Genomic DNA, 288,358 nt, shown 5'->3' on the forward strand with positions numbered 1-288,358 from the left:
AATGTTTCTCAATAAGGATTTCAACTTTTAAAATTTTGAGCCATAAATAAGAGCATTTAAACAAGCTCTTCAAAGATGCTTACAACTACACCTAACATTTTATTTTTCTGAGCTTAGTTACTTTCTAATTAACCCAAATGTTCATTACAGTCAGTCTGGTTTCATACCTTTAATTTACACCTTTGCATTGCATAATACAGGTTAAAATGCAATTCCAGATATGGAAAATTCAACTAGTATCCTTTTCTTGTGAGAGAAACTCATTGTTTAAAGAAGGTAAAATTTCCTTTGTTAATGATGGTAAATTAACATTTAGTGGACTGAAAATAAGTGAAACCATAGCACTCACTAGATATTCCAGATATATATCCAATGTTTTCTTTAATCAGAATCAGGATTATTATCATTGACAATGTTGTGTAATTTGTTTGCAGTGGTAGTACAGTGGAAAACATAAAAGTTGCTATAAGTTGCAACAGAAAAGCATTAAAAAAAAAGTTGCTGCTGAAATGTTCAGCCTGGGTTGTCAGGCTCTAGTCCTTCCTCCGATAGTAGTAATGTGAAGGGGGCATATTCCTAATGGTGAGAGTCTTTAATCATGAATGCAGCCTTCTTGAGGCACTGCCTCCTTAAGAAGTCAATTGTGGGGAGGGTTGTGTATATGATAGAATTAGCTGAGTCTACAACCCTCAGCAGTTAAAATGCTCTACATCATACATCTGTAAAAACTTCCGAGTATCTTTCATGATGTACCAAATCCCCTTAAAACTCCAAATGAAAGAGTGCCACTTGTGTTTTATTTGTAATTGCATCAATGTTAGACATAGGATAGATCCTTGTATGTTAATGCCCTAGAACTTGAAGCTGGTCACCCTTCAATGAAGTCTCCTGACTTCCCCTTTAAGTCAACAATCAGTTCCTTGCAAGGTTTTTATGGCACAACTTAATTAGCTTAACTAATTTTTTCCTGTGATTACTTACAGCTTCACTCTGTAAGTAGTCCGGCAACATTTTAAATTGAATTCTTGCATTAGAGATTAAGACTGAAGATCAGTATCACAATATAAAGAGAAATTGACATTGGACTCTGGGGCAATATTTCCTTAAGAATCAGTTCCTGATAAGTAATTCAAAACGGAAATGAACCACATCAGTCATTTGAAGACTTTAAGCACTGAAAGCCTTTAGTCATAGTGGGCTGACCATATGAGAAACATGTTCAGGCATCCCTTGATGGTTAATTCATCAGCTATGTGGACAAATACACTTTCATCTTACTGGGGAAAATTGCACTGGTAGTGAAATTAGGGCTTTATCGACATTGAGGTTACAATCTGCACTCAAACTAAAGCGCTTTGAGATGTCCTTGGATCACAAAAACATGATTATTAAACCTTTTCATAACCTTCCTATTTAAATATCACTTATGGTTGTTTAAGCACAAGGGACACTTTACATGCTGAAAGTATCACAATGTGGTTGTTAGGGCATTAAAAACCAGGTAATGTACTTTCTCCTCATACACAGGTAAGGGCATACTGAAGGTGTCATAGTTGGATAGGTTTTTCATGTTCCACATTTGAACTGATCCTATTCAACTGGAATGTAAGTAAATTCACTCATTAGGCTCAAGTTCAAGACCCTCAAGGAGGGATGCAGAAGAGATTTCCACAGGTGTCACATGAAAGTTTTCAGTTATATGGAGAGACTGGAGACTTGGAACAAAAGGTTACAGGGAATCTTGATAAAATTCAATGTTTTGATAAAATGGTCTAAACAAATCTTCCTGTTGGATATCAAAAGGACACAAGTTTGATGTAATTGACAAAAGACCCAAAGGTGGCAACAAATGATTTATGATCTGGCATATTGCTTGATAAGCGTGCAAGACTTGAAAAGGCTGGGGAAGGAGGGAAGAGAAGAGAAATTGCAGGGATACAGTAGTTAACTGGTAACTATTTCAGAAACCTACCAGCGAGACACTGAAACAAATGGACTCCTGTGCTCTAATATGGACGTGACAAACTGGCTGCCTTTTGCAATAATCCCCTTCGTATTTAGAAATATCCTGATAGATGTATTTGGGGGAAAAAATCTTTTAGGCCCAAGTCTTAAAGAGTTGTATGTCATTTTTGTTACTTTTTAATAGCCTCAAATCCATTGTTTGAAAGAACCAAGAATGTTTTATTTCTTGAAACGAGTTTTACATTTACCATTTTCCTTCGTAAATCAATTTTTAAATAGGACCTTGAGTGCCTTTGTACATAAAGGCAGTCAATGTTTGATATCTTATTCACAACCTTTCAATAACTTGAGAGTTTACTCCCTTTAATTTCTATAAACAACTTTTATTTTTAGTTTTCATTATGTAGGTTTATTTAAATGATTTTTAAATGCAGTGCTAGCTGTAAGATGAGGGTTCAATTCTAGCCACTGTCTGAGTTCTCCCCCATCGATGTGTAGGTTTCTGCTGGGTGTTCAAGGTTCCTCCCACATTGCAAAGACATATAAATTAAGGTGACATACACCATTAATGGCGAGGAATAGTGGACGTTTCAGGCCAAAAGCCTTCATCGAGGTTTGTAAGTTGTGGGTATGGTGACACTTGTAGGTTGCCCCCAGCACAGCTTGGACTATGGTCATTGATGCACACAACATATTTCACGATGTATGTGTGACAAATACAGCTAATCTTACTCTATTAATGTCCAAGTATCAACAACATCTGCAGAGTTTAAAAAGATCAAGGTGTAGGGCAGAGCTTTGGTCTTGTGATGCAGTTTATTTATGTTTCATGAACAGTTCCAGTTAGCTCATAGGTCGGCAACCCACGGCCCCGGAGCCGCATGCGGCTCCCTGTGGCTTTGGAAAATAAATGATGAGTATTTAATTAAAATATATTTTATGTTTAGTTTGTTAGTTTTTGAAATGTAATTCTAAATTTGAAGATTATGGTGATCTTGTACAATCTAAATAAAACATGTTTTTTGTCACTATTAATATACATCACCACTGCCAATGCCTGACACCCGCCAGTGTGCGATTTCTTTAATTTTTCGATCCAAGGTAGGCTAACTATGGAGAATTCTAAAAAAAGAAAAGTGACTGAAGAAAACAGAACGTTTAATGATACGTGGGCAGATTCATTTGCTTTCACTGCTGACGAGACTGGTATGCTTAATATGCAATGAGAAACTAGCAAACAACAAAAAGTCAAATGTCGCAAGACATTTCCAGAATAAACACGCAGCCTTTGCTCAAAAATATCCGGATGGAGATGAGAGAAAAAAAGCCGTTTCGGAACTGATGCGGAAGGTTGATCTGAGCAAAAATCATTTCAAGAAGTGGATGAAGTCTGGAAAATCAACTACATATGCTAGTTTTGTTGCCGCTCAGGAAATAGTCAGGCACGGGAAGCAGTTTACAGATGGTGAATATATAAAAGAATCTTTCATTAAGATTTCAGAACATCTATTCACGGACTTTAAAAACAAGAGTGAAATTGTGCAGAAAATCAGGGATATGTCCCTCTCTGCGAAGACTGTCCAAGACAGAACCATAAAAATGGCAGAAGACATCACAAGACAGCAAATTAAAGACATCAATTCAGCTGTGGCCTACTCGATTGCCTGTGACGAGTCTAAAGACAAAGGTGATATTGAACAAATAGCACTGTTCTGCCGGGCCACAGGAAGAAATGATTGAGTTGATACCTCTAAAAGGCCAAACACGGGGGGGAGGACATCTGTGAGGCTGTCTTGAATTGTTTAAGAGCCAAAGGAATAAAGACCACCCACCTGGTGTCAGTAGCTACTGATGGGGCACCAAGTATGACAGGAGCGCACAAGGGATTTGTGGCTTTACTGCAGAAGTCGCTGGACAGAAAGCTGCTGACTTTTCACTGCATCTTGCACCAAGAGGCACTGTGCGCTCAAACATTTCCTCCGGAATGCACAGAAGTAATGGCTGTTGTCATTCAGATTGTCAATAAAATAATGGCAAAAAGTTTAAATCACTGTCAATTCCGTTTGTTACTGGACGAGCTGGAAAGCGCATATTCTGATCTCCTGCTGCACAACAAAGTCCAGTGGCTGTCCAGAGGGGAGGTGCTGAAACGCTTTGTCGCATGTCTGGAAGAAGTGAAAACTTTCCTGGGCAGCAAAGGGCTCACCTTTCCTGAGCTGGAACAGCCAGAGTGGCTGGAAAAGCTACACTTCATGGTAGACATGACAGCGCACCTGAACACGCTGAACACAGCTCTTCAGGGGAAAGGACGCACAGCCCTGCACATGTTGGAGGATGTTTTGGCATTCAAGCGCAAGTTGACAGTGCTTGCCAGAGATTTACAGAAAGGCACATTGTCTCACTTCCCCAATTTGAGAGAGTTCAAACAAGCTCACGACATGATAAATTCGGAGTATTTACATTCTGCAATCATCGCAATGCAAACATCGTTTGGGAAACGCTTCTGTGAGTTCAGAGAGGAAAAAAACACATTATCCTTCCCGGTCACTCCCCTAAGCATCGATCCATCCCTACTGAATACGACTGCATTGGCAGTTGTGAGTCAACCTGATCTTGAGATGGAACTGGCTGACATAACCGACAAAGACATATGGGTGTCCAAGTTTAGACGCTTGACAGCAGACCTTGAAGATGTTGCCTGTCAGAAGGCCGTTCTTGCTCAGAATCACAAATGGAGTGATATTGAAAACCTCCCCAAACTGGACAAACTTGTGTTCGAAACATGGAATGCTATCCCCGACATTTATGTAAACATTAAAAAGTATGTGCTTGGAGTCCTGTCGATCTTTGGATCCACATATGTATGTGAGCAGGTGTTCTCCAACATGAACTTTATTAAAAACAAATATCGCGCACGCCTCACAGATGACAGCTTGCGATCCTGTGTAAAGATGAAGGTGACGTCATACAGCCCTGATGTGCAGACGCTGTGTGTTGAGGTCCAGGAGTAGAAATCCCATTAACCAAGTATGATAAATATTTTAATTGCCTATTATTTTACGTATATTCATATTTTTTCGTTGTTCAGTGAAATAGTCCTTTTATTTATCAGGTTGACAGCTGGCTGACGTTATTTTTGGTTTGCTGCTGGCGGACAATTTAAGTTTGGCGTTTTTCATAAATACAAGAAGGACTCAAATAGACATTGAATATTTTACTTAGAAGTAACCTTCAACCCAACGTCTTTTTTTCGGAGTTCAAAATGTTTTTGTTGCATGCAGAAATGTAATTTAGTTTTCTCTGCAGGAGTTCATCGATTTCATAAATGCAACACATTATAGTTTGTTTATACATAGCATAAAGGCAAAAAAAAATGTATGCAGTGTTATTTCATTTTAAATGTCAAACGGGTTTTGTGGCTCCCAGTGTTTTCTTTTCTGTGGGAAACGGGTCCAAATGGCTCTTTCAGTGGTAAAGGTTGCCGACCCCTGAGTTAGCTAGATAGCTGTGGTATTAATTCCAGTTAATTCACAAATAATCCATTATGCTTCTGACTTGTGCCTTGTAGGCAGCAGAAGTCTTTTTGTGCTATATAGATAGATGGATATCAGTGTTGTAGCAGAGTGGCAACTAAAATTTATATTTCTGTGTATCATCAGTGTCCTCCAATGCAAGGACATTAGTCCTTACGGTTGTAATACTCAGCAGGCCAGGCAGCATCTATGGAAAAGAGTAAACAGTTCTTGAAGAGTCTTGGCCCAAAACATTAACAGTTTACTCTTTTCCATAGATCCTGGTCTGCTGAGCCCCTCCAGCATTTTGTGTGCATTACTTTGATTTCCAGCATCTGCAGATTTTCTTTTTTTTGATCCTTAGACTAATATTTCCTTAAACTGTAGGGATGATTAGAACAACTCTTCAATTTTACATTGGCTATTTATCACATTACCACCATAAGGACAATGTCCATCACTTCTGTTAGAGTTTTTTTGTTTTATTTCTTTAAATACAGCCACATCTGTACAATATCCAGTCATTTTCCAAAGCTGGTTTTGCAGCAAATAAACACAAAGGCCAACCGTCAGTCAACCATTCTGTATGCAAAAGAATGCCATTTGATGTATCCAGATCAAACATGTTATTCACGATCACTGTCACTGCTCTCGCCACTGCTGCTGCTATCACTACTGCTGCCATCCAGCTCTTCTAGGGCTCTCCTGTTTATGGGAAGAAATCAGTCCATAATTAGACTTCCAAAGTTCAAAGTAAATTTATTATCAGAGTATGCATATGTCACCAAGATTCAATTTCTTGGAAGAATTCAGAATAGAACAGAAATATACAATAGAATCAATGAAAAACTACACAAACAACTATAGCAAACTGCAAATACAATAATAAATAAGTAGAGATAATCTTTGAAAGTGAATCTATGTATTATGGAAAAGTTGAGAGTTGAGGCAAGTGATGTTATAGTTCACCTCAAGCTTGAAACATTGAAAACCTACAGCAAAATACAGACAGGCCCTTCTGCCCACAAAGCTGGGCTGAACATGTCCCTAACTTAGAACTACCTAGGCTTTAACCATAGCCCTCTATTTTTCTAAGCTCCATGTAGCCATCCAGGAGTCTCTTAAGAGACCCTATTGTTTCCGCCTCCACCACTGCTGCTGGCAGCCCATTCCATGCACTCACCACACTAAAAAAAACTTATCCCTGACATCTCCTCTGTACCTACTTCCAAGCACCTTAAAACTATGCCCTCTCATGCTAGCCATTTCAGCCCTGGGGAAAAGCCTCTGACTATCCAAACGATCAAGGCTTCTCATTATTTGTACACCTATCAGGTCACCTCTCATTCTCCAGAAAAGGCTGAGTTCACTCAACCTATTCTCATAAGGCATGCTCCCCAATCCAGGCAACACCCTTGTAAATCTCCTCTGCACCCTTTCTATGGTTTCCACATCCTTCCTGTAGTGAGGCGACTGGAATTGAGCACAGTATTCCCAAGTAGGGTCTGACCAGGGTCCTATACAGCAGTGGTCCCCCAATCACTGCACTGCAGGCTGGTGTTTGGGGACCACTGCTATATAGTTGCAATATTACCTCTTGGCTCTTAAACTGAATAAACAATAGGTGCAGGAATAGGCCATTCGGCCCTTTGAGCTAGCACCACCATTCAATGTGATCCTGGCTGATCATCCACAATCAGAACCGTTCCTGCCTTCTCCCAATATCCCTTGACTGCTATCTTTAAGACCTCTATCTAACTCTTTCTTGAAAGCATCCAGAGAATTGGCCTTCACTGCCTTCTGAGGCAGAGCATTCCATAGATCCACAACTCTCTGGGTTAAAAATTTTTTCCTAAACTCCATTCTAAATGGCCTACCCCTTATTCTTAAACTGTGGCTTCTGGTTCTGGACTCCCGCAACATCGGGAACATGTTTCCTGCCTCTAGCGTATCCAATCCTGTGATTGATGAAGGACAATGCACCATAAGCCTTCTTAACCACAGAGTCAACCTGCTTAACCGCTTTGAGTGTCCTATGGACTCGGACCCTGAGATCCCTCTGATCCTCCACACTACCAGGAGTCTTAATGCTACTAATGCTATATTCTGCCATCATATTTGACTTACCAAAATGAACCACCTCACACTTATCTGGGTTGAACTCCATCTGCCACTTCTCAGCCCAGTTTTGCATCCTATCAATGTCCCGTTGTAACCTCTGACAGCCCTCCACACTATCCACAACACCCCCAACCTTTGTGTCATCAGCAAATGACACAAAGGTCGGGTAATAACCGTTCCTGAACCAGCATGTAATAAAATCTCAACTGTTTGCAATATATTTGAGAATCCTGATATGTTCTGTACCCTTCTGAAGTTGCTGAGTTGCACTTCCCACGCACCTTTACACCTACCAGGTACACTATACAGTATTATAATTTTCTAAAGTCTAAAGATAGTGTTTGAGAGTGTTAATATTCCAGAAAATATATCAGTCCAACACTGAGGTTACAAACTCTGGGCGTTTTACAATGTTCTACATAAAGCTATCAAGTACACTCAGTTGAAGAGAGGGAATTTCTTGGAATGATACAAGTAACAGCTGGTTAAATCTATTCCAAGGAGACACGATTACCTTTCCTCCTCCAACAGCTCAAATTCAGTGGTCACCCTGTGCAAGAACTCTGACGTGGCAGGCAGGCTGAAAGTTACAGCCAGTTTCACCAAATCCAAAGCCAGAGCCTTGTTGCTGCTCTCCTTGGCATGGTCCAGAAACTCATCGAGTAGTGTTTTACTGAATAAGAAAAACAAGACATCAGACTATAAAAGCTTTCTGTGAAATTTTAAAACAATATAGTAGTTTCCTCCAGTTTCAAGCTTAAAATTATGACAATATAATTATTAATACAGAGGGAGAGATTACCTGGGTACTCTGTTGTTTGCTTTAAAAAGTGGCAGCATCATCCTAGGATAAAATATAACAAGTTAATGAACACACAGTACTGGCAAAATAACAAGTTGTGTGTTTTGGATTAGATTTATCACCTCTCAAGAAAGGTGATACTTTATTAATATCAAGAAATTGTGCAGCATAAAATGTGCATAAATATAGGGAAATGACTTCTCTGAATCTCCATAATGACAGTACCTCCCACTAACTTAAACTGAATCTAGTATTCAGATCAAACAGTTAAGATGTTTTTAGAGTAAAAGTGGAATAAGTTTCAAACTGAAGAGGTGAAAAATAAACAGACAGACAGACAGACATACTTTATTGATCCCGAGGGAAATTGGTCACAGATCAAATACTGTATTCATTTAGGGAAAAATTGTACATACAAAATGGATAAGGATATAGTACATGCTGTTGACAATAAGAGACTTGCTGCATTAAATGACTTTGATCCACACAAATAATTTGGAATATTGAACAGTAAAGCACCAGTCAGCCTATAATGTACTGTTAGACCACAATACAGAGCAGCAGAACTGAGCCACTTGGCCATCAGGTCTGCTCCACCATTCCATTATGGTTGGTTTAACATTCTCCTACCTTCCTCCTGTAACCTTTGACACACTTACTAATTAAGAACCTATCAACCTCTACTTAAAAATAACCAATGACTTGGCCTTCACAGCCATCTGTGCCAATGAATTCCACAGATTCACCATTCTCTGGCTAAAGAAATTTCTCCTCATCTCTGTTCCAAAGGGACGCTCTTCTTTTCTGAGGCTGTCACCTGCATGTGGTCTGTGTCTCTCTATTCCCTGCCTCAATGACTTAAGTGTTGCTATTGTATTGGCTTCTACCTCTCTCCTGGCAGTGTGTTCCCAGCACTCCACATAAAGAAGCTTACCTCATAAATCTTTAAACTTCTTCCCTTTCACTTTCAAAGCTACGTATTCTCATAGAAAAATGACTATGCTGGGAAAATAATCACTTTCTTTTATTCTCTAGATCTCTGAAGCTTTGTTCTCACTGAATAACAAATGATGTTCCCTTACCTTCCTGCTTCAGGTACTTATTGCTGATGAGTGTAACCACCTGTGCCAAGTTCATGGCCGTGGCCTGATATTAAAGTCAAAGTTGAGTTCACTGTTATATGCACAGGTGTAATGAAACATATTTGCAGCACATAGCATCATATAAGCAACATTCACCAGAAAAACACAAATTTCCAAAGTTTTGGAGGGAGACAAAGCAGTAAAAGGGGAAATACACCTTGATTTAAAAAAAAGATTCGGTGCTAAATCCAAGTCCAGGTTAACAGTTAAAATGCTAATATTATCCAGACCACCCCAATCTCCAGCCACCATGACTTTATCCCTGGTTCATTGTTTAGATTATGCCCCTATGTATTTTAAAAACTGGTTATGCTTTAAAACAAAAGGAGCTAACTAGCTCCTTTTGAGCCAACTATTATTTAATAGCAGCTTTTGTTAGGTACACATACTGTGCCTTGTAAAGGTATTCAGCCCCCTACCCTTTGTTTACATAAATGACTACAACACCTAGGGATTTTGATCAACTTAACTGAGAAATTTTATTTATGAAACATATGCTCCATTTTTCACAACAGACTCCACCCCCAAAAACTGGAAAATTGTAAAGCATGAAAAACTAAAAATTCAAAATCTGGAAAGTCAGCAATTGAAAAGTATTCATTCCCCTCTACTCAGTTGAACCTCCTTTTGCAGCTATTACAGGCAGTAGTCATTTTGAATAAGTCTCTATTTACAGCTATACAAGACCTTGATCAGACCCCACTTGGAGTACTGTGTTCAGTTCTGGTCGTTTCACCACAGGAAGGATGTGGATAGAGTGCAGAGGAGATTTACAAGGATGTTGCCTGGATTGGAGAGCATGCCTTATGAGAATAGGTTGAGTGAACTTGGCCTTTTCTCCTTGGAGCAGCGGAGGATGACAGGTGACCTGTTAGAGCAGTGGTCCCCAACCACCAGGCTGCGAGGAAACGATACGATTTAGCAGTATGAAGCGATACGAGTCAGCTGCACTGCTGACACTGTCTGCAGCCCAGTGGTTGGGGGCCACTGTGTTAGAAGTATATAAGATGATGAGAAGTATTGATCGTGTAGATAGCCAGAGGCTTTTTCCCAGGGCTGAAATGGCTAACATGAGGGGGGCATAGTTTTAAGATGTTTGGAAGCGGGGATGTCAGGGGCAAGTTTTTTCACACTGAGAGTGGCGGGTGTGTGGAATGCATTACCAGCGATAATGGTGAAGGTGGATACAATAGGGTCTTTCAAAAGACTCTTAGGTACCGGAGCTTAGAAAAATTCTAAGCAGTTTCTAAAGTTACATGGTGGGCAGAACATTGTGGGCCACAGGGAATGTAACGTGCTGTAGATTTCTTATGTTCTATTAGCTTTGCACAACATGATGGAGCAAGATTTGCCCATTTCTCCTTTAAATATTGTTCAAGCTGTGCCAATTAGTTGGGGAGCAGCAGTGGACAGCAATCTTGAGTTCTTGTCAAAGATGTTCTATCAGGTTAAGGTCAGGACTCTTAACTGGCCACTCATGGACATCAATTTTCTTCACTTGAAGCCACTCCATGGTTGCTCTGGCAGCGTGCTTTGGGTCGTCCTGCTGAAAGACAAGCTTCTGCCCCAGTTTAAGCTTCCTGCGAGAGGCTAGCAAGTTTTAAAATCAAGAATCTCTCTGTATTTAGCAGCAATCACCTTTCCACGAATCCTGAATAGATTTACAGTTTCTGCTGCTGAAAGTATCCCGATAGTATGTTACCTCCACCATTCTTTACAGTAGGGATGGTGTTACCAGGCTGACAAGCAGTATTAGATTTACATCATATGTACCGCTTAGTGTTGAGGCAAAAAAGTTTAATCTCATCTGACCACAAGACCTTCTTCCACATCTTTACAGTATTTTCTAAGTGACACTTTGCAAAGTCTGTAAGGGCAAGGGTTTGTTTTTGTCTTCATTAGCCAGGGCTTCTTCCATGGCACCCTTCCATAAATACCCTTTTTGTGCAAGGCCTTGTAGATTGTGGAGGCATGAACTTCAACTTAGTTGTAGCCACCGACTTCTGCAGCTCACTCAGAGTGACCGTTGGCGTCACAGTAGCCCCTCTTCTAAGTGCCATTCTTCTCTGGCAACTAAGTTTAGAAGAACTGCCAGACCTATAGGCAATGTAGCTGTGATTTCATATTTTTTCCACCTTTTCACAATGGACTGCACTGAGCTCTATGTTTGATGCCTTTGAAATGAGCTTGTATCCTTTCCTAGATTTGTGCTTCTCTATTACTATTTCCTTGACTATCTTGAATGCTCTTTTGTTTTCATTTTGGTTTGACCTGTTGAAAATCTACCATACTGCTAGACCTTACAGAGAGAGGGGTATTTATTCCTATGAATTTACTGAAAACGGGAGATCCTCCCAATTTTCTACTTCAAAAAATTGGGTAAGTTAGTAAGGTATGGTATAGTATTGCACCTGAGGAAAGTTAGTAAGTAATTACAAAGGGGATGAATACTTACTTAGCTTCACAACTTATGGTTTTAAATTTTTAGTGAACTGTTGACAGGTTTTAAAATTTATTTGATTTGACATTTGAGCAATATTTTGCAGATCATCTCAAACATCCTGCTTCAATATATTTTGAATTTAGAAAATGAGACAGTAAAATGTGAACATTGTTGTGGGGGCTGAATACTTTTTCAAGGCACTGTAACTCTTCATAATAATTACCAAGCATCTTGAGTTCGACCTCCTCTCAGAATCAAGGTTGTCACACTTCCCAAAGATCTGGCTGTCCACTGTAAGTTTTGGATCTGCTTATAGACAGCCTTGATATCCAGCGCTGTGTCAGCAAAGGCAGATTGCAACTGTAAGGAGATTCAATGGCTGATTTAAGTATAAAGTATGTTAATGTGCACTGGGAATTCCACCTTCCTTCTGTAGCACATTGCAAGGATGACAGAATTGAGAAACAGAGATTTTGGTAGATATCACTAATATGAACCCAGTTGTTCCCATCTCTTCACTATTAAATTGGCCACCTTACCTCATCCTTGACCCGATGATCAATGAGAAATTTGCTGCCAGACAGGCAGTTAATGAAACAAAGTACAATCAAGCATCTGATTTTGCGTTGCTTGACACTTGGATTTGTTTTAAAACTACTTACCCTTGCTGATAGCAATCCCTGACTAGTTCCCTGTTTACCTTAATGTGTACATGTTCCATCCTAAAGACTTGCTTCATTATTTTTAAAACCCCAACAGCTGTGCCAAGACTATCATGATGCTAATTTTATAGTACTCTCTTTCATGTTACTGAAAGTATCTAGCATCATTCCTACCTGTTGGTAAGTCTTCCACATTCAGAATTTGGAACTTCTAATCCAGACCTTCTCTATTAGTTAGAAAATTAAACATCATATTTTTAGCCTCACCACTTGAACAACTTCAGTTTCAAACAATCTTCCTGTATCAGATGCCATCGTCATCCACTTAACCAGTTAATTCCACACCAGATTCTGGTTTCTCATTATTCCTGTCCTTAACAACATGGGATCCCAGATCCTCAAGAATCAAACAAAGTTTTAATCCTGCAATTAAAATCAGACACTGCAAATCCCCAACATCTCTCGCCAACTTTGGCCTTCTTTGACTCTTGCTGTCCATTTACCTCAGTGGATGATATTTTCCTATTTTAATGCCTGAGCGGTTATTATATTTTTATGTAATTCCTATATTTGTGTTTTGGACACATTTCAGTCTTTAACCTTTAGTGCTATGGTTACATTTATTTTTAGAGATACAGTAAGGAATACATCCTTCCAGCCCAATGAGCTGTGCTGCCTAATCACAGGACCAACTAACCTACTAACCTGTACATCTTTGGACTGTGGGAGGAAATCGGAGCACCCAGAGGAAACCCACACAGCCATGAGGAGAAGTTTTAAACTCTTTATAGACGGTGCTGGAATTGAACTTCTAATTCCAACTGCAATAGTGTCGTGCTAACTGGTATGCTACTGTGGTGTATGGGTTACTCTGACTATTTTCTGAATTGCTTACTACCTTTAATATTGCTTAAGGTCCCCTCAGTCCTTTCCACATTGACTAATTGTGATCAGTCTAGCCTTTCCCAGTCTGGCAATGTTCTCTGTCAAACTACTGTGACTTAAAACACAACCTCTTATCTTCTGATATGTTTTGACAGTTTTATCTGGAATGTTTACCCAAAATTGCCAACTCTGTGCCTACCAGACAAACTAAAAGCAGAGTTCAACAATACCCGCAGCGTTGTTCAATTTGATCGCTGGTTTTGTTACAGCTGGGTCAAAGTCACCATTTCCTACCAAAGGGAGCACCATCACCAAGGATGTAGTTTGTCAGCAGGGAAATAGTCTCCTAGTACAGTAAGATGAGCTCTTGACCTCACAATCTACCACATGATCCTGCACCTTATTTAACTGCACTGTACTTTCTCTGTAGCTGTTACACCTTATTCTGAATTCTTATGGCTTTACCCTGTTCTATCTATCTCAATGCACTGTGTAATAAGACCATAAGACACAGGCCATTCAGCCCGAGTCTGCTCCGCCATTTGATCATGCCTGATTAATTATCCTTCTTAACCCCATTCCCTGCCTTCTCCATGTAACCTTTGATACTCTTTCTAACCTCCACCTCAAATATATCCAATGACCTGGCCTCCACAGCTGTCTGTGGCCATGAATTCCACAGATTCACCACCCTCTCAATAAAGAAATTCCACTTTATTTCTGTCCTAAAGGCATTTTGAGGTTGTGCCCTCTGCTCCTAGACTATACTCATCTGTATGAGCAAACATGCAAAGTAAGTTTTTCACTGTATCTTGGTACATGTGATCATCATTAACCAACTTCATATAAAGCAACTACAACTATAAATATTATCTTGTTATTGTACACTATCAGCTTGCAGCTCAGCCACTCTCACTGATGTGGAAATGCTTTGCTCTGTGCTTACGTAATGAGATATCCATTTCTTTCCTCTGACACGTCTGCTTATTTGAACTTACTACATTACTCCAAAGTTTGAGAATTGATTAGAAAACCTGCAATGATTACAGGGGCTTTACCTACCTCTGGACTGTGCTTGTCCCGACACATCAGCTCCAGCACTTCCTCCACCAGACCCTGCTTGTTACTGTGACCAAACTGCTTAATGTCTGTATAAAGTACACAAAGAGACTTACACTATGTGCTCAGCATCTTTTATATCCCAAAGTATTTCGCAACCAATTAAGTTGGAAACAAAGCAGCTAATTTGTGCACTGCAAGCTCCCACAAACAGACAGGTGATAATAACCACTATGACATCAGAGGATCTTTCCTGGGACCAGCTCTCAAGTGTCGTCACATAGAAGGTATGGCAGTGCCTCTATTTTCTTAGAAGTTTGCATAGATTTCACATGTTACCAAAAACATTAACAAACTTCTATAGATGCCCGATGGAGAATATCCTAACCGGTTGCATCACAGCCTGGTATGGAAAGACTAATGGCCAGTGTTACATACCCCTTATGACCATGATGTAATTGAGTATCGGGTGAGCATGATGTAATGTTCTTGTGATGGTGGGGTGATGTAATTTCCCACCAGTGTGAGGTCACATGATGTAATTTTCCTGCCAGTGAGAGGTTATGTGATGGCCTGTTCCAACAGGTACACAACGGGAAAGCCTTGCTGTGATGCAGGTCAGTTCGTTGTTTAATTCGTCAGTTACTCCGTTATGCTGCGTATTCGTCTCATGATGCAGTTTTCTTTTAAAGTGGAGTTTTATTTTTTATCTGCCTGCAGTTTCACCACAACGCTGCCAGTTTTAGTCCAATCGGACAGTGAAGAATTTACCTAAGTACGGAAAACCCAAAGGATTGAGTAAAGTTGGTGTCGTCGGCGGTAATACAGGATTGACCTTATTGAATCCTCATTCAAAGAGATAGTAACCTGCATCCGAGATAATCCCTGCTATAAGAGCAGAAAGGACTGGGGCAATGTTATTCGGCAAGGAAAAGGTCAGTTCCTTTAAGCCGTTTTTCTTTCCTTTGTCGTAAATCCTTCGGGCAAGGCATATTTCGGCTGGAATCAGCAGTAACGTCATGTCGTCAAAGAATTCGTTACTTCAGGAAAGTCTCTCCTAATTGACTGTCTAAATCACTTGGACTTTTACATTTATCGCTTTAAGATCTGTTTGAGGGGCTGTACAGCAGTTAACTTCCGGTTAAGTTAGTCATTTGTTTACTTTTCATTTGTTGGTGAGCTGGGTTTTAATAAATGTTTAATTTGTTTATAAAAAACCTGTCTCAATTCTATATTCATTGTTGCGGTATCGTAACACCAGGTATAGAGAGGTCAACAAGAAGTGGTGGATACAGCCCAGTCCATCACTGGCAAATCCCTCCCCACCACTGAGCACATCTACAGGGAGCACTAACATAAGAAAGCAGCATCTATCAAAAACCACCACCATCCAGGGTATGCTCTCTTCTTGCCACTACCACTGGGTTCAGGAACAGTTTGATTGTTTGTCAGTCTTTATACACCGTATAGTTTTTCATAATTTCCACTGTATTCCAATTTTCCTGTAAATGCCTGCAAGAAAATGGATCTTAAGGTAGTTTGTGATAATATATGTACTTTGATATTAAATTTACTTTGAGATGTTGGATGAGTGACAAATATTGGATCAGACTCTTTACGAGATGGCACCTTGTATGCCCACTTATAGCAGCAGTGTTCTGACAAATAACCAAAAGACTTCAGGCTAGATTCTTGTGGTCCACTCCCTGAAGCATAACTTGAACCCACAACCTCCCGATGTGATGAAAATGCCACGCACTGCAAACACTTGACTGATGAAAGGTAGATTACAGCCTCCACCCAGGAGTAGGATTCTATATTTCCCCAATGCACCAATAATTGGGTAGACTACACCAACCTTTCCAGATGTGTGGAATGAGCTGCAATTGGTTCTCAGTGTCCAAAGCCTGCAGCAGATCCATCAGACCTTGCACGTTAGGATAGTATAGCTGGAAACAAAATGTTTGCACTTCAGTATTCTGTTCTTCAATACATATTTCATAAAACATGATTGCAGAATTAGGACATTCAGCCCATCGAGACTGGTCAACCATTCGATTATGGCTAAGTTCTTTTCTCTGAACTCCATTCTCCTGCTTTCTCTCTATAACCTTTGGGTATCTGTTGTGCAGGGGTTGATAAATCATTGATTTGTCCTCCTTAGCCATCTGTAGCAATGAATTCCAGATTCATCATCCTTTGGTTAAAGAAATTCTCCCTCATCTCAACAATTGAGATTCTGCCCTATGTCAATGATTTGGATGATGGAACTGATAGCTTTGTTGTGAAATTTGCAGACGATATGAAGACAGGTAGAGGGGCAGATGGATTTGAGGAAGTAGAGGCTACAGAAAGACAGATTAGAATGTAGAAAGAAATGGCAGATGGAATAGTGTTGGTAAGTGTATGGTCATGCACTTTGGTAGAAGAAATTAAATTATTTTTGAAATGGAGAGAAACTACAAAAAACTGAGGCGCAAAGGGTCTTAGGAATCCTTGTACAGGATTCCCTAAAGGTTAACTTGCAGGTTGAGTCTGTGGTGAGGAAGGCAAATGTGATATTAGCATTCATTTCAAAGGGACTAGAATATAAAAGCAGGGATGTAATGTTGAGATTGTATAAAGTGCCGGGGTGGCTTCACAGAGTATTGTGAGCAGGTTTGGGCCCTTTACCTTAGAAAGGATGTGCTGAAACCAGAGAGGGTTCTAAAGAGGTTCACCAAAATGATTCCAGGATTGAATGGCTTGTCATATCAAGAGTATTTCATCGCTCTGGGTCTGTATTCAATGCAATTCAGAATAATGAAGGGTGACCTCACTGAAACCTATTGAATGGTGAAAGGCCTTAACAGAGTGGATGTGGAGAGAATGTTTCCTATGGTTGGAGAGTTTAAGACCAGAGGACACAGCCTCGGAATAGAGGGACGTTCTTTTAGAATGGAGATGAGGAGGAATTTCTTTAGCCAGAGAATGGTGAATCTGTGGAATTCTTTGCCACAGGCAGCTGCGGAGGACAAGTCTTTATGTAGTGTATACTTAAGGCCGAGGTTGATAGATTCCTGATCGGTCAGGGCATGAAAGAATATGGGGAGAAAGCAGGAGATTGTGGCTGAGAGGAAAATTGGATCAGCCATGATGAAATGGTGGAGCAGGCTTGATGGGCCAAATGGCCTAATTCTGTTCATATAACTTACAGTCTAATGGTCATCTCTGGCCTTTGTATTCTGTAGCTATGCTCTCTGGTCCTAGACCCTCTGACTGTTGGCAACATCAAAAATGGCTTAACTGGGATTTGAATTTGGGACTTCTTTCATCCAAACAGGGAATCATACCCTTAGCCCAATGACCGAGCTTCACCTAAATTTTGGTTAAGCACTCTTGGAACACTGTGTGGTTTCCCCAGTGGAGGAAGGATGCAGAGGCTTTGGAAATGGTACTGAGGAGGTTTACTAAAACAAACCACAAGGAGAAGTAGACAAATTTGGGCTGTTTTCTCTGGAATATCAATATGTTTTATATAAATATAGTAATAGGTGCCTGGAATGTGGAATGGGCTGCTCGTGCAAGTGTAGATGTGGATTCAATTGTAACGATTAAGAGAAGTTTGGACAGGTACGTGGATGGGTAGCTAATGGAGGGCTAGAGTCCAGGTGTGTGTTGATGGAGCTTGGCAGAAAACCAGACCAGCACGGACAAAATGGACTATGTGTGTCTATGTCTCTATTTATGATTATATCCCCTGTACCTAATTTCTGCACAAATTAGAAACTTATTACTACCTCAACCCTCCTCCAATCACTTTACCTCATAATTCCTATATCCATCCCTGCAAGGTTTGTAACTTGAGCCATTCCTCCAAAGCCAGCTGTAAGATCAGGCTTTGCCACAATCTGTAAGATGTCTGTACAATCTCCCCATGCTTCTGTGGATTTGCTCCAGAGGCTTAGTGAGTTGTGGGCAAGCTATGGTGACATTTGCCCAGCACAATCCTGATTTGATTTGATGCAAATGACATATTTCATTGTATGTTTTGAAGTACATTCAACAAATAAAGGTAACTGTTCTTTCCTAATCCAGCCTTAATCCTGAGCCATTTGTAAATTCTCTAATTCGCCCAAACAGTAATAAACCAATATTCCTGCTGCCTTTCAAATGTTTAGTAATACACATTCCAAAGATTAACCAAGGACAACAGGGACACAAGTGGGCAAACAGCTGGCTTCTCTTTTCATTATGAAGGACAAAGAAGTTTTAGTTTATTTATCAGCATTTCATGTTTGGGGATAGAAAGCATCTCCCTTTCTCTTCAGAGCTAGAAGCCAGTAATTCAGCCAGCTACTTATCTGAGTTACAATGACATTGATAAGCAGACATACCGAGGGAATGAGGTCTTTGTACCATTTGAGAACCACATCGATGCTCTCCATCATGCACAAGATGGTAAAGAACCGACCACTGACGAATAAAACACAAAACGTGAACAAGTTATTGACGTTCAGTGTACTGAATTGAAACAGACATGTTCTGTTAAATTCATATTGAACCTTGAACTGCAGCATTCAGCAGTGCTGATCAGCTTATTGCAAGACCGTGGATATCAATACACAGAGACTGTGATAGACAATATTTACGAAGATCGCACCAACAGCTAAATCCTATAAAGGATGGGATGGCTTGAATAGGCAGGAAACCCAGAGATCCTGACTGATCCATTTTATAGGGGAGGATCAAAATTAGAGGCCATGATACAGATGTTATTGAGATATCAAAGAATTGAAAATAAATTTCATCTGAGACTCATAGAAGAAAGGAAAGCAGAAGGCTATGGAAGAGTTAGTTTGATCATGGAGTAGGTTAGAAGTCTGCATAACATATTGGCCCGAAGGGTCTGTATTGTGCTGTACTGTTTCAAGTTCTATAAATAGCTCTGAGAATGTGGAACACAGGAGACCACGAAGGCCCCTTACTTAAGAGGGGATGTACTGGCATTGATGGGTGTCCAAGAGATGGTCACTCAGCTAGATATTGGGACGAGAGAGTTGCCTCATCACAAACAGCAAATATATTGCATCTATTGTATTTGGAGTCTGCCACGAAGGGGGGTGAATTTAACAAAATATACAAGATTCTTAGCAGGCACGATAAGGCAGATGCTGAGATATTCCCTCTAGAGGGAGGTTCTCAAACAAGGGGATGTACTACAAGATTTAGAGGCAGACAGTCAATCTAAGAACAAGATGTGTAGCCAGAACCTCTTGTGGAGGGTGGTGGATCTCTGAAATTCTGTAGCCTGGAGGGATGTGAAGGCTATATCATAGGTGGGTGGGTATATATTTAGAAATAGACATAATTTTGACGGTCAGCGATTTCAGGGCTATGGAAACTGGCACAGAAAAGGAGTTGAGGCCTGGGGCAGATAAGCCACCATCACAAGGAATGGCATGGCAGGCAAAAAGGGGTCAATCGGCTAGTCTGCTATTTCCTTATATTCAGTAGAGCCAGTCCTTCCTTAGAAGTTACACGAATTTCTCAGATTAAAGACAGGCGGAAGACCACCATCACCCACGTCATACGTCATGGCACATAATAATGATGAATCTTTCCTCTGATGGCAAACCCACCATTTCTCAACCCCCCCCCCCCACTTCCACAATGGCAAGTACATCCTTTCTACAGCAAGCTGATCAGTATCATACTGTACATCATACATGACTTCCTTACTCCCATACCCAATTATTTTCATGATAAAGGCAAACATATCCTCTGCCTTCCTAATCTCTCATTCTCTTTTAGTTACTTGTACCCTTTTGCACCAGGGCACCTAGATCTCTTTGAAGATCCACATGTTGTAACCTCATACTGTTTTAAAAAAAATTAATTTTTTTGCACATTTTTCTGTATTATACTTAATCGGCCACATTCCCCCCACCACCCCCCCCCCAACTTATCCCATTGGACCCAGTAACAAAAAAAAACTGCAAATCCTTCTCAGGGCGGTGTGGCAGTGTAGTGATTAGCATAATGCTATTACAGTGCCAGTGACGTAGTGATTAGCATAATGCTATTACAGTGCCAGTGACCCGGGTTCAATTCTGCCACTGTATGTTCTCCCTGTGACCACATGGGTTTCCTTCAGGTGCTCTGGTTCCCTTCCACATCCCAACGACCTACGGTTAGTAGGCTGACTGGTCACATAGGTGTAATTCACTTGGGTACATGGGCACTCTGGCATCATTGCGGTTAGTGTGACTCTGTTACAGCTTGGAGCGTTCCAGACTTTGAGGTTCAATTCCACCGCCATTCTGCAAGGAGTCCTTCCTGTGGAATGCATGCGTTTTCTCTAGGTGCTCCAGTTTCTGCCCACAGTCCGAAGACATACCAGGTAGGTTAATTAATCAATGTAAACTGTCCCATGATTAGGTTAGGGTTCAATCAGGGTAGCCGGGGCGGCATTGCTGAAGGGGACTGCTCCAGATTGTATCGCTAGGTAGATAAAAATATGTGTGGCAAAGGCTCGTTTAGCCAGAAGGGCCTGTTACTATGCTGGATCTCTACACAGAGTGAATAAAAAAATAAATCATTTCTGAAAGGTATTTCCAATTTACTTGTTTAGAACTTCAGAATATCCTGTTACAGGAAACAAAATTCTCCAGCAGCACCCATACCTGTGTCAGGGTTAGTGGATATTGTATACAAGCGGAGGTTGGTTGTTTCGTTAGAGCAGCACACATTGAAGGTAGACTTGGTCAAGGTGCACTAAAATGAACGCTGATTGGGAAGGAATATGCCCCTCAGTAGAGGGGCCAGTAAGCGGAGGACACAGCTTGAACGTAGAAGGATGAAGAATCATTTCAGTGAAGGTGATAAGGGGCTAAAACTCAATGCCCGAAAGGTGGTGAGAAAATCTCTTAATAGGTCTGAATCATTAAAGAGGATATAACACAAACAGCACTCCTTTTTTGGCCGCTATGCTGCCATAGAAAATGGTCACTTTCTCTGCCGTCAATGTTTAAGATGCTTTGATATGCCACTTGAGCATGAATCATGTGAATTAGATATGGTCCATTATTACATGCACAGTGAAACGCTGGTCTCGTTGTTACACTATGCATTGAGGTAGAACAAGGACAGAATGCAGAATAAAGCGCAGCAGCTACAGAGGAAGTGCACTGCAGGTGAACAAAGTGCAAGATCCTAACAAGGTAATGCAGTATTTGGAGACAAGCTGATTTGCCTTTACCTGCTGAACCTGTGCAAGATGAGGAACTGCTGCCTGCTTGTTCTTGCAGAAACGTGGCTCCAAGACAACATGCCATGCCACCCAGGGAGTTGTGCTAATATATTTCGAGACTGTATTTTGGACCTTAGCCCGTTTTGCTTAGCTGTATAAATGTGTGTGGCTAATGACAATTAAACTTGAACTTGAACAGAGTGGAAGGAGGAATGTCTGGCCCCGGGGTCTGGCTTACTGCTTCACTGATTTGAGCTGAAATAACTCTTCACAGGAGCCTGTGCTCTGCATATCAGATTACCGAGCATGCAAGCCATTATAACAAAAGTCAAAATTTCTTACTAATAAATACTTCGCTGATAAGAATCACCCAATAACTTCCAGTTGTCTCCAGTTTCAAGAACTCTGTGAATTTTGTACGCCAGTTCAAGGTCTTTCATTTCCAAGCACTGCAAGGAGGGAAGCAAAAGTGTTCTCAGATTATGCAAGGCAGGTTTGCGCCACATATATCTCCCGCAGTGATCACAACTCTACACTTCGGACTACAAGTGAAACAAGAGCACAGAAGTCCCTCAGTGCAGTCAACTGATGCTCATACCACCAGCAGGCAACCTCGCATTCCTGGGTAAGTTATCAAAAGACAAGTTCAAATACGGTTGTGGCTATTTCACAGATTCAGTGAAATAAATATGGAATTAGAACCTAGTAAAGGCTGCATTGGGAACTACTCCATCTCAAGAACCCATACTACTACCATTGGGAAGGAGGTAAGGAGGGTTAGGTGCCACACCACCAGGTTCAGGAACAGTTATTACCCTTCAACCCTCAGGCTCCTGAACCAGTGTGGATAACTTATAGAATGTAGAATAGTACACCACAGTACAGGCCCTTCGGCCCACAATGTTGTACCGATCCTTAAACCCTGCCTCCCATATAACCCCACACCTTAAATTCCTCCATATACCTGTCTAGTAGTCTCTTAAACTTCACTAGTGTATCTGCCTCCACCGCTGACTCAGGCAGTGCATTCCACACACCAACCACTCTCTGAGTGAAAAACCTTCCTCTAATATCCCCCTTGAACTTCCCACCCCTTACCTTAAAGCCATGTCCTCTTCTATTGAGCAGTGGTGCCCTGGGGAAGAGGCGCTGGCTGTCCACTCTGTCTATTCCTCTTAATATCTTGTATACCTCTATCATGTCTCCTCTCATCCTCCTTCTCTCCAAAGAGTAAAGCCCTAGCTCCCTTAATCTCTGATCATAATCCATACTCTCTAAACCAGGCAGCATCCTGGTAAATCTCCTCTGTACCCTTTCCAATGCTTCCACATCCTTCCTATAGTGAGGTGACCAGAATTGGACACAGTACTCCAAGTGTGGCTGAACCAGAGTTTTATAGAGCTGTATCGTTACCTCACGACTCTTAAACTCTATCCCCCGACTTATGAAAGCTAACACCCAATAAGCTTTCTTAACCCCATCTACCTGTGAGGCAACTTTCAGGGATCTGTGGACATGTACCCCCAGATCCCTCTGCTCCTCCACACTCCCAAGTATCCTGCCATTTTCTTTGTACTCTGCCTTAGAGTTTGTCCTTCCAAAGTGTACCACCTTACATTTCTCCGGGTTGAACCCAATCTGCCACTTCTCAGCCCACTCCTGCATCCTATCAATGTCTCTCTGCAATCTTTGACAATCCCCTACACTAATCTACAACACCACCAACCTTTGTGTCCTCTGCAAACTTGCCAACCCACCCTTCTACCCCCACATCCAGGTCGTTAATAAAAACCATGAAAAGTAGAGGTCCCAGAACCGATCCTTGTGGGACACTACTGGTCACAACCCTACAATCTGAAGGTACTCCCTCCACCATGACCCTTTGCTTTCTGTAGGCAAGCCAATTCTGAATCCACCTGGCCGAACATCCCTGGATCCCATGGCTTCTGACTTTCTGGATAAGCCTACCGTGTGGAACCTTGTCAAATGCCTTACTAAAATCCATGTAGATCACATCCACTACACTACCCTCATCTATATGCCTGATCACCTCCTCAAAGAACTCTTAACAGGCTTGTTAGACACGATCTGCCCTTCACAAAGCCATGCTGACTGTCCCTGATCAGACCACGATTCTCTAAATGCCCATAGATCCTATCTCTAAGAATCTATTCCAACAGCTTTCCCACCACAGACGCAAGGCTCACCAGTCTATAATTACCCGGACTATCCCTACTACTTTTTTTGAACAGGGGGACAACATTCGCCTCCCTCCAATCCACTGGTACCATTCCCGTGGATGAGGGCATAAAGATCCTAGCCAGAGGCTCAGCAATCTCTTTCCTCATCTCGTGGAGCAGCCTGGGGAATATTCCGTCAGGCCCCGGGGACGTCCTATTGTATTTTAACAACTTCATTCACTTCAATACTGAACTGATTCCACAACCTATGGACTCAATATCAAGGACTCCACAACTCATATGCTCAGTATTTTTTATTTAAAATTTTGTTTGCACAATTTGTCTTCTTTTGGACATTTTCTGTTTATCCATCCTAATGTATTTTAACAACTTCATTCACTTCAATACTGAACTGATTCCACAACCTATGGACTCAATATCAAGGACTCTACAACTCATATGCTCAGTATTTTTTATTTAAAATTTTGTTTGCACAATTTGTATTCTTTTGGACATTTTCTGTCAGTCTTTATGTACAGTTTTTTTCATAAATTCTGTTGTTTTTTTTTACTGTAAATGCCTGCAGGAAAATGAATCTGAATATAGTACAGTATATAGTGACATATAGTACTTTGATAATAAATTTACTTTAATACGTTTCAAATTTCTCACTCAGCATATTGGTTAAGGGAGGAAATATGGTGTCTCTACCTGGTCTGGCCCATATGACTGCTTGACATTAACTGCTACAATGTTTGAGAACAAATAGGGACGAGGAGCAAATGTTATGCCTACAAACCATGAAGGAATAACTAAATAACAAAATCTAAAGATTGGTATTTTATTTCACTCCCTTTTGCCATTTCCTAGTCTATCCAGACAGTTTGAATTCCTCTGTCGTTCATTGCTTGGTGAATTACATACAACAGCTTAGCAGCACATACCACTAGGTGGCAGTGCATCCCAGCATTAGCAACAAGCACAAAGTACTCTTTGACCTTGGGCTCCTTAGTAAAATGCAGAGGTTCGAACTTACTGACTGCTTGAAACGGCTGAACAATCAAGTTTGCTCCACATGGGAACTCTGCTCTTGTAACCTTCCCCCATGTTAAAAGTGGTGCAGGTTCTGTTTTGAATGGGGATTGTGCATCCTCTCCATTCAACCCCTCAACCTCAGCCTGTCATCAAGGCCACAGGTGATCTGTCTATCTGTACCAATTCCTCATAGACCTCAATTCCCTGATCTTTCGCAATAAATCAACTTCTCAAATATTCCCCAGTGATCATGCTTCCTTAACATTCTAGGGAAGAGAATTTACTAACCTCTAGGTAGCAGTCCCCAGGCCTCAGCTTTAAAGATTTAACTTGGCATATTGGTTTACTTTTGTCACATGTACTGTGCTGCAGAGAAAAACTGTTCTGCATGTCATCCATATGGATCATTTCATGCAGATATGCCAACTAATCGTTTCTACATACTCTCCCGAGGTTCCTCCACTAGTGAAAACATTTTGACATCTACCCTTTCACATAATATACTGTCAGAGCAATACAACATGGATTCGTGCTGACCACAGTGACCACCCAGATAATCCCACACATCCATGTACCTATCCAAGTGATACCACTGCGTCTGCCTCAACTACCTCCTCTGGCAGCCCATTCCATATACAGTACTCACCATGCTCTGTATTAAAAATACACATCTAATTTCCTTAGCTGTTTAGGTTAGGATAACCCCTCATCCAGGAATTTGCTTAGTGAATTTCTTCTGGACTGCTTCCACTAACAGCAAAAGCCAATCTCTTTAACCATTATGATCTTCTTTAATGCCTTCATTAATAAGGATTTTGGATATTTTTGCTTTTTTAAAATTTAACAAAATCATTTGTTTTCAAATATTTCTACAAGACCAGCCACAGGAGCAGAATTAAGCCATTTGGCCCATCAAGTCTGCTTTAATATTCAATCATGGCTGATTTGCTTTCCCCCTTCAACCCCATTCTCCTGCCTCCTCCTCAATCTTTGATGGCCTTGCAAATCAAGAACCTATCAACCTCCGCATTAAATGTACCCAAACACTGCCATCTGTGGAAATGAATTCCTAGCTAAAAAAAATACCTCATCTGCTCCAAAATATTTCTCCCATCAAGAGTGCCCACAGAGGAACTTATTTCAGTTTATCTATCAGAGTTAGACAAGCTCTTCAATTCCACCGTCAGCTTCCTTTGTCTTAATGTACAGAATATTTTCTCCACTTCAAGTAATTGGATATCTGGGAGTATTTGAACAAATGACTGCAGTCACTTCAACCAGAGAGTGAGAATATTTAGTTTCCCTGTCACTGCCCAGAAACCAGTACAGTCCATTTTTATTCTATCTGAGGGAGTAAAAACAAATACTTACCACTCTCATCGCACTGCTGAAGAAATTTACTGTGGATAAAGGAAACAAGACCATTTGTAGGGCGCTCAGAGAAAACACGAGAGAGGAATAATGGTGCAATGACATCTTTTGCATCCAATTAGTACTTTTTATGTCTCACCTGAGGAACTTCACCTACACTACCAAATTTTCTAATTAATTAACATGATGTTGTAGCCTTAACCACTAATTTTCATATCATCTACACTATCACCTGTACATCCGAGTTATTGACACAAATGTAAGCATCAAGGTTCCTAGTGGTTCACCACTGGCTGGACTTCCAATCAGAAAAGCAACATGTTACCAGCACCCTCTGCCCCCAATACCAAATTAACTTTGATTCTAATTTGTTTGAATGCACAAGGTCTTATGGGCTCCAGCCTTTTGGCCCACCCTATCATATGAGACCTGGTCAATGTAGACAACATCTACCTCTTCCCTTCCCCTCACCAATATGCTTAGTTATCCCCTCAAAAATTAAAGATGAGAGAATTTCCCATGAAAAAATCATTAATTAATCTCTGCCTTTCCCAGCATAGATAAAAATTGTCCCTTAAAATTATTTTCCAATAGTTTCCCTATCTCTGATGCAAGACCTACTGAACTGTAGATATATTGTTTGACCATGTTCTCTTCTTTTAAATAAAGACAAATGGGGTCCGTCAGAATCAGGTTACTGTCATTCACATATGTTGTGAAATTTGCTGTTTCGCAGCAATGCAGTGCATTTCATAAAAAATGTTATAATAATTATACAAAATAGAGCAAAAAGACAGCAAAATAATGAGGCAGTGTTAATGGACCTTTCAGAAACATGATGACCAATGGGAAGAAGCTGTTCCTAAAACATTGCGTGTCTGTCTTCAGGCTCCCATACCTCCTAGTTGATGGTAGTAATGAGAAGAGGGCACGTCCTGGATAGTGAGGGTCCTTCTTGATGAATACCACCTTCTCAATGCATCACCTTTTGAAGATGTCCTCAGGGGTGGGAGGTTAGTGTCAATGATGCTGGCAGAGTCTGCAACCCTCTGCAGCATTTACAGATTCTGCACATTTGTGGATGACCTTAAGCCTTCCTCCCTTGCATACTCCAACTTTGTTACAATAAAGCCCAACACTTCATTTCCCTTAACCATCTGCTAAAAATTCATACCAAGTTTTTTTCCCTTCCAGTATTTTTTTTGCTTGGTCTTAAATATCTTTTTCAGTACAAGATGTTGGCTACCATATTTGGACTACCATTTACAGTTCTGGTCACCTTGCTATAGGAAAGATGTCATTAAACTGCAGAGGATGCAAAAGAATTTGAGTACATTACCGGGACTGGAGCATGAGAGTTATAAGGAAAGGCTAGGACAGATTTCCCTGGACCTCAGGACACAGTGGGGTGACCTTAAGGTGGTTTATAAAATCATAAGGGGCTTGGTCAAGTCACAATCTTTTCCCCAAGTTAGGAGAATCCAAAACTAGAAGGCATAGTTTAAGTTAAGAGGGTAAAGATTTAAAAAGGGGCAACATTTTCTTCCACACAGGGGCTGGTGTACATATTAAATGGTTATCAAAAGCAGTAGTAAAGGCCAGTACAACTACATAATTTAAAAGACGTTTGGACAGGTACGTGGATAAGAAAGGTCCAGAGGAAACCACCTCAGTTAGGCAACATGCTTGACAAGAACAAGCCAGGCCAAAAGGTTCACTTCCATGCTCTATAGTTCCCTAAATCCAGCACACTGAATTTCAAACAGAATGTGCCTGCACAATTCTATCAAGACTTGTCACTTACCATCATCAGGATCTTTGGCTTCAAAATGCTTCCCTTCCATTTCATGAAGCAGGATGAAGATAAAGTCATTTTGTAGCTGGTTTGTAGCAGCTGTGAAGATTGAAGGGGAAACATTAGCCGTGCCAAGGGAAGCCTGCACAAATCTAAAATACAGGAAGATATCGAGCAAAGAAAGCAAGCTAAGCCAAAGTACGGGTGATTCTGCATGAATCAGGAAATTCTGTGAGGACAGTCTCAGAATTCAGGAATGTCGCTTTAGAACAGAGATGAGGAGGAATTTCTTTAGCCAGAGGGTGGTACATCTGTGGATTCACTGCCACAGATGGCTGAGGAGGCCAAGTCAGTGGGTATACTTAAAGCAGAGGCTGATAGGTTCTTGATTAGTCCAGGTGTCAAAGGTTAGAGAGAAGTAAAATAAATCAGCCATGATGGAATGGCAGAGCAGACTTGATGGGCCAAATGGGTCAATTCTGCTCACACGTCAGATTCAAAGTGAGCATTCCTGGAAATGGCTTTTCAACTCTAATAGCTGAAAGACAAATAAAATGTCAAGCACTCTCCCATTAAAATATTATTGAAAGAAGCATTGAAACTCAACTTTGAACAAAAACTGAGGAGCGTATGTCATCTCTAGGGAGCAGTAGTTCTTAACAAACTGGAAGGCGAACTATAGATATATCAAGATTAAATGTTTCTTAAGAGGCTAGAAACTCAGAAAAAAGCTGTTACAAAACAAGGTACTACTCAACAAGCACCTTTCAGATATAAACTAGACTAACATCCTGAAACAGGCCACCTTTAGTAAATCTACACCTGACAGCTGTGTGGGGTGGGTACTTTTAGGGGCACCACGGTAGTGTAGCCATTAGCACAACATTATTACAACACAAGCAACCCAGGTTCAATTCCTGCTGCTGTCTGTAGGGAGCTTTGTTCATTCTCCCCGTGGCCACTGTGGCTTTCCTCCAGGTGCCCTGGTTTCCTCCCACATTACAAAAACACATGGGTGAGCAGGTTAATTGGTCACATGGGTGTAATAGGGCTGTGTGCGGTCATTGTGCCAGAAGGCCTGTTATCATGCTGTACCTCTGAATAACCATTCCTCCTCTCTGAGAAATAAAATATGCTTTCTTGTTTTCAGCTCTGCTGGAGGGTTATTGATCTGCAACGCACGGGTCAGTAGGCTAATTGGTCACTTGGGTGTAACTGGACATTGTGGGTTCACCTAGGACTGCACAATATAACACAGCTATCTCTTTAAAATAAATAACTTTCAAGTTAGCAACAGAGGGCTTAACTTGATAATTTATGCTTGACTGCTGGTTGTACTGAGTTAAAGGCATATAGTACATAACTAAAGCAAACACGAGGAAATCTGCAGATGCTGGAAATTCAAGCAACACACACAAAATGCTGGTGGAACGCAGCAGGCCAGGCAGCATCTATAAGGAGAAGCACTGTCGACGTTTCGGGCCGAGACCCTTTGTCAGGACTGACGATGTATCTCGGCCCGAAACGTCGACAGTGCTTCTCCCTATAGATGCTGCCTGGCCTGCTGCGTTCCACCAGCATTTTGTGTGTGTTGCTAGTACATATCTAAGCTCCCTTTAGTCTATAAACACATTTTAAAATGCGCTTCCCTGGCAATCTCTGTTCAAGTGAGCAGTCTGCAGAGTGAGAGAACTATGGGCAGGGTCAGCTATGAGGCAGACTCAGGTCTCTGGTCACAATGAAGTGATGTGGCATTACCCAAGAGGGAGGTGATAAACGCCCCATTACCAGAGTTATTCCTCCACAGCTAGAAGACAAACAAAAGTAAATGTTCACGCAATCAGTTAGGAGGAACCAAGTACATAGGACTCATTCAGCATCCGCCAACAAAGTGCAATGGAAACTAGCCACTCAGTGATCATGACAACATTGGTATTCTGTAACAGAAGGTTTACACACATTCGTAATGCAGGCTGTCGTCATGCTGGGTAGTTTTCAGTGTTCGATGTATAAACTCAAAAGGAGGCACCACTCATATGCTAAACCAAACACTGAAGGAAGATGTTGGCTGCACGTCACATACAGGAGGCAGGAGTAGCAGGCTTCCCAACCAGAGCAGCAGCGGCTCAGTACAGGCGATTGTTCTCATGCAGCCATTTCTCGGAAAGCCCACCACATGTGGGCTAAGCGAAGAACGGCTGCACTCAGCTCCCATTATCCAGCTGAGGTCAGTACCCCTGCGCCACTCATCACTGCCGGCGGCTCTGGGAAGCCAACCCCCAGACGGTGCAGCCGCTTTCTCAAGACTGACACTAAAATTCAAAACTCTCACGTGCATCTGCAGATGCTGGAAATTCAAGCAACACACACAAAATGCTGGTGGAACACAGGTCAGGCAGCATCTATAAGGATCACAATCCTTGCCGTCATTTTTTAACTTTAACACTTGACAGACTCACCGCCCAACACCGAGCTTTACTAGATTTCTAACCGCAACTGCGTGAAGACATTTAAAATGCACACAGAAATGGGAGCTGCAACACACTCACCTTGATGCAGACACTTGAAACTAAATGCAGGGCGCCAGCACTGATGTTTACTGTTTCCTGACCATAACTCAACGGAAGGAGTAGTGTAAATACAAACAGCGGTCACTGGAATTCACACAGGTCTGATCGTGGCTATTGCCTTACCCAGGTCTCTGGTAGATTCCTATAGTTGGGGAGCCTAGGACCAGAGTGCACAGCCTCAGAACACAAGGATAAGGACAGACAGAGGTGAGAAGGAACTTCTTTAGCCAGAGGGTGGTGGAATTCATTGCCACAGAGGGCTGGCGAGGCCAAGTCATTTGGTATATTTAAAGCAGAGGTTGATAGGTTCTTAATCAGTAAGGTTACAGCGAGAAGGTAGGTGAATGGGGCTGAGAGGGATAATAAATCAGCCATGATGGAATGGCTGAGCAGACTCAATGGGCCAATGGTTTAATTCTGCGCCAATGTCTTGTGGTCGCAATGCACACTCGCGCATAAACAGAAAGTTCATTTCAAACAACTTAGAGCTCTGACATTTTGCAAGAATGTAAGTGAACTTGAAACTTCAGTAAAAGTTCAGCACTGCAAGAAGAAATAAAAAAAATCTTTCTTGCACCATGATTCACCCTTCTATCCAGCTTTTGAATGATTACTTACCAATTTTATAGAATATACCTAGTAAATGATCAAAGGTGGCCAAACTTGGTTCTGCAATTAAAGAAGATCAAGGTTAGAATACCCACAGGAATATACTTGGTCCATTTAAACAAAAGAATTAAGGAAAATGGGGTGGCAAACACATTAAATATTTCAGCTACACACAAAATGCTGGAGGAACTCAGCAAGTTAGGCAGCAATAAACTGTTGGTGATTTGGGCTGAGACCCTTCATCCTCCAGCATTTTGTGTGTACCGCTCAAGATTCCTAGCACCTGCAAAATCTCGAGTTTTAAGATTTCAGCTAAAGCAGTCATAGTTCACAAGTAATGTCAAATGATAAAATAATTACACCTCAAAAAGCTCTGAATGACTTTTAGCAGGGAACACTCTTCTGCAGGTTTATGGGTTCATTTATTATCAGAGTATACAACTTTAATTCAGGTTTCACTATTGGTGACTGGCTCAGACTGAGGCATTTTTCTCGTGGAGCCGCTTCTCAAATAGCTCACCACATGTAAGCTAAGTGAGAAACGACCGCACTCAGCTCCCATTCTCCAGCTGAGGTCCGTACCCCTGCGCCAATCATCATCGCCAGCCAAGACAATTACTTACATCTAATACACCCATGATTTTAGAAAACTTTTATTTGCATTGACACCACTACTGTTGTTATGCTTGGCCACACTTGGCCCCATTATAACTTGCAGGAGCATCAGTGGAAAGTGCTCACAAATTTCTCAGGTACTGTATAACTTAGTCGGTCAACATCTCAGCCTCTCTTCAGCTCACTCTGCAAACAGATTCTTCTGCTCTATCCAATTATTTACTATTTTGTTACCCAAATTGCTGTAACCACGACTAAATGAAAGCGCAGTATTATTTAAGTCCAGATATGTGCTGGAAACCCTTGCTCCAATTAATCCCTGCACTCTAATCATTGATTACCAACACAGTCTAAACAAAGCTTTCAAGAGAAGATAGTGGGTCACATTGTTCAAAGTAAATTTATAGTCAAACTACACATATGCCACCATATACAACCCTGAGACTCATTTTCTTGCAGGTATATTCAATAAATCCATAGAATAATAATCACAATACAATAAAAGGCCACACCAACACGCCAACCAGTGTGAAATACAACAAACTGCGTAACTACAAAAAGAAAGAAACAATAAATAAGGAATAAAAATCGAGAACTTGAGTCCTTAGGTTGTGGGAAACAGTTCAGTGAGGGGGCAAGTGAAGTTGAGTGGAGTTATTTCCTCTGGCTCAATGGTTGAGGGGTAATAACAGTTCCTGAACCTGGTGGTGATGTGATACAGGTGATTTTTAGGCGATGGGATGTTGTCTAGAAGGATTTCCCATCTCGATTTTGGGGGCTCAAGGAGGCAATGACATGTCATCAGTTGCTTTCCAGCTATGGTGGATTATCTCAGGAGACAAAAGCTCATTCTGGAAATATAACGACATTCATATTGCGCCATGAAAGATAATCAGTTATTCCCCCTTCAATATGACAGGATGTGGATGAATGTGATGATTCTTTTTAAGTAATACCTGTGACAGAAGATGGTTTGCATTTGCATTCACTCTAGTTTTGTGGTGCTGAGATAATGGATGAGATCATCGTGAAAACTCATTCTCTTCCACATATGGGACAGGTGGTATGTGACAGTTTGGGAGCTACATAGGACTTCCGTGTCTCACCAGTGAACGGACTCTCAGTTCCCAATGATATCCCGGATGCCACTTCACCAATTTGAGGAGTAATGGATTAGGGGGTTCCCAAGAATTTAGGGGTGCTTGTGAATTAGAGAACAGAATTGAATCTTTCCCTTTTTGTTAGGTAATAAAACATACAATAATACAGTATATAGGCCCTTCTTCCCACGATGCTTTGCCAACCTTTTAACCTACTCTATGATCAATCTAATGCTTCTCTCCATCGGCCTCCATTTTTCTCTCATCCATGTGCCCAAGAGTCTCTTAAACAATCCCCAATGAATCCATCTCTACCACCACCCCTGGCAGTGTGCTCCATGCACCTACCACTCTGTGTAAAAAACCTGACATCCCCCTGCCCATACTTTTCTCCAATCACCTCAAATATGTCCTTAATCTCTTCCTGGATGACACACTCTACCTTACTGATTGGAATTAGCACTTCAACGCTGCAGATTGAGGCCTGAGTCTAGGAGACCATGGGGGTAGTTGAAGAGCAATGTCAGCAAATCCAAGAGTCCACTGGAGTCTGGAGTAGGCTTGTCCGGGGGTTGGAGGACTGTGTATGTGCATTGGTGGGGCTTGTTTTGCTGTTGTTGTTTTTGTCGTTTGTTTTTGCTGTGTTCTGCTGAGCACTGTGGGCATGCTCTGTTGGTGCTGGAATGTGTGGTGACACTTGCAGTCTACCCCAGTACATCCTTAGGTTGTGCTGGCTGTTAATGTGAATGGCACATTTCGCTGTATGCTTTGATGTACCTGTGACATAAAACTGAATCTTGCACAACCATGAGAGTATCAACACGAAAGGAGATTTCACAGATGAAGGTTATAAATGTCTACTCACGTACCAATTTTTAAGGCCTTCATTTCATTAATAATCTGCAGGGAAGGGTTTTTAGCATACGAACCGCACTTTCGGAGGCACTTCAATGCAGAGTTAAAAGTTAACAAGTTTGGCTGCACCTTTTGTTCTGCCATCTGCTTCAACAGTTCCTGTTTTAACAAAAGGCAAAGAAGACCTCACTAAAGGTTAAGATACTGCTAAAATATAAAATTTATATAGATAGATAGATAGATACTTTATTCATCCCCATGAAGAAATTCAACTTTTTTTCCAATGTTCTATACACTTGTTGTAGCAAAACTAATTACATACAATACTTAACTCAGTAAAAAAATATGATATGCATCTAAATCACTATCTCAAAAAGCATTAATAATAGCTTTTAAAAAGTTCTTAAGTCCTGGCGGTAGAATTGTAAAGCCTAATGGCATTGGGGAGTATTGACCTCTTCATCCTGTCTGAGGAGCATTGCATCGATAGTAACCTGTCGCTGAAACTGCTTCTCTGTCTCTGGATGGTGCTATGTAGAGGATGTTCAGAGTTATCCATAATTGACCCATAATTGATCCATATAAGACATATAAAATAAATGATTTTAAACTGTGCAATCGGATTTGCAACATAATTAACTCCAGCACCAATACCATCACCAAAGCTTGGGACCCACAGTTGGCATTTGCACAATTGCTCTACCGGCATCCTCCTAACAATAGGAACTCAAGGTGATTATCATTTGGAATTAGCTCTACCATCTTGATTTGCAGAAGAATTCCTCCTACAAACAACATGTGCAGGAATTTATCTGATTCACTTGGTATATGACAGTATACAAAACCTTCTCTCGAACATACCAAGGAACTTACTAACAACTTAACACAGCACAGGACCTTCAGCCCACAATGTTGCGCCAAACCAATTGAAAACCCAACAAAACTAATTCCTTTGCCCACCCAATGTCTAGATCCTTCCATTCTCTGCACTCCATTCATGTGCTTATCTGAAGAGTATTTTAATCATCTCTATTATTTGCCCCAACCTCTATTCCTGGCAGCACATTCCAGACACCCACCATTGTGTATTAAAATGTGCTCCCTTTACCTGCTTTGAAATTACCCCCTCTCATGCCCTTCAGTATTAGGCATTTTGATGCTGGGTAAAAGATAATGGTCGTCTCTCATAATCTTATAAACTTCATTTTATTTTTGACTGCTTACTTTACTACACTAAGGCTAATATTCCATGTCTACTACTTCTACTTGGCCAAAAAAATTATGTGCAGTTTTATGACTTCTCTTTTATTCTGGAAAGTGACAGTCTGGATTAAAACACGTCAGAAACACCTTCCAAATTACCCCATTTCTCTCAGAGGACCACTAATTTCCCTGTGATTCTCCTGTCAAACCATCTACACTGAAAGAAAATTTACAGTAGCCAATGTAAATGAAACCCAGTAAGTCAATATAAGCTGCCAGTGCAATTTTTTTTAAGATGTGGGAAAAAAACTGGGGTAGCTGTGGAAAATCCAAATGATCACAGACTTCATACAGACAGCGTCCAAAGCCAGGAACCATCTTGGATTACTCTTACCAGTACTGCTGTTGCCCCATCCACCCAAAGGCAAAGAGCATTGGAAAGGCATAAGATATCAGAGACTTGGGGGCTAGAACGGTGCTACCTTTCTACTCACCAGAAGAAAATCTATTCTCTCATTATATGCCTCCTTCAGTTCTGGAACTGCCGAGATGAGTGCATTGAAGGTATGAACATCCGCTGTGAAAGGCAGATCATTAGAACAGTGAATTAATCACATTTGAGAAAAATCACCCTATTTACACAGTTGATTCTTCTATTATCGTCCACATTCTTAACACCAGATGTATCGAAAACACACCCAACTCAATGGTTTAGGCTGCCCAACTGGTTAATGTTTTTCAATACAAGCAGACGTCAGAATCTGTATTACCGGTACTTGTCTGCAGCTTAGGACTGCTGGTTACAAGCAGATGAAAGGAAATTATTCATTAATATAGTTTCATACAAAGCCTCTGTTCCCTGGGTTAGTCACATATGAAGTGTTTCAGGTTGTTCCTGGCCCCAGTTACACAGGCACTGTAAACAGTCAATGCATACACTCCGGGATTTTAACACTGGATGATTACACAGCTTCAGAATTAACAGTATTTCAGCCTCTCATCGCACAGTTGTTCCCAGTTGCACCAAAGCGAGATTGACATCCTCCTCCCGACAATACAGGCAAAGGATTTTTTTAAATGATCAACTTCAAACAAAATTATGCGGGGAATAGATAGAGTAAATGCAAGGAGGCCTTTTCTACTGAGGTTGGGGGAGATGAGAACTGGAGGTAATGGGTTAAGGATGAAAAGTGAAATGTTCAAGGGAAAGATGAGGGGGTACAGTGAGAGTGTGGAACAAGCCTCCAGCAGAGGTGGCAGATGCAGGTTCAATTTCAACATTTAAGAGAAATTCAGATATATGCATGGATGGGAGGGGTATGGAGGACTATGGTCCGGGTGCAGGTCAGTGTAACTGGGCAGAATAATAGTTCAGCACAGAAGGGCCTGCTTCAGTGCTACAGAGTTCTCTAACTCTGTAACTAATGAATGGATAGACAAGTGACAGGAAGAGGTGAAAAATACAAGCAACATTAATTACATCAGCAGCACCAAGCATTTTATGGCAGTGCACAGATATTTACCAATGCTCTCAAATATGACCTTCAACGTGGAAACGCTGATAGGAGGTGAATGGAGGTACGATTCCAGCTAATCCAAGTCATTTTGAAAGAATTGGAACCATTACAGAAAATCAAGTCAGAATGACCAGAAAGTCTAAAATGAATTAACTATCATTGGCCCTGAATCGGTAACTCTAAAAAGGCCATGCCATTTACGAGTGAGATCCTGGCTTGGCAAGAGTATTGAACTTAGAGCATTACAGCATAATACAGACCCTTCAGCCCATATTGTTGTGCCGACCTTTTAACTTGCCCTAAGATCAATCCAATCCTTCTTCCTACATTACCCTCTAGTTTTCTACCACTCCTGTGCTTCTCTTAAGTTTCTTAAAAGCCCCTAATGTACCTGCCTCTACCACCACCCCTAGCAGGGTGTTTGACGGATACACAGTTCATTAAGCCAAGAGGAATTAGACTGCTAACAGGGCGTGATGCTGAATATGCAGAAAAGCAATCAGTTTAGTAATGTACCCTCATCTGTTCAAAATTTGGCAAACATAATCTGCAAAAGCAGCTTCTTTTTCTTTCAATACTCACCTTTCATCCGATTATTTAAGAGATCTGTGTACATGTTGACAGCCTTTGTGTAGGCACCATACTGATTACAGAGAAAGAGAGAAGTTAATCATATTGCAAATGAAATATACAATACAAAATAATTTATTGTATGAAATTACCAGATATACCTTAACCATTCCTCGAATTATTGTATAAAAAGAATGCTCATTCCTTTCAGGCATCAAATTGAATATCCTCTCTGCATTATTGTTCGCCCTGATGAAAAGGAAAGTATTAAGCATTAGTTCAAAGCATCTCTCAAAGACATGCATGCTTTTAGTTCATAAGACATGGAGCAGAATTAGACCATTTGGCCCATCGAGTCTGCCCCGCCATTCAAACATGGTTGATTCTTTTCCCCCCTCCCCAGTCTTCTCCCCGTAGCCTTTGATAGTACACAATACATTAACAGATAACCAGGAAAATAGGATTACTTCTTTACTGGTACAATTTATAACTACTAGCAATTATCTGAAACTGTTTCTGTAACAATGGCAAGTTCATTGGCATTCAGTTATTACAGAGCTTCTGGAGTCTATACAGATGAGCACTTAAATGTGGAATGCCACAAGCTGAATTCCCAAATACTTATGCAGTGGGGTCATCATCATTATACAGAGCTATGCGAACTTCGGTAGTTAAAGAGAGATACTTAAATAGAAAGCCGCATCATTAATCATCTTAATTAAAACTTAATTGAAGATTAAGGAATCAAATTTAGCAGGTCAAAGAAAAATACATCGGCAGGGTGGTCAAGGAATTGGAGCGCACCTTCTTTGAAGTACCCCGCAGCTTTCATAACATTCAATCAGAATCAGGTTAAGTATCACTGACATCTGTTGTGTTGCAGCAGCACAATGCAACACAAAGAAATGACAATAAGAAATATATAAACAAGTGGAACAAAAAAAGAGTATAAATATTGTGGTAGTAGCTAATCAGGGATTGTGACAATGGAAGTTGTGCAATTGTAGCCAAACACCAAGGGTTAAATTTTAGCTTTCCATAAGATGCTAGTTAATTCAGTGCAGGTTGACAATTCAACCATAGATCATTCTTGGCTCATAAAACTTGATGGTACAGGGTCGATTCCATTCTATTGACCTAAGATTTCTTTTCAACGCTATTGTCAGAAACTGCAGAGTCAAACAGAACTCTGCTGTCTTATACACTGCACCATTATAATAGCTGGTTTTGCAGCACTCTTGTTATCAGGAGACTGAAACCAAATTCAAATAATCATTTCACAAGGAAATCTGCAGATGCTGGAAATTCAAACCACACACACAAAATGCTGGTGGAGCACAGCAGGCCAGGCAGCATCTATAGGGAGAAACGCTGTCGACGTTTTGGGCCGAGACCTTTTGTCAGGACTAACCGAAAGGAAAGATAGAGATAGAGATATCTTTCCTTCTGGTTAGTCCTGATGAAGGGTCTTGGCCCGAAACGTCGACAGCGCTTCTCCCTATTGATGCTGCCTGGCCTGCTGTGTTCCACCAGCATTTTGTGTGTGTTGTTGTTCAAGTAATCATTTGTACACTTAGTGAACCCACTCAGATGCAGGTCAACAGGAAAACTACCCGATCCCCAAATTCAATAGCTTTTTACCTCCAGGTAACAGCGAGCAAATCTGAAGCTTTGCGAGGTCGGCCCCTCCACCTCTTCTGAGAGTCAACCTTCACCTCGTTCTAAAAGAGAATTAGCGCACAACTTCTTGATAAGAAAAGGTCCAGCTACAATTTGCAGAAGCAATACTCAGTATTTTTACACTCTGCAATCTAGATGCCTCAATATTCTTCCTGTGTTATCCCATAGCTGTTTAGGATATTGGTAAGACAGTCCCTGGAGTACCCAACAAGAAACATTGTGTTTTTAAAAAAAAATAAGCTGAAGGACGCAGGTTCTGCAAGATATTCTTCTACCAGAATCTCCGCTGCACCCTCAAGAAAAAGCAGGTTTACTAACACCAGAGTCGAGGCCCAGCATCTTCTCTCAGATCGAGTGGCCAAATGGCCTAATTCTGCTCCTATATCTTATGTCATAGAAGTCAGCATGTGCCAGCACTGAAGCACCAAGCAATGTTCGGTCTCCTCCAATGGGCAGGCCTTGTCGTTTATGAACCCCATGTCAGACTCTGGAAATGGGCACTTCGCTCTGTGCCCAGTCACAGCAAGAAATTACCAGGAAGAGAAAGGAAATGATTCAAGAACGTTCTCAGATTCTTTGGGAAAAAAATGCAACATCCCCACAAACTAATGGGAATCAAGAGCTGGAATCAGCTCTATTATCACTAACAAATGAGAAATCTGTTGTTCCGCAGCAGCAAGTTCTAAGAAACACTATAAATTACAATAAGTGTATATATTAAAAGGAGAATAAAATTAGTGAGGTGATGTTCATGGTTCATTGGCCATTCAGAAATCTGATGGCGGATGGGAAGTTTTTACTAAAATGTTAAATGTTTTTACTAAATGTTAAGACCCACATTTTTTTGGCATTAACGGTTATGGGGAAAAGGGAGGTACTGTAAGTGGAGATGAATACATGAGCAGATCAGCCATGATCTTATTGAAAGGCAGAGCAGCTCGACCGGCCAGATTGCCTACTCCTGCTCCTATTTCTTATGTTCTTACTCAAAATGGAGAAGCATTCTGGATAGCAATCAGATTCTGGAGCCCATTCACTCAGAGCACACAGAAGCTGAAGGAATAGGATGTAGCACTTCTCAAAAAAAAAACTAATACTGTCAACCAGCTCTTGTTCAAACTAGTCCCCCACTGATCTCATCAGTCACTTCAGAATAATCCATCCGGGAGCCCGATGGATTGCCTCAGAAGGAGAAGCCATCACACCTGATTGTCCATTGCTCCTGGCTCAAGTTGATTTTCTCTTGGTGGCTCCTGATCTCCGTAAACACAAAGAAGATCCAACAAGGTATTTGTCGTTTCGAGAGATACAGGTGTCCCTAGTAGACAAAGAACAAATTCAAATTGTGATTATTAACGAGTCTCAGGTACTCAAGCATCTTCAGAAGTGGCAAAACAGGTAGACAGGATGGCGAAGGTGGTACTTGGCACAGTTGGACTTATCAATCAGGACACTGATTTATCAATCAAGAGTTGCAACGTCATGATACAACCATACAAGACATTGGTGAGACCTCACATATTGTGCGTGTTCCTGGTCGCGTAGCACAGGATGGACGACACTGAGCTGGAAAGGTTGCAGGAAAGAGTAACAGGGTGGAGTTAAAGGAGAGATTGGATAGACTAGAACTATTTTCTCCTGGAGTGTAGGAAGCCAAGGGGGAACCTAAAAAGGCACAGAAAATCATGTTGGGCATAGATAAGCCGTTGAATGGTCACAGCTGAATTCCTATGGTACAGGAATCTAAAACAAGTCAGCACAGATTTAACGCAAGAGGGGAAAAAATTAAAGAGGAACTGAGGGGAAACTTTTTCCACACAGAGAATGGTAGATATGTGAAATGAGCTGCCAGGGCAAGCCGTAGAGGTGGGTGAAATTATAATATTTAAAAAACATTTGGGCAGGTATCCAGATAGAAGAGGATATGACCAAACACAGGGAGATGAGAAATTAGTTTAGGTAAGCAGTTTACAAAAATGGGACTAGTTTAGGTAAGCAACTTGGTCTGCATGGATGAATTGGGCCGAAGTTTCCATGTTGTATAAGTCCGTGATTCTAGATTTACTAGCAATTTCAAACTTCACAATTTTTCTCCCAATGACATTCGTAAGGCTGGAATTTAAAGGCAAACAAAAAGCAGAGCTGGTGTTTGGGAGGCTGAAGGGATGATAGATAGGACATATAGAGAGGTAGTTACACCAGAAACTGGGTGACAGTCAGGAAGGGGAAGGGGGTTAGGGAGCCAGTGTGGCCATCCCCCTCAACAACAGGTATATCACTTTGGATATTGTCGGGGAAATGACCTAACAGAGGAAAGTCACAGAGGTTGGGTCTTTGGCACTAAGTCTGCCATTGTGGCTCGGAAACTGGAGGTGGGGGGGGGGGGGGGGGGGGGAGGGGGAGAAGAGGTATGCTGTGTTCATTCGTTAGGGGAACAGACAGGAGGATCGCAGATAGTATATTGCCTTCTGGATGCCAGGGTCCGGGATATCTTGGATTGAGTCCTCAGCATTCTTAAGTGGGAGGGTGAACAAGAAGTCGTGGTCCATGTCGGTACCAATGACATGGGTAGGATGAGCGATGAAGTTCTGCATAGGGAGTTCGGTGCTAAGTTAAAAGCGAAGACCTTCAGGGTTATGATTTCAGGACTGAGCTACTGAGCCCAGATCTGGGAGGATTATACAGTTTAATATGGGGCTAAGGAGTTGGTGTAGGAGGGAGGACATACGATTTTTGGATCATGGGACTCTCTTCCAGGGAAAGGAAGATGGAACCTGTACCAATGGGAGGTTTGCACCTGAACTGGAGGAGGACTAACATCCTAGTGGGAAGGTTTGTTAATGCAGCATGGTGGGGGTTAAACCAGAATTGTAGGGAGATGGGAAGACATTCCTCTGTTGGTAAACAAAAATGAAATCAAATCATTAGAAAGAGGTGACAAAGGGTCAGATGGTGTTGAATCATTGCGGATAGAGCTAAGGAAGTGCAAGGGTAAAAAGACCCTGATGGGACTAGAAAACAAACCACAAACAGTATTAAGGATGTGGCCTATAAATTACAACAGGGATAGAAAATGCATCTCGAAATTGCCATGTTACAATAGTCATCTGGGACTACAATAGGTAGATAGATTGGGAAAATCGGGTTGGTGCTGGATTCCAGGAGGGGTAATTTCTAGAGTGCCTATGAGATGGCTTTTTAGTGCAGTTTGTGGTTTAGCCCACTACAGGATCAGCTACTCTGGGTTGGGTGTTGTGCAATGAACCAGAATTGATTAGGGAGCTGAAGGTAAAAGAACCTTCAGGGCAAGTGATCATAATGTGATCGAATTCACCCTGAAATTTGAGGAGGAGAAGCTAGGCAGGTGTGTCAGTATTACAGAGGCTTGAGAGAGGACCAGCCAGAATTGATTGGAAAAAAACACTGGCATGGATGACAGCAGAGTAGCAATGGCCGGAATTTCTGTAAGCAATTCAGAAGGCACAGGATATACACATCCCAATGAGGAAGAGGTATTCTAAAGGAAAGATGATACAAGTGGCTAACAAGAGAGTCAAAGCCAACATAAAAGCCAGAGAGGGCATATAATAGAGCAAAAATTAGTTGGAAATTAGAGGACTGTGAATCTTTTAAAAACCAACCCAAGGCAATTAAAAAAGTCATTAAGGTAAAGATGGAATACGAAAGTAAACTAGCCAATAGTAAAAGAGGATACCAAAAGTTTCTTCAGATACATAAAGTGTAAAAGAGAGGTGAGAGTGGCTATCGGACAGCTGGAAAGGTAGTTATGGAGGACAAGGAAATAGTGGATGAACTGAGTAAGTATTTTGTATCAGTCTTCACTGTGGAAGACACTTGCAGGATGGTGGAAGCTCCAGATGTCAGCGGTCATGAAGTGTGTGAAGTTACCATAACTAAAGAGAAGGTTCTTGGGAAACTGAAAGGTCTGAAGGTAGATAAGTCGCCTGGACCAGACGGTGTACACCACAGAATTCTGATAGGTGTGGTGAAGATATTGTGGAGGCATTAGTAATTATCTTCCAAGAATCACTAGATTCTGGAATGGTTCTAGAAGAAAATTGCAAATGACACTCCACTCTTCAAGAAGGGAGAGAGGCAGAAGAAAGGAAACTACAGGCTAGTTAGTCTGACCTCAGTGGTTGGGAAGATATTGGAGTCAATGATTTAGGATAAGGACTCAAGAGTACTTGGACGGGCATGATAAAATAGGCCGTAGTCAGCATGGTTTCCTCAAGGGAAAATCTTGCCTGACAGATCTGTTGGAATTCTTTGAGGAAATAACGTCTAGCATAGACAAAGGAGAATTGGTTGATGTTGCATACTTAGATTTTCAGAAGGCCTTTGACAAGGCTGCTTAACAAGGTACAAGCCCATGGTATTACAGGAAAGATTCTAGCATGGATAAAACAGTGGCTGATTGGCAGAAAGCAAAGACTGGGAGTAAAGGCAGCCTTTTCTGGCTGGCTGCGGTGTTCCACAGGGGTCTGTTTTGGGACGGATTCTTTTTATGTTACATGTCAATGATTTGGATGATGGAATCAATGGCTTTGTTGCAAAGTTTGCAGATGATATGAAGATAAGCAGAGGGGCAGGTAGTTTTGAGGAAGAAGAGAGGCTACAGAAGGTCTCAGACAGATTAGGAAAATGGGCAAAGAAATGGCAGATGGAATACAGTGTTGGGAAATGTATGGTCATGCACTTCGGTAGAAAAAATGAAAGGGTTAACTATTTTCTATGTGGAGAGAAAATGCAAAAAAGTGGCGGTACAAAAGGACTTGTTTGGAGTCCTTTTGCCGGATTCCCTAAAGGTTAATTTGCAGGTTGAGTCTGTGGTGAGGTAGGCAATGAAGGGATACGGTGAGAAGGCAGGAGATTGGGGCTAAGAGGAAAATTGGATCAGCCATGATGAAATGGCAGAGAAGACTGTAACTGGGGCCAAATGGCCCAATTCTGCTTGTGTCTTAATGCGCATTCTCCATTGGGACTCCAAATCTGGAAAGTAATGCTACACACCAGCTTCAGGTGGAAGCAGGGAAAGTGTGCAAAATCATACTATTAAACAACATACTTCTAGTCTCAACAGACTGGATGTTTCCTGTCCTCTTGTTTCTCTGATGTGTAGAGTATTTTCTTTTATGAAACCTAGTACTTTGGTCTAAGTGCATAATGGGAGGGATAAGATTACCTGCTTGCACAAGTTGATCATACAGATCAACAGATTCTTTCACTCGCCTGAGCTGAATGCGTTCTTTCAGGGCATCCTCCGTCACTTCACTTATCAGGGGCTCCAACTGTTGTGGCATCAGACACTATATATATATTAAAAAAAATCGATAATTGGCCATGAGTGACAACTTGCATTTCTATAGTGCCTCGTACAGTTCATGGACTGTGCATTTCAATCCACGTTTTGATGCGCATATGACAATAAAGCTAATTCAATCTTTGCATTACAACACCGATTAAGCTTCATGAAGTCCTTTGGACATAAAACACGTCAGGTTGGCCTGAATTGATTGTGAGAAATATTGCTGAAACGCAAATTTTGCTGCAATTAGGGGGCCTTAGTGAGAGAAATTAAGAGAATCAATCATTTGTTTGGTGGAAAATACAGACATTAAAAAGGCTGCTGGTGATAGAAGTGAGCTCAGAGACCAACACTAAATGGCTTACTGACAACTTAAAGAAAGGCCATTAGAGTGAAATGCAAGAGAAATTGTCAAGCTCACGGAGCCATCTTAGAATGAACAAGTATTATAATGCAGAGGAAGAGGAAATTAAATAAAATCAACCATCAACAGACAAAGGTACTGGAATGCTAGAGTGCAGTAAAACTGTGTACGTAAGAAAATTTAATGTTATGTCAATGATATAAATGGCTATGGATTGCAACACAAAGACTTCTGTTTTAACAAAGGAGGGACTCAACTTACAGGTATCGAAGGTTCAGCAAAATCCTTCTGGAAAAGTTTGGGATAAGTGTTAACGATGTACCTGGCCGCATTGTGCCCAGACTCCTGCGACAGGGAGTAGAGACGCTGAAAGAGTAGGAGAGAACATGCTGTTTACAAAGGAACCTGGTCAACATCACTTAGGAATGGTTCCTAAGGTTAACGAGTGAATAATTAAAAATAATTCTCATTGTCTAGTGAGGAAATGAGACACATGAAAACTATACTCAAGCTAAGCTTTCCAATGTTTACTTCAGCACTGTTGGTTTGGGGAATGTAGAATTGTTATTTTTCTTGGGAATTTATCTTTCCTAGGCTTGCTTGCATTTTTATATAATCATCTACATTCTGTACATGTAATTGTTCACTGAATATTCCAGTAATTGAAGTAGAGTTGCTTCGGTATTTTTCAAGAAACTTCTGAGTTTTCTAAGCAGATGTCACACCACTTGAACCAGGCTATTTTATAGGTTAGTTATTATCAATGGAATTTTGTTATTTCTAGTCTCAGTCTGAGACAACTACAACTGCTTCTACCTTTGTCTTTTTTTTTGTTCTCTCAACCCCTCTTTCTTGTTCGTTTTTTGCTCTTGTGAGTTTTGGGCCTAATTCTTAACTTCTGAAGAGCCAGTAGGGTGGGTCGGTACCACCTGAGGGGAATAATGCTCATTGTGATTTTTGGCAAGGTATACATCTCCAGAGTTAGAAAACATGTGATAGCATTGCACCAGTGGTAGCTCTATATGTGCTCTCATGCATTTTATAACACTACCCTAAAATTAGCATTTCTGAAAAGTGGCCAGTACATACAAATACAACATATATATTCAACCTAGTGGTATTTTGTCATTAGTGATCCCTCAACATTGAAATTTGTCACATGCAGCTGAGCTCAAGCACTTTTCATCAAATGTTGTTATAAAATTCTACATTGAAAACTATGCCATTGGTGGCACTCGCAGTACAGTGCCCAGTTTCAGTAGAGTGAATCATTTCATTTTTAGAAAAATAGAAACATACTTGTCTGTGTTTATTTTGGAAAAGTCAATAAAAACCCTAGGACACATACAGTATAATCACATGGATTTGTGGAGAATTTATTCAGGAATTCAAATAAGTAATCACTTTTTGTATATATTCCATATTAACATCAGGACAGGGTTATCAGCTCAGCTAAGAGTGGACTTTGCAGCAGATTGTTCAACTGCTGTTAGTTCAAGTCACTGGCCATGTCGTTCACATGGTCTAAGAATGATTTGATTTCCCCAGTCCTCTCTGGAAGGTTGTCCTCAACCCACGGTGTGAACTCTGCCCATGTGAGTCTCATCGTGCTTCATAGATACACTTGTGGACCCTGACAGCACGATCGTAGTGTTTACCATCAAGGACTCCATTGATGGACCCCTCTGCGACAATTCCAGCCTCTATGCATACGTCCTTTAAACCAGCATCCCGAAATCACTTTCTTAGGATGGCTAAGGCATTACAAAGGGTATGGAATGTCCACATCCTGAGAAGAATGTTGGAGAAGCGCTCTTTCTGCTTCCAGGCAATTTCAGTGGGTTTTGCATAGAGTGCTTGATCCATGACTACCACAATTGTTTCTAAATGAAGTTCCTTCCTGATTAGCTCTGATTGGTTCAGGATTTCAAATACTGTGGTCAACTCTGTAGCTGGTGAATTGATGGTTGGCAGATACCCAACAACATCTTGTGAGATTGGTTCCTGGTCCCTGGTGCTGATATTAAAACCAGTCCATCTTGGGATTGTCTGATTCTCTGGATCTGTTTGCCTTGCAAGTGTCCACATCAGGTTCTTCTTGCAGACAAGAAGAGCAGCTTCCTTGGTTTCCTGGACAGTGTTCCCTGATCGGGAGAGGTTGTGGTCCCACACCTGCACCTGCTACATTTACTTCCAGTTCTTGGTCCTCAATGGTGACTGATCTCTGCTTCAGTGACAGAAAGCTACCATCACTGCAATCCTATCACACATTTTCTAGCACTAGGGGTGTATACCTTGCCAAAAATTACTATAAGAATTATTCCCCCAGATGGTACCGGTGGCACAATTTTGGGGTCCTGGCTCACGGACTATTTGGACCACAAAAGTATCAGGATCTAACAGCACCTGCAATGCAGCTCAACTAGAATCCCCACAGATTCATAGAGCACGCAAATGTGCTCACACCACAACTTCTTCATGCCAACGAATCAACACCAGTCCCATTTGCCTGCGATGGAGCCATATTCCTCTAAATTCCTGCCACTTTCTGTTGCTGGGTTGTGCCAGTGCGGACAAGTAACTTGACTCAAATGGAATATACAATGCAAGTAGAAGCCTTGCCAAAATGGAACACTTACGTATTCGGGTGATGTCCTGGGTATAAGGTAGGGGTCATCTTGGAAACTGTAATGCGCAGCTGTGGGGTCCTGTGACAGAAAGACAAATATTGAGTATCTTACAGACACCAAAGGCCCGGCCCAGCGCCCAGCAGATGATAGACCAAAATTATTTTTTTTTTAAATTATTAGTTTTTTTATACATTTTCTACATAGCTACAGATAAAAAAAACCCAGATCAAAATGAACATTAATACAGAGCAAAAATAAACATACAATAATAATATGATACAAAGAAAGATAATTGAGAAAGCACCCAAATTGAAGACATGTAAAATTAGTATCCTCTCCAAGCCCCGCAACAAAAAAAAACTCCAGACCAACCACAACACAATATAGAGAATATAAATCAGGACAATCGAACCCCCAAAACTGTAAATACACTTAGCAACAAAAGATATTAATGCCTACTACCAAAAAAAGGAAAAAAAAGAGAAGGAGCTCAAAGCAAGGGACCGAAAAAAAACCCTAGTCAAGAGGAAGGTTATGAAAGTACTCAATAAAAGGTCCCCAGACCTTATGGAACTTTAAATCCGAATTAAGAACTGAATAATGAATTTTTTCAAGGTCTAAGCAGGCCATAATGTCGTTAAGCCATTGAGCATGCGTGGGCGGGGCAACATCTCTCCATCTAAGGAGGATTAAACGTCTAGCCAGGAGAGAAGCAAAAGATAATATTCGACACTTAGTCGAACTCAGACGTAAATCTGTCTCACCCCAGAAACCGAACAAAGCAATTAAAGGGTTAGGTTCTAGGTGGTGATTCAGAATATGCGATAATGTTATGAAGACATCTTTCCAAAATTTCTCCAAGCTAGGACAGAGCCAGTACATATGAATGAGAGAGGCCTCGCCCCTTTTGCATTTATCACAAAGCGGACTAATGTTGGGGTAAAATCGAGATAATTTAGATTTAGACATATGGGCTCTATGAACAATCTTAAGCTGTAAAAGGCAATGGCGAGCACAAAGAGAGGTTGAATTAACCGATTTGAGAATCGAGTCCCAAGCCTCATCAGATAAGGAGGTATTTAAATCATGCTCCCATGCCATTTTAATTTTATCCACAGGGGCACGTCGTAAGGCTGCTAATTTATCATGAATAAATGATATTAAACCTTTACCTAGTGGATTAATAGAAAGAAATAAGTCCATAACATTTTTCTCAGGCATTTCAGGGAAGTTAGGAATTAAAGGAGTAATAAAGTGTCTAATTTGGAGATATCTAAAAAAAATGAGCATTGGGCAGATTGAACTTAGCAGAGAGCTGTTGAAAAGAAGCGAAGCGATTATCAATAAAAAGATCTTCAAAATGTCTAATGCCCTTCCTATACCAATCATGGAATGCTGAGTCATACATAGTAGGTAAAAAAAAAGGTGATTATGTAAGATAGGGCTAGAAAAGGAAAAACCATGGAAACCATAAAATTTCCTAAACTGAGCCCATATATGCAGAGTGTGTCTAACAAGAGGATTAACTATTAATCTGGACAAACTACTAGGGAGTACAGAGCCAAGAAGTGCAGAGATAGATAATTCTTTAGTGGAGCTCAACTCCATTGCCACCCAATTAGGGCACTCGGGTTGGCCATGAAAAAAAGACCAAAAGGTAGCACAACGTATATTGGCTGCCCAATAATATAAACGAAAGTTAGGTAAAGCCATGCCACCCTCCTTTTTAGATTTTTGGAGATAACCTTTATTAATTCTAGAGCGCTTATTCTTCCACAGATATGACAAAATAATAGAGTCTAAGGAATCAAAAAAAGATTTAGGAATAAAAATTGGGATTGATTGAAATAAATATAAAAGTTTAGGGAGAACATACATTTTAACAACATTAATACGACCTACCAAAGACATAGAAAGAAGTGACCATTGTAACAGACTCTGTTTAATAGTATATGAAAGATTGGCAAAATTTTCACGAAAGAGATCTTTAAACTTCCTTGTGACTGTAATCCCAAGATAAGTAAATTGATTATGAACTACTTTGAAAAGGAGATCACGAAATGTTAATTCTTGTGCTTCTTTATTAATTGGGTAAAGTTCACTCTTATGTAAATTAAGTTTATATCCAGAGAGCTGGCTAAACTGGTCAAGAAGTGAAAACATTGGAGGTAAGGATGTAGACGGATTTGAAAGAAAAAGTAATAAGTCATCGGCATAAAGAGAAACTTTATGCTCAACACCCCCTCTCCAAATCCCGGTCAGTTCAGGACAATTTCGAAATGCTATCGCTAAGGGTTCTATAGCCAAATCAAAGAGAAAGGAACTTAAAGGGCATCCCTGACGGGTGCCACGTTTGAGGTTAAATAATTGGGATTTCTGAAAATTAGTTAAAACAGATGCAGTAGGACACAAATACAGCAATTTGATCCAAGAGATAAAACTTTGACCGAAGTCAAATTTTTTCTAAAACTGCAAAAAGGTAGTTCCACTCTATACGATCAAATGCTTTCTCCGCATCGAGGGAAATAACACATTCAGGAATCCCAGTTGGAGGTGAATATAAAGTGTTAAATAAGCGTCGCATGTTAAAAAAAGGGAGATGGTTTTTAATAAAACCAGTTTGATCGGAAATAATAGAGGGGATAACAGTTTCTAATCTATAAGCCAAGACTTTGGCCAAGATTTTAACATCAACATTAAGCAAAGAAATCGGCCTATACGAGGAACACTCTGTTGGGTCTTTACCCTTTTTTAATAAAAGAATAATAGATGCCTCATTAAAGGAGGGTGGCAATTGGCCACACCTAAACGAGTCAGATAATACTGAGAGTAACTGAGGAGAGAGAAGTGAAGAGAATGACTTATAAAATTCTACGGGGAACCCATCAGGTCCAGGAGATTTCCCTGAAGACAATGCAGAAATTGCAAAAGATATTTCTTCTGATGATATAGGCGCATTAAGTTTGGCTTTAAAATCAGATGAAAGCGAAGGAATATTCAGATTATTTAAAAAATGGTCAACAGAGATATTGTCATTCAAAGATTCAGAGGAATAAAGTCGAGAGTAGAAATTTTTAAATGCGTCATTGATTTCTAGGCGATCCGATGTAAGGTCACCATTCTCCTTCCGGATCTTTGTAATACGTTGTTTGGCTTTGGAACGCCTCAACTGATTGGCTAGAAATTTACCAGATTTGTCGCCATGGATATAAAAGCGACTCTTACTTTCAAGAAGTTGGCGTTCGACTGGTTGAGTAGACAGGAGGTTAAATTTAGCTTGAAGTTCTACACGCTTCTTGTATAGTTCAGGGTTCTTAGTTTGAGGATACAGTTGATCCAAATCTTTAATCTGCTTAATGAGGTCTAATCGATCCGCACAGGACTTTCTATTAAGATTTGCTGTGTAGGAGATTATTTGGCCCCTCAAATATGCTTTCATGGCATCCCAGACAATCTGGGATGACACTTCAGGTGATGTATTGGTGTTAAAATAAAAGGTTATCTGATCCTTAATAAATTTTAGAAAATCATCCTCCGATAATAAAGTCGAATCAAACCGCCAGTGTTTATTCCTCTGAGGGAGACCAGGAAAATTTAAAGACAGAGTAATTGGGGCATGGTCAGAAATCAGTATACTCTGATAATCACAAGAATAGACAAATGGAATGAGTTGATTATCGAGTAAGAAGTAGTCAATTCTAGTAAAGGTATGGTGAACGTGAAAAAAACGAATAATCTCTCTCAGTAGGATGAAGGAAACGCCATATATCAGAGATACCATAATTAGAGAGAAATGATTGAATAGCTAAGGCAGATTTCGTAGGTGGTCTAGTAACAGAGGACGATCGATCCAAATTAGGATCTAACCAACAATTGAAATCACCACCCAGTATAAGAGAGTATGAGTTTAAGTCTGGTAGTGAGGAGAAAAAACATTCCAAAAAATTAACATCATCAAAATTGGGGGCATACAGGTTTGCTAGTACAACTTTAGTATTATATACCGTAGATTCCGGACTACAGAGCGCACCTGATTTTAAGCCGCTGGCACTAATTTTAGAAATAAAATCATTTTTTTAAATGTAAAGGCCGCACCGGATTTTCGGCCGCAGGTGTCCCACGTTGTAATATGAGATATTTACACAGAAAGATATTACACGTGAGGATTTTTTTAACTTTTAATTAAATCCATATGGTAACAAAAACAAATACATATTGCAAATGCTTTTTTTCGAACCGTGCCCGTACGCGGCTACTTTTAAATATACGTTGCGTATACTTCTTTACTGAACAACATTCCAATATCTCCTAACGACTGGTAAAAAATATATATACTGCAGCCTACCAGGAAAAGTTATTGATACCTTTAACTTAAAAGCAGAGTTCGCTCAGATCCAAAGCCGCTCCGCCGCTCGACCCCCTCCTTTCCGTTTCATCGCAAACGGCATTTAAAAGCAGATTTCGCTCAGATCCAAAGCCGCTCGCGTAATCCGCTCCCCCCCTCCTTTCCGTTTCATCGCAAACGGCATTTAAAAGCAGATTTCGCTCGGATCCAAAGCCGCTCCGCCGCTCGACCCCCTCCTTTCCGTTTCATCGCAAACGGCATTTTCCCACAAGACGCCGCGAAACCGGGTGTGACGTCATAGCATCCCGCGATGTAGTACAGAAAACAAATATAGTTTAAACTAAGTAGGGTAGGTAGCACAATGCTTCGAGTGTTTTCCATGTTGATGAGGGTGAGTACAAATGACTGATTTACAATAATTTAATTGTGAAAGTGCGCTTGATTTATCGTACAATTTCATTGGACCTCTGTGAACTACTCATCAATTTTATTGGTCTACTGTTACGAGGCAAAATGTTTACGAGGCGGCATGAAAAAAATAATGTATTAGCCGCTCTGGATTATTGGCCGCAAAGTTCAAAGCTGTTCAAAATGTGGGAAAAAAGTAGCGGCTTAAAATCCGGAATCTACGGTAGTTTACCAGAAACAATAATAAAATGGCCATTTGTATCAGATATCTTATTATGGAGTTCAAAAGGAATATTTGAATTAATGATGGAGACCCCCCCCCCCCCTAGCTTTGGCGGCAAAGGATGAATGAAAATGCTGACCTGCCCACTTTGACAAAAGCCGGGAGTTATCAAAACAACGAATGAGTTTCTTGAAGGAAAGCAATGTCAGCTTTGAGTTGTTTAATATGTGAGAAGACCTTCCTTCTTTTAACAGGGTGATTCAATCCCTTTACATTCCAGCTCACAAATTTAAGTGTATTAACCATTATCAATTGTTAGTGTGTAGAAGGCAGCAGGCATATAAAAAGTCAAGCAGTACAATAACAGTCTGGGAGCAAAAATGTAAACATAGATTCGTAGAATCAAAACAGAAACATGTCCTGAGTAACAAAGGAAAGCAAAGGAAACAGTGAGTAGTGTTGGAACTGGAGAATCTGCCCCACCCTCGCAACCCAAAACTAGACGGCTACCAAAAAAAGCAGCTAGCTCTACCAAAAAAATTAACCCAAGTATGACTTCCAGTTCTGTGTCGTTAACAACAGTTCCGTATAAATACTATAGCAAATGGTAGCTAGTTTATGCACTAGAAAACATAATTACAAATAAGAACAACTTCAACAGAATTATAAGACTTAATACAAAGAAAATCAAAAGGAAACTGAAACTAACCTACCCGCAAAAAATTATAGGAAATTAAAAGAAAAAAAGGAGGGAGAAAAGGGGAAATTGTAGATTCGAAGAGAGTACTTATCAACCATTACCGGAAAAAAAGGGAGCAAAACTTAAACTATGAATCAACCAACAGGGAGGCCTTCAATAAAAACTCCAAACCTCCAAAACAAGTTAAAGTCGCTTGTAGATCTCTATAGATAAAGTTATACAAGAATAAAATGGATTACACACGTACAATCTAAACGTCCGCAGGGAAACATTAAACTCGGATTATCTATTTAGAAAAAACGCACCGTCCAGGGAGAGATTGTCTACAGCCCTTAGAATTTCAATAAATAATGTCTGAATTATTCAAGAGAAGTCTGAGTCCGGAAAAAATAGCTTTACTATGAGAAGTACTTATCCACCATTTTAGAAGGTCAGACCGGGTTCCTAAGGAGACGGGCTGGCCGGAAGACTTCCAACAAATGCCTCGGCATTCTTCACTGATTTAAACCACTTGTATTCTCCAGTAGTAAGTGTAATTCACAGGTCGGCTGAATTTCGAAGGGAGGGTCTGAAACCACGATCAAAAAGCACTTTCATTACACCTTTAAACTCAGCACGCATCTTCAGAACCTGGGGGGCAAAATCCTCCACAAAACGAATGACTGTATTTTGAAACGCAAAAGTACCTCTGCGGCGTGCCTCCATAATCAAACGGTTTTTCACCTGGTATTGATGAAAGCACAAAATTACCGGCCGTGGGAGGGAACCCAGAATTGCACGGGGATCCTGTGTGCCCTTTCAAGCTCAGGTGGAGTCGGAAGAAATTCTTTCCCAAAAATCTCAGAGAAAATCGGAAAAAAATTCCACGGGAGAGCCCTGTTCGGTGGCCTCTGGCAAACCAAGAATTCGTAGATTGCAACGTCTGCTACGGTTTTCAAGATCGACCATTTTGGAAAAAAGTTTACGATTCTTCTCCTCTAGGCTGGAGCATAGAGTTTCGAGATAAAGAACACGGCGTTTTAAATCTTCAGAAGTTGAGTTGATGCGAGATAAGTGTTCAGCATGTTCGTCCATTCTAGCGTTGATCCGATCCAATTTGGCATCCAGCTGGTTGAAATAAGTTCTAAATTCCTTTGAAATATCTTGTCGATGCTGTTCCAACGCAGCAAGAATGTCAACCGGCAAAGTCGTAGAAATTTCTTTTTTCCCGGTTTTAGTACTTTTGCTAGACATTATAAGATAGATGTGTTCGCAGGCAAGTAAAAGAAACCCAATAAAATACCTAACTAAGGTTTAAGAATGGAGACATGTAGTGCAAAGATAGGGAGAATAACGGAGCAAAAGTTCGAAGCAGCTAAGCAGTCGCCATCTTACCGGAAGTCCAGACCAAAATTTTAAAACAAATACTCACTCTGTTCACTGTGGTTGCAAGAGCTTGAAGGACTGCAAGCTTATCCCTAGGAGATACAAACAAAAAGGGTGTTATAAACTATTACATTAACATCAGCAATTTGATGACTTACTAGATGACTTACTTACTGATGACTTGCATAGATATCACTGTAGCAAAATGAGTTACTAGACCATTAATACTTCACGTTTCTCTCCTACCACCTTAATGTTTATTCCATTTGACTCCACTGACTTGCAGGTCTCCGAAGTCCAACCACTCAAGCGTAATTACATGGTTAAAAATGTGCAACTATATTATTTTTGAGTTACATTTTTAAATCCTCAGATCAAGTTTCTTGGAAACACAACATCTGATTCCCTGCTCCTCACCACCATATACAGCTCGACCAGCAGATTATTTGTTTATCGTTACAGATATCCCTGGGAACCCCCAAAATGAGCCATGTTATATTGTGGCTCAAGATCCTCTCCCTACGTGTACAGTACTGTGCAAAAGTTTCTATAGCTAGGGTGCCCAGGACTTTTGTACAGTACTGTATCTGTCCATGTGAAATGCAGAGCGAGTTTGTAAATCTGGTGGGAGCAAAAAATGTTGGGAATGGTGAGGGACAGATGACAGAGGAGTCCCAGTGATTGGGGCGGGGGGGGGGGGGGGGCGGATGCAGACACACCCAGACCTGAGATACCAGGCTAGGTCGTTTGATTCCACACAAATGATTTATTGATCATTACAAAATGTCTCTCTGGTGCTTCCCACTCACTCCCTTCTCCCTTCCCATGATTCCCTTCTCCCTACCCACGCTCAGTCCACAATAGAGACCCATATCAGAATCAGGTTTATCATTACTCACACATCATGAAATTTATTTTATTTTGTAGCAGCAGTACAGCGGAATACATAAAATTACCATAGGACTGTGCAAGTCTTCGGCACATATACATAGCCAGCGTGCCTAAGAATTTTGCACACTTCTCGACACACTAATTAAGGTGTCAGCACTGGAGGAAGAAACTGAACCTTTGCTAGCAAACCATATGAATGAGGAGGAAGCAGTATCAGGAGCAGGGCATTTGTCAGCACTGCCATTCACTGAGCTCACCTGACCTTGCATGCTTTCCCTTGTCCTACCTCAACATACTGATGTGATGGAATGCAAAGTTTTTGCACTATACCAGTGACAGTAATAAATTAACTCACCAAACAACTCTACCTTCTTAGACTGTTCCTCTTAACATATCTAGTCATTGGTCTGTCTTGAATAAACTGTAGTTCATGAGATTCTAAAGATTTGGGCAGCAGGGCGGAGATACGTCCCTACCGAAGGAGGTGGAAGGCGCTGCTTCTCTCTGCTAGCCTGCAGGTCACACTTGGCAAGATGTAGCACCTGCTTAGCCCACTGATCACGGTCACATAAAGCCATGAGAGCAGCTGGTGCATATTACAATTCCTGGTGATGCAACCACAGACAGTCTCTGAAGAGTATTGATAATGGTTGGAGTCACCCATCTTGTAAATACAATGCCCAGAAGAAGGCATTGGCAAGCTACTTCTGTAGAAAAATTTGCCAGGAAAAACCACGGAAAGACCATGACCACCTGCATCATACAACATGGCACATAACAAACGATCGACCAATCATATGAGTCAAGATATTCCTTCTCAGCGCAGTGTAAAATGGCTACTCCTCTGTTGAAAGTATAATGCCCACCCCCAGTCTCCCAGACATGGGCAACATTCTCCCTCAAGAAGTCTTTCTGAAATGTTTTAGTGAAATATTCCCATTATTTTCTTAATACAATTCTGTGTCTAAAACAATGCAACAAAAGAAAATACTTACCAAGTTTTTTTTCTTGGAATGACAACTTCTTCTGCACCATCTTAAAAAGCATAAACAACAATGAATGCCCCAATGTGATTCTGCATACCTGATATGAGCAGAAATTAATATTTGAATCCAAACAGTTCAACACTACAGAAAACAATCAAATCAAGTTACCTGTCTGTCTTGCTGCAGTACACTGGCAGAGAAAAGGACTTGTGGAATAATACCTGTCAAATGATAATTAGTAAAATCACGTTTGGGTTTGCAACTCAGAATACCACAAAATGACAGATGAAACCACATCTGATACGATTGCATTATGGGCCTGAGAATCCTCACCAATTTCGTAATGCAAAGTACATCTTAGAACCAGTAAGTGAGCATGCCACTGTGGACTTAGCAATGATTAATAAACCACATTAATTAACTGACAAATACTACAACCATTTAACAACTCCCAGCATATTTTGCTGAGCACAGTGCAAAAAAAAATAGAATTGGGAGCAGGAGTAGGTCACTTCAAGCTAACTATTACATTCAATAGCATTTTGACTGATCATTTAGCTATTTTATTCCAACCTTTTCTCTCCCAGATCCCTTTACCATTAGTATTGTATCAAACTCCTTGAATATATTTAATGACTCAGTCTCAATTTCCTTCTGTTGCAGAAAATTACATATGATCTACACTTTGGGTAGACCATATGCAATTTATGATAGTTCCAAATCGTCTACGTCATATCCTTGGACTGGAAGCTCTACTTCCTTAGGAGACTGCAGAGATGCGGCATGTCCTCAAAAACCTCGGCAAGCTTCTACAGATGTGTGGTGACAAGTGTGCTGACTGGCTGTGTTATAGCCTGGCGTGGGAACACCAATGCCTTTGAGCAGAACATCTACAAAGCCCAGTACGTAACAGATATAGCCCTCCTAACCATTGAGCACATCTCCATGAAATGTTGCAATAGAAAAGCAGCATCCATCATCAAAGATCCTCACCACCCAGGCCATGCTCTTTTCTTGCTGCTGCCATCAGGTAGAAGGTACAGGTGCCTCAGGACTTGCACCACCAGGTTCAAAAACAGTTTCTACCACTCAACCATGAGGCTCTTGAAAAGGGAATAACTATACTCCTGTTCCCACACCAGATGGTCTCACTCTAAGGACTGTTTATCTTGTTATTCCATGCTCATTATTTATTGCTATTATTAATATCTGCATTTGCAGTTTTGTTGTCCATTGATCCTGTTTAGTTATTGTTCTATGGATCCGTTACGTACAGCCACAGAAAAAGAACCTCAGGGTTGTATGTGGTGACATGAATGTACTCTGATAATAAATCTTACTTTGAACGTTGGACTCCCCATAATGGCAACTAGTCTGTTCAGTCACTTCCAGATTTTATAAGACCTCTCTCACTATTTTAAATCCTAGTGAACTCAAGGCCAATTATCCCGATGTCTTTCTAGTTTAGCCCTGTGACCCCAGGAATCAGTTGGTTAACCTTCACTTGCACCACTACAGAAAATCAGCCACCTTTAAGGAACCGTTATTGTGAAGCGTTCTGGTCATCCCATTGCAAGAAGAATGTGGGGGCTTTGGGGAGGGCTCAGAAGCAGCTTAATCAGGTTACTGCCTGGAGTAGAACATATTAGTTATCAGGAAATGGACAAAATTGGATGGTTTTCTCTGGAGCATCAGAGGCTGAAGAAAAACCTGATAGAAGTTTATAAAATTATGAGAGACACAGATAGGGCAGACAGGCAGTCTCTAACCCAGAGTGGAAATGTCAAAGACTGGAGGTCCTGACTTTAAGGTGAGAGGGAGAAAGTTTAAAAGGGATGTGCAGGGCAAGTTTTCTTCAAAGAACATCAGCGTACTAGGTTCCTGGTTCATTCTGCCAGAGGTGGCAGAAGAAATACATACAATAATTGCGTCCAAAAGGATTCTAAATAAGCATATGAATATGCAGAGAATAGAGATCATGTGCAGGCACTATCCATAATAGTGCATCACTCCAAATTCCATATGCGCACATTTTAAAATTTATTTATTCAGATACAGCATTGAGTTGGCCCTTCCGTCTCTTCAAGCTGTGCCCACTGATTTAACCCTAGCCTAATCACGGGACAATTTACAATGGCCAATAAAGGTACCAATCGGTACATCTTTGGACTGTGGGAGGAAACCATAGCACCCGGAGGAAACACACCCGGTCACAGGGAGAACATACAGACAGTGGAATTCTGAAGGATGAGTGGTGACCTCAGTGAAAACTATCAAATGATGAAGGGCAAACATGAGGAAATCTGCAGATGCTGGAAATTTAAGCCACACACACAAAATGCTGGTGGAACACAGCAGGTCAGGCAGCATCTATAGGAAGGAGCACTGTCAACGTTTCGGGCCAAGACCCTTCGTCAGGACTAACTGAAAGGAAAGACAGTAAGAGAATTGAAAGTAGGAGGGGGAGGGGAAAATGCGAAATGATAGAAGACCGGAGGTGGGGTGAAGCTGAGGGCCGGAAAGGTGATTGGCAAAAGGGATACAGAGCTAGAGAAAGGAAAGGATCATGGGATGGGAGTCCTAGGAAGAAAGGGGGAGGGGAGCACCAGAGGGAGATGGAGAACAGGCAGAGTGATGGGCAGAAAGAGAGAAAAATAAGAGGGGGCGGAAAAAAGCTGAATATATCAGGGATGGGGTAAGAAGGGGAGGAAGGGCATTAATGGAAGTTAGAGAAGTCAATGATCATGCGCCATCAGGTTGGAGGCTACCCAGATGGAATATAAGGTGTTGTTCCTCCAACCTGAGTGTGGCTTCACCTTGACAGTAGAGGAGGCCATGGATAGACATATCAGAATGGGAATGGGAAGTGGAATTAAAATGCGTGGCCACTGGGAGATCCTGCTTGCTCTGACGGACAGAGCATAGGTGTTCAGCGAAATGGTAAAAGGCCTTGATAGAATGGGTGTGGAGAGGATGTCTTCTATGGTAGGAAAGACCAGAGGATAGAAACTCAGAATGGGGGGGGGTTGAACGTCAGAGATGAGGAGGAATTTCTTTAGCCAGAGAGTAGTGAATGCTCTGCAGCTTGCTGTGATCCTGCGCAGTACCCTGCTTCCCCCCACCCCCCCATATTAGATGGTGATGCAGCCAGTCAGAATGCTCTTCCTGGTATATCTGCATAAGTTTTCAAGTACTTTAGGTGACAAACAAAATCTGCTCAAACTTCTGATGAAATATAGCCGCTGTCTTGTCTTCGTTATAGCTGCATCAATATATTGGGACCAGGTTAGATCCTCAGATATGGACACCCAGGAACTTGAAATTGCTCACTCTCTCCACTTCTGATCCCTCTATGAGAACTGTTAAGTGTTTCCTAATCTTACCCCTTTCCAGGGTCCACATCAGCTCTTTGGTCTTACTGAAGTTGAGTGCAAAGGTTGTTACTGTGGCACCACTCAGCTAGCTGATATATCTCACTCCTGTACGCACTCTCGTCATCATCTGAGATTCTGCCATTTTGGTTGTACTCCAGATTCGTCTCTTGTGCTTCTCCACAAAGTTCAATCTCACTAAATGGGAGAATAGGGCGTGGGAGCTGAAGGACCTCCTGTTGTGTTCCTATCCCGCTGTTATCAGACTCTCGAAGGGATTTCTTGACTCCAAAATCTTCCTTGTTATAATCTTGCACTTTACCGTTCACCTGCACTACACCTTCTCTGTAGATTTTACGCTTTAACCTGTATTCTATTATTGTCTTATCTTGTTCTACGTCAATTCATTGTGTGATGATTTGATCTATAGGAATAGTATACAAGGTAAGCTGTTCACTTTATCTCAGCGCATGTGATAATAATAAACCAATAGAAACAGCTTTGGGAAATGGTGACCCCTCCCGTCTGGAACCTACCCCTTCAAACAACGTTGTAAACCCGAGAGCGACCTACGTTCCCATTCCCTAACGTTCTGAAATCGAAACGACCGACACCTCCCGCCGCTCTAAAATCAAACGCCCATGTTCTGCGTGAGAAGCGATAGCGGTTTGTCCCCTCGTAGGCCTGCGCGGGTATGGCGCTCGTTGCTGGTCGAAATGAAGGACCGACCTGCAGCTGAACGTCACGACACCCCTCTCCCTTCCTCCTCACCGGTGCCCACCGCCGCTGCTCGGTGCCCCCGGCCGCTGGACGGCCCCGCTCCTCCCCACCAGCCGCCGACACACGCGAACACAGGACGCCGCCATCTTGCTCCTCTGCGCGCTGCCTTATGGGACGGATCAGCTCCTACCAACCAGGAGTGCAGGGAGAGTCCAAACTTTATATAGAGAAGTATTTTTAATATGGATAGGTTTGAAAAGGCAAGAAGCGCCAGTAGGAAAGCAGCATAGTTACTATTTATAAAATTGAGTATTATTATTTTAATTGTTTCACTGGGAGTTTAAAATTTTTTATCGATCGTCTTTTATCCCCCCTATCGTGAGTTTCACAGATCCCCATGTGAGCTCCGTTCCCAAAGTTAAGATGCTGAATTGTCCTTAACGCCACTTTCTTCATAAATATCACCAGGAACACAGTACAAAATGCTCATTGGGAAAGAAATTCCATGGAGGCGCTTGCAAAGCATATCGTTTAACGTGTATTCGGCGGAAGAAATCAGGTAACGGTGACTGTTGAGGTAACTCGGCCTATGTGGGCTCTCACAAACCCACGAAAGCCCATCAATGTGCCCGTGAAAGTGGGACAGACCTGGGCGATGCACTCAGCATCGTGCCTTGCTTTCATGCAGCGGGTGTTATCAGTAATATTCTCGCTTTGTGTGATGAGAAAGCCAGGAGAATAAAGATGTGTTTGAACTTTTGACAATTGCGAAGAGTTCGGTAATTTCTTGAAGAAATGTATTAGTATCTGGTGATGAGGTTCAATTGTCTATCGGGTTGAGTTAGTATCTAGATTTTTTCTACATTGTTCATGGAACCTTGTCTGTGCAAGGAAATACGTTCGCAACTCAGAACTTGAGAAAACATGCTGTATGGTTTGGCTATTCTATTGAAGGAAGGCAGACTACAGTGTTTCTCTGTCATACAATGTATACTCTTTGGCCATTGTTGCTGTGTCGTTTTGCCGTTATGGAATAGATCTGCACATTAATTAGTGACCTTGCCCTTAGTTCCTGTGCGGATCAGCTGTGAGGGTATTTGCAACAGGTTTAACCTCTCCTGCTTCAATATGTGCTTCCTTCCTGCTTTACGAAGACCACATTCATCCCACCACCTAAGCAAAACAAGGTAATGTGCCTTCATGAATACCAGCCTTTGGCTCTGACATCCACCAGTGTGAAGTGCTTGAGAGGCTGTTTGTGGTACACGTCAAGTCCAGCCTTCCAGACAACCTTGACCTGCATATACATGGTAAATGGTAGGGCATTGAGGAACGCAGTAGAACAGAGTGATCTAGGAATAATGGTGCATAGTTCCCTGAAGGTGGAATCTCAAGTGGATAGGGTGGTGAAGAAAGCTTTTGGTATGCTGGCCTTTATAAATCAGAGCATTGAGTATAGGAGTTGGGATGGAATGTTAAAATTGTACAAGGCATTGGTGAGGCCGAATTTGGAGTATTGTGTACAGTTCTGGTCACCGAATTATAGGAAAGATGTCAACAAAATAGAGAAAGTACAGAGGACATTTACTAGAATGTTACCTGGGTTTCAGCACCTAAGTTACAAAGAAAGGTTGAACAAGTTAGGTCTTTATTCTTTGGGGCGTAGAAGGTTGTGGGGGACTTGATAGAGGTATTTAAAATTATGAGGGGGATAGATAGAGTTGACGTGGATAGGCTTTTTCCATTGAGAGTAGGGGAGATTCAAACAAGAGGACATGAGTTGAGAGTTAAGGGCCAAAAGTTTAGGGGTAACACCAGGGGGAACTTCTTTACTCAGAGAGTAGTAGCTGTGTGGAATGAGCTTCCAGTAGAAGTGGTAGAGGCAGGGTCGATGTTGTCATTAAAAAAAAAATTGGATAGATATATGGACAGGAAAGGAATGGAGGGTTATGGGCTGAGTACGGGTCAGTGGGACTAGGTGAGAGTAAGCGTTCAGCATGGACTAGAAGGGCCGAGATGACCTGTTCCCGTGCTGTAATTGTTATATGGTTATATAGTTCACCTGCAGCTGAGTTAAGTCTATGGCAGATGCCATCTCCTTGGCCGTACACTCACTCAGAGCATCTGGACAGTGAAGACACCTGTATATGCTAATGTTTATTGATTACAGCCCCACCTTAGATTCAGACTTATTTATGACATGTACAGAACATTGAAACATACAGTGAAATGTGTTGTTTGCATTAACAACTAACACATCCAAGGATGTGCTGGGGCAGCCTGCAAGTGTCATCACACATCCAGACACTAACGTGGTATGCCCACAATGACTGACAGAACAAAACAGACATCAACAACAAAATTTCAAAACAAAACAATAGCAAAACAAACCCCTTTCCCACCCAGCTGCCCCTCCATACAGGCCTTCAATCCCAGGACAGGCATCCTCCAGGCTTCCAGTCCTCGGCGTCAGGTTCACAGACCGTCGACACTAGACGCCAACCTCCAGTCCCTGGCATGGACTGTGGGCCTCTATCTCCTGACTCAGTAACTTTGGTCTTGACCTTTCTGGCCTTCTACCCTCAGACTTGCTGAGTTCTGGACTTCAGCCTTCAGCTTTGCCCTCTGGACTTTGCTGACCTCAGTCCTCACTGATCACAGGTTTGACCTTTGCGTCTTGATCCCAGGACTCGCTAATCATGAGTTTGACTTTCCAGCTTTGACAGATCTGACCTCTGGGATTGCTGACCTTTGACTGTGGAGCACTTTGAGCCTGGGCTTTTGGTCTCATACAAACCTCCATTACCGGTGTCTTGGGGTGGGGGGGGGTCCTCAGGACTCCCACCCATATGGCCCTCCTACTTGGCTTTTGCCTGCTACTCACCAGTGGCAGTGGAGATGAAATTGAGTCAGGTTTTTATAAATAAACAACAAAAATTTATTAACCTCTACACGAAAACATCAAAAAGTAAACAAACAACTAACTTAAACGGAAGTTAACAGTGTTATGCGTCTATAGTTATCTAACAGTTGAACTTGGAAAGAATTATTAACAGAGCTCATTCAAGCACAGTCTTAAAGTGGTAGTTTAATAAGTCCATATGATTCATAAAGTAAAGGAGAGGAGAGGCTTCCCGAACCAGCTTTGGATCGATGCTTGAAGAAAAGACGAAACTGCTGATGCAGATCCCAGCTGCTAAATGCCTTTACCGAAGATCCCGAAGAATAAAATTTCTCTGAGTAACTGACCTTTCGCCGGAGGTAGTCACCACACACCCAGACATTGCAGGGGTTAACCAAAAGTGCATGCCACGCTTCACGTCAATCACTTCGATACACACAGAGTGCCATTGATTCCTACCCAATTCTTTGGGTTCACACAAAGCTGGTATTTCTTCACTCTCTCTCTCCCATGATTACGTAACCACCGACTGTGACTACGCAGACTACGACAAAACAACTACGCAACAAATTATTGTCTCCCTTTTATACCAGCGGGACGTGCCATCAAGTGACATTACATCACCCCACTATCAGAAGACAATTACATCATGCTCATGAGAAACTCACGGGACAGGTAACACGCCAACCTCTGGAACCACTGGCCTTTGACTGCAGAGTGTTCTAACTTAAACTCTGAAATAAAGCTCCTACCCGTCTCTTTATTCTCCTCCATCACTGCCCTAAACCTTAACCTGACCCCTAGTTCTCTGCACTATCCCTAAAACCATCGTCACGAACGTAAAAACCACTCAAGTCTGAGCCACAACATCAATGGACGTCACAGCTCCCGCCATTTTGACCTGAACACCAGTTCCTTCCCCTGAATCTTCATTTACTGACCCTGGCTGCTAACCCTCCCACATCCCTGTCCCTAGACCCTAACTCTCTGCGCTATCCTCAAAACCATCATTACGAACCTAAAAACCACCCAAGTCTGACCCACAACATCGACGGACGTCATAGCTCCTTCCATTTTGACCTGAATACCAGTTCCTGCCCCTGACTGCTAACTCTCCCATATCCCTGTCTCTAAACTCTAACTCCCTGCGCTGTCCTCAAACCATCATTCCGAACAAAAACCAACCAAGTCTGAACACCCAGCTCACACCTGGCAGCCTTCAGTACGATAATTCCAAGCTGGGACTCAACATCTCTGCAACAGAATCCTTGACTTCTCGACCAACAGATTACAATCATGAGGATAGGCATCCACATCCCAGTCACAAATATTCTCAACACTGGTGCCCTGCAAGTCTGTATTGTCAGCCCCCTGCTCTACTCCCTATACATTCATGTTGGCACGACCAGATCCTGCTCTAATTCCATCAACAGGTTTGAATTCCTGCCGCTGTCTGGAAGGAGTCTGTATGTCCTTCCCATGACCGCGTGGGCTTCCTCCCACATGTACCGGTTGGTAGGTTAATTGGTCATTGTAAATTGTCCCACGGTTAGGCGAAGGTTAAATCGGGGGTTGCTGGTGGCTCAGCTTGAAGGGCCAGAAGGGCCTAATCTGTGCTCTATCTCAATAAATAAAGTTTGCAGATGATACCAATGAAGTGGGCTGTGTCTCAAATAATGATGAGTCGGAGTTCTGGAAGGAGACAGACATGGTGACAACATTCTTAAGTTTCCCTCAGTGGCAGCAAAACAAAATAACTTGTCTTTGTCTCTAGTTTTCTCCCACTCTGACCTTTCTAATGCTGTTGTAGTGACAACCAACTCCAGCTTGAGGAATAACACACCATCTAGGCACGTTGAAAGAGCTGTTTGTTTCTGTCTGCATGGAGGAACTACCAGTTAGACGGCGGCATGTGCGGGGTACAACCAAAGGTTCTTTTTTTTCTTTGTAAAATTTGTTCTTTACGATTGCAAGAGAATTCTACTTCAAGAACATCGGGCACTGCAGTGCTGCTCCATCAGAGAGCTGCTCGTTGATCGGAGTAGCTGGTGTCGGTGTTGGAGCCGGCCGAGGTGTCGAAGGAGCTGGTTGGGTTGACAGAGCAACCCGCTGATGTGTTGGAGGAGCTGGTTTGGGTTTGAAGGAGCTGACCTGGCTGCAGACCCCATGTTGCTGCCCACTACTCAGGAACATCAAAGCCGGTGCAGTGTAACCCTGGGAGATTGCCTTAGACATTTCACTTGCGATCGCAAGACTCTGTTGGACAAAGGTACTGTAAGTTGCTGAAGTCCTGTCACCTTCATCTGATGGAGGGACAGTTGTCATGGGAGCTGTGCGGCCTCAGTTGTATCGAGAACTAGACCTCAAGCCTCGGGCTTGCCTGTTGCTACAGACAGGTGAGAGATGTGGAAGTGCTACAGGTGTGATTGAGCTTGGCTGTGACTTGGCCTCTCCCTGAGGTGCTGCCCTCCTGTGTTTGAGTGGTGGAATGACAGGCTGCGCACTGCTGGGAGACTGTACCATCGATTGGGGACATTGTTGCTTAGGGTCTTGGACTAGATATGTTTTTTCCCCAAGTGAATAAGCTTCTTTGCAAGATGTGTTGAATACTATTATTCTTTTACTTTTAGTGTTTGCTTGTTATTTTGAATGCTTTGTTCCTTGGCCCCAGAGGAACGTGTCTTGTTCAGCTGTATCTGTGTATGGTTTGAATGACAATAAAACTTCATTTGATTTGAAGGACCAGTGACTTGAAATGTTAACTGGTTCCTCTTGAGTGGCTAAGTTCTTCCAGCATTTTATTTTGTTATAAGGATGTTCTGTGGTGCAGAGGAGGATGCTGCCTGGATTAGATATTATAACTTGGAAGGATATGTTGAGCATCTCGGGCATTTCTCTTTGCAGCAAAGGAGGATGAGAGGTCTACAAGGTGATGAGTGGCATAGATTGAGTGGATAGCCATAGACTTTTGCCCATGACAATACCGAGGGCATTATCATAAGGTGATGGGAGGAATGTGTAGGGGGAATGTTAGAGGTTTACTCACTCACACATTGCGAAGATTTGGCATGACATCTAAAACTTTGATGTGTGTTGGAGAGCCTGTGTTATTGAATGGAACCAATCTTGAATAGAAAATCCTACAAAAAGTAGTGATACGGCCCAGTCCATCATGGGTAAAGCTCACCTCACCGTTGAGCACTTCTGCATGGAAATTTACCACTTTTGAACTTTGGTGGCTATGTGGGGCACCCTGTTGGGGCGTGGTGGTAGAGGCAGATACATTAGGAACATTTAAGAAACTTGTAGATAGGCACATGGATGAAAGTAAACTGCATGGCTTTGTAGGCGGGAAGAGTTAGAGTAGGTTAAAAGGACAGCACAATATTGTGGTCCAAGGGTTCTGTATTGTGCTGTCGTGTCTTATGTTTTATGTTCGAGGTTATTTGCAGATTAAGAGGAGACTGCATATAGAATATGCCTACAGTTCTGGTCTTGATTTTGAAGGAAGGATATACTTTTAGAGAATGTTTACAATATTGATTTCTGGAGTGAAGGTGTTGAATATGAAGAAAGATTGGGTCTATATTTATAGAAATTTAGGAGAATAAGAAGTGACCTGATTGAAACAAAAGAAAGAGAACATCTGCAGATGCTGGAAATCTGAGCAACACACACTAAACGCTGGAGGAGCTCAGCAGGCCGGGCAGCATTTTCTGTGAGTTGATTGAAACAGAAGATTTTTAGCTGTTTTAGCAGTGTGGATCTTTTCTCCTTTAGGAGAATCTAGAACCGTAGGTCACTGGATGGCCTACTTGAGACTGATGTGAAGGGACATTTTTATTAAATTGGCATAAGTATTTCAAACACTTTGATGATGATATAGTGAATATTTTTAAAGTAGATAATTGTAAACAGCTGGAAGTTTACCATGGATAGACAAGAATGCAGAGCTGAGGCTGCAATCAGATCATCTGCAATCTTATTAAATAGCAGAGTAAGCCTGTCAGGCCAATATTGACTGCTGCTGCTTCTCGTGCTACTACATGTATATAGTGTTCTGCCATAGGTGGTCTGTGTTGAATGCACTTTGCTATACTTTCTAACTGGTCAGAGTCAGGTTTATTAACACTGACATGTGTCATGCAATTTGTTGTTTTGCGACAGCAGTACAGTGCACTCTACAAAAATTACAATAAAACTAAATAAATACTGCAGAAGGGGAATTGCGAGGTAGGATTCATGGGTTCAATGGCTGTTCAGTTATCTGATGGCAGAGGAGAAGACACTGTTCTTTAAACATTTGAGTGTAGCTCTTCAGGCCCCTGTACTTCCTCCCAGATAGTAGTACTGAGAAGAGGCCATGTCCGATTGTGAGGGTCCTTAATGTTGGAAGCTGCCTTCTCGAGGCACCGTCTCTTGAAGACCAAAGTTCAAAGTAACTTTGTTATCAAAGTTCATATGCATACCACACTGAGATTCATTTTCTTGTGGGCATTCACAGTTATTAGAAAGGAAAACAACAGAATCAATGAAAACCCTCACACAAAGACGGACAACCAGTGCAAAAGGCAACAAACTGTGCAAAAAGAAAAGAAAAGAATAATGAGTAATCAATAAATATTGATAATGTGAGTGATAGAGTCCTTATAAGTGAGTCTATAGGTTGTGGAATCTGTTGAATCTGGGTGAGTGAAGTTATCCCCTTTGGTTCAAGAGCTTGATGGTTGAGGGGTAATAGCTGATCCTGTGCCTGGTGGTGGTACCACCTCCCTGATGGCAGCAGTGAGAAGAGAGCATGGCCTGGGGCCCTGATGGATGCTGCTTTCCTGCATCAGTGCTCCTTCTAAATGTGCACAATGGTGAGGGGAGCGGTACATCTGATGGACTGGGCCGTATCTGCTACTTTTTCCAGTTTTTTTTTCATTCAATGCCATTGGCGTTCCCATTTCAGGCTGCAACGCAACCGGTTAGTATCTTCTCCTCTGTGCATCCATAGAAGTTTGTCAAGTTTTTAGATGACATACCAAATCTGCGCAAACTTCTGAGAAAGTTGAGGTGCTATCGTGACTTCTTAGTAATGGTGGTTACATGCTGGATCCAGAACACACCCTCTGAAATGATAATGGCAAGGAATTTAAACTCTCCGGCTCTGATCCCCTGATGAGGACTGGCTCACGATCCTCTGGTTCCTTCAGTGGTCAAATAGCAGTTGTTTGATTTTTGCTGACATTGAGTGAGAGGTGGTTGTTGTGGCACCATTCAGCCAGCTTCTCAAATCTCCTTCCTAAATGCTGTATCAGCCCACAAATTATGGTGTCATCAGCAAGCTTAAATATGGCCTTGGAGCTGTACTTAGCCTCACGGTCATAAGTATAAAGTGAGTAGAGCAGGGGGCTGAGCACACAAGCTTGTCGTGCACTTGTGCTGATGGAGATTGTGGAGGAGATGTTATTGCCAGTCTGAACTGACTGGGTCTGCAAGTGAGGAAATTGAGGATCCAGTCCACAAGGAGGTATTGAGCTTATTGGTTAATTTTGAAGGAATGACAGTGTTGAATGCTGATCTGTAGTCAATGACGAGCATCCTGATGTATGCAACTTCACTGTTGCGAGGAGAGTCAATGAAACAGCACCTGATGTTGGCTTGGGGTGATGGATGGAAATCACTCCTCAGGCAGGAGTCAATGACGAGCATCCTGATGTATGCAACTTCACTGTTGCGAGGAGAGTCAATGAAACAGCACCTGATGTTGGCTTGGGGTGATGGATGGAAATCACTCCTCAGGCAGGAGTAGATGTGCTTCATCACCAGCCCCTCAGATCACTGTACTCTGTGGTGGGGAGCTTGCAGCTCATGATGGAGCTGGCTGACTTGATGACGCTTTGTAAGCTCTTTCGATCCTGTGAATTGGTGCCTTTATACCGGGCAGTGATGCAACCAGTGCGTATGCTCGCCACTACACAGCTGTAGAAATTTGCTAGAGTCTTTGGTGACATACCACATCTCCTAATGAAATATAGTCACTGGCATGTCTTCTCGATTGCATCAATATGTACAGTGAACAACATTATTTTGCATGCCATCCATACAGTGTATTGAGTAAGCACAAGGGAAAAACAATAACAAAATGCAGAATATAGTGTTAAGGTTACAGGGAAGAGGCAGTGCAGGCAGACAATAAGGTGCAGTTGCATGACAAGGTAGCTGGTGGCTTTTGTATCCGCTGTCCAATGGGAAAAGAACGTCTGGGATGGGAAGGGTCTTTGATTATGCTGGCTGTTTTATGAGAAGTAGAGAGGCTGGTGAGGATCCACAGAGGAGGCTGGTGTCTGTGACGTGCTGACTATGTGCACAACTCTACAGTTACTTGTGGTGTTGAGCAGACTAGTTGCCCTACTGAGCCGTGATGCATTTGGCTTAGAGACGCTTCCGGTGGTGCATCTCTAAAGTTTGATGAGGGCCGAAGGTGACATGCGTAAGCTCCTTAGCTTACTGAGGAAAGGCATTGGTGAGCTTTCTTGGCCCTGGCATCTATGTGGTTGGACTGGGATAGGTTATTGGTGATGTTTACAGCATTCAGCCACCTCCACCTCAGCACTATTGATGTAAAGAGGAACATGTTTACCACCCTGCTTCCTGAAGTCAGTGGCCAGCTCTTTTTTTAAATTCAGAGTTGCTCCCCATGTAAATATGGGCAGTGCTGAGACCCTTGGCTGTGAAATGCAGATGTGTTGTCTGGTATCTCTGAATTAATTGTTTGTAATGAGCTAGATTTAGCAATGTTCTTTTCTCCTTGTTTAATGACTAAGCTTCACCTAACAGCTCGAAATTCTTTCTTTGGCAGGAAGCTGAGTGTAAAGGCAATCACCAATCCTAATCTGTTGGACAATGTGGGCAATCCGGCAACAAATGGCCTGTATGATTTGGCATTGGGTCCAGCTGATTCCAAGGAAGTATGTGGTACTTGTGCTCAGGATTTCACTAACTGCCCAGGCCACGTGGGCCATATAGATCTTCCACTCACGGTCTACAATCCCTTATTTTTTGATGTAAGTATTGGGATCTCTTTGGGAGGGGGAGGGTGGAAAGAAACAATGTGAATGGATGTGTGATGATGACTGAACTAAATACCAGAAAAGGCTGAAAATATTTATTTGTCATTCATTGTCTGTGAGAGAGAAAGAGTATTAACTCTTTTTCTCTTCATATTTGCTACTTGTCATGTTGTGTCTTTACATCTTTTTCTGTTGTGATCAGTATTGCTTTGTGATATGGGATCACTTGGGATTTTTTCCTGTTGTGCGTAGTTAACCCTTTTCTTCCTGGGATAATTTCTGTGAACTTCCTCTGGACCCTCTTCAATGCCAGGACATCTTTTCTCAAAAACTGCTCACAATACTCCAAGTACGGTCTGATCAGTGCCTTATAAAACCTCCGTATTTATATCCTTGCTTTTGTATTCTAGTCCTCTTGAAATGAATGCTAACATTGACTTTGCTTCCCTTATCAGTGACTCAGCCTACAAGTTAACCTTTAGGGGATTCTGCAGAGAACTCCCAAGTCCCTTTGCACCTCTGATTTTTAATTTTTTCTCCATTTAGAAAATAGTCTATGCTTTTATTCCTTCTGCCAAAGTGCATGGCCATATAATTCCCTACAATGTATTTCATCTGCCACTTCTTCGCCCACACTTCCAATCTGTCTAGGCCATTCTTCAGACTCTCTGTTTCCTCAACACTATCTGCTCCTCAACCTATCTTTGTATCATCCACACACTTGGCCACAAAGCCATCGTCCAAATAAACGAAGCAGTCCCAATACCAACCCTTGTATTACAGTAGTGGTCACCTTCAGCCAAACAGAAAAAGCCCCCTTTATTCCCACTTTTTGCCTCTTGCAAGTCAGACAATCTTCTATCCATGTTTGTATCTTTCCTGGGCTTTTATTTTGTTAAGCAGCCTCATGCATGACACCTTGTCAAAAGGCCTTCTGAAACTCCAAATAATCAACATCCGCTGACTCTCCTTTGTCGATCCCGCCTGTTATTTCCTAAACATCTGTCCCTATACTTGCCTCTAAACATCTTAAAATTATGTTCCCTTGTAGTAGACATTTCCATTCTGGGAAAAAAAATCTCTGGCTCTCTGGCTCTAAGCCTCTTATCATCTTGTACACCTCTATCAAGTCATCTCTCATCCTGCTGGATCATTTAAGTTATGTTTATTATAGTTCAGCTAGGTTGTTTCTTCCTTCATTGAACAGAATGCACATGTACAATTACTTGGTTTGTGATTCGATAGTCTGCGTTAGTAATTGTAGGGAAAGACCATAAGATATAGGAGCAGAATTAGGCCATTAGGCCAACTGCTCTGCCATTTCATCATGGCTGATCCAATTTTCCTCTTAGCCCCAAGCTCTTGCCTCCTTCCCGTATCCCTTCGTCCCCTGACTAATCAAGAATCCATCAACCTCTGCCTTAAATATACATAAAGACTTGGCCTCCACAGCTGCCTGTGGCAAAGAATTCCACAGATTCACCACTCTCTGGCTAAAATTCTTCCTCATCTCCATTCTCAAAGGACAGCCCTCTTTTCTGAGGCTGTGTTCTGTGGTCTTAGACTCTCCCATCATAGGAAATATTCTCTGCACATCCATTCCATCAAGGTCCTTCACCATTTGATAGGTTTCAATGAGGTCACCCCTCATTCTTCTGAATTTTAATGAATACAGGCCCAGAGCCATCAAATGCTTTCCAGATGACAAGACCTTCAGTCCTGGAATCGTTTTTGTGAACCTCCTTTGAACCCTCTCCAGTTTCAGCACATCCTTTCTAAGATAAGGGGCCCAAACCTGCTCACAATACTCCAAGTGAGGCCTCACCAGTGCTTTATAAAGTCTCAACATTACATCCTTGCTCTTATATTCTAGTACTCTTGAAGTGAATGCTAACGTAATATGTTTTACTTGTTATAGTTTCTCGTCTTTTTCTTTATTCCATTTCTTATGGTTCTGATCATTGACCTTAAACTTTCCTCAAAGACTAGAGTTTCTCCAAATTATTATTTTGCACTTTGGTCTAAAACATATTTCCGTTACATTTAAGTGCTCCTTTTATATTTTCACCAAGAATTGAGCTAGTGTGTGCTTGGTACAACCAAACAATCATAACTAACTGATTGCAGAGTTTCACAACTTTGAATGTGGCTTCTAAATCAAAAGAAGATCATGATAATGGAAAGACAGGAAAAAACTTGTTGTGATCTTGATCCCAAATGACTGAGTAGGCATGAAATCTTTTAATTTTTTTTGGTTAAATCAATGTTTCCATGCAGAAACTTTACCTTATGATACGGGGCTCCTGCCTGAACTGCCATATGCTGACGTGCCCTCGTGCGGTAATGTACCTGCTGTTAAATCAACTACAAATAGTAGATTGTGGAGCTGTTGAAGATGTGTATGAATTGGAGAAAATATTGAATGAGGTGAGTACTTAATATTGATTTGAAGCACTGTTAATTCTCTTGGAGCTTATAAGTTACTTGTTTTCCTGGAAAACACAGAGAATATGTGATTTCAATAATTTTTCGTGGACAATATTTATTCTAGACACAATGGCATAGCAATAAGCTTCTGAATATTTATCCCTTTGCTATTTACGGGACTTGCTCTTGTGCGCAGATTGGCTACTACATTTGCTTTCGTACCAGTGTGTGGCAGGGGTTTGGTGAATGTTTTTTAAAAAAAAAGTCCAGTGCTGGAACAGAGGACCAGTGAGGTTTAGAAAAAATCCAGTGCTTGCTGGAAGAAAGAACCAATGAATGAGACCCGACACAGACCGGGAGACCGTTTCGTTGAACACCTACACTCTGTCCGCCAGAGAAAGCAGGACCTCCCAGTGGCCACACATTTTAATTCCATGTCCCATTCCCATTCTGATATGTCTATCCATGGCCTCCTCTACTGTCAAGATGAAGCCACACTCAGGTTGGAGGAACAACACCTTATATTCCGTCTGGGTAGCCTCCAACCTGATGGCATGAACATAGATTTCTCTAACTTCCGTTAATGCCCCTCCTCCCCTTCTTACTCCATCCCTTATTTATTTCCCCCCTCCCTTTTTTTTCTCTCTGCCCATCACTCTTTGCCTGTCCTCCATCTCCCTCTGGTGCTTCCCTCCCCCTTTCTTTCTCCCGAGGCCTCCCGTCCCATGATCCTTTCCCCTCTCCAGCTCTGTATCCCCTTTGCCAATCACCTTTCCAGCTCTTAGCTTCACCCCTCCCCCTCCTGTATTCTCCTATCATTTTGGAATTTCCCCCTCCCTCTCTTACTTTCAAATCTCTTACTATCTTTTCTTTCAGTTAGTCCTGACGAAGGGTCTCGGCCCGAAACGTTGACTGTACTTCTTCCTATAGATGCTGCCTGGCCTGTTGTGTTCCACCAGCATTTTGTGTGTGTTGCTTAAATCTCCAGCATCTGCAGATTTCCCCGTGTTTGCAATGAGTTTGCTGCTGTGTTCTTCATTTTTTAGCATAATGCATTGGCAGTAAAACCATTTGGTTGGACCAGCAGGGTTGAAAAGTGCCCTTTAACTGCAAATCCTGTTTGCCATTTGAAGCTTGGGGAGCTCTGCATAGACCGCAGATTTAACTTTCATCCCGCAGCTATTTCCATTCTCTTTTACTTGAATAATTAGTGAATACGTTTATCAAACATTCTGTAAGTGAAGCAGTAGTGTATTCAATTGTGGCAAACCCTGTTGAAACTGCATACTGTGCTTGCATCAAGTTTTGCAAAAACATGGCAGCAAAGAGCAGACTCAGAAAAAAGAAGTTTTCAATAATTCTCCATTGATTTTTTTTAACAGGTGTTGGAGAAAAATTCAAAGGCCACAATAGATGAAATCCAGGAAGCACTGAATGAACATACCCAGAAAGTGTTGAAAAATCGAATATCCTGCAAGGTTTCTCAAGTAAGCATAACGGAAGTTTTGTGGATTTCCACACTGTTGCAATACATCTTATGGAAAACAGATTATAGACTGCATCATAAAAGGCATTACATACATTTTGTTTTGAAGTGTTGGTTAATGGATAGGAGACTAAATTAGTAATGTTTGAATTGGAGATGGATTGGAGGTGTACATAGAAATAACAAATCTCTGGCGTGTACTGGGGTACATTGTAAGGTGATTGATGGAACGTACAGGGAAGATGTCAGGGGTACATCCTTTACACAGAGAGTGGTAGGTGCATGCAACACCCTGCCAAGGGTATTGGTAGAAGCAGATACATGGGGCATTTAAGAAACTTGCACACATGGATAATAGTAAAATGGAGTGCTATGTATGGAATGGTCGATTGATCTTGGAATAGATTGAAAGATTAACATAGCATTGTGGGCTGAAGGGCCTGTAATGTGTTCTATGTAATTTGTCAAACGATGGATGTAAAGGGATATAAGGAAACACTGATGATTAGTGGTAGAAACAATCTTCCAAACCCTTGACTTCCACCTTTTAAGAAGGCAAGGGTAGCAGATTCATGGGAACACCTCCACTCTCAAGTTCTCTTCAAGGTACCCCACCATTCTGACTTGAAAATAATTTGGCTTTCCTGTATCATTGCTGGGTCAGATCCCTGGAGCTGTCTGTCCAACAACTCCTGTGTTGTACCTTCACCACTGTGACGTTCTAGGAATGTGATATCTGTGAAAAGTGGAATAGAATTAATGAGGCAACTAGTCTCTCATTCCACAGCTGCTGACTGACCTCCTGGGTTGTCTGTCTCTAAACTGCATTGTGGGTCAGGATATCTAAATCCTATATATTTATATTTGTATCAAATTTTACAAAAAAAAAGACCTGTATTCTTAAGGAACTGCACTACATATTTAATAATCCTGTGATCCTTTCTGCAAAATATTGTTAATGTTTAAATTGTATTTTATTCTGTGATAACTTTAAAATCAATCATCTCCTCTCTTGATTACATCTTGACACTTCACCAACCATTTCTTGCTGATTACAATACTCACACCTCCTATCATTGTGTTTCTTCATTAAAAACAATGTATTATTTAACCGTGTATGCCCAAACCTCCATCTCGATATTATCACCTCCCCCCTCCTGCTCTTTCCTACATTCCTTGACCATCCCACTTCTTTCTAGATATTATAAAGACACCTTCCTGTTTGCAGTTCATCCCATTGTTTTCCCCAGATTTTTTATTTCACTTGTAATAATATTTTACATTTCTCCTTTACTGTAATTTATTTAAATATTGACTTCTCATCTGGTTGCCTCCTTTGCTAATTTATTCGCTTGTTCATTTCCTCCAATACCAACATGTGCTGTAATCCATATTAAGCATGTACAGAGTCCCATCATTTTAAGCCTAAATAAGGTTTGTATTATCTCATACAGAATGTCTGATCTTGCCTCTGAATGGAAATCTTTTAGACTTCTGATTGTTGTGCTTCAATCAGACAATATTACAACTCTCACTGCCTGCACCCACTGCAAAGCCAATAGTACAGCTGTCATTTCACTTGTATACACTGAGAAATCATCATGCATCCTCATTTGCTTTTTAATGTTGAAATCAGGCATTACGTATCCTACCCCACTCCAACGGGATCCCACTACCAAGCACATCTTTCCCTGCCCCCCCCCCCCCCTTTCTGCTTTCTGCAGGGATCTAAAAGACTACTACTACGCTTTCTCTGTTCAATTGAGCCCTCCTCTCATATTCTAGACATGGAACTGGATCCGTGGTGCCCCTTCCTCTCCTAAACCCACTCTGATATTTAAAAATACTCCATCTAGTTTCAATGTAATATGTTGTTCTCTTAATAAACATTTTCCACGGTTTTACGTAATGTAAGGTTAATGCTATTGGTAAATAACTTGCTGGGTTGCTAGCATTTTTGCCTAGTTTACGTTCTCCTTTCCATGCTTTTCTTTTTCCCATACATGGTTAAATAACTTCAGAATAACTTCCTTCCCTTTCTTACTCAAATTAGATAACATAACTAATCTGATCCCTGCTAAGGATTTTGTTTTCTAAGAACACTTTTGAATTCTGTCATGGTGAACATCACATTTAATGTACCCTCAAAATTTCCATCCTGTACCTAATGCTTCCAAGTTCTCTTATCATGTTTCCTTTCTTCTCCTTTTCCTTCATTACTCGTATTATCAGAACTATTACCAAAATTACCAGAAGTATGTACCAGTATTTCTCTGCTCTACATTCAATACTGCAGCTCTCTCTCCATCACATAACGCTTGGTATCCAATTTCCCTGGTGATAACCATTCATTTTTATCATCTTCCAAATTCTATTAATGGGTGTTTGTATTCCCCTAGAGTCACAAAACTTACTCCAATATTCCCGTTTCGCCTTTTGAATTGCTTTTCTTACTATTGCTTGTGTCTTTTTATACTCAATTAATTTTTTGAAGATTTTGTGTCCACTTTAACATTCTAAATGCTCTATTACAATCTCTTATTAATTCCCCACATTCTTTTGTCCACCATTTTCTTTTTAGCTTGGTGTGCTTACTGTTGCCACTGTCATTATTCTTTCTACAATTGTGTCCCACAAAAGATCCACATCCTGATTGATTTCAAAATTCTGCTAATCCCGATCACTTATTTCTTTACATTTTCACCAGTCATCCTTTTCAAATAGCCAGCGTACAGGCACATTTTCCTCATCTATCACTATTTCTATTCCTATTCGACATAATACAGAGTAATAATCACTGCCTGTTGTTGTTTCTTTAGAAACCTCCCATCTACACTTTCCTGCCAAAGGTACTGTAATTAATGTTAAATCGATTACTGATCCAGAACTTTCATTAAAATTTACTTCCTACTTACACATCCCCATAGGCTAGTGTATGCACCCACCACAGTTATAACATTTTACCCGTTCATCTTGTTTGCACTGCTCATCCATTATGTGCTCCTCCATGCCTCTCCCTTCCTTTACACACAGCCGTCACGAGCCCATATTTCTGACATTTATAACACCTAAGTGGTGGTGGAACATAGGCTCTGATACTAAAGCACATGAGCACCATTGTTACTTTTTCTGGTAAGGTTGAACCCTAAAATGTTAATGTAACAGATGTGCTCTCAACCTTTTCTTCATTCCTCACTGCTTTCAATCTTTTTATTTCAATCCTCCTTTTGATACATTTCTTTAGTTCCTGTAAGTTTTCATTGATTGGTATTCCCATTGTCACCCCTTCAACACCATTTTCCCCTAACACACTTTTCTGTAACTCTCTTTTGCCAATATTTAGTACCTTCATAGCTTTGTCCCTCTGTTCTGGATTTTTACAAACAACCAACAGTGCTCCATCACGCAGAATCTTTGGCATATTTAAATTTCCTATTACCTTCTTTAGATTGTTAGTCAGTGCGGTTGGACTCAATGTATTTACTTCACTCCCTTGTTTAAACCTAACCATTACTTAAAAGTCCTTCAAGTCAATATTGTTCTCTATCATGATTATCATTTTCTCATTTATTTCCACTTTTCCTATCTGTCAGCACTTTCTTCCACTCCTTATGGTCTCTTACATCCTTCTTTTCTCTTCCACTACAATTATGAGCCATCCCAACCTGGGCACAGTTCAGATTATGTCCTGCTAGACTCCATTCTCTAGTTCCAGTTCATCCAAATGGAGCTATCTCCTGGGTGTTTCCAGCATTTTTTAAAAATTTCTCATTTCTGGAATCTGCAGCTTTATTGATTTTTAATTCCGAGAGCGCCGCTCAGTCAAGGAGGTCATTAAATACGATATGGCAATATGGGGCTGAATAGCATCCAGATCAGCCATGATGGAATGGTGGAGCAGACTCGATGGGCTGAATGGCATAATTCTGCTCATATGTCTGATGGTCTTATGGTCATTTGCAAGCAACACCTGCATCTCCTGTTAATGTATAAAAGATATATAAGTTAATATATAAATGTCTGTCTTGCCCCAATACTTTTGAGCACCAATTGAATTTTATTGAGTGGCCGTTGAGCTTCATTGCAGCCCGTCTTCAACTCTGGTGTCTTTCTATTTTGCATATTGTCTTCAATCACTGCTTCCCTTTTTCGTTGGCTAGTTGGTGATACCAATAGTCTTAGTTTAAGGAATGTACAAGAATGAAATAGTTTCAATTGTTCTCTCACTCTCCTTTTACCTAGAGAAGAGACCATGCCAATACTTTGTTTCTTTCTGTCCCACCCCAGAAGTTTAACACTTTTAAAACCTGTGTAGAAAAGCAAAGTCCAGCACAGTACAGGTCCTTCGGCTCACAATGCTTTGCCAACCTTTCAGCCTACTCTTTGAGATCAATCTATCCTTTCTTTCCTTTCTACATTTTTTTTTTATCATTCACGTGACTGACTGAGAGTTTATTTACATACCCCGAATGTATCTGTCTCTATTGCCACCCATGGCAGGGCATTCCATGCACCCACCACTCTATGTGTAAAGAACTTGCCTCTGACATTACCCCTGAACCCCCCTTCCCCCTCAATTATACTTTCCTCCAATCACCTGCTCCCTGGTATTAGCTTTTTTCACCCTGGGGCAAAGTCTCTGTCTATCCACTCGATCCATGCCTCTTAATCATCTTGTGCACCTTTATCAAGTCACCGCTATGGAAGTGAATAAACAGTTGATGTTTCGAGCCAAGACCCTTCTTCGGCCCAAAACGTCAACTGTTAAATAGTTCCAGCAGTTTTTGTCTTTCTCCTCCCAATTCTCACATGATGTGCCACACTACCAACCATCTAAAATACTCCTTGCAGATGTTTATTGTAATTCTTTCCCCACATCTTGATACTTCATAAGCATCATGGGGGAGTCTTTCATTTTACCAAGTGGAAGATTTTTGTTCAGATCAATATCCAGCAGAAGCTCCCTGGTACCTTGTTCTTGTCACTTCCTTCCTGTTAGTTAGGCATTCTGCAGGCAATTGAAACACAGAGTCATAGAGCAGTCATAGTCAATACAGAAACAGGCCCCTCAGCCCATCTAGTCTGTGCTGACTTGTGTTACGAACCCCGTAACTGGGTTACTTACCAGCAAAGATAGAGGCGTCCGTTGGAGTCTGGTGATACTATTTTTAACAGTATTTATTAGTAAAAATACACAAAAATAATATCAATGCAAATATACAGATAATATACGTCATCAATACTAAACCTAAAAGTGTGGGTATAATAATAATCAATAAGAAATAAGCTCTATCGTTGTCTAGGGGATAATGAATTGTCCGATGGAAATATAAAGTTTGTTTCAGTTCACGCAGGCTGCGGTGTTTGTTTGTCGCTGTGTTGCAATTGTTGGAGAGAGAGAGAGATAGAAGAATGGGAACAGTTACCGCTATTGTTTTTGCCAACCTTCCTTTATGATTTCGATCCGTCGGTGTCTCGTTGTTGTGGCCGTTCAAGTATGACCTCTCCTTTAGCTAAACCGTTCTTCCGTGATGAGCCCGCCACCCAGGCAAGGGAGGACACACACGAGCCCTCACCGGCCTTCGCTATAAAACGCTGTCACTGGATTTCTAGCGTTTCTCCTGGTGCGTCTGAGGGGTGTTCCCCAGACCCGTCTTTTATCCTCACTCACGGGGTCTCAGATGTCAATCAGGTTGGGATGATGCAATTCCTCAACCAGACCACTCTGGCTGTCCCCTGAGGGGTTTCAATGAATAGTACAGTACTCAATACACAATTCCTTCTCCAAGAGACAATAGCAGTAATCAGTGGTTCCGTTCCGCTTTTGTTAGGAGACATTCCACCTTGTTGTGTATTCTGTGTTGTCTATAACAACTGCCTTTGCTGTGATCCTGCGTCTCTCTCTCTCATTACTGACATGATATATATCTCTCTCACTTCCTGGGTATCAGACCCGAAATAATAGCGATTTTGTGATTCTCAAAAGGGGGGGGGGGGGGCGACTTTGCTCCCTTCATTCGTAACACTTGTTTTTCTGCCTGGTCCCATCTGCCCATACCTGGACCATACCTGTCTCATCTATGTACTTTTCAAAGCTTAAGTGTTGCAGTAGAACCTGCATCCACCACTGCTTTTGGCAGCTCGTTCTACACTTGCACCACCCTCTGAGTGAAGAAGTTCCCTCTCAGGTTCCCCTTAAACATTTCACCTTTCACCCTAAACCAATGATTTCTGGTTTCAGTCTCACCCAACTTCAGGGGAAAAGTGTGCATGTTCTCACCCTATGTGTATCTCTTCATGGAGGGAATTCTCATTAGACTAACAGATAGTCTTTTGGGAAAAGAGAAGGAAGGAACCAGGGATGTACAGAAAAAAATATGAGCTAAACTAACCAGAACACAGTCTCAAGCAAAGTATAGTTCAGGGTATAAGTCTTTTACACAGACGGCAGTGAGTGCATTGCCGGGGTAGTGGTAGAAGCAGATAGATTAGGGGCAGTTAAGAAATTCTTAACTGGATAGGTACATGGATGATAGAAAAATGGAGGGATGTGTTGGAAGGAAGGGCTAGGTTGATCTCAGAGAAGATTAAAAAGGTCAGCATAATATCATAGGCTGAAAAGTCTATTATTTAATATTGAGTGTTCTTCGTATTTGTACATTTTATTAGTGATATCACGTTGTAGATCTGTTTTGTTCCAAGGTGAAAACTGTGACTGACTGCAAGGATAAGTTAATAAGGGATTTCTGGAAAATACACATGAAATCAAGGAAGTGTCCAAACTGCAAGTAAGTGATGTGTTGGAAATAACATTTAAAAAAGATAAAATGTTAACAACACACACAAAATCCTGGAGGGTCCTGTCGAAGGGTCTCAGCCTGAAACGTCGACTGTACTTTTTTCCTTAGATGCTGCCTGGCCTGCTGAGGTCCTCCAGCATTTTGCGTGTGTTGTTTTGATTTGTACCATCTGCAGATCTTCTCTTGTTTGAGATAAAATGTTACTATTTTTGACATTATGCACAAGATTTCTTCTGGAATTGAAGGTGTTGAATGTGTTAGGAACTAGTCCTGAATCTTTTTAAAGCAAGACATGTAAATTCTCCTGCCTTAACATTAGCTCTTCAAAAATTCAAGGCTTGATTCAGTGCTTTCTACAAAATGATTTGACTTCAGTTGGAGGAATAGAAGTAATAGGCAAATCCTTGGCCATCATGGGGTCTGTTCCATGAGATAGAAGCAAATAATTGATTACCAACAAAGCAATAAACTCTGCACAGATGATGAGGTTAAAATCGCTCTATTAGTACAGTTGCTGAGGGGAAAAAATGAAACTTGACATTAACAAATTACTCCTGAAATCCCAGCTTAGAAACATAGGAATGAGGGGAAAGCTCTCCAGGAGCTGATCATGCCTATCCATAAGATGTAGGAGGCCCTTTGGCCCTCCAAGTCTGCTCTACCATTTAATCATGACAGATCCATTTCCCTCTCATACCCATTCTCCTGCCTTCTCCCCATATCCTTTGACACCCTTTCTAATCTAGGATATTTCAACTTCCAGTTTAAATATGCTTAATGACCTGACCTCCACAGCTACTTGTGGCAACAAATTCCACAGATTCACCACCCTCTGGCTAAAGAAATTCCTCCTCATCTCAGTTCTAAATGGATGTCCCTCTATTCCAATGCTGTACCCAGTGGTTCTAGACTCCCTCACCATAGGATACATCCTTTCCACATCCACTATCGAGGCCTTTCAACATTCAATAGGTTTCAATGAGATGCCCCTCCGCCCCCCCCCCCCCACATTCTACTAAATTTCAGTGAGTACAGGCCCAGACCCATTAAATGCTCCTCATATGATCATTCCGGGAATCATTCTTGTGAACCTCTTCTGAACCCTTTCCAATGTCAACACATCCTTTCTTAGATAAGAGGCTCGAATGTTCACAATACTCCCAAAGGAAGGTGTCTGTCATTGGTTGTTAATTCCCCTCTTCTGGTAGTGCCTGACCTGCTGAGTTCCTCCAGAATTTTTTGTGTGTTGCTCTGAATTTTTAGCCTCAGCAGAATTTCTTGCATTTATGTCTTTGGTGAAAGGCAGTCAACTTGGCCTTGATTTCCTTGCTGAGGGAGAGAATTGGGATTTATACTATGGTGGTTTTGTCTTGGAAATTGCCAGCAGCTCTTCAATTCTCTTTCAGAAGTGAATGATTCCTGTAGTATTTTAAGAAAGGAAATCTGCACTCCATGGCCACTTTATTAGGTACACCTCGTTAATGTAGATATTTAATCAGCCAATCATATGGCAGCAACTCAATGCATAAAAACATGCAGGGATGGTCAAGAGTTTAGTTGTTGTACAGACCAAACATCAGAATGGGGAAGAAATGTGATTAAGTGACCTTGACCACTTGGTAGGTGCTGAACGGGGTGGTTTGAGTATCTCAGAAACTGCTGATCCCTGAGATTTTCATGCACAACAGTCTCTAGAGTTTACAGAAAATGGTGCAATTAACAAAAAAAAATCCAGTGAGTGGCAGCAGTTCTATAGTCTAAAGTGTCTTGTTACTTAGAGAGAAGAATAGCCAGAAAGTTCAAGCTGTCTGGAAGGCAGTAGTAATTCAAATAATCAAACTTTACAACAGTGTTGTGCAGAAGAGCATCTCTAAATGCAAATATGTTGAACCTTGAAGTGGATGGGTTACAGCAGCAGAAGACCATGAGCATATACTTAGTGGGGCCATTTTATTAGGTACAGGAGGTAGTATCTAATAAATTGGCCACTATTGTAAGTTGTTCTAGGACTCCAGCCGTATAATCTTGTTCGGTACTCTCCTTCACCGTGTGTGAGAGAGATGCAGTTATGCACTTGGAGGGAAAAAGAATGTAATGGCGGCATGTGGCTGTGATGCTGAGTTTGATGGGGAGAATCGATGAGCCCGTATCAATTTTACTTTGTGATTTCTCCTATCCAAACAGCGAAGAAATAACTCCAAGATCCGCTTGTGCAAGATGAAAGCATGTGGCCCAGGAAGAAATGCAGAAATGTGGTGTCTGAACTTGGGGCCATGGGTGTAAGGGAGGAGTTTTCATAGATGATCTGCAGGATAAATCTGTCACACTTTGTAGTGGTATGTGGGATAAAGTGCAGCTGGAGCTTGCTGCATTCAGAAACAGTGGCAGTATTTAAGAACCACTTGTGTGTTCAAGACTCAGAATGCCATGCAATGGCAACAGGCATATGGGATTAGTATCATCAGGCATGATAGTCAGCAAAGAGATGGTGGAATGATGGGTCTGCTTCTATGAATATCAGATTCCTCAGATTTATATTGAAGGAAACAATAGTCAAAAGAATGATACTAAATATCTGAAGCAACACTTTAATTTAACCTTTCAGAACATTTAATTGAGATTCACAGATGTATCATTGTTTTATACTTTGGATAGAATGGCAGATGGAGTTTTTTTTATAAAGCTTTGTTTTCTTTTTTGTAGAGCTGGAAAATCAATTGTACGAAAGGAACACAATAGCAAACTCATCGTGACGTACCCCTCAGCTGCACTCAAAGTCAAGTTGAAAAAAAATACTGATACAGTAGTGCAAGAAAATGCAGGTAAAGCTCAATAAAACTAACTGGACCGTTGCATCTTTCACAGGTCACAAAAGTAAATGGAGCAAGTGTGCCCTTAGTAATGTTAAGTGTCGAAGCTGGCTTCTCCATATCTCCAGTAGTGCAATGCTCTTCAAGTGTAGATTTGTGTTGTGCTTTCCGTTCGTGATCTGCAGCTGCTGTGAGCCAGCCTTACAGCAGATGGCGGATACAGACAGAAATCAAGTTACCCAAAGTTGTAGAATTTAATAATGAATTTGGAAAGCTGCAATGTGCTTGGTGGAAGATGAGTTGCTGCAACTCTTTCATGTTCCTGCTTCTCTCCCTCCAGCACGTCTCCAACCTTCACACTTCTCTATGGTTTTTTTTTGTCCACCCTCATCCTACTATCCATCTGTCTCCCCAAACTAGCCCCACCTCCCTTCCCCTCCCCTACCCGGCACAACCTGTCTGTTATCTTTCACCATCTGTAGTCCACGTCGCCTCAGGCTTCTGTTCTCCTCTTTATACTGGCTGTCTCCCCTCTGCATTTAGACCTGTTGCAGAGATTTAACCTGAAGCGTTGATAGCTTTCCTCACTTAGCTGCTGCTCAGCCCGCTGAGTTCCTCCAGCAGACTATCGGAGACCACAGACTGATTGGTTGAAGTGGAGTGAAGAATTAAAACGGGCTGGCAACAGGAAGCTCTGGGATCATCCCTTCAGTTGAGCGGAGATGTACCGCCAAGTGATCACCCGTTCTGCGTTCGTCTTCTCCAATGCAGAGGAGACCATATTGTGAATACTGAATGCATTACATTGGAACAAGTGCAACTGAGTGGCTGCTTCACCTGGAAAGACTGCTGGGTCCCTGGTTGGTCGGAAGGGAAGAGATGAAATGACAACTATTGTATCACCTGGGGTTTCAAGAGAAAGTGACGCAAGAAGGGGTGGAGGGGGGGACATCACGTGATGACGTAGGATCGAGACGCAGGGACCCAGCCCTCCCGTAAAAAGTTAATAAATTAATGTTTAAATGAAGAAAAGTTAGGCAATACTTTCTAAAAGTTACTTATAAACGACTCCGGACTGTGTCAAGCTATGCCTCAAGGAAGGAAGATGAAGAAAACTAATACCGGGAAGACTACGCAAGTTGGAACAAGAACAAGGCCCACGTCTACCGAGGAACCGCGGTCTCAGGTACATTATATCACCGGCGATACGGAACAGGAGACTGTGGCAACATTGGCCACAGGAAAAGACCACCGTGAGCTCCGCAAACGCGAAGGATGGAGCATGCGCAAACGGGAGCAACAAGAACTACAAAGCCCAGCTACCACTGCAACTGAAAGTGATAGCGAATCGGAGGGAGAGTCAAATCTCTCGGAAAGATCAGCTGAAGGTGGTAAAAGTCCTTCTAGAAATATAGAAAAGACTTTGAGGCAAATAATGCGTAAATTAGACACATTAAAAGTAATTAAAAATAATCAAAAAAGACTCGAAAAAAAAATGACCAAAATGGAGATTATGCTTGATAAAACGACAAAGAGACAGAAAAAAATGGGAAAAAGAATTAAGGACTTGGAAACTACAACGGAAGACATGGTTGAAAGAATGGACAAAATAGAAAAGGAAAATACTGCTTGGACATCAGAAAGAAAACAATTTATGGAAAAAATTGATAAGCTTGAAAATCTCAGTAGACGAAATAATATTAAAATTGTTGGACTTAAAGAAGATATAGAAGGAGAAGATCCAATAAATTTTTTTCAAAACTGGATCCCTAAAAAATTGAAAATGGAAAGAGAAACTCCAATTGAGATTGAAAGGGCGCATAGATCTTTAAGGTCAAGACCTCGAGCTGATCAAAACCCACGATCAATTTTGATAAAATGCTTACGATACCAAGACAAAGAAAAGATCCTGAAGGCCGCTGCCCAAAGTGCCAAAAATAGAAACGGGCCACTGATGATAGCAGGGAAACCAGTTCTTTTTTATCCTGATATAAGTTACAACCTGTTGAAGAGAAAGAAGGAATTTAACCCAGTGAAAAAAGCCTTATGGGAAAAGGGTTATAAATTTACAATGTGTCATCCAGCAACACTGATAATTTTTTTGGAGGAGGGAAATTTTTCTTTTTCCGATTATCGAAAAGCGGAGGAGTTTGTACAAGAACTTCCATCTATTCGCTAATTACACATAGAGGCTTCCAAACGTAATGGATTAAAGATGAAGATTGACCCAAGGAACAGAAGGAATGGACATTTATGGATATTATAGAAGAGAAAAGCAAAATTTTAGAAATACTAAATGAGAATAGTATTTTTTTTTCTCTTATACATATACTTTTCTATGTTGCAGGGGGGCTGGGAGGCTGTGGATCGGTTACTGCGGGATTCACGTGTGTAATCATGGCGGTTGCCATGACCCGTACAGCAGAGGGGGGTAATGTTGTGATTTTTCTCCACAACATTAGTAGGGGGGTATTTTGTTTTTTTTTCTTTATATTTTAATTTTTTTCTATCTTTTTGCCTGGATGATTGGTGAGGACACACATAGCAACATGGAGATTTTTATAAAGATTTCCCAGGATACCACAAAAGTGGAAAGATTAGGTATTATTATAGATTGGAGTAATATAATAATAAAAAATAATGACTAATCTACTAAATTTTTTAAGTTTTAATGTTAATGGGCTTAATGGGCCAGTAAAAAGAAAAAGGATTTTAACATATATTTTAAAAAAATGAGAACTCCGTGGAGCATGTGGGGATCTTCCAACATCCAGGCATTCCCTTTTATTTTCTTTCTTATTTCTTTAATAGGGATGTTAGGGGGGAGGGGTTAAGGGGAGGGGGGCTGGGTAACACATTTTTTTATACACATTTATTCTGTAACTATTTGAAAACAATAAAAAAATATTTTAAAAAAAAAAAAAAAAAAGAAGGGGTGGAGGAAGGTCCGTGGGAGCAGAAGAGTGGATCAGAGAGCCACTGATGTTCAGGCTGCATGAGCTTGCCTGGTGCCTCCCAGTACAATTCCCATCCCATTCCCACTCCGACTTAATGGTCTGCGGCTTCTGGTGCCGTTACTTCAAAGCTCAATGCAGTCTTGAGTTACAGCACCTCACCGCTCACCAGTGAACGTGGCAGCTCTCTGGACTTCACGTAGCCTGCTTTCTGGCGTTATCAGTTGTCCATCTGTGATACTGGCTAAGCTTGCTTGTTGCTTTGTTTTCTTTGGGAGTTGAGGGTTTGTGCGGCCTGACCTGCTGTGCATGACCTTCTGCTCTGCGTTTCACAACCCCCACATACAATTGTCTATGTTCTCACTCTCTAACTGTTCCATTAACTCATTAACCAGGTACTCTTATTTATAGCTTATCCTCATGGTCAGACAAATTCTACTCCATCAGAGACATCCCCCTCCCTCCCTGCAGTTCAACAAGCTTCGTTAGACTTTCACCTGAAAAAGTGGGCCTGTTTCTATCCCCACAGATGCAGCCTGGTTGTTGAATATTTCCAGTATTTTAAATTTACAGCAGCTGCAGGATTGTGTTTCATCTCTGTCTGATTTGAGCAATCTGTCAATCTCCAACAATTAAATAATGCCCCTACATCCAGGTACTCCCATCTGGAGAAACATCCTCTCGATAAAAGGCCTGAACAGATTAGATATGGCAAAATTATTTCCCATGGTAGGGGAGTCTAGGACAAGAGAGCATGACTTCAGAATTGAAGGACATTCATTTAGAACTGAGGTGCGGAGAATTTACTTTAGTCAGAGGGTGGTAAATCCGTGGAATTTGTTGCCACAAGTGGCTGTGGAGGCCAAGTCATTGGGTGTATTTAAGACAGAGATAGATAGATTCTTGATCAGCCAGGGCATCAAAGGGTATGGGGAGAAAGCAGGGGAGTGGGGATGACTGGAAGAATTGGATCAGCCCATGATTAAATGGCGGAGCAGTTTTGATGGGCCGAACGGCCTAGTTCAGCTCCCATACCTTATGGTCGATATTCACCCTGTCAATCCCCTGCAATCTTAAATAAGATTGTCTAGATCACTTCCCATTCTTTCAAACTCAAAAGAACATAGGCCAAACCTACTGTGCCTGCCTTGGTAAAGCATCTCCTTTATCACAGAAATCAACTCTGTGAGCTGCCTCTGCACTGTTGTGAATTCATTTATTTCTTTCCTTAAAGGAGGTGATCAAACCTGTACCCAGTAACCCAGGTGTTATTTAACCAGTATCCAATAGACTTGCAGCAAAATTTCCTCAGATTTATGCCCCATGCTCCTTGTAATGAAGCTCATCTTCCATTTACATTCCTGAATACCTGGCACAGCACATCTGCACGGTGACGTTCTGTGCATCTCAAGATCTTTTTCCATGCAACACTTTGTAGACTCACTTGGTTTAAATATAATTTGCCACATGCTTTCTTCCTTGCATTTCTTCACATTGTACCCCATTGCTGTCAACTTGCATAGTTGCTTAATCTGCCTCTATACTTTTTGCAGGCTTTTTGTGTCTCCCACACAATTTGCCTACTACCCTCCCTTTGTATCATCAGCACATTTGTTGGCAACAATATATTCAAACCATTAATAAGAATAATTAATTGAGGGCTCAGCTCCGTTCTTCATGGCGTCAGTTACCAGATTGGAAATAATCTGTTTATCCTGATTCTCTGCTTTATATTGGCCGTGCCTCTTTCTGCCAATATATCACCCCACTTTGTGCATCCTTGTGCTATAATTTTTTACATGGCATGTTATCGATTGCTTTTCGTCAATCTGAACGCGCTAACTCCACTTGTTCACTTTTATCCACTCTGTTATTCACCCTCAAACAAGTTTAACCGATTTATCAAACATGATTTCACTTGTGGGATGTATTTTGGTGCCCAGAAAGCTTAAAAACTGCAAATTCTTTTAGTGGTCCTTGTGTGTATTTTTTTAATGATCTTATCATGTTTTTTAAAAATTATTTCAACATGCTTTTAAGTAAGCATTTAATTTTTTATTATCTTTTGCTGAGGTCTTGATGATTCACTCTTTGGAAAACGAGGGTTCCTGACACCTATCACTGCAAAAGACCATGTGATGGAACTGTGGAACAACGATGGTAAATATTTGTCCCAAGTGTCGACTGTTCATTCCTCTCCATAGGTCCTGTTGAGTTCCTCCAGCATTTTGTATGTGTTACTCTGGATTTCCAGCATTTGTGGAATGTCTTGTATTTACGATATATGATTATAATGCACTTCAGGAGATTTGAACCATGTTATAATTGTTTGAATAAGTTGGAGGGAGAAAATTTTGTAGAGAGGAATGAAAGCAGAAGTGATAATACAGGCCATCCCCTGATGTTGAACAAGTCCTGTTTTTATAGATGCCCATCATTTAGAACTTAAAACAAGAGTCTCTCAGTATGGTAACTATACCTCCACAGCATTGTAATGAATAGGATTGAAAGCAGATATGGCTGATAAGCAACACACACAAAATGCTGGAGGAACTCAGCGGGCCAGGCAGCATCTACGGAAAACAGTACAGCTGACGCTTCAGGCCAAGACCCTTCAGGCTGGTAAGAATGAACAATTACTAAAAGTGGAGAGAGGGGAAATTAGTTCTGCTGCTTGTAGGAACAAATCAAACATACACTGGGCCTTGGAACTTAATATTACAGGAGTTCATTCATACTCTATGTATAGTTGCTGTAAATTAGGCCAGTGTGGAATTCTGATTGGAGGGTAAAGCTGTTGTTATTTTTCAGATGCATTCATTCTTGCTGTTTCAGTGTTGGTTCTACTCTAGCAGCCAGCTCCCACTTTGAATTAGAATTAGAAGCTTGAGGTTGTAATGTCCATGCTAAGGAATTTAATGCTTTCCTCTTGGTTGGATGGGAAACATGCATGCATCTTGCTCACCCCTGACCCCAAAACCTGGTTTCTTCCCCCTCCTCTGCCCTCTCGTCCATCACTGACACATATTCTCACTGGTTCTCCTCCCCTCCTGTCCCCATCTCCCTCCCTGATTCTGTGCTCCACCTTCCTGCCCTATCAGATTCCATCATCTTCAGTCCTTAGTCACCTCCACCTGTTACCTCCCAGCTTACGTTGGAATTTCAACTCTGTATGAAATTTAGCTCCCTGCTTAACCCACTGATCGGGGTGTGTGGTAGCAGATGTGGATGGTTGTATGAGCAGTTGGTACATATCACAAGTCCTGGTAATGCGACCACTGACGCCAGACAATCTCTGAAGAGTATTGATAATAGCTGGGATCACCCATCTTTGAAAGATATTGGCCAAGAACAATCATGCTAGTGGAAAGACCATGATCGCCCACATCACAACACATGGCACATAATGCGCCACCAGTCCATCTATTGCTTACTCCTATCGCTCTGGTGCATCTCTTTATGCTGTCTATCTTCCCATCTTTCGGTGCGGATGAAGGGTCTTAACCAAAATGTTGACTGTCCATTTCCCCCTGTGGATGCTGCCCTACCCGCTAAGTTGTTCCATTATCTTGTATGATGCACAGTACAGGTTGTGTTTAATGCACAACTCCCAATGTGTTGCTCTTCCTTGTGGTCTTAATGCACCAATAAAATAGGCCTACTCAGCTCATTGTCCTGTGGTTGAATGAAATTCACAACTATGCCAAAATAACACACTGGGTACGATATTGGGATGTCCAAATTCAGCTTTGGGGCCCTCGAAGCAAGTGTAGATAGGAGACTTTCCTCATGAGGAGTCTCTAAACATAAGGACTGTTTATTCCTCTCCATAGATGCAGGAAATCCAGAGTAACACACACAAAATGCTGGAAGAGCTGAGCACTTTGTGTGTGTTACTCTGGATCTCCAGCATCTACAGAATCTCTTTCGTTTAGGAAACTTTCCTTTTGTTTCTCTGTGTTTCATTTTAGCTGTCAAGTATATGCCTAGAGTGCTCCCTATTTTAGGCAGATACAATTGTGACACTTGCATCCAAAACTAGTTCAAAAATAACTTTGCTACACTACTTACACATGGTAAGGGAGAGAAAGCCTTGAGAATAATGACAAAATATGTATCAATGCCCTAATTAAAATCAATTCATTATTTCAATTAGGCTTCTTCCTGAAGTATCTATTTCCTGGTTTGAAAATGCACGGAGATTCAAAGTCCAGCTGGAACCTCGACATGTTTTTCCTTGATCTTCTCGTTGTTCCTCCTTCCAGGTAAGATTACCTCTAAAAGAGAACTTGTCTTGCAGATTGCATTATTACATCTTAAGGTAGAGCTGAATTTAACCATTCTACGGCACATTAAAGATATATTAGTGACAAATTTGTGGAATATTTTAACTGTTGGGAGTAATTTTTATTGTGATGAAGTAGAACTTTACTCGTGTTATATTCATATAAAATGTCTCATGGTTTGGGTATCCTTATGAATATATTTGGCAGATTTCGTCCAATTAATCGGCTCGGAGACCAGATGTACACCAATGGGCAAACTGTAAATCTACAAGCAGTGATGAAAGATGTCCAAGTGATACATAAGCTCCTGACCTTAATAGCACAGGAACAGGTGAAGCCCGAACAGCCTAATCAGACTGAGGAGATAGCAGCAGCGGTAAGAAAGGAGTTGTTATTTTAAGTTATGTAAATGAAAGTCAGTTACTGTTTGTCTTGACTATGTACACTTATGGATATCAACGACTGATGTTTCTCATGTACAAAAAGACATGGTTCAAATGTTTTAGAATACCCTTTTTTAAGATCATTTGTAGCTGAAAACAGATGAAGATTCCAATACGTGTGAAATGCTGGAGGAACTCAGCAGGCCAGGCAGCACTTGTAGAGAAAAGTACAGTCGACGTTTTGGGCTGAGACCCTTTGGCAGGACTGGGGGGAAAAAAAGATGAGGAGTAGATTTAAAAGTGGGGAGGGGAGAGGGAAACTCAAGGAGATCGGTGAAACTGGGAGGGGTGAAGTAAAGAGTTGGGAAGTTGATTGGTGAAAGAGATGCAGGTCTGGAGAAGGGGGAACCTAATAGGAGAGGAAGGAGGAAAAGGGAGGAGGAGCTCCCCCCACCCTCTCCTTCACTATTCCCCATTCCTTTCTCCCTCTCTCATCTTATCATCTTGCCTCCCCATCTCCTCCCTCTGGTGCTCCTCTCTGCTTTTCTTTCTTCCATGGCCGCCTTTCCTCTTTCACTTTCGATCCTGTGCATTGGAGCCTCGATAATAGGGTGAGATGCAACTAGTTTGAATACTCTTTACAGTACATCTGCAGAAATTTGCTAGAATCTTTGGTGACATTACCAAATCTCCTGAAACTCCTAATAAAGTATAGCCACTTACGTGCCTACTATGTGGTTGTGTTTTTGTGATGTTTCATGTCTCAATGCTCTAGCATTGTTTTATTTCTTTTATTTATTCTTCTTCCTGTTTCTCTCTCCTCTAGACATATCAGTTAATTAACAAGCTTTCAACATCCTTTCTTACCACCACGTCTTTCTTGCTCTCCATGCTGTTACATACAGCACATCCTCTGTTTTCTCCACCTTTTCCCAAACACTGTTTCTAGGACTCGTGATTTCTAACTTTTCCTCAGCAGTTCCCTGACCTGAAACATTGCTTGCTTTTTTCTCTCTCCGTAGAAGCTGCCTGACTTGGTGATTGTTTTCAAAAATAAAAGCTGAAAGTTCTGAGGACACTCAGTAGGTGGGTGGCCTCTGGAGAGAGAAATAGAATAAACGTTTAAGGTCAATTTCTTTTTCAAATGAAATTTCGCTCTTTCCATACCTGATGCAATATATTCAAGGTACTGAGAGAATGACGAATCACAGTTTTTGTTGCATCCTGAAATCTATATGTACCCCAGGCTATGGTCTTGAATGAACTCTCTTTCCCCTATAGCACTGACTTGGTCAACCTCAAATTATGAATGTCCAGTCCCTATACCCCTCCATCCCCCACTAGGAAGGCTTCAAACCTCTCCATTTCTTTCTGTTCCCCTCCACCACCACTCTCCTCTGTCTGGCAGAACTTGTCCTCACTCTTAATAATTTCCCCTTTGGCTCTTTCCACTTAATTCAAAAAAACGTGTAACTATGAGCACTCGGAAGGGTCCTAACTATGCCTACCTCTTCGTCGGCTACATGGAACAGTCTATGTTCCAAGCCTACGCTGGTATCACTCCCCAACCTTTCCTACGCTGTATCAACCACTGCATTGGTGCTGCTTCCTGCACCCATGCAGAGCTCGTCAACTTCAACAACTTTGCCTCCAAATTTCACCATGCCCTCAAATTTACCTGGTCTATTTCCGACACCTCCCTCCCCTTTCTCGATCTCTCTGTCTTCTCCTCTGGAGACAGCTTGTCCACTGATGTCTGTTTATAAACCCACTGACTCTCACAGTTACCTGGACGATACCACCTCCTCACCCTGTTGCTTGTAAAAATACCACCCCCTCTCTCAATTCCTCTATCTCTGCCACATCTGCTCTCAGGATGAGGCTTTCCATTCTAGAACTAGGGAGATGTCCTCCTCCTCCAAAGAAGGGGCTTACCTTACACCACCATCAACGCTGCCCTCAGCTGCATCTCTTCCATTTTGTGTGTGCCTGCCTTCAACCCATCTTCCTGCCACCCCAACAGGGATAGGGATCCTCCTGTCCTCACCCCCTACCCCACCAGTCCTTGTGTCCAGCACATAATTCTCCGCAACTTCCACCATCTTCTGCGAAACCCCACCACAAAGTACATCTTTCTCTCCATCCCCCCCCCCCCCCCCAACTTTCTGCTTTCCACAGGGATCGCTCCCTATGCAACTCCCTTGTCCATTTTTCCCTCCACACTGATCTCCCTCCTGGCACTTGTTGTTGTAAGCGGAACAAGTGCTACACCTCCCCCTACACCTCCTCCCTCTTTACTATTCAGGACCCCAAACAATTCTTCCAGGTGAGGTGGCACTTCACCTGTGAGTCAGTTGGGGTCATATACTGTATCTGGTGCTCCTGGTGTGGCCTCCTGCATATCAGTGAGACCCAACGCAGATTGGGACGCTGCTTCACTGAATGCCCACGCTCCATCTGCCAGAAATGTGGGATCTCCCTGTAGCCACCCATTTTAATTCTACTTCCCATTCCCATTCCTACATGCCAGTCCATGGCCTCCTACTGTTGCAATGACGCCACAATCAGGTTGGAGGAGCAACACCTTATATTCTGTCTGGGTAGCCTCCAACCTAGTGGCATGAACATCGATTTCTCGAACTTCTGGTATTGCCCCCCTCCCCCACACCATTCTTCATTCCCATTTCCCCCTCTCACCTATCTCCTTACCTGCCCATCACCTCCCAGTGGTGCTCCTCCCCCTTTTCTTTCTTCCATGGCCTTCTGTCCTCTCCTATCAGATCCCCCCCTTTTCCAGCCCTGCATCTCTTTCACGAATCAACTTCCCAGCTCTTTACTTCAGCCCTCCCCACCCTCCTACCAGGTTTCCTATCACCTTGCGCTTCTTCCCCTCCCCCCACTTTCTTCTGACTCCTCACCTAATTTTCCAGTCCTGATGAAGGGTCTCAGCCCAAAACATTGGCTGTACTCTTTTTCCACAGATGCTGCCTGGCCTGCTGAGTTCCTTCAGCATTTTGTGTCTGTTGCTTGGATTTCCAGCATCTGCAGATTTTAAGGAGAAGCACTGTTGATGAAGGGTCCTGACGAAGGGTCTCGGCCTGAAACGTCGACAGTGCTTCTCCTATAGATGCTGCCTGGCCTGCTGAGTTCCACCAGCATTTTGTGTGTGTTGTTGTTTGAATTTCCAGCATCTGCAGATTTCCTCGTGTTCGTATCTGCAGATTTTCTCTTGTTTGTGATTGGACTACCTCAAATCTGTCTTGGTTAGTTCTGATGTAACCTCATTGACCCAAATTATAAGTTTTCCTCTGCACGGGTGGTACCTGACCTACTGAGTGTTTGCAGCAATTTTCTGTTTTAACAGTAGTAAATTTATCAGTCCGTGCTGCTTGCGCAACCCTTTTCACAAATTTCTACCTGATTTGTTTACACTAGTACCAAAGTTTCTTTCTAGTTATAATTTAATTAACTCCATTTAACCAGCTTGCGATTTGATCTCGTGTCTTGAGTCATTAACCCAATACTCTAGATGAATTGTCAAGTGAGGTAAACGTTACACTTCCATGTTGCTTGAGGTGAGGGAAGGCAGAGCAATGCAGACAGAGAGGGATACAAGTTCAGCAGAGAGAAGATGACACACTGCGTTATAAACACTGTGCTGTTGCACTTTCAGGTAGAAGACACCTCATCCAAGATGGACCTTTCCTTCTTAGCTGGCATTTCTGGCCAGACACTGACAGACAAACTCTACAGTGCCTGGATTTACCTTCAGAGCCACGTTAATATTGTTTTTGACAGTGATATGGATAAGCTGATCACTGACAAATTTCCAGGTATTCGGCAGGTAAGCTACAGTTTTAAGCTTGGTTGCATATTCTTTCATTCATGTTTACCTATTTAATTGGATTGTTGCTCGTTTGCACTGTATGTGGCGTTGATTATTGCTTTGTCTAAAATTCTCCCAACAGATGTGATACTTCAGACTTCAGTACATTATCATTTTGGTAATTGTAACCTTCAAACATCCATCTGTTTTCACTGTTATTTAAAACATTAATATTGTTGTGAGTCAGGGCTTTCAGACTGATCCGAAAAGAAATTTCTTCACCCAGAAAGTCAGTAGTGACTTTTCAGAATTCTTCACCCGAAGATGCTGTGGAATGCCAGTTGTCAAATGTGTTCCCCAGGGTAATTAGGAGATTGGTAGATTTTTGGATATTGAGAAATAATAGGATTAGTGCTGGGAGCAGGCTATTTAGCTAAAATCAATTGATTGACAGATTCAGACCAAAATTATATTAGTAATGGTCAATGTTTTTTAGATTGGGAAGTGCATCTGTATTAAGGGTGTGATCCCTTTATGCTGCATGGTTCTCTTTTCCTTACCATGGAATATTTTCTTTTAAGAAGCATTGTAATTTTTTTAAAGAAAGTTTTGATGATTTAATGATGATGTACACTTTAAAACATCCATAATGTTCCATGGCTTGTAAAGATTCTGTAGGTCACTTTAAAATGAATCTTTGCTGAGTGTTTCCCGTCCTAAAGTTTATCATGAACGTTTAAGTGAAGGTAGTTCTGTACTCTCCTGGCTGACATATATAAGGTAGTATGCCCCACCGGTCCATGCTGCCATTTCTGCTCTTTGTATGTCATTCAGAACAACTCGTTCTTACTTAAATGACTGTCCATTTAAACTTTCAATTGCAGTCATTTTCTTTGCAAGTTCCACACCACTGAGTAAAGGGATTTCTTAATGCTTGATGATTATTTTTATATTGACATCTGTACTTGTGTTCATGCCCTCAAGTGAAAACTATTTCTTCATATCTATTTTAACACACTTTTAATAATGCTGAAGAGCTCAGTCAGGTCATCTCTTTTTCATGAATAATAGAATCCCAGTCTATCAATCCTGTCCTGCTGCTGAACTCTTATCTCAGCACCATTGCTATTGCCTCTGTATCTTTGTAATATGACGATGCTTTTGGATTTGGAGGGGTATGCAGGTTTTGGTCCAGGTGTAGTTTGATAGGACTAAACAGAGTAACAGTATAGCATGGATTAGATGAGCCAATAGGTCTGTTTCTGCCCTTAGGCGCTCTATGATTGTAGTCTGTACTGAGGCTTAACGTTGCCAGAGGAAGGATAAACATAGAGGAGCATTTAGGCTTTTTGCCCTGGGTAATGAAGGGGAGAAGTAGTTACTGATTCTCATCCAGTGGACTCTGCTGGCAATCTACATGTTTGGATAGTGGATGAATGATCATGATATGCATCACGGAGCTGTATGAAATAAATGACATCTAATACAGAGAAGTGCGAATGAAATACTCTGACAGAAAGGCAAGTTCAAAGTAAATTTTATTATTAAAGTATATATATGTTACCATATACAACCCTGAGAACAGGGGACAGTATAGACTGAACGGTACAGTGCTGAAGGCTGTACAAGGACAGTGAAATCTGGGTGAATGCATGCATAAATCTTTGAAAATGGCAGTTGACATGTTGAGAGTGTGGCAAGTGAAGTGCCTTTTGATTCCTGGAGTTCATAAGCATTGTATGCAGTAAAAGCAGGGAAGTTGTGTGGTACTTTCATTCAGCACTGGTTAGGGCACTCCTAGGGTATTCCATCCAATTCTAGTTACCTAATTTCAGGATAAACAAATGTTCAAGGGAAGATGTAGAAAAGACTTGAGGGGAATGGTTAAATGGATGAGGGAATTCTGCTGCAGGGTTAGCCCGGTTAAGCAGTTTAGTCCTTGGAGCAAAGAAAGATTTGTTTAGAAACCCTGGGAAAAGGAAATCTGTTCATTTTATCATTTGGTTCAAGGACCAGACAATGTTAATTTAAAATTGTATAATAGTAACAAGGGAAATTGAGAAAAATATAAGTTTAGTAGAGTATAGTTCATGGAGGCAGAGTCAATTGAAGTTTTAAGGAAAAATAAAATCCATTGTCTTATGAGAAGTGAGGAAGCAGTGGTTCTGATGGCATACCCATACTAGAAGCTGATACAGACTCAATGGGCTCAATGGTCTCCAGTGATGTTCTGTTTCTCTTGTTTCAATGGCTAAGTAGTCCTCATTCATTCAATGGCCTTCTGTCTCTGAGTTCCTACCATCAATATCCTTGACGTCACCTTTGACCAGAAACTCACTGGACTAACTGCATGCATGACCGGGCTACAATACAGGTCCGAAGCTGCATACCTTGTGACAGATGCCTGTCTTGCAGCACAAAGGTAATCTGTTACCCACAAAGAAAAAGGCAGGAGCGTGATGTCAAAACATTCTCCACTTCCTAGATGAATGTAGCAGCAACAACAGCTCTCGGCTGTATTAACATCCAGGCCAAACCATTAGTAACAATACAAGATGCTGGAGGAACTCAGCAAGTCAGGTAACACCCATGTGTAACCCCCTGGGTCGCTTCAGGCTCGCTCAGCTCGTTCTCGTCTAGGGGGAGCAGCCTTCGGCCCCGCCAAACTGGGTAATCAGCTGGTGTGGATGTTGTGTGATGTCCCCACCTTGCCCAGAAACAGACAGTACACCATATGCAATTAAATGAGTACAATTTATAAAGGTTATTATAACTAAGTGATTAATAACGATACAGTGTATATGAAGGAAAAGAAAATAAAGAAAAGGCGCCAACTTATCAAAGTCCAAACCATTTCGTGCACAACCGTTGGAGCTCAATTACTGAAGTCTTCTGGCCACCATTCGATCCCCTCCGAACTCCTCGACTCGCAGCTCAGGATCATTTGAAGTGGTCAACCAAGCACATCTAGCTTCATCTCCTCTCCTCGGGGTACCTCCTGGCCTTGGACCCCTGCTTGGGGTCCGTTCCTCGCCCAGTTTACAGCATTGCGTCCTCTCTCTCTCTCACCCCCTTGCGCTGATCTCCCCAAAAGCCCGCCAACAATAGCTTACAGACTCAGAAGAAAGAACAACATTAATCCCAATTGGTTTACAAAGGAATACAATTCTCGTTATCAGTAAATTTTAACCCAAACAAACTTCCAGCACTCTCTCGCAACAAAGAAGCATTCCTACTGTTAACAAAACAAAGAAGCCATTTTGAATAACATACGCAGTAACAAAGAAAAAGAAACTCCCCTTTACACTTGGAAAGGAATAAACAGTTGGCATTTTGGGCTCCTGGTGAAGGGTAGTCCTGATGAGAGGTCTTGGCCCAAAGCATCGACAGTTTATTCCTTTCCATAGATGCTCCAACATCTTGTGTTGCTCCAGGTCAAAGCATTCTTAATTGCTTCAAATTCCCCAGTTTATAAGTTTCTTCATCAAGTTTTTCTGATCAATCATTCTAGTTAGCCCACTCCACCCCCTCTATTATCCCTGTCACTACACTGTAAACTCTTTAAGCCTCTTTCTATCCTGCTGTTTACATTGTAAATACATGCTGGTATTTATGTATTTAAGTACATTTCATTCCATATCTGTACTTTAACCTCTAACTTTATATATAATTCTTTATAACTGTTGAATGTTATTAGTTTTTGTTGTATGGCATGTCCTGATAACATATTTCTAATGCATGACAATGTTTATGGCAAACAAAGTTGATCCTTGATCACTGGTGCATGGTGGATGCTGTGTACATCATCTCTAAAATGCACTACAATCCTCATCCCAGTTATTCCCACAGCACTGCATGAATTTTTATCACCATGACAAGGGCAGCAGGTGCTTGGGATCACCACCATTTGCCACAAGAAAGCAGCACCCATCATCAAAGACTCCCGTCATCCAGAATGTGCCCTCTTTTCATGACTACCATCAAGCAGGAGGTACAGAAGTTCTAGGTACCACACCACCAGGTTCAAGAACAGTTATTACTCCGGAGCCAGTGTGGATAAAATGTTGGCTTTTTATTCCTCTCCATAGATGCTGCCTGACCTGCTGAGTTCTTCCAACATTTTTTGTGTGTTACTCTGGATAATTTCATTCACCAATACTGATTCTATTCACTGATTCATTCACTGATTCTATGACCTTGACTCCCTTTCAAGGGCTCTTTACAACTTAAGTTCCCGGTGTTAATTTTTATTTGCACAGTTTGTCTTCTTTTGCATATGGTTGTTTGTCAGTCTTTGTTATGGTTTTTTGTAACACTCTATTTTATTTTCTGTTAATACCTGCAAAAATATGAATCATGATGTAGTATGTGGTAATATACACAATCTTTGATGTTAGATTTAGACTATAAGACATGAAAGCAGAATTAGGCATTCAGCCCACCAAGTCTGCTCTGCCATTCCATCATGGCTGATTTATTATCCCTTTCAACCCCATCCTCCTGCAACCTTTGACTCCCTGATTAATCAGGAACCTGGCAACCTCCATCTTAAATATAATCCACCCTCCCTCCTCCCCCCACTGGCAAAAAAAGCAAGCATCGCACTCAAGTGTGAGCAAAGCAATAGAAAAGACACAGACTTGCAGTTACCCCAAAGACTTTGCGTTTCACACTGGCATTCGACATACCACAGGTTCTCTGTCTCCCTTTTTCCCACAAGTGGGGAAACCTAACAAACAACTCTCTGGTTTACGATGTTAAAAGTCCATTACATCGCTTTTTTCGAGCTTTGTGCCTGAAGATCAGAAAGATCTCGGGTCTTTGGGCACACAGCAGAAGATTTCCCAACTCCCTCGATGACACACGGGACATCGACCCTTGATCCACCTGTCTCCAGAGCCCTGAGTTCTTAGGCTTCCAAATACGAGCTGGACTCTTGGGCCGAACCCTTGGCGTGCCGAACAACGGCCAGTCCTGAAACCCTGACAACGGGTCCTATTCCCGCAAAGAACTGAAGTCAGCGTGTAACTCCAGGTCAGGGTCTTCAAAAGAACCCTGAAAGGGAAAAATAAAGATATTAAAAGATAGAAATAGAGCTGTTTCTGAAGATGCAAGTAAAGGAGTCGCTGTTTAGTGCCACCTTAACCCCGCCTCTGTCTCCATCTCCATGATTTCTTGTCTCTAATGTTTACTCTTTTCTTTATGAATTTAGATCCTGGAAAAGAAGGAGGGTCTCTTCCGCAAACACATGATGGGAAAACGTGTAGATTATGCTGCCCGCTCAGTCATCTGTCCAGATATGTACATCAACACCAATGAGATTGGCGTCCCAATGGTAATGTAGTTAGATATGACCTGGTAGACAGACATTGCTTTTAAATCTAACTTTGGTACTGTACATGTTTGCTTCATAGAGCATTAAAATGAACAGGGATAAAGAATTGGGATTTTTCAATATTAACGTTACTATTGAATTCTTGGTTCCTTGGAAGAATAGTCTGAACAATGAAATGTCTTGAAATCGTATTTATTAAAATTAAAACTAATTAATTGAGTCATTATGAACAATTAGCTCTGAATGTCATGACTAAACTGAAGTGCCAGTAGAGGGAGCTATGTGGTCCTGTAAGCCTCATAAAAATTCCATTTAGTAATGGAAATTAACAGCCTTAAGTGTGTGAGAATGTACATTAATCTGTTCTCTCTCACTTAACAGCTGCATTTTTGAGTATGTGTAGCCTTTCCCAAAAAGTGATTCCAATTACAGTCGGCCCTCCTTATCCGTGGATTCCGTATGCGCGGATTCAACCACGCGGATCGGGAAAACCCGGAAGTTCTCTCTCCAGCACTAGTTGCTTGAGCATATACAGACTATTTTTTCTTGTCATTATTCCTTAAACAATACAGTATAACAACTATTTACATAGCATTTACATTATATTTGGTATTATAAGTAATCTAGAAATAACTTAAAAGTACAGGCAGTCCCCGAGTTATGAATGAGTTCTATTCCTGAGTCCGTCTTTAAGTCGGATTTGAAGTCAGAACAGGTACATCCGGTATTATTTAGCATCAGTTAGTCAAATGTTTTTCTTAGTATATAGTACATATTTTACCTTTCTATGCATATAAAACACTTAAGAAACATACGTATTTCAATAATTTAACCACTGCGTTGCTTAGTAATAATTGTAGCTTTCATTGGGGCAGGGCCTTTCACATTCTCCATTAAAATTGTTCCGATCGTTGACTGACTGTAGCCTAACGCTTTTCCAATGACCGATGGCGTTTCACCTCTTTCCGATTGCTTTATTACTTCCACCTTATTTTCAATCGCGATCGTGATTATTTTTGTGAACAGAAACACTGCGGATTCTGAGCTGCACCGCCAGGTCCTAATGTCCACATGTTAAATAAAGTCTGGGGTTCCGCTGGGCCCTAAAGACCACCGCACTGATTCAGGTTAAATAAAGGACTTGAGCATCCGCGATTTTTGGTATTCGCGGGGGGGGGGGGGGGTGTTCTCAGAACCAGTCCCCCACAGATAAGGAGGGCCGACTGTATACATTTAAAGAAATGATTTATATTTTTCTCCCTGAAGTTCCCTTATTGTACCACATCATCCTGCTTTCTTGTCTAATTTTAAGAATAATTTTGGATAATCTTGCAAAATGTGAAGTCAATTCACATCATAGGAAGGAATGGCTGTAAGCAGTGCTTATAGTAAAGGTCACAAGTTTGCTTTGGTGCTAGAGACCATTGCAGTCCAGTCACAAGAAAGGCAGGAAGCTCCCACAATGGGTAATTTTGCGAGTATGTTCTGTTCACAAAATCCAACCCAGCTCTGAACGTACTCAGTCCCTAACAAAATGATGCCATTAATGCTGAGTGCCGTTTATTCACGATTAGTCTACATGTTGGTGCTCAGTTCATTCTTGTTTTAAGGATCACTTTTGTTCAAGCCTTAATCATGTCTTGTGATTATAAGAGGGGCTATCATCTCAGCCCAGGGCTGTGTGAAATTCTCAGATCACTGTCATCCTCTTCATGTGGGGAAGTTACTTCGATTTCGCATTTCAATTCCACTCCTCAAAAATAGAAGCACGCCATGCCCATTTTCAAAAAAAGTTTGATCAGGCATGTGTTGTTAAGTGTTAGGTAACAAGTATATTAAGTTGATCCCCTCCCCTTAAGTTTTCCTCCATTCGGCTTAAAATTATGCCCTCTTGTATTAGCAATTTCTGCCCTGGGAAAAAAGTCACTGGCTATTCACTCTGTCATTGCCTCTTAACTTGTACATCTATCTCCAAAGAGAAAATCCCTAGCTCGCTCAACCTATCCTCAAAAGACATGCTCTCTAATCTAGGCAGCATTCTGGTAAATCTCCTCTGAACTCCGCTAAAGCTTCCACATCCTGCTCCTAGTAGCATTCACTAGTGAATGGCGTTGATGTTTGGCAGTGGGGCCTGTAGGTGCCTGACGCCAGGCAAGTCTTTGTTACTGAACCTGTATGAGTTACCTGAATCTGAAGCCACGTCCTGCCAAGAGTTTATGGACGTAACTTTCAGCTTGAAATCTCCACTCTCCAACCACCGTCAGTTAATTAAAACTTTTCAAAGTCTCTCTTGCCATGCTATCATTTGGAGCGATGACAAATAAGGAAGATTTAGCCTGCTTTTTAAATTGGTTTGCACTGAGTTGCATGGAATAGTTGATGTGTTCAAACTGCTTTGAATAGCCTATTCATAAATGTTTCTTGTAATAACAACACAGGATTTCCCAATATGGGTGTGCTCTGGGTCAACGTTGACACTGATGTGTGTCCATATTATTTTCTCTGTCCTTTCGTTTTTGTAGGTCTTTGCTACAAAGCTAACTTATCCTCAGCCAGTGACACCTTGGAACGTGCAGGAGCTGAGGCAAGCAGTGATAAATGGGCCAAATATACACCCTGGGGCATCCATGGTCATCAATGAAGACGGAACCCGCACCATTCTGAATGCAAACAACGCGAGCCAGAGAGAGGCCATTGCCAAACAGCTACTGACACCCAGTACTGGCGAGCAGAATCTGGGGATGAAAATTGTAAGTGGAGGGTACTGGGAACAAAAGCAGTTTAACTGGAATAGCAGAGAAGTAGGAGACTGCAGATGCTGGACTCTGGAGCAACAATCTGGTGGAGGAGCTCAGTGGATCAAGCAGCATCTGTGGGAGGAAAAGGGTTGTCAACGTATCAGGTCAAAGCTCTATCAGATCCAAAGTGTCGACAGTTCCTTTCCTCTCACCGATGCTGGTCATCCTGCTGAGTTGTTCCAGCAGATTGTTTGTAGCTGGGATTTTATTTGACTTTATTCCTGTGGCGTAAAATAATAACGGTGCCCAAGAATTCGACATTGTAAAGGTCAGAAAGATTGGCTTTATTTGTCACATATACGTCAAAACGTATAGTGAAATGCATTGTTTGCATCAACGACCAACACAGTCTGAGGGTGTGCTGGGGGCAGCCTGCAAATGTCGCCATGCTTCTGGTGCCAAAGTAGTACGTCCACAACTTACTAACCCTAACCTGTTTAACTTTGGAATGCGGGGGGAAACCGGAGCACCTGGAGGAAGTCCACGTGGTCTCCTGGAGAACGCACGAGCTGCTTACAGACTGCAGCAGGAACTGAATCCTAATCATTAACACTGTAAAGTGTTAGGCTACCCACTACACTGCCATACCCTTGTTGATTTGTTGAAGGCCCAGAAAGCCCGTAGAGTGTGTCAAAAAGTATCTCTGTAGTGTTTCACTACCTTCTTTACAATGCTGAGCATGCCAGTGGTGCCAATATTAAGGTCTGAACCTGATTCCAGAGATTTTTCAGCCCTGTTGCTCCTGTGTAGGACTATCAGAGATATTAAACTGATTATCTGGCTTCCATTTATGGTGGTTGCAACCAGCTCTATGGTATTAGAAAGCATCTTTGAAAAGTGATATGTACTCCTTAATTAACACTACTTAAACAAAAACAGATTTCTGCTTGCTTTCGTACTTTTTTTGCAAGATCTTGTGAAGAGAATGTGACATTTCTCAGGTTGCTGTGGTGATCCACAGTGTTCAAAGTTGAAAGCACATTTATTATCAAAGTATGTATACAGTATATAACCCTGAGATTCATCTTCCCCCAGGGAGCCACAAAACAAAGACCCCATCTAATGAAAAACCCCACAAACCAAACACCTAAAGTGCAAAAAAGAACAAATCACAGAGACAACAAAAAAAGAGCAAATAACACACACAGCATTAAACATCATCAAACTGCAGAGTCCCCAGAAGTGGCCACAGCCACAGAGTCTGTTCCGTGCCAAAGTGCCTCGATCAAATGGTGCAAATATTAAAAAGAGTAAACAAAAACATTGAACTTCGGAGTCCCCAAAAACGAGTCCACCGCTGTGTTCAGTGCTGAGGACATTAAACATCAAACACGTAACCTCAGCCACAAGCCACCAAGGCGACTGAACCTTGCAACGTGGGACCCAAGGCTCCTGTGTCCTCTGCCGGCAGCAGTGAGAGAGAGAGAGAAACACCTGTTCGTCTTCCGCTCTTGATCGCGTCGATTTTAAATCTTCCACCACTGTAATCGGGGTGGAGTAATGGAGCCAACCCTGGGTTTGTGTTCTGCCATTAGGAATTGATGAGTGCTCTGCACAGTCCCCTGTCGACCTCGCCAAATCCCCTAGGAGATCACAAAAGCATCAGATTGTTTAGCTTGCTGAAAAGTACATCCTCAGATTTAGAAATTACAGGTTGCAATTGATCACAGATAGGGAAAAGTATATTTAACAGAATAAGAGTATCTAGTAGTTTCATAAACTACCTGCAGAATGTCTCCATTGGCCACTGGTGCCATATTGCAAAAAAAACCATTGGCTGGGGTTGGTTTACAGAAGCTCGGAAGTGGATGTAAAAGGCACAAGTCGTTCTTTTATATTGGGTGTGATGTTTGAAGCATGGTAGCAGCGAGCAATATCAACCTACCACAGTTAAGAATTATGAGAGATGTATGGAATGATTTGCTAGAGGAAATCGTGGATGCAAGTGCAATACAAACATTCACAAGATAATTAAATATCTGCGTGGGTAGGAGTAATTGAGGGGCTATGGGCCAAGTGCAGGCAAATGGGTCTAACTGGACGGCAGGGATGAGTTGGGCCGAAGGAGCAGTTTCCTACTGTATTTTCTGTGTGACCCCATGAGGCTCAGGTGATTTAGAATACCTCAAACCATCTCCGAAACCATCTTTGTGTCCTGCCTTCTCTTCTGGTTATCACATAACAGTTGAATACTAGGGCATCCTTTGGAATCTGAAAAAAAACCATCTGGATCATTGCAGCATTTGTGGCCTACTCATAATGGGGTGGTGTATTCACCTTCTGAGTAGAGTGTATGGAATGGTGATGCCAGGAACAATCGGTGGTTCTTTAGGAATTAAGTCATCAAAGACCAAAGAGGTTCTGCTGTTGTTCTTGTGTGCTGAGAAACATAGCATTGAATTAATACAGTACTATTTTTAAAAGGTGTGCCGGCACATTAAGAATGGTGATGTCCTGCTACTGAACCGCCAGCCCACCTTGCACAGGCCTTCCATTCAGGCTCATCGGGCACGGATCCTGCCTGGAGAGAAGGTCCTGCGGCTTCACTACGCGAACTGCAAAGCCTACAATGCTGACTTTGACGGTGATGAGATGAATGCCCACTTTCCGCAGAATGAACTGGGACGAGCCGAGGCCTATTTGCTTGCCAGCACTGACCAACAATATTTGGTTCCCAAGGCAAGTATTTCATTGTTAGCCAGTAAGTTGAAGAAATTATCTTCCGATTCCCTTCAGACTTGAATGTTACTGCTTTGGAAAATGGGTGCCGTACAATTTCTGATATCTGCATTATTTTGTGTGTGTCTTGTGTATGAGGCACTAACTCATGTGATTATGACCTGACTGTCCATTCTCAGTCCTTGTGGTTGTGGAGGGGAAGGAAGGGGAGATGATGAATTTGAACCCAATCCCACTCTCAATTGATGACACATTTTACAACTTTTTTTTCCCTTATCATTTTTCTTCCTCTGTCTTTTTTGAGGTGATAATGCATTGACTTGTATTTTTAAAAAATTATTTTGCAATACCGCAGGGTGAAAGGCCCTTTCGGCTCAGCAAGTCCGCGCCGCCCAGTTACACCAATGTGACCAATTAACCTACCAACCCACCTGTCTTTGGAATGTGGGGAGAAACCAGAACATCTGGAGGAAACCCACATGGTCATGGGGAGACCATTCAAACTCCTTGTAGACAGCAGCAGAATTGAACCCTGGTTGCTGGTGTAGTAAGCACGTTATGCTGACTGCTGCACTACTGTCCTGCCCCAATTTTCTGACTCCTTATCAGCTTTCATTTCCTCATCGCTGACCAAATTATCCCAGGAAGACATTGTTTTGAGGATTTTATTTTTGCGAGTAGATGCAATTTGACGCATGCTTTATCGTGTACTAATTCCTTTGTGGCGAAAATGTTCTTATTTGTCAGTGCACTGGGCTCCAGCTGATCCTGTGTGTACACTGCATTATGTTCTGCACCCTATCATCCCCATTCTCATTGACTTCAAAATACCTCATCCTCTGAAAAATCCTTCAGTATGCCCCCACCAATTTATTTCTAGTGTATCCCCCTCGTCTCAAGCCAGCTCATCCTTGTGTCCAAGTTACCATGAGACAGGAGCAGAATTGTGCCATTTGGCCCATTGAGTCTTCTCCGCCATTCCATTATGGCCGATTTATTATCCCTCTCAACCTCTTCTGACTTCTCTCTGTAACCTTTGATTCTGTTACTAATCAAGAACCTATCAATCTCTGCTTTAAAATATAGTCAATGACTTGGCCTTCACAGCCACCTGTGGCATTGAATTCCACAGATTCACCACCCTCCAGTCAGAGAAATTCTTCCCCATCTCTGTTCTAAAGGGATGTTCTTATATTCTGAGGCTGTGCCCTATGGTCCTAAATGCCTTCTCTACAGGAAACATGCTCTCCGCATTCACTCCGTCTACACCTTTTGATATTTGATAGGTGCACGAAGCAAGCCATCCACTCGTCTTTGGTGGCTGTTCCTTCACAGACCATTGCTCTGAGTTTAGGATCACTTCTCTAAGCCCCTCTTTTCCTTTCATTCCTACCTTCAAAGCTCAGAATGTACTATTGTCTTGTGAATCGTACTTCATCCCTTTGTTCAGGTTCGAGCACTCTCATTGCCACCAGCTTCTGCAGGGCATTTCATTCTGTTAACTGTTCATGCAGCTGCTGAAGCCCTTTTCTGCAATATCGTATTTCCAGTGAACGTCGGCTGAAGCATTAATGTTCACCCTGGCAACCTTGAGGTATTGATTTTAGTCAGAGCTTCCATTCTGCTATGGATTAGGAGGATTTTGTTCTTCTGTGTTTTGGAGAAATCTATTGTGCTGTGACCGCCCTGAGATAATCTCAGCAATTATGAAATATAAAGGTGACTTGATAGAGCCTTATAGGCTGGTAACAGTCAGAGAACGGACACACATTATTATTTTTTTCTCCCCCAGGATGGAAATTTTAAGGTGATTGGAGTATAAAGGTATAGTGGAGGACGTTGAGGCTAGGTTTTTTACTGAGAGTGGTGGGTGTGTGGAACACATTGCCGGGGTGGTACTAGAAGCAAATACATTAGAGTCATTTAAGAGACTTTTAAATAGCACATGGAAATAAAACTGGAGGGCTCTGCGGAAGGAAAGTTGATCATGGGGTAGTTTAAAAGGTCAGCACAACTTCAGAGCCTGAAGGGCTGTATTGTGCAGTACTGTATGAAATGCTCTTTGATTACTTTCCACTAGGACGGCAAGCCTTTGGCGGGTTTGATTCAGGATCACATGGTCTCCGGTACCAGCATGACCATCCGCGGCCGATTCTTCACCCGAGAACAGTACATGGAACTCGTCTACCGGGGTCTTACAGATAAACGAGGGCGTGTGAAGATCCTCCAACCAGCAGTAATCAAACCTTACCCACTCTGGACTGGAAAGCAGGTGATCTCATTAGACCGAAACAGAAACTAGTAAAAGATTAATTAGTTTCATAAAATATATTATGCGTATCTAATACTTCCTGAGGTCATTCATGGTCATCAAGTTAGGACAGTACAAGGATATTTTTAGTTGTTTTATTATTATTATAATTGTTTCCGGAAGTAAAAGGAAAAATTTATTTGGTTTAACTGGAGGATATCAGTGACCTTCATTCTCTATTGCTGGCTGACAAAAGTTACTGAGCAGAAACATATGATAGATTAGGTAGTTTTCCAAAAGCACCACATTAATTTGCTGGCTCCCTTTGCATAGTAGTAAGTGTAAGCCTTTAACATCTCAGCCTGTTCTGCCATTCAGTTGGATTGTGGGTTATCAGTAGCTGAATTCTATGTGTTCTCTCCCTAAACACTCTAGTTTAACAACTTCTTGCATTTTGTTTCATTCCATTACTTCACCCCAGCCACTTCTTCGGGAAAAAAAAGATGTTTGTTAGTTTAAGCACTGAGTGGCAAACTTGTAGAGGAAAAAAGTAACGGGGGGGGGGGGGTGGGAGGGAGAACAGGGAGTTAGGCAGAACCCAGAGACCATTATACATTTTTGGACAGATTGTATTTTCTTGTCTGTTTTTATTCAGATTCATCCCAAGTGTTTTTTTTTACCTTGTGCTGTTTTCATTGGCCCCAGACAGAGTTAGAGAGGGTGATTGGGAGAATCCCTTGGGTTCCATTACTGACTAGCAGTGTTTATGCTTATGTGTAGAGGTTTAAGCTAAATACAGTGGACAGATTCTGATTGGCTCCTGTAATAAAGGAAGTGCTTTTGCTCTGAGCCTGTACTTGACGCTTCCCGATGGCTATTGCCTTTCAGCACAGCTTGGAAAGACTTGGCAGCATTTCACACTTCTGCTTCAACAACAACAAAAAATGTTGAACTGTGGGTTTGGCATGGTCTCTTGTTCAGAGCCTCCCACAAAAGATCAGCACCTTGATTGCAGCTTTAGGTTAAAAAGGGGTGGGTGTCAGAGACGAGAAGTGTCAGTTCTCCATAGTAAAAGATTGGTGGGGGGAACTGGAGAAAACCTGCCGGTCACAAAACACTGATGGCAGAGGCTGGAAGTTCTCTTACCGCTTTGTTTACTTAAAAGTAAAAGATGAATGTGGAAAGTAAGAAAATTTTCCCACAATTGGGTATCACAGGCTTAGGTTTAATGTGAGAAGAAACAGTTTTAACATGGATCTGAGGGGGAAGCTTTGTTCTTACACAGAAAGTGGCTGAAAGTGGGGCTGAAGGCGGCTGTGGAATTAGATACAATTACTATCTCCTGGGCACAAGAGATTCTGCAGATGCTGGAAATCTAGAGTAACACACAAGTTGCAGGAGGAACTCAGCAGGTCAGGCAGCTGCAGAATATATCTCAGAAGAGTATTGCAGATATATTGTACAATTAACAGTCGTCGTTTTCAGTCGAGACCCGTCATCCAGGACTGGAAAAGAAGCGGGAAAAGACAGAATAAGAAGGTGGGAAGAGGGAAAGGAGTACTAGCTGGAAGGTGACGGGTGAAGCCAGGTGGATGGGGAAGTGTGGGGGGGGGGGGGGGGAGAACTGAAGTGAGAAGCTGGGAGGTGATATGTGGAAAAGGCAAAGGGCTAGAGAAGAGGGAATCTGATAGAAGAGGAGAATGATCAATGGGAGAAAGGTAAGAAGGAGGGGTTACTAACAAGAGATGTAACATTTCCGTACCTGGTAATGGGTCTTGGCCCGAAATGTTGACTGTCTATTTCTTTTCATAGGTAATGCCTGACCTGCTAAGTTCCTCTAGTGTTTTGTACACTTTGTACATGTTACTATCTAGATACCTACTGTCCAGATAGTAGACACCTGAGAAAGCAAGGTATAGAAGGATAAAGATATGCTGTAGATAAGTGGGATTGATGTCAATAGGCAAAAAGGTTGGCCTGGATGTGATGAGCCAAAGGGCCTGGTACTCTGCTATAACTCTATAAGCTTGATGGGGCAGTGGTCATAAAAAGGACAAGAGTTGCAGAACAAATTCTGTGTAAGTCTTGTCACTCGGCGACTGGGCTGTTGAGCTTCTTGGGTTGCCAGCTCCTTCACGTTGAGTTAGTTGGGTTCCACTTGATGCCGGGAGACAGATCCGACCTCTGCCTCCCTTTACTCGGGAACTTTGAGCACAGTTAGAGTTCTTTGATGTTGAAAGGTCTTTTGTGGCCCAGATTGAATAGTGCACATGCGCAGGGATTAAACAAGGCCAGGTGTGGGCTCCACTGTGAAACCACCTCCAGTCAGTTGGCTCCCTCTTTGAATGTTCAGATCAATGTCAGCAATAGTTGCTTGCTGAAAATAAAAGAATGGTGCCTGCTGTTAGTTATGATTTGATCTGTAATAGTTGCATTAAGAAAATGAATATAAAATTGGAATGGGGGCGTAAGAAATACATACATTGCAACTCTGAACTGAAATAGCATAATGGAGGTGAGGGCCCCTAATCATACTGTTTGCTCTGAAGATAACGTGATGTGTAATTATCCAGGAAACAGTATTTAAACTGTTGCTGGCTTATTTCCATTTCCTTCAGTCTGTACATAAATACACTGCTGTCTGTGCAGGTTGTTTCTACGTTGCTGATCAATGTAATCCCCAAGGATCATGCGCCACTGAACTTGATCGGAAAATCTAAAATCGCTGGGAAGGCTTGGGTTAAAGAAGCTCGGCGCATGGTGATCGACTTTGACTCAGAATGGATGTCAGAATCCAAGGTTTGTGTCAACGGAATCTTATAAGCATCCAATCGATTTTAAAATTTACCCATACTTAGTACAGCTTCTGTGGTTTGGGGGATGTCAAACAGGGGCCGCACAATGGCAGAATGGTGAGCGCAGTGCTTTATAGTGCCAGGTGCAAGATCGGGGGTTTGGTTTGATTCCCGCCACTGTCTGTCGGAGCAGCGCGGTAGCATAGCAGTTAGCGCATCACTTTAAAGCGCTAGCTGTAAGATCGCAGTTCAAGTCCCACTTCTGTCTGCAGGGAATTCGTCTGTTCTTCCCACGGCCACGTGGGTTTCCTCCCGATGTACGGTTAGGATTAGTGAGTTGTGGGCATGCAAAGTTATCGCCGGAAGCGTGTCAACACTTGCAGGCTGCCCAGCACTTTTGACACAAATGACGCATTTCACTGTACATGTACGTGTGAGAAATAAAGCAAATCTTCTCTCTCCTTCTCTGAGGGGAGACCTGACTGAAGTTTTTTTTAATTAGTTTTTTAATACATTTTCTACATAGCTACAGATAAAAAAAACCCAGATCAAAATGAACATTAATACAGTGCAAAAATAAACATACAATAATAATATGATACAAAGAAAGATAATTGAGAAAGCACCCAAATTGAAGACATGTAAAATTAGTATCCTCCCCAAGCCCCGCAACAAAAAAAACTCCAGACCAACCACAACACAATATAGAGAATATAAATCAGGACAATCAAACCCCCAAAACTGTAAATACACTTAGCAACAGAAGATATTAATGCCTACTACCAACAAAAAAAAAGGAGCTGAAAGCAAGGGACCGAAAAAAAACCTTAGTCAAGAGGAAGGTTATGAAAGTACTCAATAAAAGGTCCCCAGACCTTATGGAACTTTAAATCCGAATTAAGAACTGAATAATGAATTTTTTCAAGGTCTAAGCAGGCCATAATATCGTTAAGCCATTGAGCATGCGTGGGCGGGGCAACATCTCTCCATCTAAGGAGGATTCAACGTCTAGCCAGGAGAGAGGCAAAAGATAATATTCGACACTTAGTCGAACTCAGACGTAAATCTGTCTCACCCCAGAAACCGAACAAAGCAATTAAAGGGTTAGGTTCTAGGTGGTGATTCAGAATACGCGATAACGTTATGAAGACATCTTTCCAAAATTTCTCCAAGCTAGGACAAAGCCAGTACATATGAATGAGAGAGGCCTCGCCCCTTTTGCATTTATCACAAAGCGGACTGATGTTAGGGTAAAATCGAGATAATTTAGATTTAGACATATGGGCTCTATGAACAATCTTAAGCTGTAAAAGGCAATGGCGAGCACAAAGAGAGGTTGAATTAACCGATTTGAGAATCGAGTCCCAAGCCTCATCAGATAAGGAGGTATTTAAATCATGCTCCCATGCCATTTTAATTTTATCCACAGGGGCACGTCGTAAGGCTGCTAATTTATCACGAATAAATGATATTAAACCTTTACCTAGTGGATTAATAGAAAGAAATAAGTCCATAACATTTTTCTCAGGCATTTCAGGGAAGTTAGGAATTAAAGGAGTAATAAAGTGTCTAATTTGGAGATATCTGAAAAAATGAGCATTGGGCAGATTGAACTTAGCAGAGAGCTGTTGAAAAGAAGCGAAGCGATTATCAATAAAAAGATCTTCAAAATGTCTAATGCCCTTCCTATACCAATCATGGAATGCTGAATGATACGTAGTAGGTAAAAAAAGGTGATTATGTAAGATAGGGCTAGAAAAGGAAAAACCATGGAAACCATAAAATTTCCTAAACTGAGCCCATATACGCAGAGTGTGTCTAACAAGAGGGTTAACTATTAATCTGGACAAACTACTAGGGAGTACAGAGCCAAGAAGTGCAGAGATAGATAATTCTTTAGTGGAGCTCAACTCCATTGCCACCCAATTAGGGCACTCGGGTTGGCCATGAAAAAAAGACCAAAAGGTAGCACAACGTATATTGGCTGCCCAATAGTATAAACGAAAGTTAGGTAAAGCCATGCCACCCTCCTTTTTAGATTTTTGGAGATAACCTTTATTAATTCTAGTGCGCTTATTCTTCCACAGATATGACAAAATAATAGAGTCTAAGGAATCAAAAAAAGATTTGGGAATAAAAATTGGGATTGATTGAAATAAATATAAAAGTTTAGGGAGAACATACGTTTTAACAACATTAATACGACCTACCAAAGACATAGAAAGAGGTGACCATTGTAACAGACTCTGTTTAATAGTATATGAAAGATTGACAAAATTTTCACGAAAGAGATCTTTAAACTTCCTTGTGACTGTAATCCCAAGATAAGTAAATTGATTATGAACTACTTTAAAAGGGAGATCACGAAATGTTAATTCTTGAGCTTCTTTATTGATTGGGAAAAGTTCGCTCTTATGTAAATTAAGTTTATATCCAGAGAGCTGGCTAAACTGGTCAAGAAGTGAAAACATTGGAGGTAAGGATGTAGACGGATTTGAAAGAAAAAGTAATAAGTCATCGGCATAAAGAGAAACTTTATGCTCAACACCTCCTCTCCAAATCCCGGTCAATTCAGGACAATTTCAAATTGCTATCGCCAAGGGTTCTATAGCCAAATCAAAGAGAAAGGGACTTAAAGGGCATCCCTGACGGGTGCCACGTTTGAGGTTAAATAACTGGGATTTCTGGAAATTAGTTAAAACGGAGGCAGTAGGACACAAATACAGCAATTTGATCCAAGAGATAAAACTTTGACCGAAGTCAAATTTTTCTAAAACTGCAAAAAGGTAGTTCCACTCTATACGATCAAATGCTTTCTCCGCATCGAGGGAAATAACACATTCAGGAATCCCAGTTGGAGGTGAATATAAAATGTTAAATAGGCATCGCATGTTTAAAAAAAGGGAGACGGTTTTTAATAAAACCAGTTTGGTCATCGGAAATAATAGAGGGGATAACAGTTTCTAATCTATAAGCCAAGACTTTGGCCAAGATTTTAACATCAACATTAAGCAAAGAAATCGGCCTATACGAGGAACACTCTGTTGGGTCTTTACCCTTTTTTAATAAAAGAATAATAGATGCCTCATTAAAGGAGGGTGGCAATTGGCCACACCTAAACGAGTCAGATAATACTGAGAGTAACTGAGGAGAGAGAAGTGAAGAGAATGATTTATAAAATTCTACGGGGAACCCATCAGGTCCAGGAGATTTCCCTGAAGACAATGCAGAAATTGCAAAAGATATTTCTTCTGATGATATAGGCGCATTAAGTTTGGCTTTAAAATCAGATGAAAGCAAAGGAATATTCAGATTATTTTAAAAATGGTCAACAGAGATATTGTCATTCAAAGATTCAGAGGAATAAAGTCGAGAGTAGAAATTTTTAAATGCGTCATTGATTTCTAGGCGATCCGATGTAAGGTCACCATTCTCCTTCCGGATCTTTGTAATATGTTGTTTGGCTTTGGAACGCCTCAACTGATTGGCTAGAAATTTACCAGATTTGTCGCCATGGATATAAAAGCGACTCTTACTTTCAAGAAGTTGGCGTTCGACTGGTTGAGTAGACAGGAGGTTAAATTTAGCTTGAAGTTCTACACGCTTCTTGTATAGTTCAGGGTTCTTAATTTGAGGATACAGTTGATCCAAATCTTTAATCTGATTAATGAGGTCTAATCGATCTGCACAGGACTTTCTATTAAGATTTGCTGTATAGGAGATTATTTGGCCCCTCAAATATGCTTTCATGGCATCCCAGACAATCTGGGATGACACTTCAGGTGATGTATTGGTGTTAAAATAAAAGGTTATCTGATCCTTAATAAATTTTAGAAAATCATCCTCCGATAATAAAGTCGAATCAAACCGCCAGTGTTTATTCCTCTGAGGGAGACCAGGAAAGTTTAAAGACAGAGTAATTGGGGCATGGTCAGAGATCAGTATACTCTGATAATCACAAGAATAGACAAATGGAATGAGTTGATTATCGAGTAAGAAGTAGTCAATTCTAGTAAAGGTATGGTGAACATGTGAAAGAAGAAGAATAATCTCTCTCAGTAGGATGAAGGATACGCCATATATCAGAGATACCATAATTAGAGAGAAACGATTGAATAGCTAAGGCAGATTTAGTAGGTGGTCTAGTAACAGAGGACGATCGATCCAAATTAGGATCTAACCAACAATTGAAATCACCACCCAGTGTAAGAGATTATGAGTTTAAGTCTGGTAGTGAGGAGAAAAAACGTTCAAAAAAATTAACATCATCGAAATTGGGGGCATACAGGTTTGCTAGTACAACTTTAGTATTATATAGTTTACCAGAAACAATAATAAAATGGCCATTTGTGTCAGATATCTTATTATGAATTTCAAAAGGAATATTTGAATTAATGATGGAGACCCCCCCCTAGCTTTGGCGGCAAAGGATGAATGAAAATGCTGACCCGCCCACTTTGACAAAAGCCGGGAGTTATCAAAACAACGAATATGAGTTTCTTGAAGGAAAGCAATGTCAGCTTTGAGTTGTTTGATATGTGAGAAGACCTTCCTTCTTTTAACAGGGTGATTCAATCCCTTTACATTCCAGCTCACAAATTTAAGTGTATTAACCATTATCAATTGTTAGTGCGTAGAAGGCAGCAGGCATATAAAAAGTCAAGCAGTACAATAACAGTCTGGGAGCAAAAATGTAAACATAGATTCGTAGAATCAAAACAGAAACATGTCCTGAGTAACAAAGGAAAGCAAAGGAAACAGTGAGTAGTGTTGGAACTGGAGAATCTGCCCCACCCTCGCAACCCAAAACTAGACGGCTACCAAAAAAAGTAGCTAGCTCTACCAAAAAAATTAACCCAAGTATGACTTCCAGTTCTGTGTCGTTAACAATAGTTCCGTATAAATACTATAGCAAATGGTAGCTAGTTTATGCACTAGAAAACATAATTACAAATAGGAACAACTACAACAGAAGTATAAGACTTAATACAAAGAAAATCAAAAGAAAACCAAAACTAACCTACCCGCGAAAAATTATAAAAGATTAAAAGAAAAAAAAGGGGAGGGAGAAAAGGGGGAAATTGTAGATTCGAAGAGAGTACTTATCAACCATTTACAGGAAAAAAAAGGAGCAAAACTTAAACTATGAATCAACCAACAGGGAGGCCTTCAATAAAAACTCCAAACCTCCAAAACAAGTTAAAGTCGCTTGTAGATCTCTGTAGATAAAGTTATACAAGAATAAAATGGATTACACATGTACAATCTAAACGTCCGCAGGGGAACATTAAACTCGGATTATCTATTTAGAAAAAACGCACCAAGTCCAGGGAGGGATTGTCTACAGCCCTTAGAATTTCAATAAATAATGTCTGAATTATTCAAGAAAAGTCTGAGTCCGGAAAAAATAGCTTTACCACGAGAAGTACTTATCCACCATTTTAGAGGGTCAGACCGGGTTCCTAATGAGACGGGCTGGCCGGAAGACTTCCAACAAATGCTTCAGCATCCTTCACTGATTTAAACCACTTGTATTCTCCAGTAGTAAGCGTAATTCGCAGGTCGGCTGGATTACGAAGGGAGGGTCTGAAACCACGATCAAAAAGCACTTTCATTACACCTTTAAACTCAGCACGCATCTTCAGGACCTGGGGGGCAAAATCCTCCACAAAACGAATGACTGTATTTTGAAACGCAGAAGTACCCCTGCGGCGTGCCTCCATAATTAAACGGTTTTTCACCTGGTATTGATGAAAGCACAAAATTACCGGCCGTGGGCGGGAACCCAGATTTGCACGGGGATCGTAGATCCTGTGTGCCCTTTCAAGCTCAGGTGGAGTCGGAAGAAATTCTTTCCTAAAAATCTCACAGAGAAAATTGGAAAAAAATTTCCACAGGAGAGCCCTGTTCGGTGGCCTCTGGCAAACCAAGAATTCGTAGATTACAACGTCTGCTACGGTTTTCAAGATCCACCATTTTGGAAAAATGTTTACAATTCTTTTCCTCTAGGCTGGAGCATAGAGTCTCGAGATAAAGAACACGGCGTTTTAAATCTTCAGAAGTTGAGTCGATGCGAGATAAATGTTCAGCATGTTCATCCACTCTAGCGTTGATCCGATCCAATCTGACATCCAGCTGGTTGAAATAAGTTCTAAATTCCTTTAAAATATCTTGTCGATGCTGTTCCAACGCAGTGAGAATGTCAACCGGTGAAGTCGTAGAAATTTCTTTTTTCCCGGTTTTAGCACTTTTGCTAGACATTATAAGATAGATGTGTTCGCAGGCAGGTAAAAGAAACCCAGTAAAATACCTAACTAAGGTTTAAGAATGGAGACATGTAGTGCAAAGATAGGAAGAATGACGAAACAAAAGTTCGAAGCAGCTAAGCAGTCGCCATCTTACCGGAAGTCCCCTGACCTGACTGAAGTTTATAAAATTATGAGAGGCATAAGTAGGGTAGTCAAAATCAGTCACTGGGTAGAAATGTTGAATACTACAGGGGGGAAAGTCTAAGGGTTAGTTTATACAGACAGTGGAAGGTATGTGGAATACTTTGCCAGGAGTGGTGGTGGATGCATGATAGAGTTAGTTAAGAGAGAGTCTCGTGACTATGGAGGGATATGGATAATGTATATGTAAATTTAGTGGCATCATGTTTTGCATGGATATTGTGGGCTCTAAGGCCTGTTGGTGTTCAATTCTGTGTTGGCTACCAAGGTACTTTGAGTTTTATTTGGATGAGGCAGGCTGGATGAGTGGGTTTCAGCAATCTTTCCAAAGCACAGAACCGATTAGTATTTTATCTTGAAATATATATTAGCTACCTATTGTGGTGTGATAATTACAGGAAAACATGTTGGTGGAGGGGTCTTAGCTGGTATAATAGATTGGGACTCCCCAAAGTGGTGCCCAGGATGCTCCATATTGGCATTTGCCTTCCCCGATGCAGGCGACCAGTGTTGCTGCCTCTCGGCATCCAGGGGTCCAGTGCCGGCATCAGGGCCTTTTCCTAATGCACCTTGTCAGAGTCGGCAAAGCCTGTCCCCGACTTTGGCAAGTAAACAGCCAGAAATTGTTATTAATATTGAATATTTCTGACATTCAGAAATGTAATATAAAGTGGCTTAATTCAAGAAAATAACTTTAATTTTGTTTTCAATTTCTTCATTGTCCATGTACATGCTAAAACATAAGCAATTTAAATGGAATATTTTCCCTCTGACCCTAAGTCTTTGCCTTACCAACCCTATTAAATCAAGGTGTCTGGTATCCTGCACTAGGACTGATCTGATTCAGGATCCAAGAGGCCTTTTGCTTGTACTTTTCCCCACTCTCTAGTTTGATCCTGGAGATTCCCAACAAGGTAAGGCTCTGTCAGAGAGTTTCACACTTCTAATCTGTCAATATGCCTCAGTCACCACATCTCCAAGTCTCAGGAGTTATTCCAATTAAATATGCTAACTCATACAGCGGACTTGTAATTGGCAAGTTTTGAACCTTTAACTCCGTGAAAAGGAAGTTGATGGAAATCACACTGACCTATTGAGGTGTTGCAATACAGCTTGAGATGTCTACAAGACAAATTTTCCTTCCGCTTGAGTTTTTCGCTTTATCATTGCCCTATTGACCTTGGTTGTTCAGAGGTGACATGGCTAGTATAACTGTTTTTCTCTAGGAGGGCACTATATGCACTTGAGTATAATTCATGACTCTTTACTTTTGAGTGCAATTTAAGTCTATGATTGTTGAGACAATCTATCATCAGATTTCTGTTGTAAATATTCTTACCAGGCACTGGCTGCCATCTGACATCAGGCTCGTTAATTCATTTCCTGCAACCAACAAGTGCCCTGATTTCGAGCCAAAATCCAGTCTGCCTAGTGTGGTAGCTATAGTGAAACTTCCTCAGAGAAGTGCTTGTGTCGACACTCCTTGAAAACTCCCCACCAATGATTTGCCAATTACTTGCCCCACAGCTTTTGCCTCCTCTCTAGTTACTGCACCTAGGTCAGAGATTCTGGAGGTTGGAAGCTCGGTGGCTGTGAATACAGGGCTACGGTTTGGAAGTCAGAGGACCAGAAGCAGTCTGTCTTGGGGCTGGAGACCCCTCAGTGTGTGTGTGTGTGGGGGGGGGGCGAGGGGGGGAGGAGGTGGTGGGAAATGGGTCTGTTTGGCTCTTGTTGCTTGTTGTATGTGGGCTGCAAGTTCTGCAAAACACTGTGACATGCTGTGTTGGTGCCAAATGTGTAACGTCACTTGCAACCTACCCCCAGCGCGTCCTCACATGGTGTTGGTTGTTAATGCAAATGACACTGTCTGTTTCAATGTCCATGTGATTAATAAATTAATCTAATCTAATTTAATGTGAAACACCTTGGGACATTTCAAAAAGTTATGCTGAAGTGACATTTTAACTCAAGTTCATTCCTTGATTTTTTTTTAAACAAATTACCACATTTTCACACAGCTGTAACTAACATAGCAGAATATAATTGTGATGTTCAATGAATTGTTTGGATGCGAAGTATTGATGCAGATTTTCTTTCTAATGGCAGGTTGTTATTTTGAAAGGAGAGTTGCTGTGTGGTGTTCTGGACAAAGCTCACTATGGCAGTTCACCCTACGGTTTGGTCCACTGTTGTCAGGAGCTGTACGGTGGAGAGACTAGTGGAAAGCTACTGACCTGTTTGGCACGGCTCTTCACTGCTTACCTACAGCTATACCGGGGATTTACTTTAGGTAAAAGATAATTTGCTGTACAATTCTTGCTCTGTTTCTCTACTTTCTAATTCCTAGGTCTGAAAGGACTGTTATTTCAGAACTCCATATATGCTTAAGGAATGAACCCTCCTAGAAAATCCATTACAATAGCTGGATCCTTCTGAATGTACACTGACCTCCTATTAGAGGTGCAAATAGTTCTGTTTATTATCAGAGAATGTATGCAGAATACTACCTGAAATACATAGTCCTCACAGGCATCCACGAGAAATGGAAGAACCCCAAAAGAATGAATGACAGGAAAAACATTAGAACCCCAAAGGCCCTCCCCTGTGTAAGCAGCAGCAATGCATCACCCTCCCTCCTTTCCCCCCCCCCCCACCCATTTCAGCAAAAAAATCCACCCAGGCAATAGCAAAGCACCCAAAGAGAGGCCATGATCTGCGGTTCGCCTGACAGCTTGACACGCCACAGCAAAAGGGGAGACCATCGGTCACTGCCGCAATGTTACAGATTGCCGCATCGCTTCTTATTCCACGATTCTCCGACTTGAGAATCGGCAACAAACTCTCTCCACGTTGTGTGAGAGAGAGAGAGAGGATCGCTCGACCACAAAGGCATCCGTCTGTGTACCCGCTGCTGTGAAATCCTGACGTTCCTTCTCCCGCAAGCCTCAGTCAGCAACACTGGGCTGGAATCACTGTGGTTGTCCACGGGGCCGTGCAGGACCGCACTCCGGAGGTGCCATCCTCCATGCCACGCCTGGAGAATGTTGGAAAACGGCTGGTCGGTTAGTGAGCTCCAGAAACAGGAACTCGTCTGCCATGAAAAACCACAGTTTGAGTGACATTGTGGGTCCCACCTATGGTAACCTTTCATTGATTTGCTTATGAAATACGTTGGTTTTAAAACTGTTCGAGTACTACATCCACCACAATTTGGGGAAGAAGGTTCCAAAGATGACTTACTCTTTGATGGAAATAACTTCATCTCATCTCTTAATCAGTGGCCCCTGCTTCTACCTGCTCCTCAATGTTTTCTCTATAGCCTCCTCCCCTATGTGAAGACTTTCAGTCAAAGTTCCTCTCAGTCGTCCGAACTCTAGAAGATAGAAGACTAGCTTGTCCAACCTTACTTCATGATACAGGGTATCCATTCCAGGTATTAATCGAGTAAACCTTCCCCAAAGTGTTTCAACACACGTCTAAGTTATGTACCTTCTTAAATAAGACAATCAGAGTACTCCAGTTATTTTTTCCTAATCTTTATCAATTACTTACCCCACTTACATAATGACATATTGACTTGATTACCTTAATGTATTTTTGTTGATCTTCAATAATAATTAATTTTTAAAAAATTTAAATGAAAATGAAATTTTTACCATCTTCTCTAGTGCTTTTCATACAACTTACTTTCTTACCTATCTTTGTGTTAACAGAAATTTAGCAATAATACCTTTTGATATCTTTATTTAAGTTATGGTATATACATTGCATAATATTGATGCTCCAGTACAGATCCCCGTGGCATATCATTTGATACATGTAAGTAACAAGAAAAAGATCCATCTATGCCTGTTCTCTGATTCAGTGGTTCAACCTGAAACATCAACAATTCCTTCTGCTCCCACGGATGCTGTTTAGCCGCACTCTGTTCTTCCAGCAGACTGTTGCTCCAGATTCCTGAATTTGCTGTTGCTTGTGCCTCCATATAACTGCTCTCTGCTTCTTGTTAGCCACCCAGTCTTTTACCTATACCAGTATATTGCTTCCCACATGTTGAGTTGTTATTTTCCATTAGAAACATTAATGTAATATCTTATTAAAGTCATACAGTCTTTAAATGCCTTCTGAAAATGTAAGTTTGGTTTCTTTCCAAATTTTGCTGCAGATGAAACTTTATAAGTAAAAGTATGTAAAGTTTAAAAATTGAGCTTAATTTGTTAAATTGAAATTTCTTTTTAATTTGTTGCATTGTGCATGTTTCCAGTGCACTTCTAAAGAATATCATTGCACCTCGTGAAGCTTTATGGCTTCCTGATGATGCAGTAAGTTACAGCCTGCAGATTCCTGGTTGTTTACAATAGATTCCTCTTTGTGAAGAATTTTAAGTGGAAAATATGTCTTTTGATAATAAAGTTTGTTTCAGTATTGGAAAATTTTCTCTTGAATGATTTTATGTCAGAAACTTTCAAGTATATTTATATCAATATTTTCTAAACTTTTAACTTTCTTTAAACTTTAGATGTTGAGGACATTCTAGTGAAGCCCAAGGCAAATGCAAAGCGACAAAAAATCATTGCACAATTGGCACAGTGTGGAGCCAAGGTAAACTATGATTCATTTCAAAGAGCCACAAGCTGCAAAATGAAATTTGGAATTGGTTTATTGTTGTCATATGCCAGGGCACAGTAAAAAAGCTTGCCTTGTAAACTGTTCATACAGATAAATCTATTTCACAACACATCGAGATAGTACAAGGTAAAATGATAACAGAGCACAGAATTAAGTTAAACTGTTACAGAGATATAGCAATACAGGTAGATAGTTAAGTGCAATGTCATAATGATTGTGAGATCCATCGACCATCATAACATACTAAGCAATCATTCAATAGTCATATAATGGCTGGGTAGAAGCTGTCCTTGAGTCAGGTCGTACTTGCTTTCAGGCTTTTGATCTCTGTCCAGTTGGAGAGGGGAGGAAAGAGAATGTCTGGGGTGGATGGGATCTTTGATTACTTTGGCTGCTTTACCGAGACAGTGAAGGGATAGACAGAGTCCACGGAAGGGAGACTGATTTCCGTGATGTGCTGAGCTGCGTCCGTAACTCTCCACGGTCCCTTGTGGTCTCAGGCCATGGAGTAGCCAAACAAAGTCATTATGCATCCACTTAGGATGCTCTCCATGCGCATTGATAAAAATTGGTGAGTCGATGGGAACATGCCAAATTTCTTCAACCTCCTCAGGAAGTAGAGGTCCAATCTCCCTTGACTGTGGTGTCTATGTGGTAGACCAGGAAAGGCTATCAGTAATCTTCACTCTTAGGAACTTGAAGCTTTCAACCCTCTTGACCTCAGTATGTGGTCTTTAGGGGGGATCTTTGATGATAGTTATTGTCATCTGACTGCACCTACGTTAGCAACTTCGGGAGACCTCCAGTTTCCTTGATAACTCTGCATGAAGTACACTGAGCTGCAGCTCCTTAGATGCAGTGTTAAGTAACAGTAGTTGCAGATTGATGGTCTTTGGCTCATACTGGAAAATGAGGTGGTGTTAGATAGGAGCTACAGGGAGGTAGTCACCCCTGAGTTGCTGGAGGCAGGAACCTGGTTGTCTGTCAGAAGAGAGAAAGGGAGTAGGCAGCCCGTGCAGAGTACCCCTGTGGCCATTCCCTTCAATATTACTGCTTTGGATACTGTTGGAGGGGGAGCAACCCACCAGGGAGCAGCAGCAGTGGCCAGATCTTTGGCACTGAGCCTGTCTCTGTGGCTCAGAAGAGAAGGTGGGAGAAGATGCAAGTTGTAGTCATAGGAAATTAGTTGGTTAGGGAAACAGGAAGGAGGTTCTGTGGGCGAGAACGAGATTCATGGATAGTCTGTTGCCTGTGGAGTGCCAAGGTCAGGAACATCTCAGTTTAAGTTCACAACATTCTTAAAGGGGAGGGTGAACAACCAGAGATCATGTTCCATATCAGTACCAACGTCGTGGGCAGGATGGGTGCCTAGAACCTGCAAAGTGAATTCAAGGTGTTAGGCGCTAAGTTAAAGGACAGGGCCTCCAGGGTTGTGATCTCAAGATTGCTTCCCGTGCCATGCGCTAGAGGGGCCAGAAGTTGGAAGATCATATAGTTTAATACAACCAAAGGAGTTGAATGACTTCAGACCTGTTGCCTTGACGTCGCACGTAATGAAGACCATGGAGCGGCTGATAATACAGAATCTGAGGCCACAAACCAGGCACGCCCAGGATCCTCTTCAGTTTGCGTATAAGGAGAAGGTGGGAGTGGAGGATGCTATCACGTATTTGCTGCACAAATCACTCTCTCACCTAGATAGTGATAGATAGATACTTTATTCATCCCCATGGGGAAATTCAACTTTTTTTTTCCAATGTCCCATACACTTGTTGTAGCAAAACTAATTACATACAATACTTAACTCAGTAAAAAATATGATATGCATCTAAATCACTATCTCAAAAAGCATTACTAATAGCTTTTAAAAAGTTCTTAAGTCCTGTTGTGCTGTGAGGATTACATTCCTTGACTTCTCTAGTGCCTTTAACACCATCCAGCCCAAGATCTTAAGGCACAAACTAACGGAGATGGGAGTAGACTCTCACATGGTGGATTGGATAGTGGACTACTTGACAGATAGACCTCAGTATGTGCGGTTGGGAGACTGTAGGTCTGACACGGTGGTCAGCAGCACAGGAGCGCCGCAGGGAACCGTACTCTCTCCGGTCCTGTTCACCCTGTACACATCAGACTTCCAATATAACTTGGAGTCCTGCCATGTGCAGAAGTTCACTGATGACACGGCCATAGTGGGGTGTGTCAGGAATGGACAGGAGGAGGAGTATAGGAAACTGATACAGGACTTTGTGATATGGTGCAACTCAAACTACCTGCGTCTCAATATCACCAAGACCAAGGAGATGGTGGTGGACTTTAGGAGATCTAGGCCTCATATGGAGCCAGTGATCATTAATGGAGAATGTGTGGAGCAGGTTAAGACCTACAAGTATCTGGGAGTACAGTTAGACGAGAAGCTAGACTGGACTGCCAACACAGATGCCTTGTGCAGGAAGGCACAGAGTCGACTGTACTTCCTTAGAAGGTTGGCGTCATTCAATGTCTGTAGTGAGATGCTGAAGATGTTCTATAGGTCAGATGTGGAGAGCGCCCTCTTCTTTGTGGTGGCGTGTTGGGGAGGAAGCATTAAGAAGAGGGACGCCTCACGTCTTAATAAGCTGGTAAGGAAGGCGGGCTCTGTCGTGGGCAAAGTACTGGAGAGTTTAACATCGGTAGCTGAGCGAAGGGCGCTGAGTAGGCTACGGTCAATTATGGAAAACTCTGAACATCCTCTACATAGCACCATCCAGAGACAGAGAAGCAGTTTCAGCGACAGGTTACTATCGATGCAATGCTCCTCAGACAGGATGAAGAGGTCAATACTCCCCAATGCCATTAGGCTTTACAATTCTACCGCCAGGACTTAAGAACTTTTTAAAAGCTATTATTAATGCTTTTTGAGATAGTGATTTAGATGCATATCATATTTTTTACTGAGTTAAGTATTGTATGTAATTAGTTTTGCTACAACAAGTGTATGGGACATTGGAAAAAAGTTGAATTTCCCCATGGGGATGAATAAAGTATCTATCTATCTATTTATTTATCTATCTAATACTAAGGAGTGGTGCAGGAGGGAGACCTTCATATCTTTGGATCATTGGACTCTCTTTCAGATAAGTTGGGACTTGTACAGAAGGTACGGTTTGTACCTGAACTGGAGGAGGACTAATAACCTAGCAGGAAGGTTTGTTAGTGCTGCACAGAGGAGCTGGGGGTTCAACTAGAGTTGCAGGGGGATGGGAATCAGAGTGCCGTTCCCCTGCAACGGAGTGGTTGTGGTGAAAGATGTTCTTAAACCTACATACAAGGTCAGGAATCAAAAGGTTGAATATGTTTCGAGTTGGGTGTATTTTAGTGCAGGGAGTATTGTAGGAGAGGCGGATGAGCTGGGGGCATGGGTCAGCATGTGAACTTATGACACTGGTAATTAGTGAGACTTGGTTGCAGGAAGGGCAGAACTGACAGTTCAGCGTTCAGGGGTTCAATTGCTTTAGATGTGATAGAGCAGGGGGGTTTGAAGGGGATGGGGTGCGTTACTAGTCAGGGAAGATGTCACGCAGTGCTCAGTCAGGACAGACTGGAGAGCTCATTTAGTCAGGCTTTATGAGTAGATCTGAGAAAAAGAAAGGTATGACCACGTTAGTGGGATTTTGTTATAGACCACTCAACAGTCCACAGGATTCAAGAGAGCCAATTACAGAGAAATTGTAGACTGTTGCAAGAAAAATAAGATTGTGATGGTAAGTGATTTAGAGTTTGTCAAATGTGTTCAGGAAAGTTTCCTTAATCAGTACATGGAAGTCCCAACTAGAGAGAGTGTGATACTAGATATCCTGTTGGAGAAAAAGACAGAAGTTTGTGTAAGGGAACACATCGCATCTAATGATCATAATGCCATCAGTTTCAAGGAAAAGGATAGGTCTGGTCCTCAAGTTGAGATTCAAAATTGGAGAGGGGCCAGTTTTGATGGTATCAGAAAGGATCAGGCAAGTGTGGATTGGGACAGGCAGTTTTCTAGCAAGGGTGTATTTGGTAAATGGGAGGCCTTCAGAAATGAAATTTTGAGAGTACAGTATTTTCCTGCCAGAATAAAAGGCAAGGATAACAGGCTTAGGGAGTCTTGGTTTTTGAGAGATATTGAGGTTAAGAAAAAGAAAGAGATGCATAGCAGGTATAGGCAGGCAGGAACAAGTGAGGTACTTGAGTATAAAAAATACAAGAGAACACTTAAATCGGAAGGGCTAAAAGAAAAGATGAAGTTACTCTAGCGGACAATGTGAAGGTTCTATTGATATATTAAGAGGAAAAGGATTAGCAGGGGATAAAATTGGTCCTCTGTAAGATCAAAGTGGTACTCTATGCGCAGCGCTGAAAAAGTTAGGGAAGATTTTTAAATGGATATTTTGCATCTATATTTACTCAGAAGAAGGATGCGGATTCTTAGAAGTAAGGCAAAGCAGTAGTGAGGTTATGGACTCTATACAGATTACAGAGGAGGAGGTGTTTGTATCTTGAGGCAAATTAGGGGAGGATAAATCTCCAGAGCCTAACAGTGTGTTCCCTCGGACTCTGTGGGAGGTAAGTGCAGAAATTGCAGGGGCCCAAGCAGAGATATTTAAAACACGCTTAGCTGAGGTTTGGAGGAAAGCTAACGTTCTGTTGTTTAAGAAAAGCTGTAAGAGGAAGCTAGGAATTTGCAGGTCAATGACCTGACATCTGTAGTGTGAAAGTTATTGAAAGGTATTCTAATGGACTGGTTATTACTTTATTGTTGCCAAACAATTGATACTAGAGCGTACAGTCATCACAAAGATATTGATACTGCGCTTAGCACTCCCTGGAGTACAAATTGATAGTAAATATATTAAAAAATTAAGTTATAAAAAGTGTGTTGGCTGGGTGGGTCGTGTCCTTGATTATCTTGGCAGCACTACTTCAACAGCACGTGGTGTAAAATGAGTCCAAGCATTGAAGATTGGTTTGTGTGATGTGCTGGGCTATGTTCATGATCTTCTGCAGCTTCTTCCGGTCTTGGACAGGACAACTTCCATACCAGGTTGTGATGCACCCTAGAAGAATGCTTTCTACGGTACATCTATAAAAATTAGTGAGGGTTTTAGGGGACAGGCCTAATTTCTTCAGCTTTCTCAGGAAGTAAAGCCACTGGTGGGCCTCCTTGGCAGTGGACTCTGCTTGGTTAGACCAAGTCAGGTCATTTGTGATATTGACCCTGAGGAATTTAAGGCTTTTGACCTGTTCCACCTGCGCACCACTGATGTAGATGGGGGGTCGTGCGGTCCGCTACTCCTTCTGAAGTCAACAACCAATTCCTTTGTCTTGCTGACATTGAGGGATAGGTTATTGTCTTCGGACCATGCCACCAGGTTCTTAATTTCCTCTCTGTACTCAAATTCATCATTACCTGAGATACGGCCTACAATTGTGGTGTCATCAGCAAACTTATATATTGAGTTCGATGCAAACTTGGCTACACAATCATGGGTGTACAGTGAGTACAGCAGGGGGCTGAGTACACAGCCTTGTGGGGCACCGGTGCTCAGAGTGATTGTAGAGGAGAGATTGTCCCCTATTTTTACAGCCTGGGTCCTGTCTGTGAGGAAGTTGAAGATACAGCTGCAGAGCTGAGTGCTAAGACCCAGGTTCCGGAGCTTAGGAATCAGTTTATTTGGAATGATGGTATTAAAGGCAGAGTTGTAGTCAGTGAAAAGGAGCCTTATATATGCATGTTTATTCTCCAGGTGTTCTAAGGAGGAATGTAGTGCCAGAGAGATGGCATTTGCCATTGATCTGTTGCTCCAGTAGCGAATTGCAAAGCGTTGAGGTTGACCGGTAGGTTATGGTTGATGTGTGCCATAACCAATCGCTCAAAGCACTTCATAGCAATTGATGTCAGAGCCACAGGTCGGTAGTCATTCAGGCATGCCACCTTACTCTTCTTCGGCACTGAGATTATCGTTATAAGTCTTCCTTCTTACTGGGATATATAAGTATTTGGATAGATGGACTAATTATGGTTAGTCTACATGGTGTTGTGCATGGCAGGTTTTGTCTAATCAATCTTATAGAGTTTTTCAAGGAAGTTACCAGGAAAGTTGATGAAGACAAGGCAGTGGACATTGTCTACACAGACTTTAACAAGGCCTTTGACAAGGTCCCGCATGGGAAGTTGGTCAAAAAAGGTGCAGTGTCTTGGCATTCAAATGAGTTAGTAAATTGGATTAAACATTGGCTTTGCGAAGAAGCCAGAGAGTGTTCGTAGATGGTTGCCTCTCTGACAGTAGGCCCGTGACTAGTGGTGTGACGCAGGGATCAGCGTTGTATCTGTTGTTGTTTCTCATCTATATTAATAAACGGGATGATAATGTGGTAAACTGGATCAGTAAATTTGCAGATAACACCAAGATTGGGGGTGTAATGGATAGCGAGGAAGACTATTAAAGCTTGTGGCATCTGGACCAGCTGGAAAAATAGGCTGAAAAATGACAGATGGAATTTCACAGTGAGTGGTAGGGCACTGGGGAGTGTGGGAATAGAGGTCCATAATTCATTGGAAGTGGTGTCACTGGCAGATAGGGTCATAAATAAAGCTTTTGGCACATTGGCCTTCATAAATCAAAGTTTTGAGTACAGGAGATGGGATGTTAAGTTGAAATTCTGTAAGATGTTGATGAAGTTTAATTTGTACAGGAATTATATAAATAAGTTTGTAAGAGTGCAGAGAAAATTTACAAGGATGTTGCTGGGACTTAATGACCTGAGGATTGGAATAGGTTAGGACTTTACTTTTAGAGACTAAAAGATTGAGGGGGAGATTTGATGGAGATTTACAAAATTATGAGGGGAATAGATAGAATAAAAGCAAGCAGGCTTTTTCCACTGAGGCTGGGTGAGACTACAGCTAGAGATCTCAAAAGTGTGAAGAGTGAAAGATGAACTGTTTAAGGGAAACATGAGGGGGAACTTCTTCACTCAGAGGGTGAGGAGAGTGAGGAATGAGCTGCCAGCGCAAATGATGGGGTTGATTTCAACATTTAAAAGAAATTTGGATAGGTACATGAATGAGAGGGCTATGGTTTGGCTGCAGCTCGATGGGACTAGGCAGATTAATGGTTCATGCAGGATTGGCTGAATGGCTTGTTTCTGTGCTGTTGTGTCCCATGACTCTATATACAGCCAATTGAAACAGTGTTCCTCCGGAACACAGTGCACCCACGAAACATATATCACATATAGCATGTAAATCAAATTATTATCATAAATAAACTGACAAAATATAATTGTATGTAGTGTGCAGCACAGGTAAACAGCTTGCTAGTGATGAGACCTGGATAGTGGCAGGGTATTCATTTGTCTCAGAGCCTGAGATAAGAAACTGTTGCCCAATCTGGCAGTTCTAGTCCTGATGCGTCTGTATCTCCTTCCTGATGGTCATGAGTCGAAGAGTTTGTGATGGGTGGTAGGGATCCTCAACAGTGCTTTGGGCCTTTCATCAGTAATGCTTCCAGTAAATATCACAAATAAGGGGAGGGTGATCCAGATGATTCTTTTGGTGGTTTTTACTGTCCTCTGTAGGGTCCTGTGGTCCGATGCCTTGCAGCTTCCGCACCACACAATGATGCAGCCAGACAGGACACTCAGAAAGTTGTTGGATAGGAAGCAAGGAGCCTTGCACGCCTCAGTCTCCTCAGAAAGTGTTGATGCCTCTGTGCCTTCTTGACTAGTGAGGAGGTGTTGTTGGTCCAGGTTAGATAATCTGTTATGTGTGCACCAAGGAACTTTGTGCTCTTCACTGTCTCCACAACAGAGCCATTGATGTGCAAAAGAGTGGGTGACCTGTGCCTTCGTGAAGTCCACAATCATTTCTTTTGTCTTGTTGGCGTTGAGACTCAGGCTGTTGTTCACACGCCATTTGACAAGCCTCTCCACCTCCTCTCTCTATGCCGACTCATCATTGTTGCTGTGGAGGCCAACCACTGAGATTCCTCAGCACACTTGATGATGCAGTTTGAGCTGAAGCTAGCAGTGTAGTCATGAGTCGGCAGCGTGAACAGTCGCGGTGTCAGTGCTCGGCATGTTGCTGTCAACTGGGACTGACTGGGGTCTTCCCGTCCGAGATGCCCAAAATCTAGTTACAGAGAGGGTCTTGAGTCTCAGCAAGGACAATTTACCCACCAGCCTCTGAGGGATGATCGTGCCGAGCTCTTCTGGGGAGAGTTAGCAGCACCAAATTACTGGAAGTACTTATAACAGATGATTTCACCTTGTCGCTAAACACCACCCCTTTGGTCAAAAAAGCACAGCAGTATCTCCACTTCCTGAGGAGATCGAGGCGTGTGCCTCCCCCCAGCCATCGATTTTGAGAATGTTCTGACCAGCTGTATCACTGTCTGGTATCGGATTTGCAAGGCATCTGACTGCAAGATCTTCCAAAAGATTGTGAGGGCGGTTGCAAGGATCATCAGGGTCCTTCATCCACCCATCAGAGATATTTATCAGGAGTACTGCATACATAGGGGCCCTCTCATCTTTCAAACAATCTCTTTGACCCCTTATCATTAGGCAGGAGGTACCATAGCATTAGGACAAGACTGTTAGTGTGGGAAGCAGCTTCTTCTCCCAGGCCTCATCGTACACAAAGCACTATACTGTTTATTTATTAATTTGTAACGTATATGCACCCTGCGTGCTATGTGTGTGCGTTATATGTACTGTGTTGAGCACCTTGGTCCGGAGGAATGTTGTTTAGTTGGCGGTATACATGTGTATGGTTGAATGACAATAAACTGAACTTAGACTTTTTTTTGGTGAGCAAATGTACATTTTATTTGAATGAAGTGTTTTAGTACAAGGCTAAAATAAACAAATAATTCCATTATACCTCATGAAAAGGTTAAAGGCTAAGCACTGCCACAGATCACTGAAAATTGATGGTTCAGGCTCCAACCTGGGCAAAAGCCTCAGGTAACTTGGAAATGCACAATTACACAAATCAACTTGAGATTTGGATTTTGCCACCTTCATAGCAATGTACCAATGGAAGAAAGACTGGGCAGCCACCGTAGGAATGTTCTCATCACATTGTTCCACAGTCAAGAATGCGAACAGTAACACTTGTCTTTCCACTCTGCCATCCCTTTGATTCCATTTGTTGTACGACATCCATGCCTTCTACCACACGGCCAAACACAACATGCTTTCCATCCAACCAACTAGTTTTCTCAGTACAGGTAAAAAATTGTAATCCATTTGTATTGGGCCCAGCATTTTCCATTGACAGTGTTCCTGCTCCTTCATGTTTGAGTAGGAAGTTCTCATCTGGAAATTTGTTACCACAGATGGATTTGCCCCCTGTGCCATTGCCTTTTGTGAAATCTCCACCTTGGCACATAAAGCCAGGAATTATTCGGTGAAAAATTGATCCCTTAAACCCCTCGCCCTCTGGTTTGGTACAAAGCACACGGATGTTCTCTGCAGTTTTTGGAACAACATCGCTCCTTAGCTCGAATACAATGCGGCCCACTAGCTGTTTATCAAAACCAATGTTGAAGAAGACGCGAGGGTTGCCCATTCTATTTTTTTCCTCTCTCACCACTTCGTGCTAACCTCAACCGAGCACGCTGCTAGGAGTGCTAATTCTGAACTTAGACTTTAAGTTGACAAACAACATCTTGGCATTTGAGGCATCGTTTTCTAGGTGGGAAAAAGTGGAATGAAGTGCTGAGTCTATGGCATCATCAGTGGACCAGTTTGAGCAGTAGGTGAATTGAAAAAGAGTCCAACGTTGCTGGATGATAGGATTTTATACGATCCATTACCAGCCGCTCAAAACACTTGTTGAGTGTTGAGTAAGTGCCACTGGACAGTCATTGTTTAGGCCCAATATTGCCTTCTGAGGCAGTCCCTCTTGTAGATACCGAGGATGGTGGAGAGGGATGTGCCCATGATGTACTGTATTGGGCTGAGTCAAATACTCTGAAACTTCTTTTGAACCTGCACATTTAAAGTGCTATACCTGACCATCAATGGTAGAGTTTACAAGTCAAGTTCCATTGTAAAGGGATAATGGTAGGTACAAGAATGATATGGGTACACATCTCAGATGACATCTTCAATTTGAATTCTTAATTTATCCTTCTATGCCTTGCTGCAACTTTTGAGACATTTTCAAAAGAATGTCTTTCTGGATGTTTATGTGAAAAGCTGGATACAGTGCTCTAGCTGGGTCCAAGCCAAAATTCATGAGCTAGCATTGTGTGCAGCAGACATGGCAGTAAAATGTTGTTTGTTATACTTCTGAAGAAATAAAACAAATATTCCGGTAAGTTTTGTCCTCCATATGGTTGTCATATGGTAAGCCAATTACTGTTCCACATACGGATCTGAAGCTTCTGTTTAACACTTTTAGTTTTGCGAGTTGTGAAGGGCATGAAGGAAAGGGTGGTGCCGAGAGGAGTAAAGAACACTTGAGAAATGCAGGAGCAGGGGCATCAGGACTTGGGGGTCAATGAAGGGAGAGGCTTGGATGCCTGATTATTGATACTGTGTAGAGGCTGGGATGCAGGTAGAGGGGGCAGGAAGCCTGTCATTAAAATGTCAGGTCCATTGGAAAATTGGACATTTAATTGAATGAAGGTGGTGGTGGTCAGCCAGAGCCTGGGGCAGTCAAGGAACAGCAGCTCTGGGACTTGAAGTCCCAGACTTAAAAAGAATTCTGAAATTTGGTTCCATCAAAGTAGACAATGGTCACTTCCTTACACAATTTAGAACATAGAATAAAGAACATTAAAGCACATTACATGCCCATTGGCCCACAATGTTGTGCCAACCCTTTTAACCTACTCTTAGATCAGTCCAACCCTTCCCTCCTGCATAGCCCTCCACTTTTGTATCATCCATATGTCTATCTAAGAGATTTGTAAAAGCCCCTAATGTATCTGCCTCTATCACCCCTGGCAGACTTACCCCTATACTTTCCTCCAGTCACCTTAAAATTATGCCCCCCTAGAATTAGCCATTTCTGTCCTGGGGAAAAAGTCCACTCTACCCACTCTATCTTATCATCTTGTACACCTCTATCTAGTCACCTTCTTTACTGCAAAGAGAACACCCTAGCTCACTTAACCTACTCCCAGTCCAGTATGTTCTTCAGTCCAGTCAGTATCCTGGTAAATTTCCTCTGCATCTTCTCTAAAGCTTCCACATCAAGATGCCTCTCATCCTTCTTCGCTCCAGGGTGAAAATCCCTACCTCACTTCCTAAGACATGCCCTCTAGTCCAGGCAGCATCCTGGTAAATCTCTGCACCCTCTCTAAAGCTTCCACATTATTCCTGTCATGAGTTGACCAGAACTGAATCAGATATTCCAAGTGTGATCCAACCAGGGTTTTATAGCGCTGCAATGTTACATCATAGCTCTTGAACTCAGAATTCTCCTGCTGTCACAGAAGTTTTTACAGCGGTTCGTAATACATTGTATATCAAATCTTGAAATTTTTCCAGACGAAGACCACTAAGTGTCCTGTCAAATTTCCAGAGGGGCATGAAATAATGATCAGTTTTGTGTCTCAATCCATCCAGGATACATTTTCAGTCGAGTAGTATGGAAATTGATAGTATGGTTGTTTTTTCTAGATGTTTTGAGTTTAATCTGAAGTAGCAATATGAAAAAAATTACATCAAAATCTTTGTGCTGCAAAGTGTTTGCATGCAAGAGTGAAATTAAATTATATATTTATTGCTCGAGGTAACATGCAGTAATTGCTATGTAGAAACTTAACTCAAGCAAGTCTATTTTGTCCTTAGGCCATCCGAAATGCTTTTAATTTACCGGAGTCTGCCTCATGTGAAGAAGCTCAAGATAAGTGGCAAAATGCTCACCTCAGTAAAGATCCCAGGGACATGAACGTAGTGGACCTGAAATTTAAAGAAGAAGTGAATCAGTACAACAACCAGATCAACAAGGTCTGAAAAAATATTGCTTTCCGATTATTATAAGTAAATGTTTCTTCTGTTGGAGACGATAGTGATTATCGTTCCAGAATGCATCATTTCCTGTGCCTTTTCACTCAGTGTTATTGTTGGAAAGGGGGTGGATAAATTCTTAAGAATGAAATACGCAGAAGATGAAATTAGGATAGAGTTTATTCTAATTAGAATTAGTAACACAGAGTTTCATTTTCCTGGAGATTCAAGATTCAAAATTTTTTTAAGTACATGAGTGTAAAGGAGAATGAAATGATTGTTACTCTGGATCCGTTCTGGTGTTTCCACAACCAACGGTCTAACTTTAAGGACTCTATATCTTGTTATCTATTACTATTTATTTATATTTGCATTTACACACTTTGTTGTTCATCGAGCTGATTTACAGTTACTGTTCTATACATTTGCTAAATATGCCCGTAGGAAGAAGATCTCAGGTTGTATGTGGTGACATGTATGTACTCTGATAATAAATTTTACTTTGAACTGTTTTGAACTTAGATGCAGCATAAAATAAACACAATAAGTTTAAAGAACACGATAAAACATTCCATCACACCCATCCTCATGATCGAACGATGGGAATTTATTATATTGGCTAAGTAAACAACTAGTTTGGCCAGAGTCCTTAAACACAGTAGAGATTTTATTTAATACTTTTTAAATGTCCTCAGCTGGAATGAAACTAATAGTGATTTTGTAACGTATTTTTTCTCTATAAAAGTTTCCAGGTCTGGTCACTCAAAATGGCATCCTACACTAAGGAGACGGAAATAACTAATCATTGATTGTTTGGGAGTAGATTTTAATTTTCGCTCCCTTAGGCTGTTTTAGCAATAAGGTTGAGAACCTGCACAATTTTCATTTCCCACCATTCCCTCGTCTATCTTGTTATTAAATATTAAAATGATTCAGCAGCATTGGCATGGTTTTCTGAAAATGAAATCTGTTCGGCAAATTTAAACTTTTGAGGATGTAACTGGACAGGAAGATGGAGATATAGGTAAATTATTAAAATGTGAGTTTATTCATCTTTGTGAGGAGAAATAAAGAACGTTTTGAATTGTAAGAAATGTGGAAATGGAGATCTAAAGAGGACAGTGGCTTGCTATTTAATTTATTGAGATACAGTGTGGAATAAGCCTGTCCAGTCCTTTGAGCTGTGCTGCCCAGCAACCACCGACTTAACCCTAGCCTAGTCATTGGACCATTTACCATGACCATTTAACCTACCAACCCGTACAACTTTGGACTGTGGGAGGAAACCAGAGCACCCAAAGGCAACTCAGATGGTCATGAGGAAAATGTACAAGCTCCTTACAGTGGCTAGAATTGAACCTGGGTCGCTGTACTGTAAAGGATGAAAGTAAATGTGCAGCTAATACAAGCAATTAGGAAGGCTAATGTTTACCTTTATTACAAGGGAGTTCAGTCCAAAACTAAGGACTTTGGTAAGGTAATTGAAGAATTGTGTGGTGTTTTTGGCTGTAAACCTCAAAATATTTTCTGCTGTGTAACCAAGTCGATTTTTTGCAATGGTTACTATAATTTTTGCAATGGTTACTATAATCCTCCAGGTGGGTATGTTGCCTCCCTGGTGCAAGGGTCAAGGATGTCTCTGAGTGGCTGCAGGACATTCTGGAGTGGGTGGGTGAACAGCCTGTGGTCGTGGTGCACATAGGTACCAACGATATAGGTAAAAAAAAATGGGATGAGGTCCTACAAGGTGAATTTAGGGAGTTAGGAGATAAAATAAAAAGTAGGACCACAAAGGTAGTAATCTCTAGATTACTACCAGTGCCACGTGCTAGTTAGAGTAGAAATAGGAGGATATTTCAGATGAATACGTGGCTTGAAAAATGGTTCAAGGGGGAGGGATTCAAATTTCTGGGGCATTGGAACCAGTTCTGGGGGAGGTGGGACCGGTATAAACAGGACGGTCTGCACCTGGGCTGGACTGGAACCAATGTCCGAAGGGGAGCGTTTGCTACTGCTGTCCAGGAGGCTTTAAACTAATGTGGCAGGGGGATGGGAACAAGTGCAGAGAGACAGAGGGGTGTAAAATGAGGGTAGAAGAAAAAAGTAGTAAGGTGAAAAGTAAAAGTGGCAGGCAGGCAAATCCAGGGCAAAAAGCAAAAAGGGCCACTTTTCAACGTAATTGTATAAGGGCTAACAGTGTTGTAAAAACAAGCCTGAAGGCTTTGTGTGTCAATGCGAGGAGCATTCATAACAAGGTGGATGAATTGAATGTGCAGATAGTTATTAATGAATATGATATAGTTGGGATCACAGAGACATGGCTCCAGGGTGACCAAGGATGGGAGCTCAACATCCAGGGATATTCAATGTTCAGGAGGGATAGACAGGAAAGGAAAGGAGGTGGGGTAGCATTGCTGGTTAGAGAAGAGATTAACACAATAGAAAGGAAGGCCATTAGCCTGGAAGGCCATTAGCGTGGAATCGATACGGGTAGAGCTGCATAACACTAAGGGGCAGAAAACGCTGGTGGGAGTTGTGTACAGGCCACCTAACAGTAGTAGTGAGGTTGGAGATGGCATTAAACAAGAAATTAGAAATGCGTGCAATAAAGGAACAGTAGTTATAATGGGTGACTTCAATCTACAGATAGATTGGGTGAACCAAATTGGTAAGGGTGCTGAGGAAGAGGATTTCTTGGAATGTATGTGGGATGGTTTTCTGAACCAACGTGTCGAGGAACCAACTAGACAGCAGGCCATTCTAGATTGGGTATTGAGCAATGAGGAAGGGTTAGTTAGCAATCTTGTCGTGTGAGGCCCCTTGGGTAAGAGTGACATAATATGGTGGAATTCTTCATTAAGATGGAGAGTGACATAGTTAATTCAGAAACAAAGGTTCTGAACTTAAAGAAGGGTAACTTTGAAGGTATGAGATGTGAATTAGCTAAGATAGACTGGCAAATGATACTTAAAGGGTTGACGGTGGATATGCAACGGCAAGCATGGATGGATGAAGATGAAGATTATGAGAGAAAGCTGGCAGGGAACATAAAAACTGACTGTAAAAGCTTTTATAGATATGTGAAAAGAAAAAGATTGGTCAAGACAAATGTAGGTCCCTTACAGTTAGAAACAGGTGAATTGATCATAGGGAACAAGGACATGGCAGACCAATTGAATAACTACTTTGGTTCTGTCTTCACTAAGGAGGACATAAATAATCTTCCGGAAATAGTAGGGGACTGAGGGTCTAGTGAGATGGAGGAACTGAGGGAAATACATGTTAGTAGGGAAGTGGTGTTAGGTAAATTGAAGGGATTAAAGGCAGATAAATCCCCAGGGCCAGATGGTCTGCATCCCAGAGTGCTTAAGGAAGTAGCCCAAGAAATAGTGGATGCATTAGTGATAATTTTTCAAAACTCCTTAGATTCTGGATTAGTTCCTGAGGATTGGAGGGTGGCTAATGTAACCCCACTTTTTAAAAAAGGAGGGAGAGAAAAACCGGGGAATTATAGACCAGTGAGTCTGACATCGGTGGTGGGGAAAATGCTAGAGTGGGTTATAAAAGATGTGATAACAGCACATTTGGAAAGAGGTGAAATCATCAGACAAAGTCAGCATGGATTTGTGAAAGGAAAATCATGTCTGATGAATCTTATAGAATTTTTTGAAGATGTAACTAGTAGAGTGGATAGGGGAGAGCCAGTGGATGTGCTATATTTAGATTTTCAAAAGGCTTTTGACAAGGTCCCACACAGGAGATTAGTGTGCAAACTTAAAGCACACGGTATTGGGGGTATGGTATTGATGTGGATAGAGAATTGGTTGGCAGATAGGAAGCAAAGAGTGGGAGTAAATGGGACCTTTTCAGAATGTCAGGCAGTGACTAGTGGGATACCGCAAGGCTCAGTGCTGGGACCCCAGTTGTTTACATTATATATTAATGATTTAGACGAGGGAATTAAATGCAGCATCTCCAAGTTTGCGGATGACACAAAGCTGGGTGGCGGTGTTAGCTGTGAGGAGGATGCTAAGAGGATGCAGGGTGACTTGGATAGGTTAGGTGAGTGGGCAAATCCATGGCAGATGCAATTTAATGTGGAAAATGTGAGGTTATCCACTTTGGTTGCAAGAACAGGAAAACATTATTATCTGAACGGTGGCCGATTAGGAAAAGGGGAGGTGCAACGAGACCTGGGTGTCATTGTACACCAGTCATTGAAGGTGGACATGCAGGTACAGCAGGCGGTGAAAAAGGCAAATGGTATGTTGGCATTCATAGCAAAAGGATTTGAGTACAGGAGCAGGGAGGTTCTACTGCAGTTGTACAAGGCCTTGGTGAGACCACACCTTGAGTATTGTGTGCAGTTTTGGTCCCCTAATCTGAGGAAAGACATTCTTGCCATAGAGGGAGTACAAAGAAGGTTCACCAGATTGATTCCTGGGATGGCAGGACTTTCATATGAAGAAAGACTGGATCGACTAGGCTTATACTCACTGGAATTTAGAAGATTGAGGGGGGATCTTATTGAAACATATAAAATTCTAAAGGGATTGGACAGGCTAGATGCAGGAAGATTGTTTCCGATGTTGGGGAAGTCCAGAACGAGGGGTCACAGTTTAATGATAAAGGGGAAGCCTTTTAGGACCGAGATGAGGAAAAACTTCTTCACACAGAGAGTGGTGAATCTGTGGAATTCCCTGCCACAGGAAACAGTTGAGGCTGGTTCATTGGCTATATTTAAGAGGAAGTTAGATATGGCCCTTGTGGCTAAAGGGATCAGGGGTGCAGTCTCGAAGGGCTGAATGGCCTACTCCTGCACCCGTTTTCTATGTTTCTATGTTTCTATAATATATCTGGAGAGAGAGTAGGAATGATCAGTATTCATTAAAGATGAAAAGAATGGGAAGTCCTCAATGCAGCCATTAAGATTCTGATGGGATTGACTGGATAATGTTGAGAGACATTTCCTTGCTATGGAATCTTGAACTAGGGGGCATAGTCTCAGGATAAGGAGTTTATCATTTAGAGCAAAAATGGGGGGTAAAAATCTATGGGGTTAATCTTTGGGATTCTATACTTCTGAAGGGTGTTTGGTTGTTGAGTAAACTCAGAACTGAGATTGAAGGATTTTTGAAAATGAAGGGATATCTGGATAATAGATTTATAAGTACAAGATTGGTGATATTTTTATTGAATGACAGATCAGACTTGAATGTGGGACTGCCAGTCTTGCTAAGTGTACAAAGTAAGTGCATCTGTGACTGTTTAAATATTTAATTGTTTCCACATAATTAGCTTTAAACTGGAATCTAAAAGTTGATTTTCAATATTATTAATGCAACAAAATGACAGTGGAAATAGTATCAGTGCATTAAATAGAAATTAAATAAGTTTTGATTTCATTTTCAATTTATTTATTAGCATAGATGAGATCGGCAGGGGACCAGATGATTCTTTGTAACTGGTCTGACTGTGTTGCCTCGTTTACTCCCTTTACACTTCATCTTACCTGAACAGCACAGTGGGGTGTGGGGGGGGGGGGGGGGAAGGAAGAAACGTCATTTGGATTGATATTAAATTGTCTTTTCACTTTTGTTGTTATCTTTGTTTGTTTTCTTTTGACTGACAGGTCTGTATGCCCCTGGGTCTTCATAGGCAGTTTCCAGAAAATAACCTGCAGCTCATGGTGCAATCTGGTGCAAAGGGCTCAGCTGTTAATACTATGCAGGTATTATTTATTTTCTCAATGTAGCTGGGCAGTTTTGTACCATGTCTATGTGTGTACATCTTTAACTGTTTAAGGTTTACCATTTCAATGGAAATCATAAAGGAGTCAAAGATTCTTAAAGCATGAAAATCTTCGGTCCACTAACTCTGCACTGACCATCAAGCACTTATTTACACGAATTGCATTTAATTCTTCCCATGTTCCCACGAGCCCTCTTCAGATTCCTCCACTCGTATACAAACTAGAGTTCGAGTCATACAGCTTGGAAACAGGCCCACTGGCCCAACTCATCCAAGTTAACTAATATGTCTACCAACCTAATCCCATTGACCTGTGTTTGGCCCATCTGTAGTACCTCTCAGCCTTTGCTAGCCATGTACCTGTCATTTTTAAAAATTGTTATAATTGTACCTGTGCCTACAAACTTCCTGTGCCAGTTTGTTCCATTTACCCACCGTCCTGCCTATAGGAGAAAGTTTAACTCTGGTCTCTTTTTAATTCTTTCCCTTATCTCATTAATTCTGTATCCTGTAATTTTAGACTCCTCTACCTTAGGAAAAAGACTATGACTGTTCACCTTACCTATGCTCCTTATGATTATAAATGCCCCCTCAGCCTCTATGCTGTAGGTGATTAAAAAGCCAGCCTATCCAGCCTTTTCTAAAACTCGACCACTTGCATCCTGACGACTTGAGTTTTATTTCTGCACTCTTTCCAGCTTAATGACATCCTTCCTACAGCAGGGAGATGAGAATGAAACAATCTTGTCACTGTGGTCTCACCAACAAACACTCAGTTGTAACTTGATGTCCCAACTCCTGTACCCAGTGCCTTGACCGACTAGGCTCATGCAGTGAATCCTGAGGTTTTGCCTCCCACCCCCCAGATGTGCCTAATAAATTTTTCACTGGTGCTTAGACTACTAGAAAATAATTAAGAAACATAAAATTAAAAGAGCAAACACGAGGAAATCTGCAGATGCTGAAAATTCAAACAACAACACACACAAAATGCTGGTGGAACACAGCAGGCCAGGCAGCATCTATAGGGAGAAGCGCTGTCGACGTTTCGGGCCAAGAGCCTGAGGGCGACACTCTCCGCCATGAGAAGGTACCTGGCGTCCCTTTCACAATCACTTCCACGCCTCCGGGGCACCTTTTTCTCCGTTTGCAATGGACCTGTCCGTTATTTCATCCTCCGTCGGATCCATGCATGCAATCGCCGGTTCTTTGACTTTATCACATCCTGCAAGGATCGCAAGATTTTCCATCTGCAGACCCCAGAGCATGGTCTTCGTATCGTGTCCCCGGCCCCGGTAGTCGATCTCGGCTGCCCCAGCGACCCAGGGCATATTGAAAATTCGGACTCCAGCGCCATCACCGCGTGTTCCAACGGCCATGGATTCGCCTCGGCTGTCGATCTCGGCTGCCCCAGTGACCCAGGGCATTTTAAAAATCCGGACTCCAGCACCATCAAAAAGGAAGAGTCTTCGCCCAAAACGTCGACAGCGCTTCTCCCTATAGATGCTGCCTGGCCTGCTGTGTTCTACCAGCATTTTGTGTGTGTTGTTGATAAAATTAAAAGGATGGCTATCCTCAACTTGGCTCTATTTGAATAAATGGAAAGGCTGGGGTGTGCATTGTAATCCATAATGTAGCATGCAATCCCATCACATGCCAGCCATCCCTGCCCTTGGTCCAGGACATCTATGCTCTGCCCTGATTCATTGCTGAGTACTGCAACAGGATAGAGGAGCCAGCCTCTCCTCAAGCTCATTTTTGACCTTAACATTGCAATGGGAATCAGAGACCTGTTGGCTCATGAGAAAGACTTTCACCATGTTTCTTTATGCAACTATCAACAAAAGATGAGTACGCTTAGGCCCTGTTAATTCTTCAAGCTGCAAAGCACTTTCACAAATCATTGCTAACTTGATTAACAATTAATTAACTATGGGAGCAGCCATGTGTCAGACTAGAAGTTCCTACAAAGGACTGTGAGTGTAGCTGAGAGGATCATAAGGGTCTCCCTACCATCAGGGCAGGATGGTACAAGCACAGGATCTTCAGTATTATTAAGGATCCCACCCATCCGTCCATCTTCCAAATTGACTTTACACCTTCAGGCAGGAGACCCTGATGCATAAAAACAAGGACGGTCAGGGTGGGAAACAGTTTCTTCCCCCGGACCAGTAGGCTTCTGAGCTCCAGCTGCATCACATTCAGTGTGTCACTGGTTAATCTGTTCTGTACTTTACAATATTTAATTCATACACTTTAGTTTGTTATTTATGCATGATTTGTCTAGATTTTATCCTTGCCTTCATAAGTTATTGTGTGTAATATGTACTACTGTGCTTTACACCCTGGTTCCGAGAAATGTCTTGTTACTATATATTAAATGGTTATATACATTATATGCATATATATAGTTAAATGACAGTAAACTTGATTTGACTTTAATAATCTTGTCATTCTGAGCCAGATTAAAACCCTGCAGGTGCTTCCTCACATGTTCTCTGGCTTCTCATGATAGTAATTTTGCCTCATAACCCTTTAAAGAAATATTGTGGATAGTTCTAAAATGTGTTCTGTAAGGTGACCAGTTCTATCTATCTTTGAGTAAATAGCACTTTTTTCCATTTTCAGATCTCGTGTCTTCTTGGACAGATTGAGCTGGAAGGTCGGCGACCGCCATTGATGCCTTCTGGGAAATCATTGCCCTGTTTCCAACCTTACGACTTCACTCCACGTTCCGGTGGTTTTGTCACTGGCCGCTTTCTCACTGGTATCAGCCCTCCGGTAAAAAGCAACATTATTATGGTTCTTCCTACCTTTTACGCCACTTCTAATATTACAGAGGCCATGGAGTGCCAGTACTGTTGTTGCCAATTGTACAGCGATATCATCCCTTATTATAGCCTTGGTGTAGTACCGCACAGAAACAGGTCCTTCAGCTCAACTGAACTGTTATTCTGCCTCGTCCATTGACCTGCACCTGAGGCCTTCCATACCCCTCCCATCAATGGATTCATCCAAGTTTCTTAAATATTGAAATTGAGCTTTGGTTAGTTCCACACTTGCACCATCTCTGAGTGAAGAAGCTCCCCCTCAGATTCTCACCTTTCACCCTTAACCTACGACTTCTAGCTCTAGTCTCACCCAACCTCAGTGGGGAGCGTCTACTTGCATTTACAATACCTATACCCCCCCCCCATAATTTTGTATGCCACCATGAAACCTTTCCTCATTTCCCCCATGTTTCAGGAAGTAACATCCTGATTTAGTCAACCTTTCTCTATACTCAGATTCTAATGGTTTGGTGCTAGTGTGCACAGTCCCTATAAAAATTATTCCCCCCCCCCCCCCCCGAAGTTTTCATGTTTTATTGTTTTACAGCATTGAATCACATTGGATTTAATTTGGCTCTTTTGACACTGATCAACAGAAGAAATTCTTTCATGTCAAAGTGAAACCAAATTTCTATAACGTAGCCTAAATTTATTACAATTATTAATCACAATAATTGATTGCATGTATTCATAAGTAGATGTACCTTTGGCAGCAATTGCAGCCTTGAATCTGTCTGGATGGGTCTCTATCAGCTTTGCACATCTGGACAATGCAATTTTTCTTCATTCTTCTTTACAAAACTACTCAAGCTCTGTCAGATTGCATGGGGATCATGAGTGTACAGCCCTTTTCAAGTCCAGCCTCAGATTCTCAGTTGGATTGAAGTCAAGATTCTCACTTGGCTACACTTGACCCAGGACATTAACTTTGTTGTTCTTAAGCTTTGGTGTTATGCTTGGGGTCATTGTCTTGCTGGAAAACAGATCTTCTCCCATGCTATGTTTTGCATATGCCAAACATAGCCTTTAGTCTGATGACCAAAAATCTCAATTTTGGTTTCATCAGACCATAGAACCTTTTCTAGCTGATGTCAAAGTTTCTCACTTGCCTTGTGGCAAACTCTAAGTGAGATTTCACGTGAGTTTTTTTCAACAGTGGTTTTCTCTTTGCCACTCTTCCATAAAGCTGTAAACGGTGACGCACCCAGGCAATGGTTGTTGTATGCGCAGTCTCTCCCATCTCAGTCACTGAAGCTTGTAACCTCTGAGTTATCATAGGTCTCTTGGTGGCTTCCCTCGCTAGTTCCCTTCTTGCACGGTCATTCAGTTTTTGAAGACGGCCTGCTTTAGGCAGATTTATAGCTGTGCCAAATTCTTTTCATTTCTTGATGATTGACTTAACTGTACTCCAAGGGATATTCAGTGACTTGGAAATTTTTTTGTATCCATCTCCTGACTTGTGCTTTTCCATAACCTTTTCACAGAGTTGCTTGGAGTGTTCTTTTCTCTTCATGGTATAGTATTTGCCAGGATACTGACTCACCAGCAGTTGACTCTTGCAGATACAGGTGTATTTTTACTACAATCAATTGAAATATCTTGACTGCTCACCGGTCTCCATTTAACTAATAATGTGACTTCTAAAACCAATAGGCTGCACCATGATGATTTGGTGTGTCATATTAAAGGGGCTGACTACTTGTGCAATCAATTATTTTGTGTTTTATATTTGTAATTAATTTAGATCACTTTGTAGAGGATCTGTTTTCACTTTGACGCAATCTTTTTCTGTTGATCAGTGCCAAAAAGAGCCAAATTAAATTCACAGATTCAATATTATTTTGCTTTCGGGGTACATGCATTTTCCCAAAGTTAGCTATTATCAGTGGTGGCTGAGTGATTGCATTCTCAGTGATTTCAGCCCATCTGCAGAGACTTGAAGTCAAAATTTGGGCTGACACATCAGAGTATTGTTGGAGCAGAACTGAAATGTCAGAGCTACCTTGAGTTGGGTGCATTATGACCATGTCATAGGAACATTTGACCCATAGAGTTTGTTCCATCATTTGATCACAATTGATTTATTTTACCCCTCAACCCCATTCTCCTGCCTTCTCCCCGCAAACTTTAACACCCTTACTACTCAAGAACCAAATAGCTCGATGGATGGAAAAGATCTCTTAGTGTTATTTCAGAGAGATCAAGAGATGCATGTAATATCCAGGGCAGTACTTGCATCTCAGCCAACAAAGTCACATCTGCGGTTAGTCTTCCTAAGTGTGAATTTGTTGCTATATTTCTTGCGTTATGGCATTGACTTCACTTCAAGAGCATAATGCTGGTTTTCATGTGCTTTGAGTTACTGTATGCCAAGGTTGTGAAAAGTGGAAGCATTTTTTTTAATACTTGCTGGTTGATGGCAAAGGTTGCCTGATTCGTACTCTGGCTTTTGTAAATTGGCGAAGTACTATACAAAGCAGAAGCAGTGCTGAGCCAATTTGATTTTTATTTTGCAGCAGTCGTCTTCACTGACTAAAATCTAACTTCATCCATCTGGTGGTCTGACAGTTTTTCTCGTCTTTGCAATATTTAGCATAGGCGAGTTGTGAATGGTTTGACACTCTTGAATGTCCAGATCGCTTCCCTGTATTCGACTATGTCTCAAACCTGCTTTATTTGCTTTTAAACTTGCAGTTGTTCACACTTTAGAAAAGAAATAAGTTGCTATTCCTACAATTATATTGAGAGAATTACATTTGTGACCTCTGGGAAATTGAAATATTTTGCAGCAAAAAAATTATTTGTGTTGTGCGGCTGCTGCTGCAACAAAGGAGACTGTCTACCTGCACCATGCCCTCTCTGGATCTGTTACGCTTCCTTCTGCATTCTGTTAAATTGCTTTACCTCGTACTGTCACAGAGCACTGTGTGATCTGTACACAAGACAAGCTTTTCACTGTAAGCGTGACAGTAATAAACCAGTTCCAATTACAACTATTTTGAGCATGACAAGCTGCTGGGGTGAGGTCCCGGCTGTGAGAATCTAAGGTCAGAGGACACAGCCTCAGATTAGAGAGGCGTCCTTTTAGCACGGAGATGAGCAATTTCTTTGCGACAGGCAGCTATGGAGGCAGAAGTTGATAGATTCTTGATTGGTATTTATGTGTGTGATGTGTGAAATGCATATGTTATCAGGCTATCACATGATACACACGCACCTCACTTAAAGTAAAGGACAACCATAAAACTCGCAACATTCTGCTCTCTCGTTTTCCTTTGAATTAGTGAAATGTTTTGCAGTTACAAAACTTAACACCTACCTGGCTTCATCAGCCCATTTGCTTTCCCTTGCTTGCCTCTGTCTCCTAGCTCAATCCATTCTGCTCTCCCTCCAAACTGGCTCCTTAAGCCCTTGATTTCTTCCCCTCTCCATTTTATACCAGCTAACATCTCCCACCACTCTTGGTCCATGTGTAGGGTCTCAACCCAAAACACTGACAGTTCTTTTCAACCCCACAAACCCTTGATTTATTTATTTATTTGCTGCCGATAGCAGTTGGATAATGATCAGATAACTCTCACGGGGTAAATAAAATTCAAGAAAGGCTATAAGAAAACAATATTTTGCGAAGTACAAAAATTTCCTATAAAAGCAAAATCTCGCAGATGCTAGAAATGTGAAAAAAGTGACGATTTAGGAGTAAGCACAGATCATTTGGTCCCTCAAGCTTCTTTCACCATTTAATACGATCTGACAACAAATTGGTAGAAACACCAGAAGGTCAGAAGTGCGAGAGTAAAATCTCTGATGTTTCAGGTCAATAATCTTTCACAGAAAAGCTACCCTTGATCTCTGGTATTTCCAACATTTTTGGTTTTCTTCACAGAAGAATATATCATATGTTGGCAGAGTGTCTGTGATTGGTTTGTGATAAAATGTCTCTGCCTCTTTGAGTTTAGTGTGATAGCTTAGTGTAGGTGTTCACAAATATTTTTATGCCACGGGGTCTGTGGACCCCAGGTTGTGAACCCCTGTCTTAGTGCAAGCTTTAGGAAGTCATCAAAATCTTCATTTCTAAATGTTATTCTTTCATCCTCCAGGAGTTTTTCTTTCACTGTATGGCTGGCAGGGAAGGTCTGGTAGATACAGCCGTGAAAACTAGCCGATCTGGGTACCTTCAAAGGTAAGGAACTGTTTAAACTTCTGACACAGAAAATAATAAATCACTTTAGTTGTTTCATCTGGCAGCGTATTCCAAATACTTAACAGTCTCTGGAAAAGCACAGAAGCATAGAAAACCTACAGCACAATACAGGCCCTTCAGCCCACAATGCTGTGCCGAACATGTACTTACTTTAGAAATTTCCTAGGGTTACCCATAGCCCTCTATTTTTCTAAGCTCCATGTACGTATCCAAGAATCTCTTAAAAGACCCTATTGAATCTGGCTCCACCACCGTCGCTGGCAGCCTATTCCATGCACTCACCACTCTCTGCGTAAAAAAAAAAAAACTTAACCCTGACATCTCCTTGGTACAGATCATTAAGGGATTGGACAAGATAGAGGCAGGAAATATGTTCCAGATGCTGGGAGAGTCCAGTACCAGAGGGCATGGTTTGAGAATAAAGGGTAGGTCATTTAGGACAGAGTTAAGGAAAAACTTCTTCTCCCAGAGAGTTGTGGGGGTCTGGAATGCACTGCCTCGGAAGGCAGTGGAGGCCAATTCTCTGGATGCTTTCAAGAAGGAGCTAGATAGGTATCTTATGGATACAGGAATCAAGGGATATGGGGACAAGGCAGGAACTGGGTATTGATAGTAGATGATCAGCCATGATCTCAGAATAGCGGTGCAGGCTCAAAGGGCCGAATAGTCTACTTCTGCACCTATTGTCTATTGTCATAGATCAACAAGGAAGAAAGAAAAAAAGACCAAAACAAAGGTCAAACAATAAGATATAAGACAGGAAAACTGCTGTGAATGTGGAACTATGCATCTAGATTTTCAATTTGCCAGTTCTGATCTAGCAGCATTTTCCAGTATTATTCACAAGAGTTCCAACATTTACCGAATTTAAAAGATAAATTCTCTCTTGGGGGCTTTGAGAATTATAAAACAGTTCTGTCTTATTTTGGATCAGAAGTCTCCATCTGTATTTAAAAAGCCATCTGTAGCCTTAAACTATTTTCATTACGAGTTTTAGTTGCAATGGCTTGCTTTATAACAGACTAAAGAGGGTCTCTAATGCACTACTTTCCAAAATATGCATTCTCTGAGATTTGCTCAGTTATTAATTTGACAGCTTGTTATATTTTGAACGAGCTGGGTGTTACTCATAATAATGAACCTTGGCAATAGGTTGAGAGCTATAAATGGGAGTTAATGGAACAATGCACCACAGAGTATTGCTGACTCAAACAACAAGATCTTTATTGAAGGATGTTTAACCATCATGCATAGCTTTCAAGCAGAACTATGTACAGAACTTTTTTTTAAACAGAGAAACAGATTAGTACTTAGATTTGTAATCTTTTATAATGAATTAGTATGAAACAGCCTGCCGTTTCATGGATTCAGAGTAGTGACCTTGTATTAATGAACCCAGAAGTTAAGTTATTGAATTAATTATTGCACTGTTAAACGGCCACTGGTTAGTAACAAACATACACAGCTCTGCTTCTCAAGGCTCTATAACTAGTGCACTAAGCTAATTTGGCCGATCTGATTTGGTCAATTTGAAAAAACTGTTAATATGAAAATATGGAGTATTTGCAGAGACACAGGTTACAAAACCAATACCTCAGTTTAAACTTTGTAAGATACTGCTTCAGACTTAGCAGCAGAATGCCATTAATGACCACATTATGATCATGGATAGTTAAGTACCTTTAACGTGTTAGCATTACAGTGGTATAGAGAAAAACATCACACCAGACCCCGGAACAAGAACGTGCATGACTGACAAACCAGATTATCCAGAGTACTGCTGAGCTGTGCATTGAATAGTGTTATAGGATATTTCAAATGTTCTAAGGTAGGCAAATCCTACAGTATAATGCTACACTCCTTTATCAACCTAGACTTTGTGCACCAGTCTTTGACATGAGGACCAAAAGCCATCTGACATCTGGTGTGCAGTATACAAATACAACAACTGAGACAAAGACAATAGACAATAGGTGCAGAGGTAGACCATTCGGCCCTTCGAGCCTGCACTGCCATTCTGAGATCATGGCTGATCAACTACTATCAATACCCGGTTCCTGCCTTGTCCCCATATCCCTTGATTCTCCTATCCATAAGATACCTATCTAGCTCCTTCTTGAAAGCATCCAGAGAATTGGCCTCCATTGCCTTCCGAGGCAGTGCATTCCAGACCCCCACAACTCTCTGGGAGAAGAAGTTTTTCCTTAACTCTGTCCTAAATGACCTACCTCTTATTCTCAAACCATGCCCTCTGGTACTGGACTCTCCCAGCATCTGGAACATATTTCCTGCCTCTATCTTGTCCAATCCCTTAATAATCTTATGTTTCAATCAGATCCCCTCTCAATCTCCTTAACTAGATAGATAGATAGATAGATACTTTATTCATCCCCATGGGATTCCAGCGAGTACAAGCCCAGTCTCTCTAACCTCTCTGCGTAAGACAGTCCGGACATCCCAGGAATTAACCTTGTGAATCTATGCTGCACTTCCTCTATAGCCAGGATGTCCTTAACCCTGGAGACCAAAACTGTACACAATACTCCAGGTGTGGTCTCACCAGGGCCCTGTACAAATGCAAATGGATTTCCTTGCTCTTATACTCAATTCCCTTTGTAATAAAGGCCAACATTCCATTAGCCTTCTTCACTGCCTGCTGCACTTGCTCATTCACCTTCAGTGACTGATGAACAAGGACTCCTAGATCGCTTTGTATTTCTCCCTTACCTAACTCTACACTGTTGAGATAATAATCTGCCTTCCTGTTCTTACTCCCAAAGAGGATAACCTCACACTTACTCACATTAAACGTCATCTGCCCACTCACCTAGCCTATCCAAGTCACCCTGAATTCTCCTAACATCCTCATCACATGTCACACTGCCACCGAGCTTTGTATCATCAGCAAACTTGCTGATGTTGTTCTCAATGCCTTCATCTAAATCAAAGGTGATATCTTGAGTAAACTTTCCCTCCTACAAAAACATTTTAATTCAAAATTCACTAATGCTTGCACTGTTTTCAACCTTTCATTATTATGGTTGGAAATTCCCAACTGCTTCAAAAAGGCAACAATTATACCAGTGCTTAAGGAGAGTAGTGTAAACTGCCTTAATGACTACTGCCCGGTAGCACTCACATCTACAGTGATGAGAGACTGTTCATGGCTACAATGAACTCCTGCCTCAGCAAGGACCTGGATCAACTGCAATTTGCCTATTGCCACAATAGGTCTACAGCAGACACAATCTCAATGGCTCTTCATATGGCCCTAGATCACCCGGACAGTACAAACACCTGTCAGGATGCTGTTCTTGACTATAGCTTGGCATCTAACACCATCTTTCCCACAGTCCTGATTGATAAGCTACAGAACTTGAGCCTCTGTACCTCCCTCTGCATTTAGATCCTCTACTTCCTATCTGGAAGTCCACAATCTGTGCAGATTGGTGATAATATCTCCTCCTTGCTGACAGTCAACACTGGCGCACCTCAGGGCTGTGTGCTTAGCCCACTCCTCTACTCCTTCTATATCCATGACTGTGTGGCTAGGTATAGCTCAAATAGCATCTATAAATTTGCTGATGACATAAACATTGCTGGTAGAATCTCAGATGGAGATCAGAAGGGGTACAGGAGTGAGATATACCCACTAGTTCAGTGGTGTCGCAGCAACAACCTTGCACTCAACGTCAGTAAGACCAAAGAGCTGATTGTGGACTTCAGGAAGGGTAAGACAAGAGAACACGAACCAAACCTCGCAGAGGGATCAGAAGTGGAGAGAGTGAACAAGATGGAGTTCCTGCGTGTCAAGATCTCTGAGAATCTAATCTTGTCTCAATATATCGATACAGCTATAAAGAAGGCAAGAAAAAGGCTATATTTTATCGGGAGTTTGAAGAGGTTTGGTTTGTCACCTAAAACGATTGAAAACTTCCATAGATGTACTGTGGAGAGCATTCTGACAGGCTGCATCGCTGTCTGGTATGGGGGTTGGGGGTGGGGTGGGGTTTCTACTGCACAAGATGAAAGAAGCTACAGAAAGTTCTAAAATTAATCAGCTCCATCTTGGGTCCCAGCCTCTATGATATCCGACAGCTTCAAGGAGCAGTGCCTCAGAAAGATGACGTCCATTACTAAAGAGCCCTATTACCGAGGGCATGCCCTCTTCTCATTGTTACCGTCAGGAAGGAGGTACAGAAGCCTGAAGGTGCACACTCAGCAATTCAGGAACAGTTTCTTCCCAACTGCTGCTAATTTAACAAATTTCACGACACACTGGTGAAAATAAACTTGATTTTGATTCTGAAATAACATTCATGAAGCTATTACAAATAATAAACAGTAAAGCTCTTGCAGTAAGATATTGAGCAAGTATAGTATGCAAGCTCATAATTCAGACTGGTATCTTGGTGGATTACTGAAGGATTACCACACTATAGATACTGCCACATTTCATAATCTGAACTTTGTTTAACTACCTGAGCCTCTCCTGTTGCTTGACAGATTCCTATTGTTTACATCAAAAACTGCTGAAACATGACTAATCCCTAAAGAAAGCAAAACTGAACACAGGATAAGGAGTAACTTTAGGAAGAGATTACGCTACAATTTTCAAGATGTGGCAAAGCTTGGTAACAAAGTCAATCTGAGAATATTTTTATAATCAACAAATCCTTGTCAAACAGGTTCAGGCAGTACTCTAAAACAACATTTTCATTGCTTCTGATTGTACCAAATTATACATGTTTAGGTATTGTTCAGAAATGTCCTTTGATACACAATATGTCCTTTGATGCGATAAGAGAGCACAATTATGTCATTATTTTTCTCTCATTGTTAATTATTAATAATTATTAATAATTAAGCATTATTAATGCTTTTTGAGATAGTGATTTAGATGCATATCATATTTTTTACTGAGTTAAGTATTGTATGTAATTAGTTTTGCTACAACAAGTGTATGGGACATTGGGGAAAAAAAAGTTGAATTTCCCCATGGGGATGAATAAAGTATCTATCTATCTATCAATGATAGTTTTCAAAATCCCAACTTGTTTCATACTTCCTTGGTGTAGGCGTGTCTTGTCGATCCTTTAAAATGAACTGTTGCATGGCATGACGCCACTTTCCTTGTAAATGTCAGTTCCTTTTTTTTCTGTTACCTTGAACAGCCCATAAAAGTAACCAACTTTACAGAGCGCAATACTTAAAGTGATGGTCAATTATTTTGAGGAGCCCACACAGAGCAGAGACTAGACCTACCACCATCTCTCAACTTTGCCTCCAGAAGGCCTATGATGCGCTAACTCTTCTTTAATAAAGCTGATGAGCTTCCAGGCACTATTAATCCCGTATCAATGACTTCCCAGTCTTCTCCGTGGATTGTCACCTTGTCGTGGTGGAGAAGCTTGTGTAGTCCTGAGATCTCGAGAGCGATGCCATTTGGAGCAGTGCTCCACCCTGACAACAATCCAACCAAAACCTCAACGGTGGAATAGGCGGACGAAGTTACTTTGAACTCAACGGCTGTGAAGGCGGATGAAGGCTGCAACAGATCCATCAGCTCCAATTGTCGTGGTTTCCATGCCATTGGAATCAGTTGGTTGATTTGTGAAGTATCGTGTGCTTCATCAAGTACACGTTATACAAGTACACGCACAGGCGTCTTTGCTCTGTGGGCCTTAAGATTGGACTCATAAGCCACTTGAGAGCCCATAAATAGATCAACGGAACGAAGACTATCATCCTTGACCTCGAGGGATAGCCACGACGATGACTTCCCAGCCACAGTTAACATGGCAGTGTGAATGAATGCATTTTAAGTGCAGGTACTAATATTTTGAACACTGAGAAGGTACTTTTACTGCTAATTTTTACTTTGTTAAGTAGGATCCCTTTTATCTTGTGGTATCAGGAGTCAGTCTATTTTCAAATGCTGAGATGATAGCAAGTTTTAATGCTTAACCTAACAGGAGTCTCTGCAAGCCATCCAATGCTGAAACTATAGATTTGCATAAGCAGTTTTTAGTATGTTTAGTGCATTTATGTATTGTTAATATAGCAATAACTTTGCCTAACTAGTCTCATGTTATCAGTGTGCTTTTCAAGCCAGCAGTGGTTCTGTCTTCTGGGAAAAGTGGCTTCACAGATTTGAAAGCACAGTGACATAATTTGAAGTCACAAATGGTCTGAAAAAAAGGACTCCCTGTACTACATAGTACTCAGGAATTACAGGACATTTCTGGCGGAATGCTGCTAACAATTTTCTAACTAAGTTGGAGAAAAGGCTGTGCTGACTTCATACTTTACTCTAGAACATTGTGAATGAAGATAATAGTGTTTCATCACAAAAAGCTACTATAAGAGGCAAACTAAAAATTTCTAATCTTGAGCAAGAGATGAAAATGTAACTCAGAGAAGGATACAAATCAAAGTAACTTAATTGAAAATAGTTGTAAAGGTTGTTATTATTACTTATTTATCTTCTGAATCTGGGTTTTGCAGTCTAGGCCGTTTATAGTCTATTGCTAACTGCCCTGAAAAGTTGCTGGTGAGCTGCCATCTTGAACGGCTGCAATCATGGTGAATGAGGCATCAATCAAGCTTTCTGAGAGTTGGAAAAAAAAAATCTACAATAAGTATAAAATCTTACACTACTTAAAAAGTACAGTGTATAGATATACAATTACAATAAATTACGAAGGAAATAGGAATAACAAGATAATGGTCATGGGTTCATGAATGAGCATAAATATAAAATAATAAGTATTTAACTTACCTTTGCTATCATGTTGATGGCAAAGTAACTTTACTAGCCATCCCACTAATGTGCTTTTACTTTGGCTGAATCACTTCTATAGGTTGGTATGTCCGTTAGATCACCTTTAAATCTTTCCCCTCACCTTAAACCTATGTCCTTTAGTTCTACCCTGGAAAAAGTTATGACTTATCTACCCCACCTTTGTCCCTCAGATTTTCATCAACGTATGTAAAATTATCTTTCAGCCTCCTCTGCTCCAGAGGAAACAGCTCCACTCTCTGAAGCAATGTTCCTGTGAATCTTTTTCTGCACCCTCTCTAACTTAATCACCTCTCTTCTATCATGTGACCAGAGCTGCATGCAATACTCCCAAAAAGTCAAAAAATGTACAACATAGAAACAGACCCCTTGGCCCATCTAGTCTGTGCCGAGCCATTTAAACTGCCTCCTCCCATCAACCTATACTGGGACCATAGCTCTACCATCCACATACATATCTGAACTTCTCTTAAATGTTGAAATTGAGCTCACATGCATCACTTGCACTGGCACTTGTTCCACGCTGTCACGATCTTCTGAGAGAAGATGTTTCTCCTCATATTCCCCTTAAACCTTTTGCCTTTCACCCTTATCCCATGACCTCCCAACCTCAGTGGAAAAGCCTGCTTGCACATATGCTACCTGTGCCCCTCATAATTTTGTATGCCTCTGTCAAATTTCCTCTCAATCTTCTACTGTTGTGTGCTGGGGCAGCAAGCTGAGGGTAGCAGGCACCAACAGAATCAACAAACCTATTCGTAAGGCCTGTGATGTTGTGGGGGTGGGACTGGATTCTCTGTTGGTGGTGTCTGAAAAGAGGATGCTGTCCAAGTTGCATGCCATCTTGGGCAATGACTCCCATCCACTCCATAATGTACTGGGTTAGGCACAGGAGTACATTCAGCCAGAAACTCGTTCCACCGAGATGTAACACTGAGCATCATAGGAAGTCATTCCTGCCTGTGGCCATCAAACTTTACAATTCCTCCCTCAGAGTGTCAGACACCATGTGCCAATAGGCTGGTCCTTGACTTATTTCCACTTGGCATGATTAACATTATTTAATTATTTGTGGTTTTATATTGCTATATTTCTTCACTATTCTTGGTTGGTGCGGCTGTAACGAAACCCGATTTCCCTCGGGATCAATAAAGTATGTCTGTCTGTCTGTACATTCCAAGGAACTAAGTCCTAACCTATTCAATCTTTTCATATAACTCTGGTTCTTCAGACATAGTAACATCCTTGTAAGTTTTCTCTGGACTCTTTCAAATGTATTTACATTTTTCCTGCTGGTAGGTGACCAAAACTGCACACAATTGGGCCTTCCCAATGTCTTATACAACTTCAACATAACATAACATAACATAACTTAATACTTTGACTTATGAAGGTCAATGTGCCAGAAGCTTTCTTTACAACTCTATCAACCTGTGACACCACTTTCAGATAATTATGGACCTATATTCCCAGATCCCTGGTTGGTCCTACTGAAGTGCTACACCTTACACTTACCTGTACTAAATGCCATCTGCCATTTTTCAGCCCACTTTTCAAGCTGGTCCAGATTCTGCTGCAAGCCATGTTAGTCTTCCTTGCTGTCCACTACACCCCCAATGTTGGTGTCATCTGTAAATTTGCTGATCCAGTTAACAACATTATCATCTAGATCGTTGATATAGATGATAAGCAGCAATGGACCCAGCACTGATCCCAGCAGCACTCCACTACTCACAGGCTCCCAGTCAGAGATGCAACCATTTACTACCACTTCTGGCTTTGCCCACAAAGTCAACATCTATTCCAGTTTACACCCTCATCCTGAATGCCGAGTGACTGAACCTTCTTCACCAACCTCCCATGAGGGACCTTGTCAAATGCCTTGCTAAAGTCCATGTAAACAACATCTACTGCCTTGACCTCATCAACTTTCCTGGTAGCTTCCTTGAAAATCTCTAAGATAGTTAGATATGACCTACCATGCACAAAGACGCACTGATGATCCTTAATCAGTCCATGTCTATCCAAATACTCATATCCCATCCCTTCGAATACCTTCCAATAACTTTCCCACTACTGATGTCAGGCTCACCAGCCTATAATTTCCTGGCTTATTTTTAGGGTCTTTCTTAAACAGTGGAACAACATAGGCTATCCTCCAATCCGACACCTCACCTGTCGCTAAGGATGATTTAACTATCTCTGCTAGGGCCCCGACAACTTCTGCACCTGCCTCCCGTGGGCAGAGAGCATGAAGAGTTAATGGAAGACACTCTGAAGGTCAGAATTAATTTGACTTTGAGAGTGGTATGGATTAATCGGGGGATAGTCGAAATAACTTTGTTAAAGTCTGACTAATTTGATTGCGATTTTCCAGACGTAACTACGTGTCAGTGAGGGTAGTGCGTATGATGTTGTTCACGTGGACTTTGGTAATATCTTTGACAAGGTCCCATATGGGAATTCTTCAAGAGGTTAAAGCCCATGGGTTTCAGGTCAGTTCAATTTTGGCAAATTGGATCCAAAGTTAGGTTGATAATAGGAGGCAGAAGGGTGATAGTTGAGGGCTGTGGTGGATACCTGTGACCACATTTGCATTAACAATCTAGATGCCAGAAGAGGAGATATAATAAAGTTCATGAATAACTGGAAAATTGGTGGTGGTGCTGATAGTGAGGTTGGTAGTTTTTAGCTACAGAATGATATTGAGGAGTTGGGAAGAGGAGGTGAGCTGCAAGTTGAATTTACTCCTGAAAACTGAAAGGTGAAGCATTTTTTTGGAGGACCAGTAAGGCTTGGATATACGCAATAAATTGTGGTACTCTATGAAGTCTGTGGTGTGTATATCACGGGTGTATACGATGGTTAAGAAGGCATTTGGTATACCTTCCTTCATTAGCTTGGACTTGAAACGTAAGAGCAGGGATGTTATGGTATTGAAAAACAGCGTATTCGTGGAAACACAAGAACCTACAATTGCTGGAATCCAAAGCAACAAACAAAATGCTGGAGGATTTCAGTCAATCAAGCAGTAAGTGGGCAGTTGATGTTTCAGACCCTATATCTGGATGCAACCTTGGTGTGTATGTCCAAGGACTTCTGAAGACAGCAGTACAGGTGTCTGAGGTGGTTAAGAAGGCATTTGGGATACATTCCTTCATTAATTTGGACTTAAAGCTATTTAAAATATTAGTTGGTGTAGTTCCAGTCACCACACAATAGGAAGTGTGTTTGGGCTGGAGAGGGTGCAGAGGAGATTATCTGGAATGGAATGTCCTTGTTATGAGGTGAAACTTGATGGGCTGTGTTGTTTCCTTGTTGCTGAGATACACAAGATTATGAGAAGCATAAGATGGTGAGGCAGATGATCACAGTAATGAGTAAAAGATTTTTTAAAAGGATTAAGAAAGAATTTGTTACACTTGGTGGGTTGCTGTAATCTGGAACACTTCTGGATGCAGGAACTCTTAAATGAGTACTTAAAATGCCATGGTATAGAAGGCTCTGGTTGAAAGCCTGAAAATGGGATTAGTACAGAAATGTACTAGTTAGCCAGCACGTGAGATGATAGCGGGGCCAGTTTCCACATTATATGTTTCTTTAGGACCTTAAATAAAACTATTATTGGGTCATACAGTTCATCATGGTTGCTATGTCATTCATTAAGTTGTTGGCTGACTATGTACATCAGCACTGACCTTTTACGCCTTGATCATCCTAATGTCTAATAACCTGTTGCTCACTGTCTTGAATATACAGACCTGCTTTAGGAATTTTCAAACGTATTGTTATCTGTGCAGTTTTTAGATTATCCGGAGAAGGGGTAGAAAAATGTGACCAAAGAAGTATCCTTTAAGCTATGCCTTGGCCACAATGATGAGTGGTTTAAGGAAGTAATTTCCAACCCCCCGGACTGCCAACTTTAACACTGGATTGGAGACTGGAGCATTGGAAGGATTTAATGTAGCGGGAATGATTTTGAGATCAAAATCAGTACACAATTCAGAATTTTAGATCAGGGTTTTGAAGAAGGACCTTATGTGGGCTGGGGAACAAAGATATGCAGGTGAATAGAATTCAAGTGTTCAAGAAAGTAGCATCCATCTTTAAAGACCCTCACCATCCTTGACATGTCCTCCTCATGTTACTACCATCGGGGAGGAGCTAAAGGAGCCTGAAGACTCACACTCAACATTTTAAGAACAGCTTCCACTGCTATTTTGCCTTCTTTATAACTACATTGATATGTTGGGACCAGGTTAGATCCTCAGGGATCTTGACACCCAGGAACTTGAAGCTGCTCACTCTCTCCACTTCTGATCCCTCCATGAGGATTAGTGTGAGTTCCTTTGTCTTACTCTTCCTGAAGTCCACAATCAGCCCTTCCATCTTACTGATGTTGAGTGCCAGGTTATTTTGGAAGCCTAAGTGTGCAGAGATAAAACTAGGATTTACTTGGGGTTGGCTCTGACATTCTTTGTGAATGTACAGTGCCGGGAAGCTTACTTGGGCTAAATAGCCATTGGGGAGATGGACGAAGTGATGGCATCAACATTGGGCACCACAACAACTGGAGATAAGAAGATTTGCATTCATATACTGTCATTATCCCACAGATTGTACTTTGCAGTACAGTACTTGCAAAGTCTAGTGACTTATAATGGAGGAACTTTGGTAGCTAGTTTGCATTCAATAAGATCCCATAAACTGCATTTTAATAATTATCATGTAATTTTTAGTGACATCGGTCGAGAGATTAAAAATTGACTAGGAAACCAGGAAACTCCTTGGGATGCAATTCTTTTCCTGGATTGATGCAACTACACAGTTAGTCAAAATAATGCTTTACATTTGGTCTCTGAAATTCATTTCCATTAAGTCAATATAATCAAATTTTGTGAGTGAAATGCTAAGAATTTGTACACTTTTCTTCCTCCCACCTGTATTTCTGTGATCTTCACATCCAGTTGAAAGGGAAGATGCAACCTCAGCATAATCTCTCACCAGCACGTCTGCCCTGTTACTGGAGTCTAAGCCTAAATCATTATCTGGAGTGTCATTTGAGCCATCTGACTGCAAGTGTTACAATTGAACCATGGCTGACAAAGATAAGGGAAAAAATGAAAGTAGTAATTAACGGAAGAAAGTATTAACTATTTGAATTTCACATGTTAGATGTAATTTGAACTGGCTATCTCCAGGTTTGGTAGCCAGTTTACATGCACTAAGACACCATAAAGTGCATTATTATGATAGTTATGTAATTTATTTTAGCAACATTAGTTGAGAGGTAAAAATTGGACTGGGAGCCAGGAAGCTCCATGTGGATGGAAATTTGTTCTGGATTTGTTCATGGATAACAAAACGTAATAAAAATTAATGCAAGAAATTATGGTATTGATGGTTTGAATTTTTACCGTTTTTTTATAGATGCATAATAAAGCATTTGGAAGGGCTGGTTGTACAGTATGACCTGACAGTACGGGACAGTGATGGCAGTATTGTACAGTTCCTGTATGGGGAAGATGGTTTGGATATTCCAAAGACTCAGTTCCTGCAGCCAGAACAGTTTCCTTTTATTACAAATAACTATGAGGTGAGTTGTCTTTTGTTTGTTCATTTGGATGTTTTGCAGTAGAACTATTCAGGGAAGATGGTTTAAAAAAAAGTGTTCCAACAATGAGGTTGAAATGAAGTACATCCAAGTATGTTCTGTATTCCTCTCTCTTAATGACATTTTTTATTTTATATGGTTTAAAACATAGCCACAGGAATTGGTGTAAGTGCATATGTTAAGTTTTAGTTTGTCATTATGCTGTCAAGGAACAGAAGAAAATAAGTAATGGGAATGTGAGTATCTGAGGGCAATATCTCAGAATGAAGAGACTTCCCTTTAGAACTTGTCCTTTAGGAAATGTTAGACAGACTTGGCTTGACATCACTAGAGCATTGGAGGGTAAGGGAAGACCTAATGGAGGTTTTTAAAATTATCAGAGGAACAGACAGGGTAGGCAGTCAAATCATTTTCCCAGGGTAGAAGTGTCAAACATCAAAGAGCATGCTTTTACAGTTAGAGGGATAGAGTTTAAACCAAGATGAGAGGCAGGTTTGTACACAGAGAGTGACAGGTGCCTAGAATGGGTTAACAGGGGTTGTAATGGAAGCAGGTAGTTTGAGGCTTTTTGGTAGATGCATGAATACAGAGGGATATGGATAATACACAGGAGGAGGACACTTAGAGTAAGTAGACATCAAGATTGTACAGCGTCATGGGCTGACTGGACTCCCCAGTGCAGTACTGTTCTATGTTCAGCTGGGATGAGGAGGAATTTCTTCAGCAGAGGGTAGTGAGACAGTGAAATTGGGTTGCTATGGAGTGCTGTGGCAGCCAAGTTTTTATTGTACTTCAGGCAAAAGAAGGGTGTCAAAGGTTACAGGGAGAAGGCAGGAGAATGGGATTGAGAGGAATAATAAATCAGGCATGATTGAATAGTAGAGCAGACTCGATGGACTGAATGGCCTAATTCTGCTCCTTTTGTCTCATGGTCTTACTTAATCCTTAAAGCTTTCTCTGCCATCCATTAAGATCATGTCTGACTTTATCCCTTGCTCCCCTTAAACGTGCAAAAATCTATGAATGTCTGTTTGATTGAACCTGATGAAGGAGTCTCCACAGGCCTCTAATTCACCATGCACTCAGTCCTAAACCCCCTTATTCTGAGATTGTGCCCCTTTTGGGGGGAGGGGTTGAAATCTCTCTGCATTCATCCCACTGAGCCCTGTAAAGCCCTGCAAGTTTCAATGGAAACTGCTCTTATTCTTCCAAATATTAGAGCACAAAGATCTAGTTTAATCACTCTCTCTTCATGTGTTTGAATCTTTGCTGCTGCCACTATGACAAGTACATTGTTTTGGATCAGATCAGCGGAGCTGTGCATGATACCCAGGGGCGGAATGACCAAAGTCATACATAATTGCTGTAAGACTCGGGGGTTGATTTACAATTTTAAGTTCAAATTTCCCTAGACTATGGTGAGTAAACTCATCATTTCATGAGTTACTGAGTTATGCAGCAGTAACAGATATCAGAAGGACCTAATGGCCTATTGTGTCCTGTCCTCGTTCCACCCAATGTGGTCCCACACGTTATTGATCTTCTTGGAGGGAGTCAGGTCTCCGTAGTATCTTCTCTGTATCTGAATGAGACGGAGCTGAGAGAATATAAAGCTGTTTGTTCCCCTTCTTGAAGTCCCCAGAGGTAGGTGTGGGTCACTTAAACCCATTATGGTCATGGAAACAGGCCCACCGGCCCAATTCATCCATGCTGATCAAAATACCCATCTAAACTAGTCCCATTTGCCTGTGTTTGGCCCATATCCCTCTAAACCTTTGCTATCCATCTATCCTCCCTTTTGGATAAGCAATAGTTGAAATATACCTAGTTCCATGTACCAATCTTGCTTTGTTAACCACTTAGTATTCTTCCTTACCATAAATGTATGCCCTTTTAATTAGCCATAAATATGGCTAATGCAAGATGGCATCATTTTAAAGTGATTGGAGGAAAGTATAAGGGGAAAGTCAGAGGTAGGTTTTTTATACAATGTTGTTTGCATAGAGCATGCTGTCAGGATTTTCGGTAAAGTCAGATATATCAGGGATGTTTCAGAAACTTTTAGATGGGCAAATGGATAAAAAAGAAATGGAGGGCTATTCGGGAGGGAAGGATTTGATTGGTTGATCTTGGAGTAGATTAAAACATCAACACTGTGGGCCAGAATCCTGTATTGATCTGTGTTCTATTTGTCAAACTCAGTTTTGAAATTTTAATTACATTGGCTTCTTAGGGAGTGGGGAGAAAGGCTGTGCTTAGCTGATATATCTGGTCTGCTCAGACTTCATTGTGCTTGCAAAGTGGTAAAAGCTAACTGAATCTGGGAGATCTCTTGAAGAGATTGAAGAGAACATTGGGATTGGGAAATTGGATTGGAAATTACTAACTTCATCTGTTTTATTTATTAGGTGATCAAAAAGTCGAAGCACTTGGAAGAGGTATTAAGTAAACTGGATTGTGAGGCTGCAGCCAAGTGTCATAAAGCAATAAAGAAATGGAAAACAAGGCACCCAGCTCCCCACCGTCGTCTTGGTGCATTCCTGCTGTTTTCACAGAAAGAGCTGGGTAAAATCAAGGAGGCGAATCCTGAAGGGGAGATGCTGAATACTAGAGACCCTGTAACTCAGCGAGTGAGTATGTCACATCAATAAGGAGTTCATTTTACCAAAGGAACAAGTGGCCTTTATCTCTAACAAGCTGGAGTCCGTGATTTAGTAGCTTTCATGCTCCCCTGTCACCTCCGCTCCTATTGAATATTTGCTATGACACAGAAGGAGGACTTCCAGTCCAGTGAATATATGTTGTCCTCTTGAAGGATCTCAGGCCAAAATGTTGACTGTTTATTCGTCTTCATAGACATGCTGTATGGCTTGGTGTGTGTGTGTGTGTGTGTGTGTGTGTGTGTGTGTGTGTGTGTGTGTGTGTGTGTGTGTGTGTGTGTGTGTGTGTGTGTGTGTGTGTGTGTGTGTGTGTGTGTGTGTGTGTGTGTGTGTGTGTGTGTGTGTGTGTGTGTGTGTGTGTGTGTGTGTGTGTGTGTGTGTGTGTGTGTGTGTGTGTGTGTGTGTGTGTGTGTGTGTGTGTGTGTGTGTGTGTGTGTGTTTCCAACATCTGCAGAATCTCCTGTGTTTCTGTTGAGTGGATGCCCATCACTTCTATTTTCCCCCTTTTATTACTCTTATAATCTGTTCTATCCAGTTCTGCTGCCACTGTGTGTTAATTTATTGTGGCACTTTTGGGATGTGGGAGGAAGCCAGATCACCTTAATGAAACCCAGGCAGTCAACGAGAGAACGTGCAAACTCCACTCAGGCAGCCCGTCAATAGGGATTGAACCCAAGTCCTTGGAACCATGAGGCAATAGTGCTAACTGCTGTGCCACTGTGCTGCCTGCTTTAGATCTGATTCCTGGCCTCATTCTACAGTGGGAGGGAGTGCTGGAAAGTGGGGTAAGATTATGCCTGCAGTCAGATTGAGCTAATCAGTTAGATTGTGCTGGAACATGTCTGTTGCATGGACTCATTGCCTTCGGACCTCTGTTCCTGTACTTAACTGAGCAAAGTACCATGTGCTTGAGTGGGAATGCTGGGTGCTGGCGTGGTACGGAGGTACACTTCAATGCAAGCCATTCTTCTTCTTTAAGGCCATCACCCCTACTGGAGCAGAGGGTGCCAACAGCAGCTCGCCAGAGTCCTCCATCCTGGGCCGGCTTTTCAAGTTGTTCCCAGTTGTACCCCATCTTTGAAGGTCCTTCCTCTCCCAAGGATGAGGTCTTTGGTGCTTCAGTTGGTGTTTCTGTAGCTCTGAGTTTTAATGGGATAGGGTTGTTAATCCCATGCCCAACCCTCCTTCACAGCTGAGCTTGAGGTCATCCACACCAAAGTTAATGCAAACCATAGAATCATAAAGATGTAAAACACAGAAAGAAGCTCTTAGAGCTTTTCTCATCTGTGCTGTCTGTGATGCATATTTATGCTAATCCTGTTTGCCTATATTTATGCCGATTGTACATGCAGTTATCCAAATGTCTTTTAAGTGTTGTAATAGTATCTGCCTATCTCTCTGGAGGTTCAGTCCAGATATTACCATCTGTATGAAAAGTTTCTTGCGGTTGTTATAGCCCAGGGTGGTTAAGACCGAACTGCCTATTAAATACTCCCAATGGTGTGTGTCTCAAGTAACCTTTGACAACCCAGTCGAGCTCCTGGTTTAGCTACGAAGGCCAGTGAGACCATTTCTACTGACAGGAGAAGGGGCAAAGGCTGGTTACTGTAACCTCAGATCCTTCAGGCTAGGAGAAGGAAAACTCTGATCTCCCACCTCCGTTGCCTTGCGGCTATACCCATTCACAGGGAAGGTTTTGGAAGTAAACCCCAAGGAAAAATCTGGAGCTGGAGTCCCTAAAGCATTCCTACATTGAGTTCAACGCTGACTGATGGCTCCTGCAACATTGATTTCTCCTTCCCCATATTCTGTTTTCCTTGAAATTGGGAGGTGATAAGTAGAAGATAAAGGGCTGAAGAAGAAGAAGGAATTGATAGGAGAAGATTAGACCATAGGAAAAAGGAAAGGAGGAGTGGAGCCAGGGGGAAGTGATGGGCAAGTGAGAGGGGAAGGGGTGAGAGGGTAAGCAGAATAGGGCCTGGAGAAAAGGTGAAGGGGGTGGGGTAAAAATGACCATGAATGAGAGAAAACTACCCCTTGATATTTAAGGGTTGGGTTTGAACCAGGACCCTGGAATTACGAGGCACCAGCATGAATCAGTGCCCAATTGTTGCCACCCAAAACTGGCACATTGAACTCAGAAATACTTTGCTTGTTACAGCAATGAGGCCATACTAACATTATTTTCCTGTTGTGTATAGTTACAGGAGCTATGGGAATCATTGAATGCGAAGAGCAAACATAAATATATGAAGAAGGCTGCTCGCTGTCCTGACCCCTGCATTGCTGTTTATCGACCAGATATTTATTTCGGCTCAGTTTCGGAAGACTTTAGTGATGTTGTCGATAAATATCTAAATGAACAGGAGGGTAATGATTCTGGCAAGTACACTGAGTCAGAGCTGTCACCAAAATGGTACTTATCATGTGACTTATTTGATTTAATTTTGTTAAGGCTTTTCAGTGGCCACTTGATTACGTACAGGAGTGGAGATCAGTGAGGTGTTCTGCTGCTGTAGCCCATCTACTTCAAGGTTCAAATTGTTATGCCTTCAGAGATGCGGTTTTGCACACCTCTTCGAAATGCATGGTTGTTTGAGTTAGTTTCACCCTCCTGTCAGCTTGAACCAGTCTGGCGATTCTCCTCGTTAACAAGGCGTTTCTGCCTCTCACTGGATTATTTTTTGTGTTTCACGCCATTCTCTGTAAACTCTGTAGACTGTTGTGGGTGAAAATCCCAGGAGATCAGCACTTTCTGAGATAATCCCTGTCTGGCACCAATAATCATTTCACAGTCAAAGTCAGTTTGAATGGGCGCTGGAACGGTTTGGTAGAATTTGGTTTTCAAAATAAATATGAGGTAAAAAGATCGTAAGATATAGGAGCAGAATTAGTCCATTTCAACATGACTGATCCATTTCCTTCTCGGTCCCGATCTCCTGTCTTCTCCTCATAGTCCTTCATGCCCTGACTAATCAAGAATCTATCGACTTCTGCCTTAAATATAACCAATAACCTGGCTTCCATAGCCACCTGTGGCAACAAATTCCACAGGTTTACCCCTCTGTGGCTAAAGAAATTCCTCCTCATCTCTCTTCTAAATAGAATGGAGGCTGAGTCCTCTGGTCCTAGAGATTCCTACCATAGGAAACATCCTCTCTTTATCCACACTATCAAGGCCTTTCAACATTTGATAGGTTTCAATGAGGTCCCCCCTCATTCATTCTGAATCCCAATGAGTTCAGGCCCAAAGCCATCAAACACTTCACATATGATAGGCATTTAAATCCCAGAATCATTTTCATGGACTTTTTCGTGAACTCTCTCCAATGCCAACATATCCCTTCTTAGGTAAGGGGCCCAGAACACTCACAATACTCCAAGTGGGGTCTGACCAATGCCTTGTAAAACCTCAATGTTACATTCTTGCTTTTATATTCTAGTCCTCTTGCTATGCTAACATTGCACTTCCCTTCCTCACCGCTAACTCAACCTGCGAATGAACCTTTAGGGAATCCTGCACAAGGACTCCCAAGTCCCTTTGCACCTCAGATTTTTGAAATTTCTCTCCCTTTCGAAAATAGTCCATACTTTTAGATCATCGACCAAAGTGCATGACTATACACTTCCATCTGCCACTTTTCCCATTCTCATAATCTGTCTAAATCCTTCTGCAGTCTTTCTGCTTCCTCAACACTACCTGCCCCTCCACCTATCTTCATATCTGCTGTAAACTGGGCCACACTTCCATCATCCAAATCATTGACGTACAACGTAAAATGAATCGGTCCCGACACAGACCCCTGTAGAGCACCACTAGTCACTGGAGCCAGCCAGTAAAGGCTCCCTTCTACACTCTTTGCCTCCTGCCAATCAACCAGTGATCTATTCATTCTAGTATCTTTCCTCTAATACCATGGGCTCTTGTTAACCAGCATCATATGTGGCACCTTGTCAAAGGCCTTCTGAAAATCCAAATTCACAACATTCACTAATTTTTCTTTGTGTATTCTGCTTGTTATTTTGCCAAAGCATTCCAGCAGATTTGCCAGGCAAGATTTTCCCTTAAGGAAATCATGTTGACTTTGGCTTATTTTATCACGTGCCTCAGTACTCCAAAACCACATCCGTAACAATCGACTACAACATCTTCCCAGCTACTGAGCTCAGACTAACGGGCCTATAATTTCCTTTCTTCTGCCTCTTTCCCTTCTTGAAGAGTGGAATGACATTTGCAATCAACTCTGGTTCTTTGCACAACACCCAATCCAGAATAACTGATCCCCTGTTGGGCTCAACTACAAGCTGCTCTAAAATGCCATCGTGTAGGCATTCTACAAATTTTCCCTCTTGGGATCCAGCACCAACCTGATTCTTCCAATCTACTTACATATTGAAATCCCATGTAACGTTGCCCTTTTGACATACATTTTCTATCTCCTGTTGTAATTTGTCTCCAGCATCTTTGCTAAAGTTCTGACGTCTATATATAACTCCCATTGGGGTCTTTTTACCCTTGCAATTTCTTAGCTCTACCACAATGATTCTACACCTTCCGATCCTATCTGACCTCATAAGGATCTGATTTCATTTTTTAGCAACAGAGCCACCCCAGCTCTCTGCCTACCTGCCTGTACTTTCAGTATATGGATGTTAAGCTCCCAACTATGTTCATCTTTTAACCATGACTCAGTGATCCCACAATGTCATACCTGCCAATCTGTAACTGTGCTACAAATTCATCTACCTTGTTCCGTATACTGCATACATTTAAATATAACACCTTCCGCCCTGTATTCATCATCCTTTTTGATTTGTCCCCCTTTTACATTGCAACTCATCCCATTGACTGCAATTATGCTCCATCATCGGCATGTCCCTTGTAGTGGTCTCACTACACAATGCCTCTGTTTGTAAAGCAACTGCTCCATCCTCCGCCTTATCACTCTGATTCCCATCCCCCTGCTAAAATAGTTTAAAACCTCCCAAACAACTCTAGCAAACCTGTCTGCAAGTACATCCGTGCCCCTTGAGTTCAGGTGTAACCCGTCCCTTTTGTACAGGTAATACCTTCCCCCAAAGAGATCCCAGTGATCCAGAAATCTGAACCCCTGTTGCCAGCACCAGTTCCTCAGCCACATATTTACCTGCGGAATCATCCTATCCTTACCCTAACTGCCGCATGGCATTGGCAGCAATCCAGAGATTACTACCGTGGAGGTCCTGTTTCTCAGCTTTCGACCTAGCTCCCTAAAATCTCTCTTCAAGAACTCCTTGCCTTTCCTACCTATGTCACTGGTGCCAATATGTACCAAGAATTCTGGCAGCTCACCCTTCTCCTTTAGACAGTCCAAGCCATCCCTGACCCTGGCACCTGGGAGGCAACATACCATCCGGTTGGCTCTATCGCATCCAAAGAATATCATCTCTACTCCTCTAAATATGGAATCTCTTAACACTACTGCAGTTCTCTTGACAGTTTCTCTCTTCTGAGCACAGTGCCAGGGTCCCGGTCCCTGCGGCTTCCCCTGGTAGGTCGTAGTCCCTCAATAGTATCCAAAATGTTGTACTTATTATTGAGAGGAATGGCCATGGGGGTACTCGGTACAGGTCGCCCATTCCCCTTTCTTCTCCTTGCTAATAAGGGAGGTCAGGGGAGAATGGACAGACTAGTTCAAGCTGACAGGAGGGGGGCACTAATTCAAATAACCACGTGTTACAACTGTGGTGTGCAGAATAGCACCTCTGAATGTACGACATGTTGAACTTTGAAGGGGATGCACTACAGCAGCAGAGCACCAGACTGGGTTCCACTCCTGTATGTGATGAAGTAGCCACTGAGTGTACTTGCAACGGTGAATTGCAAGTCTAAAACAGAGGGGAAAAGAAATGTAAGGAATATGAATTTAGTTAGTAAATAGCTTTAAGTCTTTCAGTGTTTGCTGAAACTCAATCTGCACCTTATCTCATATCAAATACTGAAGATCTTTTAAGAATAATTCTGCTTTTTTGTATCAGTACGGATGTGGAATTGAGAGAGGAAGTGATAGAGGGGAGCTAGTATGTTACCTTTGCATAAGTAGAGTTACAAGTTTACATTGTTGGTGAAGAAGGAAAAATCTGACTTCCACATTTTTCTCAGTGCTACAACTTCAAAAGCTAGTGGTTATGTTGTATAATATCTTTCACAGTTAACAACTAACAGTACAAAGTACACACAGTGGCGACTTTATTAGGTATATCTGCATACCTGCTCATTAACTTAAATATCTAATCGGCCAATCATGTGGCAGTAACTCAATGCATAAAAGTATGCAGACTTGGTCAAGAGGTTCAGTTGCTGTTCAGACTAAACATCAGAATGGTGGGGGGGAAAAGTGAACTGAGTGATTTTGACAGTGGAATGATTGTTGATGCCAAGCAAGGTAGATTGAATATCTCAGAATTGCTAAAGTTCTGGGATTTTCATACACACCAGTCTTTCAAGTTTGCAGAGAATGGTGCAAAACCCCAAAACAAAAATTTCCAGTGAGCAGTAGTTCTGTGGGCAAAAAAATGCCTTGTTAATGAAAGAAGTCATACCATTTCCCTAATGAACAAATTCAGACAACTCCAAAACAACAGGAAAGCAACAGTAGCTCAAATTACCAAACGGTAGAACAGTTAATGTACAGAAATGCATTTCTGAATGCACAGCTCTTTGAACTTTAAAGTGGATGGGCTACAGCAACAGAAGACCGCACTGGGTTCCACTCCTGTAGCTGAGCGTATGTGGTTTTAATTTTATCTTTCTTTATTTTGTTACGTACCCCGTAACTGGGTCACTTACCAGCAAAGATAGAGAGGTCTGATGGTACTATTTTTAACAGTATCGGTAAAAATTTACAAGAATAATATCAATGCAAACATACAGATAATATACGTTGTCAATACGAACTCTAAAAGTGCAGGTATAATAATAATCAATAAGAAATAAGCTCTATCGTTGTCTAGGGGATAATGTATTGTCTGATGGAAATATAAAAGTCACTTTAGTTCATTCAGGCTGCAGCTTTTTGGTTGGAGACAAGAGAGGGATTTTTGAAACTTGCCAGCTTTTCCTTTTTGTGATGTCGATCCTTCGAAATTTCGTTGGTGTCTTCTCCTTTAGCTAAGTCGTTCTTCCGTGGTACGGCCGCCAATCCCAGGCAAGGGAAAGGACGCACGCGGGCCCCACCGGCTTTCGCTCTTAAACGCTGTCACGGGATTTCTAGCGTTTCTCCTGGTGCATCTGAGGGGTGTTCCCCAGACCCTCTTTTATCCTCACTCACGGGGTGTCAGATGTCAATCAGGTTGGGATGATGCAATCCCTCAACCAGCCCCCCTCTGGTCATTCCCTGAGGGCTTCAATGAATAGTACAGTACTCAATACACAATTCCGTCTCCAAGAGACAATGGCCGGTATCCGTGGCTTTGTCTTGCTGAGGGCAGGACACACATTCCAAACCCTTGAGGATTCTCTCTCTCATTTCCTGGGTCCCAGACCCGAATTAATAGCGATCTTGCGATTCTCAAAAAGGAGGGGGCTACTTTGTACCCTTCGGCCCCTCAGAGTTGTGGCACATTCGTAACACTTTCTTTTTTTGTTGTGGTCACCATTTAAACCTACTGTGCATAACCCTGCAAAACTCTTTGAACACAAGCTGATACAAGGTTCTTTTAGTTACTCTAAGACATATATGTCAAACTCAAGGCCTGCGGACCAAATCCGTCCCGCGGTGGAATTATCTTTGGTCCGCGAGATAATATCTAATTACTATTAAAGCTGGCCCCAGTAATCGAAGCGCCTATGGCGTATGATATGGCTAATGCTGAGTTTATTCAGGTACCAGGTTTGCAGGGTTTTTAGTGTTTATTCGGTTTCCCTGGTTTATTTCCTGAATATCATTAATGAATAAATTTTTTTTCTATTAGAGCTGGCCCGCCGGTATATTGCATGCACCACTAATACTACAAATCCCACAATGCACTGCCAGTGCATTGCTCGCGCTTGCCTTACTCTCTCATCAGCATCCTTATGGCGCTAGTCACGTGTGGTCAACTTTCAGCTATCCCTCACCCCAGAAATGGCTGAACGAAAGGTGGACTTTGAAAACAGGGGTTTTCAAGGCAGGTGGGAGGCAGAGTATATGTTCGCAGATATAAAGGGCAAACCTGTTTGTCTTGTTTGCGGAGACGGTGTGGCTGTAATTAAAGAATATAACGTAAGACGACACTATGAAACGAAACACCACGACAAATACAAGCATCTGGACAAGAAACAGAAGCTCCAGAAGGTAGAAGAGTTGAAAAGAAGTCTGGCGTCACAGCAGGCTATGTTCACAAAAGCCAAAACACAAAGTGAGGCTGCTGTAAAGGCTAGTTTTATTGTGGCAGCAGAGATCGCTAAATCAGCCCGGCCCTTTACCGAGGGAGAATTTGTTAAAAACTGCACGATGAAAGTTTGCGACGTCGTGTGCCCAGATAAAAGGCAAGCATTTTCAAATGTGAGCCTGAGCAGAAACACCGTTGCTGACCGTGTACGTGAGCTTGCCACCAATCTACAACAACAGCTGGTGGGGAAGGGAAGAGATTTCATCGCATATTCCCTTGCTGTGGATGAGAGCAGGGACACTTCTGATACTGCCCAATTCTCAATTTTCATTCGTGGAGTGGACTCAAGTCTGTGTGTAACAGAGGAACTTTTGGGATTAAGATCAATGCATGGCACAACTACTGGAAAAGATCTCTTTGAAGAGGTATCCAGATGTGTAAATATAATGAGGCTGCCTTGGGATAAACTTGTGGGACTGACGACAGATGGAGCGCCCGCGATGTGCGGTCAAAAGAGTGGATTGGTGGGCAGGATGCGGGAGGAAAACAGCGCAGGTGAGTTGACAGCTTATCACTGCATCATACACCAGGAATCGTTGTGTGGCAAAGCCTTGAAAATGGAACATATAATGAGCACCATAACACGAGCAGTTAACTTCATAAGAGCCAAAGGTTTGAATCACCGCGAGTTCAAGTCGTTTCTGGAGGAGTTGGGTTCAGAATATAATGATTTGCCCTATCACACAGAGGTGCGATGGTTAAGCCAAGGAAAACTGCTGAAAAGATGTTTCGAGTTGCGTGAGGAGATCTGTCAGTTCATGGAAAGCAAAGGGAAAGACACAACAGAGCTCCGGGATAAAAAGTTGCTTTGTGAAATGGCGTTTCTGTGTGACATCACGAGCCATCTCAATGCGCTCAACCTGCAGCTTCAGGGGCGGGGTCGTGTGATCACAGACATGTACGCTGCAGTGAGGGCTTTTAAAACCAAGCTGCGCCTGTGGGAGACGCAGATGCAGCAAGAAAACTTGAGCCATTTTCCGTGTTGCCAAACTATGAAAGAGCAGGTTTCTACCGCAGTGTTCCCACGTGCAAAGTTTGCTGAAAAACTTAGCATACTTGGTGCCGACTTCACACGGCGATTTGCCGACTTTGAAGCCCAAAAAAGCAGGTTTGAACTGCTCAGTAATCCATTTGCAGCTGACGTGGAAAGCGCACCAACCAACATACAAATGGAGCTGATTGAACTCCAATGTAGTGACACACTCAAGGCAAAGTATGACTCGGTGGGCGCTGCACAGTTTCTACGTTTCATTCCCGACACAATGCCCCAGCTGTGTACCCAAGCTGCTCAAATGCTCTCTATGTTTGGCAGCACATATCTGTGTGAACAACTGTTCTCTTCGATGAAGATAAACAAAACATCACACAGGAGTCGTCTTTCTGATGAACACCTTCACTCAATTCTGAGGATTTCCTCAGCTCAGAGCCTGACTCCAAACATTGATGAACTTGCATCCAAGATGAGATGCCAAGTATCTGGCTTAGACTAGTGTGAATCACAGAGTGTTGGCCTGTGGAAAAATGTTTTCATTAGAAATTACTCCGGAAAAGCTGCAGATAAAGCCATAAGAAATAAATGCAACTGATTATTTATTTATTTAATGTTCAATGTTGTTTTTGTAGGCAATAACCTAAGCTTTGTTAGTTCCAGGTTAATATGTGTAATAAATTCATTTCAATAAGTTTTGCAATAAACGCTGAACCAGTCCGGCCCTCGACTTGTACCGATTTTTTAATTTTGGCCCACTGTGTATTTGAGTTTGACACCCCTGCGTAAGAGATAGTCTTACCTAGAGAGGATTTGGATCTATAATCTTGGAATTTAGAAGGAGAAAGGATGACATTATTCAAGCTTATCTGGGGGAGGGGTCTGTCAGGGTACATATTGAGAAAGGAGGATCACAAGGGGAAATAACGGCGAAATAATTTTAAAATGAGCTGCATAGAATTTTTTTCTTGTCTCAGAGGCTACTGAAACTCTGGAATTTGCACGCAGTTGCTCTGCCTGTGACCACAAGAAGCTGCAAAGAGTTGTCCCCACTGCTCAGCACGTCACGGAAACCAGTCTTCCCCCCCATGGTCTCTGTTTATACTTCTTGCTGCTTGGCAAAGCAGCCAGTATAATCAAAGTCACCACCCATCCCAAATATTCTCTCTTCTCCCTTCTTCCCTCTCGTATTAGACAGAGGATCCAAATGCCTGAAAGCACATAGCACCAGGCTCAGGAACAACTTTTATCTCACTGTTATAAGACCATTGAACAGTTCTCTAGGCCTTTCAATATTCGATAGGTTTCAATGACATCCCCCATCATTCTTCTCAAAAATCAACTGCCAACCCAATCAGGTTTAATGCTAGCACAGGAAACCAAATAAAACCTCAGATGCTCGGAACTGAAATAAAACCAAAAATGCTGAATTTATGCACAAAATGCTGGAGGAACTCAGCAGGCCAGGTAGCATCTATGGTAAAGAGTACAGTTGACATTTTGGGCCAAAACCCTTCATCAGGATGCCGAAAGTACTTAGCCAGTCAAGCAACATCTGTGAAAAGAAAAACCAGTTAATGATTCAGGTTGAAGACCCTTTATCAGAACTAGCACAATTGGAAATCCAGAATAACAAAATGCTGGAGGAGCTCTGCAGGTCAAGTAGCATCCATGGAAAAGAGTAAAGAGTCGACATTTCGGGCAGAGACCTTTCATCAGGACTGGATCCTGAAGCTGCCTGCTGAGTTCCTCGAGCATTTTGTGTGTGTTAGTGCAATTTGATTTTTTTTGTGTAAACCCATTTCAATGATGATACAGTGGTTGTTCAACCCACGTAAGGCTGCTGGACCAGACAATATTCCTGGCAGAGTGCTCAGAGGATGTGCAGACCAGCTGGCAGATGTTCTCACTGACATCATCAACATTTCCCTGAGCAGTGCCGTCATTCCAACGTACGTCAAGGTCGCCACCATCGTCCCCGTGCCTAAGAAGTCTTCAGTGTCCTGCCTAAATGACTACTGTCCATCATCATGAAGTGTTTCGAGAGGCTCGTTATGAGGCACATCAAGACCCTGCTACCCCCCTCACTGGACCCCCTGCAGTTCGCAAATCGTCCCAACCCCTCAACAGACGACGTCATCGCCACCACCATCCATTTGGCCCTCACCCACCTGGACAAAAAAAAGACACATACGTTTGAATGCTGTTCATTGACTTTAGTTCAGCATTCAACACAATCATTCCTCAGAAACTGATTGGAAAGCTGAAACTGCTGGGCCTGAACACCTCCCTCTGCGACTGGATCCTTGACTCCCTGACTGGGGGACCTCAGTCAGTCCGGATCAGGAGCAACATCTCCAACACCATCACACTGAGCACGGGGGCCCCCCAGGGCTGTGTGCTCAGTCCACTGCTGTTCACTCTGCTGACCCACGACTGTGCAGCAATACACAGCTCGAAATCACATCATCAAGTTCACCGATGACACAACCGTGGTGGGTCTCATCAGCAAGAACAGCGGTTAACAGACTGGTGCAGAGCAAACAACCTGTCTCTGAATGGGAATAAAACAAAAGAGATGGTTGTTGACTTTAGGAGGGCACGGAGTGACCACTCCCCGCTGAACATCAATGGCTCCTTGGTAGAGATCGTTAAGAGTATCAAATTTCTTGGTGTTCACCTGGCGGAGAATCTCACCTGGTCCCTCAACACCAGCTCCATAGCTAAGAAAGCCCAGCAGTGTCTCTACTTTCTGCAAAGGCTGTGGAAAGTCCATTTCCCACTACCCATCCTCACCACATTCTACAGAGGATGTATCAAGAGTATCCTGAGCAGCTGTATCACTGCCTGGTTGGGGAATTACACCATCTCAGATCGCAAGACTCTGCAGCGGATAGTGAGGTCAGCTGAGAAGATCATCGACGTCTCTCTTCCCGCCGTTACAGACATTTACACCACACGCTGCACCCGCAAAGCTAACAGCATTGTGAAGGACCCCACGCACCCTTCATACAAACCCTTCTCCCTTCTACCATCTGGCAAAAGATCCCAAAGCATTCGGGCTCTCACAACCAGACTGTGTAACAGTTTCTTCCCCCAAGCCATCAGACTCCTCAATACCCAGAGTCTAGACTGACATCTACATCATTTATTATTATATTGAAATCTGTCCTCTACTGTGACTAATGTCTTGTTTATTATTTGTTTATTAATTAATTATTGTGCACTTTATGTAGTCTAGTGTAGCCTTGAGTTGTTTCACATAGTCTAGTGTAGTTTTTGTGTTGTTTCATGTAGCACCAGGGTCCTGGAGGAACGTTGTTTCATTTTTACTGTGTACTGTACCAGCAGTTTATGGTCGAAATAACAATTAAAAAAGGGACTTGACAGGTTGAGCTGGAGTCGAAGAGGAAGTGGTAATTGTTAGTACGATTCAGTTTCACAGGGTTGAAGGTGCCTGCTGTTACAGTCCAGTACCACCAATGGCAGAGTATAGTTTCATCAATAGTAAGTGCAGTTGAGTTTCACTTGTGAGTCTACTGTAACTGCCAGTGCAGTGAAAACCAAGTGCTTTAGGGAATTATCTTGTGTTATGACAATACTGTTGAATAAATGATGCCAGGGAGCAGTTTTTATAAAACAAATTCTTGCCTTCCTTGAGCTTTGTTCATTATTTTTCAACTTTCCTTACAGCAAAACAGGAGGCCATTTGTCCCATTACAGCAATGCTAGCTAACAACACCATTCCCTAATAATTTCAACTAATAACTTGCACTTCCCACACTTGCATCAACTTCCCACCTTCTCCAGAATTTGCCATGCATCTACCTATTGGCCAATTATCCTACCAGTCAGCATATCTTAAACCATAAGACAAAGGAGTAGAATTGGGCCGTTCAGCACATTGAGTCTGCTCTACCTTTGCATAATCTGCAGCTGATTTATCTCTCTGAACCCCATTTTCCTGCTTTCTCCCCATATCCTTTGTTGCCCTTATTAATTAAGAACTCGTCAACCTAAATTTGAGATGGAGGCGGGTGGGGGAGGTCTGTAAGGTCACGGAGCACACATGAACTCCACACAGCCAACACATGTTCATCCGAGGTTGGGATTGAACATGGATCGCTGGAGTTGAGAGGCGGCAGCTATGCTAGCTATGGTGCGATTGAGGTAGTATTGTTGCTTCATGCCCAATCAGAGGCATTGCCTTTGTACTGCTTCTTGCGAATCGCATTGTGTAAGATTCTGAACATTTGTCTGGCTTGGGTGAAAAATAGAGTAAATCTTTCTCTTCTTTCAGTTTGAAGGACCTTCTGAGTGTGAAGTGGCAGAGATCGCTGTGTGAGCCAGGAGAGGCTGTCGGGCTCCTGGCTGCACAAAGTATAGGAGAACCATCAACACAGATGACACTGAACACTTTCCATTTTGCTGGAAGAGGAGAAATGAATGTCACTCTAGGGATTCCCAGGTAAGCAGGTTACCAAAATGAATTTTTTTCCTTTATGGTTAAAGGAAAGACTGAATGAGAAGAAAGAAAAAGAATTAATAAATTACATGCATTGATTTTGATGTTGCCTTTAAATAACAAAATATATGTAGTATATAAGTTCAGTAAATAAGCACAAAAAAACTGAAAATGTCATTAATACGGTAAATTGGGAGGGGGATTTCCGAGCAACAGAATCCTCCTTCTTTGGCCCTTTACTCCTTCCTTCTATCACCTCAATCTGATGCCCCTCCTCCACCCCTTTCTCCCATGGTCCACTCTCAACTCCCATCATAATTTCTTTGGAAATGCTGGCTGTGGACCTATTTAGAGCATTATGTGTGTTTGTGTCTGATATTTCACAAATCTGAATAAACATTAGTGCCCTCTGACAGAAATGCAACCTCTCATCATGCTCCTGTTTATAGTGACAGAATTATTCCATGATGACTTAAGGATATTGTAACAAGCCTGAAGTGATTTGGCCTCTGATGTGCTTGTTTATTCTTTCTTATTAAAAGAATTGGTACCAATGTAGAGCAAGAGCCAACGCAGTATGAGATAAGCTGTAGAGATTTCTGTTTCCGTCAGGTTGCGTGAAATTCTAATGGTGGCAAGTGCTAACATTAAAACGCCAATGATGACTATTCCTGTGCTGAACACCAAGAAAGCATTGAAGAAAGTCAAGAAACTGAAGAAACAACTCACAAGAGTGTGTTTGGCAGAGGTAGGCATAATTCTTCATATTCAGAGTGGAAACGGGGACATCTGCCAGATTTGCTTTTTGTACTCGGTGGGTGAAGCTGCTTGTGAGCTTGATTAGGTCCTATGGGCTGAATAGTTTTGAGTTTAACTTTGTGCTGAGTTTGCAGACGTTGCAGCAGTCCTGAGAGAACAGGACTTTTAATTGCTAATGAGGAGGAACTGGTGCACATTCTTTAGCATTTCTATGATTTTTTTTACCGTATCCTCTGTCTAAAGAACTTTTAACATTGAAGGTTCCTGTATATGTTACATGATACTCGTTAGCTGCATTATGACAGTCAGACAGACATACTTTATTGATCCCGAGGGAAATTGGGTTTCGTTACAGCCGCACCAACCAAGAATAGTGTAGAAATGTAGCAATGTAAAACCATAAATAATAATAAGTTAATCATGCCAAGTGGAAATAAGTCCAGGACCAGCCTATTGGCTCAGGGTGTCTGACACCCTGAGGGAGGAGTTGTAAAGTTTGATGGCCACAGGCAGGAATGACCTCCTATGTCGCTCAGTGTTACATCTTGGTGGATGATATATAGTCCTCTTTCCAAATGGTGTAGCTCTTAAGGTATTATGACTCTGATCAGGTGACAAAATCTACCTCTGGCAAATGTCAAAATTGAAATCCATCAATATTGTTCAACAGTAGTTATTGTAAGACTGTTAAATGGTTCCCTTTTACGATAAGGTTAAATCCTAACCACACTACCTACCTTCTTAAGGTTTTGCAACTTATTATTTGCCTGCACTGCACTTTATCCTCAATTGTTATTGCTTTCGATCATTACACACAGTATGCGAGACAACTTTTTCCGCTGTATCTCAGTACACGTGATGGTAATAAACCAGTGCCAATTAGGGTATTTTTAATTATGTGAAAATGTCTCAAGGTGGTTATCCAGTGTAAATATATAATAATTTAGTACTGCTCTGTGCAAAAGTGCACAGTAAATTCACAAAAATGACATTTTTGTGATTTACACCATTCAGTGTGATTACGCATCAAAGATAATGGAAAAGTTTTTGCCAAAGTACTTTACAAAGGCTGCTCTATATAAATAATTGTGCCACAATAATGTAATACCTCAAAGAAAGTTGAATGTATTTGAATGGAATCCTTCTATAACCTCATATTAAGCTTAAACATGGTAAAATAACTCTTCAGTTAGATATCAATTGCGAGCTTGTACTAATTAATAATATTACTTCCATTAGATGGCTCAGTTTGTGGGAAGAACAAATAATTTATCTACAGTTCAATCTATACTCAGAAGCATGCCGTCTATCTATTTCACTCTGTTAATTGTGCTGTGCTTTCTATATTCACGAACAAATCAATAGTTTCTCTTTACAATTAAATTTTTAAGCTGTGTCATAAGCTTTAAGCTTATGTTTCTGGGTTTCGCTGGTCATGTTTTTTTAACATTTTTTAAATTGTTTTATGTGAATTTCAGGTTTTACACAAGATTGAGGTGAAAGATTCCTTTCAGGTTCAAAGCAAGGTGGAGAAGTTTAGGATGTACCGAATAAAATTTTACTTTCTGGATTACAAACTATATCGAAATGAAAAGTGTTTGACTCCAGATGATTTATTGCACTACATGGAGACCAGGTAACAGTCTAGTTAAAACGGTGATCACAGCATTCACAGGATGCTGGGAAAGAATAGGGTTCTGATTTCTCTCCTAATGGTGACTCTGCATCAGAAATATCACCTCTAATCCAATAACATAATTTATAATATTTTTGTATATTGGTCAATTTGATTTACAGGGACAAGGTTGCACAAACTATTGTTCACGTTCACTGAAGCTCCTGAAGAATTGACCTCCTTATCAGGGGCAAGCATTGAGCCATAACCAGGATTTCCCTGCTAAAATTGGGCAAGACTAGAATTTGAGGTCACAGGTTCAAATGGTTCAACTCAATATCAGAGACAGTATACAACCTGTAATTCTTACTCTTCACAGAGACATCCATGAAAGAAGAAACCTCAAAGAATGGATGATAGTAAAATATCAGAACCCCAAAGCCCCCACACCCCATGCACAAGCAGCAGCTGAAGCATCGAACCTCCCCCTCCCCCCATTTGCACCAGCAGAAGCACCCCCCCCACCATGCAAGCAATATCAAAAGCCCCCAAAGAGACCTTGATCTGGAGTCCATCAAAAACTCCAGTCAATAACCCAGCACGGCAGTATCTCAGAGAGGCTCTCTCTCACCACCGAGGGAGAGAGATTGCTCCTGCAACAAGGGCAGGAAGCCAGTAGTTAAGGGTAAAAGGTGCAATGCTTAAAGGTTTCATAAGGAGGAACTTCATTCAGAGTATAGTGAGAATATGGAACGGGCTGCCTGCGGAAGTGGGTTTGATTTCAACATTTAGAGAAGTTTGGATGTGTACATGAATCGGATGCGTATGGAGGGCTACGGTCCAGGTGCAGATCAATTGAACTATGCAGAATAATAGTTCGGCACGGACTAGATGGGCCAAAGAGCCTGTTTCTGTGCTGTAGTGCTCCATGACACTGAGCATTGTCTAAATAAATTCTTGGGTGATTTGATGGGACTGTGCTCCAGCTTCCTGTCTTGGCTCTCTCCCCCACCCCCCCATAGCCTTTGACTCTGCAGTAACTGAGAGTTCCATATCCTGGCCTGAGATTTCCAGCCTTCAAAGACTTACAACCCTGTAAGAGAAGGAACACAAACCAGTTAGCCATGTAGTGAGGAACGGGGATGTTCTTCCTTTTCATCTTATCAGTCTGAAGTATATTATTGTAGAGTATTCCAAAAGAAGAGTCGTAGTACTTTTTCACAGGACAATTTCACTTTTACTCTTTGCTCAGGTTCTTCCGGCTACTGCTTGAGAACATTAAAAAGATGAGTGCTAAACTGGGTTCATTTAAAGTTGTGAATTCACGGAAAGCTACACAGAAGGATCTGAATGAAGACTCTGGAGAAGGTGATGGGAAGCAGGTGAGAACAGACTCTTAAAGAGCATGCATCTAGGTTCTCCTTTCTTTGTGTACATTTCTTATTTCCTTTCATCCTCCCCTCCTTCCTCCCAAAAAATCTGGCATCTGCTTAGCTTTCTTCCTTATCTGTTTCCACCTATTACCCCACTAACATCTGTATATAAAACAACCCCCCTCCATCTGCTCATCATGCCCCACCACACCTGGTCCTGCTTATCATAAGACCGTAAGACACAGGAGCAGAATTAGGCCATTTGACCCATCAAGTCTGCTCCGCCATTCAATCATGGCTGATCCTTTTTTTTTCCCTGTCTTCTCCTCAACCCCAGTTCCCGGCCTTCTCCCCGTAACCTTTGATGCCACGTCCAATCAAGAACCTATCAATCTCTGCCTTAAATACACCCAACGACCAGGCCTCCACAGTTGCATGTGGCAACAAATTCCACAAGTTCACCACCCTCTGGCTAAAGAAATTCCTCCACTTCTCTGTTTTGAAAGGGTGCCCCTCTATCCTGAGGCTGTGCCCTTTTGTCCTAAACTCTCCCAGCATGGGAAACATACTTCTCCACATCTACTCTATCTAGGCCTTTCAACATTCGAAAGGTTTCGATGAGATCACCCCTTATCCTTCTGAATTCCAGTGAGTACAGACCCAGAGCCATCAAACATTCCTCGTATGATAACCCTTTCAGTCCTGGATTCACCTTGTGAACCTCCTCTGGACCCTCTCCAATGCCAGCACATCTTTTCTAAGATGAGGGGCCCAAAACTGTTCACAATACTCAAGCTGAAGCCTCACCAGTGCCTAATAAAGCCTCAGTAAGACATCCTTGCTCTTGTATTCTAGACCTCTTGAAATGAATGCTAACATGGCATTTGCCTTCTAAAGATCATTTCTAATGCCACCTCAATCTCTAACAGTACCTCTTTCAGATGCTCTCCTCCGGGTGACTTGTATACCTTTAGGTCTTTCAGCTTTTTGAACACCTTCTCTCTTATAACAGCAACTGCACCCACTTCTTTTCCTTCACACACTACAACATCAGGTATACTGCTAGTGTCTTCCATAGTGAAGACTAATGCAAAATACTCACTACTTCATCAGCCATCTCCTTGTCCCCCATTATTAATTCTCCTGCCTCATTTTCTAGCGGTCCTATATCCACTCATTTCTCTTTTATTTTTAACATACTTGAAAAAACTTTTACTATCCACTTTTGATATTATTTGCTAGCTTGCTAATTTCATCTTTTACCTTTTTTTTGTAATTTTTTTTATTGAAGTTCATCATCAAACAAACATTTCCATAAGATGTATTTCAAACATTGTACATATATATCTGAGGTATACATTTATAGAATTTTACCTTCTAATGATTTTTTTAGATGCTCTCTGTAGGTTTTTTTAAAAACTTGCCAATCCTCTATCTTCCTACTAATTTTTGCCTTGTTGTTTGCCCTTTCTTTTGCTTTTACAATAGTTTTGACTTCCCTTGTCAGCCACGGTTGTACTATTTTACCATTTGAGTACTTCTGTGTTTTTGGGATACACATGTCCTAAACCTTCCTCATTTTTTCCCAGAAATGCATGTCATTGCTGCTCTGCTGACATCTCTGCCAGCAGCTCCTTCCAATTTACTTTGGCCAACAAGGTTCACAAACTTCCTAGCACCACTGTACCCTTTGTAGTGCAAGTCCTACACTGGTTTGGCTTTCAAAAGTGCATATTTCTGCACGTTTTTTGAGTTCAGTTCTCTGTCCGGCACTTACTGACTCGCACACTGTCATGTCTGACAGGAACAACCTGTTGCCTGCCTGCAACTAAGAACAAATGCCAGATTAATATCCTTTTCCTGTAAAGTTGTTTCCTTTTATTTCAAAAAGGGAGACCTTCAACAAAATAGTTGGTGCTGGCAACTCTTTTGATTTTGCACTTGTTTTCTCCTGCATATGATTTTTTTTTTGACTTGAAGAATTACTCTCCATAAATTATTATGAATAAGAGTAAATACTTTAAACCTGATCATAAAAGCTCACACCTGCTGGCAACAGCTTTTTATTACTATTAATTTATCTCTCTGTTTTAAAACACTTACCTTGATTAAGATAAATGGAATCACTTATTCACAGAAGCTGCAAACACAAGTGGGAATTCCCGTCCTATTAAAACATTGACTTAAGGAACTTGATTTTTGTAAGGAATGATAAGCAGAAAGGAAAGGACTAAGTGTAGTGGCATCTGCACTGGACTTCAAGGCGAGTAGTCCCGGGTTTAGATCAGGCCGGCTCCTTGCATATTTTCCATCCATGCTGGATTGAGTCTCAGGCTAGAAACTTGGCCCCATAAGCAAAAAAACCAGATATATATACAAAACAGTTATGTATACAATCTTAATGTAACCCCCTGGGTCGCCTCAGGCTCGCTCAGCTCGTTCTCGTCTAGGGGGAGCAGCCTTCGGCCCCGCCAAACTGGGTAATCAGCTGGTGTGGATGCTGTGTGATGTCCCCGCCTCGCCCAAAAACAGACAGTACACCATATGCTATTAAATGAGTACAATTTATAAAGGTTACTATAACTAAGTGATTAATAACAATACAGTGTATATGAAGGAAAAAAATAAAGAAAAGGCGCCAAACTTATCAAAGTCCAAACCACTTAGTGCACAACCATTGGAGCTCAATTACTGAAGACTTCTGGCCACCATTCGATCCCCTCCGATCTCCTCGACCCGCCGCCTGGGACCAACCACGGTGGTCGACCAGACGCTCCACACAAATCTGTCTTCGTCTCCTCTCCTCACCGAAAACCTTGGGCCTCGGACCCCCGCTCGGGGTCCGTTCCGTCACCCAGCTTCCAGCATCACGTCCTCTCTCTCTCTCACCGCCTCGCGCCGACTCCCCAAAATGCCCGCCAACAATCAGTTTACAGAGCCACAAGAAAGAATAACATTAATCCCAATTGGTTAACAAACAAATACAATTCACGATATCAGTAATTTTAACCCAAACAAACTTCCAGCACTTATCATAACAAAGAAGCATTCCTACTTTTAACAAAACAAAGACGCCATTTTGATTACATACACAGTAACAAAGAAAAAGAAGAAACCCCCTTTACATTAGTGTTTGGGAATTGTCCTCCCATGTTTTCCCTCTTTATTACTTGTACATTGCAACAGAGACGCACCATAAAGATTTTTACTCCCTTGGATGTAATAAATACAGTACAAATGCTAAAGAAATGGCATGGTTGTCGCACTAGGTACGGAGAGGAACAACAACAGAAGACTTAAGTACAGATCGATGGCATTAGTGGGTGTGGAAATCACATGAAGTTCCAGAAACAGCATCCAAACCTAAAGGAAGATAAATCCATCCCATTTCCTCTAGTGTAAGATTGCCTTGTGGGATGATGCAAAAGATAATTACAGAGGAGCTGGACAAAGTTGATTGGAAGGGAACATTCTAAAGGTAGGATGACACAACCATGACTGACAAGGGAAGTTAAAGCTACATTAAAGTCAGATAGAGCAAAAGCTTTAACTTCCCTTGTCAGTCATGGTTGTGTCATCCTGCCTTTAGAATGTTCCCTTCCAATCAACTTTGGCCAGCTCCTCTGTAATTATCTTTACTCTACTGCAATAAGATCACAAGACAAAGGAGCAGAAGTAGGCCTTTCGGCCCATCGAGTCTGCTCCGCCACTCCACCATGAGCCAAGCTATTTTCCCATCTAGTTCCAATTTCTGGCTTTTTCCCCATATCCCTTGATACCCTGACTAATTAGATACTGACTTCAGCTTCTCCTTCTCAAACTACAGGGTGAATTCTATCATTATGATCACTCTCTCCCAAGGGTTTCTTTACCTTAAGTTCCCTAATCAAATCTGGGTCATTCCATAACACCCAGTCCAGGATTGCTGATCCCCCTGGTGGGTTTAACCACAAGCTGCTCTAAAAAGCCGTCTTGTAGGCATTCTGCAAATTCCCTCTCTCTCTGATTGCAGTACAAACCTGATTTTCCCAGTCGACCTGCATATTCAAATACCCCATGACTGTTGCAATATTGCCCCTTTGCCTTTCCTGCATCCAGTTGTAATTTGTATCCCATCCTATGTCACTTCTTTCAAAGGATGTGATTTCATTTTTTCACCAACAGAGCCACACCAGCCTCTCTGCCTACCTGCCCGTGTATCCTTGTATGTTAAGCTCCCAACTATGATCTTCTTTCAGCCACGACTCAGTAATGCCCTAAATATTATACCTGTCTATCTCTAAATGCTGCAAGATTGTCTGTCTTATTCCATATACTGCATACATTCCAGTATAACACCTTCAGTCCTGTATCCATCACTCTTTTTGATTTTGGCCCCCTGTAAAACTTTAACTCAGCCCACTGACTGCAATTTTGCCTTGTTGTCTGTCTAACCTCCTCACACTCTCACTACACACTACATCTAGTTGTATCCCCCCCCCCCCCCCCCCCGGTTCAGGTGCAGCCTATCCTTTTTGTACAAGTCTTGCCTTCTCCAGAAGAGAACCCTGTGATAAAGAAATCTACTCCCTGTATCAATTCTTCGCCACTCATTCATCTGCCAAATCATCCTATTCTTATCCTCACTGGTGGTGGCACAGACAGAGATTATTACCCTGGAGGTCCTGCTTCTCAACTTTCTACCCAACTCCCTATATTCTCTCTTCAACACCTCCTCCCTTTTCCAACAGCCTTTGCTTTTGGTACCATTGTGTGCCACAACTTCCGGCTGTTCACCCTCACCCATTAGAATGCTATGGACTTGATTCGAGACATCCCTGACCCTGGCACCTGTGAGGCAACATCTGCGTGTCTCTTTCACATCCACAGAATCTGCTGTGAGCGTCTCTAATTATGGAACCCCCTATCACTACTGCACTCCTCTTCTCCCCACTTCCCTTCTGAGCCACAGAGACAGACCTAGTGCCAGAGATCAAGTTGCTGCAGCTTCCTCTAGTAAGTCATTTCCACCCCCCCCCCCCACTTCCCCCACCTCTACCCCAACAGTATGCAAAGCAATATTCTTATTATTGAGGGGAACAGTCACAAGGGGTACTCTACATTGGCTGCCGATTCCCTTTCCCTATCCTCACAATCACCCAGATACCTGCCTCTAGTAACTTAGGGGTGACTGCTTTCCTGTAGCTCCTATCTATCACATCCTCATTTTCCCGTATGAGTTCATCTGGCCGCAGCTCCGGATCCTTAACGCAGTGCAAATGTAGTTATCAGGGAGACTGGAGGTCTCCCAAAGTTCCCACATCTCACACAAGGAACTTAACACTAATTCTGGACCTACTCTCAGCAGGGAATGTACTGACAGGTGAAAAAAATTTACTAGAAACCTACTTGGGACCTCCACTTGTGCTTGCCCTAACCTGTTCTTGCCTTAAGACTATTGAGCCTATTGTTACTAATTCTCCCAACCTTAATCAGAATGGGGCTGCACACTGTGCTTCCATTAAGAATTGATAGTAATAAAGATCACTGATCATGCATGTTTTCCCTGGTGTTTGATGTAATATTTATCACTGTTTTGTTAGAATTGCAACTATTTTACCTCTCTGTCAATAACTGCCAGTGGTGTAGTGGCATCTGCACCTGACTTCGAGGCGAGTGGTCCCAGGTTCGAATCCGGCCGGCTACTTGTACGCCTTCCATCCGTGCTGGGTTGAGCGTCGAGCGAGCAACTCAGTCTCGTTAAAAAAAAACAGGCAAAAATGCTAAAGAAATGCCGCCACAAAGCGTGAAGAGGAACTGGAGAGATTTTTGTATTTTGTTTATTGCCATGTGTTTTTTTTTAAAAAGGCACAGGATGACAATGAGCTGGCTGCTGAAGAGGAGGTCCCAATTGTTGACGCGCAAGCAGACGAAGGAGATGCCGATGCTACAGATGCTAAAAGGCGTGAAAAACAGGAAGAAGAGGTATAACATGCATTTCAAAGACTTTTTCAGAATCGAGTTTAATATCACTGGCTCGCATCATGAAATTTGTTGTTTTGTGGCAGCGGTACATTGCAAGACATAATAATAAAAAAGATAAGATATAATAAGGAATTTATATTAAATAAGTGGTTCAAAAAGTGAGCAAAAAAATAGTGAAGTAGCATACATGAGATCATTGCCCATTCAGGCACCTGACGGTGGAGGGGAAGAAACTGTTCCTAAAACACTGAGCGTGGGTCTTCAGGCTCCTGTAACTGCTCCTCAATGGTACCATGAGGAGAGGGCATGTCATGGGTGACGGGGATCCATAATGATGGATGTTGCCTTTTTAAGGCATTGGCTTTTGAAGGTGTTCTCGATGCTGCAGAGGCTGGTGCCTGTGATGGAGTACACTGAGTTTGCAACTTTCTGCAAACTGTCTTCATCAAGCTGATGTCCTTCGCAACAGACAAGGTTTATTCACTGAAAGAGACACTCAGTTCCTAGGGATGTTTCTAGTTGTAGCCATTCAATGTAAAATGCTCTGTTGTAAGATCAAGGTCTATTTTTTTTTCTTCATTATTTGAGATATTGTAAATTTAGTCAGTAAAAAAGGGAACCATATGTAAAGTTTAGGAAGCTGAAATCTAACAAGCTGTTGAGAAATTTGAGGGAAGCTGGAAGGAACTTAATGAGAAGGGCTATGAAGAGTAGGATTAAGAAAAATCACAAAACATTTTATAAATATATTAAAAACACAAGGGTAGCAAGGGAAAGGGTACTGGACCGCCCACTAAGGAGATAATGTACGTCTGGTGCCAGAGGAAGTCGGTAGGTGAGGTACAAAGTAAGTACTTTGCATTGATATTTACCAATTAGTAAAACCTGGATGATGAGATTTGGGAGGGGTGTGTTGATATCTTTGGACTTGTTAATATTAAGGAAGTGGTGCTAGGTCTCTTGAAGATTATCCAGGTGGATAAATCCCCAGGGCCTGATGGGACCTATCCTAGGTTACTGAGGGAAGCAAGGCAGGAGATTACTGCTGTCTTGGCCAAGTTCTTCGTATCCTTCTTAAGAAGCTCCCAGTAAAATGGACTATAGCCAAAGTTGTTGCTTTGTTTTAGAAAGGCAGGTGGGTTAATCCAGCATAGGTTGGTGAGTATTATATTTATGGTTTGGAAATTAATGGAAGAGATTTTTATGAGGATGGATGAGAGGCGTTGATCGTGTGGATAGTCAGAGGCTTTTTCCCAGGGATGAAATGGCTATCACGAGAGGGCACAGTTTTAAGGTGTTTGGACGTAGGTACAGAGGAGATGTCAGGGGTAAGTTTTTTACGCAGAGTGATAAGTGCGTGGAATGGGCTGCTGGTGACGGTGGTGGAGGCAGATACGATAGGGTCTTTTAAGAGACTTCTGGACAGGTACGTGGAGCTTAGAAAAATAGAGGGCTATGGGTCAGCCGAGTAATTTCTGAAGTGAGTACAACGTTCGGCACAGCATTGTGGGCTGAAGGGCCTGTACTGTGCTGTAGGTTTTCCATGTTTTTATGTTTTATGGAAGCGTTTATTTGCATTCTGAAAAAATCTGAACTTATTGGTTAATGTTATTAGATGGTTTTGTACAGAGAAGGTCTTGTCACATGAAGTTGAGATAACTATGATGATTCATAGGACGAGCACAGTGGATGATGTCTGTGTATTTGACAGAATCTGTCATGGTAGGCTGATGGAGAAGTTTAGGCTGCATGGTTTCCAAAGTGACTGGGTAGGCTGCATTCAAAAGTGGCATGGTCATAGGTGACAGAAGGTAGTGGTGGAGAGATGTTACTCTCACTGAAGGTCTGTGACATAGGGATCAAAGCAGGGACCATGTAGATGGTAAATGGTAGAATCCTCAGGGGCATTGACCTACAGGGTGAACTGGGGTGAAAGTTCATAGTTTGCTGGAACTGGCAACTTAAGTCAATAGGATAGTAAAGAAAGCATATGGCATACTTACCTCCATTGTTTAGGGTATTGAGAATAAAACTAGAAAACCAAGGTACAGCTGTATAACATGTCGTTAGGTCATATTTGGAGTACTGTGTGCAATTTCAATCATCGTATTGCAGAAAGATTTTGGGAGCTTTGGCAAGTTGCAGAAGAGGTTCATTGAGTTAGTGCCTGGATTGGAGAGCATGGGCTATAAGGAGAAGTTGGACAAACTTGGGTTTCTCTGGAGCTTTAGATGTTGAAAGGCAAACTAATAGAAATATAGTGAATTCCTGTTTATTGAGACACATCAGGACCAGAACATTTTGGCCCAATTAAGCAGCTGCCCCAATTAGCTGAAGTTTCATGGAAGCTTTTCGTTTTCATTAGTTATTTTTTCATTCGGCCGTTTCCGGCATCTCCAAGCCTGAGTACTTGAAACCACAGTGAGCAAAACAGTTCTGAATTGTCTTACTGCTTATTTGTCACCAACGATCAGTGACAGAGATCACTGCTTTTTGAACAGAAACGCATGCAACTAAGGCTATTTAAAAACTGTTTGTTGTAAGTATGGTGTGGTGTCTAACGGCCACACAACTGATGCTGATTGGAAACTTTGGCAACAGTCTCCTGTTCCAATCAAGCGGCATAGTGCTCCAAATAAACAATGGGAATCCTGGCTACTTTTTCGGTCAGTTTTTGTTCTTTAAGAGTCGTCCCAAATGAGCAGCAGTCACTTTAATCGGTGTCCCAATTAACCGGAATCCATTGAGTATAAAATATGGTAGGTGCCTGGACCTTCCAGTGAAAATGGTGGAAACAGATACAATAGCAGTGTTTAAGAAGCATTTATAAAGACACGTAACTAAGCAGGGAATGAAGGAATACAGACATTGTGCAGGCAAATGAAATTAGTTTACATTGTCATCATGGTCAGAGAGGACATGGTTGGTCCAAAGGCCTGTTCCTGCATTGTACAGTGTATTTATCTGTATTTTTGAGATACGGCACAGTAACAGACCCTTTCAGGCCCACAAGCTCGTGACACCCAGTTACATCCAGTGACTAATTAACCTACTAACCCAGACGTCTTTGGAACGTGGGAGGAAACCAGAGCACCCAGAACATATAAATTCCTTGCAGACAGCAGAGGAATTGAATCTGGGCTGCTGGTGCTGAAATAGCGTTATGTTAATTCTAAGTCCCTTTTGCAATTTGATGGAGTGTAGCTTAGCAAATGCTGACCTCGGTAAGTGCGGTACTGGTGGTAATATATGGCCTGAATCCGCTGTAGGCCGGTGGGGTGGGGTAAGACAATGAAATCAACGACTGGAGTGTGGTCCTGAGGACTTCATTGTAAAGTGCCCACAGGTCACATTGGTGAAGAGCATCCTCAATATTCCACCTTAGCAAGAAATGAGGTATTGGTTAGGATGCGTACATCTGTTGAATTGATGTGGTGGGCAAAAGGTCCTGTTTCCTGTGTTGTGTGCCTGACTCCAAATAAAAATGTACATCACATTCATACCTTGTACTCTGCTTAGCTCTTGATTAATCTTGGTAAGTGTTGGGATGTATTTCAGTTCATTTTTGGGGAGTTTATTTGTTGCAGCACTTAAAGTAAGTAAATGATTGGTGGGTTTATTCTTATTTGAGGTTTTGTAATTACATAATTGCTCGATGTCCAAAGATTCTTGAATCAAAATATATATTATCATCTTTAGTGGGGTTGTTTGAATATTTCTTGTAAGGCCCCAATCTACTAGTGGTGGGGATTGGGTTGAATGTTCTCTTTGATAGTCAGTATGAGTAGTGGAAAGGACAAAAGTTCACAAGTTCATCTCCACTTTACTTAGTATAATGCTGGAGTGAGGGGTAGATCTCAAGTCAGAGCAGAGGTGGGTGACTATTTATTTAGGTATTTATTGAGATACAACGTGGAATATGCACTTCCGCCCCTTGGAGCTGTGCCCCCAAGCAATCCCCCGTTTTAATCTTAGCCTACAATGCCAAATTAACCTACCAACTGGTACGTCTTTGCACGGTGGGAGGAAACCAGAGCATCCGGAGGAAACCCACGCAGTCATGGGGAAAACGTACGAACTTGTTACAGGCAGCGGTGGGAATTGAACCCAGGTCGCCTGTACTGCAAAGCGTTGTACTAACCACTATGCTACTGTGCCGCCCCATTATTCGTGAACTGCTCCTCTTTGAGCATGCCACAGAATGCATTTGCCTCTGACCTATGGGGGGGAGATGAGCTGATAACATAATTATTTTACTCATCTTTTAGGTGGATTATGATAGTGAGGGAGAGGAGGCCAGGGACGATGCAGAAGAACTAGAGGAGAAGGAAGATGAAGTTCTCTCAAAAGACGAACAACAGGAACTTACCAACCAAGACTCTTCTGAATATTCTGATTTTACGAAGAATAGTGGAGGGGAGAGCACAGTGGACATGGGCGATGAAAGAGTAAATGCGGTGTTAAATTTACATCCTGCTATTGAAGGTTATAAATATGATGCAAATGACAGTCTGTGGTGCGAGGTAAGACAAGAATAATGTTACATGAAAAATGGTAGAAACTGTTTGTTAAAACCACTGAGGTTTATTTTTGTTTTGCTGAACTGAGTTGCTCTAAAGATCCACTATTCTGAAAGTTCATTGTCAGTCAGTGTAGCATGTCTACAGGAGGCTGGAGAGGTTTATTGAGGCCTGCCAGGTAATTCACCAATGACAGCAAAATATTGTTCCACTTGCCTCATTAAAGTCATCAGCAGTTACAGCATTTTATGTGAAGGGCAGCTCTACTCAGAATTTGTGGATCAATTAATGTTCAATTATTTTTCCTTATTGATGCGATCTTTCAATGTCTCTCAGCAAATCAGAGAACTGCTAATCTCAGATGCTCCTTTATAAATTCCAAGTGTTCCTCAATGGCTGTTTCACAAGTCAGAATGAAGGCAAGCCAATTCCACGTGGACTTGAAGACCTGAATTATAGGAAAAGGTTGAATAGGTTATGGTTTTATTCCCTGGAGCGTGGGAGAAAGAAGGGAGGTTTTATAGAGGTATATATGGGTATCAAAAGGGTAAACGTGGGCAGGCTTTTTTCAGAGTCCTCAAGGTACATTTATTATCGAAGTACGTATGCAATATACAACTCTGAGATTCATCTTCTCCAGATAGCCACAAAATAAAGAAAACCATGGAAGCTGTTCAAAGAAAAACATCAAACACACCCCCCCACGCTCAAAAAATATTGTGAAAATGGCAACAAGAACATAAACCTCTCCCCCACGTGCAAAAACAAATTGTGCAACTGGCAACAAGAAAGAATGGGTGAAAACACAACATAAAAACATAAAACTGAAAGAGTCCAATTGAACTACAGTCCAATCCTTAAATCACAGACCCAGAACATTGGTACCATCCTCCGACAGCATCAACAGAGAGAGAGAGACAGGGAGACCACTCAAAAGCAGTGACCCTTCCTCAGGAGCAGTCAGCAAGAGACTGTCACCCCCTCCGGCAGTGGCGAGCGAGAGATTGGAAGCTTCTAGGCCTTGAGACCATTCACCTCCTAAAACCTTGGAGACAGCAAAAGTGCCAGATCACTCAGTTTATTTTCAAACTATAGATAACAGGCTGTAACAGTACCATAAACACATTTAAAACAAAGAAGATGTAAAAGAAGTGGAAGAAACAGTTTTGTGGATTATCTGAAAGATGTTGCTTGAGGTTGTGTTGTTCTCTGGTTGTCTTCACCATTTGGGTGAGACTACAACAAGAGATCATAGGTTAAGGGTGAAAGGTAAAATATTTAAGGGAAACATGAAGGGGAACATCATTCAGTGGGTGGTAGGAGTGTGAATCAGGCTGCCAGCAGAAATGATGGATGCAGCTTTGATTTTAACATTTTAAGAGAAATTTTGGGAGTACATGGTTGGGAGGGGTATGGAGAGCTAGAAACCAGGTGCAGATTGATGGGAACAGGCAGAACAACAGTTTGTCATGAACTACCGGTACATAGGTCAAAGGGTAGGTTTCTGTGCTGCAGTGTTCTATGTCTCTATGACTCAACACAGCAAGCATTCCAGCAGAATCATCCGTTTAGAATACTTGTCCCATCTGGAATTGATTATTGATCATCTGGTATGGAATCATACCTATTAGGATTTAAGTCTTAAAATTTGCTTGAGGACATATAGCCCGATGGGAGTTCGGGGAGCTGGGTTAAGCACAATAGGCAGCGAGTTAACAGAGAGAGGAGAAATGGGCTAAAAATTCTATATCTGAATGCACGAAGTGTCAGAAATAAGGCAGATGAGCTTGAAGCCCAGGTGCGAATGGGTAACTATGATGTTGTTGGGATAACGGAGACATGGCTGCAGGGAGATCAGACCTGGGAAATGAATGTACAAGGGTATACGTGCTATCGTAGGGACAGAAATGTGGGCAGAGGGGGTGGGGTGGCCCTGTTGGTGAGGAATGAGATTCAGTCCTTTGCAAGGGGGGGACATAGGGTCAGGAGAAGTAGAGTCTGTGTGGATAGAACTGAGGAACAGTAAGGGCAAAAGGACCCAAATGGGTGTTGTCTACAGGCCACCAAACAGTAGCATGGATATTGGGTGCAAGTTGAATAGGGAGTTAACATTGGCATGTGGCAAAGGTAATGTCGCAGTAGTTATGGGGGATTTCAACATGCAGGTGAACTGGGAGAATCAGGTTGGTGCTGGACCCCAGGATAGGGAGTTTGTAGAGTGCCTAAGGGATGCATTCTTGGAACAGCTTGTACGAGAGCCGACCAGGGACAAGGCTATTCTGGATTTAGTCTTGTGTAATTAACAGGATTTGAAGCGATCTTGAAGTAAAGGAGCCATTAGGAGGTAGTGACCATAATATGATAAGTTTTAATCTGCAATTTGAGAAGGATAAGGGCAGATCAGAGGTGTCAGTGTTGCAGTTGAACAAAGAGACTATGGAACCATGAGGGAGGAGCTGGCCAAAGTTAAATGGACGGATATCCTAGCAGAAAAGACAGTGGAACAGCAATGGCAGATATTCTTGGGAATAATGCACAAGGTGCAAAATCAGTTCATCCCCCGGAGAAGGAAGGATTCAAAGGGGGGAAAGGGGCCACAGTGGTTGACAAAGGAAGTCAGAGATTGCATAGCATTAAAAAAAAGGAAATATGACAGAGCTAAGGTGAGTGGGAGGACAGATGATTGGGAAATTTTTAAGGAACAACAGAACTTAACGAAAAAGGCAATACGGGGAGAAAAAATGAGGTACGGACGCAAGCTAGCCAGGAATATAAAGGAGGATAGCGAAAGCTTTTTTAGATATGTGAAGAGAAAGAAGATAGTTAAGAACAATGTTGGGCCCTTGAAGAATGAATTGGGTGAAATTGTTATGGGAAATAGAGAAGTGGCAGAAGAATTTAATAAGTACTTTAGATCTGTCTTCACTAGGGAAGACACAAGCAATCTCCCAGATGTATGGATGGGCCAAGGACATAGGGTAACAGAGGAATTGAAGCAGATTGACATTAGGAAGGAAACGGTGATGAGTAGACTGATGGGACTGAAGGCTGACAAATCCCCAGGTCCAGATGGTCTGCATCCTAGGGTACTAAAGGAGGTGGCCCCGGAAATTGCGGATGCATTGGTAATCATTTTCCAATGTTCCTTAGATTCAGGATCAGTTCCTGAGGATTGGAGAATGGCTAATGTTATCCCACTTTTTAAGAAAGGAGGGAGGGAGAAAACAGAGAACTATCGTCCTGTCAGCCTAACATCAGTAGTGGGGAAGATGCTAGAGTCCATTATTAAGGATGAAATAGTGGCATATCTAGCTAGCAGTGATAGGATTGGGCCGAGCCAGCATGGATTTACCAAGGGCAAATCATGCTTGACTAATCTATTGGAGTTTTTTGAGGATGTAACCAGGAAGTTAGACAAGGGAGATCCAGTGGATGTAGTGTACCTCGATTTTCAGAAGGCATTTGATAAGGTCCCACATAGGAGATTGGTGGGAAAAATCAGAGCTCATGGCATTGGGGGGAAGATATTGACATGGATAGAAAACTGGTTGGCAGATAGAAAGCAAAGGGTAACGGTGAATGGGTGTTTCTCGGAATGGCAGGTGGTGACTAGTGGGGTGCCACAGGGCTCGGTATTGGGACCACAGCTGTACGATTTACATCAATAATTTGGATGAAGGCATTGAGAATAATATCAGCAAGTTTGCTGATGATACTAAGCTGGGTGGCAGTGTGACATGTGATGAGGATGTTAGGAGAATTCAGAGTGACTTGGATAGGCTGAGTGAGTGGGCAGATACTTGGCAGATGACGTTTAATGTGAATAAGTGTGAGGTTATCCACTTTGGGAGTAAGAACAGGAAGGCAGATTATTATCTGAACGGTGTAGAGTTAGGTAAGGGAGAAATACAAAGAGATCTAGGAGTCCTTGTTCATCAGTCACTGAAGGTGAATGAGCAAGTGCAGCAGCCAGTAAAGAAGGCTAATGGAATGTTGGCCTTTATTACAAAGAGAATTGAGTGCAAGAGCAAGGAAATCTTTTTGCATTTGTACAGGGCCCTGGTGAGACCACACCTGGAGTATTGTGTACAGTTTTGGTCTCCAGGGTTAAGGAAGGACATCCTGGCTATAGAGGAAGTGCAGCGTAGATTCACGAGGTTAATTCCTGGGATGTCTGGACTGTCTTCCGCAGAGAGGTTAGAGAGACTGGGCTTGTACATGCTGGAATTAAGGAGATTGAGAGGGGATCTGATTGCAACATATGATTATTAAGGGATTGGACAAGATAGAGGCAGGAAATATGTTCCAGATGCTGGGAGAGTCCAGTACCAGAGGGCATGATTTGAGAATAAGGGGTAGGTCATTTAGGACAGAGTTAAGGAAAAACTTCTCCCAGAGAGTTGTGGGGGTGTGGAATGCACTGCCTCAGAAGGCAGTGGAGGCCAATTCTCTGGATGCTTTCAAGAAGGAGCTAGATAGGTATCTTATGGATAGGGGAATCAAGGGATATGGGGACAAGGCAGGAACCAGGTATTAATAGTAGATGATCAGCCATGATCTCAGAATGGCAGTGCAGGCTCGAAGGGCCGAATGGTCTACTTCTGCGTCTATTGTCTATTGACATATTTTCTCCTTGTCAGTAAAATAGATTTTATATCTTTTGTTGTTAGTCTTGAAAGTCCTAGAAGTTCAATGTAAAGTGCATAAATGAAATATTGCAAGGTACAGGTTGCATTAACCAGTGACATTTCGAATACGATGAGGCAAGGTGTTCAGAAGCCTAATGCCCTGAGGGGAGAAACTTTTTCTCATCCTGCCCGTTCTTGTTTTTATGCATTGGAGTCTCCTGTATTTAAAGAATGCAAATTATGTGGGAGAACCCCCAAACAGTTGGGCATTTGTAATGCTTCTGGGCTCTTTTTCAATTCCAATGTTTGCCAAGAGGCTACATTCCAGTGATTTGAGTATTTATTCTCCAGGTTAAACTAAAGCTGCCGATTATGAAGGTGCACTTTGACTTCTCTTCATTGATCATGTCTGTGGCACAAAAGGCAGTTGTTTACGAGACCAGAGGGATCACTCGTTGCCTTTTGAATGAAACGACCAACAGGACAGGAGAGAAGGAGACAGTTTTGAACACGGAGGGAATAAACCTTGCCGAGATGTTCAAGTATGACAATGTGAGTAAAATGTTGTGACAACTATTACTGCCTGGAAATTTGGAAAGGGAACAGATGATGGCTGTTCTGTTCTGCATCAGATAAGGGGCAATTCTTCTCTTGAGTCTAGTTTACCATTTGATAAGATAATGGTTGTGCTATGATTGAACAGTACTGCTTACCTTTTCTAATAGCCCACAATATATTTAATTTAAAAATATCTATTAATCTCAGATTTAAAATAAATAAGAAAGTAAAGCATCAATTGCCATCTTTGTGAAGAAAGACATGTCCTGCAGCCCCTTCAATATTTCCCATTTTGTTCCTGCATTTTTCTAAATTTTACGTGGAGAAAGTTTCTCTTTGTCTTCTATTGCCTTCAAACAGATTAACCCTTAGCCTTCTACCAACGCTGAAGGGCCTGTTTCTGTCCTGTACTTTTCTATGACTCTATGATCTAATAAAGTGGCTGTGGAGTGTATGTTCGTGGACATCTGCAGCTGTAGCCCATCCACTTCAAGGTTTGATGTGTTTTGCATTCAGAGATGCTCTTCTGCCCACTACTGTCGTAACATCTGGTTATTTGAGTTACTGTCACCTCCCTGTCTGCTTGAACCAGTCTGGCCATTCTTCTCTGATCTCTCTCATTAACAAGGCATTATTGACCACAGAACTGCCGCTCTCTGGGTGCCTTTTGTTTCTCGCGCCATTTTCTATGAGCTCCAAAGACTGTTGTGCGTGAAAATCTCAGATCAGCCATTTCTGAGATACTCAAACTACCCTATCTGGCACCAACAATCATTCCATAGTCAACGTCACTTAGATGACATTTCTTCCCCATTCTGATGCTTGGTCTGAATAACAACTTAATCTCTTAACCATGTCTGCATGCTTTTTTGCATTGAATTGCCGCTACACGATTGGCTGCCCAGATACTTGCATTAACGAGCAGGTGTACCTAATAAAGTGGCTACCATGTGTATAGAGACTGATGTGTGTGTGTGTGTGTGGCCTCCGTCAGTCGTGGTCGACCATGGGTACTGCACCTCTGGTAGTCACTGGTTTGTCAAGCAGCGTGGACTGTGGCTGTTGAGGCCAATCCTGGAACGGCATGCTCTGCCATAGTTGCTGCACGTGTAAGGCGTCTCATCATAACTCAACATTTTAATATTTGCAGCCTTTTCTATGCAGCAGTTCCTAGCGACTGCAGTATTTTATGTGAGATCTACGTTGCACTTCCTCAAAATCCTCTTCAGAACTGAATCCTGTGATTCAGCCACTGCTCAGAAAGTAGTGGTTAACACAGAATACGTACACAACGCTGGAAGAACTCAGCAGGTCAGGCAGCATCCGTGAGCAAAGAGTAGCCAACGTTTCTGGCCGAGACCCTTCATCAGGAATGAGGGGGAAGAGAGGGCCGATGTACACCTGATGTAATTCTAAGCTACTTTCCCAGATAGCCCCAGCGTTCAAGAGATACCTGTTTCCTCACTGGTAGTGTTATTTCTCAACTTCACTGTCGTCCGGCTATGGCGAGGATCATATTACATCCATATTCAAAACTGTACTTCATCTCCCGCCACCAACCCCAGAGAGGGCGAAGTAACTTCATTCTACCCTTTTTCCATTCAAAATTAGAAATGGGTAGCTTGCTCAATAAACACATTGCTTGGTTAAAAATTGGACAGAGCAAAACTCCTAATGTCAGTTCCAGTCATCTTGCTGCATTGGGAACTATGAGCATGTGTTTGCACTATTTTTCCACACCACTCTTGCATTTACATCTCCAGTTCATGATGTCTGTAGCCTATTCATTTCCTGCCTTGGTTAAACTCGCGGTTAAACACAGGGAAGATGTGCAGATAATTGCCCAGTCCATCACAGGCAAACCCCTCCCTACCATTGAATGCATCTGTAAGGAATGCTATCACAAGCGAACAGCATCTATCATCAAACACTCGCACCATCCAGGCCAGTGCCACACTACCAGGTTCAGGAACAGTTATCTATCAGGCTCCTGAACCAACGTGGATAACTTCACTCACATCAACTCTGAACTGATTCCACAATGTATGGACTCACTTTCAAGGACTCTACAACTCATGTTCTCAGTATTATTTATTTACGTAGTAATTTTTTAAATTATTTCTATTTGTAGAGTTTGTCTTCTTTTATACATTCAGTCTTTGTAGTTTTTAATAGATTCTATTGTACTTGTTCATTCTACTATGAAAGTCTGGAAGAAAATGAATCTCAGGGTAGTATATGGTGACGTATATGTATTTTGATAATAAATTTACTTTAAATTTTGAATTAAAGATTTAATGTATACTATGTGATGAAGGGGTTCAGATAGCTGCTTCAAAATGTTACCACAGTTGTGCTGGGCTGAATTTCCACCTGTTCTGTGTGATTCAATGATTCTGAATCTTTGTCTAATTTCCCTTTTAAATCAATTTTTCCCCTAGTCTTATAACTCCTGAGTGTGGGTGAGGAACTCTTTTCTCTTTTTACCTTTTTAACATTTAATATTCTTGTGGGTGAACGTCGCACCTGATTCGAGCCTTATCTCGCCTGTAAATCTGGCATTGTCTTCCAGAGCTGTGTTGTCTTGTTTACCTTTCCAGGCTTCATTTATCTAAAGAGATAAACAATCAAGATGGGATTCTGCATTTGCTTAAAATGTTGAGTCTTTCTCCGGCATTTATAGGACATAGAACAGCACAGCATAGTCCAGGCCCTCTCTCACTCTTTCAAATTCTCTCCTCGCAAACAAAGACATGTCCTTGGAGCCAGTCAGGTGAGTATTTACTTCATTCCCACCATGATAAATTGCATCCTTTCTCAAGTAAGCAGACTGAAACTGTGCACAGCAGTCCGGGTGTAGTTTCACTAAGACCTACATTTACATGGAACATTACAGCACAGTAGTCGCTCTTTGGCCCATGATGTTGTTCGGACCTTTAAACCTACTCCAAGATCAACTTAACCCTTTCCTCCATTTCTCTTTCTTCTATGTGCTTACCTAAGAGTCTCTTAAATGCCCCTTATATAGCTGCCTCCACCATCCTGGCAGCACATTCCTCCCACCCACCACTCTCTGTAAAGAAAATACTACCTTTGAAATCCCCACTATACTTTCCTCCAAAAACCTTAATGTTAGGTCCCCTTGTAAGTACTCTTACTTCTTTTTCCCAAACCACTTCCCTATTTTAGTGACCCTAGCTGTATATACAGCGTGTAACTAAGATTCTTACAGAGTACTGTTCTCCTCATAAGGTATGCTCCGTAATTCAGGCAGCATCTTGATAAATTTCTGTTCCTCTTTTAAATCTTCCACATCCTCCCCGTAGCACAGTGCTCAGTTGTGTTCAGCTCCTCAGGAAAGAAAGTGAAGCTCTGCCATTCATTGGCCATGGCTGCCTTTGGCAAAACCAGAAGCAATTGCTGATCTCCAGTTGCTCTTGAAGAGGTGATAGAGAGCTGTTTCTCGAATTGACCCTCCATTTATGGTGAAGATGTAGTCTCTTGGTGCTAGTGGGGATAGAACCAATGACACTGAATGCGTAAAACAGATACTGCGAAACCTGGGATGCAGGGTAACACATTGGGGTATTCAAATAGTGTTCTTAAACCAGCTGTTAATGAAGCACCGCAAACCAGACGGTAAAGAAAGGCAATACATACTGTTTGGCCTTTGTACTTTCAGCCAGAGCTCAAGAGAAAAGCCTAAGCAAATAAAGTTAATCGAAAGGCGAGAATCACATTACACATTGATGATGATGATGACATCGACTCAGGCTTGAGAGGCCAGCGTCGGGCATTTTCATGCCTTACAAGGCGCGGAACGAAAGACTGTGTGGCGTGCCACTCCTCACACAGATATTTTGCAGTATTTTTCTTTTATTTTACGAGGTCGAGTTGCGAGCTCAACATTCAACCCGGCACGGATGGAAAGCGAACTCGGGAATGGCCTGACTGGCTTCGAACCCGGGAGCCTCTGTTCCAGAGTCCGGCGCTAATGTCACTGCACCACCAGCCGACCTAACAATCATACATTAGGGGCATTTAAGAAGCTCTTGGGCACATGGGTGTTAGAAAATTGGAGGGCTATGTAGGAGGGAAGGGTTAGGTTGATCTTAGAGTAGGTTAAAAGGTCCCTCTCTAAATGCCTTTCCCCTTACCCAAAATCTATGTCCTCTAGTTTTACTCACCTCCAAAGAAGAAGAGATTTCTGCAGTCTACCCTTTCTAAACCCCTCATAATTTATATACCTCAATCATGTCCCCTCTTGAGTGGCCATGGTTAGTTTAAATCTACATTATGAGCAACCTGGGTTCAATTCCCACTGCTTTCTGTAAGGTGTTTGTACGTTCTCCACATGGGATTCCTCCAGGTGCTCTGGTTTCCTCCCATGTTCCAATGATGTATGTGTTGGGTGGTAATTCGTGGGCACGCCTTGTTAGTGCTGGAAGCAGGCAACATGCCTGTGAGGCCCCCAGCACATCCTTGGATTGTGTTGGTCATTGACACAAGCAACATATTTTATGGAGTTCAGTCCGGAAAAGTGTGAAGTGATGCACTTTGGAAGATCATACTTGAAGATGGAATACAGGGTAAATGTTTAAGTTTCTTAACAGTGTGGAGGAACAGAAGGATTTTGGGATTCATGTCCATAGATCCCTCAGAGTTACAACACAACTTGCTAGGCTGGACAAGGCCTATCGTGTATTAGCCTTCATTTCTTAGGTTTGAGTTCAATAGCTACAAGGTTATGTTGCAGCTCCACGAAGCTCTGGCTAGAATATATTGCTAATTACATTCAGTTCTGGTCTCGTCATTATAAAAGAAATGTCAGTGTTTTGCAGAGAGTGCAGGGAAGATTTACCAGGATAATGCCTGAATTGGAAAGCATGTCTTAGGAGGATAATTTTGAGTGAGTAGAGCTTTTCTCTTTGGAGTGAAGGTGGGCGAGGGGTGACAACTTTAAGGTGTTTGGAGAATAGTATAGAGGGGTGTCAGAAGTAGGTGTTTTACGCAGAGGGTGGTAACTATGTAAAACGCACTACTGAGGGTGGTGGTGGAGGGAGATATGTTACGGACATTTAAGGGAGATGCGCACATGGATGAAAGTAAAATGGAGGGCTACGTGGAAGGAAGAATTAGATTGATCTTGGCGTAGGTTAAAAGGTAGGCACAACATCGTGGATCAAAGGGCCGTTACTGTGCTGTACTGTTTAATGTTCTTAACCTGCTCCGCTCCATGGAAAACAGACGTAGTTTCTCAAGTCTCTGCTCGTTTCTAAAATGATTTATCCCAGACCACATTCTGGCGAGTCTCTTCTGCACTCACTTCAGCATGCCAGACAGTAACTGTGAAAGGGAAACAGAATAGATGTTTCAGGCTGCTGATCTATCATCAGAACATCTCCTGGATTTCCTGTTTTTGTTTAAAAATTATTTAATCTGGTTGTTTATGTTGGCTGATATTTATTAACAAAATCAATAAGCCTCCATTAGGAGGCTTAACCCACACTTTGATGGAGTGTTTTGATTTTTTTTTCCCAGCAGCTTACTCTATCCCTGACTTTAATTAGAACAGAGAAGTGAGTTTGGACACTTAAATACAAACCCCATTTCCAGAAAAGTTGGGATATTTTCCAAAATGCAATAAAAACAAAAATCTGTGATATGTTAATTCACGTGAACCTTTATTTAACTGACAAAAGTACAAAGAAAAGATTTTCAATAGTTTTACTGACCAACTTAATTGTATTTTGTAAATATACACAAATTTAGAATTTGATGGCTGCAACACATTCAACAAAAGTTGGGACAGAGTCATGTTTACCATTGTGTTACATCACCTTTCCTTTTAATAACACTTTTTAATCGTTTTGGAACTGAGGATGCTAATTGTAGGAGATTTGCAATTGGAAATTTTGTCCATTCTTGCTTGATATAAGACTTCAGCTGCTCAACAGTCCGTGGTCTCCATTGTCTGATTCTCCTCTTGATGATGCGCCATACATTTTCAATAGGAGATAGATCTGGACTGGCAGCAGGCCAGTCAAGCAAACGCACTCTGTGTCTACAAAGCCACACTGTTGTAGCCCGTGCAGAATGTGGTCTGGCATTGTCCTGCTGAAATAAGCATGGATGTCCTGGGAAGAGACGTCGCCTTGATGGCAACATATGTCTCTCTAAAATCCTAATATACGCCTCAGAGTCAATGGTACCTTCACATACATGCAACTCACCCATGCCGTGGGCACTGATGCACCCCCATACCATCACAGATGCTGGCTTTTGCACCTTTCACTGATAACAATCAGGATGGTCATTTTCATCTTTGGCACGGAGAACTCGACGCCCGTTTTTTCCGAAAACTAGCTGAAATGTGGACTCATCTGACCACAGCACACGGTTCCACAGTCTTTCGGTTCATCTGAGATGAGCTCAGGCCCAGAGAACTCGCCGGTGTTTCTGCATAGTGTTGATGTATGGCTTCCTCCTTGCATAATACAGTTTCAAGTTGCATTTCTGGATGCAGCGATGGACTGTGATAAGTGACAATGGTTTTCCGAAGTACTCCCGAGCCCAGGTGGCTATAATTGTCACAGTAGCATACCGGTTTCTTAGGCAGTGCCGCCTGAGGGCTCGAAGTTCATGCGCATTCAACAGTGGTTTCCGACCTTGCCCTTTACGCACTGAGATGTCTCTGAATTCTCTGCAATCTTGCGTTGGGAAATGTTCCTTTTGAACTGACTAACAATTCTCACGAATTTTGGTACAAAGGGGTGAGCCACGACCCATCCTTGCTTGCAAAGACTGAGCCTTTGATGGACGCTACTTTTATACCCAGTCATGATACCTCACCTGCTACCAATTAGCCTGCTTAATGTGGAGTCTTCCAAACCCGGTGTTACTTGAATATTCTGTGCACTTTTCAATCTTATTTAAACTCTGTCCCAACTTTTGTTGAGTGTGTTGCAGCCATCAAATTCTAAATTTGTGTATATTTACAAAATATAATTAAATTGGTCAGTAAAACTATTGAAAATCTTTTCTTTGTACTTTTGTCAGTTAAATAAAGGTTCACGTGAATTAACATATCACAGATTTTTGTTTTTATTGCATTTTGGAAAATATCCCAACTTTTTTGGAAATGGGGTTTGTACTCACCTGGCTCAGTGACAAGGTTAAGTCTTCTGACACTCATAACTTAAACAAGCTCTGTACCAAGATACCTTCAGTATTTGAGAGTCAAGTGAGTGAAACAGTTGGTGACTAGCTGGAACATCCCAGCAATGAACTACACTGCTCTCCTCAAGTGCAGACAGGACGACCTAAGAGAAGAGCAGAGTACCAGACTTCCTGGGGCTAGAAGATAAGGCACTTTATCTCTCAAAGTCCTTCAGTAAAAGCATTACAAATTTACCACCTGAGTTATCAAGCCAAATGTTGGAACCTGAACAAGGAAATAACCTTCATGACCTCAACTGAGTTACAAGGGGAAAGTATATAAACAAGGCTGTTATTTCTTGGCATATGGAGGATTGAGAGGTGTCAGGCAAGAGATATATAAGGTCATGAGGGCCATAGACAGGGTGAAAGCACTGGGTCTTTTACTCAGGGAGTAATGCTATAAACAAGAGGACATAAATTTAAGAACAGTGGCAAGAGATTTAAAAGGGACATCAGGGGCAGTTTCTTCATGCAAAGGGTAAAGTTTATTTGGAATGAGCTGCCAGAAATAGTGGTTGAGGCAGGCACGTTAGCAGTGTTTAAAAGTTATCTTGGTAAGTACATGGATGAAAGAGGTTTAGGGGCTATAGCCCAAACGCAGGCAGATGGGACTAGCTCGCTGACAAACACACTCAGCACGGATGATTTGGGTTGGAAGGCCCGTTTTGATGCTTTATAATTCTGTAACCACCAACATGCCTACCATATTCACTCTCAAATAACTGATACATTGGTCTTTTAAGAGACAGATACAGCCTATAAACAGGCCATTCAGCCCATCGAGTCCATGCTGACCAATAATGTACAGGTTAGTAAGATGTGGACATGCCATGTTGGCGACACTTGCAGCTTCCCCCAGCTCATTCTCAGACTGTGTTGGTCATTGACGCAAACGACTCATTTCACTGTATGTACATGTGACAAATAAAGCCAATCTTTTTCACATATCGGAGTCTTCGTTGACAGCTCTGTCAGTGAGCCGAATGCAGGGAGAGTGGATGTCTGAGCTCACAACAAGCAGTCAATCGTACAGGCATCATTGGCAGTCTGCTGAGTAAACTCTTTAAATATAAGAAGCAACTTGTGAAGGAAACTATATCAAATGGTATTTTTGCTGGAACTGGAGGCTAGTTGCACATAAATTTTAAAGAACTACGGAAACTATTTAACAGACCCCTAGTATAGTCAGATGCACTTGTAATCTACTTCATCGTGGCCTTGCACCTTACTGTCTGCATGCATTAGACTATGGCTGTAATTATAACACTTTATTGTTCTGTTATTTTTTTCCTTGTACTTTCTCAATGTGTTGAGGTAATAAAATAACCTGAATCCACAAAAGCAGGCTCTACAAAGCTGTGCCAAACACCAGGTACTCATTACAATAAAACTCCAATAATCCGCTGTTCAATTGCTTGAAAATCCTGATTGTTCAGCCTCCAACATCAGCTGCTGTTTCAGTACTCCCTTTAAACACCCTGTGCTCCCCTAAAATTTACTCAGACCTCCTTTCAAACTTGCTCGGCCATATTCCCTGGGCAGGGGCCCTGTTGTCCCCCTGAATTCTTTGTACATCCTGGGTTCAATGGAAAATTTGTTATTATGCAACATCTTTTTATAAAAGAATTGAAATTTATGTTGGGATGGTGAAAGGAGTAATATCCATTGGTCTGGAAAATCTGCTAGTCCAGTACTACCGAAGTATGCTGAACTATAGAAAAGGCTAATAACAGCACGCTGAGGCTAAGAGTCGGGAACATTTCCGAATTCAACAGAGGAGCACTAATATCTGAATGACTGAGTCAGCTGGAGGCAGAAGAGGACCACCTTTCTTGTGGGTCGAGGACTGTATGTGTGTGGGTGGCAGGGAGGAACAGAGCTTATTTTGCAGCTGTTGTTGTATTGTGTTCTGCATTATTCTGTCGAGAATTGTGGGCATGCTACATTGGCACCAGAATGTGTGGCAACACATACCAGCTGCCACCAACACTCCCTCGCAACGCAGACTATGTATTTTACTGTGTGTTTCAAACTTGAATCTTGAATCATAGTTTTACAACACTTTAATCTTATGATAATCTCTTTGTGTTTTCCCCACATTCCCATAAAGTACTCACCAATTCTACTGCTTACCTTCACACTAGGGGCACCCCACAGTGGACAATTAACTGACCAACCCACGCGCCTTTGGGATGTGGGAGAAAACCAGAGCACCTGGTGAAAGCTAGGTGGGCACAGGAAGAAAGTGCAAACTCTACACTAGAGATTAGGATTAAACATGAGCTATTGGACAGTTCAATCTCTGTCACTGAAAAAGTTACTGTTACAGAATACAAGAGCAGGGATGTGATGCTGAGGCTAAAAATTTATAAGGCACTGGTGAGGCCTCAGTTTTGGGTTCCTCATCTTAGAAAACATGTGCTGGCATTGGAGAGGGTCCAGAGGAGGTTCACAAGGATGATTGCAGGAATGAAAGGGGCATCATACAAGGAACGTTTGATGGCTCTGGGTCTGCACTCGCTGAAATTCAGGAGGATGAAGGGAGATCTCATTGAAACCTTTCGAATGTTGAAAGGCCTAGACAGTAGATGTGAAAAGGATGTTTCCCATGGTGGGATAGTTGAGGACAAAGGAGAACAGCCTCAGGTTAGAGGGGTGTCCGTTCAAAACAGAGATGCAGATAAATTTCTGTAGCAAGAGGGTGGTGAATTTGTGGAATTTATTACTACAGGCAACTGTGGAGGCCAGGTTGATGGTTGTATTTAAGGCAGAGATTGATAGGTTCTGATTGGACATGGCATCAAAGGTTACAGGGAGAAGGCCGGGAACTGGGGTTGAGGAGGAGATAGTAAAAAAAAAGGATCAGCCATGATTGAATGGTGGAGCAGTCTCGATGGGCCAAATGGCCTAATTCTGATCCTATGGTTTATGGTCTTACTCCTTTGTCGTGCCACAGCATTTCTGATTTTGCATGTGCTGAAAAATCTTGTATAAACAAGAGCAAAATACAATTAGTTAATGTGATTTTTTTAAAAATGCAGTTCTCACATTGGGATTCTGTATTTCCTGGCTCTGATTTGCTTTATTTCCTGTGCCTTAGGTCTTGGATCTGAGCCGCTTGTATTCAAATGATATCCACGCTATGGCCAGTACTTACGGCATCGAGGCTGCTCTCAGAGTCATAGAAAAAGAAATCAAAGACGTCTTTGCTGTTTACGGTAAGTTTTTTTGTAACTTGGTTTGGACTTTCTGCTTTTTGCCAAAGCTGTGGCTCTGCAGTTACCAGAGGTCCTGTCTCATCTTGCCCAAATTAATTATGGTCTTATAGAATGGTGTTGAAAGGGAAGTAGATCAGCCATGATGAAATGGCTGACAAGGCCCAATGGGCTGAATGGCCTAATTCTGCTCCTATGTCTTATGCCCTAAATTTTAGTTGTATGTGTGGATATTTTTCAGGATTCAGGCAGAACTGACATGGCCAGCAATTTTAGTAACCTATCTCTATGAAATAGCACCAGCAAATAGGTTTCAATTCCTTCGTCTGTCTGTAAGGAGTTCGTACATTCTTCCTGTGACCATACGGGTTCCCTCTGGGAGCTCCAGTTTCCTCCCACAGTCCAAATAGGCATGGGTTGGTACGTTGTGGGCACGCTAGGTTGGAGCCAGAATAATGGCGACACTTGAGTGCTGTCCGGCACATTCTTTGACTGTGTTGGTTGCTTGACACAAACAATGCATTTCACACTCTTTTGTTTCAATGTATGTATAACAAATAAATTGAATCCTTTAATTGCCCTGGTTTGGTAGCTGGTTTCAGAGAAATTGTTGCTCACATGGGAGTAATATAATTGCTGGATCACAGAAAGGTTTCCTCCATAAAGGCCATCACTGAACCAGATGGGTTTTTATTACAAATTAATAGACTTCAGTTCTTCATTACGGAGAATTTTTCTTTGCAAATTCTGGACTGTTAGCTGAATTTTTATTTCTCAAATGCTATGTGCGATTTCATTTGTCTACTACTGTGCCATTACCAATAAGATAGTTTATCCACTGTGCAGACACCATCATTAATAAACAGGGTAAGGAATCCTTTTACGAGCCCAGATATGTACAGTCTCCACGCGTATACTCTTTATGTCAGGATGCCTGGATGGCAATGGGCAATTAAAATTATTCTCTGTCGCTGGAAAATTTCTTTTGCTGTTTCCAGTCTTCTCTAAGGAGATTATGGAAAGTAACATCAACCTTTCTGTAATCTGGGTTGAGACTCACTAAAGCTGTATCGAGCAGTTCCACACTGGATGATACGTGCACAAGCTACAGTTGTCAGAGTTAATCACTGCCGCCTTTTGCTTCTGCTCAACTATCTGTTGAAGTGTAGCTTTTCATGGGGTTAATTATTGCACAATAATACTTTAAATTAAATAGATAAAGTTCAAAAAGTTCAAAATACCTTTATTAAAAGGTACATATGCAGTATACAGACTTGAGATTTGTGTTCCCACAGTCATGAAATATAGAAGCATCATGGAACCCATTCAACAAAAACATCAAACACCAAACATGCAAAAAAAAAAGAACAAATCTTGTGAATGTGTGTAAAACAAAGAATGTAAAACTTCAAACCATAGACTCATGGAAACAGTCTAGGAGTGTCCAGTTCATTTCAATTTAATGCTGTGTCATCTGTTGAGTAAAGGCCGCAGAGCCAATCCACCCCAATCACAATTGCAAAAATGGCAAGGGAAGAAAAAGGAGAAACCAGAAACACATCATAACATGAGCTACAGAGTCCAGTCCACAAACTGCATCAATTGAACCTTGCCCAAGACCCAAGGGTCAGGCACCACCCTCCAGCAGCATCAACTGAGGGGGGAGAGAGAGATACACTGGTCAAACACAGACATCTTCCTCCAGCCACAGCGAGCCCATGTTTGTTTGTTGCCGATCTCACCAGGAGAGAGGGAGACTGGTCAAATGTAAGCAGATGGCGCTCTCGTCCTCGTTGATTTCAGTCTTGCTTGGCACTTTAATGGGCGAGATCGCTGACAGATGGAGTGATTCATGGGCTCATGCCCCGTCCCTCTTGGCCTCCAAGCCGCACACACTGATTCAAACCTCACTGAACACCCTTGGAGTCAGCAAAGCATCAGATCTCTCAGTCGGCCCAAAGACACACCACCAAAATGTAAATCACAGGTTCCAATAGTAGCAGTATCATATTTGAAAGAAGTAGTGGTAAAAGAAGTAGATTCGTGAACTCGCCAACACGAGAAAATCTGCAGATGGTGGAAATTCAAACAACACTCACAAAATGTTGGTGGAACGCAGTAGGCCAGGGATCATCTATAGGAAGAAGTACAGTCGACGTTTTGGGTCGAGACCCTTCGTCAGGACTAACGGAAAAAAGAGATAGTAAGAGATTTGAAAGTGGGAGGGGGAGGGGGAGACCCGAAATGATAGGAGAAGACAGGAGGGGGAGGGATGAAGCTAAGAGCTGGGAAGTTGATTGGCAAAAGGGATACAAGGCTGGAGAAGGGGGAGTATCATAGGACAGAAAGCCTTGGAAGAAAGAAAGGGGGAGGGGAGCACCAGAGGAAGATGGAGAACAGGCAAGGAGTTATTATGAGAGGGAAAGAGAGAGATTAAAATTAAAAATTAGGGATGGGGTAAGAAAGGGAGGAGGGGCATTAACAGAAGTTAGAGAAATCAGTGTTCATGCCATCAGGTTGGAAGCTACCCAGATGGAATATAAGGTGTTCCTCCAACCTGAGTGTGGCTTCATCTCGACTGTTTAGTTGAACACCTACGCTCTGTCCGTCAGACAAAGCAGGATCTCCCAGTTACCACACATTTTAATTCCACGTCCCATTCCCATTCTGATATGTCTATCCATGGCCTCCTCTCCTGTCAAGATGAAGCCACACTCAGGTTGGAGGAACACCTTATATACTGGCTGGGTAGCCTCCAACCTGATGGCATGAACATTGATTTCTCCAACTTTTGTTAATGCCCCTCCTCCCCTTCTTACCCCATCCCTAATTTTTAATTTCAATTTTAATTTTTTCTCTCTCTCTCTCTTTCCCTCTCACAATAACTCCTGGCCTGTTCTCCATCTTCCTCTGGTGGTCCCCTCCCTCTTTCTTTCTTCCAAGGCTTTCTGTCCTATGATACTCCCCCTTCTCCAGCCTTGTATCCCTTTTGCTAATCAACTTCCCAGCTCTTAGCTTCATCCCTCCCCCTCCTGTCTTCTCCAATCATTTCGGGTCTCCCCCTCCCACTTTTAATCTCTTACTATCTCTATTTTCCGTTAGTCCTGACGAAGGGTCTCAACCTGAAACGGCGACTGTACTTCTTCCTGTAGATGCTCTCTGGCCTGCTGCGTTCCTCCAGTGTTTTGTGTGTGTTGTTAGATTCATGAACTGTCTGAAGGATATCGCCTTTGGTTGCATGGTTCACTGGTGCCACTGTCCTGTTGCTATAAGTAGAAGCTACATTCACCGTTTTTCACACGTCGTTCACTATGATGTTTATCAGAGCGATCATTGGTGAAAATGAACTTGGAAGACAATTGTATGATTGTTCTCTGACTGCTAAAATTAGATCATTTAACTCACTGCCATTGAAGAAGCTCACTGCTAATCCATAATATATGCATTTCTCAGTCCATTTCCTAACATTAATTTATTTCAGTCATCGAGTCAAACATTCATACAGATTCACACTTCGACACAAGCGGTATTCGCCATCCAAGATTCCTGTCTAAGCTAATCCTGTTTGCCCATGTTTGTCCCATATCCCTCTAAATCTTTCCTATGCATGTACCTGGCCAAGTACCTTTTCAAATGTTTGTCATATGTCTGCCTCAACCATTTCCTCTGGCAACTCATTCCATACTGAAACCTCTCAGGATAAAAAGCTTATCCCTTAACTCTCTGTTAAATCTCTCCCTCCTCACCTTAAACCTAGCTCTTGACTTCCCCAATCCTGGAAAAAGACTGTGAATTGACCCTATTGAAGTCCCTCATGAATTTCTAAACTTCTCTAAGATGCTTCTAATTTTCCTACTGTCCAAAGTTCAAAGAAACTTTATTATCAAAGTACTTGTATGTTACCATTTACTATCCTGAGATTTCATTTTCTTGAAGGCATTCATAGTAAATGGAAAGATACAAAGTTGAATCCACAAATGGAATCCATGACTCCATAATCCATACGCAACAGAGACAGACAAACATTGCCCTTCTGATTTCCTTTTGAGTATACTCCAGCATGCCCTATACTCATCCTGGAACTTAATTGACATCAGCTGCCTATACCTAATCCATGCCTACTTTTTCCTGACCAGAACTTCAATATCCCTCGCCATTCTGGGTTCCCTACTCTTACCAGCTTTGCCCTTTGCCCTCTCTTGTCCACTCTTCCGTTGAGCAGAAGACATAAACACCTGAAAGCATATGTCCCCGGAGACAAGGACAGCTTTTATCCTGCCGTATTAAGACTATTAAATGGTTCCCTGGGGCAATAAGATGGACCGCTCACCTCACACTCTACCTCTTTATGATCTGGTACCTTATTTTTTTTTACCTGCTCTGCACTTTCTTGAAACACAAGATATTCTGTAGATGCTGGAAATCCTGAATAATGCACACATAAAATGCAGGAGGAACTCAGCAGGTCAGGCAGCATCTATGGAGAGGAATAAACAGCTGACATTTTGGGTGGAGACCCTTTATTAGGACATCTGAATGTTCTCTGTGGATGTTTCACTTTATTCTGCATTATTATTGTTTCATTTGTTCTATCTCAAAGCACTGTGTAATGATCTGATCTGTATAAATAATGTGCAAGACAAGCTTTTCACTATCTTGGTACACGTGACAATAATAGACCAACTCTAACTCCAATCCAGAATACTGTTCGATTTTGGTCATCCTGCTATCAGAAAGGTCTCATTAAGGTGAAAAGAATGTGGAGGAGATTTACTGGGACTTTGCCGAACTAAGGGACTGAGATTTAGAGAGAGGTTGGGTAGGCCAGGAGCATAGGAAAATGAGGTGTGATTTTTATAAAGGTGCATAGATAGGGTGAATGTACATAGTCTTTTTCCTAGGAAGTTAAGAAGTATAGGGCATAGTTTTAAGATAAGAGGGGAGTGATTTAATAGGAGCAAATTTTCACCTAGAGGTTGGTGAGTGTATGCAGTGAGCAACCAGAGGAAGGAGGTTGAGGCAGTTTACAGAAGCAACAATAAAGACAGTTGGACAGGTTTAGAATGAGATGGGTCAAACACAGACAAATGGGACTAGCATTTGGGTTGAAGTGCCTGTGTACATGATATATAACTTGGCCGACTCAATCGGTGGTGATGCAACTAAGTCACTCTTGCCGATGGACACTGAAACACCCTCCCCCCACCCAGTGTATGTTCTTGTAGATTTCAGTGTATCTTTAAAGTGTTAAAACATAGCTTTGTCACGCATAGAAACATAGAGTGAAAATGTCGTTTGTGACAGTGACCAGCATAGTTCAGTTGTGTTCTGGGGGCAGCCCACAAGTGTCCCCCAACATATCAGCCCACAATTTAGTAACGCTAACCCGTACGTTTTTGGAATGTGGGAGGAATCCAGAGCACCTGGAGGAAACCCACGTAGTCAAAGAGGGAATGTACAAACTTTACAGACTGTATGTACCGGGAATGTAAAGCGTTGACCATCATGCCGTGTTTGTTCAACCTGAAGGAGCGGTGATTCATCAGCTACGTGAAAACAGTAGTCAGTAGAGCAGGAGGAAGTTTCCATGCCTGTTTATGACCTGTTGTTTTAAGACTTTGTGGGGTCTAGCATTTCTGTTGATGACTACATTTGTTACCCCGCCCCCTCCCCCCCAAACATCCCAACACACAAGTACAGCCACTGATGAACCAATGACCCAGGAATTGTTGCAGGGGAGTCACACACTCTCTCTGTAGTATGATCAAGTGTGTCTGGACCTTATCGGTAAGTGTGAGAGGGTCCTTCCAATTTAAGCATCAGTCCCCAGAAATTTCTTGTACAGCATTGCTAGTCAACTTTTCAGATTTCACTAAATTGAATTAATTGAAGTTTATGTACTGGAAAGAGTCCATTTAGCCCTTTGTGTATCTGGAAGTCGAAGAAGAACCATTTCAGCAATTCCACTTCCCAGACTGTCAGCAGGGACAGCAGTACCCTTGTGGCTCTGGAACCTGCTAAAATTGTGTATTATTCTGTCTTGTCCACTTTCCTGCCTAATTCCCTCAGGTATCCAAAAGCCTATCAAATTCAGTCTTGAGAAACAAAAATTGTTCAAAAACTTAACGTTCACAAGCATAGATCCCCAAGACTCATAACTTTCTTAGTAAGGAAATTATGCTCTTTCCAAATCTAAATCATTTAAGGACTTTGCAACTTGTGTTCTCTGTATTTGCAGTTTGTCTTCTCTTACACATTGGTTAACTGTAAGTCTTTGTGAGTAGTTTTTCATTGATTTATTTGTTCTATTGTAAACACCTACAAGAAAATGAATCTCGGGGTAGTATATGGTGACATATACTTATTTTGCCAATAAATCTACTTTGAAATGATGTATGCCTGGGCTGAGATTATACCTTTTTTTGGTTCTTAACTGTGCACCCAGAAGCAGCTTCTCAGCAAGTCCTATTCAGTAGCTTTCCTGGTTTTGGCACTGTAGCTGCATGTAAGCATACCTGCAGGTGACCGCTGTCCTCGCTCTTCCTCCGCTTGCAAATGCAGAGCTCCTGTGGTGCAGAGATCTAAACAATGCCTTGAGTACATTGGAACTCGGGCCAATCTACTGGTCAAATCTAAGTAACTAAAAATAATTCTCTTGTACAATGGTGCAATTCCATACTGCAGTAACATGCTGCTGCCATTCCTTGGTGATTTTTTAATATCAAAAGAACCTTAATATCACTGATTGTGTTCTGTTCCCTGGAATGGAATCACATTTCTTGTCTTGATCTTGCACAGGTATCCAAGTGGACCCTCGACACCTTTCCCTTGTGGCGGACTACATGTGTTTTGACGGATCATACAAGCCATTTAACCGCATTGGCATTCAGTCAAGCTCCTCGCCCCTTCAGCAGATGACTTTTGAAACCAGCTACAAGTTCTTGAAACAAGCAACTATGCTAGGTAAGATGGTTGTGAAGCTGAGGTCATGATCTTGAAAGGCTCCATGGACACAAGACGCCATATAACCTGTTGCTGCTGTTTCTTATGCGCTTGTGTCGTGTTTCATTGTGAGGTGGTATTTTTTAATTAAGAAAGTGGTTTAAAATAGTTGTACAATGCATTTTGACAATTGTGTCTTTTTCATTTCTGTCTGAGAAATCTGAATGACTCTTTGTCAAAGTTAAACAAGACTGTGGTTTAAATACTTAAAAGGCAATTCATCCTTCGGTTGATCGAAGGAGAAAGGAACTGGACAGTTATAGGTGCTAGTTGAAAGTTTTCAATATTGTGAAGAGATGGGGGAAGAGAAGCTTTGCAGGAAATAAGCAAGAAATGACATGACCACAGTCCACATTTTTAGCTCTCACAAAGCATTAGTATGTAAGATCTTGTGTCAGTAAAACAGCTGCAGTTACAAGTCAGGTGGCTGAAACCACTTGGAACAATAGCGTGCAATCACATCATCTTAGTCATTGTCCGCATAGACTCAGTACTTAGAATCAGAATCAGGTTTATTAGCACTGATGCATGTGGTGAATTTTATTTTTGTTTTGCAAGGCATAACAAGTTACTAGATGTCACAATAGGAAATATTTAAAAAGTAAGTTGTGCAAAAAGGTGAGGTGGTATTCATGGACCGTTCAGAATTCTGATGATGGAAGCAAAGAAACTACTCCTAAAGCATTGAGTGTGTGTCTTTAGGCTCCTGTGCCACCTCCCTGACGGTAGCAGTGAGAAGAGGGCATGACCTGATGGTGAGGGTCCAGATGGGACTTTTCTGCTACCTTTTAGCTATCTGCCAATATTAAATGGTATTTATCAAGCAGTTTGGATTTTAACAAGATCTAATTTATTGATACCTGTTTTGTTTAGAGGCTTTTTAAAACTGGATAGAAATTCTCCTGGTATCCCGGTGTATGATCATCATATTTCCAAGTTCTCTTCATCTCATGTTCTCAATGTTTAATGCTTATTTTATTTCCCTTTTGTATGTGCATATTTTGTTGTCTTTTGCTCATTGGTTGTTCGTCCTGTGGGATATGGTCTTTCATTGATTTATCCTACCAAAGGGTTTTGGCCCGAAACATTGACTGTACTCTTTTCCATAGATGCTGCCTGGCCTGCTGAGTTCCTCCTGTATTCTGTGTGTTGCTTGGATTTCTAGCAACTGCAGATTTTCTCTTGTTTTTCATAGATTTTTATTACGTTTCTTGGATTTATTGAATATGCCCACAAGAAAACGAATCTCAGAGTGTATGTGGTGACATACATATACTTTGATAATAAATTTGCTTTGAACTGTGGAATTGGAACTATTCTCTGGTTTATTATTCCAATTCATTGAATCATTAGTGTTGTAAATTAATCACTATTCTTTATACTAATTTTATGAAGTGTGGCCTTGTTGGGAGAGTTTTTTATTTCCCTAAACATTTTATTGAAGGTGAGAGATCTGTATATGACTTGCAACTGAGCACAGCAGCTTGGGTATGGATAATACTAAGCATTTTCCATGTCAAGTAGGGATTAGAAATGTGGCTCAGTTCCACCAAAGGGTTTAGTGACACAAATCATTTTTATGACTAGTTTGTTTCCTTTTTAAGATGTGGGCCTTGTTGTCAAGACTGCCATGATATTGTTAATCATAAAAGCCTTTAGTTGTATAAGCACAAGAGATTATGCAGATAGAAATCCAGAGTAACACATACAAAATGATGTAGGAACTCAGCAGGTTAGACAGCATCTATGGAGAGGAATAAAGAGTCTATGTTTCGGCTTGAAACGCTTCATGAGTCAATATGAAGGGTCTCGGCCCAAAACATTGATGTTAATTCCTCTCTATAGATGTTGCCTGAGCTGCTTACTTCTTCCGAGCATTTAGTGTGCTTTAATTGTATACTGATGCCTGCCAAAGTGAGCTGTCTGCATCTGGACAAGCTGGTTGTACCTCGAGAAGTAACACTAAGTACAGTGGCATGCAGAAGCTTGGGCACCCATCGTCAAAATTTCTGTTACTGTCAGTAGCTAGAAGATGAACTGATCTCTAAAAGTCACAAAGTTAAAGATGAAACCTTCTTTCCAACAGTTTAAGCAAGATTAGATAGATAGATAGATAGATACTTTATTCATCCCCATGGGGAAATTCAACATTTTTTCCAAAATTTTGTACAATTTTAGAGTGAAAAAAAGAAAGGAGCACCATGCAAAAGTTTGGGCACCCCAAGAGATTTGAGCTTTCAGATAACTTTTACCAAGGTCTCAGGCCTTAATTAGCTTGTTAGGGCTATGGCTTGTTCACAGTCATCGTTAGGAAAGGCCAAGTGATGCAAATTTCAAAGCTTTGTAAATACCCTGACTCCTCAAACCTTGTCCCAACAATCAGCAGCCAGGGGCTCCTCTAAGCAGCTGCATTGCACTCTGAAAATTAAAATAAATGATGCCCACAAAGCAGGAGAAGGCTACAAGAAGATAGCAAAGTGTTTTCAGGTAGCTGTTTCCTCAGTTTGTAATGTAATTAAGAAATGGCAGTTAACAGGAAAGGTGGAGGTCAAGTTGAGGTCTGGAAGACCAAGAAAATTTTCCAAGAGAACTGCTCGTAGGATTGCTAGAAAGGCAAATCAAAACCCCCGTTTGACTGCAAAAGACCTTCAGGAAGATTTAGCAGACTCTGGAGTGGTGGTGCACTGTTCTACTGTGCAGCGACACCTGTACAAATATGACCTTCATGGAAGAGTCATCAGAAGAAAACCTTTCCTGCGTCCTCACCACAAAATTCAGCGTCAGAAGTTTGCAAAGGAACATCTAAAACAAGCCTGATGCATTTTGGAAACAAGTCCTGTGGACTGATGAAGTTAAAATAGAACTTTCTGGCCGCAATGAGCAAAAGTATGTTTGGAGAAAAAAGGGTGCAGAATTTCATGAAAAGAACAGCTCTCCAACTGTTAAGCATGGGGGTGGATAGATCATGCTTTGGGTTTGTGTTGCAGCCAGTGGCAAGGGGAACATTTCACTGGTAGAGGGAAGAATGAATTTAATTAAATACCAGCAAATTCTGGAAGCAAACATCAAACATCTGTGAAAAAAAAAGCTGAAGATAAAAAGAGGATGGCTTCTACAATAGGATAAGGATCCTAAACACACCTGAAAATCCACAATGGACTACTTCAAGAGGTGCAAGCTGAAGATTTTGCCATGGCCCTCACATTCCCTTGACCTAAACATTATCGAAAATCTGTGGATAAACCTCAAAAGAGCAGTGCATGCAAGACGGCCCAAGAATCTCACAGAACTAGAAGCCTTTTGCAAGGAAGAATGGGTGAAAATCCCCCAAACAAGAATTGAAAGACTCTTAGCTGGCTGCAGAAAGTGTTTACAAGCTGTGATACTTTCCAAAGGGGGTGTTACTAAGTACTGACCATGCAGGGTGCCCAAACTTTTGCTTTAGGCCCTTTTCCTTTTTTGTTATTTTGAAACTGTAAAAGATGGAAATAAAAAAGTAATCTTGCTTAACATATTAAAGAAATGTGTCATCTTTAACTTTATGCCTTTTGGAAATCAGGTCATCTTTTACTCGCTTAGCTATTCACAGTAACAGAAATTTTGACCGGGGTGCCCAAACTTTTGCATGCCACTGTTAGCTGCTGACTTGTCAGAATTCGGCATCCTTATCTATTAAACTCCGTGCATTGAGGTTTAATAGATAAGGTTGCTGAACTCTGAGAATAAGCAGAGAAAATCTGCAGATGTTGGAAATCCAAGCGACACACACACAAAATGCTGGAGGAATTCAGAAGGCCAGGCAGCATCTATGGAAAAGAGTACATTCAATGTTTCGGGCCAAAACCCTTCAGCAAGACACATTTACTGTTTTTATATTATTTACTTCATTTACTGTTACTTCTTGAAGTACAACCAGCTTGTCCAGATGCAGATAGGTGACATTCTTAGGGATCATCTAGTGAGGCGTATGGGTAGAAACAAGAAGGGGAAAGTCACTCTAGTGTCGCTCTACTATAAATACCCCACTAAACAATTGGGAATTTGGGAAGCAGGTGTGTTAGGAAGCTACTCATAGTTGTAATAATAATAGGGTTTAATTAATGGGAGACTTAATGTCCCCAGTGTTGACTGAGTCACTCAAAGGGTGGAATTTGTGAAATGTGTCCAGGAAGATTTACTGAGTCGATATATAGAGGACCATTTCAAAAGGATGCAATGCTGGACCTTGTCTTGGTGAACAAGGTAGGGCAAGTAACTGAAATGGCGGCCAGGAAGTACTTGAGTTCTACTGACCATATTCCTGCTAGTTTTAAGATGGCGATGAAAAGAATAGGACAAATACCCAGGTTTGAGTCCTAAGATTAGCAGGGCTAATTTTGAGGGAGTTAGACAGGATCTAGCAGAGGTTGATTGTGTGAACCTGTTTGAAGGCAAAGGAACAAATAGCAGTGAGAGCCTTTTAAGAGTATGATAGCAAGTGTCCAGGAGCAGCATGTTCCTTAAGGTGAAGGGTAAGCCTCACAGGTTTAGGGAACCCTGACTGATGAGAGACATTGAGTCTGTGATGAAGAAAAAGAAGGAATAAGTTTAGGAGTTTGGGATTGAGTGAACCTCTCGATGAAATTAAAGATTAGCTTTATTTGTTACACATACATCGAAATATTACAGTGAAATGGATTGTTTGCGTCAAATCAAATCTGCAAGGATTGTGCTGGGTATCCCACAAATGCCACCGGAGTTCTGGAACTAACATGGCAAACCCACAACTCATTAACCTTAACCATACATCTTTGGGATGTGGGAGGAAACTGGAGCACTTTGAGAAAACTCACGCCACTCTAAGATTATGACTATATTTAATAGGCAATCAGGAAGGCAAAGAGGTAGGGGTAAGGAAAATCCAAAGAGGTTCTATAATTATATTAAGTGCAAAAGCATGGCTAGGAAAGGATTAGATCCCTTTAGAGAACATCAAGATTGCCTATGTCTTGAGCCATGGGATTTTTAATGAATATTTCTCCTTGGTGTTTAATGGCTCTGCAAGAGTTGAGGGAAACGTGGAGATGTTTTGGAGGACATTTGTATTATCATGGGAGGAGATATTAGAGCACTTTAAGTTGGATAAATCCCTTGTGCTTGACCTTTCGAGTGCATTGTTAGACTTGGGAAAGTGTAAAGGTCCATACAAAGATATTTGCTTTATTGTTAGCCACTGGTGAAGTTCCCAAAGACTGGAAGATGGTTAATTTTATTCTGTTGTGCAAGAGAGGTACCAAGGACAAGCCAGGGAACTACAGGCTACTCCAATAGCACCTCCCTACCCTGAAGCCTCTGCTACAAGTAGGTTGTGAGCAATGGATGCATAGCACACTATCATCTCCAATTTCCCTTCCAAGTTGCACACTATCCTGCCTTGGAAATATAACATCATAAGTCCTTCATTGCTGAACCTAAATCCTGGAACTGCCTACTCAATAGCACCAGGAAATTTCCTTCATTGGGTGGATGCAGTGGTTCAAGGAACTTATTCATCACCATCTTCTTGGGGGCAATTCGGGATTGACAATAAATGCTGGACCAGATCCAAGAAATTAATAGTTGGAAAAGAGTGACCGTGATCTGCTCAAGCTTCAGGATAAGATATTGACTTGTATTAATCTGACACCAAGGTTTGAAATACAAATAAAGCAAATGATGAAGGTTGGCTACAAGCAAAAATCAGAGAAAACTACAGATGTTGAAAATCTAAACTTAAGACAAAAAATGCTGGAAGTCCACTGCATGTCAGACTGCATCTATAGGACGAGAAACAGTTAACTTTTCAGATAATCAGAACTCGTGAAGAGTTTTGAATCAGAAGCTTTGTTTCTTTTCCCACAGACCTGTGGAGTACTTCCTGCAGCTTCTGTTTTTATTCGAGATATCCACAATAGATTGGGAAATGACATTACAAGATTCAGTCTTAAACAATTAGAGGCTCACACTTGGAGGTAATGAATAGTTTACAGCAAATGTAAAAAAAACTGGGAAAAATGTTCACCTATTGCTAATAAGGGGAGTCCAAGATAAAATTGGATCAAAGAAAATACTAATAATTCACCAAAGCTGAGGATCAGGAATATTTCAGAATTCAGCAAAGGAGCACCAATGCTAGAGGGTGGTGAACCTGTGGAATTCATTGCCACAAGACCTCTGCGGAGGCCAAATCATTGGGTATACTTAAAGTGGAGGTTGATAGGCTCTTGATTAGTAAGGATGTCAAAAGTTATAGGGAGAAGGACAGGAGAATGGAGTTGAGAGGGATAATAATCAGCATGGTGGAATGGTGTACAGACTGGATGGGCCAAATGGCCAAATTCTGCTCTTATGGCCTGTGTGCCTGAGTCCACTGGAGGCTAGAAGCCGAGGAAGATAGCTCTTCTTGGGGATGGAGGATTGTGTATCTGCATGGGTGGGAAGAAGGAATGGGACTTGTTGTTTGTTGTCTTCTGTGTTGTTCTGCTGAGCATAATTGGCTCAGTGACACTTGCAGGCAGCCCGCAGCACACCCTCGGGCACGTTTGTTGTTAACACAATTGACACATTTCACATGTTTCAATGTACATGTGATGAATAAATCTGAATCTTCAATCAAGACATTGATAAGTAAAGAGACTAATAATCATGTCAGAGATATAAAGACAATAGGATACAAAAGCAGATTCCCTGTGGCAAATGAGGAACAAACTTCCTTTCAGCAAATGGTGTTAAACTGTTCTTCTTCTGCTCTATTGGTAGAACGGTAGGTGAAATTTAATGCTGAGGAGTGAAAAGTAAGTTTGTGTTGGTGAAATGAAAGACTTAAAGTGGTTTGTGTGCTGACATCTCTGAAAGTGGCAAAACACATTAACCATCAAATGGATCCTAGAAACCACAGGAGCGAGGAAATTGTGATCCAAGCACAGTGTTACCAATCTGCTGCAGGAACCCTGAGCAGTTCCCATTTTGCCCACCCTTAACTCTGACCTTCTTTTGACACTTGCTAAGTTTGTAACACTGCAGACAGATCAGCAAACTTCAGTGAAGGTTGTGGAACTGTCAACGAGGAAGGTTAAGTTGGATACTGATGAGGTGGCTGGCCATATTATAAGAAAAAAGTAGGTTTCAGACAAAGGAGAGAAGTTGAATTAAAGGAATTTAGAAGAGGTTTATCGGTCTGTATCCATGTAAGTATAGGATCAGAATTAGGCCATTCGGCCCAACAAGTCTGCTCTGCAATTGTGACTGGTTTTCTCTCTCATCCCCATTTTCCTGCCTTTTGAAAGTTTAGTGCAATGCCTCAGGATTTAGAGAATAGGTGTGCTCAGCACTTCTACTATTGGTTAGCTAATTGTGTTTTTTCCCTGTCTCTCTTTCCTTTAGGCTCTCATGATGAACTGAAGTCTCCGTCAGCCTGCCTGGTGGTAGGGAAAGTGGTCCGTGGTGGGACGGGGCTTTTCGATTTGAAGCAGCCTCTTAAGTGACCCCTCATCCGATGAGAAACCTTTTTTCTTGGAAGTGGAAACAAGAAACATGTTGTGAATATGTTTATGGTCAGACACAGCATCAAAGGAGACAGATGCTCAAAAGCAGTTGTTTACTGCTTTAAGCAATTTGCTAATGATAGAGGGGAGAGAGAAAATAACCAGCAGCTCCACAGGCAGGAAGTGGGAATGGAGTGCAACAAAGGAGAACTGTCAATGATCAAAGGTGGTAACGGAAAAACAGAGGAGCTTGAAAGGAGATTCAGCTGCTTTGTTTCATTCCTGCCTGAGGAAGTGGTAACTCTTGTGCCTGGGGCAGCCACTTGAATGAAGTTCTACTTAGCATCAAGAAAGGCAATAAAAATGAGCTTTGGATTGAAATTATTTCTGCAGTGGACGTGTTATTGCAGAGCCGTCTGCATGTCTATACCACAGGATGCACACTTATTTGGTAGCCACTGTTGAACATGTTGGAGAAATTGAACGATCGAGCAGCATGGTGGTGTAGTGGTTATTGTAATGCTATTACGGTGCCAACGACCTGGGTTCGATTCCACCACTCTGTAAGGAGTTTGCATGTTCTCCCGTGTCCACGTTTTTCCTCCAGGTGCTCCCGTATCCTCCCACAGTCCAAAGACGTATGGGTTAGTAGATTAACTGGTCACGTGAGTGTAATTGGGTGATGTGGGCTCATTGTGCCAGAGGGGCCTCTTACCATACTGTATTTCTGAATGAAAAAATATATTTCTCTTTTAGCAGGATTTTGACAGCACTATACTCGAATCATTGCCTCTGGCTAAATACTGTCCACTGAGTAGCACCATTCTAGGTCTCCATAACACCACCCAAGTCTTAACATAAGTATGCATAATAATCCATATAATGTGATAGTGAAAATGAACACTGTGTTTGTGTTAGATGGTGAAAACCACTTCATTATCAGACCAGGCTGAAACTTGGGTAGAAACTCCAATCATGTAAGATCAAATTTCCGCCAGAGAAATGTTAAAACGTCTGTGTGAAATTGACATTTTAGTTTCTTACATAGGAAATAGGAAAATATCTAAGTTGCAATAGGACTATGCACTCAGTGGCCACTTTATTAGGTACAGGAGTGGAACTCACTGTGGTCTTCTGCTGTTGTAGCCCTTTAAACTTTAAGGTTCGACGTGATCTGTGTTCAGAGATGTTCTTCTGAACACCACTGTTGTAGTACCATGTGATTATTTGAGTTATTGTCACCTGACAGGTTGAACCAGTCTGGCAATCCTCCTCTGACCCCTCTTATTAACAAGGCATTTTCACCCATAGAACTGCCACTCACTACATTCTTTTGTTTGCTTTTCACACCATTTTCTATATACTCTACAGGTTGTTGGGCATGAAAATTCCAGAAAATCAGCAGTTTCAGAGATAGTCAAAGAACCCCATCTGGCAGCAACAATCATTCCATGGTCAAAGTCACTTAGATAACATTTCTTCACTGTTCTGATGTTTGGGCTAAACAACAGCTGAACCTCTTGACCATGCCTGCATGCTTTTAAGCATTGAGTTGCTGCTACCTGACTGGCTGATTAGTTATTTGCATTAATGAGCAGATGTACCTAATAAAGTGGCCACTGAGTGTAAGTGAGTTGGAGTTTATTGAATAATTGGTATAGTACAAGTGTTTTTTGTATTCCATTTTGGGGATAAAAATGAGCGATTTAGCTTGTCTGACTTTCATGTAGACCATCTCTGAAATGTAAGTTCATATTTGCTACTTTTGATCCATACCCCTCATATGCCAGCCTTATAAAATCCCAACCTTGCCCTCTCCCATGCAGCTATTGGATTTACAACAGCTTCCCCTTACCTGCACTTTTCATAAATTGATTGCGAAAATGAGGCAAGTGCACGCACGACAATATGCGGAGAACCCTATGCATGGGAAGCTCTCTCTTTTTGTGCAGGCTTTTGATCATGCACCTTTACATCTCAGCAGGCCCAGTTCATTGCTCCTGCACTGTAAGTCAGCCATGGCATTCCTGTGGGTAACGTCATTCAGTAAAAATGTTTAATCATGCTACTCCATCACTGTTCTTGCTTGCATATTTGTGACAGTTCCCACCATTCAGAAGCACAGGTTCTCCTTCCAGCTGAAGAAGTGAATCATCTATACTTGAGTCTAGTCTGCAGCATCCATGGCTCGCACAGTGGTACATTGAGACTGCTTTGCGTTAAAGAAATCACTGCAGTTTGGGTGACTCCTTTGCTGAACACCACTGTTAATCTGCAAGTCTATTTAGTTACCTGTTATTTTAATTCTTCAGCCACTGTTACTGTGACCATTTTATCTTTGGTTTCTTACATTGTTTAAACAAAGTTCTCTTAAGAAATAGCACCTCTTCTTTTGATTTGATACTTTACAGCCTTCCAGACTCAATACTGAATGTAATAATTTAAGATAAATGACCATTCTAGTCTTGTATCGCCTTTTTCTAGTCTTTACATTCCTCTGGTATTTCCAATATAATTTGTCACCTCTTTACTGTTTTCCTAGACATGGTTTTTGTGATTAACTTGCCTTTACCAATTTCTTTCAGCCAGCTCCACGCCCATTTGTGTCATTCAGTCTCTCCTGCCTTTCACCCTATTTATAGACTCTCCCTTTCCTTCTCTCTCCTTGCCTTTCTCTACTGCTTAATACCATGTATTTACCTTCATTTTGTCAAAGTTGATGATCTTATCATAAGAGTTGAAAAATAAGCTGTTTCTCCCTCCAGAGACGCTGCCTAACCTGCTGATTATTTCCAAACAACAACACACACAAAATGCTGGTAGAACACAGCAGGCTAGGCAGCATCTATAGGGAGAAGCGGTGTCGACGTTTCGGGCCGAGACCCTTTGTCAGGACTAATCGAAAGGAAAAAAAACCATTATTTCCAATACATGTATCAAATGTCTGTAAATAAAATTGCTCATGGTTTTAAAATTTGCAATTGTCTTGGCATCTGCAGCCTCTGGGGAGAAGTTTCAGTTTAAAATTGCCTAATCTTATCTGCAGATTGTGCCACGTTTGAGATTTCAACTTCCCCAATCCTGAACCAGATGATGTCTGGTTCATAGACATGGATAGATTCATAGACTCATAGATTCTGTCTACTCCATCAACAAACACCTTCTGTAACCTTGGATATCTCCTTTTCACAACCTGACCTTGTAAAATCTAAGAATTACAAGACCAGTCAATGTGACTTGCCCTTAATTTACCTCTTAACATATGCTAAATGGCCATGGCATTTTCCCAAACCAGTGTGGTTCATAGGTTGACGCCTAAAATGATGTGGTTCTCCATGGGATGTCCCACTTGAACTCTATGCACCTAAAACATGACTTTCTCTCTTGGTATCCCTTGAGATTAAGGCAAGCACCTCGATTTTTTTTTCTAATTTACCTTTTCTACCTGTACCTTGTTATCTTAATCAAATAGTTTCTTTTGGGGACGTTAAAGTCTGCAGATACCAAAATTTGAAGCAATACACATTGTTTGATAAAATCAGCTGCTGGGGTAACATCATAAACCTGCTGAGTACCTCCGACATTTCATGTGTTGTGTAAGTACTTGTTTGTTGAATCGCAAGTGAAAGACCTTACCTTTCCCCATAGTGAACTCTCAAATTGTGAAGCTTTGCCCACTGTAGAAGATGGTAGAAAATTAATGATACATACAAAGACTATTTTGACCCATCATGTCCCTGGTAATTGAAAAATGCCACCCCAGCACAATATTATTTTCCAGGGCCTGATTTGAGCTTTGCAAGTTGTAGCTTTTCAAGTACACATCTAAGTCCTGTTTAAAACTAATGAGGGTATCTGCCAGCTTTTTGAAGAAAAAGTCTCACACTTAAAATGAAAAGATTTCTCGCCATCTTCCCTCTGCCCTTTAAAACTAAGCCCACTTACTTGTGACCGCTTTTATTTCAATTATGATTCTATCTAGGGCCTCGTATTTTGTATGTCTGGATTAAGTCTCCCCTCAGACTCCTCTGTTGCTTAACTTTAACATACCAAATCTTTCCTCGCAGTAAATGGGTTTTCCAGTCTTGGCAACATTCTTAACTTGCTCTCAGTTCTAATGAAAGGTTGTGGGCCTTACACGTTTAACAGTTTCTCCTACCACAGAAGCTGCCCAACCTGCAGAACATTCCCAGTATTTTCTATCTTATTTCAGATTTAGGTGTTTGTAATTTTTTTAAAATTTCCTTATAAATTTCATTGTAGTAAACGACTAGAATCAGTCATACAGCATGGAAACAGACCCCTTGGCCAATCTCATCCAGGCTGACCAAGTCTCCCAGCTAAACTAGTCCCATTTGCTCATGTTTGGTCTCTTTCCTTCTGAACTTTTCCTATTGATGTACCTGTCCAGGTGACATTTAGGTGTCAGTTACAGTATCTGCCTCAACCACTGCCTCTAGCAGCCCATTCCATATATGCATCACCCTCTCTGTGTGAAGTTGTTTCCCCTCTGGTCCCTTTTAAATCTTTCTTCTATCACCCTAGTTTTTGATTGTCTTTCACGGCGGGGGGGGGGACGGGACGGGACTGCATTTAGTCTACCTCTTCACTCAGAAGGTGGCGAGAGTGAGTGCGGAATTAGCTGCCAGCACAAGTGGTCCATGCGAGCTATGGTCCCAGTACAGGTATTGAGAGTAGGCAGTTTACTACTTGGCATGGGCTAGATGGGCCAAAGGGCCTGTTTCTGTGCTATACTTCTCTATGACACTATGTCCCTCATTATTTTACTGACTGACCCCCCCCCCCCACCCAGTTTCCTATGCTCTAATGATGGTCACAGTCTACTGAACCCCTTTCCCAGCCTGGCTGATATTATGAAATTGAGAGAAGAATGGCTTTAATCTTATTTCTTTTCTGGTATTTCCTTATGTACCTCCCCTCCTGCTGTAGGCATCTGAGAGATGATGTAAACTGTCAGCGTGTAATGATAAGGACTGCCACTAATTCCTTGTCACGTTGTTTTAGCTTGGCTGCTGCCAATTTGGAGGTGGGGGAGGGGTTGGGACACGATGAAATATAGGATTAATATCTGGGATTTTCAGCCCTCGTTAAACACTGTTGGTTCTGATCACCCGCCAGTCCACCAACTCCATTTGTATCGCTTTGTCGTTTACTTTGTCAAGTTCCATAATTACTGGCTTCTTCTTGATTTCTGTAATAGAAAACTGTTTATGAAAGTGCACATTGCAGCCAATGGAGATCTATCAACAATGAACAAAGAAATAATCACAGAGAATACTGGAATTTAGATCTGACCTCTGCTGCTGGGTTGTTTTATTTCAGATCAAATGTAAGACTTGTGTTCAGCTGCATGTCTGTGGCAGAAGAAGTTACAATTACTTCTTTTGCCCCATCTGGACGGTTCAGCTCTGTGGTCTGTTTTATGTCAAACCATATTAGAGATCTACATCCAGTGCTCATTTCTGGTTTGGAACAATTGTTATGGAGGTGTTCCATATGGTGTTGATCATCTGTCTAAAGTGTTAATTACAAGTTGCCAAGTTGGGCAAAGAGACGACAGCTGTTGGGCTCATTGCCAGCAACAGTGAGATGGCCTACAGAGAAGAAGTGGAAGAGCTCAAGGCCTGGTGCCAATCAAAAATAACCTCTTACTCACTGTCAACAGGACAAAGGAGATGGTTATTGATTTCAGGAGAAATTGCAGCACTCTCACCCCCCTTTACATCGGCGGCACAGCAGTGGAAATTGTGAGCAGATTCAAACTGCTGGAAGTGCACATCTCATTCAAGCGCTCATGGTCCCAGAACACATCCACCACTGTCAAGAAAGTTCGCCTCTACTATGAAGGGATTGAAGAGAGCGGGACGATGCACATCAATACTCACGACCTTCTACCGATGTGCAGTTGAGAGCATCCTTACGTGCTGCACCACTGTGGGTACAGAAGCAGTCCTGCGATGGACAGAATGGCTTGACAACGGGCGGTGAAAACTGCCCAATGCATCAGCGGCACCGGCCTCCCACCATCAAGGTCATATACTACATACAGAAAAGTGCCAGCAATATCTTGAAGGATCACACCCAGCCTGGGTATGGACTGCTTGTCCCACTTCCATCAGGGTAGAAGCTACGCAGCATCTGTGCCAGAACTTCAGCAGAGCCGAACTCCTTTCACTAGCAAACTAAACACTGTCACGAGGAGGAAAAAATTCAACTCGGACAGAAAAAAGATCAGAAACAAACAGTTGAACATTAAATCGTTAATCAAATGTGTCTCCTCTAAACCCTGTGGAACTGATTCATCCCCCACTTGAAATCTTCCGGGGGAGTGGGCTGAGTGCTTTTTATAAGCACAGTATACCCTTTGTTTTACAACATTAAATCACAGTAGATTTAATTTGGCTTTTTTGACACTGATCAACAGGAAAAGGTTCTTTCGTGTCAAAGTGAAAACAGATCTCTACAAAGTAATCAAAATTAATTACAAATATAAAACATAAAATAATTGATTGCATAAATATTCACTGTGATTGAGTCATTATTTAGTAGATGCACCTTTGACAGCAATTACAGCCTTGTCTGTGTGGATAGATCTCTATGGGCTTTGTACATCTGGACAATGCAATTATTTCCCCTTACTTCTTTACAAAACTGTTCAAGCTGTATAAGATTGCATGGGGATTGTGAGTGAACAGTCCAGGCACAAATTCTCAATTGGATTGAGGTCAGGACTCTGACTTGGCACACCAGTACATTAACTTTGTTGTTTTTAAGCCATTTCTGTGCAGCTTTGGCTTTATGCTTGGGGTCATTGTCCTGCTGGGAAGCAAATTTTTCTCCCAAGACACAGTTTTCTTGCAGACTGCACTGTTTTTCCTCCAGGATCTCCCTGCATTTTGCTGCATTCATTTTTCCCTCTACCTTCCAGTCTTCCAGGCCCTGCTGCAGTGAAGCATCCCCACAGCATGATGCAGCCACCACCATGCTTCATATTAGGGATGGTGGGCTTTTTATGATGTGCGGTATTTGGCTTATGCCAAACATGGCATTTAGTCTGATGGCCAAAACACCAGACCATTGAACCTTCTTCCAGTTGAGTTAAGAGTCACCCACATGCCTTCTGGCAAACTCCAGCCGAGATTTCCTGTCAGGTTTTTTTTCAACAGTGGCTTTCTCTTGAATTAAATTGACTTTTTTACTTACATCCTTCACATATATGAGGAATAAAAATCTTTTCATTGCATCTCCATCTGAATGTGCAATTTATAGTAGTTTATAATAAATATTATGTACCACAGGATAGTCAATATAACATAGAAATACAGTTGCATCAGCATGAATTAAGCAGTCTGATGGCCTGGTGGAAAAAGCCGTCTGTTGGTCCTGGCTTTTATGCTGTGGTAACATTTCCCAGATGGTAGCAGCTGTAACAGTTTGTGATTGGGGTGACTCGGGTCCCCAATGATCCTTCAGGCCCTTTTTACACACCTGTCTTTGTAAATGTCCTAAATAGTGGGAAGTTCACATCTACAGATGCACTGGGCTGTCCACACCACTCTCTGCAGGGTCCTGCGATTGAGGGAAGTACAGTTCCCTTACCAGGCAGTGATGCAGCCAGTCAGGATGCTCTCAATTGTGCCCCTATAAAAAGTTCTTAGAATTTGGGGGGCCACACCAAACTTCTTCAACCGTCTGAGGTGAATGAGGTGCTGTTGTGCCTTTTTCACCACACTGCTGGTGTGTACAGACCACATGAGATTCTTGGTGATGTGTATACCGAGGAACTTAAAGATGTTCACCCTCTTAACCCCAGATCCATTAATATCAATAGGGGTTAGCCTGTCTCCATTCCTCCTGTAGTCCACAACCAGCTCCTTTGTTTTTGTGACATTGAGGGAGAGGTGGTTTTCTTGACACCACTGTGTCAGTGTGATGACTTCTCTGTAGGCTGCCTCGTTATTATTTGAGATTAGGTCAATCAATGTAGTGTGGTCAGCAAATTTAATTAGCAGATTGGAGCTGTGGGTGGTGACACAGTCATGGGTATACCGAGAGTAAAGGAGGGGGCTTGGTACACAGTCCTGAGGGGCATCTGTTTTGAGGGTCAGAGGTCAGGGAGCCCACTCTCATCACCTGCCGGTGATCTGACAGGAAGTCCAGGGTCTAACTACACAGGACAGGGTGAAGGCCGAGGTCTTTGATCTTCTTGTTGAGCCTGGAAGGAATTATGTTGTTGAATGCTGAACTGTAGTCCAGGAACCGCATTCTCACATAAGCATCCTTCTTCTCCAGATGTGTAAGGACAGTGTGTAGAGCTATGGCTATTGCTGTCGATTGGTTGTGTCGGCATGTGAATTATAGGGGGTCTAGTATAGGCGAAGGTATGCTGCAAAGGTCGTTCTTGACCAGACTCTCAAAGCATTTACTTATTGAGGTGAGTGCAACAGGACGCCAGTTGTTCAGACATGTTACCTTGGTCTTTTTAGGTACTGGAACAATGGTGGATGTTTTGAAGCAGGAGGGTACTCTACACTGGGAGAGGGAGAGGTTAAAAATGTCTGTAAACACACCTGCCAGTTGTGCCGCGCACATCCTGAGTACCCACCCTGGGGTGCCGTTCGGTCCTGCAGCCTTGTGACTGTCCACTCATTGGAAACACCTGCGTACTTCAGCCTCAGAGATGACCAAGGTGCAGGTCACATCAGCTGCAGGTCTCCTCAGGGGTTCAGTGTTGGCCACATCAAATTGAACATAAAAAAGATTTAGCTCGTTTGCCAGAGAGGCATTAATGTTGGAAACCACTGCAGTTAGCTTTGAAGTCTGCGCTGGTGTGCAGACCTTGCCATAAGCTGGGTATGTTGTTGGTGGAAAGTTGTGTCTGGATCTTCGTCACTCTTCAATAAAGCTGTGACTGGTGAAGTACCTGGACAACAGTTGTTGTATGCTCAGACTTTCCCATACCAGCCACTGAAGCTTGTAACTCCTCCAGAGTTGTCATAGGTCTCTTGGTGGCTTCTCTTCCAAGTCCCCTTCTTGCATAGTCAGTTTTTTGAGGATGCTTGCTCTAGGCAGATTTATAGCTGTGCCATATCTTTCCATTCCTTGATGATTGAATTAACTGTACTCCAAGGGATATTCAGTGACTTGGAAATTTTCATGTATCCATCTCCTGACTAGTGCTTTTCAAAAACCTTTTCGTAGAGTTGCTTGGAATGTTCTTTTGTCTTCAAGGTGTAGTTTTTTGCCAGGATACTGGCTCACCAGTAATTGGACCTTCTAGATACAGGTGTATTTTTACTACAATCAATTGAAACACCTTGATTGCACAGACATTTTCAATTACAAATTATGTGACTTCTAAAATCAATTGGCTGCACCAGTGATGGTTTGGTGTGTGTGTGTGTGTGTGGGGGGGGGTTAATACTTATGCAATAATTATTTTGTGTTTTATATTTGTAATTTATTTAGATCACTTTGTAGAGATCTGTTCATCTGTTTTCACTTTGACATGAAAGAGTCTTTTTCTGTTGATCAGTGTCAAAAGAGCCAAGTTAAATCCACCATGATTCAATGTTGTTAAACAATAAAACATGTATATGAGCTTTGGCTCCTAAAGCATTGCCCTCCAATATCAGGCAAGCACATGATGCCTTCTGGCTGTTTGTATTGGACATGGTCTTCTGGTACAGCTATCTAAACCATTCCCACACTGCAGAAGTCATTGCATTAGTGATTCACAATTGGCCCTGTGGCCTTAACCTTTTTCTAAAGGGTAAATTCAAGCCCTGATAATGTTGTCACGGGACATGGTTGGATACTGCAGGTAATCAATGATAACACCACAATCACTTAAACATTGTCCTGTCTTATCAAGCTAAAGCCTTTGAAAACACTACAATACCTTTGTAAAATTGTGGGGTGAGGGGTATAGCTGAATATATTATTGTATATTCTTTTAGAAAAAGTAAATACTTACTACAGGTCTACAATCCCTTATCCGAAATTCTGAAATCCAAAAAGCTCCGAAAACCAAAGTTTTTTTTGTCAACAGCTGACGTCACTGAGGTGTGACGTGGCAGCACTAGCAGAGGCTGCCAGATGTCAGTTGTGGCTCAGCGCTCATACTAGTTACATGTGCATTTGCTGTTTGCTGATATTTTGTGTTCACTGTTGACTTTGTGTTTAATTTCACTGTGAAAATGTCAAAAAGAGCTGCAGATACCGCTATGGGTAACAATGAGAAAAAGAGAAGGAAGCATCTATCATTATCAATAACACGGGAAGTGGAGTTATTGCAGAAGCTTGATCGTGGTGTGTCTGTGCAGCATCTTACTGAAGAATATGGTGTCGGAGCTACCACTGTATACAATGTAAAGAAACAGAAAGACAAGTTACTGAAGTTTTATAGTGACAGTGACGTTCTACATTTATTCCAGTAAGTCATTTATCATGTGTTTGATTCGGTTTGTTTGAAGCTGTATATTTTTATGTTTTATTGAATGTTTTTGTTGGAAATAAAATATTTTTCTTGTCATTATTCCCTAAACAATACAGTATAACAACTATTTACATAGCATTTACATTGTATTAGGTATTATAAGTAATCTAGAGATGATTTAAAGTATATGGGAGGATGTGCGTAGGTCCGGAGCTTCACCGGGTCCTAAAGTCCACCCGCACTGAGACAGGTTAAATAAGGGTCTTGAGCATATGTGTTTTTTGGTATCCACAGGGGGTCCTGGAACCAATAAGGAGGGATTCTGAAATCCGAAAAATTGTGAATTCCGAAATGCAACTGGCCCCAAGGATTTCAGATAAGGGATTGTGGACCTGTAGAGAGAATTTCCACATTTGCTTTCTCAAATATTGTGTTGTATTACCCAATACAACACCCCTACCCCCTTCTTCCTTTCCAGTCCTGATGTAGGGTCTTAGCCCAAAATGTCAACTGTTTATTCCCATCCATAGATGCTGCCTGGCTTGCTGAGCTCCTCCAACACATTGTGTGTATTTGGTGTTCTAAGTTCTTTTATGTTTCATCTCAATTGAAGCTTCAGGACATCATTGGCAAGGTTAGCATTTATTGCCCAACCCAAGTGGCAACTAAGACATTTCAGAATGAAAGTAAGAGTCAATCACATAGTGGTGTCTGGAGTCACATAAATGCCAGATGAATTGTCATCAATGTCTTCTGCTGATTATGTATCTCTCTCTCTCCCACAGATGCTACCTGATCTGCTGAAGACCTCCAAAGCTTCTGCTTTTATTTCACCCTCTTTCACCCTCCCCTCATTTTGACCCATTCACCAATGAGAAGGATTTCCCTCTATCTCTGTGTTTGCCCTTCCTTAAAATTAAATACCTCTATTATAAACCCTCACAATCTCCTCTTTCCCAAGAATAACCCTGGCTTCTTTTGTCTATACAAATAACTGGTGTTAACTAGAATTATTTTAATAAATCTCATATGCAACCTCTCTAAAACCTTGACATCTTTCTCAAGTGTGGCTCCAAGAACTGGACATATGACTCCAGCTGCAGTCAAACCAGTGACTTTCAGTTTCCTGTCTGACTTCCCACAACAACTTATGACACGGACCAGGTGATTTATCTGCTTTAAGTGCTTTATTATATCTCCTCTGCATCACTTTATATTCTGTGCCAAGTCTCTACCATATTTTCCATCTCTGAGATTCCAGAAGCATCTTCTTCCTTGGCGAAAATTGTTGGAAAGTAATCATTCATGTTTAGGCAAGCTGTCTGCTTCCAGATGTAGACTTCCTCCTTAGTCTTTCCTGCAATCCTTTTCCTGTTCATATACCAAAACATTTGGATTCCAGTTTGTATCTGCTGCCAGTTTTCCTCATTTGGTTTGTGTTTTAATTCCTTTCTACAGTCAGCCTGGTTCTCATTTGCCTGGCATCTGTCAAATGCTGTTCCATTCTGTTCTATTTTAACTCGCTCTCTCATCATCCAAACAGCCCTGCCCTTAACTTCATTACACTTCTCCCTCGTAGGAATCTACCTAGATTCTGAACATTACTAAGGTCGAGCACCAAACACCGACATTCCATCCTAGAAAAAGCGGGATCTCCCGGTGGCCACCCATTTCAATTCTACTTTTTCATTCCCATTCCAACATGTCAGCTCATGGCCTCCTCTACTGCTGCAATGAGGCCACACTCAGGCTGGAGGAGCAACGCCTTGTATTTTGTCTGGGTAGCCTCCAACCTGATGGCATGAACTTTGATTTCTTGAACTTCTGGTAATTGCACCTTCACCATTTCCCATTACCTCTCTCACCTTATCTTCCTACCTGCCCATCACTTCCCTCTGGTGCTACTCACCCTTCCCTTTCTTTGAAGGTCTTCTGTGCTCTCCCATGAGATTCACCCTTCTCCAGCCTTTTATCTCTTTCACCAATCAACTTCCCAGCTCTTCACTTCACCCCTCCCCTATCCCGGTTTCACCTATCACATACTGCCTTGTATTTCTTCCTCCACTCCGCCCACCCCAAGTTCTTACTCTGACTTCTCATCTCTTTTTTTCTCTGCTCCTGATGAAGGGTCTCAGCCTGAAATGTACTCTATTCCATAGATGCTGCCTGGCCTGCTGGGCTCCTCCAGCATTTTGTGTGTGTCACTTGGATTTCCAGCATCTGCAGATTTCCTCGTTTAGTATCTTGGTAAGTCTTTTCTGCAACCACTCCAGAGTCTCAACATCCTTCCCGTAATGGGATGACTAGAACTGCATGCAATCCTCCAGATGCAGATTAACTAGAGTTTTTATAAAGGTACAACATAACTTCCTAACTTTTGAACAATGCCTTGACTAGTAAAGGCAAACATTTCTCAACCACCCTATCATCCTGTGCAGTCATTTTCAGGGAGCTATGAACTTGGGCCCCCAAGATCCTCAACACTGTTAAGGATCTTGCCCTTAACAGTGTACTGTCTCTTTAAATTTGACCTGCCAAGGTGCAACACTTCACATTTGGCTGGTTAAACTCTATCTACCATTTCTCTGCCCATATCTGCAACTGGTCCCGCTGCATTCTTTGCCAGTCTTCCATGCTATCCACAACACTGCCAATTATCATCTGCAAACTTACTAATCCACCCATCTACATTTTCATCCAGCCCATTTCTATGCATCACAAATATCAAAGATCGCTGCAAACCTCCACTAGTCACAAACCTCTAGCTAGAATACCCTTACCTTTTACGGGCAAGCCGGTTCTGAATCCAGTGGCCAATTTGCCATTGATTCCATACATAATATTCTGGATGATCCACTCATAAGGGATCTTGTCAAATGTCCTACTAAAATCCATGTAGACAACATCCACAGCTTCATCAATCACCCTTGTCACCTGATCAGAAAACAATCAAAACATGACTTGCCCATACTGGCTCTTGCTAATTAGCTCAAGGTTTTCCAAATGCCTAGGGATAAATCCTATCCCAAAGAATTCTCTCCAGTTACTTCCCTACCACTGATGTGAAACTCGCCAGTCTGTAGTTTCCAGGATTATCCCTGGTTCCCTTCCTGAATAAAGAGACATTAGCTGCTTGCCAGACATTTGGGACAGTGCCTATGGTCAGAAGAGGGCACGAAGATATTTGTCAAATCCCCAGCAATCTTTTCTCTTGCCCCTCTCAATAACCTGGCCCTGTGGACTTATCACCTTAATGCTCTTCAAGAGACCCAGTACCTACTCCTTCTTTACTTTGAAATGCCTTAGCATATTAATATGCCCAACTGATCTCCTTATCCTCTACGTCCTTCCCCTTGGTAAATACTAATACACTATTAAATATTCATTGAAACCCTCACCCTCATCCTCTGCATCCAAACAAATGCTCCTCCCTTATCCTCGAGTGGTCCTACCCTTTCTCTGGTTATCGTCTTGCTCTTGATGTATGTGTATGATGATGAATTACTAACCCATGCCACATTATCTCCAATTCACTGTTCTCATTTGTTGCTATTGCATTTCTCTGCAGAATATTATGAAGTATTGCATAATTTTCCATTGGAATTCCCATATCCTCCTGAACGTAAGTGAAATTATCAGCTATTCAGTCACGAATCCCTTTTACTGTAACTCAAATTAGCTGAAAACTGTCTCTACATTTCTTGAATATATTTTATTTTTAATCGTACATTCCACTGATTTTGAAACCAATGTTATTCCAAAAGCTGTTGACGTACTATTATCAAATTTCTTTCTCATTTGGAAGTGATCTGAAGGCAATGTTTACACTTGAACCAAAGGAAGCTCTTCCATATTTAAGCAGGCAAACCCCATATAAAGTCTGATGTATGGATTGTCTAGTATGCTAGTATATCATGGCAAGATATCATAGTTGCTTTATCAGCAAGGCTGTGATATATTAACGTCCTGGAATTCCTTGCCCAATGGTACTGACATTGATCCACTGGCAAGAGGAACCAAAACAAAAGGATACCAAGGTCTGTTGTAGGAGTATTGATGTTTGAGTGGTGGCTGCATCATGCTGTGGAGATGCTTCACTGCAGCAGGCCCTGGATGGCTTGTGAAGGTAGAGGGTAAAATGAATGCAACAAAATACAGGAAAATCCTGGAGCAGTCTGCAACAGAACTGCAACTTGGGAGAAGATTTCAAAGGTTTCAAAGGGCACACAGCCGCAGATATTCTGACTCCCCCGACGACACACGGGTCTTCTGTCATGACACCAATCCTCAATCTGCCCGTCTCCAGAGCCCCAAAATCCTTGGCTTCCAAATCCGAACCGAATACTTAGGCCGTGCCCTTGGTCTGCCAAACAACAGCCAGTCATGCAACCCAGAGAAGTGATCCCATTCCTGCAAAGACAAGATTTATTTTCCAGCAAGACAATGACCCCAAAAATAAAGTTAAAAACAACAAAGTTAATGTCCTGGAGTAGCCAAGTCAGAGTCCAGACCTCAATCCAATTGAGAATTTGTGGCTGGACTTGAAAAGGGTTGTTCACTAACAATCCTCACGCAATCTGACGGAGCTTGAGCAGTTTGGTGAAAAATGCAGTGTCCAGATGTGCAAAGCTGACAGAGATCTATCCACACAGACTCAAGGCTGTCAAAGGTGCATCTACTGACTTGAAGGGGGTGAATACTTATGCAATTATTTCGTGTTTTATAAATTGTAATTAATTTAGATCACTTTGTAGAGATCTGTTTTCACTTTGACATGAAAGAGTGTTTTTCTGTTGATCAGTGTCAAACAAGCCAAATAAATCCACTCTGATTCAATGATGTAAAACATGAAAACTTCTGGGGGGGGGAGGGTGAGAATATTTTTAATAGGCTCTGTATCTATCTTTCTGTAGAAATATTCAAAGACGCTGCTCCTACTCCCTTTTAGAAAGATGGTTCCAAAAACACAGAGACTTCTGAGAGAAAACTACAATTGATACCATGCTTGCTGTCACTACATACATACTTCTTGTTAATCCATATGATGTGGTCATTGTTACCAGGCTAAACATTTATTACTTATTCTGGACCCGAGAACAGGAGTAGGCCATCAGGCTCCACAAGGCTTCAGTGCAGTTTGGGTTTCAATATGATCTCTGCTGGCCTCAACTCCAGTGCCGGTTTCCCACAGCCCTCAATTTTTTGATCTTTCAAACATATATCCAACTCCATATATCTAGTAATCTGGCCTCTATCATCTTTGTGGACAGAGAGTTCTACCTTCTGAGGGAAGAAGTTTCTACAGATTTCTGTTTTCAGTGCCCAGATCCTCATTTTTGCAATTTGTGTTCCAATGTTTGGTCTCTAGTACAGGATTAACAGCGTAAGTTCTGGAGTATTCCAGAAGCATGAGTTCAAATCTCGTAGTGGAATCTGTGGATTTTAAATTCAAGCATTACCTTAAACAGCCGTGATGTCTCTGCTGCTGGACCGTCGAGTCATCAGCTGGGTCCATTTGTCTCCAGACGTTGCATCCCCTAACGCGGAACATCCTCGGGATGGTGGGACAGCAGAAGGTGATCAATCTTCTACCCCCGATGGTCAGACTTCCAGCTACTATCATCCCTTCGCAGCCAAAGCCAACTGCACACTCTCTCTGCTGCTTGAGCCATGGTGTCAACAGCTCTCTCCCTGGTTCTTCCTTGTATCCCTAAAGCTGCCACCATTTTCCAGCATAACATGGCGGGAAATCCTCTTGCCCCCACTTCGACAGGGAAGTTCCATGTCTGCCAGACCTGCTGTCTGCAGTCCGCCACCAGGTCTTCATATCTCGCAAGCTTCCTCTCGGGGGGCCTCTTGGCATCGGGTCTCCCATGGTACTGTTAGCTCTATCACCACGAGCTTCTTTGCACTCTCTGACAATAGTAGAATTTGTGGTCGGTGTGGTCTCTACTATTGGTGGGAACACCAGCAGTGGAAAGAAACTAGTTTTGGTAACAGGAACAATACTAAAACAAAAATTTGCTTGACAAGTGAAAGCTGCTGAGGACAAGAAGGAAGAACATACTGGATCTGGTATTGGGAAATAAGCCCAGCTAAATGACTCATGCTTCAGATAAAGATAAAGATTGATTTTACATGTCACACATTCATTGAAACATCAACACATTTAGTGAAATGTATCGATTGCATCATCATTTGCGATGTGCTGGGACAAGCCTGTAAGGATTGACACTTCCAGTGCCAACATACTGGGAATGCAGTGGGAAAAAAACTTGGGAAATAGTGATCACAGCTCCTTAAGTTTTACGATAGCTATGAATGAGGAAACATAAGAAAACCGACAGCACAATACAAAGCAGTGCCGAACGTGTCCTTACTATAGAAATTACCTAGGGTTACCCACAGACCTCTATTTTTCTAAGCTCCATGTACGTACCTATCCAAGAGTCTCTTAAAAGACCCTATTGTATCCACCTCCAACACCATCGCCAGCAGCCCATTCCACGCACTCACCACTCTGTGTAAAAAAACTTACTCCTGACATCTCCTCTGTACCTACTCCCAAGCACCTTAAAACTGTGCCCTCTCATGCTAGCCATTTCAGCCCTGGGAAAAAGCCTCTGACTATCCACACGATCAACGCCTCTCATTATCTTCTATACCTCTATCAAGTTATCTCATCCTCCGTTGCTCCAAGGAGAAAAGGCCGAATTCACTTAACCTATTTTCATAAGCAATGCTCCCCAATCCAGGCAGTATCCTTCTGAATCTCCTCTTCACCCTTTCTATGGTTTCCACATCCTTCCTGCAGTGAGGCAACCAGAAATTAGCACAGTACTCCAAGTGGGGTCTGACCAGGGTCCTGAAAAGCTGCCACGTTACCTCTCGGCTCTAAAATCAATCCCCGATTGATGAAGGCCAATACACTGTATGTCTTCTTAACCGCAGAGTCAACCTGCGTAACAGCTTTGAGTGTCCTGTGGACTCGGACCTCAAAATCCCTCTGATTCTCCACACTGCCAAGAGTCTTAACATTAATACTATATTCTGCCATCATATCTTTCCTACTAAAATGAACCACCTCACACTTATCTGGGTTAAACTCCATCTGCCACTTCTCAGCCCAGTTTTGCATCCTATCAATGTCCTGCTGTTACCTCTGACAGCCCTCCACACTATCCACAATAACCCCAACCTTTGTGTCATCAGCAAATTTACTACCCCATCCCTCCACTTCCTCATCCAGGTCATTTATAAAAATCACGAAGAGTAGGGGTCCCAGAACAGATCCCTGATCATCGACCTCCATGCAGAATATGACCCGTCTACAACCACTCTTTGCCATCTGTGTACAAGCCAATTCTGGATCCACAAAGCAATGTCCCCTTGGATCTCATGCCTCCTTATTTTCTCAATAAGCCTTGCATGGGGTACCTTAACAAATGCTTTGCTGAAATCCATTTACATTACATCTACTGCTCTATCTTTAACAATGTGTTCAGTCACATCCTCAAAAAATTCAATCAGGCTCATAAGGCATGACCTGCCTTTGACAAAGCCATGCTGACTATTTCTAATCATATTAAGTTCTTAGAATTTGGGGGGCCATACCAAACTTCTTCAACCGCCTGAAGTGAAAGAGGTGTTGTTGGCCCTTTTTCACCACACTGCTGGTGTGTACAGACCACGTGAGATGCTCAGTGATGTTTATGCCGGGGAACTTAAAAGTTGTTCACCCTCTCAACCCCAGATCCACTGATGTCAATAGGGGTTAGTCTGTCTCCATTCCTCCTGTAGTCCACAACCAACTCCTTTGTTTTTGTGACATTGAGTGAAAAGTTGTTTTGACACCAATGTGTAGGGTGATGACTTCCTCTCTGTAGGCTGTCTAATTATTATTTGAGATTAGGCCAATCAGTGTAGTATTGTCAGCAAAGTTAATTAGCAGATTGGAGCTGTGGGTGGCGATACAGTCATGGATATGCAGAGAGTAAAGGAGGGGGCTTAGGATACAGCCCTGAGGGGCACCTGTGTTGAGGGTCAGAGGGGCAGAGGTGATGGAGCCCACTCTTACCACCTGCCGGCGATCTGACAGGAAGTCCAGGATCCAGCGACGCAAGGCAAGGTGAAGGCCGAGATCTCTGGTCTTTTTGAGCCTGGATGGAATTATAGTGTTGAATGCTGAACTGTAGAGCAAGAACAGCACTCTCACATAAGCATCCCTCTTCTCCATGTGTAAGGACGATGTGTAGAGCAGTGGCTATTGCATCATCTGTCGATCGGTTGTGTCGGTAGGTGAATTGTAGGGGGTCTAGTTTGGTGGCAGCATACTGCAGATGTAATCCTTGACCAGCATCTCAAAGCATCTGCTTATTATTGAGGTGAATGTGACAGGACACCAGTCGTTCAGACATGTTACCTTGGTCCTTTTTATGTGCAGGGACAATGATGGATGTTTTGAAGCTGCAGGGCACTCTAAACTGGGAGAGAGAGAGAGGGGTTAAAAATGTCAGTAAACACACCTGCCAGTTGTGAAGCCAATGTGTCATCTCAATAGAAACTACAATTACTTGACCTCTGAATTTCCTTGGTCTAGAAGGAAATTGGAAAACATGTCAATGACAGGTTTCCTGCACCATTGCATCAAGACTAAAATATCAATCAAGGCAACTGTGGCAGACTGAAACTGACTACATAAGCATGTATCTAAAATAGTCATAGGCACCAAGTGACTGGTTGATGTATTTGAGGCACTTCAGTTTCCGCACGGTTTAGAGAACTTTGAAATGGCCAAATACATTGCTTATGTTGATTTATCAGAAAAAAATGTCATTATTAAAGTGGCAGGTGACATTTTAAAAGGTAGGAATACTTTGCATTTAACTGTAATTATGACAAGATAACAGGCTCCTACTTTGTAGTTACGGAGGGAATTTGACTAAACAGGGTAGCAACGCCTGCTGAAAGGGTCGATAAATTTGTCTGCAATGTGTATGGGAGAATTTGTAGTCCACAAATACAAAAAAAACAAATATAGGATAAAATTAATTTACTGCCATATTCACCAGGGTGCAATGAATTGCCTTGTTTGCATGAAGCTCAAAGAGTAAAGAGTATATATAGTAAACATCAATACAGCTATAAATACATAGAACGGACATTACAATGCAATACAGGTCCATCAGCCCACAATGCTGTGTCAATCCTTTAATCTGTCCATCTAACCCTTCCTTTCCATATCACCCTGCACTTTCCCATCATCCATGTGCCTAGCTAAGAATTTCTTGAACATCCCTAATGAGTCTGTGCCTCACCACTATCCCAGGCAGTGCATTTCACACACCCACCACTCTCTGTGTAATATAACCTACCTCTGGGCTTTATCCCTCTCCCCATACTTTCCTGCAATCATCTTAAAATTATGCCCCCTGTGTATTAGCCATTTCCACCTTGGGAAAATGTCTCTGGCTATCCACTCGCTCTATGAGTCTTATCATTTTGTACACCTCCATCAACACACCTCTCACCCTCCTTCACTCCAAAGAGAAAAGCTCAAGCTTTTCCTAGCTTGCCCTAGAATGTCCTTAGAAGACATGCTCGCTAATCGCCGCAGGGAACCGTACTCTCTCTCTCTCTCTCTCCGGTCCTGTTCACCCTGTACACATCAGACTTCCAATATAACTCAGAGTCCTGCCATGTGCAGAAGTTCGCTGATGACACGGCCATAGTGGGGTGTGTCAGGAATGGACAGGAGGAGGAGTATAGGAAACTGATACAGGACTTTGTGATATGGTGCAACTCAAACTACCTGCGTCTCAATATCACCAAGACCAAGGAGATGGTAGTGGACTTTAGGAGATCTAGGCCTCATATGGAGCCAGTGATCATTAATGGAGAATGTGTGGAGCAGGTTAAGACCTACAAGTATCTGGGAGTACAGTTAGACGAGAAGCTAGACTGGACTGCCAACACAGATGCCTTGTGCAGGAAGGCACAGAGTCGAATGTACTTCCTAAGAAGGTTGGCGTCATTCAATGTCTGTAGTGAGATGCTGAAGATGTTCTATAGGTCAGTTGTGGAGAGCGCCCTCTTCTTTGTGGTGGCGTGTTGGGGAGGAAGCATTAAGAAGAGGGACGCCTCACGTCTTAATAAGCTGGTAAGGAAGGCGGGCTCTGTCGTGGGCAAAGTACTGGAGAGTTTAACATCGGTAGCTGAGCGAAGGGCGCTGAGTAGGCTACGGTCAATTATGGATAACTCTGAACATCCTCTACATAGCACCATCCAGAGACAGAGAAGCAGTTTCAGCGACAGGTTACTATCGATGCAATGCTCCTCAGACAGGATGAAGAGGTCAATACTCCCCAATGCCATTAGGCTTTACAATTCTACCGCCAGGACTTAAGAACTTTTTAAAGCTATTATTAATGCTTTTTGAGATGGTGATTTAGATGCATATCACATTTTTTTTACTGAGTTAAGTATTGTATGTAATTAGTTTTGCTACAACAAGTGTATGGGACATTGGAAAAAAGTTGAATTTCCCCATGGGGATGAATAAAGTATCTATCTATCTATCTATCTATCTAATCCAGGCCGCATCCTAGTAAATCTCCTCTGCACCCTCTGGCAGCTGGGAAGACTTATTCCATAAGATAATATTCTTTAGCCTATCGGCTGATGTGGTATTATTTAAGAATTGTATGATATACTTGGCACAGGAGCGGGGGAAAAGAACTAGATTTTGTTTGTTCAGACCTGGTAGAGGAGTGGCAAAGTGAAACTTAGTCTCAGATCAATAGGAAAGCTGCTGCTAATATTGTATGAGAGTGACAGTAAAGCTTCGCTTTTTTCATGAGATAGCTCATCCTCAAAGGCACTTCAGCCAAGCGTGACCTTGGCAGTCACTGAAAGTTGTCATCCAATGGATTGCAAATGCATTATTCCTCCCAGGACAGACATGAGCTTTTGCATTAAGGGCTCGTAAAAAAGGGGGAGGTGGTATTTCACCACAGAATAAAGAGATCTTTTGTTATTTCGCTAAAAAAAAAATCCCTAGCCTGGATTTCTGCGCAGTTGGCAGTGATCAGAATCAGATTCAGGTTTATCATCACCGGCATGTGACGTGCAATTTGTTAACTTAGCAGCAGCAGTTCAATGCAATACATAATATAGGGAAAAAATAATAATAATAAATGAAATTATAAAAAATAATAATAAGTAAATCAATTACAATATATGTATATTGAATAGATTAAAAGAATATGCAAGAAACAGAAATATTGTATATTTAAAAAAAGTGAAGTAGTGTTCAAGGGTTCAACGTCCATTTAGGAATCGAATGGCAGACAGGAAGAAGCTGTTCCTGAATCACTGAGTGTGTGCTTTCAGACTTCTGTATCTCCTACCTGATGGTAACAGTGAGAAAAAGGCATGCCCTGGGTGCTGGAGGTCCTTAATAATGGACGCTGCCTTTCTGAGACACAGCTCCCTAAAGATGTCCAGGGTACTTTGTAAGCTAGAGCCCAAAATGGAGCTGACTAGATTTACAACCCTCTACAGCTTCTTTCGGTCCTGTGCAGTAGCCCCTCCATACCAGATAGTGATGCAGCCTGTCAGAATGCTCTCCACAGTACTGCTATAGAAGTTTTTGAGTGTATTTGTTGACATGCCAAATCTCTTCAAACTCCTAATGAAGTTTAGTCACTGTCTTGCCTTCTTTATAACTACATTGATATGTTGGGACCAAGTTAGATCCTCAGAGATCTTGACACCCAGGAACATGAAACTACTCACTCTCTCCACTTCTGATCCCTCTATGAAGATTGGTATGTGTTCCTTCGTCTTGCCCTTCCTGAAGTCCACAATTGACTCTTTCATTTTACTGACGTTGAGTGCCAGGTTGTTGCTGTGACACCGCTCCGCTAGTTGGTATATCTCACTCCTGTACACCCTCTTGTCACTACCTGAGACTCTACCAACAATGGTTGTATCATCAGCAAATTTACAGATGGTATTTGAGCTATGCCTAGCCACACAGTCATGTGTATATAGAGAGTAGAGCAGTGGGCTAAGCACACACCCCTGAGTTGTACCAGCGTTGATCGTTGATCAAAATACTAGAATGTTGTAAATGTAGGTAGGCAAGAAAGACTGGTCCTACAACAGCAATCTATTGGTTAATGTAACTTTAAAGATTTTCATAGTGGCACAACATACTGACTGCAGATGTGCTTGAAACAGATGATTTGACTGTGACTCTGAGAGTGGTATATTTTTGACATACAGAGAAAAGTGCTTTTTATCTTTCAGACTGTTGACCCAAAAAAGATTCCAAGAATTAGTCTGAAACATCAGCAAACTTCTAGTGAAGGCTGACTTGTGGCTGCAAGAAAAACCTTAAGAGATCAGGACATGTTCAGATGTGAATTGTTTCCATTAGCGAGTGGGTCAAGGACAGAGACATTGAGCTAATGAGAGAGATGAAAGACCCAGGGGAGTCATGAAGGAAATTTTCGTTCTGGAAAGAGTGATCAATCCTTCAGTATCGTGTGCAATCTTGGTCTCCTTACCTAAGAAAGGATATACTCTTCATGAAGGCTGTGCAACAAAGGTTCACCAGAGTGTTCTTGGAATGATGGAATTGTTGTATGAGGAGAAATTAAGTTAACAAAGCCTGTTTTCACTATGAAATTAGAAGAATGAAAAGGATCTCCTTGAAATGCACAAAATTCTGACGGGGTTAGATGAGCAGGATTCAGCTTTCTACTGTTTGGGGGATTCTTAAAGCAGAGGCCACAGACTCAGGATAGAAGCATAGAAAACCTACAGCACAATTCAGGCCCTTTGGCCCACAAAGCTGTGCCGAATATGTCCTTACCTTGGAAATTACCTAGGGTTACACAAAGCCCTCTATTTTTCTGAGCTCCATGTACCTGTCCAGGAGTCTCTTAAAAGTCATTATTGTACCCACCTCCACCACCGTTGTTGGCAGCCCATTCCACACACTCACCACTCTCTGTGTAAAAAACTTACCCCTGACATCTCCTCTGTACCTGCTTCCAAGCACCTTAAAATTGTGCCCTCTCATATTAGCCATTTCAGCCCTGGGAAATGGCCTCTGATTATCCACACGATCGAAGCCTCTCATCATCTTATACACTGATGTTACTTACTTAAGCCGATCACCTCTACTGGGCCAGAGGTTGCTGTCCTTGGCCAGTCTTTCAAGTTGTCCCCAGGTGTAGCCCATCTTCGGTGATAGCTCATCTCCCAGGGATGAGGTCTCTGGATCTCCTGGCATTTTTGGTGTAGCACTAGGTTTTTACGGAATGGAGTTGTTAGCCCCATGCCAAACCCTCCTCCTTTTGTAGTCGGTCTTGGTACCATCCATTGGCAGAGCTCAGACTCAGTATATGGAAACATAGATTTAGGATCAGGATATGGAGAAGCAACTCCTGGACTCTTTCCCTTCCCACAGATGCAGCCTGATGTGTTGAGCATTTCTAGTATTTTCTGTTCTTACTTAAAGAGGATTTTCTTCAATAATAGGGCTGTGGATGCCAAATTGTTGAATATATCTAATAAGTAGATATGCAGAGTTCTAGACACAAAAGGCCATAAGGTGTTTGGGAGAGTGTCGGGGGATTGTTGAGATAGAGGATGAGTCAAGAGGGTATGAATGGTAGAGTAACCTTGAACGACTAAAATGGCAGATGCAATCTCAATGGCTCTCCACAAGGCTTTAGACCACCTGGACAACACAAACACCTACGTCAGGATGCTGTTCATCGACTATAGCTCAGCATTTAATACCATCATTCCCAAAATCCTGATTGAGAAGTTGCAGAACCTGGGCCTCTGTACCTCCCTCTGCAATTGGATCCTCAACTTCCTAACCAGAAGACCACCGTCTGTGTGGATTGGTGATAGTATCTCCTCCTCGCTGACGAACAACACTGGTGCACCTCAGGGGTGTGTGCTTAGCCCACTGCTCTACTCTCTATATACACATGACTGTGTGGCTAGGCATAGCTCAAATACCATCTACAAATTTGCTGACGATACAACCATTGTTGGTAGAATCTCAGGTGGTGACGAGAGGGCATACAGGAGTGAGATATGCCAACTAGTGGAGTGGTGCTGCAGCAACAACCTGGCACTCAACGTCAGTAAAATGAAAGAGCTGATTATGGACTTCAGGAAGTGCAAGACGAAGGAACATATACCAATCCTCATAGAGGGATCAGAGGTAGGAGGTACAGAACCCGGAAGGCACACACTCAGTGATTCAGGAACAACTTCTTCCCCTCTGCCATCCAATTCCTGAATGGACATTGAAGCTTTGGACACAACCTCACTTTTTTTAATGTACAGTATTCCTGTTTTTGCACATTTTAAAAATCTATTCAATATACGCAATTGATTTACTTGTTTTTTATTGTTATTTTTATTTTTATTTTGTTTATTATTATTTTTTCTCAATGCTGGATTATGTATTGCATTGGACTGTTGCAGCTAAGTTACCAAATTTCACGTCACATGCCGGTGATAATAAACCTGATTCTCATTCTGATAAAGAAGGAACAAATGTTTTTTATATTGGCAAATGCCTTCATTACATAAACTGGCAGATTACTTCTGTTAAATCCCATAAATTCTCAAGGATTCCCATAAGATGAAGTCATGAGAGTTTGTAGATCCTGGAATCCTGAGCAATACTCAAATCCCTGCAGGAACTCAGTAGGTTAGGTGGCATCTGGGGAAGGAAATGGACAGTTGACGTTTTGAATTGAGTCCAGATGGGGGGGGTCCCAATCCAAGACATCATATCTCTATTTCTTGCCATGGATTCTGCTTGGCCTGCTGAGTTCCTCCAGCATTTTGTGTGTTGCCTCTAAGAACCATGATCACACTGAATACCTACAAGGGCAATCTGTGGTAATAACAAACATATTCGAGTTGAGAGCAGCACTGAGGTAAAGTCACAGTGGAAAAGGAACAAAGTCAAAGTTTCTTTTTGTGCAGGAAACGGTGGTTTGATGTCTTTTCCTGGAATGATCTCCATGGTTTTTTGGATTTTGTGGCTATCTGGAGAAAATTAATCTCAAGAGTTTTATTCTGTGTGCATACTTTGATAATAAAATGAATCTTTGAAAGTGAACCTTTGTCTTAGAACATAGTAGATAGAATAGTACAGCACATTACAGGCCTTTCGGCCCACAATGTTGTGCAGACCCTCAAACCCTGCCTCCCATATAACCCCACACCTTAAATTCCTCCATATACCTGTCTAGTAGTCTCTTAAAATTCACTAGTGTATCTGCCTCCACCACTGACCCAAGCAATGCATTCCACGCACCAACCACTCTCTGAGTAAAAAACCTTCCTCTAATATCCCCCTTGAACTTCCCTCCCCTTACCTTAAAGCCATGTCCTCTTGTACTGAGCAGTGGTGCCCTGGGGAAGAGGTGCTGGCTATCCACTCGATCTATTCCTCTTAATATCTGGTACACCTCTATCATGTCTCCTCTCATCCTCCTCCTCTTCAAAGAGTAAAGCCCTACCTTAATCTCTGATCATAATCCATACTCTCTAAACCAGGCAGCATCCTGGTAAATCTCCTCTGTACCCTTTCCAATGCTTCCACATCCTTCCTATAGTGAGGCGACCAGAACTGGACACAGTACTCCAAGTGTGGCCTAACCAGAGTTTTATAGAGCTGCATCATTACATCACGTCTCTTAAACTCTATCCCTCAACTTATGAAAGCTAACACCCCATAAGCTTTCTTAACTACCCTATCTACCTGCGAGGCAACTTTCAGGGATCTGTGGACATGTACCCCCAGATCCCTCTGCTCTTCCACACTACCAAGTATCTTGCCATTTACTTTGTACTCTGCCTTGGAGTTTGTCCTTCCAAAGTGTACCACCTCACACTTCTCCAGGCTGAACTCCATCTGCCACTTCTCAGCCCACTTCTGCATCCTACCAATGTCTCTCTGCAATCTTTGACAATCCTCTACACTATCTACAACACCACCAACCTTTGTGTCATCTGCAAACTTGCCAACCCAATCTTTTACCCTCACATCCAGGTTGTTAATAAAAATCATGAAAAGTAGAGGTCCCAGAACTGATCCTTGTGGGACACCACTAGTCACAACCCTCCAATCAGAATGTACTCCCTCCACCACGACCCCCTGCCTTCTGCAGGCAAGACAATTCTGAATCTACCTAATCAAACTTCCCTGGATCCCATGCCTTCTGACTTTCTGAATAAGCATACCGTGTGGAACCTTGTCAAATGCCTTACTAAAATCCATGTAGATCACATCCACTACACTGCTCTCATCTATATGCCTGGTCACCTCCTCAAAGAACTCTATCAGGCTTGTTGGACACAATCTGCCCTTCACAAAGCCATGCTGACTGTCCCTGATCAGCCCATGATTCTCTAAATGCCCATAGATTCTATCTCTAAGAATCTTTTCCAACAGCTTTCCCACCACAGACGCAAGGCTCACTGGTCTATAATTACCCGGACTATCCCTACTATCTTTTTTGAACAAGGGGACAACATTCGCTTCCCTCCAATCCTCCGGTACCATTCCTGTGGACGACGAGGACATAAAGATCCTAGCCAGAGGCTTAGCAATCTCTTCCCTCACCTCGTGGAGCAACCTGGGGAATATTCCATCAGGCCCCGGGGTCTTATCCATCCTAATGTATTTTAACAACTCCAACACCTCCTCTCCCTTAATTACAACATGCTCCAGAACATTAACCTCACTCATATTGTCCTCACCGTCATCAAGTTCCCTCTCATTGGTGAATATCGAAGAGAAGTATTCATTGAGGACCTCGCTCACTTCCACAGCCTCCAGGCACATCTTCCCACCTTTATCTCAAATCGGTCCTACCTTCACTCCTGTCATCCTTTTGTTCTTCACATAATTGAAGAATGCCTTGGGGTTTTCCTTTACCCTGCTCGCCAAGGCCTTCTCATGCCCCCTTCTTGCTCTTCTCAGCCCCTTCTTAAGCTCCTTTCTTGCTACCCTATATTCCTCAATAGACCCATCTGATCCTTGCTTCCTAAACCTCATGTATGCTGCCTTCTTCCTTCCACCTGCCCAGATTTTCCACCTCACTTGTCACCCATGTTTCCTTCACCCTACCATTCTTTATCTTCCTCACTGGGACAAATTTATCCCTAACATCCTGCAAGAGATCCTTAAACAATGACCACATGTGCATAGTACATTTCCCTACAAAAACATCATCCCAATTCACACCCGCAAGTTCTAGCCTTATAGCCTCATAATTTGCCCTTCCCCAATTAAAAATTTTCCTGTCCTCTCTGATACTATCCTTTTCCATGATAATGCTAAAGGCCGTCTTACTCCTGCTGCTAGTATTGGAGTATAAAAGTTGAAATTGTTTGCTGTGTAACCAAAACTATGTAGTCAGCTTTGAACTTGCTATTTGCTAGAGAATGAAATCTTAAGAATGTAGAAGACAATGGTGTGTTAATGAGAGGTAGCTAAGAGATGTAGATTAGAACATGATTAAATCAATGGGTAGAAACAATAGTGGCGGATGTACTTGTGATACGCAACTGTAGACCGATTGCATATGCTAATGCAACTAAACCAGGAGATTGCTATAAAAAATGCTATGTCCAAGGATCGGTGGGCAATCAGCGACTAGCTCAATGACTGTCTCAGCTTTGATTTGCAAATTAAAGTTTAATACTTTTTGAAGAATCTTCTGCGTCTCCTGGTTATTTGTGGGGCACGAGAAACCACGACAAAATTGGCGACCGCGGCAAGACCGGAAAGAGACCCGCGGAAAGGAAACGGCAGATTGGGGACGCTTCCCAGTCCTCTAGGGACCCCCACAAGGCTAACATAATTAAGGGTGCACCCAAACAAAAGGTAAGCGCTTTTTGCGACAATTTGGACTAAGAATTCTGTTGGCTTTGGGGAGGTCTTGGAGTCTCAGAAGTGTGGAACCACTGCCGAAGGGTCTCTCCAGTCCAAAGAATCTGGCAGAATTGGGGGTTAACAGGAGGCTCAGAGGATTGATCAAGAACACTGCAGTGAGGGTAAGTACAAATAAGTTAATAAGAAGTTAAGAAAAATTACACGTGGTGTTGGTAAATCCCTGTGGATACTGCTTCATATGAAACGAAGGTCTGAACGGGCAGGGAAAGGAAAATAGAGAAAATCCTCGTGGATACCGCCTTAAGAGATAAGGGTCTGAATAGACGAGGTGCAAAGAGCAAGTTCTGTGGATACCGCTCTGAATAGAGGTCTGTACGGGTAGAACAGAATAGGAAACAAGGACAGTCCAATATATAGTTTAAAGCGCTGGTTGACAGATGATAGACTAGGCATAGAATTAGAGTAAATAATATTATCCAGTAAATGAACTGTGAATCTCTGAAATACCTTAAAAAGAGAGAACAACATGACAGGTAAAGGAATGGCAGTAGAGATTCTGAGCAAAAAAAAATCCCAGTAAATAAATATGAGATCACAAAAACTTCAGAAAAATGGGAAAAGAGAACCAAAAACCTGGTCACAAAATGGCCAAGAGAAGGAACGTTTGATGTAAGCTTGTGCAAAGAAATGGAGGCACTAATTAAAAATTACAAACCAAAAGATAAATCTAAGAAGAGGGCAAAAAAGAGAACGAGAAATGGAAGTGCTAAAACTCTTCAGAACGGAGGGAGAAAGGCTGAGGAGGACAGGTAGAATATTGATTACAAGCGAGGAAGACACTAAGGTGCTGAAGAAACAGCCTGTTAGAGAGAGAGGAAGGTACAGTGAGAAGCTGGCTTCAGCTCCGTACCCGGATGCGAAAGAAACAGAAAAGCCCCCTCCCTATAATGAGGAAGGAACCCCTAAGCAGTGCCCCCTGCTGACGGGAACAGTAAACATGCAGGGAGAAGTACAAGTTTGGGATAATGAGGAGGAAAAAAAACAATACGAGAAGGAAAAAGCGGCAATATGGAAGGAGATACAGGCAGAAAGGATAAAGGTGGAATAGGTAAAGAGAGAAATGAAAGAAGGGATTGAACGGATGAAATACTTGAGAGAGGAAAAGGAGTATGAGGAGTATCGGTTATACTATAGAAATAAACAGACTAGAAAAGAAAGTGGCTCATCAGGACAGGAAGAAAGAGAAGGTGACTCATTAGAGGAGCAAGAGTTAAGTGGAAAGAGAGAGGATGTGAGAATTTGTGGGGAAGAGGTAGGAGGCAGAAGCCTAGAAGAGCAGAAGGAGGCGGTAGGGGAGCGACTTGCGGAAGTAGAGAGAGAGCCAGATAAGTTACTGAGAGGGGATTGCCAGAGGAGATGTGAAAAATACTCCAGGGGCCAACCAAGTATTGAATCAAGACAGAAAGGAAGGACTCCACAGGGAGACCGAGGGAAGAAGAGGACCCCAGAGAAATTTGTGTGGGAGGCAGTAAAGACATACCCTGAGACAGATGGGGAGTCAGGCGAGGAGGAGAGCCAGGGCAGGTGGAAAGAAGGAGGAAGAATGATGCCGTTGTTAGTAAAAGGATCAGGACAAGTGCAGTATATCCCTTGGGGATCCCAGGACCTAGAAGGGCTGAAAAACACTCTGCCCAATCTACATGAAGGAGCAGGGAAATGGATTAGAGCCTTTGAAGAACAAAACGGCGGGACGATTATTGGCTACGGGAGATTTGAAGGCACTATTGATAAGGTTGATGGGAACCTTCAAATTTAACGAACTAATGGAAATGGCTGGCATAGTAAACTCGAACGACCCGAGAACTGATGGAGACGGGTATGACAGAGTGAGGCAGAGGGTATGGCAGGCCCTCAGGAAGCTTTACCCACCCAAAGTGGACCCCAAAGCCTTAAAAGGGGATCCACTGGGAGACACTGAAAACCCAGCAGCCTACGTAGAAAACCAGTTGAAAAGGTGGAGACTGGAGACTGAGCAAGAGGTAGAAAATAGCTTATTTATCACCACACTGTTCCGACATAGCATTTTGGATGCAATGCCTCTGCAAGTAAAATCCAAACTGGAGGAAGTGGTTGGGCTGACGTCAATGACCCCACAAGAATTTAGCGACCACGTAGTCCATGCGGTTAAATACCGGAAAGACAAGCGAAGGTTGGCTGAGCAGCAAGAAGAGGTGCAAAGAAAGTTAATACAAATGCAGCTCGAAGAACTCAAAAAGAAGGAAAAAGAGAAAAGCAAAAAGATGCTGCCAGCAACCACCGGTCCGAGTACAGCCATCGAACTGGATGAAGCACCGCTATATGGAGGAACCGATCATACTGTAAGACAAGGGCCGGAAAACCCCATGCCAATAATCGTCTTTGGAGGTGCATTCCCACAAATGCCCTATCAGGAACAGACTAAATTCAAACAGCCCAGACAGGACTGGAAGTCCCAAGGAGGGGGACAGAGGAGCTATGGGCAGAGGGGACCAGTGAGGAAACAGGGGGAAAGAGAGGTAGAGAGATTGTGCTGGGGATGTAATCAGCCAGGTCACATGAGAAGAGATTGTCTGTTTGCACCATGGCCTGTCACACACCGGCAGGAACCGATAAGAAGGGAACTAAAGTTTAGCCAAGAATCTTCTGCGTCTCCTGGTCATTTGTGGGGCATGAGAAACCACGACACTAGCCAAAATGTGCTTGCCTTGTTAACAAGACCCACAGTCTAGGAAAGCATTTGACAAAATGGAAGTTAGATGGCTAGATTGCACTCCATGAACATACTACAGAACTCCAAATTTTGGCTCCGGGCTTTGGCATTCACTGTACAAGAATAAATAATTTAATTCACTTAAATACTTTGGAGAGTTTTCTTTTCCTAGGTTAGGCTCCAGTTGGATACTTCGGAGAATTTTCAGCTATAAGTGCTCAAGCACCACAGACAAGTAAATTGAAGGGATCTGATGGCATTTCGAGGGCACAAGCAATATTTAAAGAACACATTTAAAAATAAAATGTTTTCCCAGGGTTATTTTTCTGCAGGTGTTTTCGGTAAGATTAAAGGTAAGAGGGATGAAGTGGGCTTGTTTTGCTGTTATTGCGTTGTTGCTTGGCATGTTCTGTTTTGCTGTGTCCAGTGTTGTATTGCCAAACATTGTGGGCATGCTATGTTGGCACCAGAAAGTGCAGGGATACTTGTGGGCTGCCACCAGCACACCTTCAGCTGTATTGTTTAACACAAATGACTCAAGACATTGTTTATTTCATGTGATAAATAAATCCAAATCTAAATCTACAGGTAAAGGCTATTTGTTATCTTGTAGATAGATAAGTAGATACTTTATTGATCCCAAATATACAAATAGTATAAGAGAAGTAAGAAAGAATAAAAAATGAGTTACCTCAAGCATTCTAACGGGGGTGGGGTGGGGTCATCACTTCCCCAGCTATAGGTTGACTCATTATAGACCCTAGTGGCCGAGGGTAAGAATGACCTCATAGAGCACTCTTTGGAGCAGCGCAGCTGTCTTAGTCTATTACTGAAAATGCTCCTCTGTTTAGCCAAGGTGTCCTGCAGAGGGTGAGAAATACTGTCCAGAATTGCCAGGATTTTCCATAGAGTCCTTTGTTCTATCACAGCCTCCAAATGTCCAGTTTGACTCCTATAATAGAGCCAGCCTTTCTATTAATCAGTTTATTCAGCCTGTTGGCATCATCTGTGTTGATGCCATTGCCCCAGCATACCACCGTATAGAGGACTGTACTGGTGACTTGTAGATCATGTGAAGGAGAGGCCTGCATTTTCCTAAGGACCTCAGTATCCTCAGGAAGTAGAGGCAACTCTGGCCTTACTTATACACAGCCTCTGTGTTGGTGCTCCACTCAAGTTTATCATCCAGATGCACCCCCAGGTACTTGTAGTTCCTCACCACATCCATGTTCTCACCATCTTTAGTCTTCTTAAAGTCCATCACCATCTCCTTTGTCTTACTGATGTTGAGCTGCAGATGATTCGGCTTGCATCATTTGACAAACTCCTCCATCAGGGCCCTGTATTCACCCCCCCACCCTGTCCTCCCATTATACATCCAATTATTGCTGGGTTATCAGAGAATTTTTGCAGATCACGTGACTCAGCATTGTATCTAAAGTTGGAAGTATACAGGGTAAACAGGAAAGGAGCCAATACAGTTCATGAGAAAGTAAGTGTATAAAAAGTAAAAGCAGAACTAAGGCATTTGTTCCCTGTTGCTCTTCGCTGTGACCTTCTATGTCAGCACCACTCCCGTATTCTAAGCCCACATCTCTTGACTTCCTTAACATCAAAAAAATCTTTGTACTGAACATAGCAGAGCCATAGCCCATTGATTCTACACCAGTGATCAGACAGACAGACAGACAGACAGACATCAGACATGAAAGACTCATTTGCACTAATCCTGCAACAATTCCCTTATATTCTACCCAGATTCTACCAAATTCTTGAGTGGCATATTATCAAAAGCATTTTTGAAATTCCAAATGCACCACACCTGCTGTTTCCCTCTTATTTATTGTGCAAGTTATAACTTTAAAATCTTGTCAAATAAAGTTTCCTTTCTTAATTCCATATTGATTCTACCTAATCCTATTCATATTTTAAGTGCCCTGTTAATATTTTCTGATTATATATTCCAGAAGTTTCTGTGCAATTAATTTGGATTTCCCCATTCTTTTTCTCATTCTTCTCTTAAATAGAGTGTTTGACATTTGTGTTAGTGGGGCTACATTGACACAGAAGGCTGTGATAATCTGCATGTTCTGCAGGGACTGGATTCTGAGCAACCACTGTTTGCAATAGCAGCAGAAGTGAGAAGGATTCTGCAGAGAGTCAGTCTCCATAAGGCAGCCAGGCCAGACAACATCCCAGGCCACTTACTCAGGGAGTGATGTGTTCACAGACATCTTCAATACTCCACTCATCCAGGCTGCTGTCCCCACCCATGTGCTTCAAATCAGCCACCATCATCCTGTAGCAAAACCACACGCCTTCAGAACTAAATGACTACTGCCCATTGGCACTAACACGAAGTGCTTTGGACAACTAGTAATGGCAAATATCAAAAACTCCATTCCTGCCACACTGGACACTCACCAATATGCTTTCCAACAGAACCACTCTATGACAAATGTCATATCATAGCCATGGCCCTAACGCACCTAGGAAAGAAGGACACTCAAGCCGTTTCTGGATTTCAGTTTGGCATTCAACGCTATTGGCCCACAGCCCTTGGTGACCAAACTCCTACACCTCAGTCTAAAAACACCACTGTGCAACTGGACATCGGACTTCCTCACCAACAGATCTCAGACAGCCAGGATGCTCCATCCTCAACACCGGTGTCCACAGGGCTGTGAGCTGCGCCCCTTGCTGTACACTCTGCTCACACACGATTGGACATCCAAACACCCGAACTGTCACATTGTCAGGTTCACCGGCAACACAACAAAGGAGTATGACTCATCACTAACAAGATGAGATGGCCTACAAAGAAGTGATGGAAGAGATCAAGCCCTGGTGCCATATGAGGGCTATATGAGGCCATCTTACCCTTGGCCATTAGGCTCTATAATGAGTCAACCTATAGCTGGGGAAGTGATGACGCCCCTCCTGTTAGACCGTTTCAGGTAACTTATTTTTTATTCTTTCTTACTTCTCTTTTAAATTTGTATATCTGTGCACTTGTAATGCTACTATGACACTCTAAACTCCTGGGGGTGCACATCTCACACAACCTCTCATGCTCTCAGAACACATTCTACACAATCAAGGAAGCTCAAGAATGTCTTTCCTTTCTGAGGAGGCTGAAGAGAGCTGGACTATGTCGATCAATGTGCAGTAGAGAGCATCTTAACAAGTTGCATCACTGCATGGCATGGGAACTGCATTGCGGCAGACAGGAAGGTTCTACAACAGGTAGTCAAAACTGCCCAACGCATCACCAGCACCAGCCTACCTCCCATCAAGGACGTATATAGTATACACAGAAAGGTTCCAAATAAAGGCCAGCAACATCATGAAGGGTCCCAGCCACCCTGCTCCTGGACTGTTTGTCCCACTCTCATCAGTGAGGAGGCTACGCCATCCACGCCAGGGCCACCAGACTCAAAAGCAGTTACTTCCCTCTGAACAGTAAGGCTGATCAACACCCCCACCCACCTCACACCACAACCCTACCACCGCTACTTTATCATCTTCTGTCGGAGTCACCTTATGTACAGACAATCCTGTGCCTAGCGACACATTATGGACATACAATCAATCCATTTATATAAGCAATCTTATGTATTTGTATTTATTGTGTTTTTATTATTGTGTTCTTTATCTTATTGTGTATTTTTCTGTGCTACATCAGATCTGGAGTAACAATTATTTCATTCTCCTTTACACTTCTGTTCTGGAAATGACATTCAGCAATCACGTACCTTCAATGTTGAACTTTAAGTGGCTAACCACTATTGTTACTAAAAAAAAAACAGGATCTACACGACTCTCACTATGGAAATGCCTCAAAAATCAAACACCCTTGGGTGAAGTTTGAAGGTCCCACACCACCAGGTTCAGTAACAGTTATTACCCTTCAACTATCAAGTTCCTGAACCGGCGTGGATAACTTCACTCACCTCAATGCTGAATGAATTCTTAAAAGTGAGTCCACTTAAAAGTGGACTCACTTTTAAGAAATCAGCAACTCATGTTCTCAGTTTTATAGATTTTTTTTATTTGCACAGCGTGTCTTCTTTTGCACATTGGCTGTCAGTCTTTGTGTCGTTTTCCATAGATTCGATTGAATTTCACTGTTCCACTGTGAATGCCTGTGCGTGGCTGGTGGAAGGGTGGGACAGATGTTTTGCTGTTGGTGTCATGTTTTGTTTTTGCTGTTCAGTGACAGAATGTTTGCCACCCACATCTTTGGGTATGCTGGTTGTTAATGCAATTGACTCATTTCTTTTTACCGTATATTTTGATGTACATGTGACAATTCTAAATTTAAGTCACTTGGTGATTCTGAACTTTGGGTGAACAGAGCACTACACTTCAGTAGTTAAAGATCTAGCAGTTCCGGTAATTTGTGCTGGGGTGGTGAGCTTTTCATGCGCAGGATATGGCTCCTGCTGGCATCTTCGGATGATGCACAGCGTGGGATCAGGCCATTCAGCCCACAATGTTATGCTGAACTGATTAAACTAGTAATTAAAAGTACCAAAGCTAATCCCTTCTGCCTACACAATGGCCAATTTCTTCCACTGCCTGAACATTCATCTACCTATGTACGAGCCTGAGACATTCATTGTTCAGTTCTAATTAGTGCATTCTAATTGGCAGTTAAGAGACTGTATTCGGTTATAAGGAGCTGAGGCAAGGATAGAATATTTCTTTCCCAGAAGGACATTAGTAGGTTGCATGACTTGCTTGGCCATTTCAGAAGGCAGCTGGAAGTCTGTGGTCTCCATACCAGAATTAGCCATTCAACCCACTGGGTTTGCTCTGCTATTCGATTATGGCTGATATTTTTCCCTTTCAACCCAATTCTCCTGTCTTCTCCCCATAAGATTTGATGCCCTTATTAATCAAGAAACTATTAACCTCCATTTTTTTAATACCCAATGAATTGATGTCTGTAGCAATCAATTCCACAAATTCAACACCTTCTGACTAAAGAAGATCCTTCTCACCTCTGTTCTAAAGGGCCATTTTTAAAATTTTGAAGCAGTGCCCTTTCGTCTTGGACTCACTCACTATTGGAAATACCCTCTCCATGTCAACTCTAAACTAAGCCTTTCAATATTTGGTTGGTTTCAATGAGATCCTCCAATCATTCTTCTAAACAGGCCTCCATCAAAAGCTCCTCAGATGTTAACCCTTTAATTCCCGGGAACATATCAGATATTATAATTCCTATATGTGCTCCTATCCTGTACTGCAAGGGTGAGATGACTCACATGCACGTAGTGTATTTAATATTTCAGTAGTATTTGAATAATATTTAAATGTATTATTTGATTAAGCATTCTTGTTCATTTAAAGAATTCATTATGGGTTATATGTACAAATAAGTAAACTGCATAACATCATGATGCTACCACATTATACATGGCGTGCCTTGCTTAAAGTAACCACAAAGTCAGATTCACATTTCAGACTTTGTATCTTTCTTTTAATTAGTTTAATATTTTGGACTTACAAAGCATACAGAGGCAACCGGGTGTTTTTAAAAGCACAGCGTAACGTTTGAGTTTGAAAAAATAGCATTGCAGCACATGTTCTTCAGAGGGGAAGGCACAATTGAGTTATAAAAAAAAGCAGAAAAAGGAAGAATTCATGGGTGGAAAGTGAGAGTGGCATAGTATTTCCCACAGAATGTAGAAATGGCAAGCTACATTGGAAAAACTGACATGTTTGATTACACAACGGATAAATGGATTTTATATACTGAACGATTGTATATAAAAATAAATGGAATAGCAAATTTTGCTGAGTGCATTGGATTTTAAGGCATTCAAAAGCAGCTCCTAACTGAAGCACATCATACATTTAAAACAGCAGTTGAAATCACTATATCAATTTAAAAAAAACAGCTAAAGACACAATTGAGTTGCAGTCAGAAATGTAAATGAGTATGAAGAAATTTAGAATGTCTGAACAGAAAATGGTCTAGTCAAACAAATTGGTTTACCAATGTGACAGGGACATATGTACACCAGATCAATACAGGTTTAAAGGAAAAACTTGCGGGAAATGCCACAAAGTGGGACACACACACAGAGCCTGCCAGGCAGACAAAAATAAACGGACGGACCATTACATTCCACATAATGTTTGAAAGGTGCTTCCAAAGATACAAACCTGAAGCCTGGAGATGTCCAACCAGGAACTTATACAAGAGAAAAAACAGGAAGACCAGCATTGTGGAGGTGTGATTGGCTGAGGCAGCAACTTGCTTATAGATCCATCCACCATTTGCATGCCACGTCCCCTGTAATAGTCAACTGAAAGCAAATTAAGAAAGGTATGAGATGGTACCACAACTGTCTTCATGCTGTGCACCATGAACTGTTGCCCAACAAAGTGACGACATCTGTGCCTCTGGTTAGAAAGCATATTGAACCAAGGAAAGACTATACTGCTCAGAGGAATTGTAAAAGTGATGAAAGCAGTCGACTGACGACAACAGTTTTTGTAGGCAACATATCTGAGAAAGCCTCTGGTATCTTATTTGGCTAGTTTACTTGCAAAATGTGGCTTGGTTTTAAGCTGGAAGAAAGTTCAAGAAACTTCAGGGAAGTTGCTAGCATTTGGCTTTTGTGAGAGAACGAACCAGAAGCTACTCTGGGTGCATTAAGGTTATTGCATTAACTTCAAGTGGGAGACAAAAAGACAAAAAGCTGCTCCTAAAAGTAGATGCAAAGACCAAAGCCCAGCTGGCCAAAACAAAAGGAGTTAATGCAGATACAAAAACAGAGGATACTCACAGATTGATCTCCCAAAATGCTTCCACAGCAATTAAATATTTAGGCCTGAATGGGACAATTTACAATTTGATGTGCTGTTGATGTCGGTACAGTAGCTGTATTATATAGTACACTGTCTATATAGTTGAGATGCATTACAAATTGAGTTGGAGTTTATAGCTAAGCAGGTAGGAGTGTTGTGTAATTAATATTTCAGTAATGTCATGTCTCTCGATGATCCTTTGGTCCAATACCTGAAGATGATGTGCAGGTTGCCTTTAATAGAATGAATCCAAGGAAAGCTTCCAGTTTGGATGGAGTACATAGCCAAGTACTGAAGACCTGTGCTGCATTGGCTGGCGTGTTCACAGGTATCTTCAACCTCTTGCTCTGGCAATGTGTGGTACCCATCTGCTTCAAGCAGACTTCAATCATAGCAGTGCCCAAGAAGAGGGTGGTAACCTGCCTCAGTGACAATTGCCCAGTGGTACTTACATCCACAGTAATGAGGGTTTTGAGAGGATGGTGTTGAAGCACATCAGCTTCTGTCTGAGTGATGACTTGGATCTGCTCCGATTTGTCTAATGAAGGTCTATAGCAGATGCCATCTCATTGGCTCTTCACACAACCCTGGAACATGTGGACAGCAAAGATGCATACATCAGGATGCTCTTTATCTATTACAGCTCAGCATTTAATACCATCATCCTATCAAAACTAATACTGTAAACTTCAAGACCTAGGCATCAATACTGCTTGTGCAATTGGATCCTGGATTTCCTCACTTGCAGACCCCAGTCAGTTCAGATTGGCAACAACATCTCCTCCATAATCTCCATCAGCACAGGAGCACCACAAAGATGAGTGCTTAGCCCCCTGCTCCACTCACTTTACGCCTATGGCTGTGCGGCTAAAAACAGCTCCAATGCCATATTCAAGTTTGCTGATGACACCACTGTTGTGGGCCGCATCAAATGTGGAGATTAAAAATTTGGCTCTGTGGTGTAATAAAAACAACCTGTCACTCAGCGTCAATAAGACCAAGGAACTGATTGAAGACCTTAGGAGAGGGAAACGAGAGGTCCATGTGCCAGTACTCATCAGGGACAGAAGCTTTAAAGTCCTAGATATCACTGTATCAGAGGACCTGTCCTGGAGCTAAGACAAATATAATTGCAAATAAAGCACAACTACTTCCTCAGGAGCCTGTGGAGATTTGGCATGTAATCAAAAACCCTAGCAAACTTCCAAAGATGTGTGGTGGGAAGTGTCCTGACTGGCTGTATTCTGGCCTGTTATGGGACCACCAATGCCCTTGCGCAGAAAATCTTACAAAAGGTAGAGGATTCGGCCCAGTACATCACGGGTGAAACCCACCCAACCATTGAGCACATCTACATGAAATGTTGCCGTAGAAAAGCAACAACCATAATCAAAGATCCTCACCGCCCAGGCCATGCACTTTTCTTGCTGTGGCCATCGGGTAGAAGGTACAAGTGCCTCAGGAGTTGCACCACCAGGTTCAAGAACAGTTACTACTCCTCAACCATCAGGCTCTTGAACAAAAGGGGATAACGACACTCATTCTATTTCTGGTGTTCCCACAACTAATGGTCCCACATTAAGGACTCTTTATCTTGAAATTTCATGCCCTTTCATTTCATGTTATTTCAGGCTTGTTATTTATTGCTATTTACTTATATTTGCATTTGCAAGTTTGTTGTTCATTAAACAACACACACAAAATGCTGGTGGAACACAGCAGGCCAGGCAGCATCAGGTCCTGATGAAGGGTCTCAGTCCGAAACGTCGACAGTGCTTCTCCTTATAGATGCTGCCTGGCCTGCTGTGTTCCACCAGCATTTTGTGTGTGTTGTTTGAACTTCCAGCATCTGCAGATTTCCTCGTGTTTATTGTTCATTGATCCTGTTTACAGTTACTGTTGTATAGATTTGCCAAGTATGCCCACAGGAAAAAGAATCTCAGGGTTGTATGTGATGATGTGTATGTGCTCTGATAATAAATTTTACTTTGAATGTTGAACTTTGAGTATTACTTTTTAGACAGTGTAGTTAATCTGTGGAATTCATTGCTGTTGTGTATTAAATATTTCAGTAATATTTGAGTAATAGTGTAAATGTATTGTTTGATTATGCATTCTTGTTCATTTAAATCATTATGGGTTTAATATAGTCATGACGCTACCACGTGATATGTGTGCGCCTCGCTTAAAGCAAACACGAAGTTGAACTCACATTTCAGACTCCTGTGTCTTTCTTTTAACTAATTTAAGGGTTTGGAGTTACAAAACATAATACTGCAGTATTCCTGAATGACCCTTTAATAGATGGAAATAAATGGGGCTTTTACTGGTTGGCTATCGGTGACTAGTGGTGTTTCACAAGAGTTTGTGTTGGGATTTTTTTTTACATTATATGTCAATGTGCTTGAATGACAGAATTGATGGCATTGTTGTAAAGTTTGTTGATACAAAGATAGTTGGAGGGGTGGGTAGTTTTGAGGAAGAAGAAAGGCTACAGAAGGACTTAGATTAGAGGAAAGGGTGAAGAAGTGGCAGATGGAATACAGTGTTGGGAAGTTTATGGTCATGCACTTGAGCTGACTTTTTTCTAAATGGAGAGAAAATACAAAAATAAAACTGAGGTGCAAAGGGACTTGGGAGTCCTTGTGCAGGATTCCCTAAAGGTTACTTTGCAGGTTGAATCAGTGGTGAGGAAGGCAAATGTGATGTTAGCATTCATTTCAAGAGGACTAGAATATAAAAGCAAGGATGTAATGTTGCATACATAGAAGATACATGGAAATCTACAACGCATTGAAGGCCCTTCGGCCCACAAAGCTGTGCCGACCATGTATCCTACTCTAGAAATTGCCTAAAATTACCCTACCACATAGCCCTATATTTTTCTAAGCTCCATGTACCTATCTCAGAGGCTCTTAAAAGACCCTATTGTATCCTCCTCCACCACCGCTGCTGGCAGTGCATTCCATGCACCCACCAGTCTCTGTGTGAAAAACTTACCTCTGACATCCCCTCTTTACCTTCTTCCAAGCACCTTAAAACTGTGTCCCCTCGTGCTAGCCATTTCAGCCCTGGGAAAAAGCCTCTGGCTATCCGATCAATGCCTCTCATCATCTTAAATACCTCTATCAGGTCACCTCTCATCCTCCATCACTCCAAGGAGAAAAGGCCAAGTTCACTCAACCTATTCTCATAAGGCACGCTCTCCCATCCAGGCAACATCCTTGTAAATCTCCTCTGCACCCTCTCTATAGTACCCACATCCTTCCTGTAGTGAGGTGACCAGAAGTGAACAGAGTACTCCAAGTGAGGTCTGACCAAGGTCTTACATAGCTGTAACATTGCCTCACGGCTCCTGAATTCAATCCCACGGTTAATGAAGGCCAACACACCATATGCCTTTTTAACAACACTGTCAACATGCACAGCAGCTTGAAGTGTCCCATGGAAATGGACCCCAAGATCTCTCTGATCCCTCACACTACATAGAATCTTTCTTTCTTTATCAATCTTTTTATTAGTTCAATAAAAATGTACATATATATATATATATATAAACAAGGAGAATTATCACAAATATCTATATCAATAACAGTTCAAATAAAAGGAAAAATAAACACTATCAAGATTAAACATAGTATTACTCTAATAGTATATAATAGAGAATAGTAATTGATTCTCCTCTTATTCATAAAAAGAAAAAAAAGATAAAGAAATTTTTATAATTGAAATGTACAGAAAACCCCCCAAAACACACAAAAAAAAAACAAAAAAAAAACAAAAAAGAACTGGGCAGCTCAAACTGAGAGTGAAAGCAAAATAAAATTAAGGAAAAACTTTCTGATCAAATCCAAAACTTCAGAAAGGTAACTGGAAGGGCCATAAGTCAGAGCATATAAAAATATTGAACAAAAGGTCACCAAGTTTCCTCAAATTTAAAGGATGTATCAAATGTCTGACTTTTTATTTTCTCTAATCTTAAACAGGACATAATGGAGGTAAGCCAATAAAGAGCAGTAGGTGGATTAGAATCCTTCCATTTAAGCAAAATGGCTCTCCTAGCCAATAAAGTTATAAAAGCTATCATCTGTTGAGCAGAAACAGGAATATCTCCTGCTTCCGATGGAAAGATCCCAAAAATTGCTGTAAGTAAATTCAGTTGTAGATCCAAATTCAGAACCTTTGATAAAGTTCTAAAGACTTCTTTCCAAAAATTATCTAACTTGTTACAAGACCAGAACATATGTGTTAAAGTAGCCACCTCAATATTACATCTATCACAAATAGGATTAATATTAGAAAAAATACAGGCTAATTTGTCCTTTGACATTAATATTATATTCTATCTTCAAACTTGACCTACCAAAATGAACCACTTCACATTTATCTGGGCTGAACTCCATCTGCCACTTCTCAGCCCTGTTCGGCATCCTATCGATGTCCTGCTGTAACACCTGACAACCCTCCAGACTATCCACAACATCCCCAACATCTATGTCATCAGCAAACTTACTAACCCACCCTTCTACTTCCCCATCCAGACATTTATAAAAATCACAAAGAGGAGGGGTCCCAGAACAGATTCCCGTGGAACACCACTGGTCACTGACATCCATGCAGAATTCAAACCATTTACAACCACCCTTTGCCTTCTATGGACAAGCCAATTCTGGATCTACAAAGCAAGGTCTCCTTGGATCCCATGCCTCCTTACTTTCTGAATGAGCCTTGCATGGGAAAACTTATCAAATGCCTTACTGAGATCCATATACACTATGTCCACTGCTCTACTTTCATTAATGTGTTTTGTTACATCCTCAAAGAATTCAATCAGGCTCGTAAGGCACGGTCTGCCCTTGACAAAACCATGCTGACTATCCCTAATCAGATTATGTCTCTTCAAATACTCATAAATCCTGTCTCTCAGGATCTTCCCCAACAATTTGCCCACCACTGAAGTCAGACTCTCTGGTTTATAATTTCCTGGGTTATCTCTACTCCCTTTCTTGAACAAGGGAGCAACACTAGCAACTCTGCAATCCTCTGGTAGTTCTCCTGTCTCTAGTGATGATGCAAAGATCACTGCCAGAAGCTCAGCAATCTCCTTCCTCACCTCCCAGAGTAGCCTGGGGGTATATCTCATCCAATCCTGATGACTTATCTAACTTAATGCTTTATAAAAGCTCCAGCACATCCTCTTTCTTAATGTTTATATGCTCAAGTGTTTCAGTCTGCTGTAAATCATCCCTAAGGTCCTTTTCACCAGTGAATACTGAAGCAAAATATTCATTAAGTACCACCGCTATCTCCTCCGACTCCAGGCACACGTTTCCACTATCGCATCTGATTGTTCCTATTCTCATACGGCTCATCCTCTTGCTTTTCACATACTTGTAGAATGCCTTAGGGTTTTCCTTAATCCTGCTTGCCAAGGCCTTTTCATGGCCCCTTCTAGCTCTCCTAATTTCATTCTTAAACTCCTTCCTGGCAACTTTATAGTTTTCTAGAACTCTATCAGTAACTAGTTTCTTGAACCTTTCATAAGCTTTTCATCCTTTCCCTGCCTCGATGGAACATACCTATGCAGAACTCCTTGCAATCTTCCCTCAACAGTTGCCACATTTCTACCATGTAGAACATCTGCTCCCAATTTATTCTCTCAAGTTCCTGCCTAATAGCATCATATTTCCTCCTGCCCCAGTTAAATGTTTCCCCAAATTGTCTGTTCCTATCCCTCTCCAGCGCAATGGTAAAGTAGATAGAGTTGTGGTCACTACCTCCAAAATGCTCTCCCACTGAGAGATCTGATATCTGACCGGGTACATTTCCCGGTTCCAGATCAAGTACAACCTCCCCTCTGGCTGGCTTATCTGCATACTGCGTCAGGAAACTTTCCTGAACACACCTAACAAAATCCAACCCGTCTAAACCCTTTGCTCTCAGGAGATGCCAGTCAACATTAGAAAGTTAAAATCACCAATCACAACAATGCTGTTATTATTGCACTGTTCCAGAACTGGCCTCCCTATCTGCTCCTCGATGTCTCTGCTGCTATTGGGTGGTCTATGAAAAAACACCCAGTAGAGTTATTGCCCCCTTCCTATTACTGACTTCTACCCACACTAACTCAGTACACAATCCCTTCATGACTTCTTCCTTTTCTGCAGCTGTGATACTATCCCTGATTAGCAATGCTACACCCCCACCTCTTTTACCTCCCTCCCTGTCTTTTTTGAAACATCTAAAGCCTGGCATTCTAAGTAGCCATTCCTGCCCCTGAGCCATCCAAGTCTCTGAAATGGCCACAACATCATAGCCCATGTACTCCACTGAGATGTAACATTGAGTCTCATAGGAAGTCATTCCTATCTGTGGCCATCAAACTTTACAACTCCTCCCTCAGAGTGTCAGACACCCTGAGCCAATAGGCTGGTCTTGGACTTATTTCCACTTGGCATGATTAACTTATTATTATTTAATTATTTATGGTTTTATATTGCTATATTTCTTCACTATTCTCGGTTGGTGCGGCTGTAACGAAACCCAATTTTCCTCGGGATCAATAAAGTATGTCTGTCTGATCCACATTCTAAGTTCATCTGCCTTGTTCATGATACGCTTTGCATTAAAATAGACACATCTCAAACCATCCGGCTGAGTACATCTTTGCTCTATCATCTGCCTATCCTTCCTCCCAACCTTCCTATAAGCTTTCTTTACTTGTGCGCCAACTAGCCCATCCTCTGCCTTTTCACTTTGGTCCCACCCCCCTGAAAATCTAGTTTAAACTTTCCCCAGTGGCATTAGCAAACCTCCCCGCCAGGATATTCGTCCCCTTCGGATTCAAATGAAGGTAACGCCTGCCCCAGAAGCTCTAATCTTTCAGCCACGCATTTATCTGCCACCTCACTCTATTCCTATACTGACTGTTGCATGGCAGAGGCAGCAATCCCAAGATTACTACTCTTGAGGTCCTGCTGCTTCTCAGCTTCCTTCCTAACTCCCTGTGTTCTGCTTTCAGGACCTCCTTGCTTTTTCTACCAATGTCATCAGTACCAATATGCACCATGACCTCTGTCTGCTCACCCCCCCCCCCCCCCATTTCAGGATATTGTGGACACATTCAGAAACATCACAAACCCTGGCACCTGGGAGGCAAACTACCATCCATATTTCTTTTTCATGCCCACAGAATCACCTATCTGTCCCCCTAACTATAGAGTCCCCTATTATTACTGCCCTCCTCTTCCATTCCCTACCCTTCTGAGCCACAGGGCCAAACTCAGTGCCAGAGGCACGGCCAGTGTTGCTTCCCCCAGGTAGGTCATTCCACCGCCCCCCCCCCCCCCACCCAAACAGTACTCAAAAAGGAGTACTTTTGTGCTCTTCACTACCTGACGGTCACCCACTTTTCTGCCTCCTGTGGCCCCCGGTGTGACTACCTGCCTGTATCCCCTATCGATCACCTCCTCACTCTCCCTAACAAGCCGAAGGTCATCGCACTGCAGCGCCAGTTCCCCAGCTCAGTCTCTAAGGAGCTGCAGCACGATGCACCCTAGCCCAGATGTGGCCATCAGCCTCCCGGCTATCCCACACCTGACACCCAAAGCAGAAAACTGGCTTTGCAGTCATACCTACTATTCTTAATTTAGAGGGGAAAAAAGATATGAAAGTAACTTACTTCCTTACCTCACCAAGGCTCGTCCTGAGTCAAAGCCTTACTACTCTGACTCATGCTACTCCAATGACCACTCTGCTAGGCAGTGTCTCCCTTTTAACCTGGAACCTTCTCAGTGGATTTGTGCGATAACAAGCTACTACACCTGTGCACATCTCCCAATCGAATCTCCCACTGAAAGTCACTCTTTGCTTTTTGAATCTTCTCAGTGGCCTTGCACGATGAGCTACTGTGCCTGTGCACTTCTCCCAACTGAATGTTGAGACTTTATAAGGCACTGGTGAGGCCTCACTTGGAGTACTGTGAGCAGTTTTGGGCCCCTTATCTTAGAAAGGATGTTCTGAAACTGGAGAGGGTTCAAAGAAGGTTCATGAAAATTATTCCAGGATTGAATAGCTTGTCATTTAAAGAGAGTTTGATGGCTCTGGGTCTCTATTCACTAGAATTCAAAAGAATGAGGGGTGACCTCATTGAAATCTATCGAATGGTTAGAGGCCTTGATAGAGTGGATGTGGAGAGGATGTTTCCTATGGTGGGGGAAATCTAAGAACAAGGGACACAACCTCAGAAAAGATTAATGTCCTTTTAAAATGGAAATGAGATGGAATTTCTTTAGCCAGAGAGTGGTGACTATGTGGAATTCATTGCCACAGGCAGTTGTGGAGGCCAAATCTTCATGTATATTTAAGGCAGAGGTTGATTACAGGGTATTTTGTTTCTTGAGTGGCCAGGGCACGAAGGGATGAGGGGGGTGGGGCGGGGGGAGCCAGGAGATTGGGGCTGAGGAAAAATGGATCAGCCATACTGAAATGGAGGAGCAGACTCGATGGGCTAAATGGCCTAATTCTGCTCCTATATCTTATGGTCTCATGGTCTAATTCATTCTATGTAGAAATTCTAATCTGTTATTCCCTTAAACAGAGTGTGGCAGCTCATTCCACACTTCTACCACCCTCTGAGTGAAGAAGTTCTCCCTCATGTTGTCCTTAAATATTTCACCTTTCACCCTTAACCAAAGACCTCAGTGGAAAAAGTCTGCTTGCATTTACCCTATCTATCATCATCATCATTATGTGCCATTTTGTATGATGTGGGCGATCATGAACTTTAACAATGATTGTTCTTGGCAAATTTTTCTACAGAAGCAGCTTGTTTTCTTCTGGGCAATGTCTTTACAAGATGGGTGACCCCAGCTATTATCAATTCTCTTCAGAGATTGCCTGGCTTCAGTAAACACATAACCAGGACTTGTGATCTGCACCAGTTGCTCATACAACTATCCCCCACCTGCTCCTATGGCTTTATGATGTAAAGAGGAGTGTGAGTGATGCAAGTTCTCCTGTAGTCAATAACCATCTCCATTGTCTTGTTAATATAGGGCAAGAGGTTATTTGCCTGACACCAAGCTTCAAACTCTTCCACATCCTGTCTGTGGGCCATCTGATTGATCATCGTTGCTGATGAGCCCCACCAATGTTGTGTCAGTGGTGAACGTGACCATGTGATTACACGGAAGTTTGGCCGTGCGGCCATGTGTCAGCAGGGCGTACAGAGGTGGTCGCAGCACACAGCTCTGAGGGGCCCCTGTGTTGAGGATAATGTGGAGGAAGGAGTAGTTGTCCAAGACTAAACAAAGAACTGATGAGGCTATATAAACAGGGGTCTCAAGTTGGTTCTCTAATGTAAACCTAGAAACAACAGGGAAGAGAGAGCACCCCAAGGTCAGAACTTGGTGTGCATAGCCGAATTAGCTGATGATATAACAGTAATATTGAGATAGGTTATAAATATTTGTCAAGTTGCTGTTCTTTGAATATATATAATTGCCAACATCACTTGATTTTTGTGATATCTTCATTTAGGTATGAAAATTTTGCTAACAGCATTTCAAACATTCAACTTTTAGTTTCATCAACAACTCTGACCCATGTTCAATATTGTTTTAGAGGACTTGACAGGCTGAATACAGGGAGAAGAATATCCCGGCTGGGGAATCAAGCAACAGAGGGCACATATTCTTAGTGACTAGGCTGTTTAGGAAAGAGATGGGGAAAATTTTTTACTCAGAGGGCCGTGGATGTTCAGTCATCATGAACATTCAAAACAGAGATCAATAATTAGTGAACATTAAGAGAATCAATGGATATGAAGGAAGCCCGGGAAAGTATCACTGAAGTAGAAGATTGTGATTCCAATCAATGGCAGAATATGCTTGAAGGACAGAGATGGTGGCTGTTTCTCCTTCGTTCCTACCTTCTTGTGTGCACTGGTTTAAATGTCCTTTGACTGTTTCCTCTCTCTAACTGTTCTCCATTTATTGACTACACAACTCTGTAAAATGGTTAATTCTGACCTCACCTCACTGGACATACTTCCTGTATTTATCTAACCCCCCACCCCCTGCTTGTTTGCTTTTCTCTCTCTTTTGCAAGGTCAAATGATAACTCTATCCACAGACCTGATGATTGCTTCCAGTAATTTCTGTCTTTATTTCAGATATAGGTAAAGACATATTGAATCTTACTGGTCACAAGTAGAGAGAATTGTACCTCTATGACTCTCTCTGTCTCGCGAGAACTGGGAGAATGTATTTGATGCAGGACAAGCACTCAGGAACCAGCCCAGGAACGAACCAGAAATAGGCATTGGATTTTTTACATGCACCCTTGAAGAATCCTGTGATAAATTCTTAACGGTGCTGTGACGGGGTTCAGAAATGACCCTAGTTTGTGATGAGGTCCAGAGTTGACCCTATGAACTGTGCTGCTATTAAGAGAGAAAGGGAGGTGTCCAACGCAGTGAGAGGAGAGAGAGAGAGACAGAAACTGCTTGAAAGATTGATGTTATGGTTTCTCTACAAGTTGTTTACCTTTCCACAAGGACACTTGCCTGCTTGCAAAGTGAGGAAGGAGGAGCAGGTTGATGGACAGCTGGTGTCCAACATGGAGAGATAAAAACCAAGTCCGCTGTTACACAGACAGACACACAGGTTCGGACACTGAACGAGTTTTGTTGTACCCACAGGAAGGTGGTGTTTTCAAGGATCGATTGGGGGAAATCGATCAGTGGCTCCAGCAGTGCAAAAAGGTGTGACCGGTGGGGAATTACTTGTGTGTCCACCCTCGCCTGGGTGATAATTCCATCACTGAAGAACAGTCGTATGTGTTATGGTCACAGTCGGTGACTTCAACATGATTTTGGAAGACAACGGGAAGATTGATGGCTTCAGCTCACCTCTCACCTCTCTCTCTCTCCAACGTTACTCAACTAACTACCTCAAACTGAACTGAACTCTCTTCATCATCGTAAGACTGCATCCATTCACCCCTAGGTTTGAAAGAGCCTAGTTTTGTGCCTATTTCCACACTCATGTATATATATATCATTGCTAACCTGTTTAATATATCTGCATTTATAGTACTGTATTGTGTAGTTACTAATAAACACTATTAGTCTATAGCAATACCAGACTCCAATGTGTTTTACATTTCTGCTGGTTCTTTAACCCGGTTACGTGGTACGTGACAATGCTAAGACTACAACTTCACCCATTTGAATGATTTGTTCATCAAAAACCATATTCCAGAGAGCGAATCCACAGAAAGGATATGGCCTCCAGTGTCCTTATGCAGTTCAGCTGATGGGCGCATTTGCAGACATTTTTATCCCCTCCTTGCTTCAATGTGAGGTTCCCAGATGCTTTAAAAAGGCCACCATTATTCTGGTATCTTAGAAAAACACTTAATGACTACTGTCAGGTGGCTCTAACATGAAGTGCATTGAGAGTCTGGTCAAGACACTCATCAACTCCAGTCTCCCAGGCAACCTCAACCCACCACAATTCACCTACCAGTGAAACAAGCCTATGGCAGACGCCATACTCCTGGCCCTTTACTCACCTCTGGAGTATCTGGACAGTACAGATACCTACATTAAACTATTGTGGCCTTCAATACTCTAACTCCAATCAAAGTCACTTCCAAACACCTAGACCTGGGACTGAACACCTTCCTTTGCAACGAGATCCTTGACTTCCAGAACAACAGACCACAATTAGTAAGTAAACAGCAACAATTCTGCCATGATTTTTCCCAACATTAGTATATCCTCAGCCCATTAATCTACTCCCTGTCCACTCACCTCTGCATGGCCAGATATGACTCTGACTCCATCTACAAGTTTGCAGGTAATACCACCGTGCATCTCAAATAATGATGGGTCAGAGTAGAAGAAGCAGATAGAGTCATGATTGCGATCCTTCTCTCAGAGTCAACAAAGCGAAAGAGCTAGTCATTGATCCAGGAAAGGAGGCGGTGCACATGCTCCTGTTTATATCAATGGTTGAAGGTTCAGTGAGTTAAGAGCTTCAAGTTCCTAGGAGCGAATATCATTCCTGTCCTGGACCAAACGTACTGAGAACATGGCCAAAAAAGCTCACCAACACTTCTACTTCCTCAGGCAGCTAAGTAAATTTGGCATTCCCTTAGGACTTCCACTAGTTTTTAATCAAAAAAACAAAAGCTCCAGGTAAAGTTTTCTTTATAGTTCGGACAGTAGAGGGTTGCCTCTCTGACTGGAGGTCTGTGACTAGTGGTGTGCTGCAGGAATCTGTGCTTGGTCCTTTGTTGTTCATCATCTCTTTCAATGATGTGCATGATAATGCGTTTAACTGGATCAGCAAATTTGCCGATGACACCAAGATTGGAGGTGTAGTGGACAGCAGGGAAAGCTATCATGGCTTGCAGAGGGATCTGCATCATGCACTGTTCAGAATGTCAACACTGTCCAGAGGATGCCAAGGGCAATGTGGAGAAGAAAGAAGAAAGGAGCTGTCCCTGCAGTCTCAAAGCCAACCATCACAGAGGAGACCTCAGAAGTCTCACCTGTCAAATGGAGTAAGAAATCTTCCACAGCGATTAAATCTTTAGGCCTGAATAGGGCAACTTAAAATTTACTATGTTGAGTATGTCTATATAGTACTTGTATTTTATTAATATTGTGTATATAGTTGAGATGCATTCTATATTGAGGGAGTTTATGCATAAGCAGGGAGGAGTGTTATGTATTTAATACCGCATATCAGAAATACTTGAGTAATATTGTAAATATATTGATTGACTAAGCATTTGTTGTTTATATAATTCATTAGGGGGTTATATGTAAATGTATGTGAATGGCATACAATATTACACCACCATGTCACGGGTGCGTGCTTTGCTAAAAGTAAAGATGAAGATTCTAAGAATCGCCTGGCTCTGTGTTTTTCTTTCAAATAGTTTCATGTTCTGGAGTTACAAAACATAACATCTTCCTCAGGGATGGAGAGTCCAAATCTAGAGAGCGCTGATACAAGATAAATTTAAAAACAACCTGAGAAGTAATTTCTTTACACAGTGGGTAGTGACCACCTGGAATGAGCTGCCAGAGGAAGTGGTCAAAGTGGGTACAATTGCTACATTCAAGAAGCAGTTGGATAGGAACATGGAGGAGAGAGGCTTGGAAGGTAAATATGGGCCAAATTTGGGCAACTGGGGATGCTGTGGTTGGCATGGAGCAGATGGACTGAAGGGCTGTGTTACCCTATGACTCTTTGACTACCAACCTGAGCTGCAGGTGTGGGTGACAGGCCACAGTAATATAATGCTTATGTCACCACATGAGGCCTGGACAAAGGCAGAGTTGTGAGTTCATTTCCACTACAGTGCAACTCGCCACCACTAGTTTGGTTCAGGTGGGCAATGAAGGGAAAGATAAATAAGCACATAAGGGAACAGGATATCATGACTAGTTTAAGGTGAAAAGAGATATGAGGAGATCATTATGATATGAAATGAGGCCACTCAGTCCAACATCTCTCAGAGCAGAACTTCCGATCCAATTCCACCCAATTTCTTGCAACATATTCTCTCCCAGCTGCTCAGCATCTTCACACTAGTGACTGATTACCCTACCAACCCGCATGTCTTTGGAAACTGGAGAAAACTGGAGCACCCAGGAGGAACCCATGCAGAAACAGAGAATGTCTCCAGGATTGAACCGAGTGGCAAGAGCTGTGACGCAGTTCTACAAGCTGTGTCACTGTGACACCCAGTGAGGTATGAACGTTGGCATGGAAAGGTTGGGCCAAGTGGTTTACTTCTGAGCCAAATATAAATATCATTCAGAAAATTTAAGGGATACTTAAATGTTGTCACACTGGTAAATTAATTATATTCCTGTCTGTGCTTGGCCAATAAACTGGACTTTATTATTCTTTGCTGAGCTTCATATTAAACCAATAGAAGTTTAAACTGTTCACTGGCCTTCGGACAATTGTCTCAGTGCCTTTTCAAGCCTAACAATTTATATTCCATTCTATTGTTGCAAGGTCATCTTGACCCATGAGCGAAGTTCAAGTTATTTCTGGATGTGTGTTAAGTAAATGAGAATTAGTAACAGTAACTTCTGCTACAAGCATTGCTTCCTTAAAAATAAGCTTAGAGTTCTTTTCTACGTCATTCCAGGTTTTCAGATTTCATGAGCACATGGCTCCAACTATTCCAAAATTATTGAGAGATAATCAGTCATTCATTATGTGATATGATTATATTGCTCTCTGTTGAACAAATTTTCAGAACCATAGGTCTATGATGGAAAAGTAAGCTTTGCCATTGTCGGGCACGATAAGGGTCAATAGAGTCATGGCACAGAAACAGGCCCTTCAGCCCAACTTGTCTGTGTCTACCCCCCTGCTGGTTTGGTCCATAAGTCTCCAGTCCTCTCCTCTTCATGTAACTCTCCAAACGGCCCTTACTTACAGCATTCATACCCATGACTTCCTCTGGCAGTTTATTCCAGGTACTCACTGCCTTCTGTGTAAAGTTACCCTCTTGCTTCTTTTATGTCTCCGCTCTTGTACTTGTGCCCTTTAGTTTTGGACTCCATAATCAGGGGAAAAAAGGCTATGACTGTCTACCTTATCCATACCCCTCACAATTTTACAGTCTTCTTCGATCACCCCTCATTCTCCTGCACTCCATTACAGTGAATAAATATCCTGTGTGACCAACATAATTGGGGATTATAGGGAGAGGCAGCATGCTTATAAATCTCTTCAGCATCCTCTCCAGTTTGACTGTGTCTTTCCTGCTTAAAATTCAAGATCCAAGTTTATTCATCATGTGTACATGAAAGCAGACAATGAACTACATTGTTTGCCTGAACAGCCAACCCGAGGATGTGCTGGGTGCAGCCCTGACATACATTCTGGCGCCAACATAGCATACCCAGAATGCTTAGCACAGAATACACCAACCAACAAAACAATAGCAAAATAAGCCCCATTCCTCCCTCTCACCCATGCACATGCACAGTCCTCTAACCCCAAGACAGGCTGTCTTCTTTGGCCTCCAGGGACTTGGATTCAGATTTAGACACACAGACTTTGGGCCTTTGACTACCTCAGCAGACTCACAGAGATTCAGAGATGTGAAGCTCTGGCCAATGTTCCTCGACTTCCAAATTGACTCTTGGGCCTATATCCTCAGCATCAACCCCAGGACCCGCCAATCACTGAACACCAAGGTCTCGAATTCTGGACTTACTGACGGTGGGACCCAGAACACTAGGCCTCAAATTCTGGTCTCACCAATTCACAAACTCCAGGGGTCATCAGACCTCATTCCTCTTGCCTGCATGGAACTCTGGCTCTGGAACCTGCTGTCAATCCACTGGCCCCGGAGGGGCTGATTCAATATCCGGCTGGACATCCTTGCCTGGCTCATGGATATCTCATGTCCGAGCCACTGGAGCACAGACTCAAGACTCCAGCCTGAACTCTAATAAGTCTCCATCCCTGCCCCTAAACCTTAACCTGACCTCTCTCTATTCCCTAAACTATCTCCATGAACCACAAAATCGACTACAAAAACTAAAACTGTGCTGTGACCTCATTGGACCAAAACTGCGCACAATACTTCAAGGGCAGCCACACTAACAACTTATGCAACATAATTATGTCCCTAATTCTGCACTCGATCCCCTGATGATGAAGGCTGGCATCTAAATGCCTTCTTCTACTTGCATGGCCAATTCCAGTGAATTTTATCCACCTTACTTTAAAATAATTCTGAATCTCCACACTTCTTGGAAGCCCACAAAACACTTTTCTCCCCAAATATCCTGAAAGACAGCAAAAAAGGAAAATGATGTCAAGGGGAACATCAGCGCACCTAAATCAATATGAACATTAGAAAAAGAGAGGTACATCTAGAAGAGCTGCTGCCTCAGCTGGGTTTGGTCCTGATCTCTACTACTGTTTGTGTGGAAGTTATATGTTCTTCCTGTGACTGTGAGCGTTCCTCTGAATGTGCCGGCTTTCGTCCCACTTTCCAAAGACATGTGGGTTGGTAGGCCTAGGGTAAATTGCCTCCAGTGTGTAAGTGACTAGTAGAATCTGGGGTAGCTGAAGAGAATATGGAAAGTATAAAAAAATGAGTCATTACTATAGGATTTGTATAAGGTAGCTGGGATATATTTACTTACCTACTGCTCGCTATGCCACTGGCGATTAGGGCAGTAATGAAGATCCTCTATCTCTGGCGGTGTTCGAAGCTTCCTTCATCAGGCCAGTAGCTTCCTCTCAGTTTTTCACTACTGTCAGCCATGCAAGTCCCAGGAGGAGACTCAGGAACACCATCACACTCAGATGTAGAAGGATTCTTCATTGCTGCTTCTGTAACAGTTTTATTTTACTAGTTAGAGTTGGTAGCCCTGAGTTGAACCCCCAAACCTGGAGGGCTAGTGGACCACTCTTAATCAGGCCCCTATCTGGCGTGGGTGACCCTACCAAGAACAAAAGCATAAAACCCTGACTCCAACCAAAGCAGCTCTCGTGGTCATTGAGGCACGTGAGCCTCCAAACCACGAAAAGATTATGTTCCTCTTAAAGGAGGTGGGAGATAGTTGGTATGGATTCAATGTACCTGGTTCCAGGCAACACCACTCAATGAATTTAAGACTGTATGATTCTAGTTACGTTTCAGGCCAGTGCTTTATTTAATATGGGTGGGTGCCTACTGGTCAGTTTAGGTCTGTAGGGCGTGGCCAAGTGGTTAAGGCTTTGGGCTAGCGATCTGAAGGTCAGCAGTTTGAGCCTCAGCCTAGGCAGCGTGTGTGTCCTTGAGCAAGGAACTTAACCACACACTGCTCCCGCACGTTTATAGCTCAGTGGCGGCCGTTGGTGCAGTGTAGACAAGAATGTCCTATTTCTATACTGTATGACTCAAATATTTCTGTATCTATACCATCAACTTGTAAAAGTTGTGTACGTTTCAATGATGAACACTTTTCATATTCATAAACAATAAACTATAAACATAAACTGTATGTGCCTTCCTAATTACCAGCTGAAACAGGATAGTTCCATTCCGTGATTCATGAAGAAGCCCACTGTCATTGAACTTAAGATCATCAGTCCCAAGTCAGTGTAAACATATAAAAACATTAACACTAAGATTATCAGTCCCAAGTCAGTGTAAACATATAAAAACATTATATTGAGCAATGAGGAAGGGTTAGTTAGCAATCTTGTCGTGTGAGGCCCCTTGGGTAAGAGTGACCATAATATGGTGGAATTCTTCATTAAGATGGAGAGTGACATAGTTAATTCAGAAACAAAGGTTCTGAACTTAAAGAAGGGTAACTTTGGAGGTATGAGACGTGAATTAGCTAAGATAGACTGGCAAATGATACTTAAAGGGTTGACGGTGGATATGCAATGGCAAGCATTTAAAGATCACATAGATGAACTACAATTGTTCATCCCAGTCTGGCAAAAGAATAAACCAGGGAAGGTAGTGCACCCGTGGCTGACAAGGGAAATTAGGGATAGTATCAAGTCCAAAGAAGAAACATATAAATTAGCAAAAAAAAGCGGCACACCTGAGGACTGGGAGAAATTCAGAGACCAGCACAGGAGGACAAAAGGCTTAATTAGGAAAGGGAAAAAAGATGATGAGAGAAAGCTGGCAGGGAACATAAAAACTGACTGTAAAAGCTTTTATAGATACGTGGAAAGAAACGGATTGGTCAAGACAAATGTAGGTCCCTTACAGTCAGAAACAGGTGAATTGATCATAGGGAACAAGGACATGGCAGACCAATTGAATAACTACTTTGGTTCTGTCTTCACTAAGGAGGACATAAATAATCTTCCGGAAATAGTAGGGGACCGAGGGTCTAGTGAGATGAAGAAACTGAGGGAAATATATGTTAGTAGGGAAGTGGTGTTAAGTAAATTGAAGGGATTAAAGGCAGATAAATCCCCAGGGCCAGATGGTCTGCATCCCAGAGTGCTTAAGGAAGTAGCCCAAGAAATAGTGGATGCATTAGTGATAATTTTTCTAAACTCCTTAGATTCTGGATTAGTTCCTGAGGATTGGAGGGTGGCTAATGTAACCCCACTTTTTAAAAAAGGAGGGAGAGAAAAACCGGGGAATTATAGACCGGTTAGTCTGACATCGGTGGTGGGGAAAATGCTAGAGTCGGTTATCAAAGATGTGATAACAGCACATTTGGAAAGAGGTGAAATCATTGGACAAAGTCAGCATGGATTTGTGAAAGGAAAATCATGTCTGATGAATCTTATAGAATTTTTTGAAGACGTAACTAGTAGAGTGGATAGGGGAGAGCCAGTGGATGTGGTATATTTAGATTTTCAAAAGGATTTTGACAAGGTCCCACACAGGAGATTAGTGTGCAAATTTAAAGCACACGGTATTGGGGTATGGTATTGATGTGGATAGAGAATTGGTTGGCAGACAGGAAGCAAAGAGTGGGAGTAAACGGGACTTTTTCAGAATGGCAGGCAGTGACTAGTGGGGTACCGCAAGGCTCGGTGCTGGGACCCCAGTTGTTTACAATATATATTAATGATTTAGACGAGGGAATTAAATGCAGCATCTCCAAGCTTGCGGATGACACAAAGCTGGGTGGCGGTGTTAGCTGTGAGGAGGATGCTAAGAGGATGCAGGGTGACTTGGATAGGTTAGGTGAGTGGGCAAATTCATGGCAGATGCAATTTAATGTGGATAAATATGAGGTTATCCACTTTGGTTGCAAGAACAGGAAAACAGATTATTATCTGAACAGTGGCCGATTAAGAAAAGTGGAGGTGCAACGAGACCTGGGTGTCATTGTACACCAGTCATTGAAGGTGGGCGTGCAGGTACAGCAGGTGGTGAAAAAGGCAAATGGTACGTTGGCATTCAAAGCAAAAGGATTTGAGTACAGGAGCAAGGTTTGACTGCAGTTGTACAAGGCCTTGGTGAGACCACACCCAGAGTATTGTGTGCAGTTTTGGTCCCCTAATTGAGGAAAGACATTCTTGCCATAGAGGGAGTACAAAGAAGGTTCACCAGATTGATTCCTGGGATGACAGGACTTTCATATGAAGAAAGACTGGATCGACTAGGCTTATACTCACTGGAATTTAGAAGATTGAGGGGGGATCTTATTGAAATGTATAAAATTCTCAAGGGATTGGACAGGCTAGATGCAGGAAGATTGTTTCCGATGTTGGGGAAGTCCAGAATGAGGGGTCACAGTTTAAGGATAAAGGGGAAGCCTTTTAGGACCGAGATGAGGAAAAACTTCTTCACACAGAAAGTGGTGAATCTGTGGAATTCTCTGCCACAGGAAACAGTTGAGGCCAGTTCATTGGCTATATTTAAGAGGAAGTTAGATATGGCCCTTGTGGCTAAAGGGATCAGGGGGTATGGAGAGAAAGCAGGTACAGGGTTCTGAGTTGGATGATCAGCCATGATCATACTGAATGGCGGTGCAGGCTCGAAGGGCCAAATAGCCTACTCCTGCACCTATTTTCTATATTTCTATATTAAATGTGAACATGTGTATGAAAACCAGTGAGGTGATATATTATATCCCATTATTGTATTTTATAAACATTTATACTGTTATTGTATCAATATGAGAGTATATAGATAAACACTAAATTGTCACAGTAATTGCTATGACAACTTCTTCACTGCACTATTACCCTAGAAGACAGGTTATAAAAATTCATCTCACATTCTCTCAGTAGCCTTTGCAAGTTCAGATCCACTACTCTTCCCTTGAACTGTGGAGATTTTATCTTTAGTCATTTTTCTCTGTAACTGCAGAAAATCTGCCTCGCCTCCCCATCATTTCCCATCCACAACCACATGAATAGCAGTGTTCTACTAATGCATTCTAATTTGCTGGGATCTTTCCAGAACCTAAGGAAATTTGGAAGATCACAACTAAAGCATTCATCTTCTTTGAAGCCTCTTCTTTTAAAACATGAGTACACAGGCCATCAATCAAGATGAGCTTTCATCTCTTTGTTCCTATTAGAACATAGAATAGTACAGCGCATTACAGGCCCTTTGGCCCACAATGTTGTGCTGACCCTCAAACCCTGCCTCCCATATAACCCCCCCACCTTAAATTCCTCCATATACCTGTCTAGTAGTCTCTTAAACTTTGGCTGGTACTTCTTATCTACTAATATTAAAAGTTTTAGGTTTCTCACCTTGTTCTACATCTTTGCTATTCACTATTTTGGTCCAATTTTATGAAGGTAGATGGAAAATATTTGCTTAGTGCTGCTGCTATTTTCTTATTTCCCATTATTAATTAACTAGGCTCAGCTTCTAGAAGACTAAAATTTACTTTTGCTATCCTTTATACATATCCCTTATATAAATAGAAGCTATTAAAACTAAATATTTAACTTTACTAGTTTACTCCCATATACTGTTGGCTCTTTCTTCCTCATTATTTTAGTCATCTTTCCAAAATTTTCAGGTAGAAAGCCGAAAGCAGGACTTCCAGGGTAGCAATCTCTGGATTGCTGCCTATGCCACATGCCAGTGAGGGCAAGAATAGGATGATTTGCCAGATGAATGAGTGGCTGAGGAACTAGCGCAGGGGTAAGGGTTTCAGATTTCAGGCTCATTTGGATCTCTTCTGGGGAAGGTGTGACCAGTATAAAAGGGGTGGGTTACAGCTGAATCCGAGGAGGACCAATATCCTTGTGGGGAGGGTTCAAACTGATAGGAATCTCCAGAAGCTTTTGATTTAAAACAAGAAGGCAGCAGGAGAGCACCTAAGGATTTCCAGCACGAAGACATTTTCAGTTCTCTGAGGAAGAGAGAGGCCAGACTGCAGAGGCGCGTGACGTCAGCCAGTTGAGCGCAAACAGTTTAAAAAGGGCAAGGAATCTGCAGAAGTTTTTGATTCGGAACAAGAAGGCAGCAGGAGAGCACCTAAGGATTTCCAGTGGGAAGACATTTTGAGTTCTCGGGGTAAGAGAGAGGCCAGACTGTGCAGGCACGCGATGTCAGCCAGTTGAGCGCGAACAGTTTAAAAAGAAGGCAGCCATATCCAGTGGGCAGCATTGGGAGCGGGCAGCAGAGTGAGAGGGCTTTGGCTCAACGGGCTTCGGCAGTTATGGGACAAGGCGAGACAATTGTTGATTGCAAAAGGAAGTAGTATGTGTGTGAGGCCACACTACTCAACCACAGACTGTGGTTGGTGTCAGATGTGGGATGTCCTGGAGTCTCCTGGTGACCCGGACTGCCACATCTGCACCTGGTGCATCAAGATGCAACTCCTAAGGGACCATGTTAGGGGACTGGAGATGCAGCTTGATGACCTTCTTCTAGTCAGGGAGAGTGAGGAGGTGATAGTGAGGAGTTACAGGCAGGTGGTCACTCCGGGGCAACGGGGGACAGAGAAATGGGTCACAGTCAGGAGAGGGAAGGGGAAGAGTCAGGTACTAGAGAGTACCCCTGTGGCTGTACCCCTTGGCAATAAGTACTCCTGCTTGAGTACTGTTGGGGGGAACAGCCTACCTGGCGGAAGCGACAGTGGCCGTGCCTCTGGCACAGAGTCTGTCCCTGTGGCTCAGAAGGGTAGGGAAAGGAAGAGGAAGGCAGTAGTGATAGGGGATTCTATAGTCAGGGGTTCAGACAGGCGATTCTGTGGACACAGGAAAGAAACTCGGATGGTAGTTTGCCTCCCAGGTGCCAGGGTCTGGGATGTTTCTGATCGCGTCCAAGATATCCTGCGATGGGAGGGAGAACAGCCAGATGTCGTGGTACATATTGGTACCAATGACATAGGTAGGAAAAGGGAAGAGGTCCTGAAAGAAGACTACAGGGAATTAGGAAGGAAGTTGAACAGCAGGACCTCAAAGGTAGTAATCTTGGGATTACTGCCTGAGCCCCGCGACAGTGAGAATAAGAATAGAATGAGGTGGAGGATAAATGCGTGGCTGAGGGGATGGAGCAGGGGGCAGGGATTCAGATTTCTGGATCATTGGGACCTCTTTTGGGGCAGGTGTGACCTGTACAAAAAGGACGGGTTGCACTTGAATCCCAGAGGGACCAATATCCTGGCGGGCAGGTTTGTTAGAGCTGTTGGGGAGGGTTTAAAACTAGTTTGGCGGGGGGTGGGAATCAGAATGTGAATGCAGGGATTAAGGTAGAAGGACAAGGGCATGATGCTAAGAGTTCTGAGTTGATGAGGAAGGACAGGCAGGGAACGAAACATAACTGTAGCCATTTAAAGGTGTTGAAATGTGTCTATTTCAATGCTAGGAGTATTAGGAACAAGGAGAATGAACTTAGAGCATGGATTAGTACGCGGAACTACAATGTTGTGGCTGTTCCTGAAACTTGGTTGGAGGAAGGGCAGGATTGGATGATGTAGGTTCCAGGGTTCAGGTGTCTAAAAAAGGAATAGGATGGGAAGTAGAAAAAGGGGCGAGTGGCATTGCTGGTCAGGGACAGTATCACGGCTATAGAAAGGGAGGACGATGCAGAGGGAGAGTCCACTGAGTCGGTCTGGGTGGAAGTCAGAAGTAGGAAGGGATCAATCACTGTGCTGGGAGTAGTCTACAGGCCCCCAATTAGCCCTCGGGACACCGAGGAGCAGATAAGTAGGCAGATTTTAGAATGGTGCACAAAATACAGGGTAGTAATTATGGGTGATTTCAACTTCCCTCATATTGACTGGCACCTCCTGAGTGCAAGGGGGATAGATGGGGCTGAATTTGTCAGGTGTGTTCAAGAAGGATTCCTGACACAGTATGTGGACCAGCCGACGAGAGGAGAGGCTATACTGGATCTAGTTCTGGGTAATGAACCTGGTCAGGTGACAGACCTCTTGGTGGGGGAGCATTTTGGTGAGAGTGACCACAACTCCCTTAGCTCCAGCATAGCTATGGAAAGAGATAAAATCAGATGAAATGGTAAAGTGCTTAACTGGGGAAGGGCTAACTTTGAAGGGATGAGGCAGGAACTAGTGAGAGTAAATTGGAAACAGATGTTCAAAGGGGAAAGCACAGAAGTAATGTGGGAGAAGTTTAGGGACCACTTGAGCTGGGTTCAGGATAGGTTTGTCCCACTGAGGCAAGGAAAAAATGGTAGGAAAAGGGAACCGTGGCTGACGAAACATGTGAGGCAACTCGTCAAGAGGAACAAGGAAGCATATGTTAGATATAAGAAGCAGGAAGTAGGAGGGGCTCATGAGGAATATAGGGTAGCCAGGAAGGAGCTAAAGAAAGGACTTAGGAGAGCTCGAAGGGGACATGAGAAGGCCTTGGCATTTAGGATTAAGGAGAACCCCAAGGCGTTCTATGCGTAAGTGAAGAACAAGAGGATGACGAGAACGAAGGTGGGACCACTAAAGGATAAGGAGGGCAACTTGTGCCTGGAGGCGGAGGAGGTTGGGGAGGTCCTAAATGAATACTTTGCTTCAGTATTCACAAGTGAAAAGGATCTTGATCAGGGTGAGGTCAAAATAGAGCAGGCCTGTGTGCTGGACAATGTTGAGATTAAGGAAGAAGAAGTGCTGGATCTTCTTAAAAACATCAAGATTGATAAATCCCCAGGGTATATGACACACCCCAGGTTGTTGTGGGAATTGAGAGAAGAGATAGTTGGAGCATTAGCTATGATCTTTGAATCCTCTTTGGCTGCAGGGGAAGTGCTGGAGGACTGGAGAATGGCAAATATAGTTCCCTTGTTTAAAAAAGGTAATAGGGAGAAACCTGGGAACTATAGACCGGTGAGTCTTACGTTGGAGGTATGCAAACTACTGGAAAGGATTCTTAAGGATAGGATCTACGAGCATTTGGAGAAGTACAGTCTACTCATGGATAGTCAACATGGCTTTGTGAAGGGAAGATCGTGCCTCACGAGCCTGATCGAGTCTTTTGAAGAGGTAACAAAAGAAATTGATGAGGGTAGGGCAGTGGATGTGGTCTACATGGACTTTAGCAAGGCATTTGACAAGGTCCCTCACGAGAGACTCATCCAGAAAGTCATGAGGCATGGAACCTTGGCTGTTTGGATAAAAAATTGGATTAAAGGAAGAAGGCAGAGGGTAGTTGTGGAAGGAAGGTATTCTGCCTGGAGGTCGGTGACTAGTGGAGTGCCGCAGGGATCTGTCCTGGGACCCCTGCTATTTGTGATTTTTATAGATGACCTAGATGTAGAGGCGGAAGGATGGGTGAGTAAGTTTGCGGATGACACGAAGATTGGAGGAGTTGTGGATGGAGCTGCAGGTTGTTGAAGGTTACAAGAAGATATAGACAGGCTGCAGAGTTGGGCAGAAAAATGGCAGATGGAGTTCAATCCGGATAAGTGAGAGGTGATGCATTTTGGAAGGACAAACCAGAAGACTGAGTACAGGATTAATTGTCAATTATTTAAGAGTGTGGATGAACAAAGGGACCTTGGGGTTCAAATCCATACATCCCTCAAGGTTGCTGCACAGGTTGATAGGGTAGTTAAGAAGACCTATGGGATGCTAGGCTTCATTAACAGGGGGGTTGAGTTCAAGAGTAGAGAGGTCATGTTGCAACTCTACAAATCTGGTGAGACCGCACTTAAGAGTATTGTGTTCAATTCTGGTCATGTCATTATAGGAAGGATGTGGAAGCTATGGAGAGGGTGCAGAGGAGATTTACCAGGATGTTGCCTGGTTTGGAGAACAAGTCATATGAAGCAAGGTTAGCAGAACTGGGACCTTTCTCGTTGGAGCGTAGAAGAATGAGAGGGGACTTGATAGAGGCCTACAAGATTATGAGAGGCATAGATAGGGTGGATAGTCAGTACCTGTTTCCCAGGGCACCAATAACAAACACCAGAGGGCATATGTACAAAATTAAGGGAGGGAAGTTTAGGGGAGACATCAGGGGTAAGTTTTTTTACACAAAGAGTTGTGAGTGCCTGGAATGACTTGCCAGGGATGGTAGTGGAAGCTAAAATATTAGGGGTATTTAAGAGCCTCTTGGACAGGCACATAGATGAAAGAAAAATGGAGGGTTATGGGGTAGTGTGGGTTTAGTACTTTTTTAAAAGTATTATATGGGTCGGCACAACATGGAGGGCTGGAGGGCTTGTACTGTGCTGTAGTGTTCTATGGTTCTATGGACTGTGGATAGGGCAGTTGGTATACAAGCAGAGGCAGTGTGTAGTGAGACTGTCTGGAAGATCAGGCAGATGATAGGCTAACATTGCAGTCAATGGAATTAGTTGCAGTGAAACAGGGGAGACAAAATCAAAAAGTGTGATCAATACAGGACCAAAGGTGTTATAATTGAATAACGTAGATGATCTTGTAGCAGAGTTAGAGATTGGCAGGACGTTGTGGGCAACACTGAAAGAAGGTTATAGTTGGGAGCTAATAACCTGGGATACACATTGTATCGAAAGGACAGGCAGGTTGGCAAAAGGGGTGGCATGGCTCTGTCGGTAAAAAATGAAATCAAATCCTTTGAAAGAGGTGACACAGGAGAGGAGTTGCTATTCTTATCTCAAGTAAGCTAAATTTTGAAAAAAATATTCGAAATGGGAGATAAAGAAGGCAGATATATTCTGGTAAGGGGGAATATAAACGGCCAATTCAGTTATTCTATTGAATATATATGCACTCCCAGGAAGTGATATTGGTTTCTTTCAGAAAATTACTGATATTATGGTAACGGAAACAGAAGGTCTCCTGATATTTAGGGGAGACTTAAATTTACAATTACAACCAAACTTAAGACTCTTCCAATAGAAAAACCTATGAAACAAAATCTTTACACAAGAAAGTTAATACACTTTTTAAGGATGTTGGTTTAATTGATATATGGAGGGACCTTTTCCCTGACAGAAGGGATTACACTCATTATTCTGCTCCACATTCTCAATATACAAGAATAGACTATTTCATAACATTTGGAAAAGACAAAGACAAAATAAACACCTGTGGAATTGGGACAATAGATGTAAGTGACCATGCACCTATATATTTATCTGTTGATTTTGACCTACAACCAAAGAATACTATTTGGAAACTAAATTCAAGTCTACTCAATGATCCGTACTTTAAGGAACAAATTAAAAAAGAAATTGGTCTCTACTTAGAATTTAATGATAATGGAGAGGTTTCACCTCCCATTTTATGGGATACTCTGAATGCGGTCTTAAGAGGGAAAATTATAGTGATATCTTCATATAAGAAAAAAACAAGGAATAAAACATTCCAAAATAGACTGAAGGAACTGGAGAAAAAACACAAATTGAATTTGGCACAGGATACATTAGGGGAAATTAAAATAATTAGGAATGAAATAAATCAGGAAAAACTTAATGTTTCTGAAACAGAAACATTATGAAAGTGGATCAAAATCTATGAAAATACTGGTGTGGAAACTGAAAAAAAAAGATAGCAGAAAATACAATTCATAGAATTAGGGACCCAAGAACGAAAATGATAAAAAATAAGCTAAGTGAAATTCAAGAAGCTTTTGAAGTGTTTTACAAAACGTTATATTCCAAAGTTCCAGGGGGAAGCATAATCCAAATTGACACCTTCTTGAATTCTCTAGAGTTACCCACTTTAAGCGAAGAACAAAATAGAAGGATGACTGCTGACATAACTGAAGTTGAATTAAAAGCTGCAATTAGTAGGCTTAAATTAAACAAGTCACCAGGATCAGATGGGTATACGACAGGGTGGTACAAAGAATTTCAAAGTGAGTTAATTCCTGTTTTACTCCCCACACTGAACTGGGCTCTAAAAAAGGCATAAATGCCATCCAGTTGGAAGGAAGCGATAATCTCAGCTATACCGAAAGAAGGCAAGGATAAAATGGAATGCAGGTCATTTAGACCAATATCTGTTCTTAATGTAGATTATAGGTTATTTACCTCCATCATGGCCAAACGATTAGAGGAGTTTCTACCCATACTGATATGTAATGATCAGACAGGTTTTATACAACAACACCAGACTCAAGACAATATACGAAGGACACTTCACATTATGGATCATATACAAAAATATAAAATCGAAGAAATAGTGATAAGCGTGGATGCTGAAAAAGCATTTGATTCGGTTAATTGGAATTTTCTTTACAGAGTTTTACATAGATTTGGTTTCCAAGACACAATTATTAAAACTATACAGACACTATATGATAATCCTACTGCTAGGATTAAAATCAATGGATATTTATCAAATAGTCTTATCCTAGAAAGGGGCACGAGACAGGGTTGTGCATGGTCACCACTACTCTTCGCTCTATATTTGGAACCATTAGCTCAATACATCAGACAAAATGAAGATATCAGGGGAATTACTATTAAAGGGACAGAGCATAAATTGGCTTGTTATGTGGATGACATTTTTATCTATCTAGGGCAATCAACATACTCTTTACCTAATTTGATGCAATCCTTTGAACAATATGGTCAATTATCAGGATACAAGATCAACATAGATAAAACCCAATTACTTTCATATTACTATAGCCCACCAAGAGAAATTGAAAGTCGATACCCCTGGGCATGGCACACAGTCTTTCAAATATTTGGGCATCATTATGCCAAAAGATTTGGCAAAATTATCAGAATGTAATTATCAGCCTCTATATAAAAAAATTAAGGAAGATGTGGCAAGATGGAGCCTGATTCCTTTTTTCAGACTCAGTTCAAGGATTGAGTCTATTAAAATGAATATACTGCCCAGACTGTTATATCTCATACAGACCCTACCAATAGAGATGAATCAAAATCAATTCAATGAATGGAACAAGATGCTATCAAGGTATATTTGGCAGGGTAAAAGGCCTAGAGTTCATCTCAAAACTTTTCAATTAGTAAAGGAAAAGGGGGGGATGGAGCTTGCCTTCTCTTAGAGATTATTATTTTGCAGCATAGTTGAGAGCTGTGATATGTTGGTGCAACCCATCATATGACGCTCAATGGAAAAACATTGAGGAGCGGGTACTTCCCATCCCCATACAAGCAATTTTGGCTGATAACAACCTGCAAAGGTACATAAATACTATTGATAACCCATGGGTGAAATTGACTCTTAAAATATGGAAAACCACTATAAAAGAATATAATCTAGGGGGAGATATTGCAATTCTTAAATGGTGTGCATATGACTGATTTTACACCAAATAAATTGGATGCTAGATTTAAGGACTGGACAGCTAAAGGAATAACAGTTCTTTGCAACATAATGAAAGAAGGAACACTGTTCAGTTTTGAAATGCTTAAAGAGAAACACTTATTGGAAAAACAAGATTATCGGTATTTACAGATGCGACAAAATGTTAATAAGATGTTTAAAAATGTAACCAATGTTTGAGTTCGACTAAGTGTCGAATATTATCTTTTGCTTCTCTCCTGGCTAGATGTTTAATCCTCCTTAGATGGAGAGATGTTGCCCCGTCCACGCATGCTCAATGGTTTAATGATATTATGTCCTGCTTAGACCTTGAAAAAATTCATTATTCAGTTCTTAATTCGGATATAAAGTTCCATAAGGTCTGGGGACCTTTTATTGAGTACTTTCATAACCTTCCTCTTAATTAAGGTTTTTTTTCCGGACCCTTGCTTTCAGCTCTTTTTTTTTGGTAGTAGGCATTATTATCTTCTGTTTTCAAGTGTATTTACAGTTTTGGGGGATTGAATGTCCTGATTTATATTCTCTATATTGTGTTGTGGTTGGTCTGGAGTTTTTTTTTGTTGTGGGGCTTGGGGAGGATACTAACTTTACATGACTTCAATTTGGGTGCTTTCTCAATTATCTTTTTTGTATTATATTATTATTGTATGTTTATTTTTGCACTGTATTAATTCTCTTCATTTTGGTTTGGGGTTTTTTCCTATCCGTAGTGTTGTAGAAAATGCATAAAAAAAACAATAAAAAAAACGTAACCAAGGCAAATACATGCTTGATAGAGCTCTTTAGAAAAGCATATAATTCAGATAATGGTAGTAAAATCAGTTCAAGCATGTATAAGGGGTTGTCAAGTCTTAAAACACATTCAACTTCATACATTAAAACAAAATGGGAAAAGGAAGGAGGGATAACTATATCTGAGGAAGAATGGATAACAATATGGAGATATCAATGGAAGTGTACCAATTCACAGAAATAGAGGGAGTTTGGATGGAAAAACTTGATAAGATATTTTATTACACCTTCTCAGAAATCCCATTATGATAGTAACCTCCCTGTTTGCTGGAGAAATTGTGGAAATCAAAATGCAAATCATTATCATATTTTTTGGGACCTCCCTGTTATCAAAAACTATTGGAGGGGGATACACAATGCCCTACAAGACATCTTTAAATGTGAAATACCCTTGGAGAGTAAGACCATATATTTTGGATATATACCTCAAGAATGGTTGAAAAGAGATAAATATTTAATGAATATACTGTTGGTGGCTGGTAAAAAGACTCTTACTAGGAAATGGTTATCACAGGAGAGCCCAACTTTAAATACATGGATGGAAATTACAATGGACATTTACAAAATGGAGAAGATAACAGCATCTGTTAATCATAAGCTGGAACAATTTGATTCATACTGGGAAAAATGGTTTAACTACATAATGCCTCATAGGCCTGATTTTATTCTCACAAATCAATGAATCTGTTGTAAAAAAAAGATCACTCCCTACTTGTACATAGTTCTTTCCTTTTGCTTGTTTTTTCTTTCCACTCTTTTCTATAAGTGTATACCTCAGATAAATACTTTGTGGAGATTTGTGTTATGTATGATTATGAGATATATGTACAATGTCTGAAATACATCTTATGGAAATGTTTGTTTGATGATGAACTTCAATAAAAAAATAAATTACAAGAAAGAGGTGACATAGGATCGGAAGATTTAGAATCAGTGTGGGTAGAGTCAAGGAACTCTACCCAATGCAAAGGTAAAAAGATCCTGATGGATGTTATATATAGGTCTCTAAACAGTAGCCAGGATGTGGGATACAGATTACAAAAGGAGATAGAAAATGCATGTCAAAAGGGCAATGCTAGATTTTCATGGGGAATTTCAATATGCAGGTAGATTTGATTAGAGAGCTTAAGGTAAGAGACAGTGATCATAATATGATAGAATTCACTCTGCAATTTGAGAGGAAGAAGATAAAGTCAGATATATCTGTATTACAGTGGG

At 41.9% G+C, this 288,358-nt stretch overlaps 3 protein-coding genes, 1 long non-coding RNA gene and 2 other non-coding genes across 8 annotated transcripts; 2 read left to right on the top strand and 4 right to left on the bottom strand.

Moving 5' to 3' along the window:
• Positions 1 to 5,938: 5,938 nt before the first annotated feature.
• Positions 5,939 to 60,415, bottom strand: ptcd3 (pentatricopeptide repeat domain 3). The gene is made up of 24 exons (XM_073042218.1): positions 60,306 to 60,415; positions 56,332 to 56,384; positions 56,173 to 56,212; positions 54,333 to 54,378; positions 47,255 to 47,323; positions 44,877 to 44,981; positions 44,129 to 44,252; positions 40,128 to 40,240; positions 38,884 to 38,963; positions 37,404 to 37,491; positions 37,255 to 37,315; positions 35,650 to 35,732; positions 33,967 to 34,111; positions 31,392 to 31,442; positions 28,213 to 28,302; positions 26,409 to 26,437; positions 22,165 to 22,271; positions 18,968 to 19,046; positions 16,450 to 16,540; positions 14,595 to 14,680; positions 12,209 to 12,345; positions 8,401 to 8,442; positions 8,113 to 8,271; positions 5,939 to 6,182 (listed from the first exon to the last, which is right to left on the bottom strand). Exons 1-24 carry the CDS (start codon positions 60,398 to 60,400, stop codon positions 6,104 to 6,106), a joined length of 2,052 nt encoding a protein of 683 aa, XP_072898319.1. The 5' UTR covers positions 60,401 to 60,415; the 3' UTR covers positions 5,939 to 6,103.
• On the top strand, positions 22,257 to 220,572 carry polr1a (RNA polymerase I subunit A). 2 transcript variants are annotated; one of them, XM_073042216.1, is made up of 34 exons: positions 22,257 to 22,447; positions 70,004 to 70,208; positions 72,492 to 72,641; positions 74,024 to 74,128; positions 80,830 to 80,915; positions 83,631 to 83,749; positions 88,765 to 88,851; positions 90,848 to 90,956; positions 91,185 to 91,353; positions 95,034 to 95,204; positions 100,399 to 100,521; positions 103,044 to 103,271; positions 105,744 to 105,998; positions 108,079 to 108,270; positions 110,899 to 111,048; positions 119,600 to 119,783; positions 122,013 to 122,095; positions 133,949 to 134,107; positions 139,740 to 139,838; positions 142,487 to 142,639; positions 146,790 to 146,872; positions 159,126 to 159,291; positions 161,718 to 161,939; positions 164,171 to 164,385; positions 175,670 to 175,837; positions 176,447 to 176,582; positions 178,072 to 178,229; positions 179,461 to 179,590; positions 185,429 to 185,545; positions 189,814 to 190,068; positions 195,045 to 195,245; positions 205,573 to 205,690; positions 212,486 to 212,650; positions 220,091 to 220,572. In XM_073042216.1, the coding sequence occupies exons 1-34, from the start codon at positions 22,305 to 22,307 to the stop codon at positions 220,189 to 220,191; spliced, it is 5,205 nt and encodes a 1,734-aa protein (XP_072898317.1). In that variant the 5' UTR covers positions 22,257 to 22,304; the 3' UTR covers positions 220,192 to 220,572. The 2 variants fall into 2 exon arrangements, with proteins under 2 accessions (XP_072898317.1, XP_072898318.1); XM_073042217.1 differs by lacking the exon at positions 22,257 to 22,447 and adding an exon at positions 60,636 to 60,813.
• Positions 30,325 to 30,462, bottom strand: LOC140727165 (small nucleolar RNA SNORD94). The gene has a single exon (XR_012098806.1). It is a non-coding gene; the product is annotated as a small nucleolar RNA SNORD94 (small nucleolar RNA).
• Positions 31,851 to 31,988, bottom strand: LOC140727164 (small nucleolar RNA SNORD94). The gene has a single exon (XR_012098805.1). It is a non-coding gene; the product is annotated as a small nucleolar RNA SNORD94 (small nucleolar RNA).
• LOC140725896 (peptidyl-prolyl cis-trans isomerase-like) lies at positions 131,076 to 131,714 on the bottom strand. The gene has a single exon (XM_073041835.1). The coding sequence runs from the start codon at positions 131,712 to 131,714 to the stop codon at positions 131,220 to 131,222; it is 495 nt and encodes a 164-aa protein (XP_072897936.1). The 3' UTR covers positions 131,076 to 131,219.
• Positions 220,573 to 229,774: 9,202 nt separating the features above from the next.
• On the top strand, positions 229,775 to 271,049 carry LOC140726190 (uncharacterized). 2 transcript variants are annotated; one of them, XR_012098593.1, is made up of 6 exons: positions 229,775 to 231,814; positions 232,810 to 232,897; positions 234,219 to 234,272; positions 251,519 to 251,699; positions 253,374 to 254,303; positions 268,346 to 271,049. It is a non-coding gene; the product is annotated as an uncharacterized lncRNA (long non-coding RNA). The 2 variants fall into 2 exon arrangements; XR_012098594.1 differs by lacking the exon at positions 251,519 to 251,699.
• Positions 271,050 to 288,358: the final 17,309 nt, after the last annotated feature.

This window comes from Hemitrygon akajei, chromosome 4 (assembly GCF_048418815.1).
Source record: "Hemitrygon akajei chromosome 4, sHemAka1.3, whole genome shotgun sequence".
Taxonomy (NCBI): domain Eukaryota; kingdom Metazoa; phylum Chordata; class Chondrichthyes; order Myliobatiformes; family Dasyatidae; genus Hemitrygon; species Hemitrygon akajei.

Excerpts from the sequence above, each read along its gene's own strand:
- polr1a (XM_073042216.1), top strand. The coding sequence starts at position 22,305 with ATGCAAGGCAGGTTTGCGCCACATATATCTCCCGCAGTGATCACAACT. Across the intron at positions 178,230-179,460 it reads TTGCACTACATGGAGACCAG|GTTCTTCCGGCTACTGCTTG; the intron begins GTAACAGTCTAG and ends CTCTTTGCTCAG. Across the intron at positions 205,691-212,485 it reads AGACGTCTTTGCTGTTTACG|GTATCCAAGTGGACCCTCGA; the intron begins GTAAGTTTTTTT and ends GATCTTGCACAG.
- ptcd3 (XM_073042218.1), bottom strand. The coding sequence starts at position 60,400 with ATGGCGGCGTCCTGTGTTCGCGTGTGTCGGCGGCTGGTGGGGAGGAGC. Across the intron at positions 37,316-37,403 it reads TAATTCGAGGAATGGTTAAG|TATGGTGCCTACACAAAGGC; the intron begins GTATATCTGGTA and ends CTCTGTAATCAG. Across the intron at positions 8,272-8,400 it reads GCAAACAACAGAGTACCCAG|TAAAACACTACTCGATGAGT; the intron begins GTAATCTCTCCC and ends TTTCTTATTCAG.
- LOC140725896 (XM_073041835.1), bottom strand. The coding sequence starts at position 131,714 with ATGGGCAACCCTCGCGTCTTCTTCAACATTGGTTTTGATAAACAGCTA.